Consider the following 258,454-nt stretch of genomic DNA (forward strand, 5'->3'; position numbering starts at 1 on the left):
AAAAAAATAAGAGAAGAATTATCGGAACGAACAATATATATAGCATAAGATATCTGTTACTGACGATCAATGGAAGTTTCTTTTTTTATAATTCTGTGATAAAAAGTATAGTCACTTGCATTTAATTATAGTGGAATGAGCAATAAGATGTAATTAATTAAAATCGCCAATTCTTTTTTTATACAATGTAAAGTATATTTATCCATGCATCTGCGTATATTTATGCAATTTAAATGAATTTATTTCTTACTCAATTTTATTTATCTAACACATAATACTAATAATTATTGCATAATACTAATATTTATTACGCTTTTCAATTTGTGATCTTTGATCAGTTTGATTTAACTCAATTTAAAGTTGCATCTTTATTCTTCAAAACATTTTTTTAAGCATATTTGCTCGTGGATTTTTGTGAAAATCAAAATATCACAAATACCAAATATCAAAAATGATTTCATTTTCAGAAATAAATTAATTGAATTCAATAATAATAGCACGATCATGTCATTATTAAATTCAACTGTAGCACGATTATGCTAATGTGAGAAATATTTAAAAAAAAAACTAAAGCTACTTTATAAGAACTACTTTATAACTACTACTTAAGAGCTACTTTTGAATTTCTGTATAAACATATTATTATCTCTTATTGTTAGAAGAAGAATTATTAGCAAAAGATCTAGACAGAAAAAAAACATTGATTTCTTCTTTATATAAAAAATTAAATTGAAACAAACTTTAGCAACTCTTATTTTTTAACATTGTTTATAGCAATTATCTAATTTTAGTTTATTTGTAAAATTATAATGTGATATCAGACAAAATTATAATTAATCGAGATATATTATAATTAATACTGATACAGGCAACGTGCATAATTTCGTAAAATATGATTGATTTAATTTCATAGGATATCGTGATTCTAAAATTATTTGCTTAAAGACATATATGTGTAATAAAAACCAACATGTGATTGTAAAACAAAAAGCGGAACACGCACATAGTGCTTCTGCACGACGCAAAGAGGCGCACGCGGACGACGCTCCTTTCTTGCTGGTTAAGCTCCTTAAGAATCCGCCTTATCACGAAGCACGCGCTCACACCTGCCCTTGCCTCTTACTCTCTTCCCTCATTTATTACCTTCATTACCTACCATCGCATTCACGCCGCTCTGTCTCGCTCCGATTTTGCCGCCACATTAATCTCACGTTGTTATAATAAAAAATCAGCCACGATGACATATCGCGCATTCGGAAGAATCCTCGAGTTATTATATAGATTTCCTTTCCTCTATTTGCTTCTCATTAATATAGATATACATATATATATATATATATATATATATATATATACATATTGTATATATGTATAAATCGTGGGCTTAACGAATAAAATTAATCTAAATATTACCAAATTATATTTTATTGCTTTTATTTTATGCTTTAATAATTTTATGAATATGAATAAAACAGCTATAGAAACAAATATAAACTTAGTTATTTATTTGCGTTTTTTTATATTTTAAAAAGGTGATGCACACAATACTTTTCGATATTATATATTTACACAAACATTTATAAAATCCTATTTACTTAAATTTTAGTATATAATATAAATTAAAACACTCTAATTGCAATTATTTATTAGCTGCCTCTTCTTTCTTGAATATTCATTCACATGTTAAGATATACGAGATCATTCAATATTTTTCCTTTTTCTTTCTCTTTCCTGCTTTCATCAATATTACTTCCTTTTAATCATAATTTGTAATTATGTGCCTTTCATTGCAATTTTTAAACGTGTATACTTATTAGTGCAATAATTGCAATTGTTAACATGAAAAAACAATGTGATTTGCTATATCTGTCGAGCGATGATAATCAAATAAGTGTTTCTGATCGAATTTAAATCCGTGTCTTCGTTAAGAAAGCAGATACGCAACTTTCTGCGACCGTACACAAATTCTAACAGTAGTAAAAGAAATTAAATTATATTTGATAAACTATTTTATAAATTATATTTGATAAACTATTTTATAAACTTGATTTTATCTCTTTTGATTCATTTATATGCACTGTTGTGTACAATAAGCAAAATCATATATAATAAATTAAATTCATAAGATTCAAATATTTAACATATGTATTTATCTCAAAAAATATTTATAAATAAATATTTAAATATCTTTAACATAGCAATAAAAATGACGTAAAATTGCGTTTCAAATAATTGTTTCTTCTCCTTAATCTTGCGATATTCACCTTACAAAAATTTATCGCGAAGGAACCAGTTTTATTTGATCGAATGTTTTTCACAAGTATAATTTCGATTGCGTGATTTCTGATAACGGTCCACGGACGACCTGTTGTGCGAATCTTGTGCAAGCGATCAGAAATATTGCAGAAAAAGAAAAGACAAACGGCGATAATTTACGAGATTCGATATCACGTACTATGTTGGTATGACATTTTTCTCTCTTTCTCTCTCCTTTTCTCTCTCTCTCTCTCTCTCTCTCTCTCTCTCTATATATATATATATATATATATATATATATATATATATATACAGGGTCTACCAAAAGTGTGGAAACCCCTAAATATCTCGGAAAATATACGTTTTACAGAAAAGTGTTTCCAACAAAAGTTGTAGGGTTTAAGAAGATCTATATACTGATTCTATCAGTTTGACCTTGGATGGCGTCGTCAAGGTCAGGTCAAGGTCACATTGACTTTTTTAAATGACACCCCCTACATTTGATTGCATATTCTTATAGCTTAATTCAAGAGCTTTCCAAAACACTATAATAATGTTCATTTTTATTAAGTACTTTGCGAGTTATGAGGGTTGAAATAATTTCTTAATTTTACATAAACCATAAAATATCTAGTAAACCATTCATTTTTCGATTATCTTACCTTCATACTTTTATGTACAAAATAATGAAAGGAATCAATTGGTGTAAAGAAAACATACAGTTGTTTTTAAGAAAAAATATGGAATTGTTAATTGCAAATTACATATTTTTTCTTAGAAACAACTATGTGTTTTCTTTACACCAATTGATTCCTCTCATTAATTTGTACATAAAAGTATGAAGGTAAGATAATCGAAAAATGAATGGTTTACTAGATATTTTATGGTTTATGTAAAATTAAGAAATTATTTCAACCCTCATAACTCGCAAAGTACTTAATAAAAATGAACATTATTATAGTGTTTTGGAAAGCTCTTGAATTAAGCTATAAGAATATGCAATCAAATGTAGGGGGTGTCATTTAAAAAAGTCAATGTGACCTTGACCTGACCTTGACGACGCCATCCAAGGTCAAACTGATAGAATCAGTATATAGATCTTCTTAAACCCTACAACTTTTGTTGGAAACACTTTTCTGTAAAACGTATATTTTCCGAGATATTTAGGGGTTTCCACACTTTTGGTAGACCCTGTATATATATATATATATATATATATCTTTTATCACATATGCTACCGTTTTAACAAAATGCAAAAACTGAATTTATTGACGCGAGAAAAAAACTTATCGGCTTCTCTTAAAAATTCCACTTTTATAACGACACTGAAAAATTCATGATTCACTTTTGTGCATCAATTTGGCATAATTTTGATTATACCATTCTGCATTTTATATGATTTTAAACGCATTTTTTATTTTCAAGAGATTCTGATAAAATTCTTTATTTAATTATGATATGTATTTGTACCTGGATTAATGTAATATTATGTTGTATAAGATCAAATTAATTCCGAATCCAAAAATGCATACAAATAAAATATATTAATTAATGGTTAACTGATAATTGTTATAGTTGAAATAGTTAATTACATAATAATGTGTTTTTATTAAACTTTTGTTATTTATTTTTATCATTTATTTTATCGATAAAACTTTTTATGTAGTTACTATTTAATACAAATTTTAAAACAACAGTCTAAATCAATTATTTAATTATGCAATATTATTTTTTATATTACAAAGATAATAATTATTCATTTTATAATAAAAATGTAATTATTTATTTATGAAGCAATTTAATGTCTTTTGCTTCTTAAATTAAGTCAACATTTATAACGTAACATCAATCTTTGCGAAAGGAAAACACACATTATCTTGCTTAATTAAAAAATAGAAAATGCAATCAAATTACTATATCAATATAGTGATAAGAAAGTCAGCATCATTAGCTTTGGAATATTTACTCCAAAATGGTGGTAATATACCTTTTATAATCGCGAGTGTTACGATCTGTTCCCTTCGAAAAGGTTAATTGCATCTGTAAAAACGAAGAGATAATATACCGTGACACGTGTTTGTGGCAATAGTAATTACAATTTATTTTGGTTGTTACCGACTCTCGTTACCGGATTCATCGACACAGACACACACATATACACACACATACACACACACACACACATATACGTGCACAAGATCACGGTATCGGCGGCGTGAAAATTATTTCGTGCGATTATTTCTTAACCATAACATTCGGAATTTAATTGCGCGTCAGACTATAATTAAATGAATCAATTAGCCAATTCGATATCAACCAAATCAAATCTCTTATGCAAAACACGAGAGGAGAGCATTTACAAATAGATTTAAAATGTGGATAATAATCGCGGATAATTAATGAGTGTGAGTGTGTTTAAAATCTCTAAAAATTTGCTTTTTAAAAAAAAGGCTTCAAATACGTGCTAAGTGTGAAAAAATGTTACATAAAAACAACATTATTTCTTTTTAATTGTTTATGTGGATACAGAATTATTATCTCTTAATAAAGAGACAATAAATTAGAGCAGTCTTAAATCTCATTAAAGAATTGATATTAATATAATAATTTTTAATCAATATTTTAAATTTATAATAATATATTATTTTTTATATATTTGAACACATTTCTAGAAATAATTGAGATAAATTGGTAAGATAACGTTTCGAAAAAATACAACTTTCTGTTTAATAAAATATATGTGCAAATAATATCTGTATGAATTACAAATCATTTTTACAATTACATGTATATCCACAAATTACAGCTAAAAAAATATAAATATGTTTAATATTTTTGATAATAAAAAATGTAGAATAATAGAATACAAAGAAAAAATAAACAAAATATATAATTCATATAACTGCTTCTTCAACTTGGTAACTTGTTTTCTCTTCTTATGTCTTTAGATTATATAAGAAAAATAACTTAGAGTGACATACTAATCTGTATATGCTTTTACACAGATAATTATGTAGAAAAATATTAGTAATACTAGATTCAAAATACTATGACTAAAAATCTTTAGAGATGTCCGATGTGAGATGTCTGGTAATAATCTCTAAAAGTGAATCAATGTGTTATGACTAATTTACTTACAACTGCTGTAATCAGTGACTATTTACTGCTTTTTAGTGATAATAGACTGATTCACTTTTAGAGAGTAAAATTTGAATTGAAATTTTGCGTTATTCAGAGAAATATAATTTGAAAATAAATCAAGTTAAAATAAATTGCAAAATCAAATTTCGAGAACTAATTTTTAATATTAAGAAAGCACAGTTTTTGACAGGTAACGCGAAATAAAATATTAGAGGGAATAAAAATATGATTTATTTCCTTCCCTCTCTCCCTGTACATTACAATCGAATTCTTCTAGTAATGCATCGTCTACAATGAGATTTTAAGGAGACTTAAGACGTAAGACTTAAGAAATTGCCAATCACAATCGAATATTCTCTTAATACTTGACTGTCATTGATCAATTTCTTAAGTCTTACGCCTTAAATCTCCTTAAAATCTCATTGTAGACGCTGCATTACACAGATTTAAAATTCTACGACTAAAAATCTTTAGAGACATAAATTGAAGATACGTTGTAAAAGAATAGCTTAAATATATATTCTTATTAAAGAATAGGCTTAAAGATTTATTTCATGTATTAAGTTTCATGTAATGAACTATCCCACATCCATCGAAAAAGGTATGATGCAAATACATCATAATTCTGAATTTTGAATGATTTTACGATTTTTAACTCACCAGTTTTCCCTTACGTTATTTAAATCTTCAGTATGTTTATTCGCGTAACCTAACCCTTATCAATTTACAATACTTTATGTCCTGTAAAACTGAATGGATCTATTCGAAAAAGGTTGAATTCGTCGAAGATCTCGGAGGATGCTCACCGACAAGGCGCGAAACCGCATAATTCTTGTCCTAATTTTCACTCGATCGAACTCGCTCCCACCCCTCGAAGCGAACGAAAGAAATGTCGCATGTGATTTACACCCGTAACAAGTTTCAGGAGAAGGAGAGCTCAGAGAAAGGAAGATAAACGCATTCAACGATTTTCCGTGGATTTTTTAATGGTTATATATACAGTCAACCTTCCTCGCCTCTCCCTCTGGATTCACCCTATTTAAAAGAGCGTAAATTACGAACGACGTGGCGACACAAAAGGCAACCCCCGCAGGGTCGTGCGTTCATTCGTACGTAAAATATTGTGACAGGCGTGAACAGTGACTTTTAAAGCGGCTGCTGGCCGGATCCTTAAGGGTCTTGTTTGCATTAAATTATGCGTCGCCTCGAGGCGAGCGACGAATTATAATACTTGATTGGCCATCGCCGCCGGTGCAACGCGTATTGTCCGCCGGCTATAGAAAAGAATTCTTGCATACATCGCGATCACGATTCCGTACGTAAAAACCGCAGACAGATAGGCAACATAAGTATGCGCAGTTTGAAATTATTTCATCAAGAGAAAAACCCCCACGCTATTCAAGAATTTATTGTGAAAAATTTATTGCATAAAATTGAAAATTTTCTTGCTGCTGATTCTAATTCTTTTTATCACGAAAATGATTAGAATAAAGAATGAGATATCGAAAAGCATAATATGTGTAAACATTACTTTAATCTTAAAGCAACTAATAAGAAATTAAAAAGAAAGAGAAAGAGAGATTTATAATATTAAAAAATAAGTATTTTAATATCTCAATTAATTTATACTTTATGAAATATGTATCTTTAAGCGAGTTTATCAATCAACACCGAATCATTTTTGAACAATCTTTATTAATACTCGTCTCATTGCATTAAGGGAACAGTACTATGGTGAAGATTACTCGAATGTAACTCGAATGTATATGCTGTCTTATTAATCTTGTGAAATATCGTTTGGATTTTATTCGTCGTGACATGTTGTCCGATAAAGCATTCCAGTATGAGTCAGATGATTAAAATCGATTCGATACCGTTTGACTTCCGCAAGAGAACGGTGGCTGCGTGTCACATTTTGCATCGCCACCTCTGGTTGCACCGTCCGTCACGCGACTATTGCATTGTGAACGGATAATCACGAATGTTCTTATTGTTGCCGCCGCAAATGCCCGGGAATAAGAATGATTAATTAATAAAATAAACAAACTCAATTATACAAAATTATATCTCGTTCTTTAAAGTTAATCATTATTAAAACCGAATTATCATATATACAGTATAACTAATATAAAAATAATATTATATATATGATGTTATTTTTATATAATAGTTTTATATATATATTGCAAATAAATATAAGTATAAACATAAATATAAATATAAATTTTAACATATTAATTATATGAATTACAAACTTTTCTTATAATTTATTTAAAATACGCTTGTAAGAGAGCTGGGAAATAAAATAACTTATAATACACAAAATTATATTCACAAGACAAATCAGCAATAATGTCTGATAAATGTACTGCAAATCAATGTTCAGCAAACGCACAGAAATTTTCGGTACACTTCAGAAGTTAATAAATACAGTAACCGGCGCCGTTATTTCGTCAGATAAGTTTATAGCAACAATGTCAGGGATAAGGCAGCAATCGAGAATGCACCGTTTAATGCACTCGGGCATATTTCCGGATCGCCGAGGCCTGCATACATTCGGCCTTATTGATTGGCGTTATCTTCGCGTCTCTTTTTCTTTTTAACATGCTCGACTTAATCGACTCAATTAATCTCGTGCGCGACTTTCGAATTGCGCGTGATTGCCTATGGATAGAATGAACTCGAAGAAATCTGTTGTATATTACTTATGTATAATTGTTCGGTTAGTGATTTAATGCGTTCTTTATATGTTATGTGGTTGTCTCTTACTTTATCGATGTAAGAAGGCATGAATATTGCTAAATTATAATTAAATGATTAATTATATTCACAACTAACTTCGTCCCCTTCCACATAAATTTCGAGCAGTTCTTGCAACTTGATATGAATGAAGACATTGTTTCTCAAGAGCGGCGCATCATACCTAAATCACTTTATACCTTTGCTACTGAGGTCAGCCACTACCTCATGAGCATCGAGATTATTGTAATTGTGTTTATTACCGCCATTACCACCGTTTAATAATATCCTCAGCGTCTTTCGAGTCTTCAATCCTCGCCTTCAATTCTCGTGGCTGCTCGTTTCAGCGGTTCTCAGTCCACTCTTTCATACTTTTGAATAACATAATAATATCATTTTCATATTAAAAAAGGAATATTAAGTTAATAATATTACTTTAACACAAAAGAATAATTATTTTCTAATACTTATATTATTTGTATCTTTTAAAAAACATCTATATCTGGAGTTGTAAATCAGAATGTTTTCTCTTAACGATTTTAAAGTATTTTTAATATTTTAATTAACGCATTTTAGACTCGCATTTTTTATATTAATTTATTTCATATGTAATTTTTTTATAACAAATTGTTTTTACTATCTTTGCTCGATTGGCGAAGCCAAATTAAAACTATAATTTTTATAATTATCACTTTTCATACATTGCGGGAATAAAGATTTTGTTAGTACAAGTAGTCTAATTTTTGTTTGTAAATCTTGATGAGCCATCGGCGAGCACATCTTGTAATTTTTTTGGAAACTAATAACCTGCCGCCTGAACACTCCTGCTGGATAGACGAATTAATCTAATGTGTCGATCTACCGGATCAATTTTGCGCATCACTGACCTAATGTCGAATATTATAAGGCAGCGTGCTAGCAGGTCGGCCGTCCCCTTTTTGCACGTGCCAATTATTACGGGGCCCATACGGCCTCCGTAGAGAAGAGCCTCTAATATTCGCAATAAAAAAAGGGAAAAAAGAGGATTGACGGGGAGGAAAAGAGGAAAGAAAAGGAGAGAGGATGCGGACGGCGGGGGCGTACGATATCGGTTACACCCCGTCTGGGGTATTAATTACCCCATGAGGCCCATAAGGCTCGGCGCGTGGCTCCCGCCGAGTCGTCCGCATTGGTCAAAAGTGCAGCCTCGAAGTGCAGCAGTTGGCCCGCGGGCCCTCGACGACGGGCCCTGACATAAGGCGCGGTGCACACGAGGGAGAGGAAGGAGGATATGTAAGATATTGATCCTAGGCATGTGTTAATAATCGACAGGATTACCGCGACGACCGAGGCAAGGAATATCGAATAAGCATAATTATTATATAGGGTATCTCAGATGTCGCTTATTCTTCTTTTACATTTTTTGCAAGCTTCGAGTAGCACCTTAGTAGCGCCGCTTCTGCGTAATTCGATTATATTCTATGAATTTAAAATAAAATTAATTTTTCAGATTCCCATTAATGCGATTTATATATATATATATATATATATATATATATATATATACATGTATTATATAAATAAATAGTAATTTATGTCCTCATTTTCTCATCAACTATTGCTAATTAGATGGAAGGATGAAATATATTTTCTCTCGACATCGCTTCTGCTAACACGCCATGTACATCCTTTGCACAGACATAAGTAAGAAAACAAAAACCCTCCTTCTTTCTGCGTCGCTTTCGTAAATATATACGCGCGCAGAGGCACTCCCTCCCCCCCCTGCATGTTCACAATGAGTGGATACACACCCGTTCGTCTTCTATTCATACATTCGCATGCTGGCAAACCACCTGCACCCGAAAAACCTGCCGAGGTTTGGGTTACTCGGATCCTGGTAGGGACCTTGCACCCGCGCGTAGCAGCCAGAAAGCTATATCTAATCCTTACCCTCGTAATCCTGCGTAATTCAAAGCCAACCGACAATAAGAGTTCATAAGTGTATTTGTATGCTTTTGGGATGTATCCGAGATATTGGAAAAATATCATAATGCAAAAAATCTGCATTGAGAAAAAAATCTGGGCGCATCAATTAGAAATCTGGTAGATTCAACCAGTATGTCTATTGGAAAATGGACGAATTAAAATTTCTGTAGGAATTATCAGATGAATATGATTAATTTCTTGCTGTTGAATTTACCAAATTTTTTTAATAACACTAATAATATTAAATAATATTAAATAATACTGAATTATAAAAAAACATTAAATTTATACTATAATATAATATAATTTATAATATAATAGTAAATTTATAAAAAAATGGTATTACTGTGTCCATGTTTAATTAATGTAACAAGTAATTTTATAGATTCAACTAGAAAATTCTAACCAAGTCATTATAGTAAAAAAAATCTATTAAACGGTCTAATTATTAAAAAATCGAATCTTATCATGATAATCAGAAATTTTGCTTGGCTTAATCATAATGCCTTCTATCAGATACGTCTTGTTCGTGCAATCAAACGATTCTTTTCCAGTGTATTTATCACAATAAATTCAAATAAATATCGAGTAAATTAAAGATACGAATCACAAATAAATACCTATGTATTGTCCTTCTTATGTTTCGAGGGACGAGAATCTTTTCTATTACATTATAAAAAAATCTATGTTTTTATTATTTCAAATCTTATCACTTCCAATTCAACGAAAATGTCATCTTGAATTTGTCATCTGTTTTCGCCAGCGATAATAATCTTCTCGTGCCACTTCGAATCTTTCTTCTCGTGCTACTTTGAATACATAAATTTTACGTTTCATTTGCAAGCTTGCGTGCTGTTCAACAAGCCGATACATACCCCCGCGGGTATGAAAAACGTGACATCGTGAGCTAATAAACCTCTTGCGGATTTTCTCTTTCCCTTCTTATTATTTTAATTCTTGTTGATTAACCAGCAATTTAAATAGCGTATAAATACCACTCATTCGTCTTTTGCTTTCAGTACACAATGAGAGAAAATCCCAGTCACCTAATGATAATTAATCAATCATGTTCATGAAAAAAGCGCAGTCCTTTGCGCCAGACCGAAAAAAAAGCAGAGAGAGGATGGCAGACGATTCGTATATTCGATAAAAATTATTTAACAGCATTATAATGAAGTGGGTCATCGCTGATTAACCGGTAGAGGAGTAACTCGCGTCGGGTCGCTAATGATAATGATCTGCCAGCCGTACAAGGCTAAAAGCGATCGTACGTGCGATCATATGTACTGTAGGAGCTGTAAAGATAAGTAGCGTTTTTCGCGCGCGAGCACGAGCGCGTAACACGATACCTAAAGCAAATAAAAACGTCAGTCGGGGCCGATGTACAATACACGAAGACACTGAGAACTGTAAAAAATTGCGGAGGTGGGCGATGAGACAACCCCCGCGAACGCGGGGGTGACGGCGGCGGCGACGACGTTCTTGCGTGCGGGAAAATTCTGGAAATTATTCATTCGGGCCGAGCTACCACATCGGGAAGTTATGTCGATCGTTATAAAAATGTCGTTTCATTAGATATCACGTGCTTCAATTTCACGCGAATATCGATGTAAGTGATTCCTCTCTCTGCGAAAGTATGATTTTATCAAAATTGTTACTTTTTCATTGGTACTTTTGGTACAAATTGGTACTTTTCTTTTTTATTTTTGACGCGATCGAAATATTTATTTCTATTTATATATAATTTCTATTTATATATATTTATACGCAATATTTGTTTACAAAATACACGACTCGAATAATATAAGGGTCTCTTTTTGTGAGATCCAACAATTTTTCAGGAACATTTTTCAATTTTGATTTTATCCTTTTTAATTAAAATAAATTATTTTTATACACACACATATGTACGTACACTTCTTCTTCTTTCTCTTTTCTCTTTTTTTATTATATAAAATAATAATATATAAAAAAATTAAAATCTGTTATAAGAATTATTTAGAAATCTTGTAAATTATAATTTGTTAATAAGCTCCGTCCTAGCAAGCTCCGTTAAAGCAATGTAGAATGAAATGAAGAGAAACGAAAAATACTTAATATTCACGTAAAAAATCATGCCTATGAAACTCATTATATTGAACATATAATTAAAATATAATTGAAAATATATTATATCTCTGCTGAGCGTTTATTTTGTAAAAATCAGGAAAAAAGAAGAAAAATTACTTCATAAATATGATCAATGCGAATTAATAAGAATTCGAAGTGTAACGCTATGTAACGCTGAGTAGTGATTATTTAAAAAATCAATTCATCCAAGATTTTTGTGAAATCTCAAATTCAATAACAACTTCATAAATTCTTGTTTATTGTATTTTTTTTTCACGAAGGATGTAAAAACCTGAATAAATTGTTCGAGATTACACACTTTGTATATCCAAACTCGATAAAGGAAACAAAGAAAAAAGAAAGAAAGAGAAAGAAAGAGAGAGAGGGAGAGTAGAGAAGTACGCGAGAGAAGATCCAAAAATAAACCTCTCGAGTGAATTGACTCGTAAGGGCACGTGCCCCATTGAGGTTCGCCCTTCTGCGGTTTTTGCGGGGCCCTATTGCATTGCTGTTGTCGTTGCTGCGGGCATCCTGAGAGCGCGCGGGGCGGCAAGTGTCATCGCACCCGAAAACAGCTGCTCCGACCGGCCGGGGCCCTCGGGGCCCTTTGGCAGCCGGATGCCCTCCACTTAAGACTCGCTCCCCTCTCTGTTCCCCTCCACCCTTCGCTCTCGAGTATCTGACAAATCCGATCTTCCGCAAAGCACAGCATGGCAGGGAGTAGGATGAGAAAAAACGTCGGAGAGAAAAGGAAGAGGGAAGGACAAAAGAGAGAAAGAAAAAGGAGCCCGCCGCCGCCGCCGCCGGTCGGCGAACTCTGGGCAACGGGTTGAAAGGGACGTCCGTAGGACTAATTGCGCTGATTTTTACGAGACTCGCGGATGACGAGAAACGCGCTCTTCGCTCGACTTGATGGCTCCTGTCTTGTATACAATGTTATGTTATGGAATTTATTAGAAACAGCTGGTTCTTTTTTTCATTAGTTTGTGTGTGTGCATATATATGTATTCATACAGTCCTCTATGTGTATGCAAAATGTGATAATCATTCCACATTCTTTTTCAATAATTTCGAATTATGAAAGTGATTTTTCGTTAACTAAATGTCGGGAATTTTGAATAGCTTTTAAAAATCTTACAAATTTTTCTAAATTAACTTATTGTTAAACACGAGCAAATATGATACGAAAAAAGTCTTCTACATTTAATTTAAAAAATTCTAAAATAAAAATGATAGAATTAATGAAAATGGGCAAAAATAAAATATATTTTAAAATATATTTTACTTTAATTTGATAAAAATTGTTAAACTAGAATTTTTTTAAATATATCTTCTCCGTCCAAAATATATATCGTCCTTTCCCATGAAATCTAAAGGAAATTCTAAAGCACCAAGTAATCCAAACATCAAATAATATCGAAGTCCGGTCGGTGAACCCTTCGAAGAGACACGCGTCGTTCGCAGTTGCATTAATTATATTACATTTTAATAAGCAATTAGTAAATCAAAATCATTGATTGCGATTGAGAGTATCATATCGTTAAATATCCCATAAGAGAGTGGCGTTAACGAATGTGTCCGTTGGCCGCCATATGACAGCTGACAACTTTGACTATCGCAAAAGAGGAAAAAAGATTCGTTATATAATCAGCAACGAAATAATCGGCCGCCAAGATATAACACGCAAAACATGTTTTCGATGCACTCGGGGTTAAAGACACAGCTCCGATATTTCGCTTCCTTCTAACTTCGATCTACCATCCTTTTTTTTTCTTCTTGCGCGTTCCTCGCGTTCCCTCTTGCGCCCGCCATATTTTTAGCCGTGGCGATACAGATCTCTCACGAGCTTCCTACCGCGGTCAAGGAACCCTTTGCTAAAGGCCCTAAGGGCCCACATTTCATGCGAGCATGACACCGATGCATTCTTAGCACGCGCAGTGATTTTCTCAATCCAAATTGTCCCGTCATTTGGTCCGCTCGCTCCGAAACGATTGTAACACATTTTTCTTGGTTTCTTTTATGTTTTACCAAGCACGAACGGCAAGAGAAGAAATTGTAAATAAATATCTGAACGATTCCTTTCATAGATTTCCGGTGTATTAGAGAATATCCAGCAGCTTTCTTTGAAAGCTTTTTATATTTCTAGCTACTAATTACTAACTTTGAATTATTTTTATATATTTTTTATTATTCTATTTCATGTTTGAAAATTAATATAGTGTCTATAAAATTAATTCTTTAAAAAATAAAAATTTAATATTAATATCAATATTAATATTAATTTAATATTAGTATAACTTGTAGTATTTATAAATACGATGCACAGAGAACGTATAATTTTAGTTTTGCCCTATATCTTTATATATAACAATCAATCTCTGATTAGTATTTTAAAATTCTTTAATAAATTCATTGTGATAAGAATATAATCAATTTAGAAATTTCTCATGTCACATTTCTATTTATCACAAACATATTATAATAAATTAGCTTAATAAAGAATAAGACATTTTATATCTCTTTATTTTTTGTCTTTTCTATCTTTTTTTCAGTTATAAAATATTTAAATAAAATCATCATCATTTTGCGACTCTCTTCATTTTATCCTTTTAATATATACATATATTATATGCGTTCATTTGAGCGATTTAATGCAAAAATGATTTCGCAATTCGTAGAAAAGAAATCATCGCTAGTATGATAATTGCCGATCGAATGAGTATTCCGATTAGCCCAAGATTAAATCGATGATGCATTGACAGCTTAATTATACCCTCAGACATACATATCACTCGTAATTCGATGAGTATGCCACATAGATTGCAGCGATGCACTTAGTGCATACGAGATTGTATCGCCCATCTCCTCGTATATTGAAAATATTCATTTATTCATGTAATCCATTCAAATCGCATGTATTTTTATGTGTCTTTTATCGGTCGAAATTTTAAAAATTAGCTGAGATTTGATATTTTGACAATTAATTCCAAAATGTGTGTAGTTTCGATTTTAAGAATTAAAACTATTTGTTGGAAATTTTATATAAAAGAAAGCCAGTCGGGACCGATTAATTCATTAATTTTATACAAGTTTTATACCAAATTTTACAATGCTAAATAATAACATCAATGATATGTTCGATGTTCAGTCCATAAAATAAAAAATACTACAAGAAGCTCAATAACTACAAGAATACGCCTTATTTAATGCAGAAACGATTTACACACATATTAGGACACACGCGACAATCAGAGATAGCAGCTTCCTAACATTGTATATACTGCTCTTATAAGGTCGTATTTTTCGGTTGCGTTTCGTAACAACTTAATATCGAGTCTTAATGACGAGTCACATTCTTCCTCGTAAGCGAGGAAAAAAATAAAACCAAAGGAACGACAATTGCGACGAAAAAAAGCAGATCGCCGCGCCGACAACGACGAGGCATGCGAAACGTTACGGTGCCCTTTTATTAATCCCTTTAACAACGTCGTGTGCCCGCGATTAAAGTAATTTTGCTCCCCCTACCCGATGCAATAACTCTTATATACGGCTTTATTAACTTCATTCTCTCCTCTCGTTGGCGCCCAATCCCATCCGTCAGATTTACCACGGAGCTGCTTCCGCTATTATAAAAAACGCAGATTCGCGAGATAACGGCAATAATGATAAGTGGAGTAATGACGATGCGGCGGTAAAGTGGAAATGTTGCGATGCGGTGGGAATTTTTGCGAAATTGCGAGTGCGCAAAGTTGGACGGCTCCTGATGACGATCGTGAAAGGAACAGTTTACAAGATTGCATAATGACAGGCTCGTATCAGCACCAAGGCAATTAGCGGCGCTTCTCGAAGATGTTTAGAGCAATATTTCTCTGTCTTTCCTTTTCTCTTACTTAGCAATTCGATATGCTTTGAATGTATCTCCCTCTGCGCGCCATTAACGTGATTTTTCTGCGACACTTATTCGCGATGTTGTCATGATTAGCGTAAACGAGTTTTCTGTAGCAAATATTCGCTAAACGTAATATGTAAATACGCGCGTGTAACAGGTACGATATATAATTATATCCCCATTATATATAATTATATCCCATTTCGTTATCAATAATCACATAATAAATATTATGCGATATTGAATAATAATCTTGAATCGAAATTTTACGAATTTTATTAATTAATATTTAATTTAAATGTTAATAATAAATTTAGTATTTGATTTAATTTAATTTTTTAAATTAACTATTATATCTATATGAAAAGAAATTTTGAAAAACTGTTTTGTTATTTATTTCTTTTTATAAAAAGATTATCAAAATTAATAAAAAAGAAAATAAATGAGATTTAATTTTAGTAAGCATAAATAAAAAGAGAGAATATATAATATTTCAATCGAGTCTTTTAAAGTTTCTTTTCATACATTACTAGAATTTCGCACCTTTATATAAATACAATGATTTGGAGAAAAATAATTTTATCTTGAGCTAAAACCGTGATCTTAAACCAATACTGATAAATATCAAATCTCTATTCGATCATAAAGAAGAATGCGAGAGGAGGAACACAGGCTAATTCGATGAAAGCAGATGGACTTTAAGCACGCCGACTGATAGTCGAATAAATTCAAATCAAATCACCAATCGGGAATTAATTGATGTCAGCAATAATTCCCGTGGAAAAAAAAAACGTATCCTCGATTCTCGTACGATATTCGTCTGTATAAATTACGCGTATCGCGTCTCCGTTAATTCCGTTCCGTTATCTCTTCGCCGTTTAAAGATCAATGATTACCGATCGCATATATCAGGATTATCCAAGAGGAGACCGAGGGAGATACGAGGTGAGTCGCTACTCATATCGGTGCGGTAGCAGATGGACATAAAAGTCACTCTCCGGACGCAAAAACGACGAAGGGAGTACCCGGTTTGTTACGGAGCCCCACGATTCGCGTGCTACAGAAACGCTACACCGCCCGCCGTTCAAAACGCTAACTCTCGCCCGTTGCATCGCTCCTGCCGATGCACCTGCTGATGCAACCAATAGATGCCAACGGTGCACGTGCTCTGGCGCAAACGCTACGAGGCACCGTTGGCAACCACGTGGTGCTAAAAATTTGTGTTTTGGAAATGGTATCAAGGCGCTTATGTAATTCTTCTCTCCACGAATGATAGCAAAAATCATAGAGTTCTTCAGAAGATGTATCAATATTCCTGACCGAAAATTAAGATCGAAAATTAAGATACGAAGAGAGAATTAAAACCGAAAATTAAAATCGAAAATTAAGATACGAAGAGAGAATTAAGATTCCTTTTTAACATCTGAGAGAAGTTGATTATAAATAATTTAGAATTTTATTTCATTGGATTGTTTTTATTTCTATTTCTTATCTCATTGATGTAAATATGAAAATTAAAAAATGACGTAATTTAATAAAAAGGTATTATTCAAAGGATGACAATGGGCTTCGACCTCTGTTATTTCGAAGCTTTTATTTTAGACTTCGCTGATTGCAACTAATATGAATGCAAAGGTTTTTAATAAGTCATTGCATGAGACTTTCATAATTCATAACTGTCTGTCAGTTCAACACAGCCAACGGAATATTACATGTAGCAAGCAAACACCTGTTACACAATCTTGCGTTCATTACGGTTTCATCATTCAAAATCAGCTGGCTTCTCTGACCTCGTAAATTGTCATTTTTCACGTGCGATTAAAATAAAGCTTGCTCCCATCTTCATATGTATGAATTATTTTAGCAATCGTCTGATAATCAACACATTCATACGAATATATTTGACAAAAATTTTTTTTTGAAAGCGAAGAATTAATATCGCGCTAGATGTGATTTTTTTAATTTTTAAAAATATTTATCTTTAGATGACAATACATTCTTTCGCAAAAGATTCAGCATCAAATAGGAATAAATTGTTCCTTTGAGAGAAAGGAACAATTGTCTTCCTCTTTTTTTATCAAATAATATTACTATCGCCTTGGTATGCTCCTCCGCGAGGCACACCTGTTATCTTTTCTTCGTGCGAGCCCTTACGATCTTTCGGAGCCACCCAGCGTCGCCGAAGGGCCCGCTCGCGTAAAAGACCACTCATTCATATCGATCGCGCTCTCGTCCACGCTTCTTTATCTGCCACTTTATTTTCATTATCCTGCCGCCGCCGCCACAGGAGCGTGATCAAAGCCTGGACGAAGAGGTGGAGGCTACACAACCCGCCGCCGGCCAAAGCCGATACCGATCGCAAGCACACATCGCCGCCAACAGCGACGTGTATCCCGCATAATGTGTTCGCGCGGCCACGACTGTATGACACGGCAAATAATCGTTCGTGGTGCCAGGCAGATATACTTCGAATGCCGCAGTTAGGTACACACGAGAGAGCCGATATATCAGACAGAACAAGGGTAAACAGAGCAGTCGCCGCTCTTCGTGGTTCGATTAGGAATCAGGAGACAACTCAGGAAGCCAACGGCCGTGTCGCTCGCCGTTGTTTGCGTACGTAACGTATGACCAAGTGAGGAAATTTTAAGCGATGAAATGTTAAGCTAACATTTTCCATATCGGATCTTGGCGAGAAATTGCAGACTTGCGTTCGGTCTACAAGTGATCACGATTCTCGTTCGTTTGGCCTTATTTTCAAACTTCTCATCGTAAAGACAACCGGTATAAAAATACAAAATTCTTGTAGATAAAAATTAACAACCGGATTGATTCTGGTAAAACTTATGAGTTTTTACAAATATATACATACCGTTCTATGTATTATACCTTGAGACATTGCTCAACCTCTTGGATATATATATATATATATATATATATATATATATATATATATATTCAAGGAGGAAGGACAGAGTCAACTGAAGGTATAAGACCTAGAACAGTATATATATATTTTTACATACATTTATAAAGTTGAAATTAGCGAACAGCCACATGCTTCCCCGATTACATCTTCTCCAAAGTGACATTTCAGACAGGAAAATAAACATTTTATCACTCGAATGTGATTATACGTAATTATTATACAATCGTTTATACAATCGTTTGAAATTGGTGAAAGAATAAACTTTTTTGTCATTTATACACTTTGATAAAGCATCTTATTTTGTCATGACAAATAACACGATATTGAATTTCAGGAAAATATTGAATTCATGAAAGAAATATAGTCCATTCGCTGTAGAATCTGTCATTAATGGAACATAACGCGTTTGATACAGCCTGTATATTAGATAACGATCTAGCCCTATTATATCGCTGTCATTAAATAAGCGCTCGTTACTGCTTCAGTCTTGCTTTACTCCGCTTTGCTATTTTTTCACAATCACGCAAACCGCCTGTAAAGCAGAGTAAACAGCGGCGCGACAATTCCCTGCAGCACGGATGCATTTTGATTAGGAATCAAGAGGCAGTATGGTTCGCAATATTTGCGCACGAAACGATTGCGGGCGAAAAGTACGATGCGCATTGCGATTACCGTGGTGCATATTACTCGTGATCTACACTGGTAATATGAAATAATCAATAAAGACAATCGATTTTTTTATTGAAGAATTCTATTATTATAAAAAAATGAATAAGAAAGGCACAACCACGTAGCTTGTAAATAATTATTTTAAAGCTATTTGCTGATTTGGTCGAATTTAATAAATGTTTGCACAAAGATTGCAATAATAAAAGTATTATTTTACTGACATTTTATAATCTTCTTGAATAAAAAAGAAATTATGATAAAATTGAGATTATATCATAGTTGATAATTATTTGCTTACCTCAAACTATTCTCAATAGAAAGCTGCAATTGATCATCCCATTACATTCGCCACTCATATCACCCTCGATTCTCGATTTCTTTATGACAAGGTGACGTACTGTTTTCACGGTACACTGTGTACATATCAATTATTTGATTTGTCATAGAGAGACTCGTGGGACTCGTGGGACTCGTGAGACGGGATATCCTGGCGCAATGTGTGTCAGCCCCTTTTATTAAAATTGAACCTCGATTCAACCTTATTGTCGTGTAATAGTCTCCAATATTATTCGCATTATAAAATAGACATGGCAAAATAAATTTATATGCATTTGGATTATATCTTATAAATATTTATAAATTATTTTTATCTAGAAACATAAATGTTTATCTTACAAGAATAGACAACGAATGACCATATAACACACACACACACACACACACACACACACACACACACACACACACATCATAATAGCTTTAATATATATTTATAGATTTATAGATGTTATATTATTTATAAAGTCATATAACGGAATAATGTACCGTTGTTATTTTAACCGTTTGTTATATATCTTATAGGAATCATTCTTCTGCACCTGTACCGCATGATTGTACCGCATTTTATGTTCGCGCCAATGATTGAAGATAAAAATAAGATGCTTTTTCCCCTGCCGTGATAAAAGTTTTAATTACTCGAGACATGCGAAAGATACTTCCGGTTTATCGTAAAAACAATCGAAAGCAATCACACATTTTTCCTACAAAAAATATATATCTTACAATATTATTTAAAAAATCTTGTTTTTTCCATACAACAAAAATTAATAATGTAAAATAATTTATGATACATTATCAATAATATAAAAGCAAGTTATTAAATCTACTATTACTACTATTTAATAGTACTATTTATTAGTACTATTTATCTATTTAAAACAATTAATCTTTATGCCCTCGAGTTGCAGTTAAAAGACATGCATACGCTATTTCTGAGCAATTGATTCGATATCCGTAACGCTACACATATCGGTCTAGCAGCAATATTTCGCTTTATTCCAGCGATGTACAATCCGTCACACGTAGTAGGCCCCATCAAGGAAATTAATAAAGCCCGATAAGTGATCGTTCTCGTGTCTATACTACTCGCTCGATAGCAGCTCATCTCGACACCCCTCGTCACCCGGCCACCCCTCGTCGACGATAATCTGCTTCTTTTAATCATATTGCGCAAGCACACGTCGCTCCCAGAATGAGAAACTGACGGACGGCGTTTGTAATCTCCATTATCGTTATGCGCGACGCGGCAAACTTTGCGACAGGGTTTCCCACCTCACATTCAGCGATTTCCAAGAAAAATTTCAATCGAGGCCCATCGCCGGGATCGCTTTCGCGTTGATGAGCCGCGCGCGATGTACAGGTGCACGCCTCGTAATAAAATTATATATCACGTGAAAGTAATACGTATATGTGTATATAAATAATACGCGCGAGCGACGCGATTATTACGCGCAATGCATACAAGCTTCATACGAATATATGTCTATATTTAGCGGAAATGTAATATAACATAGAAGTACATGTCAAAGATATAATATATCCGAGTGATAATGAGAATTGATCGTTTTCGAACTTACTTGTCAGTATCACGCATTAATATAGTTGATTTGTTGAAATATGTATGATTTCGTATCGTACTTTTCAGATTTTTTAATAATTGTAAAATTAAAAAAAAAGAATATCCTGTATAAATGTTTTTAAAAATTCATATAATATGAAATAAATAACAAACTTTTTTCCTTTATTGAATTGTACACTGAGAAAAATCGTTTGATTGTACCAACAAGACGTATATGATAGAAAACATTTTGATTAAACTAATTGTAAACAGGATGAAGCTGCCATAATAAGACTCGATTTTTTATTAACTAGAACATTTCATAGATTTTACTATAAGGACTTTACTATAAGATTAGTATTTTCTAATTGAATCTGTCTAATTGAAAACTTCTTGTTATGTTAATTAAACATGAATATAGTGATGCCATTTTTTTTAAATTTAAAATCAAGAAAATTTGATAAATTTAACAGGAAGAGAAATTAATAATATTCATCTGATTATTCCTAAAGGAATTCTGATTTGTCCATTTTCTAATAGACATACTGGTTGAATATACCAGATTTCTAATTAATGCAACGAGATTTTTTCTCAGTGTAAGTAACGTTAACAAAATATTTAAAGTTTCATTAGAAAAAATACTAAAAAAAAGTTAGGAAGAAAATTGACATAAAATTATCATTTAAAAAATTCTAAAAAAAAGTTAGAAAGAAAATTGACATAAAGTTATCATTCAAAAAATTCTAAATCTATTAAAAAATTCGTAAATAAATCCGTAGATTACATGGTTATAAATGAAGATTATTTGAATCTAATAGATTTTGATGATTAGTAATAATTTTTGAATGAAATTATTGATATAACAATAATTTTGAGAAATTAATAAAGTATAAGGAATTCTAATTCGTCCATTTTCCAACAGACATACTGATTAAATTTACGAAATTTCTAATTAATACAACTCTTTTTTCAGTAAGTAATGTTAACAGAATATTTAAAGCTTCTTTAGAAAAGATACTTGGTAAAAAAAAAGTTAGGAACGATTAATAAACCGCGGGCGCATTATGTTAATTATACATATCAATCGAATGAAAAATCGTACGATTAATATGCTATCAACTAATAAAAACAAGAATAGTAAAAATTCTTTTTAAATCATTTTTCGCATTTATCAAGGCATCGCACAAGCTTGCGACATAATAAATAACACGAGGTACTTTATAGGTATACGAGAAGTCTCGCGTCAATTGCCACTTCCATTAATTCTGCGATCAATGTGTATGTATGTGTGTTCCTAGAAAGACATAAATTCATTCGAATCGTTTCAATGAGCAAAGCTCGAAGAATTTAGATAAATTTGAATGATTTACCGAATCGCACTAATAATTCAGTCAAAAATTCGACATCGACATTTTCGACTGCGCATATATTTTCTCTTCTCTCTTCGTTTTAATATCGGCGACTTTTGAGCGAATAATGATTCTCATAAAAAATGCAAATGATGCCTGTCCTCGAACAAATTCGAAAACCCAGTAACCGCGTTTAAGCCTCGCAAAATTACACGGTGCGTCGAGATATCTGCGTCTCGAGACGTCAATCAGCACATTCTCGAAAAGAAGATGCTCCGAAATCACGAGGTGAATTAAACCATTTACTAGCTGTATTTGTATAGATTTGTTCAGTATAAATGTGTACTTTAATTACAAAATATTGTTGCACATTAATGTTAGAAAATTGATTAAAGTAAATTAAAAAAATTTATTAGAAATATAGATTTATATATTTTCTGCTTAGATGCTCACACAAAACTCAAAAACTTAATCAATAATCTTGTACAATTAGCTGTTAAACATTAACTTCTTAAATTTTCGTAATAAAATATGTCAATCTTATGTCAAACTTCTGATGCCATTGCCACATATATCTAATACCTGATGTACAAGATATAAATACTTGTAAATACATTAGCAATTCCATAAATTTGAGCAATGACTTATAGAATAATCGTGATTTATATCTTATAATATAACGATAAATTTTTTTGATACACATTGATGTCGTTATTAAGTCCTTCGTGGATTACGGACGTATTTCTGGTCTCATATATATACATATGTATATGTCGCATTTATGTCTTCTGAATGTATCTCACGCCCCTCTATCTCACCTGATGTTTTTCTTACTTCCGTGTCATTTCACGTATACATATATACGAATATCTGTAAACTATTGATTCACACTTTCGCGTCAATTACACGTACATGCTCTCATTTCGGTTGTTTTCGTATTCCGTTTTCACCTCATTCTCCATCAAAAATTAAGAACGATTAAAATGTACTTTGTCGAATAATACGTGTACAATGTATAAAAAGTCATATGTATCTCATGAAAGCAGATTCTTTTTATGTGTAACGAGTTTGCGATAGCTTAACGATGATTCGGTAAAGCATTATTTTTTCAGAAATTTATTTAACATTAATTATTTTAATAGCTAAAAAATTAACTTATATATTTATTTGTATAATCGGTGCATTTGCATATCATGATAAATGTTCATTTATTTATTTCGCTATTGCGTAATGTAAACGTTACTGATGTAAATGTTATCGAGCTGTTGATAGTTTCCTCGTGAAGTCACTTCTCATTATTTTTTCAAAGTACTATCTAATAATGGTAAAGTTGCTGTAGAAGAAAAAATATTTTCCACGTCAGTACAAAATATTATAGTTGATATACAGTCGTAAACTCGATCTTGTCTTGCTATCATAGCATTCTATAAAATATTCTCAACGTAATTAATATACAAATATCGAGCAATTTAATGTTAAAATATCACATGGCAGACATGTGGGTGTCGAAAGATGTCTATTAATTTATAGATTGTTATCTATTAATTTGATTTTCCACAAATATTGAGAAATTTGACGGATAATATAATGAGTATAACAAATCAAATAAGGAACTGAAGCGGTGCCATTCAATTTCGAAACATGATTCACGCAATATGAATTCAATTCGCGAACTCGACGTACAAAATAATGATAGACTCCGTGCAACTTTAAATAGCGCCAATTTCTGACTTACAAAAATACATTACAAACTTGCATGCAACCTATGGATAACACTTTCGCTGCAATTATCGTGAAATTTTCGTGAAACTTTTATGCACATTTGCTTTATTTGCGCGCACGCTTGTTTGTGTCTCTTTCGGAAAGCGGTGGATAAAACGCGCGCGAATTATATCGCGCAAAACGTCAATGCACACCTGACTTCTGCGTGATGCAAATTGCTCGCGTTGCAGCTAATTTCCCAACGGGAATCAATGGCAACACCTGTGGGGCAATTTCTGATACTTCCGACGTTAGCTCTCAAATGATAGAACGCGTGAAACTTAATTAATTGTAAATTGTTTCGTAATCTAATACATTAAAATCGCGCATATATTTTCTGTATTTAATTATTTAAGAGATACGTACAGGTTTTCGTGTGCATTTTTTGTTTTTCTCGCGCTTTGTTTTTCATTTAAAAAATTTCAAGATGTTTATTTTTAAAGATGAGTATGATAATTTTGATTGTTTTAAGGAGAAGAAAATAAAAAAAAACACATAAAGATAAGTGACTATGCAAATTATACGAGCCCTTAATGATATGAGGCATCTCAAATGGGGACAATGATACAAATGAATTAAGAAGAAAGGACTGGTTATCAGAACTGGTCGACATGACAGTTTTAATAAAAACACTCCTCTAACGCGATTATCTTACAATGGCTACGATCTTATCAATTTGCACCATCATTCTTGTTTATTCTGTTCAGAGAATTCTCGATTCGTCAAACATATTTGAGCTTCTTTTAAATTCTTTGAAAGCATATTAATGTGTTGAAAAATTCACGCTATAATCATCGAAAAATTGAAACCAGAAAAGTTATAGCTGGTAAGTTAAAGTTTAATTAATTTTTACTAAATATTAAATATAATTGTACAATAGATATATTTTATTTGTAAACTGAATATTGTGAGAGATTTATATATATAAATATTACTTGCAAAATATTTATATTATGAATATTTAATATTGCTTATATTTATTATAACATCAAATTTTTTTTTTTTTTTAAAGAAAGATTAAAAAACAATATAATTAATCTTTTAATAATTCTCCTACTGTAGTGGAATATTTATTTTTTACATTTTACATATTTTTATTTTTTCAGATTGTTCGTAATTAAACTTTGAATATCAACAATTGCATTTTTATACAATAAATACGAACTTATTTTTTCTTAATTGTAATTACAGAAAATATCAAACATTAATTCTGGATTGAAAGACTTATTCATTAAAACTTTACTCCCACTTATGCAATGTATAATATTGGAGAATAGCAGCCAGCATGAAAAATCGAGAGCATTATAAAAAAAATTTGAAAATTGTTAAAATTGAAAGACAATGGAATATTTTTTTTATAAATACGAGATATCGATCTAATACTAATACTAATAGATAATAATATGCGGTATACAAATATAAACGAGCAATGGTTCCGTTGAACCGTCGTCCTCGTCGCGCATATTATCGCGTATTCCCTGTGCGACATTAACAAAGTGACGTCGACACATCGCGCAGAATTATAACGTATACCACGTGGCAAGAAACGAGGAGAGTGTATTCTCCGGTGTACCGTCAATAAAGCCGTCGCGCAATAATTATCGTTGCCGGCAGAGCGTCTCGAGGGGCGTCATTAGGCGACAACGTCGCATATCGCGGCTTTTAATGTTTCACAAACGCTTTTCAGGTACGACGACGAAGACGACGATGTACGGCATCGCTTTATCGCACGTCGTCAACCACGTATTAACGAAGAGCGCTCGTGTGATACGCGTACACGTGTTCCGAGGAAGACTTATACGATCGAGTTATTTCGATATGAAAGCTGAAACGGCGATATGCATTGTTATGTGTCACGTTTTCTGCCATAGCGGAAAAATTATCGAGCACAAGCGATACAGATAATGATAAAAAGTTCTACTTTTTTTTCACGGAGATCACTCTTGTTCCTTTTTTTTTATAGATACGCTTTTTTATATTACGCTATTTCGATCGTGTACATCGCTCTTTCTTTTATTATGCTCGGGAGAAATTTATACGATAATATAATACGACTTCTTTAATTCAATACATATTCTGGGTAAAAATCGTGTTGGAAAATTGAAAAAAATGTGTAGGAAAAGTATATGTTTTATCAACATTAGACACATGATAAAAAAAATATAACAAATATAAAATAAATTAAGTCTGCACCGACGAGATAATGTCTAATAGATGAAATAATACGTCAATAATGTCAGTCTGAGATATTACCACATGCAATCATATTGTTTTCTTTAAGGAAAAATATTTGCATTTTAAATATTATATATATGTATTTTATATATTTATTTTTACCTATTATATAAAATATATATTTTTATATTACATATATATATATATATATATATATATATATATATATGTATTTTATATGTATATAATTTTTTATTAATTAATAAATTAATAAGTAAATTAATTAATAAATTTGGATAATAATCATTTAAATATCCATTTAAATATTCATTTATATTATATAAATACATACACAAAAATTGCTTTCTTTGTACATGTATCTTTGTGTATTGTAATCTTTCTTAGACTTTACATTATTGAACTTCTGAAACCTCAAAAGAAAGATCGTGATGTCGAATGATAATTCGAATGATTGACGCTTTCACTGCAGTTGAAAGATACTGAATACTCTTATAAATCGCATCACGATCTGTCGCAAAAACGACTGGACATCAGGTAGATTCGACTAACATGGTGGTGAAAGTAAGAGACCAAAAAAACGCCCAAAAATTATACATATATATAGTTAAATAAAATTAGCGTTATTTCTTCCATTAGATTTCAATAGTATTGCGTACATTTAAATCGCAAGCGGGTAAATCAAATGTCACTTTTAATCGAGATATTCATACGTTCTAGTGAAAAATGATCCAAATAATTTGCAAAGAAATTAGCTACCTATGTGAATTATATGCATGTTCACACATAAATTTAAATATATGCTATACGTTTAATCTACATGCAATATATGTCGGACAAATGTAAGAAAAAAAATAATCTAGCTAAGTTATATTGTTTATACGAAAAATATAAACGAGATATAATTCCTTTAATAATATGAACATTATTGTACTTACTTTGATGTGATCCATTTTGAATTTCCATTGGCGCCTTTCGCGTCTTCTTCTAGAACTAGAAAAACCAATGAAATTATTTTCGCGGCGAAATTTATGTTATAATACACGAAGGTTGTTCAGCTATCAATGATATAGCGTGATAAGAAAATGAGAAACTTACATTTGATGATGAGATTAGCGGGGATTCAAATCCTGCTCGACAAGAACTCGATCAGACTCGACTCTCGGGAAACCGGAAATGAAGCACTTGACGGAAATGCAGAGACATCTAGCGGAGACACAAATCACTAGATTTCGTCGGAATTAGTTCGCGTTACCTTACACAGATGTCGTGATTGTTTTGTTCCTGGTCCTAAACGCGTCCGCTGAAGCGGGATGGCCGCTCTCAGGTTTTTCTCTGATCTTATGTATTGCGTTAACTACTAATGTAAAACATGAATCTTTTGCCAAAAACGCACGAAGAATTCAGTCACGCGGATTATTGGAACATATTCTTCAAAAGACGTGGCAAGAAAGCGTTTGAATGGTATAAATTCTTTCATTACATTGTTGACAATCCTTTGTATATAATTACAACTTATTACACTCTCTATTTCTGTCTGGTTTCAGGTATGGTGAATATCCTGAATTTTGCGAAATACTTTTAAAGTATATCAAAATAAAGGATGATATTTTGATTGTCGGTTGTGGAAATTCCACACTGAGTATGTCATTGTATGATGTTGGTTACAGGTAAATCTTATATATTTTGTAATGCATATATATATATATATATATGTATACGATCACAATATTTTCTTAAATCAACTGATTCATATAAATTGATATTAATATTGTAAATGTTGATTTTTACAGAAATATTATTAATATTGATATATCACATATTGTTATTAGACAAATGCGTGATATAAATAATAATACAAGACCAAACTTAATATATGAACATATGGATGCCACCAAAATGACGTATCCTGATGAAAAGTTCAGTGTAATTCTCGACAAAGGTACATTGGATGCTCTAATGCCAGATGCCAAAGAAACAACTATATCTACAATAGATAAATATTTTAAAGTGAGCTTTTGATTGCCAAAGGAGAGGGAACATCTTGTAATTTTTGTTGTTTTAACAAGTAAAATTTCTGCTTTAGGAGATCACACGAGTGTTACGAAATGGTGGCAGGTATATCTGTATATCGTTGCTGCAGGAGCACATCCTGCGAAAGCTTTTATCTTATTTTCCTTCTTCGGGATTCATGTTTCGCATATCACGATGCCATGAAGCTGAATCAAAACCACGTTTAGAGGGCAATATGATACCAATTTTTATGGTCATTGCTACAAAATTCACTAAATTATCTCAGACCGTATGTAATAAAAGTATTAAAATTTGTCGTATTGTCATCTTAGCCTTAGTCTAGGGTGAGTAGGTTATCGAACTCATTTTTGTAGATTGTAATTTCGATAGGTTCTTGAATTAGCATTGGTCAATGGTCCGCCTGAACGATTATCTTCAATGGATGATATGATATCTGCGATATTGTCCGTACAACAATCTGCATTGGTGTGCAGCAGTCTTTACAGGAGAACCGTTGCCGATGTGAGAGAAATATCGTTGGATCTTCATCGTCTAAGTGACAAACATCCAAGATACACTGTTTATGTTCTCGATCAACCACGTATACGCGAAGCAAAAACGTATGCAGCTTTCATCGTCCCACAGGGAAAGTACGTTTGACTTTTCGTATGTAAATTTGTCGACTGACTGTAAATTATACTATGCCTATAATTATTCTTTTCTTAACAGAGAAATGGACTGGTTGTTCAGTACGAGGGAAGGACGACAGCAAGTTCTAAAGAGTGCGCAATATGATAGACTTGCGATAATTACTTTACGCAGAGAACATAAATTCGAAAGTTGGAACGCTGTGAAGGCCGAGTTAGAAGACTGCGTATGTAATCTAGCACCGGCCGGTTTATGTAGTAAGCTTGATATTCCCTTTTTGTCTCTGGGTTCTGATGTTGGAGCTCGAACCATCTGTTATGAAGGGAAAAGCGACATTAGTGGATCGTTCGTTGTGGAAGAAGTGGAGAAGGATGGTTACGAATTCAGGCGCCTTGTATTTCTGAACAATCCATATGTTATTCAGAGTGAAGCTAGATTGAAAGAAGGTATTATGCTTTACAATAAATTCGAAAATTCTACAATTATTATAATAATGATTGTATAAGCGGTAACATTATTATTTATAGCAAAGTCTAGACGTGGTAAAACGAAAAAAATTGCCGATCCTGGATTTTTAGCTTGTGAACATCACATTCATATGAGCGCTGGCGTAAATGCAGTAATAGATATAAAAGAACAACAGGAGATTATGATTATAGGACTTGGTGGCGGTGGTCTTTGCATGTTCTTACATCATTGCTTCCCCAAAGTATGTATCTTCACAGAATTTATTGTCAAATTATGGAACGTTACATATTTAAGAAATTTGAATGTATTTTTTTCGTAAATCGAAATTTTTTTCTTTCAGTTAAAAATTACTGCAGTTGAAATTGACAATGCGATGTTAAAAGTGGCTACCGAATACTTCAATCTTATTCTTGATGACAGGATGAAAGTAGAAATCGCAGATGGAATTCGATTTATTAAAGATGCCGCTGCATGTGAGAAAAAGTATAAGGCCATACTTTTTGATATTGATAGTAAGGATACTACGATCGGAATGAGTTGTCCACCTAAACAATTTCTCGAATTATCGGTACTGAAAGCAGTTGCAGCATGCTTAACGGAGAACGGTCTTTTTATCTTGAATCTGGTCAGCAGAGATAAGAATTTAAAACAGAAAGCGAAGGATGACCTGAACTCGGTATTTCAATCGCTCTCCTGTTACGCTATTCAAGATGAAGTAAACGAGATCGTTATGTGCTCTATAGAGAAACATGATTCAAAAGAATGGAGAAACAAACTCAAACTTGCTACTACAAGCTTGAACGAGCAAGCGGCTGCAAGAAAATTATCTTCTTTCAAGGAAGCTTTTAATATCTCTACACTTTTAGAAAGCTTATCAATAGAATCCTAATATTATTTTGTATAAATATATATCTTTCCTTCATAATAAATAAAATTAAACATGCAATTTTAATATATTTTAATTTTAGTTTAATATTTTAGTTTAATATATTTTAAATTATATATATATCTTTTATATATATATATATATATATATATATATATATATATATAATATATTTATCTTTTCTATTTTTATCACACATTTATATATATATATATATATATATATATATATATATATATATATTTTAGTATATTTATCCTATTAATATATATGTACAATTAATTTATTTTATTTAGATATATTGACACATAGAAAAAATGTTAGTATTGAACTCGTAGCATTCTTATTTCCATATCAAAACGATCTTTTTGATGGATAGTATTTACAGATTGTTTCTAAAACTCATGTTAGTTGGCATAAATTAAGGAAAAGTCATTTTATGTAATTGTACATGTGATTATACAGTGAATTTTTTGGCAACTTTATTCTTCCAGTAATTCATTACGCAATATGCATTACCTTTGTATTTACAAACTTTCGATTTAATTATAAGCAATTAAAATTCAGGCGTATAAGTAACAGTCATAATAATTGACTAAACATTCAACAATAGGCAAACAATCTTATGTATACATATATTCTTTTGTACATACATATGTATGTATATTTTCTGCATTTTCATACATCTTTCCCTAATATACAAGATGTCCCATGATTCAAAGTTCATATAAGCGCATATTATTGAAATCATTTAGAGCATATTATTGAAATTATTTAATAAACATATGCCTGTTAAATGCTTCCTAACAGAACTACAACCATTGATGAGAATATTTTCTGTCAGTATAATTGTTTATCTTACCCCTGAACTTTTTTGGGGGGCATATGAAGCTCTAAATGACTTCAATAGTTTGCCTTTAATATATGGATCTGAGACACCTTATAAGTATAATGACAATAAATCATTTGAGAATACTTCAAATATTCATTTCAATATATTAGAAATTTATCCTAAAATACAGGAACATGTATATAGCAAATAAATATTTAAAAATGTATAAATAAACAGAAATATTCACGAATTTTCATTGTATGACACAATATATTTATAAAAGATATTTATCGCATACAATTAAAAAGTCTAATCTTTAAAAGTCTAAATAAAATTTATTTATCCTTCTTTTTCATGTATCGCAATTACGATTAATAAATTAATATTCAAAATGTAAATACGAAAAATATTTGTCTGAGCGACTAAATTTTTTTAATGCATTAATGATAAGTATCTTTATTTTATATGACTGTTTTACAAATGTTGGAAATGAAGTTTAACACATTCTCTGTTTTTCTACAAAATCAAAGTTTTTAGAAAGATAGAGAAACGGTTAATCTTTCATTTTTTAATTTATATATATATACACATATGTAACTTTATATAGGAACATAAGTCCATAATAATATAATTACATATGTATGTGTGTAATATAATTACATATGTGTACCTCGATATTGATTTTACTTGCTCTACAGTATATTTTATATTTACATTTTCTTAAACATGCCTATCTAGAAATTCGCTCAAACATTTGTGGCATCAAATTTGTAATCACTCATACGTTAATAAAATAATTAAAATATTATATATCGTACTACGGATTTTCTTTCTGAAGAAAATTAATATTTTATTACAATATAACTAATAGAACACTTCGCAATTATAGACTAGCATAAGATAATTGCACGAAAATAACGTAGCTCGATTTATTAAATCCTTTTTACGTTATAGCAATATGATAGATAATATACATAGTAAAACTATAAAAAGCTTTGACTTATCGATTAGCATTATATTTAATAATTAAATTATATGTATATGAATACATTATAAACAATTTTCATCGTAATTATATATACACGAACGAAAATTTATTATATTAAGTAAATTTTACTAATTGTTAATAAACTATATGTAATGTTTCTATGTCGTGATATTTAAGTATTTAATTATTTTGTTCGTGAAATAATTGTACTAATTTTTTTTTAAATGACTGTGTTAAATATTTTTTAAATATTCTTTTAATGTATAATGCATAAAAAAAATATGTAGAAAATTGTATTAAATTCAGTCCTGCAATCTAATATTAAAGTGAAAGTAAAACACATCTTATTAAAAGTTTAATTTCACAATTTTACTCTCTTATTAGATTAATATATAAATATATTTTTAAATATTGTAGATAGTTTTAAGTGTATATATATATATATATATATATATATATATATATATATATATATACATACATACACACATACAGGGTAGATTATTTTAATTAATACACGCGAATAGCTCAGAAACACTGAGTTAAATCGAAAAATGTTTCAGACATAAATTGTATGGCTTGAAGGGGGAGATCACTTTTATGCACAAAATAATGTGAGGAATTAATTAGTGTAAAGAAAAAATATGTAATTATTAATTGCAAATTACATATTTTTTTCCGACACAATTATGCGTTTTCTTTACATCAATCGATTTCTCACGTTATTGTGTGCATAAAAATATTAAGATAAGATAATCGAAAAATAAATATTTTACAAGATATTTTACGGTTTATGTAAAATTAAGAAATTATTTCAAGCCCCATAACGCGAAAAGTACTCAAACCAACGGTATCATCTTATGTCTCTCATACAACTTATGTCTGAAACATTTTTCGATTTAACGCAGTTCTGAGATATTCGCGTGTGTTAATTAAAATGGTCTATCCTGTATATATACACATATGTGTGTGATGTATTTTGTCATAATATATATTATAGCATTTTCGAATGGTTCAATTACAGACATTATATTCTTCAGAGACTGAATGAAGAATGGCTGTAATTGGTCAATGATGTTTATTAGTAATCTATCTCAGAGTGATTAATCCGTACAATTTGAAAATGCCATTAGATTGCGATGCGTACTTTTGAATTAAATTAGGCAAAGAAAAATAGATATCATGATGATAATAAAAAATAAGACATCTTTTTTAAAACCGAGCTTCGCATTTTCGTTAATTATTCTATAGACATTCACACATTCATATCATAAAAACTATAAAACTCGCAATTATTATGACAATGATAATTCCATTCAGTAGCAGAAATTATGATGAAAGTGCTAAAGTATTTTTCTCAATATCATATCGCGTATAAATAGTCATTAGTGATGTACGCGCGTAACGATAACTCTTATACATATATAGAAAATATATTTTTACTAAAAGCTCTCACAAAAAAGCTCGAGCATTATCCAAGCATACCAACATGTATATATGTATATAAGTTTCACATACATTTCTATCAGTATTTATATCTAAATGCACGTTAAGTAATAGGACACGAGTAAAGTTTAAGTCTGGATTCACTTACTCCTCCTTGTTTCTCATTTTCTCATTTTGTATTCTTCTCTCTTTCTCGTTTTCTATTCTTTTTTTATATTCACCCTCGTCTTTTTGTTCTCTCGTTTCTCCTCTTAGAAGGATTTTATCACAGCGCATTTCTTTATCAAATACAAAATGCTGGCACAATCATTATTAATCTTCGCAATATCTCCATATTTAATAAAATTAATACATTGACAAAGAAACATTTGCATTTACAAATTTAGCGTTAAATATTAACTGTATTTAATTACATGAGAATCGTACATATGTAAACAATCTTACATATCATGCATGCTATCATATATGCCGAATTAAATGTCTATGTACATTTATATGTTTATACGAATTATATACGGCTACATTTAGCACTAAATTCGTAATGCAAATGTAAATCTAAAATTCTAGAAGAGGAAAAAACAATGAATGATATTGAGAAATCGCTATTTATATATCTACAGAATTTTACTTTTGTTATAGAACAAGCTTTGCTTAATATATTATTGGAAGACGAGAACGGTAGACTATCAGGAAAGTTAAATAAATAATACATATGAAAGATTAAGCAAACAGAAATAATCGAAGATTTTCTTCAGATTCTTTCCCATCCATAATCTATGTTGTCGTCAACAATAATAATAATCGAAGATTTAAGAATGAAAATAATTAAAATAATACAAACTTATTACCTCTTTTATAATTTCTATATTTATTAGAGTGAAAAAAAATTATATAGAAAATGATATAGTTTATTTTACCAAAAACATAATGTTATTTAATGACAAAGATTTTTTAATGAAGAATGAATTATAAAAATTATTGCACATTTTTATGATTGTAATTACCTTAGGATTTCAGTTATTATTACATCTTTCAATTATTACAAAAACTGTTGTTATGCGTAAAATATGATTTTTTCATAATAAAAATAGAAATGAAAAATCTATATATCGATCACTTTAGTAAATATACTGCAAATTAGATAATTTGTTGTAAAAATTAAGCTTATTTTTTTATATTAATCTCCTCAAATTTTTTGTAAATAATTTTAAACATTGATCTAGATTCCATAGTAGAAATATAAAGCTCGAAAAGATATTATATACAAGAGATCAAAATTTAAAATTTGATGTAATTTATATACATACCATATATATAAATTAATTAAGCATAATGCTTGCTTAAAAGTTGAAATATAGCGCATTTCTAAGAAGTACTATGCCAAAATTTTACAAAATAGAAACTAAAGTAAAAGCAATTTCGAGATGATTCTTTATACATGGAAAAATGAGATTTAATTATTAAATCTTCGTACACAATTTTTCAACTAATTTCTTTGATGCATAACTAAAAATGACTCAATTTAATTATTTTATTTAACTATAAACATTTCTTTTACTTTTATAATTTTACTTTTACTTTTATAACATAGTGTATTATTAGTAAACTAATTGTTAATCGATGAAATTAAGAGATTTTATGGATTTATCTGATTTTCTACCATTTGATCCTATTTCATATCCATTTACATCACTGGCAACAAAAATTAATTCTCTTTAATTACACATTATAATGAATGTGACTATTGCTAATGTCCTAAGATTTTACTCCTAACACTTTATTTTTCCATGTCTTTGATTATGATTAATGAATAAAAATTGAATTCTAAAATAAAAATATAAAAATGTATTCCATGTTGCAGTTTTTATCGTTGCATTTCAATTACGATCCATTCATTATAATATATAATATATATTCTACATAAAAATAATCTATATATAAAATAATATATTTATATTTCATTTTACTTATCTCTCATGACGGTGGGCTAATCTCACGCTTGTAACAATTAACGCAATTAAAGTTTACCTCTACAAACTTCTATGTATTTCTTTGCATTTTGTAATATGCGCGGGCGCATATTGGTTACGTATGATACGATTATTGTTGATATAAAACTGTTGAAATAAAACGGTAATCATAGTGCATGAAACTGCGTATTGTCATATATAAACAAAAAATATTCCGATGTATTCATCTGTATGCATCAAAGAATTTTAGAAGTATAATTAAAAAACTAGTAGAACATAACAATTTTATCTCTTTTTCTCTCTGCATTAATCAACGCAATATATATATTTACAATATAATTCACCCAACAATTCATTTAGAATAATTCGTCTCGCTTCCAAATATATCTATATTCTCTTCTAAATATCTTCGATATTCGTGCTTTCCAAGTGATCGAACAAGACACATGCTGTTAATGTTGTCTTTACAGTTTTGACTTTTATTCACTGTTATATACTCTCCTTTCTGCTATCTCATTTCTTTTTTCTACACGTAAACGGTTAAGTTGCATATTGTTTTCAAAAAAGCAAAAAAAGGAGAAATCAGCTACAATAATAAATGAAAGCGATGAAAGAAACTTTCGAATTTGAGCAATTACGCTTAATGATTTTCCACCTTGATTTGTAGCACTTGGAAATTTTATAAAAGTTATTTCGAATTCATCTCTTTCAAAAGTACGATAGTTTCCAAATTATATGTAACTGTGAGCAAGAAAAGAATTCAACATTAATTAGTTCAAATCAATTAACACAGAGCTTGCTAATCTATGTACAATTAAGATTGATAATTATAAAAATCGTGCGAAAACTTATTCATATATCGCATTCACATATTCTATGAAGTTTTTATAATTTCATTCATTCATCTTCAACCTGCCATACTCTATAAGATGTGAGAGATGTATTTACTTTATATTTAGTTATAAATTCATAAAATTCTTTAATCCAATCTTGCTTCGTATTTTTTCGTCTTAGTCTCATTTAAATCAATCACTTCATCACACGATAATGAATAAACCCTACCTGTAGTTTATATGGCAATTCGACGCAAAGATCGATATTCAGTCTGTGTATAGGTCTATTTCAATCAGAAAAATTTTCTTACCATTTTTTTTAGACCAGCGCTTCTTTTCTCCTTTTTGCTCGATATAGGTGTAACATTACTGCTCCCAGATTCGTCGCTTTCCTCGATTAAACCGTTTGCGGTTCTACCATTGATGTTACCGTCGATGGTCTGTGACAATGTCTTCAAACCTGCGGAACTAAATGGGAAAGACCTATCGTTTGAATATTCTAAATCCTGGCTCCACTCCCACTTTTCGATAGAGTTTGAAGAAAACTTTCTTTTATTTCTCGTACTCAAAGCAGTCTTCATGAAAGACGGCGAACTTAATTTCGCGCTCTTAAGAATACCACTGGTTCTAAAGGAACCATTCTTCGATCCCCCGATCTTCGATTCGATCGTAGCCAATCCTTCAACAGATCTGTGCCCAGTCATTGACGATGAATTAGATTCGCTGAGTTCGTCGTCTTGACGAACAAGTTCGGAATCTGATTCTATCTTAAAGACTTTATTTTTCGGCAATGCAGGCTGCGCGATTCGTTCTCTCTTGTCTATTTGATCGTCGAACCAACCTACGACAGCCTCTGGTGCAGATTCTGGCCTCTTGTCAATCAAGTTCTGCGAGTCTTTAGAATGTGAAGGTTCTATGGATGATGCTCTTCTCGATGACAATGTTGTACCATCAGGGATCACATTCAATACACTCTTATGACGAATTATTTCTTGCTTTGCATCGACATTAATTCCTGTTTTAATTCCGGCAGAAACTATTTCCTTTTTACGTTTCTTTTTTCGCTCCTTTCTTGTCTCATGGGGTTGGTCGTCGATCATCAGCTCGTGATATGTGCCACTAATGTGAGAAGCGATCTCGCTAGGTCGCCGTTTTTTCGTTTTCTTCGTAGCGGTGTGAGAACTAAAATTCTCCGCACTTTTTCGACGCGTGTTCTCCTTTTTTGTATTAGATTGCAATTTCTCTTCCTCTTCAAAATCTCCTCTACGACAGTAAGAGAGAATCACAATGATAACAATGACTTCTAAACAGATCAATAAAGCATGCTGAACAATAGCGGATATTCGACTTCGCCAGCTGTCACGATCATAAAGAAGAATTTCGACTGATTTCGAAAGTATAGCGATTTCCTCTTTTAAAGTAGCGATCTCTTCCACCCTCTTGGCTTCGCGTTCCTCACCCTTTCGAGACTCCTCACCCATAGCAGCTACTGCGCGTTCTAATGAGCGCTGCATTTCTTCGACTTGTTTCTTGTAACGACGACTTAATTCTTCCAGATATTGACCACTGAGTGACATATTCCTCTCTAAAATCTAAAAAATTCATATAAATAATTATTTTTATAAATAAATAATTGCAATATTTAACTGTTTTATGCCTGTTTTAATAAATAAACGATTGCAATATATTTTCTTTTTTCTCAAGTTGTTTAGTATCTTTTGAAATAATCTCTTGTAACAATATTTCTAAGTAATGTTCTTTCTTACCTTGATTCTATTGGACAGTCGAAGAAAAACAGACTCCTTCTGAGGCGCAGCACTTGCTGTAGGTTGGGTTATTGATGACGAACTAGATGCCCCATTCTGAATGTTAACTGTGTCACCCTCCAAATCAGAAAATAATGTATCTAGCGTAAGATGATCTTGAGATGACAATCGAACTTCTTGCTCGTTCAAATCTTTCATCTGTTTCCCATCTTGCTCGCCATTTTCCGATTTGTTTGTTTTGATTTGAACAATAGCCTCGCCACTTTCTGTATCAGGCACGAGAGTATCACCAGTTTTTTGATTGTCAAACGAGTTCGTCGACGGACTATTTATAATTTTTGACGTCATCTCGACAGCAGTTCCCACAATCGGTTCTTCGACAATTTTCAATGTTGACGTTGGATCAGACGGCGGCGGAACAGTTGTCAGCACTTCTGGCTGCAATGTCTCCTCTGTAAGTTCCTTACTGGGTTCCAAGATCGGTACGGAAGATTCTTTCTTCATATCCTCCTTGCTGAGTGTCTTCGTGGGTTTGATTTGCGATGCCAGACTATCCATGCTGGCAGAAGTCTTTATTTTGGATGCAAAATTGATATCTTCGGTTTCTTCATTCTTAATATCCTGACCCAATAATTCCTTGCCGGGAAACGTGGCAGATTTGCAAGCAGGAGAATTTGAATCTGAAGTACATGTAACAGATGCTTGATGATGAGAAGTGGCATCACTATTATCGGTCTTAGTAGATAGAATATTCTCTCCGGCAGCGTTCTCAGAATTGTTCACGGGAATTTCGTAACTCGTGTTCATCACTACCTTACGGTCTCTTGTTGCTAGAACATTACACAGTGCTACAATGTATTCGGGTTTAAAAACGGAAGCTAAAAAAATTGCTTGGAGATCTTCCGCCAAATTAAATCGCGTCGTATCATTATAATTTATGTCTTCCTTTTTTTCTTGCCAAGACGACTCGATCTCCACACCGTGAAAACTACATAATCTTCCCCGTCTCAGAGTTCTGTTCACCAAATCGATCTTAAGCAAATCGTTCAACTGCCGATCTCTGCAACTGACCAATTGAAAAACGCTGGCAAACTTTTGATCGGTGCAATTACCGCAGAGAATTGTATATCTAGGCGTCGTACAGCTCGTGTATGAGTTGTTCAAGATATTACCATCATCAATACTCTGCTGAATTTCCGTGATATTGTTCCCAGTGAGATCGCTAGACTTCACTAAAACCTCTGCGGCTTTTTTCATAAGACTTATTACAGCATCGCGCGCGCTACCGAATAAGTTTCTTGGTGGATCACCGCCCTCACTGTTCAACAGCTCCTCCTCGTCGCTATCCTCATCGTCGTCGTCCTCCGTATTCCTCTCTTGTAGAATCTGATTCTCCGTCTCGGTTTCCAACACTTCGAACTCGCTGGTACCATAAGCGCGAAACAACGAGACAGGACAGAAATGTTCCGAGCCATAGTGCGATTGTAGCTCAACCTTGATGAATTTACCAAAGAAGTGAGGGTGCAGAGCAAAACTCTGAATATCTTTCACGTCTTTAGCGGTAAACTGACCAACTGGACTCCAATCTTTAGTGGGGAAACGATCGCTCACATATACGGAGAAATCTTTCGGCGATGAACTGAAGAGCTCAAAATTTGCTAGCTCGATCTTTTTCGCTTGGATCGCCTCACAAAGTTCGACAACGAACCAGACGCGCGACGTACAAGCGTTCAGCATGTACTCGTCCCGTGTGGACACCAAAACGTTTTTAGCGCTATTCGCTTCAGGATTAGCTGCCACGATTTTGGCGCCGCAATCGGGAGAAGCATAATTCTTGGAACGAATCTTCATGCCACTTACGCCTCGGCCTGGACCACCCGGAGTCTGCACGGAAGCATTTGGATGAGCTGTAAAATAAATAAAATAACCGTAAATGAAATATATAATTGAATCTAACACAATGTATTGTCTACTGCAATTGTATCTAGTTCAGTGAAATACTACATATAATATTATAAATAATATATAATATTATATAATATATTATATATAATTTATATTTATTTATATTATATTATATATAATATAATATATTATATTATAATATAATGTATTATATTATATATAATATAATATTTATTTATATTATATTATATCTAATATATTATATTATATTATAATAATATAATATTATATAAATATTAACAAATTTTTTGATAATAAAAAAAAAGAAAGAATAATTACTTTTCTTCTTCTCAGCCTCCTCCAAACGTTTCTGGGCCCACTCGCTGAAAGATGGTATATCCTCATGTGGGTCGGAAGGACCCGAAGAAACGAGTCCATCCAAGATGACCGCTGCAGTTTCATCTCTACTACCACCGATCAATTGTGCTCTGGCCGCTGTATCATTCAGTTCCGGTGCCGTGGTAAATGTCTCGTCGACCTTCGAAGACAACTCCTCCGGCACCTGAACTTGGCCGAGCTCCTCCTCGACTCTCGATTCCAACTCGTCCGTATTGACTTTCTGCTCCGCTCTAACGATCACCACGACCTCCGGCGCTTCTTCGGTGGATATTTTTTTCAGCAGAAGCACTTCCTCGTTGTCCTCGAGGGCCTCCGTGTCATTCGGTCGCTCCGTCGTCGTCGTCGTCTCGTCGACCATCAATGGTGGTTGAATCTGCGTCGTCGGCACAACGATCTCTTTTATATGCTCGGTCTGCCTTTGGTTATCGTTCAATAGCGAGGAATTTTTGATGGACGACCTCGAGGAAAAATCGCGATCGATCTTCGGCTCGGCCAGATTCTGCAATTCCGCCGCCGCGGTGTCCACCAATGTCAACACTACTGCCTGGCCAGTCTCGGAAATCCTGCGAACACGACAAATCGTATTAAAATCTTGTTATATAAATCGTGCTCTATCGCCAAACAATGTGATATTGCCTTATAAAAATCATAATTCTTAATATTTTTTAATGCTTTACTGCATATCTTAATGTTTAATTTTTAAATTTTGCAAAACAGTTTGTTTATTGAATACCATCTCCAGCCTACTTCTTAATATATTTTTACATGCAAAATCGACAGAATTTAATAAATTATGTCATTTTGTCATTGAATAAGTTTTCAATCATTCTTTTTTAATTAAAAAATTAACGAGAAAAATGGAAAGTTCACATGTTATTTATGCTTTTTGCACGTTCTTATTATTATAGTAATAATGTTAATTAAATGAATAAGTTTTACGCATTGTAAGATTAAATATTAATTAATTAAATAAATAAATTTTACGTTTTGCAAGATACTTACATACCTCAAAGATATCTTATATTTTTTAGATAAAATTTTAATATAATTATGTTAAAAAATTCACCGCTAAAAAAGAATACATATAGCATATATTACTAAAGAAAGATAAATATATTTCTATCTATTACTAAAGAAAGATATATTGAAAGATAAATATTGTAAAATATTGTAATGTCACTTCAAAGAAAATTGAAGATATTATAATGTATTATGCTTTGCGATATATATAATAATGACAAATGTGACCCTGTAGAATACTAAAATAGAATGTGCGCAATCACTTTCAGATGCATAGAATTTTCCAGTATCGTAATATCAGGTACATTGCAAATATGAGAGACGATAATGAGAATTGAATTAACATCGTATGAAAAAAATATATATGCATAAATATAGGCTAATTATCTGGAAATATGGAAAACATGTAACTGTTGCAATTAATTTTATATCAAAAGAAATCAGTTTTTAAAATATATCGTACATAAATTTTGTATACATACATAAATATCTATTTTTTAAATCATGCTGCATTACAATTTTTTTAAAGTTTTTCTAGGACTATGAAAAAGCTTTTATATTTCAGGTATTACAGTTTTATAATAATTTTAATAAATACTTTTCTCTCCGCTTTTTACTGAATTAAATATGTGAATCAAGAACAAAAACTTATAAAAAAAATTTAATTCTAAAATTTCATTTTTCCTAGAAATTTTACAAAATAAGCGATGATCGTGGAATAAACGTTTGTCGACGTTTTAGTTAGAAGCCCATTTCGGGCACAACGAAAACATCCCTGGGAACGCTTTCTCACCGATGATAGAGACAGGTAGGCATACACCATAATATCGCCAATATGGTTAAATAGAAGACAACCACTCGAAGAAGATGCCTCGGTTGCCCGGTGGGATTGTCAACCCAATGCAAGGGACATCCACCGTCGCTGTTCTTGACGATACTCTTGGCCATGACTTTAGGCTCAGGTACGCACGTTACTTCACACCACGAAGTGATGTGACACCATGACTTCACCATTGTCTTGCCCCGTCTTATCGTTGCAATTCTTCTTTCAGGTTTGTTCACCATTTCTCGTACTTTCATACGACTAAAGTTCCTCGCAGTCACTTTTATGATGATATTAGATAAAATGTCACACGCATAATATCTATTATATCAGGAATTTCTCATCATCGAACTGATTTTTAGCCACTGGAAAATTATAGCGATGTCTGAGATACATCACCTTCCTGTTCTGTTTTGAAAATAATGCAGAGAATCGTGTTATCGTGTTAATGCTTTCTCTTTGTTCCTTTTGATTTTTAAAGACACTTAAAATCATCTATCAGGGGATAACTTCGTTTTATCTAAATAAACTTTTTATCGATGGATTAATTTATCGTTTTATTACTCCAAATAAATTCTAGATAAAAAACATCAATATGTAATAAAAGTAAAAAATGAAATATCGCGCATCTAATGTGTCAGGGCGAATAATAAACGAGCAAGTTATAATATCAAAAGAATATAATTTATTAAATATGCAGCTTTTCTTACCCTGAATGTGAATCGCAATGAAATACTGTTCATGATTCACAATAGATGAAGAAAATACATAGATAAAATTTTACATATTATATATATTTATATATATATATATATATATATATATATATATATATATAATATACAGGGTGTTTCTAAAACTATGTCGGAGATTTTAAGGGCGTTCTAAAGATTAAAATAAGAAAAAAAAACTCATATAAACATGAGTCCAAAAATGCTTTTCCTCCGAGTTATAGCTCCCTAAAGTTGAGGGAAAAAATCGAAAAATGTATTGTAACTCTCGGAGACTTTTTCATAGAACGTTAAAGTTTTGCACAGCGTAATAATTAATAATGAGCTTCATTTTTATGTGGTTTTGACCATTTTTTCCCTCAACTTTAGAAGACTATAACTCAGAGGAAAAGGACCCATGTTTATATGAACTTTTTCTTATTTTAACCCTTAGAATACGCCTTTAAAATCTCCGACATCGTTTCAGAAATACCCTGTATATCTAGATGATCTTGGTCAATAAAACGCACGGATTGCATCTACCATGTACAAATTGACTTTAACCTGACAATATGTGCTAAGCAGAAAAATAATTCTGAAAAATTCAAATAAATTCTCTATATTTCTATATATTTCTGTAAAATGTAGTAACGATAGAAATAATATTCGATCGTTGATAAAACGTTTCAGCATATTTGATACTGTGATACGATATTTTTGGGTTTCTATCAAAAATATTTTAACGTGCTATTTAGTCCGAAATTAATTACATGGCACTCATACAATTAAGAAGCTCAAAGCATTTATTGATTCCTGTATATATGTTTGGAACGCTATTGATGTTGACATGCATATTCAATATTTGGAATTATGAATCGAGAACACAGAGCGGATCGTGCTAACGTCTTTCTGTCACATCGCAGTTTGATCACTGTCAACAACGTTGATTATAGTGATTCTAATGTAAATAGAATTCCAATAATAAAGCGATAATGTCCTTATTTGTTATTTCAAAAACAAAAATTCTTCTTTCTTTGAAAAACAAAAATTTCACGCTTTACCAGATGACATTAACGTGCCTTCCCACAGAAAAGATTTATTTATATTCAATATTAAAAGATTTATCGTACGAACGCTCACGGTACAATTGTAAAATATTTCTTTCCTATCGCGGTAATATAAATCTTCTCTCATGAACTAATATGATTTGACAGCTCGTGCATGACTGTCGCTGTGGTAATACGTTTCCGATGTCACGTTGAAAGTCGAACTTGATGTGAAAAACCGCGTGCTAGAAAAATATCGGCTAATGGTTTTTATATAACCAGTATCAACACTCGCGCATTTAAATATTGTTTGTGTCGGAAGAGCTCTTTTTAATACAAATTTAATACAAATCAACCGATCAATTGTGATTGAAAAATCACACAGCTATCATTGATAATAAAATCAGTGTATTTAATATAAGCAAAAATTGATGTACATCAATTATTAGTAATATTACATAATGTCACATAGTACAAATTAATTTAGAAAATTAGTTTCAATATTCCAATTTTTTCGCATTTTAAAAAATCAGCTTCTTTTTTCATTCAAGCAAATAAAAAATAACTTCTAATTCAACAAAAGCATTCTTGATATGTGACACACGCGACAATCGAAAAATCAAAACCTGGTATTACTGTGGCTAACATTTTAAGCTAACTTGAATAGCAGTTATTTGCAGAGTGCATTATGCTTATGTACCACACAGCAACGGAAAAATCGACTTCCGCGCTCTTTCGTTAAAAAAGATGATTATATCTCAATTACGACAATGGGTTCGAACGATCGACTTATCGTGTGTGCATTTAATCGGAACGAATGGCGCATTGTGAACAAACCCTCAGACGGAAAGGCGATGTCACCGCGAATGGTAAAAGCCTCGTCGAGATCGTTTTACGGTCTGGTGAGCATCGATCAATGAGCAGAGCCGGTTTGCGAGAATGACGAGTTTGCCGCTGAGAAACCGCAATCCTGTCTACTATCTGTGCAACTCGCTGCCACTCGCAAACATCGAGCTCGAATAGAGAATGCAATAGAGAATCTAGGTAAACTAACGATAATTGGCTCGGTAAAATAATCATCAGAAACTAAACTAGATACAACGATAAAAAATATTCGCCAAATTAGCAATAAAGATAAAAAAAAGATAAATAGCTATAATAAAAAATTATAAACTTTTGAAAAATTATAAAAATTATAAAATTATAAAATTAAAAAAGGACATATGTATAGAAAAATAACGAATTATTTTAATTTATGGATTATTCATCGTATCAAGATTTTCCTAAATACTGACAAAATCATATTACATATAAATCATGTTATATAAATCATGTATGTATCTCATTTAATATTAATCAATTAATATTAATTATTAATGGAAATAATTTTGCGTTTCCTGCCCTGATCAGCAATTGTTGAGCAACTTGGCGAATGTCTAGCATGCCTACATATGTTACTGTCAACGCCTATAACATAGTATTTTTCCCATTGGCTGTTAGTCTTGCTGCTGCAAGTGTTGTAGATTTCATTCACAAGTTACAATCAATTTAAATAGGTAGGCGAAATAGTGAACAAAGTATTTTCTTCAATGGACTATTAATAACTCTTCCTGATTCAGAATGTCATTCATACGTATTGTTACATAACGCAGTTACGCATATATTATAATGCGAATTATATAGACCAGAATATTAGAATATGTCAAAGAAAAAATAAAATAAAAATAGAAATTTTAAATTTTTATGTAAGTCTCTCTTGTAAAATTTAAATAAAATTTCAATGAATGACGCATGTAGAAAATAGGAGAAACTAATTCAAAACAAGATATTAAATAAAAATATGAATCAGCAAATATATATTTGTTGTCATAATTCTCATAAATATGTCATATTTCAACGTGTGATGAAAAGAAAATAACTACGCTAATAAATGAAATTAAAATGACGAGAGATAAATATTGTTATTTTATAATATATATAAATTCGCGAGAATATAAAATCGAGAGAAAGAAGATTTATACGCGATGACCCAATGGTGAAAACACAATTAGCTGGAGAAATTTATTCTTTAGAAAACGAAGCCTTATATATCTGATCTATAAACTTGTCAGTCGTGGAACTGGAACGACTCTTGAAATAATCTGGACTGGATTTTCCTCTTCAGATGTCTCTTACTTGTCATATATGAACATATTGTAGTTAAATATACAACATGCCGCTGTTATGAACGTATATAATGTGCATAAATTTTGAAATTATACCATCTCGATACATTATGTGAAAGAAACATCAATGCGACACAGTTGATTACACAGTTTATATACCAAGAACTTTAATTACCACTTAATTAAGTTACTTAACACGAGTTATAATTATGGTAATATAAGCAGGGAAAAATTATGCTCGCTGGGATCAAGTTCAAAAGTCTTAATAAGCCCGAGAATATGGAACTAGGAAAGTGTTAAATAAAAAATTTTAAAATATTAAAAATTTGAAAACAGCAAAGAAGATAAAATTAGAAAATAAAATGTTGCAGCTATGCAATTATAACTGCGCTGGAGAAAACAAATTGCATACACAATTCCAATTATATTTACTAAAATTTGGAATTATTAAATTTAATTATTTACAAAGATTAATTTAAAAAAATATTTATAATATTTGTATAATTGCATCGCGCGAACATATCGTTAAATGATATTTTAATGATCCTGAAAAATTTTTCAAGAAAAAAATAAAGATGATAATTAATATAAATATAATAATAAAAATAATATAATAATAAAATAATAATATAATAATATAATAATATAATAATAAAATATATTAATAAAAATAATAAAATAATAATAATAATAATAATAATAAATAATAATAATAAATTAATAATAAAAATAATAAAAATAATAATAATAAAATAATAAAATATAATAATAAAAATAATAATTTTTAAAACGTAACATGTGCCACGTTGAGAAAATCTATAAATCATTTATACAATCGGACAATTGGATTGTACATGCGTAATTAAATTCACTTGGAGATCTTTGAAGGAGTGTGCTTTTCCAATAGGATATCGATGATTCTTTGTGAAGGCACTAAATAATGTTCCTGTTCATATTAGCACGTCCTCCATTCCGTGTACTTAGGCGATCGATAAATCTCAAGTGACAGCGAAATCATGAAATGACTACACACGAAAGTAGCTTGGAAATTCTATCGACTTAACGGCTTTCTAAGTAGCCTTTTCTCGTAGGACGCGCAAAAATATAAGACTGTTCTTGGACATGGATCCTTTCTAACGTTACACCCCCGATTCTATCGTTGCAGAAAGGACTGATTAAAATCAGGTAAAAATAATATTTGTAACTTTCTATCCGTCATTCTGACAAAACATTTCATTTAGTTTCACGGTTTAGCTCCTATTAATCATATGCTTAATAATATCTCGTAATATTGTATAGCGATTATCGGGAAAGAATATTTGCGTTTGATAATTCATCAAACAGTTGCGATCTAATCACTCGATACATTTAACTGGGAGTTCTTTATATCTAGCCAAGACTAGGATTAAAGCTAACAAACGAGGAACCATTACTGGCTATTATTCATTAATCGAAAGTCGATGATCGACGATTATAATGAAGGAAATCGACACAAAAGAATGATGAAAACTGATCATGCCCCCTTTCTCGACACATCAAGAATTATAAATATCTTCTTCAAAAATCACTTGCGATATTTATACACGCATAGCAGGTATTAATGAATTGATGTCCAATAATGAAAATCAATATACGACAAATCAAATGAAAGTATTGGATTAAATGAAAAATGAAGAATTAATTGGGTATTGATTATTAAATGTCTTCTTCTTCTGGTGTATAAAATCGCGATTTCTCTTGACTGACAGATCGCAATAGTGGATCAAGTATTCGAAATTGACTGAATATCGATCATTTATCAAGATGAAACATGTGTGTCTTTTAATTGCCAGAGAAAACTGATACAGAAATTCATAGCTCACAAGTATTATAGAAATTAGAACACATCACTGTTTCAAGACTTTCTGTACATGATTGGCAAATGGAAGAACGAGTTTATTAATAATTATCAATGTTAGCTTTCCTACTCTATCATTATGTTTAGTAATGAATAGTCTTTACGAGATATCCTGTGATGATATTATATCAAGATTGGAGATTATGAACGTTTAAATTGCTTTAAGAATATTATCATATATTGCGCGAAAAATATTTTTTTTAAGGACAAATTTTGCTCTGCAATTGCATCGTTGACAATCGTACACAGTTATATCATTTATCGTACATTAATTAGAACAAATGACATTTTAATAAGTGCACGCGACTGTAAAATTGCGCTGTCATCGCGTTCATTACACAGTAAAAAAGGACATTCTTGTTTTGAAAATATATTTAGTTTTAACATGGAAATCTTGGAAACGAGATTATATTGCGTTAATTAAAGAAAAATATAATTGCTTGAATAATTGCTTACTTGAATGAAGCCATTTTATATAGTTGAATCAAGAAAAATGTATTCTTATGATTTAAGATTTAATTTTCTTGAATGGAAAAGAAATAATGTTGGATAGAAAATAACATTTTTAAATCAAAGATTATAATTTTCATAAAGTAGAATTAAAAAATTAAATAATTATATATTCTTGAGATGATTACAATATTGAAGTAAGACTATAATATCGTTGAAATTTAAAATTATTAAATTCTTTTTTAGAAGATTATAAATTGTTACGTATATACGAAACAATGAACGCGTTAGTTTAAGTATATAAGTTTCGATTTGATATTAATTTTTTTTCTGTGTAAGTACATAATGTTTACGATCATTTACATAGATCGTATTTATGTGTACGTACATACTCAATGTTGTAAGCGATACTTTGACAAGTATTAAATCTTGCTCTAGGAAAGGAAAAAAATTTCACATAGCCGTGTTTGAGCTGACTTTTCTTCCTGCTTTCTTGTTTGGGAGCATGTGATCGAGACCCACGCGAGATTCAACAATTGTTGTCGCTCAAAAAACGGAATTCTCTATGGTTAGGCACGTTTCAAGGCGTGCCCAGCCAGAGTGTTGTGTGGGTATTTGCTTCCACGTGCCTTTGTCACCTTTGTAAGACCGATCGATCGTCTTGCCGCGCGATTAGTCGGCGCGGTGCTGTGACGAAGTCATTAAAATGCATGTGCAGCGCGTAAACGTATAAGAAACGGGCTCGAAACGGAAACGTGACTTGTCGTGAAATCAATGTGTTGACACCTACTCGATATTACATCGCACAATACATTGTTAACGTATAAACCGCTAAATATACAGGGTGTCCCAGTTATCTTCCGTCATCTTTCAAAGACAGATTCCTGGGATCATTTGAAGACGATTTTTCCTCAGCGAATATGTCAATGAAGGCCATCACTTTTTGCATGTTCCCGATTTTTGACATCGTATATCTTTGTCTTAAATTAAAACTCAACTAAAGTAAACTCTATTTAAAATTAATCGAAGAATGTGGTTTTGTTGATATTCTATTTCTGCAAAGCTTAGTGTACGAAAAACCCCTTATTTCCAATCACTTATAATTCGAAAATTATTAGTGCCTCGACATTTTCGTTGAGGAAAAATCGTCTTCAGATGATCCCAGGAATCTGTCTTTGAAAGATGACGGAAGATAACTGGGACACCCTGTATAAATTCTCTACATGTGTATTTTTAAATTAATTATGAATTCTGAGAAACAACAGAAAATAAATATAATATAAAAATCTAATTAATATGTGCTTAAATGTGTACATGAAAAGATAATCTTACGAAAATAATTGAACAAAAATCACGAGATATATCTCAATTTTCGAGGGTAATTTTTCGATCACATTAAAAGCAAAATGCATTATGTAACGAAAATATAAATATAACATAAAACTTTCCTAAAAACTAACTAAACTTTTCTAACTTCTTTGGCTATAATTTTTGTTTTCATGATAAATGTCAACGTTATAATCATAAGCTTTTATAATTAGAAGGAATGACTAAACATGGTTGATTCCATGTCGATTGACAAATTCCAATATTTTTTTTCCTTAATTACACATCGACATTAATAATCGATCTATAACAACTAATATAATTTAGTAACACTTAATTAAATAAAATAAACAGTTGGTAATAATATTAAATGAAATCTATTTTTCCTGTACACATAAATAAATACACACACACACACAGGAGGTTTCTTTTTAATTTTCGGGTCAAAATATCATGTATATTAAGCTGGCACAACCACTTCAGCACAATCGAATAAAACTTATATATAAATTTAGTGCTCCTTTGTTGCTAATTTGTTGCTATATTTTCGATTTTATTGCTCCAGCTGATTCGGAGAAAATAGTAGCTGTGACAGCCACTAAAATAAATTTAAAAAACAAAAAAAAACCGATATATTTCTTTAATCCAAATTTGTTGGTAATTAATTAATCTATTCCCGATTTTTGTGCTTCACTTTTAAACTCTGAAAAGCATCCCCAAAGTTATCCCATATTAAAAAAGTATTATGAAATTGAGAATTAATCAAATATCTCGATCGATAATGTTTCAATGATTTTGTCGCTCGTCATTTCTTAATGAATCCGATTTTATTGCTTCATGTTTGCCTGAAAAAAATCGACCCGAACGAGTGGCTATGCCAGCTTAATAGACGTTTCCTTGCCAAAATCTGTATTTTTAATCAATTTTTAATAATAATCTTTATTTTTTTTCTTCTGTAGTTACACTTTTCTCTATTTTTATTTATCTGCTCCTATATTTTTACTTATTTTTTCTATTTCTTTGCCTGCTGTTATACATTCTCCGGCTCGGAATCGGAAAAATAGAATAATTGTCTATAAAATTTATTTTAACAAAATACATATAATATACAAATATATTTAATATTATTTTTAACGAATGTTAATTCCATAATATTATAATATATATATATATATATACATTATATAATATATACATAATATATACATTCTTTTTAATTGCATATTTACAGACAAATTAAGTACTTGTTTGTACATTTATAGAAAAAAACATACTAGAAAAAAGCTCGGGAGTTAATTTCACAAAGTTCAAATTTTGCCAAAATCTATATTCACAATGGACTTATAATACGCTTAATAAATTTTTGCTTAAACATTTATATAGTTCGAATTTTGATTTATAATTCTTTCTTTTTTTTGTTTGAAAATTTGAACTTTTTTGAGTGTGAAACAAAGCTTTCCAACCTTTTTTTTAAATATCTTTATTTCTACTTACGTGCAAATGAAAATTCAATTTGTCTGTAAATGTACAAACGAAAATCTATGGATTAAACCTGTTACGAAAAAAATTTTGCAAAATTTGAACTTTTTTGAGTGTAAAGTTGATTTTTCTAGTTGTTTTTTTAAACAATAGTTGTTTTTTAACTCTTTTTCAACAAATGTTTAAACAAAAATTCAAACTGGTATGGAAATGTGCAAATAAAAATCTATCTATTCTGTTTGTTGAAAACCATTTTTTTGTATAAATTAGTGGCTAACGAAAAGTTAAAGTATTTTTTGAATAACTTTTTTTTAGAGGTGTGCAAACAAATATCTATTGATTATATTGATTGAAAAGTGTTTTTGAAACATTGGAGACTAAAACTTCAAAAACAATTTTCAATCAATATAAGTATTTAATTGATGACTATTGACTATTTACTTTTCAAACAAGTACTCAATTTGTCTGTAAATTTTCAATCAAAAAGAATGTGCATATATTATAATATTATGAAATTAACATTCATTAACATTAGAAATAATCATTAACATTAGAAATAATATAAATATATTTGTATATGTATTTTGTTAAAATAAATTTTATCGATAATTATTCTATTTTTTCGATTCACTCAGAAGAATATATAATAACAGGCAAAGAAATAGAAAAGAAAGTAAAAATACAAGAGCAAAAATAAAAAAATAGAGAAAATAAGTGTAACAAAAGCAGGCATGAAAATAAAAAAGATGAGTAGAAATACAGAATCTGGTAAAGGAATCTATTAAGCTATTAAGCTTGCATAGCCACTTTTTCAAGTCGATTTTTTAAGGCAAATATAGTGCAATAAAATCGAAATATACTCATTAAAAACGACGAACAACAAACTTAAGATATTTTGACTTGAAAGTTAAAATGGGACACCTTGTATATATGTGTGTGTGTATATATATATATATATATATATATATATATATATATATATATCTCATTTCTCAGAGAAATTTGGTTGCTAATAATTATTCCGGTTGATTCTGAGAATATTCAAATTTACGCAAAATTTACAGAAATTACAAAATTACAGAATACATTATAATTATGTAGATCTCCCAATTTTTTCAACAGAATAATTTTCCTCTTAGACTACGCTCTTAATTGTTTTTAATTGATTTACTTCGTCATTAAGTCTTACAATTTTTAAAATAACCAACCTGCACTCTTTTGTTTAAATAAAAAATTGTAAAAGAAGTAAAATTATTCGTGATTATCAACGTTATTTTCGCCAGCAATCGCCCAGTTAATCTTCCACATGCTTCAAACGATTACAGAAATTCTTTCTCACTTGACCTCGGAGTGAAATTGGGCCACAACGTATCACGAGATGTTACCAATCCCGGTGGCATTATTATTGTACATTCCGTGGATCGTTATTCCCGACCATGTGCTAAATAATACATATATGTTCACGATGCGGCGTGCACTGAATCGCACGTATATAATAGCAGAACTGACGGCTAATCTAATGAGAAGCTCGGCATTGTACAGAAAAGGATTCGACAAACTCTCTCTTTCCCTCTGCACATTTTGGAAAGGCCTTCGTAAAACTTCAGAATATGAATGAATTCTCGCTATATGCATTTTGATATTGTATTTTTGTACAAAGTAAGAGCACATTTTTTCGACTCCAGAAAAATAAATAAAGCGAATAATCTAATATTTTAAATTTTATATTATTTTGTGTGTATGTGCATGTATATATATATAAATTCTGGAAGAAAAAAAATCGAAATCATAAAAAAATACTAATCTAAATTTATTATTCTTATAATACATTTCTATAAAAACAAAGTAAATCACATTTCCCGATAATATCATTTAGATCCTTAATACTCACCAAAATTCATTTGTTTAATCATATATTTTATTTATATTAAATCAAAAATATTATTTTTTTACTCCATATTTGCGATTTAAAAATAATTTAGATAAAAGTGAAATTTGTTGAATATCTCGAATATATTTTGCATGCATCTTCGTGATATAACTCTATATATATTGAATAGTCGATACTGTCAGTGCTACATTGAATTGATGAATTCAAACAACTATAGTGATGAAAATTATGATATATTGAATATTATTTCTATTATAATTACATTTCCTAATATTTAAATAGTTTAATCAAGGGTTTAATCAATGTTTAGCCAATTCATTCTGTAACTTCAATGTTAATGATTAATTCATGTCAGATAAATGATATCTCGTGACAATGAAATCTTAACGTCCGTTGTCAGAATAATCATCTCTATTATTATGCAAACTATTCTCGTTTGCTCGATGACCCATTTGAATCGGAATTCTAAATGGAAGGACGCTAAGTGCAATGATTGCAATTGGATGCAAACATTACCAATCACGTCATGGCCACAACGAAAAATAAATATACTTATACGTTTGCAAATAGATTTAATTTATCAACCGATACTTATTTAATTAATATAAATTTAATGATTCGTGATCACAAAATAAAAGCTTATGTACATTCCGTATGCTTTACTTTATGAATACTATGTACTTTATTTGATACTTGTCTCTTTTCCTTTCTCTATCTCTCCTCCCTCCCTTCATGTTCCCTTCTCCCTCTTTTCTTTCATGTGGCAGATAAAAAGATTTTTTAAAAACTTATTATCTTTATCACATTTCTTTAGTTAGAAAATATATTATAATTAGATTTATATGAGAGATATATCTTTAAAATATTAGTAAATTTCTGTTTCTTTTCATTTTTCGTTTCAATTTTGTAAATATACCATAATTTTTAATTAGTTCAATTACAAGTAAAAAAAGAAAATCACACTAAGAACGGTTGACAATCATTTTTTCAAATGTATTTTTTAGGACTTGAAATAAAATAATAATAATAATAATAATTATTATTATTATTATTAATATTATTATTATTATTACAAACAAAAAAATAAGACATACAATCAGTTTGTATATTATAAAAATTCTGTACTAAGAAATATAATTCCTGCATTAATTTAATAAATAAAATAGAGTGTCAAATTTGTACATAAGTTTCACAATTTCCTTTTTTGATCGCAACTCGACCATAAACGTACGCGCACTAGGTCGAGAACTTCCCTGCCATCGTCGAAAGTTTCGGTGCAGCATAACTTTGTCCACGTGCATCCCAGAAATTGAATGTGCTTCGCATTGTTAGATGCGGTTTTGCCGTGGGTCATTCCTAACGCCAAAGATATATATGTAACTAGAATTCGCAAAACGAAATTCGCCGAGAAAATATTGCACATTATGAAAATAATTCCGATTCATTCAAACGAATCGTATTTACTATTAATCATCGTATTATTACACTGAGGAAAAAATTATCTTGAAATAAAAAAATTTTAGTTAACTCAAGAAAGTTATTTATTCGGTGGGTACTAATCACATATTTACTTGTATTCAAAACGTCTGTTTGCTTAAGTTAAGTATTTATTTACATATGTTTAAAAAAATATATATGCTTAAAAAAATATAATTTTTAATTAAATATTTTTATTTTAATTTTACAAAATATTTATTAAAATGCATTTTTTATTCCCAAACATTTTAAATTTTTTAATTTTAAAAAATGATATATTTAATTTAATAAATTATAGTATATATTTTACGAAAATAGTATTTAAATATAAAAAATATATAAATGAAAATAATGTACTTAATATAACATGCATATTTAATTAAAATTAAATGCTTTTGCTTAAATGAAATAAACAATTCCTTGCATTTAAGGCAAAAGTTTCAAGAAAACAAATTTATTTGATTTAAAAAAATTTTTCCCTCAGTGTATATCATTTAATGTAATAACTATTGTCCAGAATATTTCAATAGCAGAAATTGGTACGCAATGATGTAAATCAAGTGGCAAGGGAGAAATAATATAAAAATCGATGCAAAAACAAGTTTCTACAATGTTGGGAGTTGCAAACTGCATTACATTTAAAAAATATAATTTTTGCATTAATGTGTTGCGCATGAAATGACATACTTAATAACTTGTGTGAGAAAGGGAAAGAGAGAAATTTAGTTGGATTTTGTTATTCGCGTTATTTGTGGCATAATATATTAAACCTTACATACGCTCGCTTATTTCGACAATCTCATATCGTGATTTTATTAACCACTTTATCCATTTTACACACACAAATCATGATTTAATCGCATAAATGTCGGCAGATTACATTCTCTAGGTGAATTGTCGTGGTCAGCATGGTCGATAGGATGAAAACTCGTGTCGACATTGGATAATGAAATCAAGGAACTACGAATTCTCTCCGTTAAATTAAACACTGAACAAAGTTGCCGGGTTTACACGGATATCGTAAACATGCTCATCAAAGAGCTTTTGAAAAGGGGGGAAATGCGCGATCAAGACTTAAGTCACTGCTTTGTCGAGAGGGGATTTGCGGCTGCACCTGCATCCACCACGCACGCTACATCTGCAGTTCACTGATCGATCGATAACCGATATCTAGTAGGGTGAGAGGTAGCGAGAAATAGAGAGAGATACGAATATAAGCTCTTTCCTACGTGGAGAGAATGTAGTAAAGATTATAACACACGTTTTCTATTAAATTATCTATTATCATTATATTTCAATTATTTTTATTATATTTATTATATTATATTAATTATTATATTATATTATATTATATTAATTATTATATCATTTTATTATATTATTATATTATATAATTATATTATTATATTATATTATTATATTATATTAATTATATATTATATTATTATATTATATAATTATATTATTATATTTTTATTATATTATTATATTATATTATTTTATTATATTTATAATTATTTCTCGAGAATCATTTGGCTATTTCAAATATCGGATGTGTATTAATAAATTATAAAGTATTAAAGTGCACATTTTTTTGAAATTATGGCTTTTCTCTCTAAAGAAAATTATATGTTGTGACGCGAAAATATAGATATTTGTTCCTGCTTCTTCTATCAAAATGAAGACACATATACGAGAGTAAAAGTATACGCTGATTATCCTATTAGAGATCAAGGGCAGATCAATACGGTAACGTGAAAGTGCCAGTTATCGTTATTAATGTGAAATAAGGTTAGCGTGTGTGATAAAAATAAATATTACGGATAATTGCCAGTCTCGTCATTCGAGAGAAATTATCTTGTGTATACATAATAATACATTGTATTAGCATGAGTGTAACGACAGGATCTAGGTTGCCGTTCAAATAGGATACGCTTAATCGGATGAAAGCGAAGATCGCACGGATAAAGTGTCACATGCGTCCGTGAATCTGATTAACACCGGCCATCGGATAAAACAAGATGAGCAAGTGTCATTAAGTAAAACCGGTTCTTTCTAGAAATCAAAGCCGACATGAATAATTAATCAAACGACATAATATAACGGAATATCTTTAACATTTTCTTTTAACATTATCTTTAAGCTGTTGAAGAAGTGAATTGTTTTAAATTTTGTTCTGTTTACATGTCGTGATAATCTCTTTATTATTTCTTGATTTTTGCTAGCATCTCTCTCTCTCTCATAATCAATATAAATTTTGTCGAAGAAACATAATCAGATTTATTATATAAATACGAAAAATATTAATCATGTTTATAGTTTTGCTTGTTTGTAGTTATTTATGTGAGAGAGAATCGCTTTGTATGATAATTCTAAAATATTAAAATTAAATTTAACAACGTTCTTTATTTAGAAAAGATTGTTCTTTCTCTCTCTAAGATCGGTGCAGGATTAAAAACGTACACAGTAAAAAATTGTGCGTCCATATGTTAAAATTTTTTTGTGTTACCACGTTTTGATTAATACTTTAATGTAAAATTAACATACGACTTATATGTCATTATTTTTATAACGTTTTCATGTGTTACATTTATGTCAATTTCATAACTTAACATTTTGTATATGTCTCTTAGAAATGAAATATTATTTGGAGTATTTTTAATATAATCATTTTAAACTATCAATATGACTCAAAGTCAATTTAATATTCTAAGAAAAGTTAAAGTAAATCTTCAAATAATCTTGAACTTTGATATATAAAATAATCAAATTTATTAAAATCAAATGTTTCTATTACAAATAATTTAAGTTAAAATAATTACTATTATATCCTACAACAATTCTTCGAGTTTTTGTAACTATTTTTTCATGTAATTTTTAATTAATTTGTATATTATTTTTACATTACACTTAAAGTCATAATAACAAAAATAAATGTAAAGTATTGTGTCAATTATTTAACACTTTTAGTTTGTCAATAAGTAACATACGAATGAGTTATTTTAACTTAAAATTTAGAGTGGACTTTCTAAGATATGTGAAAAATGTTATAATTAACATTTTATTTTTATTGTGTAGTTTTTACTGTGTTTCTCCCCTTGAAAATACATCCTAAAACACGCGTAAGCTTTTCAGAGTAGAGGCTTTTCACATGGGTGAAACTGGCATCTTGAGATGCTTGACAGCAGAGTCTCTTTGAAATGTGCTGCAATGGAGATCCCGTGCTTTCTCGGAGATAAATATGCAGGCAATAGCGTATTGTGGGTGCAATGCGGGACCGCATTGCGAGAATATATTTTCACCGATTGTCCCGACAAGTCGGCGATCCTTATTCGAGTGTGCAGTCAAAGCCGCACAGTTCGTAAAAAGCTTTGTAAAATTCCGTGTAACTTGCCGATCTACTCCAAGAACGAGATTTGACGGGGAAAATTGCGATCATCGATTTTGTGCCACGGAAATATACAGGTTGGCCCAACCGTAAACGGAGTGAAAGCACTAATTAGCGGGTGGAGAGCTTTCACCCACGGGCACTTCAGAAATCGGCTTTGCCGCGTAATCACCCGACAATACATTTCACTCATTTAACAAACGTTAAACGATCGAGCGATGTCAAAAATTGCTGATCTTTCTATCTTGGCGTTATTAAACTGCGAGAGATATAACGCCCGATTACATTTTCTCGGAGCACGATAGGTAATCGGTATTTAATTAAAGCAGTTTATGAAAGGAGGACATGACGCATTACGACGACAAAATCGATTTTTATTAGCAATATTAGTAGCACTAAAAGCCTTTCTGAAAGTTACATTATGTAAAGTTATATAATGTGAAATCAAAATATGTATTATATATAAAACACATTATATATAAAACACATTAGAGAAGAATTTTTTTTTAATTTCTACGAAAATGTAAATTTAATTTAATTTAATTAAAAATTATTAAATTAATTGTTAAAAATTAATTTAATTATTAAACTAAATATTATAACTACAGATGTAAAATATATAGCAATCGATTGAAAATAATGTACTTGAGTGGATTTATCCATTTTTAGTCAGTCTAAGATCAAATAGAAATTTTTTTATTATCCTATATTCTTTTTAAAATTTATATCTGCCTTAATTATATGCATTATCCGTGGAAATCATAAACATTTTACATGATATGTATTTTATATCGATGATTTGCCGCATACACATTCAATTAAAAAAATACATGACGCGACAGTTGAATTTCTTTTAATGGCGTATCTCCCATTTAATCTTGCGAAATACATTGTAAATAGCGTTAAAATAATATGTGCAGAAACTAGTAAAAGCAAAGGTAAAGTAAAATAAAATTACAGTGTAAGAAATTATAACATTAAATGAGATCACAATATGTATACTTAAATATATAAAATAAAATATAATGTTTACTGAGTATAGCTGTATTTAAATTATATTGTACTACATAAATAAAAGATAATTTCTTATAATTTTATTTTTGAAATAGCATAGTCACGATTTCGCAAAAATTCATTCTATGCAATGCATGAAATGAATATGTCTCAATGATATGTCTCAACAATGTGTTAACTTAATAAAACTCATAAAACTTTAAAACATAGCAAAGATCAAATCGAAAACAGACACAACGAATAGAAGCATTACATAACATAATGGAATGAGTTTTTTTTATAACAAACTACAGTGATGTGCGGCCATATCCTGAAAAAAAAACAGTTTTAAACTGGTGAAGGATGTCTATTTCTCTTCTCCATTTAACGAATTCATTATAGAAGATCATTAGGTCAGAAACATTACAATAAACATAAATATTCTTCAACTATATAATTATTTCTTAGGTCATCTATTTGAAGGCCACTCCAGTAAATTATATAGTCCAGTGAGAGTGGAAGCAAGCAGGGTATTAATTAAACGATAAAAAAACAAAGAAAAATGACTAGGACAGGAGGATGAGGCGGCAAAGGAAGTCGGAAGAAGCTATGATAAATTAAGCCAGCAATCGAGCATGGCGATGAGATGAACGTGGGTAGACAGTGTAAGTATACATCGTACGTGTGTTTCGTGCCTGGTTCCCATTCGGGAATGTTTTACACGGTTCCTTCTTTTCAAAGTGAATTTTGTTTAATTAAAGTATCCTAATTAAAGTACACGGCCCTAAGGGACGATTCAATGGCAGAAGAACTCGATTTCAACAAAAAATCGTCCGCAACGATCCGAACACAATGCAATGAGATGCAAAATTATTCACTGCATTTCATGATTAGTCACTTTAGACAATTGTTCTTTATCTTTATCTTTTACATTGCCATAAAATTCAGCAGATCGTGACACAGTTTGCTCGTCTGCAAAATTTTCAGCGATAAATATACATTTTCAGAATATAATTTTCAAATCAATACTGGACCTTTACCTCTCTTTCGGATTTATCTCTCTGTTATATTATTAGTAAAATTGTACGTAATAGTAAAATTGCACAAAAATATATATTCTTGTTCCAAATTTCAAAATCAATTTTAATAATACGGAAATCAGTTTTAATGATGCGAGTAACATTTTATTAGTGCAAATAATATAATCGTTAAGAGATTTAAAAAAAAAAGTAAAAACTTTTATTAATATATTATTTGTATATTTATTGCGCATGAAATATATTTAAAATTCTTATTAAGTGTAAACAACTTGATATCAAGAAGTTATTTTTATTCACGCGATTCATCTGTATTCATGAATATTTGCATAAAGTCCATCTTCGGAGAGAAAAAGGGGGAGATGTGGGGCACAGATCATCTCAGACCCTCCGCCAAGGTTGAGTACCAAGAACTGTTACAATAACGCATTAAATGCATTTAAGTAGCAAGGAAGTGGGGACTTAGTGGATTTAATGTTAGCCAGTGTGACTACTGACTAGCGACAGGTCAATAGTTGGGTGGAGCGTTTCTCAGCGTAGCTGGAAACAGTCATCGTTATACCTCGAATGTATGTCGACGAATATTTCATTACAGTAATTATAAGGTGTGCGTGTCTATCAAATTAAAGGAGTATTACATAATAGAAAAAGGGATTTAAAAATGGCTGAAGAGACTTCTGCATCCACCCTCCTAACGAGATTGAAAGGATATCTTAAAGAAGCACCATTTTTTTGCAAAATTATCGAACTGGTGAGAATGCAAATTATTGCGATCTTAAATAACGATTTCTAAAAATATATTACGCATGATGAAAATATAATCTTCTTAATCTTTCGATAGAAACAAAATTTAAATGTCTTTTTTTATTTTTAAATATCTTTCTTTATATTTTGGTACTAACATAAACTTCAAAATTCCGCAAAAATAATCATTAAATTATATATAATCATTTTTTATCCTTGCATCTCTATTTTAAATATACAAAATAATTATTGTTAGTAATATATTATTTGTATTTTAATAAAAAATACATACTTTGCATACAAAGTCTCTCAACTTATAACATAAATATCGAAAATATTGTTACATTCTTTAATGCAATACTCTCTATGTTGTCTATAATTAATAGAATAAATAATTTTTATGTTATAGAATAATTATTATTTAATAAATATTATTGTTATTAATATATTTTAATATTGTTATTATTAATATGTTAAATACTATATATATTTAATAAAATTATATTTTAAAAAAATTTTTAATTGTGATAAATAAATTTAATTGAGTTGTTCTAGAAAATATAACAAATATTTTCCTTAATAATAATTATAACGAATATTTTTTTAGTAACAATCACATATTAAATGTTATAGATTTTTTGCGTCATTGCAGCAGGATTGGTGGCAGGACCATTTCAACAGAATCAATTTCGACCGACTAATATTCATCATATAGCGATATTTTATGTGGCAGTATGCGGTTATATTCTTATAAACGCGATTCTTATTATGAGTCATTTATTAGGCGAACGATTGCCGAAAAAAACGGTGAGTTAAAATACGAAATATTGCTATTTCCTTCATAAATGAAAGCAATTTACTCGATAAATATGATTTATAACATAGATAATTATTAAAAAGAAAGATATCTTTGTTTAGAAAAAAATAGTTGAGAAGAAATACAGTTTTCTTTTCGATATAAATCACATGCATAAAAAGAAAATTTTAAATTATGTATCAAGAATCCAAGAATTAATTTGTTCTCCGATTTAGCAAAATATTAAAAAATGCATCAAATAAAATTCTGTCGTTGCTGCTTCAATTTCTCAGATTGTCTGTATTCTATATATATAGAATTATTTAAATTCGATTCGATCTAGGATGACGTCGGCCAAAAATCTAAAAATTCCATTGTTTCAAACTTCAAATGCAATAGAAAAATCAAACACGAAGAGATTTATATTTCACACTAAATAAATATATATTTTTTCATATATAAAAAACTTTTGAATAAATATATATTTTTTCACATATAAAAAACTTTTGAAAAAAAGATTCTATTCTGAAAATCCAACTTGTCATCTTTTCACTAATTTCATTATATTGCTATTTGATGAATTTTAACGTGCATAAATAGTTATAACAATGCCAAATTGTGACAAGTGGATACATTTCTTTTTTTTTTTCGACAAATAGCAAATACACTATTCTTTTATTTTGCAGGCTCTCATTTTTACATCGATGGGAGCGATTCTGTGCTGCATCGCCGGCCTCATCCTGATTCACGACTGGGACAATTTCTCGACTAATCTGATTCACGCGTATCTAGAGGAATATAGCGATCAAATGGTTGCGGCCGGTTCTTTCGCGATCATAGCTGCCTTTATATTCGCTATAGATACATACTTCACTAACAAATACGACTGATCATTCAGAGAATCTCGATTATTACGAAAATCGTTTCGTTCCCTATTTCATTTTCACAAAAAGGTATTGTTTCACTAATCGTTTCTAAATGTTTTTGTGAAAAATGTTCTTAGCTTTTTATCGCAAGAAATTCAATTATATAATTCATGCCAAGCAATGTTTGTAATTGCTTCTTATCAAATATATTATTTATAATTATATATGTATATATATTATTTTATATGGAACAATGCTTAATAATAAATAATTATGTATCACAACGCTATACCTGTTGTAATTCTTGTAGATTTTCAGTTTACAATATTCAAGTTTATGTATGTACTATGAAAAATTTCTTTATTCACATTTCATGAAATCAAATTGTGGTAATCAATATTAACGATTGTTCTATATCATAAAAAAGATCACAAAAAGATAATAATAATAATTTTTTAATATATGCAAGAAAAAAAGCATATATTAATTTAAATAATTTTTCTTTACAAGTTATCTGTAGAAATGTAGCTTTATAAAATAATATTTATGATTGAAGAATTGAGTTTTATCATGTATAAAATTATTTTTTTATTATATACATATATATATAAAATCTATTATTTTAATTATTAAATATGTGCGAGAATCACATATGTAAAAATTCTCGTGTGAAATCGGAGTGATCGGAATGATAATCAACTATTTATTCATTTATATGTATTCATTTATAATTATATACACGCTTAAAACTTTATTTCTTATAAAGATAGGAAGTGTTCTTTTTTCTTTTCTGTAAATATCTTAAAACATGGGGAGCGAGATCACAAATCGACGAGGTTTTTCGTCGAAAGAGCTTTTTCCGGAGATGAAACCGCTTTCTGCGAGCTCCATAAAAGTAAATCTTCAAGAAAAATCTACATAGTCGTGCTTCTTACGTCTGGCAGTAAGTCACAGCAAAAAGTTTCTGTCTGCCTTATTTCCACAAGAAAGTCGTCATTTGACGGTTCCTGTCTATTTGTCGAAATTCAAAAAACGATAGAAAGAATGCGGTTTCTTTCGAACATCGTGAACTTTCTTGTATTTCCTCCACGAACGCGAAAGTGTATAACAAATTCGACAAATTCCATTTGGTTAAAAGTGCGAGGAAAGCGCAAAAGTTCATTCGCCGACTACTTTGCAAAGAGAAATTCGATAAAAAGAAATTTTACTTCATAATACAGAGTAGAGAGAAATTCAAAAATAAAACGCACTAATCATTTCTTTTAAGAGATATCTTATTTATATCAACGATACGGAGATTTCTTAACAGGTATATTATTCGTTACAAAAGCACAGCAAGCTCTTTCAACATTCATTAAACTCAAATACGAGAATTAAACGAGCTTTTGTAGCTGTAAAAATCTCTTCGTTTTAATGGGACATTACGCCATCAACAGTAACTTTTAAAAACAATATATAACAAATTAACAAAATTATAAATTACTCACTGTTCATTACTGTCAATTACTCCATCGTCGTTCTTTCCGGGCTTTCTTCTCCTCTCTTATTTATCCTTTGCTGCTTGTTTATGGCTTTTTCTCACTCGCGAAAATCCGGTTAAATATTAATTAATAAAAATTAATTAATAATATAATCACGCACTCTAATCATCAAAATACGACATCGTGTGATTTACTTTACACAATATTCTCAATATTAATCGCACACAACCTACACTTTATATATAAAAAATAATATATATTATATATAAAAAAATAATATATATTATATAAAAAAATTAAAAAATAAAAAAAATCATTATTACAGGAAACTACGATTTGTTTAACTGCCAAATTCATACAATGCTATCTCTCTACTATTAATAAATATATATTATATAGCACATTTTTATCTCTCATAATTCATTTTATAATTTTATAATTTTAAAGAATAATTGCATTTGCGATATTTTCTAATATTTTTCATAATCGTATTTTGAGAGAGATAATACGACATACATAGCGTTAGCTTCGTTCGAATATCGTCGAGAGAATGTCAACAATAGCGTGTTATTGTTTATATCCCTTTACGAGCGCTCGGAGTATTCTCGTCTCCTTCCCTCGAGTTTAATCGCAAAAATGATAACAAGATGATCGCATTATAATGTGTATTGCGGTTGTTATTGTTTCGATGAAATTCGAACGGGAAGGTAACGCTCTGCGTGTCATCGTACATTACATATCTCCCAAAGTGCGAAAAAATATGAAATATAATATGACTAGTACAATTAAAATTAGGTATAAACGAGAAATGTAATATTACCATAAAATGCATGTGTACGCTGTTCATTTGCAACCAAGATAACATTATGTAAATTCGACTGCGCAACTTTCTATGATCGAGTAGATATACATAGTTTCACGTAATCATAATTTTCGCATTCTTGCGTTGCAATATAAAATAAAGAACAAGTCGCGTGTACGCGATTAAAATTAGGAGTGCTGCACGATTACCGTATCTTGGTCATGAGTGCGCGCGCGATTGTAATTAATCGTATTTACCGCAAGTGAGGGCAATAAAGAAGCAGCAAAGGACAAATAAAAGAAGTGGAGAACGGGGGAAGCCATCAGGCTCCGACGACGGAGCAATCAGAGGAGAGAAGTGAGTAATTTGTATAATATTTATATTTTGTTAATTTATTATTTATTTGTGCTTGGTACGATGACTCACTTTACTTATTTTGAAATATAAGAGTTTAAATCTAGCCAATCATAAATTATGTTTAAAGACCGTATGAATCACGTGTACCTAATATGACAACATATTTCGAAACATTGATTTGACATCATGAAAAATAATGATATAGCATAATAAATGCTAATTATTTGCTTATTTATTGCTCTGATAAAAAATATTTAATATTTTTTTATTTTTCAACATAGAAGATAATTTCGTTAGTAAAATTTAGAAAAAAAAAAACAAGTTCAAGTCTATACATTATTGTGCAAAATAAATTATTGTCTAAATTATTGTACAAAAAATATTGAAAAATATATATATATATAAATTTATTTTATAAAATTGTAATCAAAAATATATGAAATCAACTAAATATTAACAAAAAAAAACTATAATTATAATTGTTAAAATTATTTTATATTATGTAGATTATGTAATTTAAAATTATTTTATATTATGTAGATTATGTAATTAATAAAATATAAATAAAAATTTAAGAATTAAATAATAAAAATTATTTATTTTTATTAAATATAATTGATAAAGCGAAGAACAATAACAGTTCATTGTTTTTGGAGCAATTTTAATTTACATTTAATAACGATTGTATGTAAATCTTAATATAATACAATATTGAATATTTCATTTAAATTATTGAGATAAAAATTAATAAAACGAACATTATTTTATTTATAAATAACAATCTTTTCTAGAATTAAAGACATACAAGATTAATATATTTATCATTCAGCATTCGAAACTGACAGTAGAACGAACTCAGGTATGATCGGACAGAAACAAAGTATGAAGTGAAGAAACATATAAATATTGTATTTCTATAAATTGAAATTGAAAAAGTTTGAAAAAGTAAAGCAGTACTTTAGATAAAATAAAAAAAAATAAAGAAACGTGCAGACAGTTGAGTGCCTCAAGTAAATACCTATTACCTCTTTTTTTAATTTAATTTTAGATAAAGAGTATATAGGTCCATAGAACATACACCTAACACGGAACACACTCTTACTATTGTTTACGCTTTTATTTTACTTTAACTTCCTCTTGATAACAACCTGTAGTAGATGAGTGCACTAAATCAATGCATAATAGTTCTACGTAAATAATTATAAATTAATCTATTTTACAAACAAGTAAAAGACTTTTTCTGATCTATTATTTATAAGCACTGTATTATTTCATATATACGTGCATATGACCGGCCGTTGTAATTAGGTGAACTTATATACATTAGGTGCCTTATATACATTCATACTGTTATGCTTGCTGGTAATTATGCGCGAGAGACACGGAACGTCCAACACAACGGGCAGCGCAGATTAAAGTGCAATTAAAATGGTACACAGCGATGCTTTCGGGCCGACGAGTGTTTTATATCGGGACAAGCTCGTCGGTTTGTCAAGGAGAGCGAGCGAATAGCTGTTTGTAAAAAAAGAGTAGAAAAGACCGAGCCGATTAACTTGAATTTTGTCGGAGCCGAAATAATTAATGCCCGATTAAAATTATAACCGGAAATTACCGGAAATAATTTCCGAAGAGTTTCGTGAATCGCGAGCTTAATTTCACGGTGATACACATCCGTTTTATATCGCGTAAATAAATGGAATAGAAATTCAGATGAGAAAATAATCTGTTTGAATCATATGTGTGTATGTAAAATAAAATGCGTAATTTAAAAATAATTTAATTATATGTTTTTTGAACCTGTAAACTTACGAATATTTTCCTCCATTTTACATAATGTGTAAAAATATTATAGCATGTAAATTTCATCTAGGATGTACGTTATCTCATATGATTAAATCATCGCACTATATATTCATTTGTATTATGAATGCTAAGATTTGTAATTTTGTTACATCATATCCATACGTGCACACATTATTATATACTGCCAAGCAAATACGTATATTTGCCAGGAATATAACTATTTAAATAAATTTTGTTATTTTATTGTCAGTATTGCTTTTGTTTACTCGATTTTTGTTTGGTCCCATCGCAATTATTCGTTTAAACTGTTTTTTTAACTTCTCGTTATTATCAATCATATATAATAAATCAAAATATATAAATAAAAGGTCATTGAATGGCTTAGATTGAATTGCAAAAAAGATTCTAAAATTAAATAACGTGACATTGCGAAAGTATGTGTAAATAGCATTTTATGCTGCAAATATATAAGGCAACGAAATAAAATAAAATTTGACAAAATCATTGTTTATAAACTGCATCGCATTAAATTTAAAATATTAAATATTAAATTAATTTATTTTCATAATTTTTATAATATTAAATATTAAATTATTTTACTATATTAAATATTAAATTATTATTATTAATTTAAAATTATTTTGCTAATTTATTTTGCTCCTATATTTACAAGATAAAAGCAAAATAATCATATTTATGTAATTTTGTCTTCAATTTTTAATACAATATATATATAATATATATAATATATATAATATATACAATATATATATATATATATATATATATATATATATATAATATAGATGATTGATGATAGTTCAATATTCCGAGAATTGACCGGGAAGAATTTTGAATTGCATGAAAGATCAAAGAGTTCCGATTATCCGATTAATTACGATATAATTATCTAGAAACAAAGTACTTGGCACGTGCGACGCACTGCGCGTGTGAATTTTTTATAAATAGAAAACGACGTAAATATCGTACACATATAGTTATTTCTATGGATGCTACGTTTAATAGCATTAGTGTAATTTCTGTTTGATCTTGCTAATTTCAATTTTCTCTTTCCACCAATGTTGAAAGAGAATATAATTACTAAATAATGTTCAATTAATCTAAACTATTTACAATTTAAATTACTCGCAGTGTTAATCATTATAATTGTGCTTACATTGCAGCTGTAGTAATTAGCAAATTTAAATTCAATAAATCACTGGTTAAGTAATAATTTAATAATAGATTCTTTAATAAATTTGAAAGTTTTTTTTCATGAGAAAAAATCAGCAAAAAAATCATTGTTTAATTATAAATAAGAATATATATAGTTTATTATTCATTATTCACATGTTTTCACTTTAAAAACTTTAAATTTTCAATCATTTATCAGTAATAAATGATTAATAGTTTGTATTCGTTCTCAAACAAATTAACATGAATTAAAAATCAATCATTTTTTATTCAGATTTTCTATCATTAAAATATTTTTTTATATAATGGTAGACCATTTTACATTTTCGATAAGTTTTAATAATTTATATATGCATATATGTATGTTAGAAAAAAAATTTTATTTTCAAATCAGTAAGATATAAAAAAAAAATAGAAATTGCAATTTTTCATAATCTCACGTAACAATCAGATACATCATACATAAATGCACATATTACTAAAGCATGACTATATTTAAACGATCAAGGTTAAATTGCTGCAATGAAACCACGATCACGAAAATGTCATATATAATAAGTTTAACAAGGGGTACGTTAAAATGCATGAAATCATTTTAAACATTATATGCAGGTCATATATCAAATTTGACAAATTCGCAAGATTTTCTTTATTCTTTTCATAATAAGAATTAATCACGATATTCAATAAACTATGCACGTTCATAAAGAAATCCTGATTAAAATATCTCAATCACATCTAAAAAAGGCTATGCAAATAAATATGCACACTAACAGTTTATTTATCACAAACTCACCCTTTAAGAAACGCTCAAATAATCAATATTTATTTAACCGTACTCCGATACTGATAATATTAATGAAGATTTAATAACAAGTACCAGAGGATTGCGAGCGTGAAAAATATCGTTGGATATTTGGAAGATACTCATTACTTGTCATATTTATACCTTTGCCCATAAATATTAATAACGTAATGGCTAGATGCTGCATTTACATACAAGACTCTGTGACCTAATCAATCTTCCTTCACGCTCAAAATTACACATGAACTTGATACGAAATTAGCTTTACACGATCGATACCAGTCTGTCGATGTAACACGTAGAAAAAAATCGGCATTCGGAAGTGATAATAAATATTGATCGCGGATGCATTCAAGTCCTTAGCCACATTCGTGTAGACTGCACCAGTGACCATCCTGTCGGTCGACCGGCTTCGCACGTCATGTCACGCACCACGCACTCCCTGGCCTTCGATCACCTCTCGACACGTGTCTCTTGGACACAATTTCTATCGCGAGACCGCAGAATCGCAGGGGATAACGAGAGAATGCGGCCCGAACGACCGATCACCCATATCGGCGGCCGCTCGAACGCGAACTGATGGTCCGCCCTCGCGCGACGTCGCGGCGCGACCCTTCCGCACCACCATCACCACCACCCACCACCGCCACCCCGACCCGACCGCACCATCGCCCACTTCCTCTCCCAGCACCCTTCCTTTCTTTCGTGTTCCCCCTCGTATCACGTCGAGAGAACCGTGACTTTCCTCCTTCGCATCCTTTCTAATCCGCCCTTTTTCTCCAAGAGTCCCCCTCTTGACTCGCCCGTCTGTGAAAAGGGGGGAGATCCACTTCCCTCATGCGATTTCAACGATTTGCAACCAAGTGCGCTGCTGCGGTACTTTTTATGCCCTATAAAGTATTCACACGCGTGTGTAAAAGTGAGACGAGTAAGAGTGGCTCGTGCGCTCCGAATGAAAGGTACTCGTGAATTTTTAACGTTTTGCATTTTCCGGATCGTGATGTACGAGAGAATTCTCGTGATAAGTAATTTCTTTTCGAAATATTTATCAGGATCTCCCTGGATATCAGGAAGTCCCTTTCTAGTGAAATTTTTCTACAATTAAACTTTGAAGCAAACGAAAATTTACAAGTTGTACAAATTTGTAAAAATATATTCAAATATGTAAATATGTAAAAAAAATAAAGTCGCGAATAAATGGCCTATATTAAATTTTCACATTGTCTTGTGAAAAAAAAAACATTCGAAAGTTTTATAAACTAATAAAAATACTCTATGTATGTAAATATTCGATAGATACCGAAACAATGTAACTAATTATGACACTATAAGTGACATTAAATGTAATAATAATTAAAATAATAAAAATAATTATTAGCATGAATAACGAAATTATTACTAAAATTATAAAAAATTATATTGCATGAATATTCAAAATATAAATTATCTCGACATATTTCTATAATACATCATTTTATTTAATTTCTTTTTCTGTGCACAGCAGGGGGGGGGAGAGAGAGAGGGAGAGAGAGAGAAAGGGAGAGAGAGAGATAGTTCAAATATAATCCATAAAATAACATCCTGCTTTTTTATTATTATTTTTATATTATTTTTTTTATTTGTAGAAATTAATGATAGATTACTTTTATAGCGAAATAATCTATGTATTTTTATATGTTTATGTTATTTCAATTCCTGGAATATGTAACTCTAAACAAATGCATGTTCGAGGCGTCAAAATTTATTTGAATTAAAAATTTGCATGCACAAGATAAATTGCAATGCTCGATACGTAGAATTAAAGACCGTTCGCCGATCGTTGGAGCTAGAAAGTGCAGTGATTTATCGACCTTTACATCTTGAAACTTAATGGAGACCAAAGAAAGGCAGAAAAGCTCTCCTCTCATGTACTTTCAATAATAATTTTTCAAGTTTATCGTGTCTCTCTCATCGCGAAAGTACTTGCCTATACCAGTAATGGAAATGTTGCGTTTTACTAGCTTTCTGACCCGATCAAAAAAATGTATGACTATAATATCGATTGACCTATATCAAATTAGCTGCTCTTTCTTTAAATTTTCAAAAAATTATTATAATTCTCAATCAAATTTTTAAATGTCATAGAAAGGTCGGAAAAATTTTCCTCGTAAATCCAACGTTCTATTGAAAATTCTGACGTTCCTCGTGAATTCTAATAATTATTAAAACTCGAAGAGCTAAAACTATCGTTCTATCTATACCTTGCAAGTCTTTTTGTTCTTTGCGAAACATTTTTTCAAATCTCTCCACGTTAAAAATAGGAAACTGCTGTGATGTACTGCAAAAAAAGTCACAATCGATATACACTCTGCAAGATTTAAAGCGCATACAGTTGTATTTTTCGAGAAAAAAATCTGCGAAATAAACTTTATGATATAACTAACTTTTAACAATTAAACAGGACACAAAAGCGTTGATAAAAAACATTCGTACCAGATAGAAAACAAAGTAAAAAATGAATAAAAATTTTTTATTTGATTTTTGTACAAATAAAGACAACTTTGGAGAAACATTGAAATATTATTATAAGCTAATGATAACTACCATTGTGTATTCAAGTGCACTGCAAAATTTTGTAAAATTTGAATATCTTATTGCACGTTTTATATGTTATTTTATGTGTTAAATATGTACATTTCTTTTTTTATATGCATGCAGATAATGGAACTCATGCGAGAAAAAAATGCCAAACATATAATATTGCAATAACTGCAACTGTAGGACACGCGGCATTTATATAAACATACGATTTATTTAGTTTTCGTATACAACTTTCCTCATTTAATATTTAAGAGATAAAAAAAAACAAATAAAATAAAAAAAAAACACATACAATTTAAATTTTATAAGAGCTGGCGTTTTTATTGTAAAATTTGATGCATTTAATTTCTTCAATTATAGCATCAGCCTTTTTCTCATAATATCTAAGGATATTAAACTATTTTATAACCACAAATTCCCTCTTCTCGAATTGTCTTATCGATCAAAATGTATTTTGTGATAAATCTATAAAATACGCGAATGCGATCATTGAAGATAAGGACATGATGTAGATGCAATTGCAGTGAGAGCACGATGGAACGATTCCTGATCCCGTGCAGGTTGCTTCGGGCAAACGACATTTTCGTGGTTCCAGTGACACGCAAGTAATGAATGCACGAGCTTTTCTCAAACGTGGACAAGGAAGCAACCCGATGGCAAGAGGATTTGCATGAAACTCCGCCCGATCCGGATCGGTTACATGGTCGAGTTGGACATTCGCCAAAAGTATCCCCGGTTGCAACGTCATCCCTCGTGAGCAATAAATTTCGTCGATGAAAAAAAGAAAAAAATGAAATAAGTGCTTTACGGTTGCGCATTTTTCACCCCGATGTCTCTAAAATCGATATACTCCTAATATGTACGAGCCAACGAATTCATTATAGCATTTAAAAATTTACATCATTTATATATCATGTGCATGTGCGTAGCTGCGTAGATTCTTCGCTGAAATATTGTCACGTATGGGAATATCGTCGGGAAGCCTTTTGGTGATGATTAAGCGAAAAGTCGTGTACATAGATTTTAACGTCTAGACCGAGAACGAAGCCCTACCATATATATGTCGTACAAATATATATATATATATATATATATATATATATATATGTGTGTGTGTGTGTGTGTGTGTGTGTGTGTGTGTGTGTGTGTGTGTGTATGTGTGTATTTATTTTATTTTATTTTATTTATTTAATAAATTGAAAAGAATTAGGCTCTATTTATTAGGCTTTATTTATTTATTTATCTATTTATTTATATTTATTTATATTTATTATTTATTTTTTTATTTTTTTATTTATAACAAACATTTTATTTATATAAACACGCGCTTCAATACAATGCTCATGTGCATGTCTGACTTGTACTTAGACTAAATGCTTTAAAATCACGACTATTATATTCTAAACGTTAAGCATAACGATCGCAGGTAATGAATAAAAAGCAAGATGTGAAAATGTGAATGTTAATGAATGGATACCAGGTGCTCGATTAAGAGTGTAGGTTGATTAGAGGTGTTCAGGAATTCCGTGAACTGCACCTAACATGTTTAAATTCTCACACTCGCGAAAGTGGGTGTGCAAAATGACGGATGTGACACAATTTTTACGCGTAAAAGGAACAATCGAGAATTGTAATTGAAACCGAACGAACGAATGAATATCAAAATGAATTAGATGAATGAAAAATCGCAATATTTATTAATCTTCGTATATTAATTCTTTGAATTTTGCATCTAAATTTAAACGAACAAAAATCTTTGACTATATGATCGAAATTTATTTGTGTAAATCGTCATTTCTCTTATATTGATTAATTTATTGGCTAATTTATTTTATTGTAATTGAATTGATCTATCTTAAAATAATGAGCAATAAAAATATTTGAAATCGTTAGTAAATTCGTTCGTAACATTTAAGATAAATAATACATACATATAAAGAATATTTTAATAAATAATATTTATTGAGTGTTTAAATCACATGTAATTACATAATTAACATACATTAAATAAATATAAAATATATAACATAAGACATATATAACGTATAAAATATACACACATATATATCTTTTATGTTATCCTACATATTTAGATTTATCTAATGTATTTTTGTCTAACACACAAACAGTGCATGTGATTTAATCTATTAATAAATTATCTACCAAAATATTCTCTTATTAAAACACATGCGAATATTGTATATTGTATAAATGCAAATATTTTTATGATAAAAAAAAGTAAAATCCTCTCTTTTAAAAATATCTTTACAAAACTATTTATATAAGATTATTTTTTATAAAATTACGTTATCAATTATATTTCATAAATTTCAGTTCTATAGAAATTTGATATATATGATAAACACAATTAGCGCGCAACGTTTTAATTGCATACATATATTCATAGCACTTCGGCATTTTTATACTTATGAAGTGTAATTACCGGAAATTACACTATTATTATTATAAATTTTGTATAAATGTTGCAAAGAAGTCAACAATGGTTTATAACAAAATTTATTTTTGAGATTATCACACGAATGAGAGAAATAACAAAAATGATATTATTATATCTAAGTGCTATTATATAAATAGTTCTATTTACTAACGTAGAAAAAAACTGATTATCTTATTGCCCGTAATAAAAATATCATTACAAAAATAATAAATTTTAATTTATATGTAAAATCTTCGTGCAATATTTTTTCTTGAATATAACAACAATTCTTAAATAACCTTTATAATAAAACTACCGGCATAATTAATATGTATTTTTAGATATAAAAATTCCATTCAGATATCAAATTCAAACCATCGCCAAATAAATGTGCGTGACAAAATGCACCAATAATAAGACGTTATCTGATTAATGATGAGTCAAAGGAAATGCGTTTTCTGCAATGTATAGGCGTACAGCACTATAATAACAGTCGTGATAAATTGATATGGATCGCCTTGTTGTAAGTGCTCGCAATACAATCGGTACGAGAGCAATTTGTCAGCAGACGAATTGTCATGCAATGAGTCAAATCGTCGTGACAAGATTTTCCTATCACAGGCGCCACTGATAACAGGATTATGAGAATAAATATTAGCATTCGAGTTCAAAATAATATAAATATTTTATGTGTATTCTAATATATGTATATATATTCTAATCAAAACAAAACGAAATAATTCATAATTCTAAAAGTAAAGACAAATAAATCTATTCGCATTTTTACAAGAAAAGAAATACGAAAAATATTTTTGGTATTTATATAGATATATTTTGTGTGTTTCACATTTTTAATTTAAAATTTAAACACTATAATTTGTTCACATAGAAACGTAGATTTCTTAAGAATTTAATAAAATATAATATAATAAATTATAAAATTTAATAAAATATAAAATATAATATGTACGGTCTCACATATAATTGCATTTTTTATAACAATAACTTTATATATAATTAAAGTTATAAAATAAAAAGTTATATTTATAAAAGTTATGTTATCTGTCTACTTGTGAATATATATATATATATATATATATATATATATATATATATACACAAGTAGTTGATAGATAGTAGATGATAGATAATAGTATAGATATATATTAAAATTGTATTAATCCATTAACCCATAAGAATAAAACGGATTAATCAATGTATTATTATGATTTAATTTGAAAAACAAAACAAAAATTTATTTATTTTTATTAATATTTCACAAAAATTTTATAATGATAGACAAAATAAAAGTCACGAGTAATACAATTCTCTATTAAATATAAAATATTTTTATGAAATTTTGTTTCATTAAATAAATATTTCGCGAATATAATATTTCGATACAAATGTAAATATTATTCGGAATATTTTAAAAGCGCCTTGATATCTGTTTAATAGTATATGGAAACTGATAAATCGGCTAATGTATTCAAAAATAACTCTCTCTGTCTCTCTCTCTCTCTCTCCCTCCCTCCCCCCTCCCCCCTCTCTCTTTCTAGAATAAAATCTCTCTAAGAATAAATATCACTTGATCTCTTTAGCCTGTTTCAATTTATTTAACACAATAAACAAAGTTAAAAAATCTAAATATGCTTTTAAAAATCATTAGTTCGAAAGAGATTAAGTTTAATAATATATTCTTGTTAATATATAAACTATAAATAATAATAAACTATAAACTATAAATATATAAACTTTTCTACAATTAAAATAAAAAATATGAGTTCGACTTATAATCAAATGATTCTAGAAATATTACTACTTTATGTATTTATTATTATTTTTATTATTACTTTATTAAAATATTATTACTTTATATAAATATTATTATATTTTATGTTTGATTAGATTTCATATTCTACATATGTATATTTTGCAGAAATTTATTTACATATCTAAGAAAATTATGACGCACGAAATGTAAATTAAAAGTACGAAACATTAGAAAAATACTTATATTTTTATGGATTTTTTTTATATAGATAAAAAAAATTTTGTTTCGTGTAATAATATGTAATAAATCAAAAAATGTCAAAATGTATATACGATACATGTACATATTTATTATTATAATCGATTTTTATTATAATGCTTTATATAAAAAGCTTTTTTGCAAACTAATGCGTGACTTTATGTAAAAAATCTTCCAAAGGTTACAAAACAACGCACAGGAAAATAATCTAGACATAAACCTTCATCTAAAAGCTCAGATTACGATGTAACAGCAGCTCGTATTGCTTCGTTAGTACAAAAGCGTGCTTAACAAGATACAAAGCAGTACAACAATTACTAAAAGAATAAAACTGAATACATACATAACAATTTTAATGAAAGGAATATTCACAAATAATAATTATGTAAACAACGGATAATTAATTTTATATCAGGTGCAATCAAGTAATACGTAAAATTTTATACAATTTTATGTAAATTTAAATCTATATAAAATAAAATTGCTTAGTTTAATAATATACTGCAATATAATTACACATTATTTATTTTGATTTTTTTATAGTAGAGATATGGAAATTTTAAATCTAAAATTATACAACATATTGATTGCATCTTATAATTATTTGTATATTTTTTTGTTTTATGAAAATTTTTAATATATATTTCTTATATTATTTTATATGATGTATAATTTTAATACACAAAAACACAAATTCAATGTTCACTTATTTTATAAATACACACACACATACATACATGTTGAATTATATAATAAATATAAGTATACATATACATATATTCATAATTCATATATCATCTTCATAAAACATGAAAACAAAACGAAAATGAAACGAAAATAAGCGAATATTAAATTTGTCTTTTATGTGTAAAAATTATCATACAAAACAATAAAAAGATTTTTATAAAATAAAAAAATAAATAATTATAAGATAGTCAATATTTTGTATAATTTTAGATTTAGAACTTCCATTATCTCTGCTCTAAAAAAAATCAAAATGAATAAATAATATATAATTATAATGTAAATATACAATTAAACTGAGCATTTTCTTTTATATGAGTCTAAATTTACAAATAAAATTTCCCACATATTTTTATTTGATTGCCCAATATAAAGTTAATTGTCTGTCATTCACATAATTACTATTCGTGAATATTACGAGATATATATATAACTTATAAAACAATAGATATTTTCAACATATAAAATATTGATTTGAGAGATTTAGTATGATGAGATAGATAAAATAAGCCACTATCACGATCATTGAAAATAAAATGAGAATAATATTTAAGAAAATATGTATGTATTCGTGTAAAAATCTATATGTACAAAATTTACTTTTTGTTATATTTTAGATAATTAGCATTTTACAAAAATGCAGATTTTTGTAGCAAAACAACGAGAATTAAACAAGAAATAGTGCGCCAAATATTCGTTGTATAGTATGTATAGCAAAAAAATAATAAAGACGTGAAAACAAAAGATTATATTGTAAAAAAAAAATATAGAAGCAGTTAATAAATGTATATAAGAAATGTTTGCATATTGTGATTGTAATAGCATTTCTTTTGAAGATAATAATAATATGCTAATAGAATATAAACACCTTTATTCTGTTAATTTACAAAACAAGTTTATATATTATTAATTAAAATTTCTGTTAAGAAGTATATATACCGTGTTTCTGATTTTAGAAAATATGTAAAAAATGGCAATCTATAACAGCAAGCAAGTAAAAAAACTTTAACAAGGTATACCAGTAATAACATATCTATATCTTTATGCAATGACAGCACTTTAAATTTTACAAAGTTTTCATCTAACAATAAGATAAATATATATATCTCGAGAATACCAAAATACCAATTAAATTATCTTCTAACTCAAATAGAATCAGTCCCCATGTATGATATCATATAAGATATATACAGTAAATGATATTCGATGTATAACAAGAGATTTATTAAAAGTCAAACCAAAGTTTTTTGCGAACACTCGTCATTTCTTTGAAATATCGATGTATAAATAAATGTTTGTAAGAAAGATTTGTAAAAGTTATAATTTATATAAAAGAGAATTTATATATTATATTTATATATAATATATATTTATATAATATATAATTAGCACATTTTAATATATTTATATAATATATTAAAATGCGCTGATATGAAGAATAACTTTGTTCAATAATATTCTGTAACATTAGCATTATATAATAATATAACTATTTTCTTGAAATAATCTTCGCAATATCAAATAAGAAACAAATGTATATATATAATGAAAAACTGATACAGGTCAGAAACCTGTCGCGACAATCTATGATCAACATTTTCTCGCGTCATTCTTGCAAGTCATTACCGCCGATCTGGCGCATATCCATTACATATCATCACGTTTCAACATGTCAACAAGTTGAATTCAATCATTTACACGTGTCTATTAATTAACAAGTTTCGTATCATATCTTGACAATTTATAATAACGAAAATAGCAGTTACATGATATATTTTTTATTATTATGTAAACATTAACAAGTTTCAAAAAAAGAGCTTTCCGAATAATATTTTAATATTGTGTGATATATATATATGTTTGGTGAAAACACAGTTTCAGTCTGACTTGATGCCAATTTTTTCACACTATACTCATGTGTATTTTTTAGTCTTGCACTTTCATAATCTCAAATAAAACTTAAATTTTTCGTAATAAATGTATATCAATAATCGAGAAGAAAACATCGATAGTTTCAACATATCATTATAATAATAAATGAAATTTTGTAAAAATTTCTTGTAACAAATACAGGGGTGTAGCTAGGTAGAAACTTTAGAGCAGACAAGAAAACTGACAGAGAAGTTTCGCTATCCAATGACAAAAAAAAGAGGATGATATTTATGAAAAATATTATTGTATAAATAATACAATATTGCAAACAACTTGCAAATATTTGAACAAAAATTAATAGAATTATTTTTAAATTGCTTGATTTTTCAAGAGTAGGCAAAAAAGCTACAAGAGCAAGCTTTGCTCCTCCTTGGCTACACCCCTGAACAAATATATGTTTTCAAAGATTATTTAAGTCATTATTGCAATACTATATCATCATATTTATTGCGCACAATAATAACTCTACAGTCATTAGAGCAATAAAGAAAAAGATATCATGCGCATATCATGTATATATAACATAATGTAACCCATATAATTAACTATTATGTGTATTATATATAGCAATTTAAGTCAATTTTTTATCCAAGGATAATCCAAATATAATCTGTACAACATTAATCAGTTACTATGATACATGTATATATTCTAATAAATCTATTATCTTTGAAAGCACTATAATTAATGCTAACAATAAGATAAAGTAAAATAATGAATTATGTGTAAACTCACTCTTGGGAGAGATTAGGCTGCTGCGTAAGACTCTCTGTTAACACATCCTTTCCTACCTGCGCATTATCATTGGTGACTTTTTTAATGCTAGCAGAGACTGTAATAGCTTCTTCCTGTAATAGAATGTAAAATGCATGAAATAAATTATGCATGTATACATATTATCATTGTATATTACCATATGGCAATGATATATATATATATATATATATATATATATATATTATTTATCGTACATGTTTAATATAATAGCTACTCTTTTTTTTTACGAGAGGAATTAGAGGAATTAAATTATGCGATTATCTTACCTGACGATATTGATCATTCTGATTAGTTTTGAGTGTCATTGTAGCTTGAGTTTTAATATCCATTATGGATGACTCAAAATTTTCATGGTTGTCATAATTGAGCGTAATATTACTGTAAGATTCGTAAGTCTCATTCTTTTCAGAATAGGAAGAAGAATCTTCAGTTTGTGTTTCTGAAGCTACTATCAGGAACAGAAGTCCACTGTAACAAAAACAAATTATCTTATTATTAAAATTATTTATTTAAATATTAATGTATGTTATATAATGCAAAAATGAGTTACTATCTCCTCAAATCCTTAATTTTGTAAAATTAAATAATTCTCTGTTATGAATTAGATTTCTCTGTTACAATCAAGATTAAAATTAATTTTATTTAAGTTGATTCAATTCATCAAAGTATATATAGTTAATTCGACATACATGTATTTAATTTATTTTAAAAAAAACTATACTTTCAATGCATTGATAAATCAAATTTAACTCTAATTTTGTCAGAGTAATCATCGAAAAAATTGCATGAAAAAATTCTCTATACAGTATTTCCTTCCTAAATTATGATTAATTTTTTTGTTCTATAACAATTAACATCACAATTTCTAAAAATAATAAAGATATTGAAGAAAAAGGAACTCACAAAATATTAATGAATTTAGCAGATCTACAAAAAATTTAAAATTTGAAACTCTACTATATAACTTCGACTATGTAACACATGAAGAAAAATTAAAAACTTGCGCAAGAAATTATTCTCGTATTGCAATCACGATCATAAACGAGATCATAAACTGGAGTTTATCACGACTCGCGCGATTTATTACTCTACGTAATCGGAGTGCAATCCAAGGAACTCTAGTTACGTTTCAGCAGGATGTGTACTCACCTGGACACCATCGATATCAGGAGCAGCGCCCAGTAGACGTACAACATGCGGGATCTCATCCTCTCCTTTTACGTGACGCCGATTATTGTCCACCGCATTAGGAGCAACTATTTTTCACCTACGTCGTTGTCATTAAATGCGCGGAAACGGACACGGAAACCTATTATCGCCGATACTGTTAACACCATCGAAGACCACCACCGCTACCAACCACCACTACTATTACCAATTACCATCACCACCACCACACTGTTACCGCGAAAAACTGACGTGGTGTTTTAACGTTAAGCTCTCGGCGCTCGACGAGATCGCGATTCGCTCATCGGGATTCGTGCGAATCAGAGGCTCAACGAATCGAGAATGCGTTACGTTTACGCGGTTTATTCTTACCGACGTGCGTGCAAATTTTTACGCGAAAAAATGACATTACGGCGAGATACGCGCGTCCGCACGAAAAGCGAGTCCGCGATCGCTCGTGACTAGACGGGAACAGCTGATTGTCTCGGCGCATGCGCGCCGCGAATTGTCTGCGGACTTGCTTGCTTTACGGTGCGTTCGGAAAAATATCATTCGGGAAATAAAATAGCTTAATTGATCAATCAGGACGAAGGAGTCTGTGCTCCTTTTATTCTGATTGGTCGATTAAACGCTATCCCACGAGAAGAATTTTCGTTTCTTTATTCGCATTTTTTTTCTTGCTGAACTTCTTGCACCTTTTTTATTTTTGTCTCTTTCTCTCTCCAGCTCTCAAATATATATCTATCTCATTTTATTCCATTCTAGGTCAGCTTCAGAGAACAGATCTATTTTTGTTACGCGGGCTTTTAACCGCAATGTTGGGTGGCAGAATCACGTTTTGTTTATTTACGACAATTTATACGTAATAATGGAAGTGAATAGCGATTTGGCGACTTCCACGGATAATGCGTGAGTATCTCGATTTAAATAATTGCATATTCAATTATGAACAAAATTGTAGAAACATTCAATGTGCGATTGAAATAAAAATCATAACAATATTTGAATAATAATAAAAATAATTTTGTACATAATGAAAAAAGATTTAGCTTATGCTTGTCGATAGAAATGTCTCGTTGAAACAAAATAAATATATATTTTATATTAACTATTAACTTATTATTTTTAAATCAAAAAGATTTTTTAGTCTCTTTGTAAGCTAATGAAATGTGTAACATATTTTGATGGTGAATATTTCTTGTCACAGGATAGCAGCAGAATCGCTACGACAATTTATTAATCGCCCAATAATAGCAATCTTTTCTGATCTGGAAAATCCTGTAACAGAGCAGATGCTCTGTTCTCTTTTGGAATCTTTATTAAAAAGATCCTCTACTTTAATACCTGTATTAATCCCACCATTCAATAATGATACAACAAATGAAACTCTACAACAATATGCAGGTAATATATTTGTATTCTGAACAATATATAATATATTAAAATTTATATTAATTATAATGTACTGTCAATTATATATTTTTAGCATTCACAACATGGTTGTTCGGCACAATGTTTTATTTGACATGTATGCCATCCAGCAATGTGGTGCTTTCAAATAGTATTGAAGTACAAGCTTGTATGCTTAGAATATTATCAAGGCATCACAGGACAATGTTTCAGATTATTAGTTCAGAATATGTAAATATATTGGATGGTATGTAATAGTAGACTTAGATAGAATAAAAGAAAGTTACATAAATATATAAAAGTATAATTAAAAATATTGACATAATGCAAGTATTTATTGATAATTATACATATCATTTTAGAGATATTACAGTTTTATCTAAGTGCCAAAGAAACAGAAGAAATGACTCTTTCAAAATTTTATACCGAAAAGGATATTATACAGGATCTGGATTTGACATCATTTCCAGCAAAGATTAAATTGTCAAATTTACCATCAGTATATACATCCTTATTGAAGGTTTCATTTTTTTCTATTTCTATTAATATTTCCCTAATAAAATTATTTTTGACATTGTTTTTAATAATAATATTTGTATCGATAGATAATTATGAAAACTGGTGTATCAGTTTGGGATCAAGAAAAACTGTGGGACAAAGCTACAACAATTATTGTTAAATCTTCTCCAGAATTGCAGGTGGAAGCTTTACGACTGTGTATAGAAATAATGAAAAACTGTACTGTTCACGATTGGGTAAGTATAAATAAAACTTAAGAATAAAGTTTGTAATGCATGTTAAAAATATTATATATTTGGGCTATTTATAGGAACTTACAACTAAAGTTACATATAGCTTAGAAATAGCGAAAAGTCTTCCAACTTGGATTAATTCGAATCAGTTATCAATACATTTATCCCAATTGGCAGAAACATGGATACATTTGATAGAATTATTACCTGTTTCATTTAATGTTATGGAATTGTGTTTCCAAATTGTTGATTTTATATCTTCTGAATTTGTTAGTGAGTATTTTCTTTTCTTTTATTTAAATTTATATACATGCTTATATATATTATAAATTATTATTACTTTTTCAGCATATGATGCAAAAACTGAAGCAATAAAAAAATTGATGGAAGCAGCTTGCTGTAAGATTAAACAATATTTAATTGAAGAACCAAAACCTTGTACTATTTTAAAAGCTGAAAAGTTACTGGCTTATTTCGTACATTGTCCAGTTTGTATAATCATCAATATATAAATTAATATATTTCTATAATACATTTACTTTTTGTATTTTAAAACAATTTATATCTATTTTAGGCTATTATCGACATTTTCATGCAATTCGTTTTTATCGATATTAAACGAGCTATTATACCAAATGAAGTTATTCTTGCAACAGAAATAAGCGAGAAATGGAAATTATTAAGAAAAGAGTTGACAACTTTTGTACAAGCTGAGAAATTTACAGAAGTATTATATATTATCAAGGCTTCATCTTTATTACAATTATGGCTGGAAGAACAGAAACTTGAAATAAAATTATATGAAAGTTATTTGAATGTTATATTAAAAATTCTTATGCAAAATTTAAATTCTGATATATGTCAAAATGAGCAGATCAGCTTTCAAATTTTAATAAATTTAATGGCTCACAATGAGTCAAATAAAGTTTTATTGCAATCAATATTAGCACTGCCATTTACTCAAACTTTCAAAGGATCTATGGATATTAGTCAAAAAATGGTCCAAAGAGCGAAATCTCTTGATGTTGAAACAATGTCAGAATGTCTTGAAACTTTATGTGCATATGGCATTGGAAAAGAAAGATTAAAATTATTACGTGTATGTATATTAAATGGTGAGACACAAATAGCTGTTACAGCAATATTGTAAGTTATTTTTATATATATCGATGTATTAACTAAAAATTATAAATATTTATTAACTATAAAAATTATATTTTAATCTAGGAACAGTGTATTATTATTGAATGATGCAGACATAAAACTGGAAGATATTTGCCAACATGTTCTAAATACTGCTTTGTCTTCAACAAAAATAGAAATACAAGAAGCTTTTGCAAATGTTTTAGGTCAAATAGTTTGTGTTTCATCAGGAAAGGGAAGAATTATCAGGTATTGCATTAATATTTGTGTTTGTGAAATATTGCAATAATAAACTACCACATTTATTTCTAGTGAATCATTGAATAACAGAAAATGGACAATATATTGTAAATGCTGCACAGAGAATATAGAAGAAACTGTTGAATCTAATACGAACTATTTACCTAGAACCTACAATCACATTTTTAATACATACTTTGATCTACTTTCTTCAACCAATGCTTCCATACGTTTACATATTTCCAAAAGTATTCTTTCCCTTTCGAATCATATAGAATTATTTAACTCAAATGAAGTAACAAAGAAGTGGCTCTCTTATATACATGATGATAATGTTGAGATTCGATCAAATATTGCATCAGTGATCGGGCGATTATTGAGCAATAAAATCTCTATAGTGAAGCGCAACAATGAATGTTTGCCGGATACTGTACCAGAGGATTTGGAGAAATATGTTGATTTAATAATTGATGTTATAACCAATGCACTTATGACTGCATTGAATACTTCCAACCATTCTTTACATGATACCTTACTTGACACTGCAAGGAATTTTATATGGTAAGAGAGAAAAAGAGATTATTACATATAAACATTTGATATTAAAATTTGTATAAATATTAAATTGGCTTTTTGTTAATATAATGATAAAATTTCAGTGTTCCATTACATTTAACAGAAAAAAGAATTCTGGATGTATTCTTGATCACAATATTGCATCCAAATTCGTTACCTACAGCTATAGCATCTGCCATAGTGACATATCAGGATGTTGCTGATTTTCTAAATGTTTCTCCAAAGGCTTTATATATTAGATACAGAAAAGATTTTTTGGAGGTAACTGTTTTTTATAAATAGTGTTATTTCTTTTTGAATTTTTGGCAATTTATCTCGTTACAGCTCATAATGAAAAGTGCAGTTAATAATTATATATATTACTCATATAATATGGCAACTACAGTACATCGCGTCGCTAAATGTATTGGCTATGAAGGATCACGTCAATTGCTACGCAAGGACGGTCATTATGCGATCTGCTTTCTGATTGCCCTTATTGTTCAAGTTCCACAAGCAAATGCACTTTTAGATGATATAGCCGAATTGATAAATATGGATACAAAACAAATGCTTGAAGAATATTTCGCAGTGTGTAAAATGATATAATTTATAATTTATGTAATCAAATTAATATATAACAATGTATAATATCTATCTTTTCTTTTTCCTTTTTAGTATATTTATAGTTATGCGTTTTTGAATATACCTCTACGAATAACAGACTGTTTGAAACTAGTAATGAGTATAACAAAGACTAATCTTGAACTTCTTACAAAACAGTCATTTATGGTAAAGATCAACTCCTATTATTCAATAAAATTAATTTTTATTATATATAATATAAAAAATTTGTCATATGTACGTATATATTATTTTACAGGGAATTTTTGAGGAACTTATGTTAAATTTTTATGAATCCCCCAAAGGAATAATAGGCTTTTTAGAAATTATTTCAGATTATGATAGTAATCAGAGAGGGAATTTTAATACACAAAAACAAGTTGTGAGTTTATTTAATTAATAATTATATTATGACTAGCTCATTAATATAAAGCACAATGTTAAGAATATATTATGATATATATATATATATATATATATATATATATACACACACACACAGGCATCTTATTTGAATCTACGATTGCATGGTATACTGGTGAATTTTGATATAAAACTTGGTCCCAAGTCAGATGAACATACGCAACAATCTGCACTTGCTTCATTAGCTGTTTTAATTCGGTACATGGGTGCTACTTACTTAACTCCACTCAGATATAAAATTCTAGCCACATTAAGAACTTCACTTGGATTTAAAAGACCTGGTTTCCCGCGCTTAGTCTGTGATGCATGGGATGCATTTATTCACAAGTATGTAAAAAAAATATCAAATTAATATAATGTGTAATTTGTGAAATTGATAATTATTAATAATTATATTTCTAAATAATAATTTTCATAAAAATTATTTCCAGTATAGCCATCGAAGATTTAGGATCACTATTTCCAACGATATGTGTATCATTAATATCGTTGCAGAAAATATTTCCAGAAAAAGTCAACAGTATGTTAGAGTTTCTGATTGTTCAAAATAATGGAGAACACAATAGTCATATTTCAGAACTATTTTTTATAGATGACATGGAAGTTCCCACCGATATATCTAATATAGTCAAGGCACATATTCTGCAAGCAAAGTAATTTTAGCAATAATAATAAATTTGTAATTTATATTTTTAACGAAATTTTATAAAAATTTTTTATTTTAGACCCGAGGGATTTAATGCTAATTTAGAGTTATGGTTGAAACGAATTACGCATGAAACTGATGAGGTACGAATTAGAGCTCTGAAATATTTACAAACGTTTTTAGAAGAGCATCGCTGTGAACTTAACAAAATGATATTAAGTGAAACTGATGTTCATCCACTAATAGTTGAAGTATGTTTATCATTATTATAAATTAATATTATGTGTTTATTATTTATTAGAACATTTTTATATTATTTTACAGCTGTTAGATACTCTGTTAATTGGATGTCAAGATAAAGATGAATCTATTCGTTTATGTTATGGAGAATGCCTTGGAGAATTGGGAGCTATTGAACCGAGTCTTCTTCCGCGAAGAATTATTTCCAGAGGTATTGAATTAAAAAAAAATTTTTTTTTAAATTCTTATTGTCTTTACTTCATTATTATTTTTCTTATGTTTTTAATTTTCTTTACATCTGTTTTAAAAAATTTTTCTATTACAGAGGACAGCAAATTTATATCAGATATGAATGAGGAATTTGCCTGTGCAATACTTGTTGAACTTGTACGTGCTTTTCAAATACAAAAAAATAGTCAAAGTATGGATTGTTTTTCACTTGCTATACAAGTATGTAATTCTGTAACACACATTTTATATATACACGCATTTATGACAAATTTACAAAAAAAAATCTTATTTAATGTGATCGATATTTCCAGGAGATATTAAGAGCATACAACATTTCTCCACAAGGCCGAAATAAAGAATTATGGAATAATTTGCCATTCACAACACAACAAATCATCACTCCTTTTTTGACATCACATTATAAGATAGCAACTGTTAGTGATGATAATGATTTACCACATCCTATTTATAGGTATGTTTTATAAAAGATTAGTCTGAATTATGTGCATATACATATTTTTAATTTTTAATATTATTTGTGTTATTATTTCACCATGATTAATAACTGATTAATAACTGATAAACACTTTCATAGTTCCGAAGCCGGTTCTTCAGTCGAAAGTTGGGCTTACAATTGGCTTTGCAGTATATCGAATGCTGTACATGATACAATGCTTAATAATATATTACAAACATGCAAATTGGCGTTCAAGCGAGACATAAAAACATTGATATTTTGTCTACCATATGTTATAAGTAAGTTCAAGCATAAATTCAAAGACCAATGATTTTAATATATACATTTAGTATTATATACATTTAGTATATCACTTTCTTTCACTAGCGCATGTAATTGCAAGTAATGAAAGAGAGATACATATTAAGCTTAAACAAGAAATGTTGACTGTAATTAGTGTTGGAGAGAAACCTATATTAGATTCTGAACTTATGCGTCATCTACCACTCCGATATGGACAGAGTGTCAAAGCCGATGACAAAAGAATCTCGGAGGAAACTAAACGTACGCGCTGCTCACGGGTTAGCACGAATTTTTGTTAACTATAAACTATAATTATATTAACTTTAAACTATTACTAATGTTATTAACTGTATACTCTATTATTTAATGTTATTATTGGAACAGGTAGTTTTTTGTATATTAGATCATTTGCAAAGATGGCTTAAAGAAAGAAGATCACTGCAAGATAGTAGATATGAAGCGATAAAAAGTAAATCGTAAAAAATCCTATTTTACATATTATTTTTATTCCTACATAAGTCGATTGATTACTTGTTTTATTAATATTTTTAGAGTTTTGCGATGGATTGGACAGCCTGGTTGTGACAAAAGGTTGCTATGAATCACGGGAATATCATCGGGCACTGATGTATTTAGAGCAACATATGGCATCTTCTAATAAAGGTTTATCAGAATTAACAGAAGATGGCTTACTTGCTGTAAGTAATGCTTTATTATTTATTAATTTCGTACATTTCTTTATTCTATATTTTTTTGTCCAATAAGATATATCTTATTACAGAAAATTTATGCACAACTTGATGATCCCGACGGAGTATCTGGTATTCTAGCAACTCAGGATCAATCTCCTACATTGCAACAGCTGGTTTTAGCTCATGAAGTCAATGGGCAACTTCAGGTAATTTTAAAAAATTTAAGTAATTTTAAAAAAATACTAATAATAATGTTAATAATAATAGTTTATTAATACTAATAATATTTTCTTCTATTGGCTTACATCTTCTTAAATATTTATTTCAATTTGTCTAGGATGCAGCTACATGTTATGAAAGACTCGCACAGAAAAAAGACTTAAAACATACATACTTGCAAGGTATGATTCAATGTTATCTTGATTTAGATCATCCATTTACTGCCAAGCACATATCTGAGGGTCTATTAAGTAACAGGTAATATTATCAATAAAACTAAATGTACAATTATAAATTATTATTGAACTCAAATGTTTTCTAAATTATCTTACAACAGACCTGAACTAGAACCTCTCATAACCGAACATGAACTTTTTTGGAGGCTTGGTCATTTCTCTCGATTTGAGGAGACTTCGCAAAAAAATATAAAACATGTATTACTAGATGATCTTATAAAAGGAATCAAACCGGATTTGCTATCGTTAAAGAAAAATTTAGTATCGTTATTAGAAGATGCCTCCCAACCCGGAGTTTATCAACAGAGTTATTCGTACATTATGAAGTAAATCTTAATAATTTATATGTATATTTTTCTTTCACATACACATATTAAAAATTAATAATTTATATGTATATTTTTTTTCACATACACATATTAAAAATATTAAAAAGTTTCCAAATTTGTCATATTATTTCCAGATTACATATATTGAATGAATTTGACAAAGCAGTTTCAATGATGCTAAACAATGCAGAAGGTCTCCCAACAATACTGGAAGAATGGGATAAACGCGGACAATTATTGAGAGCATCTCGCGGTTTAGAGTTTGTCCTGAGTATGCGTAGAGCTACTTTGGATTTAGCTGTGCAGTTACAAAAAAAAATTCACAATACAGAGAATTCGATGCTTAAGCAAGAAATTGGCAAAATTTGGTTAAAAAGTGCTAAAATTGCTAGAAAGTATGTATTATGCGTATACATATATACATGATTCTTTGGTTTTAATTATAATTTTTACGTATTTTTAAATAAATTATTTTATATTAGGGCTGGCTTACATCAACAAGCATATATGCATATTTTATCAGCTACTGATTCATGTCCACCACAACCATTGTATATAGAACAAGCTCAATTATATTGGCAAAAGGGTTGTCAAGAAAATGCTTTCATTACTTTAAATCGTAGTTTCTTAAATTATTTCAAACCAGCACAATATTACAAGCAATTGTCTTCAGGAGATTGTAATGAAGAGAGAAAACAATATGCAAAGGTTTTTAATATTAAAACAATTATTATTGTTAAAAAGTATTATATAATATTTATAATTTATATTTATAATTTTATATACCTATATACCTATGTTTATATTTTACAGGCAAAACTTCTTTTTGCGAAATATAATGATGAAACTCTTAATGTTGATACAGACGGTTGTATCATTAATTACAAAGAGGCAATAGAAGTATGGAGAGGATGGGAAAAAAGTTGGGTATCATGTGCTCAATATTACGACACTATCGTTGAGAGAATGTCTGAAGACGACAAAGATAGAAACAGACAGTAAATTTACTTCAATATAATTTAATTTTATCACGATATGATTGAAATTAGAATTATGATTGAAATTATACTTATCATTAATAGAGATCTACAAGTGCATATGATGAACTTTTATGGCAAATCGCTTCAATATGGCTGCAAGTATATTCATCATTCAATGCCTAAGATGTTGACTATTTGGTTGGATCATGCTTCTCGTACTACAATTACTTCTGACCCGGCAGATGTTATTAGACTCCGTCAAGATCGTCTATCAAAGATGACTCAGATTATGGGTATCTATTGGATTAGTAATAAAAAATCAATTTATGATAATAATCAGTTTTCATGTTGCAGAAGTGTATCATCATAGATTACCGACATTTATGTGGCTGACAGCATTCAGCCAGCTTGTATCACGAATTTGTCACCCATGTCTGCAAGTGCAAAATACTCTTTGTACAATTTTGGTGAAATTAATTTCTGCATATCCTCAGCATTGTTTATGGATGATGGCATCAGTTTTCAACGTATATTTTATTAATATTAATAACATTAGACAAAACACACTAGTTTATAAGATACAAATATATAGAATCTTTTATTTATTTTAGTCTTCATATCCGGCGCGACAGAAACGGTGTCAGGAAATTTTAAATCATGCACAATTAAAAACATTAGCGATGTCTAAGCTCATCAAAGATTTTCATAAACTTTGGGAAAGATTGATCGAATTATCGAATAAAACAATACCGGATGTAAGTTTTATTATTTTATCATAATGTGACAAGATTAGAATCATAATGGGACACTACTTATAACAGAATAAATCACAAATTAATAATGTATATACTTTTTATTTTACTAGGGGATATTAAATACCACGGTGACTAATTTATCAAAAAATTTGCCGAAGTTACTCGCAACTAAAGATTTCAGTCCAATTATGATGCCAACAACAAAGTTTAGACAACTACATCTTCCATCTAAGAATGCTTCAGTTGAAAATCATAATCCATTTCTATTGTACATATCACAATTATTATCAAAATATTACTTTTATTGTAATATATTTCATGTCATTATATTTCATGTTATTTTTCATGTATAGGACATGGGTGCATATCACAAAAATAGAAGAAAACGTGGTAATAATGCCATCGCTTCAACGACCGCGACGAATTGCGTTAAGAGGATCGGATGGTAAAGAATATCTGTTCATGTGCAAACCAAAAGACGATTTACGTAAAGATTTCAGATTAATGGAATTTAATGATATTGTGAATAAGTATCTCCAAAATGATCGAGAATCGCGACAAAGGAGACTTTATATACGAACATATGTATGATTTGTCCTTGATACATATTCGATTCGGATTCGATATCAATAAATCAATGAATTATTAATTAATCAATTAATTATTCTCAATTTACAGAGCGTGGTGCCATTAAACGAAGAATGTGGTTTAATAGAATGGGTACCAAACTTGGTTGGTCTTCGACCTACTATTATGAATTTGTATAGAGAAAAAGGCATTGCATGTCTAAACAGGGAACTTAAAATGATGATATGTAGTAAGCCGAAATTTGATTACTAACATTTAAAATTCAATTTCAAAAAAAATAATAATATCTTATCTCATGTCTGAATCTTTTTATTAGATTTAAAGGATCCATTGGAAAAAAAGAGACAAATCTTTTTAGAGAAATTATTGCCGCGGCATCCTCCTGTATTTGCCGATTGGTTTCGTATCATGTTTCCTGATCCATATGGATGGTATATCAATAAAATATATTACGATACATTTTGCTATCTAATTTTTTACATACAGATATTAATTATTTAATATTTGCAAAAAGGTATGAGGCTCGTACAGCGTATATTAGGACAACCGCTGTTATGTCCATGGTGGGTTACATACTTGGACTTGGAGATCGACATGGAGAGAATATATTGTTTGATTCTAAATGCGGAGATTGTGTACATGTTGATTTCAACTGCTTGTTCAACAGAGTAAGTATATATTTTTTCTTATATATTTTTATTCTTACGTACATACGTTTAAATATGTGTCTCTCATTTTATTAAATGTATCACACCATAACATATATTCTTAGGGCGAACTTTTCGATTTTCCTGAACGTGTACCGTTTCGTTTGACACATAATATGGTAAATGCTATGGGACCTCTTAAAATTGAAGGACCATTCAGACGCGCTTGCCAAATTACCATGAGAGTACTTCGGCAAGAATCGAGCACATTACTGAGTGTACTCACACCTTTCGTCTATGATCCTCTTGTCAGTTGGCATAAGAATCAACCTGGTGACGCGGCTGAAAAAACAAATGAAAAAGTATAACAAAATACTTTTCTCTTATGTCAAATTGTGCAATAAGGGATGAAAACATTACATTTATTTTTGTGTGTTTTAGGCTGTAGAACATATAAAGAACATTGAACAACGATTAAAAGGCTTGATTCGTTATTCTGTAAGAAAGGCAGAAAATATTGCATTGCATCTTAGTGTCGAAGGACAAACTAATCATTTGATTTTAGAAGCAACTAGCATAGATAATTTGTGCCAAATGTATTTTGGCTGGGGTCCATATTTATAACAAGTGGAATAGAATATAATAAGAATAACAGGAATACTTACAATATTTTATACAAACAGAATAGAATAATGTACGATAATATAATGTACAGTATTGTGTACTGATCATGCATACATTGTCAGAACTTTTACATGCAATTTTAAATTATTATTATTACTATTTCTAAATGTTTCAATTTTTTATCAATAATCTATGCATAATTTTATACAATTATAATTTAACATTAGTTTCATCCGAGCTAAAACTTCGAAGCAACATAAAGTATGAGATTGCAGTGTTCAATACCTATAAATCAAAAAAAGAAATAAAATATTTTTTTGTTTACATGTAGAATTCTCATACATTTTTCTAATATGGTAATTTCTTACCGCGTTAAAATTCTCCAAATGCATTGTATAAAATTTTCCTGCGGTAATTTTACTAGATTTTTGACTACGCAACATAAGTAAACATACCTCAGTTTTAAATAAAGTGGACAATTCATACCAAGCGATTGTATACATAGTTCTACTAATCATAGAACTCTGTGATAAAAAAAACCTATATATATTTTTGTAAAATATATAAGGTAATTTTATTTCACTGTTACCCACACACCTCGTATATCAGAGCATCACCGGGAATACAGAAAAGCAGCAATTGAAAAAGTGCCATGATTAAATATGAGACGTATTTAATCGATTTAGAGTTTATAATTGCAGTATTTACAGTTGCAATTTGAAAACCTACTAAACAGATTATGAGACTGCTAGCTAATGTTTGTAGAAACAACATTGGGCTAAAAATTTTTTCCATATAATCACAAAACCTAGAATATTATGATATCTTATTTGTGATGATTATATGTATCAGAATAATATATTTGTTCTCATTTAAAATTATTACCAAAGGACTAAATGATGATGTTTAATAATGTCTATTATTTGTAATTTAATTTTTCGTATATTTTCTTCAATGTATACATGTTGTATCTGTAATAAGAGAAATTGATACATAATAATAGCTATTCTAAATGTATTCATTTATAATGCAACGATATGAAAGGCGATGTGAAATAGATACTAACTAGATCAATTTCAGTATTAATATTTTCTATCTTTTTATGAAGTATTTTAAAATGCCCACATGTGTGAAATACTGCTGTTGCAATTAAAGTATCAGTTCCCAAAATAATAAGGCCACATAAGCTTGTTGCTACCATTTGCGAAAGATAAATAATCTGTGTAAACAGAATATTATCAACAGTTTTGTAAACAATAAAACTCTTACACATAAACTGAAAAAAATGAAACTCTTACCTCATACATTGGGAAGTTATAATAATTTTTTGGATATAAAGCTATGAATGGAAAATGCTTTGTACTTGTATTGTTATCATTGGTACTTTTAATCATAGTAACAAATATCTCAATTATAGGTAGACTAAAGAAAAATATTAAAGAATTACAAATCAAGAATAAATATCTTTTAGTATATAAAGATCCTTTTCTCACATATCTATAAATAATAAGTAGTAATAAATAACTAGTGCACACGCACGCATAAATAATGCGTGTATTACACTGCACCTTAAACGCATTTATGTGCAATTTGGAAAAAATTTTATTTACATTGCATATATATTTGCACCTTTCGAAACATGTGCTGTCATTATTTCCCAATAATTTGTTAACATGTACTGTATAAAAGAATCCATTTTTCTTCTGTTGCTTATCCAAACCAACGATTTTAATATAGCAAGTAAAATAGTAAGCAATACTGAACTATAAAAATGTATATGAATTAAATAAGATGATTTTAATCTTCCTCTTAAAACTATAATCAAATTGCATAATGTATGTATGTAAAATTTGGTCTGTTATGATAAGAAATTGCGAATACATTATATACCTCGTTTCCAATACTATGGCCAAATCATTCCAATTTTGATAAATTTGCATTGCTTGTGGTATAACAATGGCAAACATACACACACAACACATGATATATCTCACAATATTCGTTGGATAAAGGCCAATAAACTTTAAAACTTTTCTATTAATAAATACATAATTATTGATATCTTTTTCCATTTTTCTTAAAAGGATATACAATCAGAATTTTAAAGTTTTGAGAGAAGCTAATATTCGTAATAACTTTATATATCAGAGATCTTTGCTAGCTAATATCAATAGAAACAATATTAAAGAGATCTATAAACGAATTATAAATATTTTAATGTTTGAAAATGTATTATATATATATTATCGGCCCTCCACAATTTAATTTTTAATTAATTGTTCATTCTACAGAAACAATTATTAATTAGTACTAAGTTAATTAGTAAGTGACTGTATTAAAGATCTACATATAGGTGCGGGACATGAAATGTAGGCTTTATAACTATCCTATATTCATTAATATTTCAAACCTAATAATAGCTAATTTGTTAGATTAACATCTTTCGTTATTGCAGGCACATAAAGACAAACTTTAAGTTTCCTTTCCTTTCCTTTCCTAGTCTTTTTAATTACATAGTTTAGTCAGTAATGCTATTTCAGTATAATGCTGCTTCTTTGATCAATAATTAATTAAGGCATTTGAAAAGAGACACATTCCTTTTCCTTTGTACTTCTATTTTATACCTATTTATTATTTCAATGCAAAATACATGTATGTACTATAGAAGAGATGTTTCAGGTGAACATATGCTCTTTATTCTCTTTCTTGTAATAACATTTGCTATAGCAAGATCAAATGTCCACAATTCCAATGTGACGTATATAACACTTGGCAGTGAGACTAACAGGACATCGAGTAAATGTGGTAAAATTGATCAAACTGCAGATAACAAGTTTAGACAGAGTCTCTGGTAAGTTTTATATAAAAAATCTTATAATTTTTACAAAATTCGTCGCATTTTCATAGGACATCAATAATAAATAATGATTCCTCTATTTCCTTTACTTATAGCATAATTCGGAACATAGTGTAATATCATTTATAATATATGTACTTGTATGTATTGAATGCTAGTAGACATGTCATAATTTGATAACATCACAAGTATATTTATTACTATAACATTATAAAAAGTTATTTTATGTAAAAAGATGTTTAATGATTCTCAAATTCTTTATAGATGATCAAACAATACACACACCCAATATCATAGAACGTAAGTTTTTGTGTCCCGAAAATTGTATTCACTTTCTATATGCAATATTTTTCTGTACAAATCTGACCTTTTAAGACGACTCGATGAAGACATACAACAAAATGTTGTGGTTTAAGGACATTTTCTTTCTACTTGACTCTTTCCGCTCTCTTCATATTCCTGACTGGAGATCCACATTTGTTGGAAAGTACCAATTGAAGCCAATATTGAACCACCTATCCAAGCTCCGAATCTCCTCTCTGCACAACCATTGGCGCTGATCAATTTGAGACGCATACTAGAAGGTATTCTCATGGACAAATCTCTATTTAAGCGTTCTGGGAAACCCTATAAGTGTATAATAATTTATTGGTATATACAAAGGAAAAACAATCATTTACTAATATTCTATATTAGAGTGTATATTCAAAAATCTTGTAAATAATTGGTCTGAGAATTTTAAACTTAAAAAATTTCAAATTTTTTATTAAATATATTTTTTAAAATAAACCTTTATATATTGAATAATATATGCTGGTACTGATAAGAGTTTTAGTAGCAGCTCTAATAGATTGCTGACTACTTACAATATAAACAAAACCATCAAAGAAGCAATTTTTAAAAATATTCCTTAAATAAAATTCCACAAAAATTCCCTGATTTCTAAATAAGACAAAATAAGTTGATAAAATAAAAATCCTTAAGAATTTCAAGTATTTCTCGAGAATATACACTTGGCATATATTAAAATTGTACCTGAATAAATGAATTGCCACCAGTTACCACAACGCTCCCGTAAAGCGCCGGTCGTACATCGACATCGCACATACCAACACTAGTCGTGACGATGTGTCCCACTCCCAACATGGTATTACCAACCATACCTCCGCGCATCTGTACCATACTGGGATCAAATAACGCTTCTGGTATTCGAAATCTTTCGCTTCCAAAATCCTTCAAAATTTTATTTTAATCATCTCATGTCTTATTAATCAAACGATTTTATATATCATTTTATATATCATGGAAGAAACAAATTACTTAAAATATATACCTGATGATATCCAGTAGGGAATTCATATTGTACTGCAGGAATTGTAGAAACAATTTTCTCATCGTATGGCGTTTCTGATACCTGGAGAACTGTCGCTTGGAAATCCTGAATTACCTTCTTCACCATATAATTATGCCAAGACTTAGAGACTTCGGGTAAACCTTTCTTTTTAACCCATCGTGGTTTATCATGATCTTTGACTACTTCTTTGCTGCCCACCATATAAGGGGGAGATAAATCGATATCATTGTCCTGTATATGTATGTGAAGATAAATAAGATAAATGAAATTTGAAAAGCATTTAAATAATGTGTATATATATATATATATATATATATATATATATATATATATTTGTGTACCTGTAAGAATTGCCTGCATTGCATGCTTATGTAATCTCCACCAAGGGGAGATTTAACAATAGCTTGTGTCAATACAAATCCATCTTGCACAGGCACAGCAGATGTATGCGTAGCACCGCTATCAACAACAATACCAGTTGCTCTGCCATTTGCAAATGCAGCCAAAACTGCATTTTTCACGAGAAAATAAGCTGGTACATTATATTTTTCAAACATTAGTTCGGTTAACTTCTCTCTCTTGCTGCGCATATTCCATGGTGATTCAGAGAATAATACAGGATGATACTCAGCATCAGATTGGATTATTTTTGAATATGTATAATCTAAAACCTAGAACAAAGAGATAAATATATACAGTTAAGTATTTTCAACATGAAAAGCTTAATGCATATAACACCTAAGTTCTACACCAAGTATTACTTATTTTCTACCTTTTCAAAATGATCCCAATCTTCAATCATACCATCTTTCATATAACTCGCAACCTCCATGTTTTTTCGTGGAACATGAAGAATTGTGGTATCAATGTAATATTTGGTCCCGCTTTGTGTAATATTACTATCAGGCTTCTTATCATCAATATCCATAGGTTCATTCTTAGTGACTGTACCATTGGCATCCTCTCCAATACCAACAACAGCCGGGATTTCTGCCTTTGGAGTATCTTCCTGAGCATAGCCCACTCTTAAGGAATGATGGCCCAGATCAAAGACTAATGCTCCTATTTCATCTCCACCATAAAGCATACCTCCAGACATGTTGAAAGATTGTAGCTTTCTTTAAGAGAATAATATTTAGCGTTAATCATAATATGACCTTTTTTTCATATAATTTCATATAATAATATGATCTCTTTTTCATATAATAATATTAAGAGAAAGGAGAAAAGAGAGATCATAATATGATCTTTTATTTTCTTTTTTCTCTTAATATTATTAAATACTATTATGCGATAGTAACGCAACTAATACTAATACAGTGAAGTGTATTTTATAATACACTGCATATAATACACTGTATAAATACTGTGCCATCAATAAATGAGTAAATACTCACCCCGTGACTTCCTTATAAAAATAACTCAAGGAAAATGAGTATATGTCTATTTAACGGCTACATGAACATTTATTCCTGTGACTTTTACTTTTGTATGTACAAGTATTGACCATAACCTCTGACAGGACGCTTTACGTCAATGCCGCCTGCACGGATAAAGGTGCAATTTCATTGACGCTAGAAACCAGCGGCAAATTAAAATCACTAGACTTTCTCTAGATATGGCGTCAATAAAATAAAGTTCAAACAGTTTCAACTTTTTCAGTGTGTAAGCCCGGGTCTACAATAGGTAATTTAAGCCCTAAGCCTTAAGAAATTGACCAATCACAGTCAGATATTCTCTTCATACTTGACTGTGATTGGTCAATTTCTTAAGGCTTAGGGCTTAAATTACCTATTGTGGACCCGGGCTAAAGGTGCGGCCTCATTGACGCTAAAAAGTAGCGTCAACCATTGGTTGAACAAAGAGGTAAGTATACTTACCTCTTTGTTCAACCAATGGTTGACGCTACTTTTTAGCGTCAATGAGGCCGCACCTTAAAGCGGCCTTTTCATTGACGCTACTTTTTAGCGTTAATGAAATTGCACCTTAACAGTTGGCAGCCCTACGAGATAGGCTGTGCAGCACTGCGCGTATATAAAATAAATTTGAAATCGCTTCTAGCCTAACCATCTTCACGCGATCGACTTTATTTGAATTGCACGGCATCGCATCGAATTATGATGCGGCGTCGATTTGTTCGAACGTAATTCGGGACATCGCGATGCTGTATAAGCGTCGAATGAGCACGAATTGTCACGCAAATATGATAAATCACATCTACTCACCGTTCACCGGCTGTTCCACAGGTCGCTCCACTCGCTCGCCTCAGGACGTCCCATTCCGATCTTGATGCACACGATATCATCAACGCGAACACGCGACACTTTATTCGGCACTCCCGATATTCGCTCGCATCCGATAATCATCATCAAGGGCGCAAATAACGCGACGCGACTTCGCTCCATCTTCGCGATCGCGCTATCATTGAACTGTGAAAAATAGCTGTCGCGCACTTTCACCAACATATTATGAAAGTCGCGCGATCATCCTTGGACACTTTCGACGCTCTTTCACTCGCGATATTCGTTTAAAAACGGTTAAAAGACGCGAAAAATGCGGACGTACGACGATCCGTGTAACTGCGTATGACTCCGATTCACGTATGACGCGTATGACGTAGCAGTGACGCGTATGACGTAGCGATCACGCGCTAACATGGCGGCCGAACCAGTGCGCAGAAACGAATGCGCACTGGTTCGGCCGCCATGTTAGCGCGTGTTGTACGTCATACGCGTCACTGCTACGTCATACGCGTCATACGTGAATCGGAGTCATACGCAGTTACACGGATCGTCGTACGTCCGCATTTTTCGCGTCTTTTAACCGTTTTTAAACGAATATCGCGAGTGAAAGAGCGTCGAAAGTGTTCAAGAATGATCGCGCGACTTTCATAATATGTCTGTGAAAGTGCGCGACAGCTATTTTTCACAGTTCAGTGATAGCGCGATCGCGAAGATGGAGCGAAGTCGCGTCGCGTTATTTGCGCCCTTGATGATGATTATTGGATGCGAGCGAATATCGGGAGTGCCGAATAAAGTGTCGCGCGTTCGCGTTGATGATATCGTGTGCATCAAGATCGGAATGGGACGTCCCGAGGCGAGCGAGTGGAGCGGCCTGTGGAACAGCCGGTGAACGGTGAGTAGATGTGATTTATCATATTTGCGTGACAATTCGTGCTCATTCGACGCTTATACAGCATCGCGATGTCCCGAATTACGTTCGAACAAATCGACGCCGCATCATAATTCGATGCGATGCCGTGCAATTCAAATAAAGTTGATCGCGTGAAGATGGTTAAGCTAGAAGCGATTTCAAATTTATTTTATATATGCGCAGTGCTGCACAGCCTATCTCGTAGGGCTGCCAACTGTTAAGGTGCAATTTCATTGACGCTAAAAAGTAGTGTCAATGAAAAGGCCGCTTAAAGGTGCAATTTCATTGATGCTAGAAACCAGCGGCAAATTAAAATCACTAGACTTTCTCTAAATATGGCGTCAATAAAATAAAGTTCAAACAGTTTCAACTATTTCAGTGTGTAAAGCGGCCTTTTCATTGACGCTACTTTTTAGCGTCAATGAAATTGCACCTTAATGGATCTGTTCTTTTCAGCTGCACTGCTGCACTAGTGCAATGAGTTAGAAAGAGACAAACATGCTTTCTTTCACTCTAACTAATTACACTAGTGCAACAGGGCAGCTGAAAAGAACAGACCCAATATATAATGGCGGCAAACTATGCTCCATTGGACGATACGAAAATCTTGAAGCGTTTGATTGGTCAATCGGAACGAAAGGATTTTTTTCGTATGCCTTAAAGATTGAAGATTTAGGCCCGGTTCCACAATCCAGTTAATCCGAGTTTAAGTAGCAAATGGACCAATCAGGACCCAGTTTAACGTATTAAACTCGGATTAACTCGAATTGTGGAACCGGGCCTTAAAGAATTAAAATTAAAATTAAAATATTAAAATTAAAATTATAATTAATTAAGATTTAAGAATTAAAATTAAGATTAAAAGATTAAAATTAAAATTAATTAAGATTTAAGAATTAAAATTTAAGTAAAAGAAGTTAAAATTTTCTTTGTCCTAATTGGTCATATTTCAACAGAAAATTCGTTTTGATAAAATCCTTTCTAAAAATATTGTTAAAAAAATATTTTGAGGTAGCATTCAAGAAAAATAAGTCTATAAATGATTCAGTAATAGCTTATCACAATTATAATTATATTTATTTTAATCCTTTCTAAAAATATTGTTTCTAAAAACATTATTTAAAAAATATATTTCGAGATAGCATTCAAAAAATCTATAAATGATTTAATAATAGCTTATCATAATTAAATTTTGTAAATAATTACTATTAATAATACTTATTGTGCCACGTGGTACCAACACATTGAAATAATTAGTAGAACTAATTGAAGCAAATATTTTTAGTAAATAATATGTGTTAAGACGAGACGAGAATAATCAAATGCTATCTTTTCTCCAACTTGTGACGCTCTCTACCAAATCTAAATAAAGGGATGTCTTATTCTAGAATGTATTTCAATGCATTGAACTCTTGAACTATGCACTGCCTCTTTCTCAAAGGCTCATATTCTAAGTCTTCTTTTATCGGTAAAAGTGCTTCTAAAAGTGACTTATAAGCCTTTTGATTGACAAATCATTTTTAGAGGCACTTTTATCAATAAAAAAGCCTCAGAATGTGAGCCAAAGTTGTGTCGTCCCCATTTCTTGATGTTTCAACTAGAGACGTTGACTAATGCAATTATAAATATTCTAATAAATTGGCTCACTTTCCACATTTTCATTCTTTTCGAAATACATAGACTTCCAGTATTCATAAAGTTCAATATCTAGAGTTCAATGATTTGATAGCTCATTCTAGCATTCACAAAGTTCAATGAACCAATCACAGAAATGTAATGTCATTGCGTCTGCGCAGAACTATTAGCGAATACGCATGCAACTTAGGTGGCGCCAGGAAAAATGTAAGTTTATAGTACGTACTTCGTCGTTACAAAAAAAATTTGTTAGAGACGTGCTTATTTTAATAATAGTGTTTAATAATAATTTAAAATATATTTGTATAAATAATGGCTGATGATTTTGATGGGGATGAGTAAGTATAATGCAATTTCTTTGACATAAATATGCACAAAAATATGTATTCAGACATATCGAAATATATACAAAAATGTGCATTTTATTATAGGTTATCTTATATTTCATTAATATAAGAAAAATCAAATTTTTTTTATTTATATGCTATTTTTAATAAACTAAAAAGAGGGAAAGGCAAGAAATTAAAGATTGTTGTATTAATAGTTCTTCAGTATAATTTATATGTAATTAATGTTGTTCCTGTTAATCTTATTATTTGTAGAGTTGCGGATGAATTCGATGATGTAGATGATGAGGACAATATCGAATTAGAGCCCCAGGAAGATGATGGTGAAAATATCGAATTGTTGAATGCTAATGAAGCTACTGCTGGTGTTCAAAAGTCGAAAAGGATAACAACAAGATACATGACAAAGTATGTATATTATTTGTGATATATTATTTGCATAGAGTGAAAAATTATTATTACTTTAGCAATATGTTAAATTTATTTTATAGATATGAGAGGGCGAGAGTTTTAGGCACAAGAGCGCTACAAATAGCAATGTGTGCTCCTGTGATGGTAGAATTAGAAGGGGAAACTGATCCGCTGCAAATTGCAATGAAGGAATTGAAGCAGCGAAAAATTCCCATAATCATACGTCGCTATCTACCTGATAATAGCTACGAAGATTGGGGCATTGATGAACTTATCATAATAGATCATTAACATTAATATAAGTTGTGTAAAATTTGTATATCTTACATTACTAATTATATATTATCGATACAATAATTTATCTTGTCATCTCACATCTTATGTCAATATAATGAAATTTTTATTTTTTGACCTCTAAAAAAATTTGTTCCATTTCCCTGCACACAAGGGAAAAATGTTAATTAAAAATGTTAATTATGATAAAATTCTCGTGTAATTTTTGAACGAAAAATGCGCGAATTTGTAGTTCACGATTCTACGCAAGAGGTCCTCACAGTTTCTTCAATTGTTCTCAACTTTGTTGATCAGTTGCATGTGTTGCAAGATACAAATTTTACAAGATTTATTTAACGCGAATAAACGAAATATCAATTACTAGGGAGACGAAAAATTGTCAAAATGACTTTAAATCCAACTACGAAACAAAGAATAGCCATCGTTTTGGATGTCAGTAAATTTGTGTTTCAGTGGGGCTTTATTCCTGCTGTCCTCTTCTTAGGTTAGTTTTTAAACTTGATATATACCTCCACAGGTATATAAAAAAAATATTGAAAGTTAAGAAAAATTTATTTTTTAGGATTCAGAAAAGGTGCAGACCCGGGAATGCCCGAATTATCTGTTATGAAGTAAGTAATTCTGCAAAAGAACTTTACAGAATTGTTTCTTTTCAAAGAATTATTTTTTTAAAGAACAATATATTCTTTAACATTTTCTTTGTTTTTTCAGCTTGTTGTGGCAGTAAATTCTCCTTTTTCTCCTGAAAAATCATGTATTATATATGTTACACATAAAATACAATAAGACTAATATGTGACTATCATATGATGATTCTCTCCCATAATCCAGAGTAATTGATTGTATTTTATTGAATAAATATTAAATATTATTAAGTGAAATAGATTTCTTATTACATATATTTATCATATCTTGTAAAATGTTATGTTGATCAAAATATAAGCAATAAACGTTTATTGAAAGAAGACTTAATCATTTATATTTTATAAAAATTTCTTGCCTGTATTATTAGATCGTTACATTATATTATTTTCATAATTTGATAGTCAATATATTGCTCGTGCCAATTATATACACAAATTTTCTTTTCGCAAAGGAGATTAGAAAATAACTGATGAGAATAGATAATTTTTAGACAAAAAATATCCACCACAAATTCTATTTTATATAGAATATTAATAAAATAAAATATAAATATTAAATATTATGTATTAAATATATATTATCTATTTTATATATTTATATTATGTATTTTATTCTACATATTATATATTATTTTTCAATTTGTGAATATTATAGATTTTTATGATATATATATATATATATATATATATATATATATATTCTATGTATATATTATTATATATATTTACATATTTTCTTATAATTATATAGAAATCTATAATGTCTAAACAGAAAAATAAATCTAATTGGCTGCGCCATATTGTTAATACCTTGTCTCATAAGCATTTCAATCAAGAATATTTTGTGCATTTTATATATAACATTTGTTTGCTCGCACTTTTTATATTCATCTCTCTCTTTTTTCTCTTTTTAATGTTCAAATATATATTTATTTTGTTTAAAATGTAAAAATTTTTAGAGAAGTAAGTGCGAACAAATCTAATTATTCGAGTTTCCTATCTATATTTTCGTTAAATATGATATGTTTCGTATTCGCCAATCAATGAAGAGCATTTGATTCAACTTGACTTCGAAAAACCGTTTGAGCAGAAGTTGCAAACCCTTCCGACGTTGACACATTTCGTCAAAAGCAAAGACTTTCCAAGGATCGTACATATTTTTATTCTTGGATAATTATTCAACTCGAATTCTTAGGTAATTATTTATATAAAAAGCATAATATTCTAGGTAATTGAAATGAGAGTAAATGTGAATTTTGAGCAGAATTGTGAAATTTCAGCCAAATCGAAGGAGAAGGCCTTCTCCTTCATAATTACTATATTTATCATCAAAAACAGATATAAACTTCGTGTGTGTATATATAAATATTAAATTGACGTTTATAAATTTAAATTCACGACAAAATTGATGATATCAGTATATGTATAAAATTGATGCTAGTAGTACATATATATTTCACAAATTATAACACAATTTCACAAATTATAATAAATTTTCGTTTTTAAATTATACATAAATTATTACAAAAATACAAAAATTAATTTGTTTTTTGTCTTTTTATTTTAGGTCTGGAATAAAAAATATCGAAAACTATGAAAAATAGACAGAAAACTTAAAATGGACAAAGAAATTGAATCATACCAGTTAACTACACAAGTATTAACAGGCAACAGTTTTAAGGATTTGCATATTTCCAAACCAACTCCAACATATAATGTTTTAAAAATGGAAAATTCAAATGATGACAAGAAAAAAACATGTATGACTAACTCAACAAAAACTACAGATCTAGAAAAAAATATGAAAGAATCTGAATTAATGCCACCACCTAAATCAATTGAGTCTAGTCAAGATCAACAAAAATCTAATAATGAACATGTAATAACAAAAAAGAAATCTAATAATGAAAAACCTAATAATGATAGCAAAGAAACAAAGGATAACAAAAGTGATATTCAAAAAGTTCCCAATTCAGATACAAATACAAAAAATCAAAAAGAAAAAAGATGGGTATTGGGAGATTTTGATATTGGTCGACCTTTGGGCAAGGGAAAATTTGGTAATGTGTATTTAGCCAGAGAAAAAAGAACAAAATTTATAATAGCTATGAAAGTACTTTTTAGATCACAAATATCAGATGCAAATATTACGCATCAAGTAATTAGAGAGATAGAAATCCAAACCCATTTAAGGTATTATTTTTTATAAATTATTTATTATATTGAAAGTTATATATACATATATATATGTATGTATATATATATATATATATATATATATATATATATACACACACGCATACATGTGTAATAAGAATTTTATAAAATAAAAATAATATTTGACATGAATCGCATTTTTTACAGGCATCCAAATATTTTGAGGATGTATGGATATTTCTATGATGATAAGCGAATTTACTTAATATTAGAATATGCTCCAAAAGGAGAGCTTTATAAGGAACTAAATAACCAACCTAATAAGCGATTTGACGAAGTAAGGTAGGTATATATTGAAAAACTATTTCACATGATCAATTAAAATTAATTAAGATTAATCAAATTTATATGTATTTTTAGGACAGCAACTTATATAGCTCAATTAGCAGATGCGTTAAAATATTGTCATAGTAAAAGCGTTATTCATCGTGATATTAAACCAGAAAATTTACTTCTTGGATTAAATGGCGAAATAAAAGTAGCCGACTTTGGATGGTCTGTGCACGCTCCTTCCTCTCGACGCGATACTTTATGTGGCACTTTAGATTATTTACCACCTGAAATGGTATCTGGCAGACCACATAATCATACAGTTGATTTTTGGAGTGTTGGAGTATTATGTTATGAATGTTTGGTTGGTAAACCTCCTTTCTATGCAGCAACTAATGATGAAACTTATATGAACATAAAAAAATTGCAATACACGTTTCCAAGTTTTGTTAGTGAAGGTGCAAGAGATTTAATTTCAAAGGTAAGTTTAGTCAGTAAACTTAAATATTGATAAATATTTATTATTATATTTTAGAGTTTAATTCTTAACAAATTATATTTCAGCTAATAGTTATTGATCCTGAAAAAAGATTGAATATGGATGGCGTTCTTAAACATCCTTGGATTGTAAAAAATCGCAAATAAGAAAATATGAATAAAATGTATGTGAATTACGATATAAAGTTTGTTCTTTTTAACTGAACTGGTTGCACTAGTTCGGGAAGTGTACACTAAAACGTTCTTTTTTAGCAGAAGTGACGACAGATGCTATTGTTGTTTTTAGCAGTGCTGTTCAGTGCAACAGTACACTCGCTCTAATCTTAAGGTAGCGCAGTAGTACAGTTTAATATGGTGATGTATTTAAACACAAATAGCGGTTTCATTTTTAATTAATAACATTAGTTGCAAGAAAGAAAACAACAATCATATAAATAATATTAATGTATAGAGTAATATAGATAAAAACAATTATTAACAGTTATTAATAGAAACATTTAATTATTAACAGTTATTAATAAAAAAATATAGAAAAATAATTTTAAATAAATTTTTAATTATAATTAATACGTTTAAAATTAAGTTTTCTATAAATTTGTAATAAATTTTTATTATAAATAAATCTTTCTTCATCAGATAATTCTGCTATTTATATATTATTTATATTTCTCATATTTTGATGTGCCATTATGCAGTGTGCATTGAACCGTTCGTTTTAGTTCTTGTTGTATTCTTGCACTGACACAATTTGCTGTGAACTCGCTAGTGTATTTCCAGTGCAGCAGTAATTCAGTTAAAAAGAACAAATCTATAGAAAATTGCATAAATCATATTACGTAAATTTATTACAATTCTAAACGCAATAATTATTGCAGAAAATTAATAACAAATAATTTGTACATAAACTATCTATGATTATGCATTTAAAATATTCCTTCATACATATATATGGCTTTGGGATATGTTTAGTAAATTTTAGTTTATAATTTTATTTAAAGTGACTTATTTATAAACAAAATATAGCAACAAAGTATATTAATAACATTGACATTTTTTATAATTCTTCTATTTTCTATTTTAATGAAATAGATTTAATTGCTATGGATCAAATATAATAAGTAAAGGATGTATGAATGATTTGATTTATTGTTAATAAAGAATATTCAAATAAAGGGAGAGATAACATGATATTGATTCTTCTTATTAAATAATAAATAAATTTGGCTTTTATGTATGTATCATCTGTGTAATTAAATTTACACATATAATAAAAAGAATATATTATTGAACATAAATTTTTATTGGTGAAAATTTTATCAAGTATCTTTATTACACAAAAATTAAACATATATGTTTTCTATACTTATGTATCTATAAAGTAAGGACATGCAATGTCTGTCTTAATCGTGCATATTAAAACAAATTGAAACAATTTAAATTTATTGTTTTAAATCATTTTAAAACATTGTTGATTATCAATAAACATTAAAGCTACTTGTGAATTATCAACATGTAGAAATTAAATTTCATTAAAAGGAATACCTTTCGTCTCTTTTGTGTAAAAGTTTATGTAAAATATTTGATAATGGAAGAATTGTTTAATAAATGTCAAATTTTTAATAATTGTACTTCATGTTTCCATTGGTTCCATGACTACATCAACAATTGGTGCATCTATTGGTGTTTCCATTGGCGTAACTTCGGAATTCTTTTTAATTGAGTATAACTTACTAAATTTTTCATAATATTTAATGTCCTGTATAATATATATCATGTTATTCACGTTATTATCTAAAATATATACATATATAACATGTAAATTAAATACTCGCCTTCTCGCGAACAGATGGTTGCACCTTATCGAACGCTTGATAGATATGCTGCATAGTAATTTCTGGTTGTCCATAACCAGCTATTATTTCCTTCAATGCTTCCATGCCAGCTTCCTTTATTAAAGCTGCCAAGTCTGCACCAGTGTAACCTTCGCATTTATCATTATATCCCACTTGATTTAAATCAACATTAGAAGCAAGTTTTGGTCTTGTTCCATTCTACAATTTATATATATTTATTAGTATATATTAGGAAAAAAATATAAATTATATAGGAAAATATTTTTCTTTGTATATTTTATATGCGCATATATAAAAATATATAAATGTATATGTAAATATATATATACCTTTGTTATTGCACGTAAAATATCCACCCGATCTGAGGCTGTCGGAAGACCGACATATACAATTTTGTCCAGTCTTCCTGGTCGAAGAACAGCTGAATCTATAATGTCAGGACGATTACTAGCAGCCATAAGAAATACTCCTTGTCGACTCTCTACACCGTCCATTTCCGTAAGCATTTGATTTACAACGCGTGATGTTGCGGAATTATCACCTTCTGTTCTCTTAGGACATAATGCATCTATTTCGTCGAAAAATATGACACACGGCATCGAATTTTTTGCTCTTAAGAAGCATTGACGAACTGCTTTTTCACTTTCGCCAACGTACTAGAAATGTCAAAATTATTAGATTCCATACGTTATCTTTAATATGTGATAAACTTACCATATTCAAAAGTTCAGGACCTTTAACGGAAATAAAATTAATTCCAGCTTCATTGGCGATAGCTTTGGCTAGTAATGTTTTTCCACAACCAGGTGGACCACATAATAGTACTCCACTGGCAGCAGATAAACCTAATGCATTAAAGTGTTCAGTATGTTTAACAGGAGCCTGCAATAAATAAATATATATGTATATATATGTGCAGAAAATTCAGTATTAAAATAAATTGTACAATTGTTTATGAGAACTTTAAAGGTATAAAATATTATAAACATGAAATTTTATATTGATATTTACAAGAATCGCCATTTGTAATTCTTGTCGTATATCTTGTAATGAGCCAACATCATCCCACGTTACATCAGGAACTGTTGCAAATCCTTCCCTTTTCGCTGAAGGTTGAACAACACGTAAAGCAGTTTCAAAATCACTATGCTCAATACATAAAGATGACAAACACTCTGGGGAAAGTGGAGGTTCATTGCGTAGCCAAGCCAATAAGTTTGAGAAATCCGGCGAATGTTGTTCTTGTATTACATCCATTTCGGTAATTTCTGGGCTTGGATTTTTAGGTGAATCTCTCAAGTATGTAGAGGTATTTTCTATTGTAGTAGACGCTTCTGTTGTAATATTAGTATCTAAACTCTCAACATTAGTAGTAGCTAAACTCTCTAAGTTTTTAAAAGTCTGTGCTTCCTTATTAGATTGCTTATCAGTTTCGATTATTTCCGGCAATTTTTCTGTCTGTTTTGATCTGTTTAGATCTTCGAACACTCTATAAAAGTTTTATATATTTATATTATATATTTATATATTAAGCATATGATTAAAATAACTTTTAAAGTTTTACCTATCTACAGCAGCCATAGCAGCTTCTCTAATTAAGGCAACCAAATCTGCACCTACAAAACCTGGAGTAAGGGAAGCTATTGTTGACAAACTAATATTAGGAGCTAGTACAACATTTTCAGTGTGTACTGCCAGGATCTTAGCTCTTGCCTCTCTGTCTGGTATTCCAAGGCACACTTCACGATCAAAACGTCCTGCTCTCCTTAAAGCAGGATCTAATGAATCAGGTCGATTTGTTGCACCAATCACTAATACTCTATCTCCATTTTCCTTTAGATTCAATTCTAATAAAAAAGGAAAAAATTGAGTTTTATAAAAATCAAGAATACAAAAAACGTGTAATGATAATATTAATCAATAATCTTACCATCTAAACTTGATAATAATTGTGCAACAATTCTCCTTTCCATCTCCCTTTGAGCTGTAGCTCTATGTGGTGCAACAGCATCTATTTCATCCAAGAAAACAACACATGGTGCAAGAGTTAAAGCTTGCTCAAATAAGTCTCTAATACGAGCTTCACTCTCACCAGATACTCCAGTCACAAGCTCTGGCCCTGCTACTTTTAGTAGAGGCATATTTAATTCCTAATATAAAGGATGTAAAATATTATCATGAGAGAAACCTACTTTTCTACATACGAAAAAAAAAGAGAAACAAAAATAAAACTTTTATACTTTTATCTACAGAATCTATAATAAATTTTTCATACAATATTTACAGAATATCATTTATATGAATAAATTGATTGTTTTATTCACATTATGTAAATAATTTTATTCATAACACATATGTTAGATGTTTTCTAAAATTAAATATTATCTTACTCCTGCAACTGCATATGCCAATAATGTCTTTCCACATCCAGGCGGCCCATGAAGTAAGAATCCTCTTGGTGGAGATATACCAAGCTGTTTGAAGATTTCAGGATGTTTCATGTGGGCCAGTAACTTGCAAACAGTTTTCAAAATTTTGTCGTTACCTCCTACACTAGAAAATGTAATTTTTGTTTCTGTGACAGGTACAGTTCTTTGCTTTTTTGCAAATAAAAACTGTCCACTATCATTTTCTTTGTCTCTTTGTCGTTTCCTTGTAGATTCTACTAGTGTCTGTTTCACTTGAGTTACAGACTGAAATGTTATAGTGAGAGATAAGTACAAATATAAAATAAATATATATTTTGTTTTAATCCATTATTTATCTAAAATCTCAATTATGAATATACATACTGTATTTGATTTCACAGGTGTTTCTGATTTTAAAGCAAGTGTTTCTGATTTTGAGGCATGTATTTCTGGATTTGAAACAGATGGTTCAGGCTTTTCTGCTGAAGCAGGCGTTTCTGGCTTTTGAGTGGCTGATTCTGTGTTTGGAGTAACTATTGAAGATGTATTCAAAGATTCATCAGTTACATTACATACATCAGGCGTCTTTGCCTCTTTACCAGCTTTATCATTTTTAGATACATCATCACTTTTAGATACATCATCATCACTACTGATATCTATCAATTCTTTATCACTCGAGTTTCCATTCTGCTTTTTATACATATGTATTAGCATGTCATTTATGGAAGTCTGCTGCATTTCTGACTAAAATTGAAGAGTTTTATTACAAATACCACAATTATACAAATATGATATTCGAACAATATATCAAGATACCTCAACATCAACATCCTCAAAATCATCATCGTCATATGTAGAGGATTCGCGTATCAGAGGCTTTTTTGAAAATATCTCTGTAAGCTCATCGTAAGCCTTACGTACCATTCCACGAAATGCAGCACGTTTTTTATTACGATAGTCTCTGTACCGCCTTTGCAATGCATCTGCCATCTCATTGACATCGATGTATATCTTATTCTCATTTTCATGCATGTACTGCAAAATGCAAATATAAAATTAAATATACAGTTGTAGTAAATGCAAATATAAAATTAAATATACAATTGTAGTAAATGCAAATATAAAATTAAATATACAGCTGTAGTAAATGCAAATATAAAATTAAATATACAGCTGTAGTAAATGCAAATATAAAATTAAATACACAGTTAGTGAAAAATAGATATAAAAATTAGATTTTTATTTCTATATTTAGATTTTATTTCTATTTTTCTAAACAATCGTGTTCGAACATTACAAGAATATATCGATGAACATTTTGTGTCATGGCACGTAGGTCGTGATTTCGTGAAAGACGTCAAAGAACAACAATCGAAGAGGACATGACGATACGTTACCGTTTGTACACGCGCGATCAACGTTTGATCCCTGAAACATCTCTGATCCATTCTGTGCTTATTGTCCATGTGCCTCGATCTAAAATCACCGCTCGATCCTTGCAGAGGGATAATATCAATCGATGAATTCAATTTGCTCACTTTGTGCATTATTTTCGGATGCGGTGAGACCAGGAGAGCCGTACGAGGGAGACGAGAGATTCACAGTTATTCTCGCAAATTATTCCCGGATTGAGATCGCGACTTCAATCATTCACATCACTCACCGTAGTATACACTATACAGCAGTATACAAATCTGTGCAGGACAATGCGCACTGAACCGGCGAGACACTTGATCGGACATCGGAATGACAGTCGGAGCCAATCAGAGCCTTGTTTTTTATTCTGGAGCTGGCTGCACTTTTTGCCGCTCCTCTCTTTCTTCCCAACTTTTAAATATAGGTCTATCTCATTTTTCGTGCAGAAAGCTCAGGAATGAAAATTAAACCTCGGTACACTTGCTCGATATAAAATATTCTTAGCCAAACGAAATATACTGAGAGAGATATACGTATATTTATAGTGAAGAAAAGGAGAAAAGGAGAAGGGATAAACTAAGAAATTCAGCTAAAAAGAGCAAATTTATTCAGAGTTTTTTTTTTCATGAGAAACTCGTTTGACTTGACGTTACAAATACTACGAATCAGGTGACATGATTGACAAATCAGGCGCATTCCTGCTTTGACAGCGCGAGATTCTTCGCTCTGGTTGGTCCATCGATGTTTCGAAGCGAAAATGACGTCACGAGGAGATACATCCAGAGTGAAGATTCGTCTTGAATATTTTTGAAGCATTTGAAATATCGAGAAGAACAGTCTATGGTTGGCGTAATTATATAAGTAAGTGATTGAAAACATAAATAATTGAAAGATCGAAATTTTGCGAGTCATTGGTAAGTAATACTGCTCAGATTCTCTCGTTCAACAATGATTACTGTACTCATAACATTCTGTCAAATATGAAACATGTATACTGTATCTATTACATCTAATCTAACTATTGTTATGTTTTCTTTTTGATATCCTTTATTAAATAATTATTATTATAAATACTGCAATTATGTATTATTATTCGAAAAAAGAATATTGGATTAAAGCTTTGTATTTCTTAAAAATTTGATTTTTTTGTTCATAAAAATATCCAAGATACAAGTAGTCAAGTGTTATATTATGCATACCGCATATTTTACTTAGTTCTAATCTTTTCAGGTACATCATGTTAGATCACGAGAATATCAATGCATCAAAATATTGCGCGCCTATGTTTAAAGGGCCCGTAACAGATCTCTTTAATCAAACACGCAGTCTTGAGTTCTGCAAAGAATGTGCAGATTATGAGCTGAAATATGTTGATTGTTTGGAAGCATACGGTTATCACAGGGGCAAGAAAGAATGCAGACTGTTATTGGAAGATATGTACGAATGTGTAATGAAAATAAAAAGAATAAAGCGTGTCGAAGTGATGATGCAGGAACGAGAACGTCAATATAAGAATGGTCAAAGGGAGAAACTTTGGGCGGAAACTCCACCACTCGATCAATATTAAGTTATTGCTCTTTGCTAAATAGTTTATATATAAATGTATTGCATATACTTTGTGAAGTAATTATAGATGACAAAATGCTCCATCATCTATAAAAAAAACTTATATCAGTTTATTATTTGCAAATTCTTGACTCTGTTCCTAGAAATGTCATTGTAACATTCAATCATTCAATCGATATTTGTACTTTTCTCTATTTTTAAATTTTATATTCTTTCTCTATTATTTCTCTATTTTAAATTTACATTTTGTATTTATATATATGTTATCTTAAAAAAGTTTCTTGTGTCACAAAAAGAAATTTTGAAAAAATTATGTATTAGAGATATTCCAAAAATTTATTAGCAATTTCTAGAAAGATTTGTTATGACATACAATGTACAGAATAATTATATATTTTTTGTTTTTTATGATAATATTTATTAATACATATTTATAATAATATTTATATACATATTTATAATAATATTTATTATATTTATTTTTTATGATAATAAACATGAAATATGAATCTTATAGATGTATCCATGTATCAGTTTTTCTTATTCGATAGTGACGTTCACTGCTGACAGATGACGCATGGATCTTTTTCGATAATTGCGAATCCGCCTTAAGATCGCGTTACGTGTGCACGGATCTCCTTCGTGGATTTCCGAATACGAGAGCGAGGATCTTTTTGTGATTTCGTGGGAATTATTTTCAGAATTGGCTGGTGAGTCGATTTGCTGTATCGCTCCAAGCTATCCCCGAAATATTTATGTCACGTATTCGATCTGATATTCTGTGAGAATAAGCTGAGGAATTAATTCGCATGCACATTTCCTGATCAGCCCTCCCTGCTATTATGTAAATGATAGTGATACTGTGTTTAAAATTATCTATTGTCAGACTTGACATATAATTGTAATTATAAGTTTAAATCGATTACTTAGAATTCTGTTTATTATGATTACTTTATTAGGCAAATGAATTTGAGAAAAGATATGTTTTATAAAAAGAGAGATATATGACCAGATGTCAAAAATGTCAAAAATTTTTCTTCGCAATCTTTTTTTTATGTATCATGTGTAGTTTGTCATTTGCATAGATTATTCTCATAAAACTGTATATGATGATTTTTCAATTTATTTCTAGTAATTAATTAATAATTTTCTACACAAAATATGACAAAAATTGAATTCTATTTAATTATCTATAAACATTGAAAGTAGCATAAGATTAGATATATTTTTACCATCAAATTTAATTTAAAAATTAATATTATATAGGATTTAAATATTCTATACAAAAAATAATATTAAATATATTTTGCAATCTGTAGTAAAGGAATTGTAACAGTTGTTTATTACAATTTGAAAAGTGTCAATTAGTCTCTGAAAATTTAAACTTATAGGAATCCAATATCCAACAACAATGTTCAACAACCGTCTGCCAACAATCCTGCGGTTGGCTGCACAGGATCAGCAATGGAGCCAACAACAGAGAGGAATGGCCACTCTCAAAGCTATCTCCATACGTTTGAAGTCTGTCAAGAATATTCAAAAGATCACGCAATCCATGAAGATGGTGTCAGCGGCCAAATACAATCGTGCAGAGCGCGATTTAAAGCAGGCTCGTCCTCTTGGCATTGGCACAAAAACATTTTACGAGCAGGCTGAGATCCAAGCACCACCAGAGGAGCCAAAAAAGCTCGTCATTGCTGTGACCAGTGATCGTGGTCTATGCGGCGCAGTACACACTGGAGTATCCCGTAACATTCGCGATAAATTGTTGGCCGATCCCAAGGAACGCGAGAACACAAAAATCATATGCATCGGTGAAAAATCCCGGGCGATCCTCCAGCGATTGTTTGCGAACAATATACTCTTTGTCGCATCCGAAGTCGGCCGTAAGCCACCGACTTTCAATGATGCAGCCAAAGTAGCCATAGAAATAATGAACAGCGGGTACGTTTAGCTCAGTCAAATATATATATAAATATATATAAATTATATAAATTATATAAATATATATAAATTCAAACACATTATAAATAATCATTTAAACAGATAATTTATAATTATTAAATTATTATTTAAACAGTTAGTTTACGGTACTGACTGCATGAGTGACTCAGATGCTAAATAGTACAAGTCCACCCAAGCTCGATTTAGTAGTTAGTAGATTTGAAATATGGACAATGTGATAATTTGATCAACCAGTATAACTGTATTGATATCTGTTTTCAAGATTAATTAGATCTGTATAGTTAAATAATAAGTATATATATAATTATGGTAAAAACAAATGCAAAAAGTCTTTATTTTTCAAACTTTTATTTTTCAAACTACTTGACATTTGAGTCACTCATATTATTCACTATATATTTATCTACATATATCTAATTTATATATCACTATTTAAATATTCGTGACTTAGCTTTGAATTTTTTCTTTTGGATATGTGAAGTGAAATATGTATTTCTGCATTGTTAACTCTTATATTAATTATTGTTATTTTTGACACCTTCAAAGTGTACAGAGTGGCCATTTTTACTTGATTGCGTTTTTTCAAAATGTTCAAAAAATCTAAAAAAATTTACAAAATAATTTGCTTTAATATTTTTATTGCAAATATATGAAGCAAAATGCTCAAAGTGCATCACTATGAGAATAGAATTAAAAATGATTTCTGTACACAAAGAATTAAATTTTTTCATAAATGATACATTATATAAATAATGATGGTCGCATTATTTTTTTGCAGTTATTCCTTTGGTTCTGGACGTATAGTATACAACAAATTTAAATCAGTGGTGTCATATGCAATTGATGATCTGCCACTGTTCGATAAAAGCGCAGTGGTTACCGCACCGAAGCTATCGGTGTACGACTCGCTTGACGAGGAGGTGATACAGAGCTATTTAGAATTCTCGCTCGCCTCATTGCTGTTTTATTCGATGAAAGAAGGTGCTTGCAGCGAACAATCCAGCCGTATGACAGCGATGGACAATGCCAGCAAGAATGCCGGCGAGATGATTGACAAACTCACTCTCACTTTCAATCGCACTCGACAAGCTGTGATCACTAGAGAATTGATTGAAATTATTTCCGGTGCCGCAGCTCTGGATTAAGAATATCCTGGAGGATAATTATAGTTTCTCAATTTCGTGCGGGTAAATAAAATGAGGATGTATCATTGGAAAAAGAAGAAAAACGAGAGTAAAGAAATGTATATTATGCTGCCGAAAGATGAAATTTTCGATCGACTTGGACGGTGTTCGATTATACATAGAGTTATTTCATGAACATCACGAACTTTACACACTTAACGCTATTTATATGTCCAAGCTGTTCAATAAATCGATCGAATTAGAAAACCGCATGTGTGTGTGTTTCAATAAAATATACGTTATATGTGTCCTGTTATGCAATAAAAAATTCTATATAAATTAAAAAATAAAAATTATCCACGTCTGATATATAAAACTAACAAGTAATGAGTAAAATAATGTGTAGGTAATGCAATAAATTTAGCTTGGACGAGATATATATATATATATATATATATATATATATATATATATATATAATATAAAAAATATATAATTAATATATAATTATAAGAAATAATATAATATATAATTATATTATTTATTTAGAATATAATGTATAATTATAAGAAATAAATTGCTTGATCCACACTTTTCTTTAAGTGACGGAGTCGTAAGAAATTAACCAATCGTATTCAATTATTCTTTTCATACTTGACTGTGATTGGTCAATCTCTTAAGGCTTAAATTACCTATTGTAGACACGGCCTAAAGCGGCGTTTACAATGAGATTTTAAAGAGACTTAAGAAATTGACCAATCACAGTCAAGTATTAAGAGAATACTTGACTGTGATTGGTCAATTTCTTCTCATTGTAGACGCCGCATAAGACGGGCACCAAACGAAAGAATCCACCAATCGCGATTCGTCGCTGAAGTCGACAGAACAAGCAGTTGTGCACGCCGCGCTGGCGCTGGCGCGATCCTCGTCGCGATCGGAGTCGTTGACCGAGTCACTTGGTCTTCTGGCATTTTCTTAAACCGAACAGGCCAAGTCGCGAGTGGCCGTATCCACGTAATATTATCACGCTGGTTATCGCTGATCGAGAGGAGCAAAAGATGGGCGGCGAAGAAGGACTGGGTGTTACCACCGGCCAGCCGAATCTCTACAAGCAAGACCTGTCGAAACTCGTGAGTCTTGACAATGGTTCGCGCCGCGTCAATTCGCACTCGCCCATTTAACCTCGTTTTTTTTCACGACATACGATTCGTCCGGACACTTGACTCATTTATATATACATACGTATATATATATATATATATATATATGTGTGTGTGTATCGGAAAAGATTTTTTTTTACCATAAGTACCGTGAACTCAAACTTATAACAATTTTCTTTAAAAAGAGAGGAAAAGTGCAAAATAGTTCGCGTATTATCATCCCAAGGGCTTGTCCTATTCAGATGCAGATTAACGCATTTCCACAAAGTGCAGGCAGATATTAATAAAAAATAAAAAAATGCGCGGGAAAGAAAATATGCGATGGCGTATGTTAAGATCGATATATATATGTATGCAATTTATTATTGTAGATAATACAGTGAATAGTAAATGGAATAATTGGTTGCTTTTATTTCAAATATTATATATACAAAAACCAAAAATTAATCTCGTTGATTTAAATCAATTAACAACATAAAAATTTCAATTTACAATCTGCAATTTACGCCATTAATTTCTTCGCAAAAATGTTGAAATAATAATAGTTTTTAAGTTATTTAATACAAAATTATTAATAAAAATCTGTGATATCTTTATAATATAATCTTAGATTTAATTATTCTTTTCTATATTATTTGTAAATTATAAAGACAAAAATTAATTTTTTACTTTACATTTCTATATCTGTATTAGAGAAATATATTTACAGATTAGAAAATTAATGATGAAAATATCCTAAGTGATTTAATTGATTTTGATTGATGTTGCAAAATATTGTTGGTATATCATTAAGAAACTAATGTATGTGTGATTGATGTTGCAAAATATTGTTGGTATATCATTAAGAAACTAATGTATTTTTTGATTTTGTATAGGATGTTAGTAAATTAACTGCATTGTCACGTGAGGTGATCAGCAGGCAAGCTACAATCAATATTGGTGAGTATATAAAAATTTAAATATTTCAAGTTTAATGTGTATTTTAATATATATATTATTTTAAAATAAAAATTGATATGTTATGTTATTTATATATATATATTTTTCTTAGAAATATACAAATTTGTTACAGGTACCATTGGGCACGTAGCACATGGAAAATCGACAATTGTAAAAGCTATTTCAGGAGTGCAGACTGTTCGTTTTAAAAATGAACTAGAAAGAAATATTACCATTAAACTCGGTGAGTACATTTAAATATATTTTTTCATTATATATTGTAATTCTTTTAATTTGATATAAAGAAAATTTTGCAAAATATATCTTTAGAAATGCCTTTGTGAAAATATTTTTATAGTGGTTTATTTTATTATACAAATGGATAAAGAAGTAAATAATAATATAAGATTTGGTAAAATGATGATTTTATAGATTAAGATATATTATTGATTATTGTTATAATGATCAAATAATCAAATGATCAAATTATTCAGTTATTAAGAGCAGTCATTTTGATTAAATTTTAAAGTGTCCTTTTCTCTTTTTTTTTAATATGTGTAAAAAAATTGAAATAATAAAGGTAAGTATTATTTTCATACTGCAACAATTAAAAATTAATTAACATTTTAAAGAGAAGCATGCAATTAAAATTACACAAATATAATTATACACATTAAATTGCTTTTTGCTTTAAAATAATAAGATATATTTTCAAAATATGTTATTTATGATCTCTTGCTATTTATTTCTATTCATAAATGTACTTAATTTCTTCAGCATTTAACATTAATATTGTAGCATATAAAAACCCGCTATATTAATATAGTCCAGTACTAATTTATATGCAGGATGTTATATTAGTAATCCCCTAAGTCTCTCGTGTGCAGGTAGAACGGGTTAAACTTAGTAGGAAAGTCCTCTATCACTTTAACCCACTCTACTTGTACACGAGAGACTTAGGCGATTATTACATAACTTTCTGTATATCCATAACGTTTGTATCTATTGTCGTTATATATTATTGTGTATATTTGTGGAATTTATTTGTAATAAATTATTTAAGCGACTTTTTTATATAGATATTTTATATGATAATTGTGTCATGAAAATTTACATTTTATATATTTTGTCAAAATGTAAATTGCAATGCAATATGCAATGTGTTTTGGTAGAAAAATAGATATGCCAAATGTGCAAATGTCAAAATCTTTGACGTTTTTGTAATCTTTGGAGCTGTGAGTAGGATGCAAAATCTAATATCTCTTCAGAAGATATTAGAATTCTATATGCTGTCACTATTATATACCATTCAATCGGAACCAATAATATGGCAGCCTCGTGTTATTTATTGCTATTTTCCGGCATGTCGCAAAAAAAAAGTGAAAAGAAATTTTGAGGAGAACAAAAGCGAAAATGGAAATAAAAACAGATATAAGGAAAAGAAAAATGGGAGAAAGGGGAGAGTGGTCGTACGAATAAAAAAAAAGGAAACGAAAGAAAGATGAAACAATGACGCTGTTTAAATGTTTGGCATTGCAGACGCAGTGGATTGCGGTAGCAGCAGCAAATCAGCAGATATACCCGGCAGGATAGATAACAAAACGCCGGTCGTTTACCATAAACGACACCTCTCCCCTGTTGGAAGCATTGACGCGCCATGCGCCAAGCAGTCCAGACTCAGAGAGATCGACACAGAGAGCTGCAACACGATATCCCTGAACAATCGACTGAACAACAAGCATACATTTCACTTTGCGTCATCATCGAAGCGTCTGCGAACGCGGCGAGGAATCATCACGCAACAGGCGCTCGAAGCACACGACGGCCGTCCTCGTTTACGTAACAGAAATGTAAGAGATCCAGGTAGCGATGGCCGACAGTCCGACTATGAAGAATCATCGTCTGACGGTAGATCGTCCGCACGAGATGATAGTCTGATTTCCCGCGACTTCGATCTGAAAGAGGTACGAGTGTTGTTGCATGATATTAAGAACAGCGAAAACAATCGTGAATTAACAATACCCGGTAAATCCTCCTCCGCATCTAGCAGTCAGACGAGCAAGCTCTGGGAAGTGGAGAGGATTATACAGAAGCAGGAAAAGAACAGTGAAACGTTCTATTTGATCAAGTGGAAGAACTGGGATATCAAGTACAATACGTGGGAGCCGTCGCGCAATCTAACTAATTGCGAAAATTTGCTGCGTGAATTTGAGAACAAACGGCAGAAATTGATTAACCGGTTCAAAGCGAAGACGAACTTTTATCCAAATACGCGCGACGTCGAGGACTTTCTTGTTGCGCAATTATTATATAAGGACATATCGATCGATGATGTTACATCCGTTGCCTCTACCACTGTTGCCGATGACAGTATATACATAGAGATTCGCCAATATTTGAATAAATCGTCGCATGGCAGCAAACTGGAAACAAAGATAAAACAGCAGATCCTGTACATGCTTCTGCTCGAGTTGCGGCGCGATCAACTCGAATCGCTGCAAGACTGGGAGAATGAGATGAACAGTATCACGAAAAATAAGCCGACAATACGGGTGGAGAATCTGGTGGATCTGGAGGGTGCACCTCAGGATTTTTATTACATCGACAGTTATTTGCCGGGCGCGAGTGTCATAATACCAGATGATCCGCCCATCGGTTGCGAGTGCGACAATTGCGAGACCGGTAAGAAATCTTGCTGCTTCGCACAAAACGGCGTATCTTCGTTGCCGTATACGTCAGCATGTCGAGTCCGTGTCCCTCCCGGTACACCTATCTACGAATGCAACAAACGTTGCGCCTGCGACGCGTTAACTTGTCCGAATCGTGTGGTGCAACGTGGTAGTGATACGCAAGTGTGCATCTTTCGCACGAATAACGGTCGCGGTTGGGGTGTGCGTACTCTGCGAGCGATCAAGAAAGGCACCTTCGTCATCCAGTACGTGGGCGAAGTGATCAGCAATGAAGAAGCGGAAAGACGTGGCAAACAATACGACGCGACTGGTCGTACGTACCTCTTTGATCTCGATTACAACGAGACTGATGGCCAGTGCCCATACACTGTAGACGCCGCTATGTATGGCAATATCTCGCACTTCATTAATCACTCGTGTGATCCAAATCTCGCGGTATACGCGATCTGGATCAATTGTCTAGATCCGAACTTACCAAATCTCGCGCTCTTCGCCATCAAGGATATTAAGCAGAACGAGGAGCTCACTTTTGACTATACGTGCCAGACACCGCGCGGCGGTAATGAGAAGATGCAACAGCAACCACTGGACAACGAACAGGACGCCGGAAATGTCTCGAAGAATAGAACTCTCTGCAAATGCGGCGCGGCGACATGTCGGCGGTATTTATTTTAGACAATGTTTCTTCTCGAAGTGTACGTTACAGTCTGCTTGCAATTGGCAGTTACGTGGCTTAATTGATGCTGGCTCTGATTAAGCCAATTTTTTTTCCTGTATATATTATCGAGCTGGCAATAATTATAATTTAGGACTAATTAATTTAAGGATAATTCAATTAAATAATCTTATTACTCGGTCAAATAATTTGAAATATTTTATTAATTATGTTTACAAATTCAGTTTTTGTTTTCGAATTGAGTTATATAGTAATATTATACGTATTATACAGCAAAGCGAGATATTTTAAACAACTCAAGGATCGTAAGTGACTAGTTTTATTATCTCATAAAATTGCAACGTTTATTCAAATTGTAGACAGATTGTAAACAATTATAACAGAGTTACGAGTGTAATTACTGCGTGTTCATACAGTCAATTTCTTAAAACTTCTATATTGTTTTGCATACTTAATTATTTAGCATTAGTTCCTTATTATTATTATTTGCCACTGGATGTAAAACTTTTCTTATTATTTGCCGTTAATTTTTTTTATTATTTGCAGTTAATATTGAATATAAAAATCACTTTGCATATATTCGATGAAACTATAGAGGGACAGTGTTAAGAAAAAGAAAGAAAAATTATTCGGTTCAATGTATTAAAAATAAAAAAGTTTGATTGTATAATTAATTAGGCAATTTTTTAATAATCAAACAATTTTTTGATTTAAAATCTTTGAGGAAAGTAGGAGAAAAAGATGGAAACTAGATATAAGACATTTCAAAGATGCTATTATTGTATATTTCATTGTATTATATATTTTGTCAATGATTTGCGAATACATCTTAAATGGATGTCTCAAGCGAATTATTGTCAAATATTGGGTCAGTTAAAAAGTTTGATCCGATTTTTATTTGTATAGCCCTAATTTTTTGTATACAGGCAGTATCACATCTTCTGAAAGTGTAAAATCAGCTTTTCATTTAGATCAGCCAGGCCAGTCGAGTTTATCTTATTTGTTTCCATTTCTATTTTTTTACAACGTTTTTGTACGATCGACTTTTTGTCGCTAGTCATTAATCGCTCTAAAATGTATCCTTATTCAATAAACCAAACAAAAAAACGATAAAGTTCCGATCCATAATGTTGCGATTTATCTTTTAAATTAAGAAATCATGTCTAAATCTTATATTTAATATTTTTCTGTAATATTTTCCGTAAAATTTCCAATTGTTTTAACAATGACAGCAATCTCCTTATAAACTTTACAAATGTGCATTTGATAATAATACTGCTTATGATGAAAATATCTACATTTTATCTAAACTTGATTGATATATGACATTATAAGTATGCGTTTGAGAATAGTACTATTTGTATAATGAAAATATTTACATTTCATCTAAACTTGACTGATACAATATTATGCAAATGTGCATTCTTTCGATATTTGTTCAATGAATAGATACTGCGCATAAATACCAATAAAGTAAATTAATTCCAGGCAAAAAAATGAAGACAGATAAAGACTTTAGCTTCACAATAATATATAGAAACGATTATACTTATTTTAGATGCATACAAAGTTTTGTAGTATCGAAAGTAATGGTTAAACTTTTTGACTGACCTAATTAATATTTAATAACGTTGAGTTTCTTGAATATGTTGAAAATTGTTATGAAAGAGTATGACAAAGTTGCGTTTGTGTGGTTTTGTTTTAATACGTCTATGTTTATTTTTTATACTCAGCTAATTGTACAAAAGTGAACATAAACGCGTGGGGTAAAAATTCGCATTTCTCCTTTTATTATATAAAGCAACGGTATTGTATAAGAAGACAATATCCGACCAAAAAAAATTACTTGTTAGTTTTTCATTTTCCTTCTTATTTAGTTTTCATCTTTTTGGAGAGTATGAGTTTATACTTCTCGCGCGCGTGTACATTTATATATATTATTTCAGATGTGCTAATTTTGCAGAGAGTATTTTTCAATCGAAGAGCTTTCAGAGAAAGCTAAGATTTCGATTATTAAAGCTTTTAAATATATTAATAGATTCCGTTATAAGTATTTAAAAAAAAATATGCAAAGCACAACGTCTTTGTCTCAAAAGTTATATGACAAGAGAGGCTACAAGTTTGAATTATTCTCATCTAAAAAACAAGATGCTACAATGAAAACGCCAAGATTGATGCACACAGGACGTCTCGGTGTTCATTAGTATATTAATATCGTATATATAATAATATCGTTATAATCTTGTAAATTATAGTTTCTATTAACATATTTATTGCTTTTATATTCATAACTAACATTACTTATTAATTTGCGAAGGAGCAATAATTATTATAATTTTTATTGCGGTAGTTATAGGATAAAGAGAGAGATTGATTGACTCCAAATAAATTCAACGCATCCAAATTGATATGTAAATTCATTGGTAAAATACAATTTGATATTATAAGCAAAAAAAAAATATTTTATTTTTATTCCGAAAAAACGCGTATTTTCGATTATATTATATAAATTATATTGTATAATAATATAGTATTTTTACTACAAATCATTAGAGAATCTAAAGATATTTAAGATTGATGTAATAGGAGTCGACTCTTTGCATTCAAAATTAAAATTTATTATTTATGTAACGTGCTTAATCCGTCTCCCCCTTCCTAAACAAAAACATATACGTGGATCTTTTATAATTAAAAGTTTTATCACATATATACACATATTACAAGATGTGCCAAACAAATCTGTAGCAAATTAAAGAGGCATTCAATCAAATTAAGAAGATGACAGTTTTGTTTATATATGTATGTACAAACTATTTTATAAATATTAATACCTTATAAATATTAAGTTTATTATAAATATTTATCAATACATAATAATTAGCATATAAAACCACATACATAGTTGAAATGATTCTGTTCACACACAGTTCACAAAGTTAATTGTTATTAGATATACAATTATTTCAATAGTAATTATAAATAATAAAAATTTATGTTATTTCGTATTCTTTTTTTCTTCTTTTTTGCTTGAAACGTAAAGGGTCGACACTTGTATACACACTGTGCTCATTAGAAATAAATTATTATCTTTCAGTTGTATGTCGTCAGCATTTCGGGTTCTATTTCAAGATATATATGTGTCAAATATCTGTCGCTTTAATTTCTTCATTCACAAAAGACTTACCAATTATTATTTTGTTATATCTTTTCATGCGAAACGCTGAAATTACTCTCAATGAAATTACTCTATTTATACATATGTCAATGGTCTATCGATATTAGAAAACCAAAATAGCCAATTAAAATCGTATATTCTATAAGACTAATACATTTGTCATTGTTGTCAATAAAATTGAAATAAAGATTTACACGAGGCAAATTAGCGTAACGTTCTTTTGATATTAGTTAGATTATTTTTTAAAAAATTTATATGTCATCTATTTTTACATCTATAAATGTGAAAATGAAAATTAAGAATATTTTGATAATAGAATGTAATATATATATTATATAATTTGAATTTAAGAATTTTTATAAAGATAAAATAAACTTTTTCTAATGAATCTAGAAAAATAAAAAAATTACAAGAGATAGAAAATCATAGAAGACATACTTAAAAAAATTTTGTTATACATGTGTATATACATCTTTGAATATTTAATATTAAATTTGGAATATTAAAATAGGATATTAAATTAGGAAATTAAAATTATCAATTCACAGACAAAGATATTAAATTTATTTCAGACGTCGATGAATAACAGCATACTTGAGCAGTTTTTTTTGCATAATAAACTCTCACGACAAAAAAGAAGATAAAAGGAAATGAATTCAGGAGAAATGTGAATTATTATCTAATTGCTCTTCTTTTTTCAGGATATGCAAATGCCAAGATTTACGAATGCGAAAATCCAAAGTGTCCCCGACCGGGACGTTATATATCCGGTGGATCTAGTAAAGATGATTCCTTCCCTTGTTTGCGCCCAGTTTGTTCTGGGAGATTCCAGTTGGTTCGTCATGTCTCCTTCGTTGATTGTCCTGGACACGATATTCTTATGGCAACTATGCTCAACGGAGCGGCTGTTATGGATGCCGCCTTACTTTTAATCGGTAAAGGATTTAGATATTATTTTAACTTATTCTTATCAAATTGTCTCGTTTTTCAATATTTTTTCGAATAATGACCTTTTGAATTGCAGCTGGTAACGAGTCATGTCCGCAACCCCAAACATCGGAGCACTTGGCGGCTATTGAAATTATGAAACTGAAACACATAGTCATCTTGCAAAACAAGATCGACTTGGTCAAAGAAGCGCAAGCAAAAGAGCAGTATGAGCAAATTTTGAAATTTATTCAAGGTGCTAATTATTTGCCATTATTTATACTGTTTCTCAATGTAAAATTAAAGTTTTTATATTCGCAAAATTCATATTTATATAAAATATATTTATATAAAATCCAGATTACAAATTAGGATTTATAAAATTATCATAATTTGACAAATATTTTCTATTTATAAATATTTTCTATTTAAAAAAAATTAATAGAAGTTACTTATATTTTATATTTTATGTTTGCACATATGTAATTTATTTTAAATCAGGTACTGTAGCAGAAGGCGCACCGATAATACCGATTTCAGCACAACTCAAGTACAACATTGAAGTACTCTGCGAATACATTACAAAGAAAATCCCAGTACCAATGAGAGATTTTACATCAGAACCACGATTGATTGTTATTCGATCTTTCGACGTGAATAAACCAGGTTGTGAGGTAGACGACTTAAAGGGCGGCGTAGCTGGTGGTAGTATTCTTAGAGGAGTATTAAAAGTAATGATAAAGCTAGATATCTTCAAACGAAATATATGTATGTATGTTTCAAACGTATCCTAAATATCATAGTTTTTTTTTAGGTCGGCATGGAAATTGAAGTTCGTCCAGGATTGGTGTCTAAGGACAGCGAGGGCAAGTTGACTTGTCGTCCGATATTCTCACGTATCGTATCTCTGTTCGCCGAACAGAATGAACTGCAATTCGCTGTACCAGGTGGTTTAATAGGTAAGTAATATTTTGTATATGTTTGCATTATTAATTGATCTAGTATAAATAATATCTCAGCATGATAAACAATCCTAAAGGGATTTCATATGTCATTTTAAGGTGTTGGAACTAAAATCGAACCTACATTGTGTCGTGCTGATCGTCTAGTCGGCCAAATTCTTGGAAGTGTCGGCGCATTGCCACAAATATTTATCGAACTGGAAATTTCGTATTATCTACTCAAACGTTTGTTGGGCGTAAGAACTGAGGGTGACAAGAAGGGAGCAAGAGTAAGTCTATTAATAGTTTATACAATATAGAAAATCTATATTATCAAATTTCCAAAATTAACATTCACTTCTCTGAAACCAATCACATGATTTAGAATAATTTTTTTTATTGATTGTTATTCGATCTTTCGACGTGAATAAACCAGGTTGTGAGGTTTTATTTTTAATTAAAATTATATTATAAAATCTTAGTTCTATTGCAATAATTTGTAAGCTATAAATTTTAATATTTCAATATTTCTTTTATACAGGGTGAGTTTTATTTCGTGTATCAATCTTTTTATCATGCGCGAGATTATCGACTGCATAATAAATTGATCGGCATAAATATCAATTTTTTGATCGACCGTATCAAAGATCCGAATATAATGTGTACAATAATAATAATAATAATAATAATAATAATAAATACGTAACTTTAATAATAATAATAATAAATCCATACTACATAAGTGCAGCTTTTAATTTGCTTTAATTTTACACATATTTGAGCCTTTGATACGGTCGATCCAAATAATTGACATTTATGTATCGATCAATTTATTATGCAGTCGATAATCTCCCGCATTATAAAAAGATTGACACACGAAATAAAACTCACCCTATATATATATATATAGATTTGTTGTGAAAAATCTTAATAATACATATAATATTGTGTAGAACATAATATATAGTTTTAAAAAGATATAACTTTGTTTTTCCTTAAAATTATGCTTGTTTTATTTGAAATTAAAATTATTTTTTATTACATAAATATTTCGTTGACGTTATAGGTACCGAAATTGTCACGGGGAGAAGTATTGTTAGTAAATATTGGATCGTTAAGCACCGGTGGTAGAGTATTGGCTACTCGTGCCGATTTAGCGAAAATTAGCTTGACGAATCCGGTTTGCACGGAGATTGATGAGAAAATTGCACTATCCAGGCGCGTAGAGAAACATTGGCGTCTGATCGGATGGGGACAGATTTGTGGTGGTCAAACGATAGATCCTATTCTGGACCGAAAATAAGTTGTGTGTTCTAAACTCACAGAAAAATGAAACATTATTTCTACAAATTATTCATAATGCCATAACTGGCCTCATGTATGAAATATTTGTAATAAAAATTTTATCTTGATCCTATGCTAAAATAAACATTCCATAAAAGTTTTCTAAATAAGTAGATATTAAAATATTTCTCAAATTAATGAAAGCATCTAGAGATTATTCTCCTAGATGTTTATATATATATATATATATATATATATATATATATATATATATATATAATTTAATTATCGAGACGAAATAATCTTTGTTTTCATTAATTTTATATACATACATATATATGTATGCATAAATTTATCATTGAAAAGTTTATTAAAATAAATCACGTAATGCCTTATTTAAACAATTTAATAAATTTTTCCTTGTAAAGGGAGTATATGTTTATTATTATATTATTTTTATATTATATTTTATTCATAAAGAGATGTATTCTACGTCTATGATTTTATTATATATCTTTATTATCTTCATATAATATATAATCTGATTTAAATAATAAGATGAAATCTACATTATAAAGTTTTGCATTTAAGAATTTAACAGAGTTTTTTAAAATTGCGTTAAAAAATCTGCTGTCTGGGATAAGCGTTTAAATTGATCAAAAAGGACAAAAAATCGTTGCTTTATTTTGTTTCAAGAGAGTTCTGTGTGTTTTAATATTATGAATGAAAAGTTTTAGGCTCAAAAGTAGCAAAATATGGAATAAAAAGGTTTATAAAAGATGTAATTAAAAAATACATTATTTGCGCTATCTTGAGAATATAAACAAAATAGAAAATATTTATTTACACTTTCTGCTAAAGAGCTGGTATTCTTTTTTACATTTTAATGGCAGGCGTAAACTTCAAAGATAAATTATAACGCGCGTAATAAAGTACTAGCAATGACGCGGTAACGAATTTTCAAGTGTAAACATAGATATTTCAAATATAAACACAGACTTTTTATTATTTTCTATCGCGAGCATGAAACTATCATCGAGTTAATCGCAAGCTAATCAGTTAACAATTTAAAACGGTTGGCGAAATATAATTATGGAACATATCATTAAAATTTCGAAAGACGTTAAGCTTTGTTTAGAAGGTATAGAGCCTATATTGTGGGAGGTGAGTTTATTTATACACTTTGAAAAATTACAGAATACTTCCCGACATTCTAATCTGCTTGCAAATTTTCGAAAATTTAGTTTGATAAAATTCAATACGAGGTTTCTCTCTAAAATAGAATTCAAATATCATGATGTAGAATATGATCGATAAATGAAGAAGATCATAAAGAAAGACATAAGAAAAAAGAAAATCGTGTACATTTTTAACAAATTTTATTTTGTATGGATAATATATTGCGGAGAGAAAGCTAATGACACAATAAGTATTTTTTTAAATAATAAAAAGAGAAATATTAATAAACGATATTTTTATAAAATAAAGAAAACGATATTTTTATAAAATTTGAAATTGATTTTTTTCAGAAGAACAAGATTTTACAAAAACAATTATTCTATATTTTTTTCATATCATATTTTTCATATTTCATACTTCACATATTTAATAATACATTATTACAACATTATTTTGTCACTGTATATGTATGGATCGTGTTTAATATTCAAATCTTTACTCGTATATGATTTAAAACTCAAATATTTGAAAAAATCTAGCAATTTAATCTTACTTCATTTTATTTTATTTTATTCATCGTCAAATAACAAAATATTTGAGAATATAAATTATTATTATAGTTAAAATAAAATTTTAATAAATTTTTTGTACGTTTTCATTCCAAAAAATCACATATTGATAATACTGCAACTAATTTGTGTAGCTAAAGAGCTATTTGTTTAAAAGTAATCAATTTGGAGAAGTTCAGGAAATATCAGACCATTTGTCGCGATTTATATCAGATTATCATCCGGATAAGTACGATCATAGAGCAGCGGATTGGTTATTTGTGTTGAATACCATGAATTTTGCTCTCCGGAATCCAAAGGGTACCAAACAATGGACAGTTAATAAATTAACTGGATATCAAGCATTGTGTGCTGCTATCAAAAGAGCGATTGATGTAAATACAATAATTATTTAATTTTGATACATATTTGTAGATATCAATATTTTCTTACATTAATGTCGTTATATTCAGGATTATTGTTAATATAATTTGACGCATATAATATAATTTATGTTGTTTTTTTTCTTAGCTTGCAATATTTGCATTACACATTTAATAATTTTAATGTTTTCTTAATTTTATGATTTAAACTTTTTAAACAAATATATTTATGACAAATACATAAGATTCGTAAATTAAAATACAAACAATTCAAAAAATATGTAAACTAAAATTTAAAAACTAAATAATCATGTGCAAATTGAAATAAAAAATATTTTTTATGAAATTTATTTTAATTAAATTAAAACAATTATTTTACTTATATTGATTAGAAATCGCAAATTGAAATAATTGGCTAATAGTTTTAATGTATAATAGTATACGGTACAGTGAAAATAATTCGTAATCAATTCAATGTCTATAGTTTTGTTATATTTTGAATTTTCTAAACTGGTTATATTTAAACTCATCTAAATTTCTTTTCGCTATAATATTTGTAAAATATAATATATAATGTTGGCGATAGAACAATATGCCAATATGGGATTCAAAATATTATATAAAATTAACACGATATAATCTCGAAAACATTTTTAAAAGTGATGATGGAGAAACTAACATTCCACTTATACATGAAAGACTTGAAATTTTGCATGAAGTTGGAACAGTTTTGTTGAGAAAATTTCAAGGTAAAAGTTATTACAACAAAATTTTATACGCGCATATTTAAAGAAAAGCATATTTTTTCCAAGCAAACAATAACAATATTTTCGTTTGCTCAATGTAATATATTTCGTTAGACTATTCTTTTTTTTTAGACGATAGAAAGACAGATTCTTTAACAGAATAAAATAGATAACTTTTAAAGTTTATATTTTACATGTATGATTATAAATAATAATAATAATAATAATAATAACTATTATTATTATTATTATATTGTTTTATTAGTCAAAATAAAACGGCGTGCAAAAAATGTGAAAATTGGAAAATTAATGAAAATAAATTTCTGTCTATGTGTGTAGAGAAATAGATATTGGCAATAAATATTTAAACAATACAAAAATAAACACTTTTATTTCAAATTTTATTTATTCTGTAATATGAAATAGATTAGACATTAGATAAATAGATACATTAGTTATATAATTAAACAGTGGTTCTGGATAAATATAATTGACAAAATCGATATGATAAATTATGTTATAGGTAGTTTCATTCGATGTATCCAATTATGTAATCGCGATCCACTTAAATTGTTAGGATTAATTGTGTGTGAATTCGTATCATATAATGACGCACCATTATATGATGGTAAGAAAGGTAATATTGCTTGAAAGGTAATAATATATATATGCATGTATACGTGTGTGCAGATTTACGTTGAGCGTCCTTATGTGTGCATAAAAAAATTTTAAATTCAAACAATATCAAAATCGTATTAAGTTTACATATATTTTGTATGTATCTTGAAAAAATCATGTTAAAGTTTGTGTATATGTTGAAAGATTTTTATGATAATTTATTCTGTGATTATATTTATATTGGGATTAATATTTGAAAATATTTGATACTCTTATGTAAGTATCAACTCTCTATTATATTACTATTATATATAAATAGAATTTTCTATTATATTACATTATATTATACAAGGTCCAATATAAAAGCACGAAATTTGTTCCAAAATAAATAAAATAAATTTTTAACAAAAAATTTTTATGGACACATACTTTTTACATTTGTTTTCCATTGGTACATACACAGATATAATTTAATCTCTATAACTAATTGATTTAAGTACTATATTGTATATTATATTTCAAAATTAATAATATAATGACGTTTTTATTGAACTTAATTTCAGTTGATCTATACACCAAGGCTCAGATATTGCTAAGTGATATATGGGTTTGTTTTAAGGGACACGAACTCGGTTTTAATTATAATATAAATGTGATGTGTTCTATAATATTCGTCGATGCTCGAGTTTCTCAAATTCTTCGTCATTTTAAACTTCTTAAATATAGTACGGAACTCATGAACAAATTAGAAAACAGTAAGTTATTCTTTAAAAACGAACTAAAATAATTTTTAGATCAGAATTCTAATTTACAAATTTACGAATTGTGCTTCCAATGTATGAAAATTAAATATTTTTTAGATTCTGTGTTTAAAATGCCATAATAAATATAATTAATAATATAATAATATATAATAAATATATAATAAATAAAATTAAAAATATAATTAACTCAAATAAAAATTAGATTATATTTTTATTATTATTGTTAGAGAAAATTTCATACAATTGCAAGCTATGTTCTCACGTTATGTCATCTTTACATATTACATAAATATTTCTAAATATTCTTTGCTACAATTAATTTTTATATGGAGAATTTGTTGTATCATAGACATAAAATATTATATTTTTTGTCTAAAATTTATTTTTGTAGACGAACCGTTGAAGTACGGGAGTACAGAGGAAATAGAGATACGTATTTTCTCAATCTGCGTTATTAAATCACTAGCTGAAGAAATACAAAAAATATATCGCAAGTGGAAAATAAAAAATATTAGTGAAACGAATATTAATTTTTTCATTCTAATTAATAATTTCTTGTGGGATTATCTACAAACATACGATCAATTACTGATGGAGACACAATCATTTCCAAATATTAAATGTGTATACTATTAGAATCCCTTCGTATCGTTATAAATTCACGAATAATTTCATCATGGATAATTTGATCACGGAGAATAGTAAATTTCTTTTATATCATAATAACGTACGTTTTGGAATAATTTCCTTCTTGTTTGTTTTTGTCACATAGACATAATATTTTTTACTATTATATCACTACCTATAAAAATATGACATAAGTGATTCCAATTTTATCAATTGACAAGTGGACTTTCTAATACATAAATAATTTCTTTTAACTCTAATAAAAGTTTAATTCTAATAAAAATGAAATTATAAATATTAGATATTTTATCAATATATGATAAAAAATGAAAAAAATATTTTGAAATTAGTTTATATACATATATTAGAGTTTTATTGCAAAAAGAGAAAAATACGGCCAAATATTCATTTATATTAATTATCTACTCTTAACACGTATAATAGAATAAATGATTTAGTATAAATTTGTTGTAGATTTCTCTATTGTTTTTGTGTGATATTAAAATTATTTTTAATTTTGCAAGTTTTTATTTCTTATTATTTTTATTATTATTGTATATTCTTTTTGTCCTTGTTTAACGTCTTTGTTTTAACAATTCAGATCCAAAAATCCAGAACCAAAATTCGTATATTATACGAATAATAAATTTTTTCTTTATAAATTTATTTATTTAATTATAAATATAATTGTTTATGATAATATACAAAACTTATGCAAAATCATTAATTACATTATAAAATAAATGTTTCTCTTATTGGCAACACGTCAAATTAATTTCTTTAATTATTTAAATACAATGTGATACTTATTATTTTAGATATAGTAATATATAATTAATTATGTAATATATTATTTTATCACATATAATAATCTGTATAACACATTTATATATATATATATATATATATATATATATATATGCTTTCTAAATCTTATTTTTCTCTTCTTATATCTATATCTTATATTAATTTATTTTAAATTAAAAATTTATTAGTTTTTTTAAAATAATATAAGTAATACTTTTATTTGGTTGTAAATTTTGACTGAAAGCTATTTTTATAAATAGACACTTATGACACCTTTTGAACTTTATGTTTTACAAGAATAAATAAATATATACTATTTTATATTAATATTTGAGAACGAAATATTTCAATAGGATAAAATGAAGAAAAGTGATAAATTCAGCTAATTATAAGAAAAAGATTCATTCATACGGTCTTGTGTACAGAATATGAAAAGCTATTTCTTCAGTTGTAATTTCTATAACATTTATTTATGCCGTTTTTTTATAAATACTGAATGCATATTTATTTTTTGTCTTAGCATGTGTATCATAGCATAAGTGATTTTAATATGAAATAGTTACATTTGTAAGCATTAGAAAGAAGAGATCATAGATAAAGATTTGTGGTGGTCAAACGATAGATTCTATTCTGGACCGAAAATAAGTTGTGTGTTCCAAACTCACAGAAATGAAACATTATTTCTACAAGCTATTCATAATGTCATAACTGGCCTTATGTATGATATATTTGTAATACAAATTTTATCTTGATTCTAAAATAACATTCCATAAAAGTTTTCTAAATAAATAGATATTAAAATATTTATCAAATTAATATATAAAAGCATCCAGAGATTATTTCCCTGGATATTTAAATTATATATATATATAATTTAATTATCGAAAGAAAATAATCTTGAGATGTTTTTATTAATTTTATAAACGCACACACAAACACACAAACATATATATATATATATATATACATATATATATATACACACACATATATATATATACACATACACACATATAGGGTCTGTTCTTTTCAGCTGCACTGCTGCACTAGTGCAATTAGTTAGAGTGAAAGAAAGTATGTTTGTCTCTTTCTAACTTATTGCACTTAGTGCAGCAGTGCAGCTGAAAAGAACAGACCCATATATATATATATATATATATATATATATACATATATATATATATATATATATATATATACATATATGTGTATAAATTTATAATTGAAAAGTTTATTAAAATAAACTAAGAAATTATTTAATGGCTTATTTCAACAATTTAATAAATTTTTTCTTTTAAAGAGAGTATAATATTTTCAATATCAAAGAGATTATAATTTGTGTGTGTGTTTATTATTATATATTTTGTTATATATATTATTATCTTTATATAATATATAATCGGATTTAAATAATAAAATGAAGTTTGCATTATCTAATGTTTTGCATTTAGGACTTTAACAAAATTTTATAAATTGCTTTAAAAAATCTGCTGTCTGGGATAATAGCGTTTAAATTGACCAATAAGGACAAAAAATCATTGCTTTATTTTGTATCAAGAGAGTTCTGTATATTTTAATATCATAGATGGAAAGTTTTAGGCTCAAAAGTAGTAAAAAAATGGAATAAAAAGATTTATAAAAGATGTAAAAAATACATTATTTGCACTATCTTGAGAATATAAGCAAAGTAGAAAATATTTATTTACACTTTCTACTAAAGAATCGGTATTCTTTTTTAAATTTTAATATAGGCGTAGACTTTAAAGGTAAATTATAACGCACGTAATAAGGTATTAGCAATGACACGTTAACGGATTTTGAAGTATAAACGTAGATATTTCAAATATAAACACAGACTTTTGTTATTTTCTATCGTGAGCATGAAACTGTCATGGAGGTAATCGCAATCTAATCAGTTAACAATTTGAAACGGTTGGTGAAACAACATAATTATGGAACGTATCGAACATATCAGTGAAATTGCGGAAGACGTTACCATTTGTTTAGAAGGTCTGGAGTCTATATCGTGGGAGGTGAGTTTATTTATACACTTTCTCTGAAAAATTACAAATTAATTCCCGATATTCTAATCTGCTTGCAAATTTTCAAAGCAAAATTCAGTTTTGATAAAATTCAATACGAGGTTTTTCTCTAAAGTGGAATTCAAATGTCATGATGTAGAATATGATTGAAGAATGAAATCGTAAAGAAAGACATAAGAAAAAAGAAAATCGTGTACATTTTTAACAAATTTTATTTTGTATGGATAATATATTGCGGAGAGAAAGCTAATGACACAATAAGTAATTTTTCAAATAAGAAAAAGAGAAAAATTAATAAACAAAGAAAACGACATTTTTATACAATTTGAAATTGATTTTTTTCAGAAGAACAAGATTTTACAAAAACAATCTTAGATAATTAATCTTAGATAATGCATAAAAGGGACTTCTCTTCGATTTGCTTTATTTTTAAATATGTTATAGAACTTTCCGAGTAATTTATTAGTATATATATATATATATTTATATATATATATATATATATAAGGGTCGGACTCAAATAATTTTGGAGATATAGGCTATAGGAAAAAGGATAAAAATAATAAATACAAAAATTCGCGTGAAAAGTCGCAAATGTAGATATTATAATTTTACCATGTCATATATGTTTAAGAAGAAGTATATTTAATAGAATATATGTATTTGTAAACTTTACTTTTTCTTGCAAAATATATGCGAGGTGCATGCGAGGATACCGCATGTTCCACTTCCCTTACGGGGGAACTCCACTTTCGGAAGATCTAATCTAACCTGTGTCTGAAGTGTAGAAAATATCTTGATATATGACATTTCACTTTACATGGTTTATATAGTTCATATAAGTTTGTAACTTTCTATGCGAAGCCAAGTACATTCCACTTCAGACACGGATTGAATTAGATTATATCTTCCGAAAGTGGAGCCTCCCCCCCCGTAAGGGGGGGCGGAACATGCGGTGTGTCTGCGCGTACTTTGCAAGACAAAGCAAAGTTTACAAATACATATATTCTATTAAAAATATTTTTGTATTTATTATTTTTATCCTTTTCAGCCTATATCTTTAAAACTATTTGAGTCCGAACCTTATATATATACACGAAATTACTCGGGAAGATCTCCCCTGTAACATATTTAAAAATAAAGCAAATCGGAGAGGAGGCTCCTTTTATGCAATTACCCAATCTTATTCTACATTTTTATCATATCTTCTTATAATCTTTACATTCTCAATAGTACATTACTGCAACATTTATGTTATTGTATGTATATCGATGCATTTAATATATTCAAATCTTTATTCGTATATGATTTGAAATTCAAATATTTTAAAAAATCTAGCAACTTACTTATTTAATTTCATTTTATATATTGCATTCATCGTCAAATAACAAAAAATTTGAAAATGTAAATTATTATTATAGTTAAAATAAAATTTTAATAAATTCTTTGTACGTTTCCATTGCAAAAAATCACACATTGATAATAACACTGCAACTAATTTGTGTAGATAAAGAGTTATTTGTTTAAAAGTAATCAGTTTGGAGAAGTTCAGGAAATATCAGACCATTTGTCGCGATTTACATCAGATTATCATCCGGATAAGTACGATCATAGAGCAGCGGATTGGTTATTTGTGTTGAATACCATGAATTTTGCGCTCTGGAATCCAAAGGGTACCAAGCAATGGACAGTTAATCAATTAACTGGATATCAAGCATTGTGTGCTGCTATCAAAAGAGCGATTGATGTAAATATAATAATTATTTAATTTTGATACATATTTGTAGATATCAATATTTTCTCACATTAATGTCGTTATATTCAGGATTATTGTTAATATAATTTAACGCATATAATATAATTTATGTTGTTTTTTTTCTTTGCAATATTTGCATTACACATTTAATAATTTTAATGTTTTCTTAATTTTATGATTTAAACTTTTTAAGCAAATATATTTATGACAAATACATAAGATTCGTAAATTAAAATACAAACAATTCAAAAAATATGTAAACTAAAATTTAAAAACTAAATAATCATGTGCAAATTGGAATAAAAAATATTTTTTATGAAAATTATTTTAATTCAATTAGAACAATTATTTTACTTATATTGATTAGAATAGAAATCGCAAATTTAAATAATTGGCTAATACTTTTAGTAATGTATAGTAGTATACGATACAGTGAAAATAATTCGTAATCAATTCAATATCTATAGTTTTGTTATATTTTGAATTTTCTAAACTGGTTATATTTAAACTCATCTCTCTCTCTTTCTCTCTCTCTCTCTCTCTCTCTCTCTCTCTCTCTCTAAATTTCTTTTCGCTATAATATTTGTAAAATATAATATATAATGTTGACGATAGAACAATAGGCCAATATGGGATCCAAAATATTATACAAAATTAACACGATATGGTCTCGAAAACATTTTTAAAAGTGATGATGGAGAAACTAACATTCCACTTATACATGAAAGACTTGAAATTTTGCATAAAGTTGGAACAGTTTTGTTGAGAAAATTTCAAGGTATCAGTTATTACAACAAAATTTTATACGCGCATATTAAAAAAAAGCATATTTTTTCCAAGCAAACTATAACAATATTTTCGCTTGCTCATTGTAATATATTTCGTTAGACTATTCTTTTTTTTTAGAAGATAGAAAGACAGATTCTTTAACAAAATAAAATAGATAACTTCTAAAGTTTATATTTTACATGTATGATTATAAAAAATAATAATAATAATAATAATAATTATTATTATTATTATATTGTTTTATTAGTCAAAATAAAACGTTGTGCAAAAAATGTGAAAATTGAAAAATTAATGAAAATAAATTTCTTTCTATGTGTGTAGAGAAATAGATATTGGCAATAAATACTTAAACAATACAAAAATAAACACTTTTTATTTCAAATTTTATTTATTCTGTAATATGAAATAGATTAGACATTAGATAAATAGACACATTAGTTATATAATTAAACTGCGATTCTGGATAAATATAATGTAAGAATATTTATCCAGAATCACGGTTTAATTATATAGGTAAAAAAATAGCAATTGACAAAATCGATAAATTATATTACAGGTAGTTTCATGCGATGTATCCAATTATGTAATCGCAATCCAGTTAAATTGTTACAATTAATTGTGCATGAATTCGTATCATATAACGATGCACCATTATGTAAAGATGCTGGGAAAGGTAAATATTGCTTGAAAGGTAATAATGTATACGTGTGTGCAGATTTGCGTTAAGCGTCCAAATGTGTGTATAAAAATATTTTAAATTCAAACATATAAAGTCGTATTAAGTTTACATATATTTTGTATGTATCTCTCTTGGAAAGAGCATGTTAAAATTTGTGTATATCTTAAAAGATTTTTATGATAATTTATTCTGTAATTATATTTACATTGAGATTAATATTTGAATATTTGATACTTTTAATATAACTATCAGTTAAAATTCTCTATTATATATTATATTATATTATATAAGGTCCAATATAAAGACGCGAAATTTGTCCAATGTAAATAGAATAAATTTTCAACAAAAAATTTTTATGGATACATATTTTTTACATTTGTTTTCTATTGATAAATACACAGATATAATTTAATCCCTATAATTAATTGATTTAAGTATTATAAATTATATTTGATAATTAATAATATAATGACGTTACATTGAATTTCAGTTTATCTACACACTAAGGCTCAAATATTGTTAAGTGATATATGGGTTTGTTTTAAGGGACATGAACTCGGTTTTGATTATAATATAGATGTGATGTATTCTATGATATTCGTCGATTCTCGAGTTTCTCAAATTCTTCGTCATTTTAAACTTCTTGAATATAGTACAAAACTCATGAACAAATTAGAAAACAGTAAGTTATTCTTTAAAAATGCAAATCTTTAATTTTTAGTTCAGAATTCTAATTTACAAATTTACGAATTGTGCTTCCAATGAATGAAAATTAAATATTTTTTAGACTCGGTGTTTAAAATGCCATAATAAATAATACATTTAATAAAATAATAATATATAATAAATAAAGTTACAAATACAATTAATCTAAATAAAAATTAAATTATATTTTTATTATTATTAGAGAAAATTTCATATAATTGCAAGCTATGTTTCCATTCTGAATCGTTATATTATTTTTACATAAAAATGTTTGTATAAAAATTTCCAAATATTCTTTGCTACAATTAATTTTTATATGATGGAGAATTTGTTGTATCATAGAAATATAAAGTATTATATTTTTTGTAGACGAGCCGTTGGAGTATGGGAGTACAGAGGAAATAGAGATACGTAGTTGCTTGATCTTCATTATTAAATTAGTAGCTAAAGATTTGAAGTTCATATATAACAATAACAAAATGGAAAATATTAGTGAAATGAATATTAATTTTTTCGTTGTAGTTAATAATTTCTTGTGGGATTATCGACAAGAATATGATCAATTACTGATGGAAACACAACCATTTCCAAATATTAAATGTGTATACTATTAGAACCCCTTCGTATCGTTATAAATTCACGAATAATTTCACTGATCACGCAGAATAGTAAATTTCTTTTACATCATAATAACATACTGTTTTGGAATAATTTCCTTCTTGTCTATTTTTTTCACATAGACATAATATTTATTACCATTATACCACTATCTATAAAAATACGACATAAATGATTTCAATTTTATTAATTGACAAGTGGACTTTCTAATACATAAATAATTTCTTTTAACATTTTGATAAAAATGAAATTATAAACATTAGATTATTAACATTAGATATTTCATCAGGATATGATAAAAAATTAAAAAATATTTTGAAATTAGTGTATATACATATATTAAAGTTTTACGGCAAAGAGAGAAAAATTACGGCCAAGTATTCATTTATATTAATTATCTACTTATCACGTGTAATAGAGTAAATCGGATTTGATATAAATTTGTTATAAATTTCTATTGTTCTTGTGTGATACTAAAATTACTTTTAATTGCAAGTTTTTATTTCTTATGTATGTATGTATATTCTTTTTGTCTTTGTTTTAACAATCCAGATCCCAAAATTCGTATATTATACGAATAACAAATTTTTTATTTATAAATTTATTTATTTAATTGTAGATATAATTTTTTATGATAATATATATATATATATATATGTATATATATGTATATATCATACAAATATATATATATATATAATATAATAAATATATAATATATATAATATAATAAAAATATATATATAATATATATATGTATATATATATATAATCATAAAAAATATACATATATATACATAAACAAAAAACTTATACACAACCATTTAAATTACATTATAAAATAATTGTTTCTCTTATTGGCAATGCACCGAATTAATTTCTTTAATTCTTTAAATACAATGTGATACTTTTTAGCTATAGTATAATATATATTTATATAATATATTATATTAACACATTTAATAATCTGTACAAACTTGTATTGTTTGTATACATATATGATTTTTTAAATCTTATTTTTATCTTCTTATATCAATATCTTACATTAATTTATTTTAATTTAAAAATTTATTAGTTTTTTTTTAAATAATATAAGTAATACTTTTATTTGGCTGTAAATTTTGACTGAAAACTATTTTTAAAAATATGATACAGTTTGAACTTTATGTTTTAAAAATAAAAAAATATATACCATTTTATATTAATATTTGAGGACGGAACATATTTTAATAGGATAAAATGTAGAGAAATGACAAATATAGTTAATTGTAAAAAAGAGATATCATTCATACAGTCTTGTGTACAGAATAATGAAAGCTATTTTTTTAATTGTAATTTGTATAACATTTATTTATGCCGTTTCTTTGCAAGTACTAAATATTTATTTTATTTTAACATAAGTGTATCATAGCATAATTGATTTTAACATGAAATAGTTACATTTATAAGCATTAGAAAGAAGAAAAAAAACAAGAAAGAAGAAGGAATAAATAAAAATTGAAGCAATATAAGTGAAAAAATGTAACTAATAAATACAGATTTTGATAATAAATCATATACAGCACAATAAGATATGTAACGTATTGTGCAAAAAATAAGTACTTATGTTTTTCTAATAATACGTATCAGATTTGTTTTTTTTAGCAGACATAGCAATCTGCAAGGTTATTGTGATAAACGTTAGTCAGACAATTAACATTAAAATCTGCGAAACATAACGTAACGTCATGGTTGATTATTATAGCGGTAATTATGATGTAAATTCATTCTTAGCAGCTAAATTTATCGCTGAAAAGACACAAGACATATACAACAAAGCAAGGATCGTAAAATTAGCATTGGATGTGCGTTTCCTGTTAATTTCTGTCCAAAAACTTCGAAACATTTCGCAACATGTTCATTGGTTTATTCGTGAATGGAAAAAAGAAATCAAGAATTTAAATAGATTTAGCGTCCAATTTTTCCATACATAATTTAATTTAATTTAATTTTATATTAAGAACGTTATTATAAAGAAGAATAAATATTTAACAAATATTTTTTTGTAAAGTTTTTTTTCAAAATAACATAAGAAAATAGAGATTTTTAATAAAAAATTATATCAAGCGATAAGAAAGAACGTAAATTTTCGAGTTTGCAAATTTATTCGCCGATAAATATAATACTTAAAAGATTTTGTAAGAAAATAAATTTTTATTTCCTGATAAGCACACAATTTTTAAGTTTACTTACATAATCAATTCCATGATATCCTTCATATAACATTTAACGAACGCATTTAACATCGATTTAATATTTAAATCTATATTCTTGCATATGATTTGAAACTCGAATATAATCATTCATGATCAAATAATTAATAATTTGAAAATATGAATTAACATAATTAAATAAAATTTTAATAAATTTTTTGTTTCCTTTGCAAAAAAATCATATACCAGTGACTATAATTAATTTATGTAAATGAAGAGCTATTTATTTCAATGAAAAACTTGAAATCATTTATCAGAAATTACATCCAAATATTTATGATCATAAGGCAGATTAGCTATTTATATTGAACACCATAAATTTTTTGCACTCTCAAATCTATAGCTATGGAGACCTATTCAACTAACTGGATATTAAATATGTGTTGCTATCCAAAAGACTATTGATGTATAACAATTTTCATACACATTCATAGACAATATTTTCTCTTATCATATCAATGTCGTTCTCTGAGCTATTTTTCATATAAATTAACATACATATAATGTAGTTTGTAGACTTTTATAAAACAATACTAATATTTGTACCTAAAATTGTTAACAAAAATAATAAAATAAAATATCTCATAAAATCTCTCAATTAGCATGATTTTTGTTTGTGATGCAATAATTGACAATCCTTAAAATCTAATTTCTACTAGTCAATTCGTGCATGTTTTACATTTGTTACGATTTGTACATACAATATATAATATATTTCATTATTATAATATATTTCATTATATAATACATTTTGGTTTTTATTTGCATTTAACTATTATTTAGAATAATGATTTTTATTAAAATTTGGAAGGCTGAGAGAAAATAAAAAAATTAAAATTATTATTTTCGCACTTGCTTTCTTTGTTTTACTAATGATGACAAAAAATGTATCGAATTTTGAGAATTATTTTTTAATTCCTCTTCTTTTCCATCCTGCGATATTTAATTAGGAAAATATGAATGGAAAATATGTTTACACTTATTTGAAATATTTTGTGTATTGCGTGTTTTTACCTTATTACTCTCGAATGATTTTTTACAGCAAATACGTTTTCTTCCATCTGGCAAATATCTTTTAATGTAGCAGTTTGTAAACAACTTTGCATTATCCAAAATTCCTGCACAAAATAATATTTTAAATATACATATGATAAAATTTGAAACTATATAAGTTTATAAAACTATATTATTTTATAAATTTTTGTTAGATGGTAATCCGATATTACTATTATATCATTCGCAACATAATTTTAAAAAATTTTAATCTATCAATAATTATATTATATAATAGAATAAATTACGCATTGGCAATATGAAAATAACACTATTGTTGATGATGTATATGAATACATTATTTTTCTCCTTCTTACTTTGCATTCTTGCTCTTTCTTTATTGATTTTGTCATTATAATTCTGTATAAATTTTTGTCGGCGAATATCTATACATTGTAATAGTGCTTTCTCTTTCGCAATATCCTTTTCTTGCAAGTATTGTTTCTTTTTCCATCTGTGGAAATTTTGCTATAGAGCTTTCTTTTCTGCTAGATTATTATACTTAAGCTAAAATCGTTAAATCATGTTGCGAATATTTGATGGATACGTTGTTCATATTTTTTATGATAATAATATATAAAAAAATTTCATATACTTTTCTTCTATAATGTTCTGCTTTTGTTGTTTAATGTCCATTAGTCGCATCTTTTTAGCTTTTTTTCGTCTTATGTCTTTCTTTTTCCAATTTGCCAAAATATCAATCACTTTGTGTCGAGCAATCTCCGTCGCGATTTTACATTTTTGCTGAATCTGCTCGGACCGCTTTTTACGCTTAATGTTTAATAGTCTTTGTTCTTCTTTCCTAATGAACTTTAACACCTGCAATCTTTGCATTGTTTTACGCATTCTCTCTTTTTGTTGCCGGATTTTTAATTCCTTTTGTAATAGTCGCTGTTGTACACGTTGCTGCCTACTTTTGACTAATTTTTCTCTTTCTTTTAATCTAAAAATTTCATGAAAAACTTATAATAAGTATGTTTATTCTATAAATTCAAAGAAAAATAATATAAAGATATCAATAATTATAAAAATAAAAAGATAAAATAAATTTATCATAAATCTTAGCATGTTCTAATGCAAGTAATAAACAGAATGTTCCAAAACTATAAGATATATTTTTGATGATAGATTCTTCAATAAAAATATAATAAACGCATAAATTGGAAACCATTTTTTTACAATTTTTCAATTTTTTTTATCATACATCTTTGTAATTAAAATTAAATTTCACGTCTAACAAATTTTATTTGAAATTAATTGAAAAATATAGCTTTGCCATTTATTTAGCTTTCTATATAATTTTGTAAGAAGTTCTTTTTCAGTGACATAATTTGAAAATTATTGATGCCACGATATTTATTTAAACTAAAAAAATCTATTTTAAGTTGATGACATTTATTTTAAATGAATATCCGATAGTTTTAAAATATCTATCATGGGAAAATTTATTTTTCTTTATTGAAAAAAATTTTAATTTTTTTAAATTAAGAAAATGTGTTCTTTTTTAGCTGCATAATAATTATGAAATATACTTTTCTGCTTCCTTGCGCGCTTGATCCTCGGCGAAATGAAGGGCTCTGCTTTCGACAAATAAATGATTTTTTCTTCTCAACTCTTTTCTAACATGATCAGTGTATACTTTATTCAAATATTTTCTATAAATATTATAATCGCGCAGTGAACATTTCACGTTCATATCGACTGTGATAAGATCAGCTTTTAATAGACACTTCATATTAGCCGGTCTAGAGAAAAAATCGTGTAGATGCTTATCGTGCAGGGGTTCATAGGGGAATCCGCTCTCGTGGCAATAAGGGTCACTCAAATCAAACTCAGTCTTTGGTTCATCCGTCTCCCATAGACTTTTTCCTACCTTACATCGTGTGAAATTGTAAGCATTTTTGGGTCCAGGTATCATAGGTATCTTATGCTCTAGAGGCATCATCTTCCATTTTGGCAGACCAAAATCGAGCACAGCGCCTTTTGGCTTGGGAATTGTTTCAGATAATCTAATTGTAAGTCTCTATGTCAATAAATAACTCTTAGTTCACAAAACATATATACATATACATATATGTATATATATATATATATAATCAACCGTATATCATTTGACATATTTATAGAGATCAATAATTCAAATCAATATATTTAATTTTATGTGATTAGATATCTCTTGTTGTTTATTTATTTTAAATTCTTAAAATTCATTTTACATTGAACAAATCAAAATATAACCCCAATGATGTGCTGTACTAATGTAATCATATATTTTACTAAATTATAAATTTGAAATAAATTAAAACAAATTTTTTTTTGTTTTTTTTATATGATCAAATAATTCTAATTTTATTCATGTAAATTAAATTGCATATATTGTATATGTGAAACATTTGATATTTAATTATTTAAATTAATCAGTGAATTTTATATGCAATATCGAGATACTTACTTAATTCTTCTAATTTTAATCATTATGCATTAATTTTTTGTATAAGATAAGATATTTACATTATAAATTTAAAATATCAATCCTGTTTTTTCAATAATATTTACATTTATAATGCCAATTAGCCATTGAATATTGCAAATGCACGCATTTGTATCTTTCTTCACTTGTTTTATAAATAAAATATTAGAAAAATATCTTGAAAATATCTTACTTTCTAATATGGCCGTGTTCCGAATTTACTGCCAGTACTGAAAATTTATAGTATGTGTGACGTAAACTATAGATTTTCAATACTAATAGTAAATTTGGAACACGGCCTATATGTATATTATACATAAAATAAATACAAATTTATATAAAAGAGATATATAAAAATTATAAAATCAAGCATAAGAATTCGAGCATGTTTCCTCAATGTCGCTCGATTTATTATTTAAATACAAATTAAAATAATAAATATATTAAATACATGAAATTATAGAAACAGACTCAATATTATATTATATATTATATATATATATATATATATATATATATGTGTGTGTGTGTGTGTGTGTGTGTGTGTGTATATATGTTTAATATTTTTTTATAAAGTTTTACAGATATTTGATTGTTCCTTCGCTTTAAATTAATGAAGTAAAATTAGAGCATGAAAATATTTAAAATATTTAAAATTTTGCCATAGAGCTACACACACATACGAATGTAATCAAAATCTTTTTTTCTTGTTAAAAGATCAAAATTATTTTAAGAGTTTTAAATGAAACAATATAATTTCACTTACAAAAATCTGTATTTTTTTATTTATTTTATTTATTTTATTTATTTTATAAACAGATCACGTATTTCGATAACTGTAAAAATAAAAAATGATAAAATTATTAATATATGTTATAGTTTGACATATTGTGACTGTATTCTAGAATTGTTGGTATATATCATTATGTTTGATATACAGGGTGTCCCAGAACATTATATACAAGCGCTTGTGAAGAGGTAGAGACCAGTAAACTGAAGAGAAAGGTCTTATACTATTTTACAATTTTCGCAATAATAACAGAAATATTAAATACAAATTGGACGAATGAAAGGAGCGCTTGAGCGGCTGAGCTTGTATAAGAATGTGAATGTATCAGTCGATTATATACATAATCTTTTCAAAAAATTAGCAAATATTATATAATACAATTTGTTTTATAAAAATTATATTTTAAATGATAAATACCATTAATTTTTTATAATCATGTATTAACATGTACGGAATGATAAAATGGTACTATATGACAAATGCAATACGCTTTTTAAAATAATCGTATTATAGAACTAGAATGTAACCACATAAATGAAGCATTGTAATATAATTTTTTTCATAATCTATTAACACTGATTATAATAAATTTATCGGATTTGTAGTTTTTTCTCTAAGGCTTGAGGTTTGATATAATTAAGTTTTTTTGGCATTACACTTAATAAACAATCTGATTTACAGCATTAAATATTTATTTGTTCTATACAGTACAAAGAAATAAATCATTTACAAATCAAATTCTATCATTTTAGAGCTAAAAAAAGAAAAATGAAACAATCGCAAATGAATTTTTTAATTGTATAAGAACGAGCGATGCTAACAACGTAACGCAGCGTACAGTTTAATATTTTAACTATTACGTGTCATTACGAAGATTTACATACGCAATAACCGCAGTCGCTTACAAATCATCATAAAACCAAATGTTATCACAAAATAGAACTTTGCAAAATCCGAGTTATTACGTATGTCGGGAGTCCTGATCAATATAAGATTGTTTAACCGTGCTAATTACGTGCTGATTACGCGTTTTGCCGGGCATATGCTAAACAATACATTACACATTATTCCTTACAAAAATCATCGTTCGTTTTTAGTACAATCCACAAGAAATCTATGTGAAAATTTATTCACGCGTTCATTCACATCAGCTCATCATGACTGTAAATTGCAAGTGGCTTTTAATGCAAAATTAAGTCTCTTCTTCTTCTATTAATTATCAAATTTATTTTTTAGATTGAAAAGAATAATGAACTGACGAAATAATTTAGCAGTATCGAGACACGATTTGATGTATTTATAAAACCTGGAAAATATTTTCTATTATTTATAGTAATAAAATTATTGCAACAAGTTACAATTGAAAATGCATACGAAAAGGAATACATTGTTTAAATGAATATTATTATATCAAACGCATATAACTTGAATAACTTGAACTCTTTTGCTTGGAAACAATTATGCATGATTTTCATTCTTTAGCAACCATAGGCCTTTTTGCAATTAATATTATCTTCTATTAAACGTCGTTTATTCTAATTGCTCTCACAAAAAGGTTCGTCCAATATAATTTTTTGCCGTGTTTATAATGTATTTTTCTAAAAATTCCTCACTTAAAAATTTGAAAGGAATAGTTTTACTAACAATATTTGCTTCGGCGAAACTATCTTTTACAATATTTATAGTTTGGTTCATATCTATGCGTCGACTCGTCATTAATTTGCTCAATTTTAAAAACGACCAATACAGTAAACTGTCTATTATCGTATGCTTCTTGATACATTCTCACAAAATTTATGACATCTGTGGAATGTTCTGCTCTCAAATTTTTCAAGATAATAAAGTTTAACGAAGATGAGAAATTATTGTCATTTCTTTTGTGAAGCCTTTTTTTAATAATATTCATATGTGACTTATCGACGCTCGTCGCTACCACCGATAAGAGCTACTACTTTGAAGAGAAGTGTATCTCGCTGAAGATATTCGATCAAAACTCGTACGGTTTTGTCATGCTCAAATATCTCTTTTTCCAATTCGACAATGTCAGGCGTGTGATTTATATATGCGAAAATCCAAAATACAATAAAAATAGAAATACAGGTAGAAATGATAATGATAAGATTGTGAAATGACATTGCGATTGACATTTTCGAGAAATTTCATTTTTCATGACTTGAATATCTTCCAGTTTTTTTTCTTTTCGATCCTTGTGAATATCTTCCGGTTCTTTATCTTTTTGATCTTTGTTAATTATCATAATTTTTTCCGAATAAGTATTTTCTAATGTTTCCTTCATCTTTAAATACGCTGGAGATTTACGAATAGCTTTTAATTTCTTTTCTGTAATTATCGCTACTTTCTCTAGATACTCTCTCGTCCTAGCCATTCCTATCTTGTCAGATTCATCGAAACAAAAAGGTATTCGTTGCGGGTACTTCTCTTCTTCCACATCGGACTCAACAGATGCTCTGCGAAGAAAACATTGATCTCTTATAACATAACAAGTTATATTAATATATGTTTGTATATTAATAAGTCTATAGTTATTGTGCGAATCAGAAAATACAATCGAAAAACTTTTAGTTAACGAATTTATTTGACATTTATTCAGTCTTACAAATGAATAAATGTAAATTTTAGATTAAACTTCACAAATTAAGATGCATTATAGACACATAAATATATAATCGCATTTAAATAAAATGCACAAATTAATAAACGCTTCTTAACGTAGCTATATAAAGACACAAAATTTCCAAATATTTTATTATATATATCTTGAACATTATTTTCTAAATATTTTTCTTACAAAAATATTAAATTTTACTGTCTATTGCATATAATACATTAATATTCAAAATTATATTCGATGTAATTCTAATCGAGAATTATAATACCCAGCGTAATCCTTCGACATGGGAAAAGACGATAATTTCCCACGTGATTTTGCAGAATTATCAATATGTAGAGGTTCGAATTTTTGTACATTAATATTTTGCATTCCTTTTGAAGCGAATGGAAAAGGACTTAATTTTCTTTCCTTTTCTTTCTTTTCTCTGCAAAGAAAACATTCATCTGTTGATAATATAGCAAGTTACATTGATATACGATTATATTGTAATAAATCCATATCTGTTCTGTTAGTCAGAATATGCATTCGAGAAACTCTTAGTTAATTCTTAGTTAATTTATTTGATATTTATTCAGCCTTGTAAACAAGAATAATGTAAATTTTAGAATGAACTTATACAAATTGAGATATCAATAAAACATAAATATGAATACAATGAAATATAAATATATAAATACATATAATTACGTTTAGATAAAGTGAAATAAATTAATAAACGCTATATAAAATAAATAATAATTAATAATACAAAATCTCCAAATATTTTAACTTCTTAAAAATGATTTTGTAAATATTTCTTACAGAAATATTAAATTTTATTATGGCACACAATGCAATTTTATAATATCGACGTAATTCTAATCGAGAAATATAATACCTATTGTATTTCGCTATGGGAGAAAATGATGTTTTCTTAGTGTTTTCTTTAAACTTTCGAGAATATTCGATGAATCGAGTTATCTCTTCAGCAACAGAAGACTGTAACGTTGGCATTAGTAAATCGCAGCTTTTCTCTTTCTCTTTTTCCATAATATCAGACTGGTCCGTTGTGAAGAAGATATCGATCTGTTAAACATATAATAAGTTACAATGATATACGTTTATATTTTAATAAATTCACATCTCTAGTTTACGAGTCAAAACTTAAAATTGAGAAATTTTTAATCGACGAATTTCATATTTGTTCAGCAAATATATAATATAAATATTAAAGAAAAATCTTGCACATTGAGATATTAGAGAAACTATTAAATGTATAGTCGCTGTTTAACACAAAAATATAATAAAGAAACGAATGTTTTCCAATTTAGCTATACAAAGCTATAAAGCATAAACACAACATTTCTTATGCCTGTTTCTACCAACGCTTTTAACTGTTCCTTTAGAAAGAGACAAAGAATGAGTTAAGCTAAGATTAAAGTTAAGTGGCGTTGGTAGAAATGGTCATTATGAGTTCAACCTTGGACATTATTTTCGAAATACTTTGTATGTATTAAATTTTATTTTCGCACATATATTATATGATAATATATTCGAATAATTCTAATCGAGAAAATAATACCTATATTCTATTCCACTTGATAAAACCTGTCCAGTAATTTGCTTCGAAAGAAGTCGTAATTTCGAGTTCCAAAATAATAGGTCTAGGTATGAAAGGAATGATGATTTTTCTAATTTCGCAGAATTATCGAGAGATAGAAGCTTGGCTTGCTTTTCTTTTTTTTCTTCTTTGCGAATTGAAATATATAATCGAGAGATACTTTTAGTCGATAAATTTATTAATATTTATTTAGCTTTGCAAATGAATAATATGAATTTTATGGTAAATCTTGCTTATTGAAATGTCAATGAAGTAAATAAAATCACGTGAGAACAAAACGTTATAGACTAATAAACAATTCTAAATTCAGCGATGTAAGGGCACAATATAAATAAATAAAAAATTACAAATATTTTTAGTAAGCAATATAATTTTCGCAACATCTGATAGAAATATTAAACTTTTTTCTTGTATATAAATGCGAAATAATTTTAATTGAAAAATATAAGGTACCTAAAGTAATTTTTCGATATGAAGAGAAGCGATTTCTCGTTCGATGCAGAATTAGAATTATCGATATTCAGAGGCTTGTGCTTCTTCTTCTATAATATCGAATTGAAAAAGTACTCTGCGAAGAAAACATCGATTTGTTAATATAATGAATTACATTGATATGCATTATTAATATTTTAATACGTTCATATCTGTTCTGCGAATTGGAACATGCAATCAAAAAATTTTTAGTCGATGAATTTATCTGATATTTGTTTAGTTTTGTAAATGATTTATGTTTTCTAACCTGACTCATATTTTAATAAATAAATAAATAAATAAATAAATAAATAAATAAAATTTAAATTAAAATTTTACTTTTATTCCTTTTATTATTTTTAAAAATTTATTTTTTTTCTTTAATAATGTGAATAGACATATATGCACGTAGACATAGCAAAATATACATATTCATTGTTCTTGTTCACGCTTGTATAAAAATGTGATTGTATCAGTCAATTATATTCATTATCTTTTTAAAATATTAGCAAACATTATATAATAGAATTTGTTTTATAAAAATTATTAAAATTTTATAAAAAAAAATTATATTTTAAATGATAAATTAATTTTTTGTAATTATATAATATTTATGGAATGATAAAATGCCACTGTATAATGAAATGACAAATAAGATTTAAATAAAAAATTGTTAAATTTTTTAAAAATATATTTTTATGGATCATTGCAAAATTGTAGTCGACCAAACTAGTCAAAAAAAATGAATTTATTAATACGACGTTTCGACCATATGGTTGTGGTCCTTATCAAGTATACACTAGAAAAATTTATAAATAAATAAATTAATGGTTGAATACATAGTAACGCAACAAAGAATTAAAGTGTGAAAAGATTTTTACCGATGTAATAGTAATCAGAAGGCAAGCACTAATGGTACACATGTAAAACAACGCAATCACATAATACAAAAAACGTTATTTAACTAGAATTAAATTTGAGAGAAGCTGATGCGTCCATGTGAGATTTCGTCAAGAAACTAAACATAACCAGAGGAAAAACGATACTAAGTGACCTTTATAATTTTGTCGTAAATATTATTTAAACTATCTGTGTCTTTCTGTAGGTTGATTAGATTATTAAATCTCTTGATAAAGAATATCTCAGCTATCTCTCTTTTACGAACGTACTTTTCATTGTACAAGATGTTAGGTTTCGATCAATCAAAATCGTGTCCGGATTCCAATCTGTGTTTGCTAATAACGGAGTGATTAGACTCATGTAACTTTATATTGTTACAATGTTCTTTCACTCGAGTCCGCAAATGTCTTTTTGTTTGCCCAATGTATGATAGATTGCAATCCTTGCAATTTAATTTGTATACAACACTTGTCTTGTCATTATTGTGTAAGATGTCTTTACCACATCTAATTAAGTTATTTAGTTTTTTTGTTACTTTGTAGACGACGTTGAAACCACTGTTTCGTAGAAGACGGTAGAGATCTTGATTCGTATTCTCTATGTATGGTATAGTGATAAAATGAGTTTTATCTGGATGAGTAGACTTGGCGTCATCAGTATCATTGCAGTCACGGTTGTTTAAAAAATTGATTCTTTTTCGAATGTGTCTATGAATAATGTGTTCAGGAAAACAATTATTAACTAACGTGTCATATATTAACTTAATATTCTCTTGTTTAAAGCAGTCGTCAGATAGTAAAATGGCATGGTCAACTAAATTATAAATAGTATTAATTTTATATTTTAACGGGTGATTCGAATAAAAATTAATATATCTCCCGGACCATGTAGGTTTCCTAAACCAATTGGTAATAAGTTTTGTTCCCAATCGAATGATTTTACATTGAGAAAACTAATCGAAGAATCAATTTCTTTCTCGTACGTGAATCTTAAACGTTCGTGATAGTTATTAAAAATGGTTAAAATATCGTCAACTTTTGTGCGTGGTACAATTGTAAAAACATCGTCTACATATCTGTAATACATGGGAACGGTAAAATTCAGTGAGTTTAGACATTGTGTCTCCAGATATATTTTTATATTTATTTTAAAAGTTTATTGCTTCAAGTCTTTCATAATTTTTAAAAATGTACTTTGCTGAAATAAGATTTAAGTACAACATTTTTTATTAATCAATTACAAATGCTCTAGAAATTATGAATAATAAATATAATAAATATTCTTTTTATATATTTAAACGTATGTGTATATACATATATATGTATATATATGTATATGCATATACATATGTATATATGTACGTATAATGTCTTTTTCTATTATTTTCAGTAATACGGATGATTGGAATAATGCAGAATATTTATATATAAAAGAGGAATCCAACTTAATTTATCCGTTAAATATTGTCAAAAATAGATTCCGCAGTGAATTCCCATATACACATGATAATGAGAAGGAATGGCAAAAAGACGTGAATTTTTATATTAATTTTAACAATAATTAATAAAAATAACATTCAATTTTATAAGTTTGAATAATACATTAAATCAACGAGTCTCGATACATTTTATAATCAATAAGTGAAAGAAATAAATTTTATTTTTAATTTCTTGCTTGCAATCAAAATTTTGCTTACTATATTTCTTTTGTTTTTTTAGGTAATTCATGATATTGTAAAATATCTCGATGATAAACTAACAAATAATGAGAATATAAATTACATATGGAAGTTCCATAGGTTATTCAATATTGTACTCAATTATTTAATATCTAATGCAAGATATGATGTTTACAAAAAGATTACACAAATAATAAAGGTATGTTATTGCATACTGTATGTCTATATACTTTAATATCCATACATCAATGAAGAAATTATATTATAATATTATATAAGATTTAAATTATTATATTATGTTATTTTAGAAATTGCTTGACAAGATGTGATATATTTGAAGTTATTATATTTTCACAAGTTAAATCTGATGTTGTAATAACAAAAGAATTAAAAGAAAAAATCGAAAAGACGAAAAGAGAGGACAAAGTAAAATTTGCGATTGGAATGATAGTATCGTATAGGGGATATGGAAAAAATCACTGCGGTGTAATAATTGGATGGCATTATAAAAACAATCAATACTTTAAAAAAAATTTATTAAAAATCAAAGAAAGAGTATGATTATAGGCAGGTTTAAATACTGTTTAAGAATGTCTGTACTAATAAATAAACATACAGACCCACACAAATATTAAACCATATTACATAATCCTCTCTGAAAATGAAATTTACTATGTAGAACAAGGTATAAAGATTTATACCATTTTTATAAATATAGTTACGAATATGATCTTATATCTTTTCAATATATATCTTTTGTTTTAGATTTGATATCGATATGTCTACCAATATGGATCAATCATATTAAAACAGGACGATACTTTTCTACATTTAAAGGCACTCATTACGTTCCAAATAAAATCCTGACACAATATTATCCAACCGATATCGCTATTATTCAGGAAATATTTTCCAGTCAATAGTGTGCATTACAACATTTACAATTCATAATATAAGTATGTTCAAATTATGCGTAAATTTCTTACTTTTTATGTATGGATATATTGTGACTCTAAATATTATAAGATTAAAAGTGCAATACTATGAACATACTGTGAAAACTAAAATATATTAAGAATACATGTAGAATTATTTCATATTATATGTTAATTAATTTTTGTGACCTATCTGAATCGATCAAACATTTTTATTGGTAAATTTTCAGATCAACCAATCATAAATCAAGTGAAATGCAAAGTATTGTTATGATATCGGGAGTTCTACGATAAAAGAATATTTTAAAAAAATATTAATAACAAAGTATTATGTATTTCTATAAATATAATACGTCCACACCAAGAGAAAGATGGGTCGAGAATATAACAATTGTATTGATATAATAATTGAAGGATATAACAATTTTATAGAAATCACGCAGTGATGGGTCAATCAGTGGTGGGTGACCGAAAGAACCATAAGCCCGAAAGACAGCCATTTAGAATCGTTATTACTTTGCTTGTTCGATGCAATTGTTATTACTTTGCTTGTATATCCGGTGATCTCTTTTCAATAAGAGAATCTAATCTTTTTTATACGACACGGGACCAAGTGCGACCTTTACACTAGAGAATGTGAGCGGTTCAATCAATTAATAATAATTTCATAAAAATCTAAGTTTATTCAAAAAAATCAACAAAAACACTTTTTAATCAATATATTATATATATTTAAAAATAAACTATTAATTTCTTAGCATGAATGTGTATGTTTCATTCAGGGTTATATTAGTACAGAGGTCGTTAATCAGAATGATGGAGGAAATTTAATATTAGAACCTTTAAGTTCTGGGATTGATAATTATAATAATTTTTTCTTCTTAGTTAAAAAAAAGTTAAAAATCAAATAAATAAAATTGTGCTCATCTGTGAGAACAGTGAATTTTTAAAATTGAGAATTTTATTTACTATAGATGAGAAAAATAGATTATTGGATTAGAAAAGGTAATTAGAAGGAATAGAAAGCTCGACACAAACATAGATTAGTAACAATAAGATGAGTATGATATAATATCAGTTAGTCAGATAGCTAACAGTTTGAAATATCGAAATAATGTAATCATGTCATAGCTGAGGATAGTGATTATGATGCAGAAATCGTTGTTGGCGGCTCAATTTTCATTAAAAAGACACATAATATTATATATACATCGACGAAAATGTTATAATATTGGCATGAAGGTGTTTCTTTTTTATGTCTGCTTAAGAAGCTTCGAGAATTCACAACTGTTCGCTGATTTATAAATAAATATAGAATAGAAAAAAGGAGTTAGATTATATTATAGGTGCACAATTTTTCAATTTCATATATTTTATTCTCATTTTGAGGAAATACAATGTTGTTATAAGGAAGAGTATAACTCCGAGATATATTTAATAAACTATTTAGGTTTTTCGATAATAATATTTATAAATATAGAGTTTTCAAATAAAGAGTTGTATGTAAATATATATATATATATATATATATATATATTTACATACATATATATGTATATATATATATATATATATGTATGTATGTATATACAATATATATATATATATATATATATATATATATGTATATATTGTATATATGCATGTATATGTATATATATATATATATATATATTTATATTTATTTTACTATTATCGTTATTGTATTATCGTTATATGTTACAAATTAGAAATAAAAAGATCTTACAAAGTTTTAAAAAATTATACAATAAATACAATATTGCTTCTTAAATAAATCGTATTATAGAACTAGAATGTAAACATAAATAAAGCATTGTAATACAATCTTTTTTCATAATCTATTAATGCTGATTATAATAAATTTATCGGATTTATAGTTTCTTCTTCAGAGTTTAAGATTTAATACAGTCAAATTATTTTGACATTATACTAACAAACAATTTAATTTACAATATTAACTATTCATTTATTCTACACAGTACAAAGAAATAAATAATTTACAAATCAAATTCTATAATCTTACAGCTAAAAAAAAGAAAAAATAAAACAATCTCGACTGAATTTTTTTTTGTATAAGAACAATCGATGCTACAACAAGCGCAGTGTACAGCTTAATATTTTAGCTATTACGAAGATTTACATACGCAATAACCGCGGTTGCTTGCAAATCATAAAACCAAATGTTATCACAAAATAGAACTTTGCAAAATCTGAGATATTACGTATGTCGGGAGTCCTAATCAATGTGAGATTGTTTAATCGCGCTTAATTGCGTGCTGATTACGCGTTTTGCCGGACATACACTAAATACATTACACATTATTCTCTGCAAAAATCATCGTTCGTTTTTAGTTCAATCCACAAGAAATGTATATGAAAATTTATTCACGCGTTCATTCACAGCAGCTCATCATGACTGTAAATTGCACGTGGCTTTTAATGCAAAATTAAGTTTCTTCTTCGTCTGCTATTAATTATCAAATTTATTTTTTAGATTGAAAAGAATAATGAACTGACGAAATAATTTAGCAGTATCGAGACATGATTTGATATATTTATAAAACCTGGAAAATATTTTCTATTATTTATAGTAATAAAATTATTGCAACAAGTTACAATTGAAAATGCATATAGAAAGGAATACACATTGTTTAAATGAATATTGCTTTATTAAACGCAATATAATAACTTAAACTCTTTTGCTTGGAAACAATTATGCATGATTTTCATTCTTTAGCAACCATAAGCTTTTTGCAATTCATATTATCTTCTTTTAAACTTTGTTTATTATAGTTGATCTTTCGCCAAAAAGTTTGTCCGATATTTTTCGCCGTGTTTATAATGTATTTTTCTAAAATTTCTTCGTTTAGAGGTTCGAAGGGAATAATTTTACTGATAATATTTGCTTCGGTGAAACTATCTTTTACAATATTTATAGTTTGATTCATATCTATACTATACGTGGACTCATCATTAATTTGCTCAATTTTAAAAACGGCCAATATGGTAAACGGTCTACTATCGTATGCTTTTTGATACATTTTCACCAAATTTACGATATCTGTGGAATGCTCTGCTCTCAAATTCTTCAAGACGACAAAGTTCGACGAAGATGAGAAATTATTGTCATTTCTTTTGTGAAGTCTTTTTTTAATAATATTCATATGTGACTTATCGACGCTTCTACCACCGATAAGAGCTACTACTTTGAAGAGAGGTATATCTCGCTGAAGATATTCGGTCAAAACTCGTACGGCTTTGTCATGATCTAATATCTCTTTTTCCAATGCGGCAATGTCAGGCGCGTGAATTATATGCGAATGTCCAAAATAGAAATACAATAAAAGTAGAAATACAGGTAGAAATGATAATGATAAGATTGTGAAACGACATTGCAATGGACATTTTCGAGAAATTTCATTTTTCGTGACTTGAATATCTTCCAGTTTTTTATCTTTTTGACCCTTGTGAATATCTTCCGGTTTTTTATCTTTTCGACCCTTGTTAGGGTCGAAATCTTCTCTCATAATTGGTTCCGAATGAATGCATGCTAATTTTTTCTTAATTACTAAATACAATTTTTTAATATTCTTTAATTCCTTTCTTATCATATAATACTGTCTTATCCTAGCCATTCTTATCTCGTCAGAGTCGAAACAATCAAGGTACTCCTCTTCTTCCACATCGGACTTGGCAGATCCTCTGCGAAGAAAACATTGATCTTTTATAACATAACAAGTTATATTGATATATGTTTGTATATTAATAAATCCATAGTTATTGTGCGAATCAGAAAATATAATCGAAAAACTTTTGGTCAATAAATTTATTTGACATTTATTCAGTCTTACAAATGAATAAATGTAAATTTTAGACTGAACTTTACAAATTAAGTGTCATTATAGACACATAAATGTATAATCGCGTTTAAATAAAATGAAACAAATTAATAAACGCTTCTCAACGCGACTATATAAAGACACAAAATTTCCAAATATCTTACTATCTTGAACGTCATCTTTTAAATATTTCTTTTGCAGAAATATTAAATTTTATTTTTTATTGCACACAATAATTTATTGCAAAATAATTTTAATCGAGCATTATAATACCCAGTGTAATCCTTCGACATAGAAGAAGATAATAATTTCTCGTGTGAATCACATCGTGTGAATATCTCTGCAGAATTATTGATATTTAAAGATTCTTCTTCTTCTACAATATCAGGCAGTGATGTATTTAGAAGCGAACTTGGTCTGTTTTCCTTTTCTTTCTTGTCTCTGTGATGAAAACATTAATCTGTTAATAATATAGCACGTTATATTGGTATACGATTATATTTTAATAAATCCATATTTGTTTTGTTGGTCAGAATATGCATTCGAGAATCTCTTAGTTAACTCTTAGTTAATTTATTTGATTATTCAGCCTTGCAAATGAATAATGTAAATTTTATAAATTAAGATGTTAATAAAACGAATAAATATATAATCGCGTTATCATAAAACGAAACAGAATAAACGTTTCTCAACTCATCGATGTAAAGATAACAAATTTCCAAATATTTTAACAATTTGGACATTATTTTCTAAACGTTTCATAGAAATATGAAATTTTATCATCGTATAAAATGAGATATCATATTATTCGATGTAGTTCTAATTCAAAAATATATGATACCCAGCATAATCCTTCGATGTAGGAGGAGGCAATGATGTCTCCTGTGTTTGGATAGAATCATTTTCAACCTCGTACTGCTCTTCTTTAATACGGGGCAAAATCGTTACCGGTCGAGAACGGCTTTTTCTGCTTTTCTTTTTTTTTCTTTTTTCCATAATACCGAACCGGTTTGCTGCGAAGAAGATATCAATCTGTTAATAACATAACAAGTTACATTGATATATGTTTATATTTTAATAAATTCATAACTCTATTCTATGAGTTAAAACTTACAATCGAGAAACTTTTAATCGACGAATTTAATATTTATGTTTAGTCTTGCAAATATATAATATCAATCTTAAAGAAAAACCTTGCACATTGAAATAATAGAGAAACTACTAAATATATAGTTGCTTTAAGACAAAAATATGACAAAGTAACGAATGCTTTTCAATTTAACTGTACAAAAATAAAACATAAATACAACATTTCTTATTAGTTTAACTTTGGACATCACTTTCAAAACACTTTATATGTATTGAATTTTATTTTCGCACATATATCATGCGATAATATATTCAAATAATTCTAATCGAGAAATACCTTGTATTTTACCCCACTTGATAAAACCTGTTCGATGATTTACTTCGAAAGATGTCGCAGTGCCGAATTCAAAATAATAGGTCTGGGACCTTTTTACGAAAGAAACAATGATTAATTCCGCAGAATTATCGATAGATAGAGACTTGGTTTGCTTTTTTTTCTGTGAATTGAAATGTATAGTCGAGAGAAACTTTTAGTCAATAAATTTATTTAATATTTATTTAGCCTTGCAAATAATAATATAAATTTTAAAGTAAATCTTGTAAATTGAGATGTAAATGAAATAAATAAATAATCACGTGAAGACAAAACGGAACAATACCCAGTTTCTCAACTCAACGTTATCAGGACACAATATAAATACAAAATTTCCAAGTATTTTTAATCTTCAATATAATTTTTGAAACATCTCATAGAAATATAAAAATTTTTTCTTGTGTGTATAAATGCGATTATATTCGAAATAATTTTAATTGAGGAATTCGATCTCATTCGAGTAGAATTATCGATTCAGAGGCTTGTGCTGTTCTTTTACTAATATATCGGATTGGGAAATTATTCTGCGAAGAAAATATTGATTAGTTAATAATATAATAAATTACATCGATATACTTTATTAATATTTTAATACGTTCATATCTATTCTGCGAATTAGAACATGCAATCGAGAAATTTTTAATTGATAAATTTACCTGATATTTGTTTAGTTTTGTAAATGATTTACATTTCCTTTCAGAATTTATATATATATTTGAAATTTTATTTTTTTTTTATTTCTTTTACTATTTTTTAAAATCCATTATTTTTCTCTAATAATATGAATAAATGCACCTAAACATATTCATTGTGCTTTTTTTCGTGCTTATTATATTAATTTTTTTATTTTTTTTTTTAATTTTTTACATTAAGAAAAGGAAATAATATTACTGATCACAAGAACATTTTTTTCAAAGTTGCGCGCGATTGTCAATAGAGAAAAAAAACGCGTAATATATTTATGTTCATTTTTTATTGTCATGATATTTCAGAAGTGAATGTGATACGCGAATATATTTTTGTAAATAAAAAAATAAAGATTCTTTACATTTTATTATCACATTTATTTTCTCTTGGTCACAGCCATAATAGTTAAAGTGACCATAAGCAAAATAATCGCAGTCGACATTTTGAAATGACCGGCGAAAGCAGTGTTGACGGGAACTGTGGTGTGATACTTGATAATAGAAATCATCGTCGAAAATGCGCAGGACATATTGATCAGTGCAATGTAGACGTCAAAGGATTCATGTCGAAGGTGAGTTTCCTTATTTCGTGAAAAAGTTATTTTAAAAAAGATATTTATTATGAATATCAGGAAAGATCGTAGTTTCAGTTAGGTTAGGTTAGATTTTTTAGGCGCGCCGTTTTGAAAATCGACTCTAATATTGCAGCATGTAATTTCATTTTAAAAAAGGAAGTTATAAGAAAGAATAAAGAGTGAAATTGCAATTAATAAATTTTATTTAGTAATGATCTCGAAGATGAAAAACACTGAATGAGGTTTTGAATGAAGAACTGAATGAACAGCATAAGAGTAGATATATCTCTATTTTCAATATTCAATATTGATTTTCTTATAAATACAGGCCTTATAAGATCAATTTTATCATATGTTTTTATCTCGTTTACTCATGTACAATCTATGTTCAATTGTATTATGTATTGCCAATTTGTATGCAATAGTGAATTCATACATAGTATTTACAACAAATATCTATGAGCTAGTGATCATTAAAAGCATAGGAATATTGCAGAGAATTGTGGTAATTTTATGTCGATGTATTAATACCAAGAATAAAAAGAATAAAATGTGACACTTGAAAATCATCTCGTTAAATTATATTTAAGTTTTTATTTTTCGTACTAAAGAACTATTTTCTAGATTTCTATTAATAAAGTGTTTTATTTGATTTTTATAGATGTTTCGCTACATAATATGGGATAGCGAAAGAACTTATTTGAAATTGTTGTACGCTGTCTCATGACATATCAACATGATGTTTCATCCTATCGACTTGACGACAGAACAGTGGATTGGTCATTTGTGCTGCATATGTTCAAATTTTCATTCTGGATCTCAAAAGCAATTAATGAACCAATTGAGGAATTTGGCATCGTACTTCAAAAAGAATTTTTGTTGTGAGTAGAACATTTATTTAAATATTGCTCCGTTTTAAATAATATATGTAAATATCGTAATACCAATATTTTGTGTCATTGTATTTATATTTATATTATTATTTTGAAATATTATTAATATAATTTGGTTTATTACCTCTTTTTATTGGCTATTATAAGATATCATTGATATCTTTTTTTTCAAGTAATAGCTAATAACGTATTGATTATTTATATATTACTTTTGTTTCTATTGCTCTATATCATAGTTTATAATCTTTTTATATTCTTTTATATCCTTTTATAATTCTTTTATATCCTTTTTCTAGGATTTCTGTTGATCGATTCTTACATATATTATTTTACTTTGTGCAATTCATGTTTGGAATATGTTTTATTTTCTTTATTGCATTCCACTGTTTGGCACTTGCAAATTAATATTCAGAAAGATTACAGAACTTATATTAAAATTTAAAATTGTGGCAAATAAGTGAAAAGTATTGATTTTGTATCTTATGATTTTTTGTTTTACATATTTTAGTGAATAATGCGTTACATTTTACATTTTAAGTTATTTTTTACTTTAGCTCCTTTTTCATTCTGCTTCAAAAAATATTTATGTAAAATATATTTGGTTCGGTTTAATTTTATTTTACTATATTACTTCAAATTATATTTTGCAAGAGAAACATTTCCTATCATCCATTAAATATCTTTCATTCACAGTTTGCAAGTAGCTTTACATTATTTACAACTTTTGTAGAAAAAATCACATTAGATATTGAAAATATATAGATACTGAAATTAAGCTATTAATTTTACAAACACAATTATTTGTTTGATCCAATGACGAGATCATGTTAATGAAGTTACATATTCTTTACATGTATTGCATAACTCAAATATCTTGGCGTAAATAGTTTAATACTTGGATAATATTAATGTTGATAATTTCTTATATGAATTTATCGACACTTGTAATCAAAAATTAATGAATAGTAAAAATTATGAATAAATATATGATTAGGATATCATTAAATTTTTTTATTCAATAATTTTTATTTAAATTTAACTTCTGTAACATATAAATCAACGAAAAAAGAATTAAACTGATTTTTCATCTCGAATGAGTACTGATATTTAGAACCTTTTCTTTGGCTATCAAAATGTCATAGTTATTATTATTCTCACAGTATAATATTTGAATCAAATTTATGTGATGTCAATTGTATTCATAATTATATTCATAATTGTATTCATAATTATATTTTTACAATTGTGTACTCGAAAATATGTACAAAACTCTATACATATATAAAATCATTTATAAACATACACAAAATTAATTGACATTTTTGAAGATATTTTAAACTTATTTTTTACTTCTTAATTTTAAGGGTTTTGTTAAAAATGACATCATGATTATATCGTTTGACAATATATGCATACATATACGTCAATATATATATATATATATATATATATATATATATATATATATAATATTTATGTGTATATACGTACACAAATATACACACGTTTATTGAAATTAAACTATTAATATTGCGAAAAAGATATGATTATTTTGTCACAATGACAAGATTATATATATGATATTACACATTTTTTATATATACGCCGCATAAGTCACATCTTGGCATAAAATGATTTAATATCTAATTGATATTGAAAATTTCTTATGAATTTATCGACATTTGTACAATCAAAAATTGATAGAGAGCACTCGAATATTACAATTACACATTAGAATATCATTATATTTTTTTAACTTAATAATTTTTATTTAAATTTAATTTTTAATATAAATCAGATAAAAGTATAATATAAATCAGTAAAAAGAAAATTAAATCGATTTCTCATCTTTAATGATATTCGGAACGCTTTCTTTGGCTATCAATGTGTTGCGACGCTGTATGACACGAATTTAATCATACTTTTATACAAATTATTCTTATTGTTATCATTTAAGATGATTTTGTTTACTCTATCATGCTTACATGTTTTGCAAGAAAATCTTTTATAAGATCTTATAATATCTTATAAGAAAATCTATAATAGCTAAGAGACTATTATTTTATTAACGTAGACATTAACATATCCTTATCCTTACAAGGATAGCAACGCTAGCAACTTTATAGCTCATAAAATAACTGGAAATCAGCTTTTTTTCATTAATATTATTCCTGCAGTATAACGTTTGATTTGATTTTGATATCATAATTTAATATTTTCACAACTGTGTGCTCGAGCAAAAATGCACAAAATGATACATATATATATATAAAATTATTTATAAATATTCAAAATTCATTGCGACATTTATAAAGATATTTTAAAGTTGTTCTTTTTTGACTTTTTAACAGTTTTATTAAAAATTAGTCATTCGATAGTATATATCCATATAAATTTGGCTTCGATATAAAACAATTTATCTTTATAATTTTATTAATTAATATTATTTGTCATTAGTATTGCAACAATTATCATACTTATTGTTAGTATTTAACTTCTTATTAGAATCTATTTTATAAATTCGTGATTTGACTTTTTATTGTGTAAATTTGTTCTAACATTTCTTCACTATTATAGTACATAATTCCAGTTGCATAACTTACAATATATCGTTCCTCTCTGTTCTTACATATATACAAAAAAATCTATTTCATTGTGACCATTTTAACTTTTTATTTTAACTTTTTATTGCTATCAAATAGAAGAGATACTAGTTTAACTTCGTTTTTGCATTTGCTCCCAGAATATAATATTCGATTTGAGTTTGCCAGGCGAGATCACGTCTATATCGTTATCCTCTCGTTTCGATCGTACAATTTCCGTTCGATTCATTGATCGCTCTTCTATCAATGACCGACTGACTGGCGGCGAGGACACTTTACCAGGCATTTGACGAAGTCCTTCTCGAAATTCTTTCGAAAGAGATCTAGCTGTCAAACTATGCATTTGTCTTGGCGGTTCGATTATCTGTATCTCAGGTGTGAACGATCTGTCCTTGATATCGTCTATCTTCGCCATCTGCGAGATAAAAATACATGGCATTGATAGAATATTTAAATTATTCATATGTAGAATGAAAATTACTGTGTACGACATTATATAAATGGTATATCAATTTAAAAATTTTTTAAATATGATTTTTAATTTGATAATCACTTTATATGATCGATAAATTTCGCACGATAAATAAAGCATAAATTAAGTGCTATCACAATTTATAAGTTCTTTTTAGATACGAATCCGTATCCAATTAAATTTACGTAAATTTATCTATAAAATTATATATCTTTTTATCTATGTGTTTTTTATCTCTAAAATAAATCCATCTATTTTTTGTATTATTTATATCGAAACTTATGTATATTCTTATAAATTATGGACTTATTTTACTCTTTGAATATTTTTCAAATATATATCTAGCTCAAATTGAAATCTAAGATCTAAATAAAATTTAATTAAAATGAAGAGACTATTTCGTTAGTTACCGAAGCTCTGTTTACTTTCACTAGCATGGTCTCTGTTTCGGAAATTTGTCGTCTGCCAAACACTTCTGCGAGTCTTTTCACCGAGGGCATCGTCCGCCACTCTTTTTCCGTTCTTCGAAATTGTTCCTTGCTTCTGACATATATATCCTCGAAGGATCTGTCCACGTCGGAAGAAACTTCGTCGTAACTGTTCAGCAGTGAATCGTCTTCGTCGCCGATCGCATCATGTTCATCCATCGTTGTTTCTTCTTTTGATTTATCGATTTCGCGATCCAGCAGATTCTTGGCAGTCAATTCATCCTGCTGATCTTGTTTCTCGTTCACATAAACCGGATTCGCATGGTAATATACTTCATCAGCAACATTTGGCATTGATTTGACCGATATTAGTCCTAAACCCACTTCCTCAACTTTATCCCGTAACTTATTGAGATCCTTCGAGCTTTTCGCAAAATCTTTACAATCGAGTGACTTTGGCGCGTCGATCAGAGATCCTTTAAATCCGCTACGTTCGATTGAGCGTCTTATTAAATTCGATTTCTCGTTGTTCCGTGATGATTGATCCAATTGATTATTGGAGCAAGTGCGACGCAAGCCATCCTGGTAGCCGAAGGATTTGAGGTCCAATCTGTTGATCACCCTCTGCTGTCGAATAATTTTCTTTTGATCCGTGAATTCGTTCTCGAAACCATATGCCTTCAGATCGATCCTGCGAACCTTTCGTTCCTTGTCATTCTTGCACTCGGTCTCGAGATTATGCTCCTGATTGTTGAGCTTGGCATTGATTTCATTTTTGCTATTTTTCCTCTGATTCTCCAGGATGTCGTCCGTTCGTCGATCCTTCCATGTCGTCTCATCAGACGCGTCTTTCTCGTTTTTGACTTTCTGATCGTCGCTGGGATCGAGCATTGAAGTATGCGAATTCGCAGCGCAATTATTCGTTTCGAGATTAATTACCTCGGCGTTATTTCTGCGGCACAATTCCTCTGTCACCTTTATATTTTTGTCTTCTTGCGGGATTGAAATATCGACGATTTCCTGGGATATCATAGATTCTTCCTAGAACACACAAAATATTGATTGATGTTAATTGTCTCGTACTAATGAATTCATTTGAAAGCTGCGCATTTCATAATCACATTGTGCCCTGAGTTTTTATTATTTTTTTCTTTGTATATCTTTACATGCTACAAAGGTTCCTACACAGAATTCCTGTCTCTTTTCTCTTTGTCTCTCCTTCCTAGAGTTATTATACGATTAATATTATTATCTGATATAATATTCAATAACGTACATTTATTATTTTAATGATATAATAATATTGACAGTTTGATGTTTATAATATTATATATATGATATTTATATTCAATATTATAATGAGATAAGAATTTTTAGCACTAGTATTATTAACGCAACGTATGATTTGTAATATCACCGACATTTAAAAAAGTCGCTGACAATAATTATTAATCGTATGAATGTCTTTTCTTTTAATACATATTGGCTGTGACTTTATTAGAAAATTTACTAGACTTTATTATAAATTTAATGATAAATTTGTTAATCTAATAATAATTATTTTCATTCTATAATTAATAATATATTTATCATGCTAATTATTAATAATAGATTTTATTACTTTAACAATAAAAATTTCAAATTTTTGAAGCCTAAAAAGCCTAATAATTTATCGCATTCGATAGTTCTAAATTTTATTTTTTTATAATATTTACACAAATTTAAGTTTTTGGAGGGAAAATTTTGCACGATACGTTTTGAGGACCAATATATTTTAAGTAAAAAGTCATGCATTTGTTCTTATAGATCAAAAATAAGCCATTCGTGTTAATAATCATGCGATAAAGGGATTTTCTGTGGTAATGTGATTAATATTGTTGCTAATATGTTACATATAATATTTGTGATGTAAAATGAATAGATAATTATGCACAATAAATATTAATTAATCTGATAATCAATGTTATCAGTATGATATTGGATAATGCTAGGGACTTCATGGATAATTGATAAAGCATATTAGATAGAGAACCTTGAAATACAATTACAGTTTTTTAAGCATAGATTTAAAGGAATTATTAGGTGAATAAAAATGAAAAATTATTAAATTAATTGAATTAATTGAATTAATTGAACTGAATTACAGTAACAACAAAATTTATAAGAATTGTTTTTGTTTGCAAACATTTTATAAAAAATATTAATACATTCATTTATTAGTCATAGCATTATACATATGTAAAAATAGATGGTACTTACCAATTAATTCTTTTTTTTTGTAGCTTAGATGCGGAATTGATTCCGTCGTGTTAACGCGACCCGAGCATATCTCACATTTATTTAGATTTTATCGACAACGAGTAGATAACAAATTAGGTCGTATTTTTTTGTAAAAATGCGATGGACAAATTTATGATGAATAACTTGATATATTATTAATGTAAAAATTAAAGATATATTTTAGAGATATCCTCATTTTAGGAAAAATTTATAAAAATCAAATTTATGATCAATATATGTTATGGTTAATATATACCAAAGTACCATAGCTATAAATCTTTTGCTGAATCTTGAAATCATTTTATGTAGACCTTTCCCAATTTTTTGATGTATAGGAAACTATAACTTTAAATACATAAATTTATTCTGTACTGTCAAATCATTTGGAAATTATAGTATATAATTATTGTCTATAAAATATAATACATGATCAGAAATTTGCAAGTTTTTTGTTATAAATCTTTTTGAAATAATAAATTCGTATTTACAATCACCACTTTAATATTTAATTGAAAAAATTATAAAATTGTAGTAGAATTGTAGTAGAAAAAATTTGCAACATTTCACAAATGTGCAAGATATTAAATATATATAAATATGCTTTTAATCAATATTAACAAGATAAGATTCAAAATAAAATCTTGCAAAAAAAAACTTCTGCAATATAAATTTGTAAATGTTAACATTAAAATTAAACAGAAACCGTCACCTGTAAGTTTCATGCGATTGAAATATTAATTTTTATCTCATTATTTAAATTAGTAAATTAATTAAGATTATCGTATATTAATATGGGACACAAAGAATATGTACATACACAAACAAAAGATAATATGTATAAGCTGTATAAATAATATTTCTTCATGAAAATCACGCTAATTATTAACATGATATATCTTGTGTATTTTTTACAAGTCGATTCTACGATTTTAACAGTTTTAAATATTTATATTTAAATCTCATATTTCGTAAATATTTAAATTTAAGAACCTATTGGTTTTTCTATTGTATCATTTTTTAGATTGTAATATTATGAATATGTAAAATAATTTTATATCCATCTGCAATATAATTATTAATTAATTTTGATCTTAAATTAGGTCAATATATTATTTGGAATTAACATACAAAAAATTATTTAATTTCATATTTTATAAGAGTAATTTATAAAACAAAAATAAAGTATAATGTTATAGAGACTTGTGAAGGAATAGGATAATCTTTATGATGACACATGTCTCGTACTTTTGTACACCCGTATTTATTTACCACTTGCGACTTAACGTCGTATAAATATGATTTCTTAATTTTGTATAATTATTGCACTCATAATTTATTAGCGCATTGCGCCATGGCACTTTTATCTTGAAAAATATGGCTACATAATTACGGCACTAATATAAATACATTTTCTCAGGCACATTATTGCACCGAGAAAAGTAAATCAATTATATAACATTGTATAGCAATTATATTAAAGTATTGCTAATAAATCTTTACAATCATTATCTTGATCGTATCCGGCAATTATCGCGCGGAAGTTCGTATTCTGAATATCTAATATTCGGGTCGTCAAAAATTTCGCAATATCCTTCATTAATTCTTCATTTCATCGTGTATACCAACTATATCTTGAAGTATTTTTCCATATTAATTAATAGTAAGAAGTATCTTGGCATTTTAAGATAGAATATGGCAAATATATATTTCTGGAATTATTCTTATAACAGGATGTTTCTTCATGAAAATCACGCTATAATTATTAACGTGATATATCTTGTACATTTTTTTCCTGTACATTCGAAGTCGATTCTATTCATGATCAGCGTTTATCATCACCATATCGTGATGTCGCTCAAACGTCTCTCATCCAACTTTCTGTGTCTCTTATCATCGCTTTTCTCTTCTTGCGCTCGAAGTTTCCTCGAGCTGTTCAGGCTCTTCTTGGTGTTCCTGTTTATCAATTTCTCCAACTTTCTGTCATTGCCTTCCTCAAAGATTTCCCGATATCTTCGAGATCTCGTTTCTCTTCCTCGTCTCGCAACATTGTCGTCATCGCTAAACGCGCAAATTTTTCGCTTTTTTGAACTATCACTTGGGAATTTGTTCATTATATTCTCATTAGAGATAGAATGGAATGGTTCGTCCTGCCATTCGTTGTCCTCGTTTTCGAAGGATAAGAGAGAGGACAAATTTACGTTTTTCTTACGAATGGGATTTCTATATTTTGCGGAGTTTGTTTTGAAGGCTGTCGTTCGATTTCTGCCGATATCGTGTCCAAATGAAACCCGATGATCCACAACGTCATCCTCTTCGTTCTGCCAATCGCTATCCTCGAAAGTCGAGCTCGTAGAATGCTCGCAGCTAGCGAATCCTTCGAAACTTGTGGAACGATTTAAGTTTGCTAACCGATCCAAGCTTCCTAAACGATCGACGTTAGAATACAATTCAAAATTTCGTGATTTTCCCATTACGACTCGATCGCGCCTTTGATCAGCGTTGGGCTCAGCGGATCTGGCAACCTCTGGCAGGATCGGTCTCAATCGGATTCTCCTGTAATTTGGAATTTTGCTGCCGTGGATCCTTCGACTTCTTTTAATCCCACCAAAAGTCTGAAATTTTAATTTTGCGAACTCCAATGGATGATCCGCGAACTCATCCACCGGCGGCGAAGTCGATTCATCTTCAAGATCGTCGAGGTCTTCCCCTTCCCTCGGCCGGATTCTAATGCCGCCGAACGTGTGATATTTATATCCGCCAGTAGTCCAGAATCTCCTGCCACCGATCGACGATATCTCTTCACCGCCATCGTGACGATTGTTGTCTGCCATCCGATACAGTCGTCGCCAGCGATTCCGATCGCTGATCATCGAGTCGCGCGAACCGATTCCTGAATCATGATCGCCCGGATCGTAATCGTCTTGATGGTCCGACAAACCCCCACGATTAGCATCGTATCGCGGTACTATCGGTTCTTCAGCCTCGCGGTCGACATTTGTATCGTGATCGTTCGAAAATTCATTCCAATTCGCTGATGTTCTTCCAAAGTGTGTATCGATCTCCAAGTCCTCTGCCAGAACGTTATTCTCCTTTCTATGAACTATAGCTCCGAAATTTCGGAATCTTTGATCTCCTGTTGTGTCCTCAATCGTGTTTTCCCTGTCGTTTATTCGCTCGTTCTCTATGACATTCTGGACTTGCTGGTTGTCGTCATCGTCATCGTGAGGTAACCGACCACTCACCAGCTTCAGATGTAGGAGGGGGTTGATCGCGAAATGTGGACTGGCAAGGGGATCGCGACAGCGTCGTCTAGGAAGACTACCTCGCAGCGAGGCGGCCTCGAATTGCTCGAGCTCGTGATGACTCACCTGTTGTTCGCGTTGCTCGTTGCCAGTACAACTCGATCGCTGGGACAGCGAGCTGCTCGGCCTGCTCGACATCGAAGACATCGTCGATCTGGCGGCCTGCTCCTGTCGTTCTCCGCTGGCCACTTTTGATTGGTTGATATAATAATCCCTGCCGAATCTGTAGAAAAACCAATAAAATAGCGTAGTAATGAAATAAAGTTTGAATTTTTGTTTATTTTTAATTCAGTTAATACTTTGAAAAAACATTTTTAATCGAAAACTATAGCCATAGGAAAAGAATCCAAAGGAATCATTTGTTTGAATTTTCCTTTTCCAAGTAAACTGGAATTTTGACACTTTTTAAAGTCTTTTTATAAAAGAAAAATATAAAAGAGAAAATATATTTTTTTATATATTTTATTATTTTGAAGTAATTGGTGAAAATTACCGTTTAATGTCCGGACAATCGGGTGCTAGGAGCGCCTCCAGATTTGCTTCGTTCAATTTTGTTAAGTCATAATGAGTTCTGAATAAAACAAGAGATCAAGTTGAAGGCTTTGCGGCTACGATATTCGCATACATTCTCACATGATTCTTACCCTGGAATATCCGAATTTCTCGAATACTGTCTCTCCAAGCATCGTTTTCGTATATTTTCCTCGCTATAGGGATTGTTTTCGATCGGCGGCGCATTTTCCCATTTCTTGTGCTCGCGTTCTGCTATTGTACCTGTACATATTTCATTATTATGCTATACTTGTTATAATGCATGAGTATTCATATTCGTGATTTTTATCGCATAACATCGAGAATATTTTATAAGTTCACTAAAACTTCTTATTTACTAAAATAATCTATTTTTTGATTCATGATTTTTTATAGCGAAATTTTATATATGATTTATTTTAATTATTATATCAGTTATAATAACTTCTGCATTATTTTTCGCTATAAAAATTTTATATTTAATTTAAGTAATAAATTATACTTCTTTTGTATAATTTTATATTAGAAAAAGAATTATTTTATTTTATTTTAAAATATATATTATAAAATATGTTATAAAATTATATGAAAAGATATATTTTCTTGTAAATTTAATGTAAAAGTATAGAATTGCGGCGGTTTTGATTATATATAAGTTTATTATGAATAATTAAAGTTACCTGGACGTGGTGGAGCGCTTAATCGATCGTTTTCATCCGCTATATCGATGTGATTTTCACTTGTTGCATAAGATAATTGGACTTTGGTTTGTAAGCGTTCGCTGTATAAAAGGAAAAGAATTACGAAAGAAGTACAACGTGTCGCGACGGAATGATAGGAACAATTATCTAGCAGGATGAAATTCATGCAATACCGAGTTGTATAGGGAACCGAACTATCATTGTCGCTTATTGCATGTTTATTTCGAAACAAAAAATTTTATTCGTATTTATCGTATCCTTAGAAATTAGATGCATATGAAAAATCAGAAATAAAAATCAAAAGAAAGATTGACAAAAGAGCACGCATATAAAAGAATAAAAAAATACATTTAAAAAATATATTCAAATGAATTAATTTTATTTTAACAATATATTTAAATGAATTTAATTTATAAAATATATAAAAAATAAATTGTAAATTTCTTTTTTCTAATGTTATTATAATTAATGAATGAAATTATGAGTTACAATTAATTAATATTTAGAAAAAAAAAAAGATATTTTGAGAATTTTACCTTTCTTGTTCCTCAGCTGAATTGTTTTCCAATTCTTTGAATTGGTCGTTCATTGTTTTAGCCGTTTCGTTAATCATCTCGTTCTCTCCAGAGCAAACTTCGACTTTTGTCAGACTGTCTAGGTGCCTCTGGATCGCCGTGTCGTAGTGTTCGGTGTACTCGCTTTCTCGTTGGTCTTCGTCTTCGTCGACGACGTTTCCCATTTGATCGTTCCTCTCGCTCGATTTTTCAGATTGCGTGTCCTTTCGCGCAGAACTTTCCACCGTGATTGCGATTATCCTTTCGCCGCAATCGGTTGTATCCTTATGTTTCTCTTTGGCTTCGTCTTCTCCTTTTGCCGCCGTTATCAACGCAAAGGAACTTTCACTTAGTTTCTCTTTATCATTTACATGCTTGATTGTTTTCTTTTCCGAGATTTCTGGAGATTTCAATAATTTTTCACTAATTTTCTCATCGAAACGCTCGTAAATTTTTTCAGACAAATTTTTTTCAATTTTTATTTCTTGACAGATGTCGATTTCATCTTGTCCGAGTTGCGTGGCAACATTTGGCACTTCTGAATTATTTTTCGCATCGCATTCGGACGTTCTGGGAGTCCTCGGGACCACATTGTTAATAGCTTCCATCAGTTCCTTCTCGATCTCTTCATCGGATTTCGTGGAAGAACACTCGGATAAATCTGACGTGTCCTCAGCATCTCTATCGCCGATCAGAGCCTTGTAATACGCGTTAGAACTTGGTACTAACATAGCCACCGCGTCCGGCTGTGTTCGGGATGTTCTCCTTTTTTGGAATAGCCAATTGTCCTCCCAGGATTCGACGGGCGAGATTAGATCCATCGCGCGATCAGCGACATGACGTTTTGTCCTGGCCGAGTATTCATTGCGATCTAAATCTGAGGAATCTGACGATGATGATGGCGATGGCGACAATTCTCGCGGAGCTATTTCCATAAAAAATAAATAATCGCTTTTGTAATTCGTAATAAAAGTATATTTTGTGTTTTAGGGAAATTTATCATTATAAGATATTCTTATTTTCTGTATAAAAGAAAATATTATTAAGAGCAAATTTGACGATGTTTAAAAGTCAAAATAATAAATTTCGAACAATTATAAATCAAGGGATTTATAATTTTACTAAATTAATCTTAAAATATAAAATTACGATTTTATAAAATGTATAATCTTTTTTAAAAATGTATAGCCAGTTTATTTCATTGATAATTTCATATATTTTTACACATATAAATGTGATGTTTTAAGAACATCACATTTATATGATAAGAAATGTGAAAATTAAGATACTAACGGTCAACGATATCCATTCCGAGTTCCGGAAATGGAACACGCCGGGTGCATTCGAATTTCATGACATCATTACTCCGAAATTCATCATCATCCGACGTGATCGTAGTTACCTCCTCTATTTGTTCTTCCATCTGCAACGAGTTTTGGTTTCTCGCTCTTTTTTTCAAATACAGTATATGATATAATGATATTTTATAATTCAGAAAAATCTTTTACTGATGTAGGATTCTAGATATTACAACGAAAATCGCTATTTTTTATATCTACTAGAACATTTGCAATCTGTAGTGAATTTATAGCATTGAATTCTAGCAATATCTTTTGGAAATTTAACTTTCATTATCAAATTTTAATCATTACATTGATTAAATAAATATGAATTTCCCGATAGAACGATCTTTATGAGAAACGATTTTTCAATATCACAATCAAACTTTATAATAAATATGATTATCCTAAAAAAACTTTTATTTTAAATTTTACTATTAGTGTAGATATAAATTCTATCACTGACATTTAAACTGATTAAGTGTAAAACATATGTTACAGTTTTCGTTAATCATTTATCTATCTCAGTTAAGTCTCTCTTCGTATTTAAAAAATCATTTATTGTGGCTGCGAAATCATTATTTTGAATGATTATATCGATTATATATATTATATTATATCAATATATTATAGAAAAATTTAAATCGGACATAAAGATCTCTTATTCATCTTTTAATGCATGATAGCGTTACGTTTACGTTTCGCGTTTTGCTAAAAATATGTAAATGTGATCACGATGTACGTACCATAAAAGACACCGGTTCCCGATTATCTCCATTTCGTCTGATCGCGCTATGATTACCGTTGCATTCGCGACGATAGGACATGTAACTCGCCGCGTCTTCCTCAAGGCCATGCTCGCTCTCAGCTGAAAGAGGAACATCATCTTCGTAAAAATATGACATCCCGTATTTTACGCGCGATAACATGTTAAGTAAATTCTACATACTCGCGATATATTTTGCTTTAGGTGAATCTGTGTCATGTAGTACGTTGCTGTTGCCATCCACTCGTTCTCTTTGGAATTTTTCGACGACCTAAAATGTGCACCGTAAGTTTCACCATATTCGATTTAGCAAGTTGCAGCATACATTTTAATTAATAATAAATAATATTAAAATTTTTATGCGTGCGATAATATAATCTCTCCCATGATTTATTCAAAGAATGTGCAATCTTAAATACAATTGATAATAATTTATGTAAAAAGAATGACACTTTTCATGTTACGTAATAATTGATTTAAGGAAATATGTAATAATTAAAAAATTATATAATATTATATAAAAAATTGTATAATGTGGACTTTAATTTTTCTTACAATCAATTCGTGTGCAAATAAGATATTTATCGGTGAAAAATATTCTAACATGTTTAAACAACCTTATTGAGTATCGCGGTGGCGAGAAGGTCCTCGTAACTATGATCAGCGATTGGACGACCTTCTGAAGGATGCTCGGTATCCTCAGATGCACCCAATCCCGGTAACTTCCGAGCTTCCTCGACAGCTCGCTCGACGATCTCTTTGAGAGCCGCGTGTGCCGTAGCTGGCGAATCCATAGATGGTTTATCTGAAACATCGAAGGAAATCCATTGTTGAATATGACCAAAAAATACATCCCGATTCTCGATTATCGCCAAATTCGAATATTACATCCAACAAATCTTTAATTATAATACAAACTACACAATCCCCTACATAAATTCTTCCCAGTTGTACCAGAAGCATAAACGCACCAATTTCAATGAATTAGCCGCAGATTTTGGCGACAGCGAGTTCATGTTGTTTCCATATTTAACCAATCATATCCTCATAATATCCATTATTAATATAAAGAATAGAACTGTCTATATCAAAAGACAAGAGGTCCTTCTTGAAAGAGAAAATTGTAATATTTTTCTAACTTTTAACAATATTATTAGTCGTCCTCGACTTCACTATTATTGATTCGCGGTCGATTGGCGATCCCATGGATCGATCGCGGTTTCCCGAGCGACTGTCGGGCAGTTGGCCGGCATCGGCACGACCGGCCGCAACTTTCTTCGGCCATGGTGATCGAGCCATGGCGAGATAACGGCGATATATGGCCGGCAGCAAGTACCATCACAGATGCCACCGCATCTCCCTCGTAATTTCTCCGACGCGACCTGGCAAGGACGATACGTACTCACGCGACCACTCCTCTCGCCGGTCTTGCGATTCATTCCGTTCTCTCTTCTGCCTCCTCCTTTTGCGTTTCATCTCGCTTGACGCGCGGAAACCTCGCGCGTCGCAGGTGAAATTCGCCGACCTCCTGAACTCTTTCCGCGGGAAACTCGAGGCACGCTCTTTTATCGGCAGTCACGTTTGCGGCGGCGATTTTTACCCCGTTTTCACCCATCTTCATTTTCTAAATAATCGGTATTCTTTATACTTATTGCTTGGTTTGAAAGAATGATGATGCTATGTACTTTAACTTGTTAATCTTCGACGAGGAAAGCGTACTTTCACAAATCTTGAGTCTTCAATTTTTATCCGAAAATTAAAAAATCGTCAGAAAAAAATGTTGTCCCGTTTACTTTCTCGAATATTTGGAATAAACGTTAAAAAAATATTTTCGAAGGATTTCTATGGAATTTTATAAATAATATTTTTTATATAATTTTTGATTGTTTTATGTAATATTTGATTTTGATTATTTTATATAATATTTTATATAAAAAATATATATAAAATATATATGAAAAATATCAGATTTCTATTATTTTGAAAATTTTCACTGACATTACAGGAATATTCTGTGTGATGAGCTTTAATTATTCTCGAATATAAATATTTTCATGAGATAAAAATTCCTTTCTCAACAGAATAAATCAAAGAATCGAAAAAAGAAACGCGTATTAAATATATTATTCGTGATACTGTATATATGGAGATAGCATAGAGAAATAATAATCTCTCCAAGGATACGTCGAACAATTTGTAAATAAACATGTTGCGTGCTGACCGCGGGAGACGATCCTTTCTCTCTCTCTTTCTCTTTATACAATCATGAATCACACAGACGTTGGATACGTCGTGGATCACACGGACGCTTCTTCTGCACGCATAATCGATTCAGGGATCTCTTTCCGAGACCATCCAGCCTTGATCTCACGCCGTAGAAGGTGAAGGTCGACTACAGGTATTTCGCGCGCGAGACGTCGACGTCTTAAACATAAGTCGTATGCATTATTAACCGGCGTGCAAGAAAGATTGCTTTAGCAAAATCGTTTTCTCGATATCCATGAACGATGATGAAGCCAGTGACATCGTCGTTGGCCTTCGATCGATCTTTTACTTTTCTCGTTCGACTACATTAAGTGTGTTTCGGTAGCATGCGTGATGTAAAGGAACAATCATCGTGCATAATTAATGTAAAATATTCAGGTTTTTTTTGCGTGATCAATTAAATGGGGAAAACAAGAAGCTTGATCAACGTCATCGTTTGCGTGACTGCGACTTAATGTCAAACTTATAGAGAGAAAAATGATTTTGAAATAATAATCGTCGAGATCATTAAGTATTGATGTATAACATTATTAATTGAAAACCTGTATAATTCAGAGTCTGCATACATTTTTTTATTACATAAACTTTTTTATCGATTTGCGTAAGTTTTTTTTATTAATATAAACTAATTTTTTTATGTGCTTTTATTTATGCTACAAATATAATATTTCAACTGGAAACGCAATATCATGTAAGTGCATTAGTTTTCTTTACAATTTATTTTACGAGAGCATCAAATTTAAAGAAATCAACATCGACTTTCTCACGATGTAACGTCAATTATCACATTGAGAAACAATACTCTATAAAATAACAATTTGGTTTACAGATAGATACTTTTCTATCTGTATGCGAATAATTTGATGGATAAACTCTATGTGAGACGCGATAACGAGTGTGTTTTATGTGGGAAACTCGTTCCTCGCGGAGAAATTCAACGTTCATTCAATAATGATACCTTAATATAGCATGAACGAACTTCTCGTGCAAAAATCCGGATAACGGAAACGTAAAACCGTTGCGCCAAGGCATTCCCTTTTTTTCGTTTTTCTTCGATCGCAACGTTATAAATGGTCTATTGCATTCAGCGATTTCGAGAAGAGGTTACTGGACCAGTTTTGCGCGGAGAGAAAACGACGATATCTCTCGCGAGGATGTGCGCCTCGAGAACGCATTTTCGTGCGAAAGTTCATGTACAATGAATGAGAAGACAAAATTTGTCGATGTGTTTTAATAGGAATAGTAACAGTTGGGAATCTAAGAAGCTGTAGATAATATATTACAATATTAAAATATATAAAACATAAAGAACTGGAGGAAAGTGTTTGGAATATTATTAATTATATTAAATATTTCTGCATTTTTTTACTATTTAATCATAACTAGAAAAAATATAAATTGATATATAAATATAATAAAAATAAATATAGAAAAATAATTAAAGATATGTCAAATAAAATCGGAGTTTTATTTATGAAAGTTTATTGCATGAAAAAAAAATATATTTCCTATACTATAAATAATTCCAGATTAGAATGCTAAATGTATAATTAATAAAATCACAATGTATGCTTTTTAAATATTATAACATAATATAATATTATATGTCAGGTTATTATCAGGTTTTCTTATTATATTTCAAGAAATGATGATCGTCGTTGCAGTTCTTCATTTATCTATGGATTGTTTAGAGATAAAAAGATAACATGTCGAAGTTTTTTGCGGTGAAAAGATTATAGTATACCGATGACGCATGTCTATTGTAACAAATATTGATAAAATGATATTTTATGATAACAAAAATTATATGTTCAAATATGTGCACATCTATGAACAATATTGATTACTGCAAATAGGTCAACAAGTTCGTAATAGTTTCTATTTATCATATCAAGTTAATTTAAATTTGCTTTTCTCGGCTTTAGTTTCTTACATTCTTAACATTAATTAAAATAATACACATACATATATATGTATCTATGTATGTGTAAATAATAGCTTGACATATAATAAAGTTACAGTAAAATATATGGTAATATGTATATAGAATTTATTTAAAAAGTATGCTGAATCAAACATACTTGAGAAAAATAAATGAATGTTTATTGCTGTAGCATAGATATTTACCATTTTTCTTTATGATTAGAACATAGACGAAATAGGCGACGATCAGACCACCAATCAATGTCAACATCTCTTCGGTCCACTGCAGTTGCATGAACTGCACCTTTCACATTCTATCGCCGACTCGATCGCAGGTACTCTATTTCCTCCTATTCTTTTATATTCTCTCGACTACCGGGATTTCTTCGCAAAAATTCGGGATGCAATGAGTAATAAGCTAACAATGAATCAAGCGTTTGCATACATCATACATTTACATATCAATGAAATTGTCATTTACTTGTCAAGCATAAGACTTTATTATTTCTTTTGATAACGATAATCTCTTTTGTGAGGTGCATCATACATATTCCTTACAAATTTTAAAGTTACTCCTAATTTAAAAGTATATGTAACATTTCTTAGCAATTTCTTGAAAAATGTGATAATGCTTTTCTCAGAAACTTATAAGGAAAATTTTTTTTTCTAAAGAAACCGTGTATTTAACATTTATTATCCTCCTAATGAAACTAATCAAAAATGTGTAATTTATAGCTACTTTCGATTTTAAAAAAGAAAAAAATAATGCCTTATGTTATGAAATTATTTCGCGTTATAGGCTTAATTATAAAGCTGTAAAAAAAATTTCATATCGAAAGCTTCGATTCCGAGTTAGGAGTTATCATGCGATAAAATGATAAGTTCGGCGATAAATCATACGAATTATATTTTGATTGAAGTAAGTACTACTGAATTTACTACTGTACGAAGGGTTAATTAGGAGTGTCAAGATTTTGACATATGTATATTAATTTTGACGAATGTCAAAATTTATGCGATAGTGTCGACTTATTTTTCTTTTTTTTACGAGTGATTTTAAAATTCTCATTTAGCTAGTGCTTACATAGCAAATAGTGAAGCAACCGAGCAAAGGTGATGGTATTGATATTCAAACTTTAAGATTGCTCTTGAACGCACTTCCGTATTTTTTATTATTACTTTTATTATTATCGTTATTATCTTTGTGTTGTATGCGGTCAAAGTCTTTTTATGTCGGATATAGTCGAGCATATCACGTTTTTCGATGCTTTTTGTATGCATGACTTTAGTTTGCATGCCAAATAGACATATGATATGCATGGAAATATTACATAAGTACTCTTACGTAAAATCGCCTGTTAATATTAATGCAAAAAATTAAAATTTTTGCAATAATCATTTTAAATTATAAAATACCTATTTGAATATTTAATATAGTTTCGAAAAAATTAAAAAATTGAATATTATTTAATAATATTAAAACGGTATATAAATAATATTTATAACGGTTTTGAGATTTTTTTATTATTGTAAGATTGTGAGATTTTTTTTAATTGTTAATATTAGGTTTCTTTTTATATTAATATTATTTATGTTAATAAAATTATCTCAATGTTTATTTAGGTTATTATTAAATTGTTTACGTCATTTTTATTATAAATATTAATTATTATAATAGCCATTCTGAGTTCTGCATCCTACTTGATAACAGTCATAATTATTTAAGGAACATGAATATTTATCTTTTACGTCATTTTTATATTGTGTGTCCAATTTCTATTATCGTATTTCTACTATCGTTAATTACATAAATTAATATAAATTTTTTTATATCTAAATTGAAGAGAATTAAAAACACTCACAAAGCAGGATGCTAATTGTTTTGATTTTCAACGAAATATTTTTAAAAACATTCTTCAGATAAGCACTCTAAATGAGAAAATAACAAGCATTGTGAGAGATATATTGTACGACACAAGTGTATAAACTTTACGTTTTTACGATTCGGCGAGCAAAGCATCATCATATTTTTCAAAAACACATGTCACGATTGTAAAACGTTTATAGTTACAAAATTAATTATTCCTAGAGTATTTTCGTAGTTTGCATAAAAATTATTCTCATATCATCATCATCACGCTGAAAAGATTTAATTGAAAGTCACAATCTCATTTTTCGGTTTTAAAGCATCTAGTTTGTTCAGTTGTATCACACGGTTGATAAAAGATTATTATGCGTGACGATAACAAGAACTAAATAAGATCGTCTTTTTTCTTGACACGCGAGAATCCTTTTGCGATTTATCCTAGCTAGACGACATTTACTGAAAGCCTACTTATGCGACCTCATTCATTAGATTATTTATATATTTATGAAAACAGTACAAAAATATTTGAAAAGATATAAAACTGGATTAATTATACAAACCAGAAAAATAACATGTACAAAAATATAGTTTTCTCGGCAAATAAAAAAAATATTTCCAAGAATTCTTTTCACAGTATTTTTGACAGCAAATTTGTAAATAAGTTAAAAATATTGATAAAATTACAAAAAAGCATAATAATTGCAGATAATAATTGGAAAATTACAAAAAAGCATAATAATTTCAAAAGCATAATAATTGGAATAAAAAGTAATAGTCTGTCAAATGACACAATTAATTTGATCACATTAGTGTATTATTTTATATAAATTTTCGAGATTTATATTTAACAAACAAAATTTATAATTTTTCAAAAAATTTCTTAGAATTCCAAAAAATTAATGACATTAAAAAATGACATTAGAAAGTGAAAAATTAACTTTATTTTTCAAAAAAACCAATCAAAATTTTTAATATTTTAAATCAAAAATGCAAATATTTTTATATGATATATAAAATAAAGTTTGATTAATTAAAAAAAATATATGATTACAAGAACTTTTGTACAAAAGATTTTAATTTCTAAGATCGTATGTTGCTATTTCAATCTGATCGTATAAACTATGAGCCCTGCAAACGCAAGAATTTTTTTGCGCTTATAAAAACCAAATCATTTATTAGATTGATTGCGCATGAAGTAGAATCAAAAGTACCGGTGAATGTCCAGACCGCGTTTCAAGGCCTTCGAATCAATTTCTCGAACGTGAGAAGATCCATCATTCTTCTACTTCTATTATCGATATCGCTTCTTATCGCGCCTCCGTCATTAGTATCGACCTTGATGTATTAATAGACAAATTTTTCAGGTAAACTATAATTTTTTTTCGTTTCATTCGATTATAGATCATCAAGATGCGATCACTTTTATTTTTTTCTTGATGTTTCAAGATTGACAAAACCGACATAATCAATATAATTATGCGATCGCTAATTTTATTGTAATAAATATAAGACATCGTTTGCGAAGTTTTTCTTTTTTGTCTTTTCATCTATCTTGAAGTAATAAGTAATGACAATAAAGTAAGATTCATTTGCAAAGTTGTATGTTTAATCTCTCTGTAATTAACGCGAGAGATTAATATATTTGAAAAATTTGTTAATTATATTGAATTTTTTAAATTTTAAACTGACTTTTTAAATTAATAAAGTTAAGGAAGTTTCTCATTATTTGATATTTTAAATTTCTTATATTTGACGAAATATATGACAACACTATTATTTAAAAAAATTCATTAAAATTTATATAATTATAATTTTATGTAATATGTGTCTCATTTGAAACATAAAAATTCTCTTTTTTTTTCGCTCTCTCTCTCTCTCTCTCTCTCTCTCTCTCTCTCTCTCTCTCTCTCTCTCTCTCTCTCTCTCTCTCTTTCTTTACGAAAAAATATAATAATAATAAAAAAATGTTATGTTTTTGAATAAGAAATTCAATTTTGCATAACAAATATCTCTTAATTTTTGCCAATTCACCCATTTTCTATCGAACACGCATTCATACATTTTTAATCAGACCGTCTTTGATAGTTATACCGATTCATCGTGTGCAAAGTCGAACGATCATAATCGTTCCCGGAAGTCAAAGATCAGCTGTTACGTTTGCTGACACCTAATACTTCTTCTGTCACTTCGTTTTTCGCGCGATGCCTTCGTCACCCACCGTACTTATCCGCGTATACTTCTTTCTTTCGTCGCCACGACTAATATTTTATCGTCGGCTCTTAATCACGCGCGTAAATCGCGCGAAATCTCACTCGCGCGCTCTCGTACCGCTCGCTCGCGACTGAATCCAAAGACGACACGCACATCGTGCGCCGTTCGTCCTCGTCCACCTGTGCGACGACGATGTGTACGACCTATGGCTTCTCATAGTGGGGAGTCGCTCGTATTTGCGAGAGAACGCGCCTCTATCGCGAAATCGCGCGCCGCGTCGCCGGATTCCGAGGGGGGACTCCCCCCCCGGTTTTGTGGGACCACGATGGCCCGCATTCGTGGCGCACGTTTATCGCTAATTACGGCCGAGTAGTTTCAAGTCTCGAAATTAGGCCCCCGGTAAATTGTAATCCTCTTGCGGTTCCAATTAATTTCGACATGTTGATACTTTAATTCTCCTGAGATAATTATTTCAAATGAAAGGAACATCTGGTAGAAATTTATAATTTTTACTTCTTCGATAGGACAATTTATCGAATATTTATAGGGTATTTAATAGTATATTTAATAGAGAAATATTATAATTTTTTACAATTAAAGAAATATTATTTTTTACATTATAACATATTAATTAATTATAAAATATTAATATTAAAAAATTATAAAATATTAATATTAAAAAATTAAAATAAAATGATTTTAATTTATTTTATATAAAACATCTATGTAAAAATATGTAAAAAAAATCGAAAGCATTTTTTTAACTTTTTAATATTAATACGATCATAAAAATTTATAGTATTCCAGATTAAAAACGTGTTGTTAATTAATTTGTTTTAGAACAACCGAATGATGAAAAGCTCTTACACATTTTTTTTAACTTTAGCTCATAAAAATTAATCACGAGACATAGTAAGATGTAATATAGGCCGTGTAATCACATAAATATTTACAAATAAGTTATAATTTTCCAGTAAAACTGTCTAAACAATTAGTTTTAAATATATAATAGAATTATCTATTATATTTCTGAAAACGTAAATTGCTATATATCATGCGCATTAATTTAAAAAATATAGAGCTTTAAGTTTCACGATGAATGATATCATTATTCTTATTTTTTTGATTGTGATGCAATTTTAACAATGAATGTCTGCAATTATTAGCACGATGTATACCACAAGAGCTTAAGTTTGCGAAGCCACATAACTTATGTAGTAAAAGAATTGGAGCGATACCAGTCATGTGGCGATATCAATAGTCGTTCACGTTCGCCACGTTATGGTCTAACAAACGTTATCGCGCTGATAGACCCGGTTCTATATCCATTGCTCAGTCATGCGACAATGACTTTTTACCTCTCCTTCAAATGAAATCCGAGGAAAAGAGCCGTTCATGCCCGTATGAGAGAAAGCAAAAGTAATCGCTCGAATTGCGTGAGATTCAATTCCATATCATTTCCTGGGGTAGATTGAAATTATTACGACTTTGATTACGATATAGGGATACGATTTTAGCTCCGCAAATCTCGCGATGTTAGTAAGTAACTGACACCAAATTAATCGATCATAACTGTGTAAATGTCACCTCGATTCGCGGAAGAATCACGGAACTCGTTTCCCTTATCTACGAATGTAGCCTGGGTGCTTTTACCGACGACCTGAATTTTCTTATGCATTTGTTTGTTAGATCTAGCCTATATATAGCCGATATATTCGTATGTTCAGTTAGAAATTCTTGATAATCATGTTTTGTATTAAAAAATATAAGCTCTGTTAATTTTTTTAAGATTATTTATTTCAGGAAAGAGGAAAAATAATTTATCAACAATTTCTTTTTCTAAATACTAGATGTATGTCTATTTTAATGCAAAGAGGACGATATGCAATTGAAAAGAAAAAATATACAAATATAATCTATTGAACGCAGATTTCAAAAGTAAATTACATACATTGTATGTGATAGATTTTCAAACATAAACAAGGACTTTATACTTGTGTATATCATATTCATTTTTTGTTGCTATTATGAAATTCCTGTTGAGATGTTGCGCGATCGATATAATAACAATCAATATGGTAATCAACTTCGACTTGACTGACAAAATATTACATTATATCTAACGCTTTTATACCGATATTCGAAGCAATAGTTATATACAAAAGAATACGCGATATATCTATTGCGTTGAGAAGTGTCATACATAAACATTCGCATGGAAGATGAGTTTCTTTATTTGAGAAACTGTCAGGTGAGACTTCAACACTGATGATTTCATACAAATAATTTATTCACGAATTTTAAGATTTATTCGGATAAAATGCAATTGCAAAAATCGACTACAAAATTGCGATGTGATATCATTTTGAAAAATGAAGAAATTGTGGAAACGTGGAATGAAAATATACAAGAATATATTCAACAAATTTTATTTTGTGCAGATCTCAAATTTGTGGAACAATAAATAAAATCAATTTTGACTATAAATATGACAAGAAAAAGAAATATTATTTTTCTTTTAATTTTCAAAATCAATTTTCTCAGTAATATGTACGTGAGAAATTTAAAAAATAATTTTTTTTATAAATTTATAATTTTTATTTATGTATTTTTTATTTATTTTTTCACGTATAATTTTTAAATTCATTAAACCATCATTTGCCAAATAATTTATGTTTGCGTATGTATAATATTTAAGATCTGTATGTTCTTTGAATTTAGAAATGCCAATATTGTGAGAACACATAAGGATTCAATTATTTTATTATTGTAACAATATAGTATATATTTGAAAAGAAATTAAATTGCTTTATAAGCAATTTGAACTCTTTGAGCGTCAGTCGCAGAGAAAAGAAATACGAAGAAAATCTTTAAACGAAGTGTTTCAATTGATTTACATAAATGATGCACTTTATCCTTCTATGTTTTTATAATATAACGCATTATAAATGCGTTATATTACAAAAAATGTATAACACATTCTCGCGACTTGTATCTGAGCTTCACCTCAATTACTCTGACCTCAAAATGGTAGATTGGCTACTTATGTTGTATACGTTAAATTTCTCTTACTCTGATATCCAAAGATTACCAAGTAATAAACGATTTCATGCAATTAATTGCATATTGAGCATTGTTCATGGCTAAAAGAACCAGAAAGTTTCTAATATATTTTTTGATAGAAATTATTTTTTCCCATAATTATTCCAATTGTTCTTTCACGTAACAGTTTGTAAATAGTATTGCATTTCATCTAAAAAGTGCAAAACTATATTGTAGGCAATAAGATTAAGTTATAAATTTATAAACCTTTTTTATATATATAAAAAATAGAAATTTTTTCTATATAATAATATAATATTACTATTAGATTTATTGTAATAAATTTTTATCAGAATAATTTATTATAATAAATTTAATAGTAATATACATTATTATTTAGAAAAATAGAATCTAATATTACATTATATATATATATATATATATATATATATATATTTTTTTTTTTCTTTTTCTTTTTCGTATATATATCCAATTGATGCAATATAGATTTTTTGTTTTATTTTCGATTACTGAACATGTCAGCTAAATCAAGTGTCTTGGATGAATGATAAAAGAGGACATTCTCCAAAAGAAATATATATTTTGAGCAGATAAGTTTATATATCTGCAATTTTATCATACTTTCGCAAAATATATTAAAAATTATTTAGAGACGATGTAAATAAATTGATAAGTTTACGGTTTCATGAATTTAAATCATATCATGATTAGACATAAATCGAAAGAATAATAAATAGTTATTGCCATATATAGGTAATATGCGATACAAAGAAGTTGAAAAGTTACAAATTATTATCGAATATAATATATACCAATATACTATATAATATATTATTGAATAATATATTATTGAATAAATTAATAAAAATAATAATAAAATCAGATTAAATTGAAATTGAAATTTGTTCCTATCATAAGAAAATTTTAAAGTAACATAATTAATAGATATATTTTGACATACTATAATTATAAACATCATTAAGAATATCATTAAGAATAGGAATTTTTATTGTGTAATGAAATATTTCATTGATTTATATATTGTTGAAAACATTCGAAAGAGTAATAATTTCATAATTCATAAAGAACAAACTTTTTAATCGACTATCTTTCATATTTGTTAACTTATAAATATTAACAATTTTTTAGTGTATTGTAATTATAGTAATAAATATATTTGCGTTTTTATTAAATTTTCATTTTCATAGCAAAGATTGGACATTAATAAGCGATATATGAATTGTTTTTAAAAACATGAATATGAATTACATAATTTAAATTCACACAAATATATAAGAAAATTTACAATACTCATAAATTATTGTATTCCTTAAAATTATTTTATACTTCGACGTTCTTTGCTAGTAATAACCTCGTTATCAAATTCGAAAAAAATAGTAAGACATTAGATTATTTGTTATAGTCCGAAATACTATAGTATTTTGTTGTTTTAGTATTATGATATTTATTTTTATCTAAGTATTAAAATGGCACGACGCGAAAAAAAATTCGCGAAGCGCGTAAAACGTTATTTCAACGAATCACGCGCGAAAATTCTAGAATTGCGAAAATGCAAATGAAGAGTTTCAACTTTGAACCATCTTTGCTTATATTTAAGATTAAGTTATCCACGTTGAGAAAGAAACGAATAAAAATACTTTGGTTTTATATAATAAAAAATTACAAATTCTATAAAAGAAAAACTGCTAAAAGTATTATAAAGTAAAGTATGAATTATAAAGTAAAGTATTATAATGAATATGACAATAAGTATAGATTTACATAAGTACAAATTTACATTTACATTATATTATATAATTACATATAATTGTCATCACACCAAACATCCTATTTATTTTATGACATTTATTTATTTAAAATGAAAGGTTTATATTTATAATTTTACTTCAAATTTTCATCGTTATTATTCAACATTTTGCATGAAAATTTCCAGAGAATATTTTTTAGACATGATTAATTTTTGTATAATTAATTTTATTATATTGAGGTGATAGAAATTTGTATTTTGGATTTTTAAACATGCAGATAATCGAATTTAAAATTGAGATATTAGTTGATCATTATTTATAGGAGTATCAGAACATGATACCACGATAAATTTTGAAGCATATTCCAATTATTTTAATATATTGAAAGTATATGTATTGAAAGTATATTATTAAGATTTCATTACATTTTTAATCTATGATTAATCATATAAAATATTGCAACTGTTTTGATCTGTTTTTAATACCGTATCATAGCAAAGTTATATGCATTTCATTAATATGGTATGATATGATATGATATTCATTAACATGTATTTTTATATTTATGTATATTTATATGATGTATATTCATTTTTAAAATTAATAAAAATCAGTTTCAAGCGAATGCGCTTAAATGATTGCAAATGAATATTATCAAGAAGCCTTATTTAAGTAATTTGATAAAATATTTTATTAAAAAATTTATAAATATTATAAGAAATTAATAATTAACACTAGTTTGTTTACGTTAATTTGCTGTCATTGCTTAATGATTATTCATGCTTATTTATTTGATCTGGACCGATTACAAAAATTCATGACATATTCTGATTATATAATTCTGATTTTGATAAAGATTGAGATAGAACTTTTTAATTTTGATAAATAAAATTTTTGAAAATATATATACATTTAATCAAGAAATATGCTTTTCTAATGAATCCTGGAAAAATCACAAAAAATGTATTTTTTTAAATTAATATATAAAATTAATATTAGAATTTGATGTGAAAAAGATATACCGTTATTTGGAGATCTCTTCAATTCCTTTTTTTATCAAGTATGGTAAATGTTAAAAATATCTCCTCAAGATTTTTATTATGTTGTATGACTGAAATTAAAATGTTTTACAAGTTTTATTTTTATTGCATTTTTACCGAATTATTCCATCTTTTTGGCTTTCCAATTGATTCAAAATTTATATTAGTAACAAAGATGTTTTCTTCCTGACTCATTTAATTAAAATAAACAGAATATGCCGTGGCAATTTAAATAGTGACATAAACTCTGCTTAACTTCTGCTTTTTTATAAACGTAAATTAATAATCTTTCACAAATATTTCTGCACGAAATGTTCACGCAAAATGGTCAAGTTTTTTAAGACAAGTTCTCTTCCAAAACCTCTTTTAACATATACAATAATAATTTATGTTTTTCACATGTAATGTTAATTTTTTATAAAAATTATAGGATATTTTTTATTGTTTAATTTTATCGAAATTTTTCTTATTTTATATATAAAAGATTTTATAATTTACATATGTTTAATATATATTAGCGATTATTAAATGTCAATAAGATTGTTTAATATTGATATTCTTCGGATGAATCAGATACGATGACTTAATGATTATCATACGTCAAGATCGACGCAATTATTTATTATTTCCTTTATAATTCCCTTCAATTAGCGAATCAGATAATCAGAAATCTATCCTTCAAGTCAGAAATTGCAGTGATTCATTCAAAAAGAAGCGTTGTATTGCAAGATTCTCCGATTCAGATTTCGTATTATAATTCCCATGACGATTAATTTTTAAGTCACAAATCGTTTTTGCATAAAAAAATCAGCAAAACAACTCTCTCGTTTCACAATTAACTAAATATTTGAATCTCAAAAATCGTAAACATTATTTGCTGTTTTATTTTTAATTATTTTTAATTATTTAAATATATTTTGCATTAATTCTTTGAGATCTTAAGTAATTTTTGAATTATTAGAAATTCTTGGAAATGAATAATTATTAATATTAATTCAATATTTATACTATTGCAAAATATATGTACTATTGAAATGTAATATAAAACAGGGGATTACTATAGAAATTAGTATTTCTAGAATTTTTAGACTATTGACAAGAATATTTACGACTACCTTCGAAGTATCTTTAGAACTAACTCGTCAAAGTTGATGTTTCAACTTTCGCCATGGGGAATCTACCGTTAAATGGCGATCGCCTTTCAGATCTACTTTTTGAGTCATTCGACTGTTTCTTTCTTTAATATGTTCGTACTATCATGTCATTATAAATAACAAAGCTGATCGCGTGAAGGATCGAGTATTTTTTTATAATTTATGTGCAATTAGATAAGCTCTTTATAAAGAACAGTTGTTTTTTTCATTAATTAAAATTTTCCATGACATTTAAAGATTTGAAAAAAATTTTCATGTATTGTCTGTAATTTACTGACAATTTGGAAAGTATTAAAGAATCAAGTTTAAATAAATATCAAATAGATTCATGTGTATGTGTGAAAGCTACAAAATTGAGATTTTTATATTTTTAAGAAAATATAATTAAATGTTTATGTATATAAATATATATACCTCTTTTTTCTTACGATAAAATCATATTAGGAAGATATTTAGTAATGCATATTTGATTTCGATATATTTATTTAAATTTATATATTAAAACTGCAATTATTTATATAAATTAATTGATTAAAACTGCAATTCTATTTCTTTAAAACTTCATAATTAAAATAAGAAATCTTGTCCGTGTGGTCTTTTGCTAATTAATTATATTGTATCAAACATACAATGCTTGAAAGATTGCCGTTATTAAAAATGCTTACGAAATGATTACGAATGATTGCCTGCGAAATTTTACAGATCAGATGTTGGAACATCGTTGCGATACAGCATGCAATCTATCGACTTTCCACTGAACTACGTACACACGTTATATAGATTCTGTACAAATGCTTTATTAATTATAAAAAATAAAATTTAAAAATAAAATTTATATAATCCGTATTTTTCTCTCTTGGTTTTAAATAAATATATGTGTATTACACATCTCGTCAGTAAAATATTAAAAAACTACAGTAATATATTATCTTGAGAAGCAAACTTTTTGTTGTAATACTACATTATCATACAATCTATTCGATGATAATCTCCATATGATTTAATTTCCATAATGTTCAATATAATAAAAAATGTATACCATATAAATATATATGATAAATCAATGAAATTGAAGAATTATTCCAGCAAAAACTTTATTCTTTTTTTAACAGATATAAAGAAATGTCGTTCTTTTTAAGCAATAAACAGTGAATATTTCATGCTTTCCATTCGCTATATTTGATACCAATTTCGAGGGCTTGTTGATAACGAATTTGCAATCCACTTTCGCTGCCGACAGAAACGGTCGGTTTTCGTGTTTTAACGGGATCGCTTCGCGTCAGTCGTGGGAAAGCAAAATTGCATGGAATGAGCCAAGTGAGAGGAGGATGAGCTACGATAATTACGAACGCTAGCAGTATCTTTTACGTAATCTCGTCGTCAAGATGTCGCGAGCGCAGGTATAATGATTAAAGTGCCTGGGGAACGGCAGCCAGGGTTGAAGCGAAACGGAGCGCATTGTCTTCGTCGGGATTATCGCGGTGGCGGTTAATCACCGTGATCGAGGTGACAATACACCGGGTGTCGACCTTAAGACTCATCCGCGAATTGTACTTTGTGTCGATCGAGCTATTCCGCTCATATCGCGTTAAAATTTGACGATTGTTATTTCTTTGAATAAGTTTGGGAATCGAATTGATTTTCTTTTGAATGAGAATATATATTAATAGTCTTTAAATAGTCGTTCACAGGCTCTAACTAATCACTTTCTAATTATTTAATTAAAAGTAGTCATTTTATATTTATATTTATTTTATTTTATTTTATATTTATATGTGATTAAACTGAAAATTTCGAACTTATAAGCAGTGCATTTATATAATTTATAGTAATATTGTAAATTACACATCGAGTATGAAATCTTAGTTGTATTTTAAAAGAAACACTCTGTATGGACGCGTTGTTTATAGATGTAGAGGTTGAAATTATATGACATCCATTGAATTTTTTTTTCTAATAGTGTGAGAATATTGCGACATGATTAGTGAGCTCGGAATATAAATATGTGTACAAATACATAGATCACGGTATGTATTTCTGAAGATTTTATTCTGAAGATCTCATATCAAAAACTTGATATAAGATTAATATATTTTTTTCGTAATAATGCGAAAATAAATTTAGCATTGAAGGTAATGACTATACTATATGCCTTACAAGTTGTAACATATTTTGGAAGAATGTCTAATATATTATAAATTAATTAATTAATTTTTAATTCATTAATTTGAATTTTAATGTAAAAGAAGAAACTGCTTCTTTTTAATGCAATTAATAAAAAAGTGACGATTAAATAAAATTAAAAATGAATAGTATACGTACTCATAAGAGATGTTTCCAAACACGTAGCCAATCGAGTCAAAGCGACAATCAACGGCGGACGATGTTCCTCCAAAAATTTGTCATCTATTAATTGAAATTAATTAAAGTTTCAATTATAGTATTATTGTCGCTTGTATTTTTAGATGCGATATACACTTACATTCGGAATTTTTGTACAGTCGATCGATCGACGTATCATCCACATTATCAATGAAATCTTCAATTATCTTCTCAACAAAGTTTCGAATTATGTACACCGTGCGTTTCTCTTCCTGATCCTCCTGAATCTGCTCCATATTCGCCGCGACTGCATGTCCTGGAGAATAATTTTGAACATTCTTAAAAATACAATTTAGTTCAAACATTGGACGTAGAAATTTGATTTAAAAAATGATTTTAAAAATTCACAAATTTTTATTATTAAAAAAATTCACAATTTTTTATTATTATCGAATTAAAAAAAAAATAAGTAAAAATATATAAAATTAAAAGACACAGACTTATCAAACTGTACGCGGTCCAAACTTATTAATATTAATTCCTCAATACATTTTACGTTATAAAATCGCGAAAATCATATTTGTATCGAGTCACGTTCTTCCGATGTTTGATTTATATATCACATTTGCCACTATCTCGCACATTCCACAATATCGCGAGACTATTCGAAACGCACATCGCGTTCTGCCGTTGTCACAGTCCGCCAGCACGTTCGTCGCGAAACGAAGAAAAGTTGCTTTCTAAATCGTGGACCACGCATGTACCTCCGTTACGTCGCTCGTGCTCTTTCCCGATCGAGCACGTTGATACGATTCATGTGGTGGATCACGCGTTGCGCACCGAACAATGAGCATCGTCGTGAGAGACTTTTCGAGCCATTCTTACTGTTCATGTCAGTCTCCTTCCGTTACGCGACTTTTCCGTCTTGGAACAAGGACAGACGTTCGCCAATCACGGATAAAACAATGCGATGACACAGCGATGACACAAAATCGCGAAAAAAATGCACAATTAAATATACATACGTTGAAAGTACGCTAATTATAACGTTATCATCTCGAAATATTTAAGGATCTGAGGTACAATGATATTTAAATTAGAAGAATAAAAAAGCGAAGATGCATCGATTTTTTTTTTATATTGGATCTTACTTTGTAACAATTTATCGTAAATCATAGAAATATTGGATTGAAAATTAAAGTTTTACACGATTTTTACACATTACCTGCAACGTAGACTCGTGACTTAGCAGTACCAAAGAAGCTATGCAATTCCTCCTCATTCGTGGCACCGAAATTTTCGAACCATTTCTCATTCCTCCTTATCCTCGTTCTGCGAAATTAAAAATCATGCTTCCTTTAGAAATTTATTAAAAATAAATATTAAACTTCTCGAAAAAAATTTTGCTACACTTTAATGTTATACATATATGTTATACATATATGTTGATTTAATACCAAGTCTATTAAAAATAAAGACAATGAGATATATTTAGAAAAAATTATAGGCTTCGTTTGTCAAAAAAAATTTTTTTTTTTTTCAAGAAAATAAATAATTTAAAATAATATTAATATTAATATATGTTAATATATAATATTAATATATTGATATATAATATTAATATATTGATATATAATATTAATATATTAATATATATTGATAAATATTGATATATATATAAAAAAAGATGAATAATGAATAACATATTTATGATAAATACGATACGTATTAAAGAGACCTTCGATGATGACAGAATATACAATGCCAAGCATTATCCGATGTGTCCCAACGGGAACAGGACTTTATACAGGACCTGGCGCCGCAATCATTGCAGCGCACACCACGATTGATTAAAAACGGTGCCAAGCAACAGGCGCAGCGATTGTCGTCCACGGGCACTCGCTTCGTTTCCCTCGGCTTCGAATCTTTCCTGAAAAGAATTTTTTTAATCTAAAAAACAAATCAAGGAGATTTCACCAACAGTTAACTCATCTTGATCACGTAAATCAATCATTCTTGCATATATTGTTTATCTTGAATTTTAAATTGATTTAAAAATTCGAATAAAATTAAAAGTTTTCAGATCTTGTTTGATTTATAGTGATTTATGTACAATCCGTGAAATCTGCCAAATCTACGCAAACAAAAATTATGACGCTGAATTTTTTATCACGTAGGCATCATTTTGCATGATCAGTAAACATTATAAATTTGTAAAAAATTTGAATTTTTATTTTGTACTTTTTCTCATATATTTTAATTATGATTCAGACTTATCTTAATATTTATGCAAATTTATTTTATTAAGTAATAATTATATCATATTTCATATATACATGTAGTATTATAATTCTAATTTTTATTATCATATATATATATATATATATATATATATATATATATTTTTTTTTTTATTTATTTAAATTAGAAAAGATAGTTCTGTGTGTCTGTGTGAAAATAAAAAAACCACATAAGCTACAAATAAGTAATGTATTTATTTAATTAATATTAATTATGAAATTTACAGAAATATTCTGAAAAAACATTCTTTACGAACAATTTGATGACGCACTGTGGAATAATAAGATAATCCGAAATAAAGGTCAATCCTTAAAAAAAGATCAGCTTGATGCATAAATCATTGATTGAATTTACTTATAATATACTTATTATATACAAACATCTCTTTTACACGGACACTTGTGATGTAGGATAATATAATTGTAATTCATGTCACCCGTTGAACAAAGTAATAAAATAATAATCGAAGGATAAGCGTGTATCACACGCAATAAAGCTACCGCAATTTATCATATTGTAAAGCCACAACGATCGACTCGAACTACGTATTCTAGGGCACAGTCGTTACATATTTACAACGTCGTAACGGTACAAAATAACCGCGCTTATTGCATATACATGCACAAACTAGAATGCGCATTTATTATACAGGGTGCTTTGCAAAATCGTGGCAATCGGATAAGATTTAATTGTTCTATAGCAAAAAATAAAAAATTTTTAAATTCTTCAGGTGACTTAAAAGCTTTTGTATTGTATTTTTCAGACTTATTTTATCCTAATATCACTAAGAATTATTTAAGATTAAATAATTTTGAACGTACTTATAATATATAATAAAATAATGACACAAATCTTAGTAATCCATGTAGGAAATTGATTCTTTTCTATATTTTATCGAACATAAATTTTTTTAATTTCTAAATTTTTTCCATGGCACATTATTCTTTTCACACTTTTCAGCATTAAATAATTTACAATTATGTACGTTTTCTAAACTAAAATTAAATATTTTCTTAAATAATATTCTGATATTAATAATGTAGATTAATCGTGAGTCGTACGACATATAATTTTCTATTTACGCTTCAAAATTCAAAATTTTACTAATGAAAATTTTTCATTATTTGAAAGTTTGTTATTCAAAAAATATCAAATATTTTTTTGTTAAAAAAATTCAAATTAATTGACAACTTTAGGACACCCTGTATACATATACATTGCTACATGAGATCTCATATTATCGAGACCTATAATTGGCACGAGCTAATAGTACGAAATAGAATGTGATAGAAAGTATGTATTAATAGACACAGGTATTGTTTTGTGCCATAATAATGGACTTTGTCTACTTATTTTTTTTCGGTCATTGCGCACGCTCTCAATTAACGATTTATATTTATTTGGAAAGTGGCAAAAGTCAAACATATAAATATGTCATGAGTCACTCTTGTAATGCTCGACATTGATTGTAAGGTATCGCGGGTTTATATATCGCGATGACTCGATTATTTGAGACATGATTAATATGATTTTGCTCATTTTTTAAACAACTGTATTCATCGATAAGGACAGATTATGTGACATTATAAGAAAACTTTTACTAGCGATATGATTGCAAGATTTCTTTTTAAAAATCTGTTAAATTCGCTTATGCCATTTACGGCGAAATTGATATTGAAATTATCATTATTTGTAAATCTGTCACGATTTTCTAATCGTCGCGATCGAAAAACGCTGCGGCCGCACTTAGCGGCGAGTGACTGTCCTCGTCTCGTTCCATATCGGAAGTGACGACCTTCACGACCACCACCTCAATAGTAATTAGCAGAAACAGGACCATAAAGGTCGCCATGTTGTATCTCTCTTGACCAGGCACGACTCTGTCACTCTCGATTAGAAGCGTCGAGATCAAACTGAAGACGTAAATCAGCATGTTGCTGATTGCGGAACGCGTTTTCTTGCGAAAGCAACACTCGTCTTCCCGTTAACACTTGGTCCTTTCTTCCTTAACAATTATTATTTATTTTCTATATAATGATATATGTTATAATATAAATTACAAATAAAATATGGATCGTAAGATTAATCACGAGTAGTTTCAACCAATGTTGGCGTAAGAATTTTACTCCGATTTAGATATTTCTCTTCCTTTTCTAATCATAGCACTATTAATTTAAAATGATAATTTTACAATCAATTACAATTGTCAAACGTGATCCAACTTTTCTCCAACTTTTTACAATGTAAATTTTTTTTCTAAATTATAATTAATTAGAAGTATTAATTCGAAACAAAGAGTTTATAACGATTAGTTCCGATCGTCATTGATTCAACCAGCTTCGGCGATTCCATTACTGAGATTGTACTTTGAACCAAATACGATGACTTGCAGCTAATTAGAGTTGCAATTAAAATGCGAAAATTTCCGGTTTTAATTTCGCATTCGTAATGTCGGATGCAGTGATTTTACAACTAGTCCGCGATCCTCGCTTTCTCCGACGACTTTTTCGTCCTAGTCACCCGCATTTCCACAAATCCGCGACGTCTGGCTGCGAATCTGCTCGCGCAATTCGCGTTCCAATTTCGCCAGTTACGCGATCGCGACCTGGCTTTCCAATCGCAAGTTACGTTGTCCTTATGTAACGAGCACAATTATATTTCTATATCTGTAGTGTTTTATTTATTCATAGACATGAGCACGCGTGTAGTTCAATGTAAGAAACGTAAATGTCTAGCAAAAGTTATATAAGCGCGGAAATTATATGTTGGATGTAATATTTTAATTTAACAGACGTATGACAGCTCTTTCAAGTTATAAAATCTTAATTTTTTTTAACGAAACCGATAATCTACTTAGCCTTTCACTTTTGCTTTCTCGAATTTTATCCTTCTGTTTAATTTTCCTCGTTACTTCTTTCGTTTTTGATATTTTCCGCTCTTTAATTTCTTCAAATTATGTTTTTAATTAAATTGTTGGTTTTTTTTAAAGACGAATTGTTGATTTTTATCTTTTCGCCTCTCTCTTTTATCTCGAGTCTGTACTCCACTTTTTTATCCTTGTAATTATCTTAACCGGTGATTTGTGATTTTTTATAGGATTAGATTATCTTTTTGTCCCATTATACTTCTTAAATTCTTTCAGCTGATTTAGTCAATTAAACTTCTCGACTTTCTCTTTGATCGATGTTGATTTTTTTTTATTGTCACGTATCCTAGATTCCACTGACTCTTTCTTGGATTTCACGATATTTTCCTCTTCTTATGTCTCGTGCATCTTCCTCAAGTGATCCTCTTAATCAGCTGTCTTTGTTAGCTTCCCCTAGTAGATATATCTTCTTTGTAATCCCTTCTGTTCTCACAAGATATCAGATCTTCGCGTTGTTCCAAAAGTTCCGATAAGCTTGGCTGATCTTCTCGATTGAATTACTCGAATAATAGATTCCCACGATCCTTGTTTTTTTCTATTTAATTGATCTTGTTTCTTCTCTAATCTGCATCGGTCAATTCATGATCGCATTATGATTTTATGAAACCTTTTGAAAGATTTCTTTTCTCGTTACTTCTCATGCGTCAATCACTTTAGATAATCCTCTCTATTCAACGCCTACGATTTCTTCTTCCTTTCACTTCGATTTATCTTCTTTTATCCTAACAAACCCCAAACTCGTGCTGTAATATTGCCATCTTGCGAAAACTTAAAAGCTATTTCGAGCTATTTTTTCCTGGCAACTTCTTACAATCGAATATTTTCTTCTTTGTATCTCTTCTCTCGCGTATTTTTTTATTCGTCCAAGTGATCTTTAAGCGATCTTTTCTTCTTATTTAGTCCTTTTCTTCTCTCCACTCTTCTCGGATCATTTGGTCTTGCTGGTTCCCTGTACCTTGTAATTCACAATCGCTGCTCAATACTTTCTTCCAACGTCCAGCTTGATTTTTTAATACTCTGAACCAGGCACTTCTGAATCTTCACCGTTCTCTAGAGGATCGTTTCAATCTGAGTTTTTTTTAGAAAGTTGCGATTCGAATCGCATCCTCGATGATGTTGTTGACGGAAATGCGAGTTTGGCACGCGGTCAGACCGCAGACGTGTTAACTCGCTCGGCATGCCATTTCTGTGGACCAGACGCGCCGCAGAGAACCGGCACGATCGTATCCTCGTATCGGACTGTCGGCTCGAAAGTGACAGTGAACTGTCGTTGGCCGGGGAAACTCAGAATCGCGCGGTTATACGCGCCGGTTTCTGCCGATGGTAGGAATCTCCGTCTTTGTTACATTCGCCGCGATGTATTCCCTTTCTCTTGCTTCGTTTCTGTCTTTCTCTTTCTGTCTCTCTTTTTCTCTCCCTTCAATCGGTGACCCGTGTTTGATGGAGACTTTCACTGAATTTCGGCGACCGCTCCAAACATTCGATCAGACAGAATCAAAAGAATCGCTGGTTCTTATTTCTTCCTCAAAATGTCGCCAATTCATGTCGCTTGGTTCATGAAAATATGAGATGATGTAACATCGAAAGTTCACGATATATGTATATCCCAGACTTCAAGATAATTAATAATCAAAATTTCAAGGTAACTTTAAGATAATTAATCATGAGGAACATAATCACATGAGTTTGAATTAATTTTTAGTATAGAGGGAAAAAAGTATTATATACATTTAATTCTTCAGTTTCTTCTCTGTTTTTTTCGAAGAGAACAAAGTTCCGTTCTTTGAAAAATATTTTTATCGTATTAAAAAGTGAATTAAAGATTAACATCTTATTTTCTGTCTAAAGTTCTTACTGTAAGAAAAATATAATTAAAAATTGTATTAAAAATGTAATTAAAAATTACATAGAACTTCTACTGCATAAATTTTCGATAATGAAAGTGTTAATTTGTAATATGCATTAATTTATATATTTTTTGATACATTCATTTATACATTTTTATGACAATCCTCCATTTTAACATACATATGTTACATATGTTGTACATATGTTACATATGTTGTACATATGTTACATATGTTGTACATATGTTAGATATGTAATCTCACTTGTATTTTTTGTTGAGATTACTAAGATAAATATTAATAAATGTTTAATGTATACAGTTAAAATTAGAGTTTGCGTTAGAGAATAACTTTCTATCGAATATTCGTTAATTAATAAATTTATTTTAAATTATTTTATTATAAATTTATTTTATTTTTTTATTACCGAAGGACGATGAATGTCTGAGAAAATATTTTTTATTATATTATATATATATATATATATATATATATTTATTTATTTATTTATTTCTATTACAAAATATTTCACTTTTAAAATTTTCTTTTGAAAATAGTTAGTATTTTTATCTACTTAAATAAACACAGTATAAGCTGGTAATATAATAATTTGAAAATAATTCATTGAATAAATTGTATTTTTAAAAATTATTAAATTGGAATTATAATATTATAATATTATAATAGGAATTATAATATTATAATATTATAATAGGAATTATAATATTATAATAGAAAAAAAGATTACATTTTTTCAATAAATATTCAATTCTTTTATAGATTTGAGATTATTGTTTAGTCTTTTCTCCGTTGCATACATATATTATGAAATAAATGAATTTAAATACATGAATAAGTCATATATACATATATTCCGTACAAAAAAATATAGTTTTTTCTTTTTTAAAATTTTAATTTTAAATTTACCATTATCATTAATAAAGTATGATTTATATTAAATGATTAAATAATCATTACGAAATCGAGTTTATTTAGCAAAAGATTTGTATACCTCAATCATTTCCTCATTTCTCCGCGTATGAGAATTTGTAGCTTCATCGGATTGCTGTAATCTGATTACGTAATCTCGCGTGTAACTCTTTATTTTGTATTATATAATAACTGCTTTTAATAACCTCACAACATTGCATTATCCATATCATTATTTAACGAATCCTTAATTAATATAATGTGATATGATATATTAATATATATGTTTCTATGTATGTGTATGTGTGTATATATGTTTGTATGTATGTTTGTATGTATGTGTATGTGTGTGTATATATATATATATATATATATATATATATATATATAATATTATATATTATATATATTATATAAATATTATATTAATTATTATTATAATTATTATTATAAAAATAAATTATTATTATATAAATATAATATAATATTATAATATTATATATTATATATATATATATATATATATATAATTGATTTTTTATGTACATAATACTCTAAAATTTTTAGGGATAAGACAAGAATATTTCTATGAAACATCTTACAAGGGAAATGTTGAGAACTATTCCCCTCCGCCGATTTTGATGAACTTTGCATATGTTGTAGTTTAGATCAAAATAAGAAATACATATTTTTTTATTTGTATTCATATGACCAAGGATATAAAATATCTCCTTGAAAGACATCGATTTTTATATTTCTGAGTGAATATCATTGAAACAATAAGAAAGGTTTTAAATAAAAATTTTATAGTTTTTAATACTTTGTAACAATGCAATCAGATTTTTCAAAAATGTGTTAATGTTTTTCGAAATCTCTCTCATTCTTCTAATTTTTGAAAATTTTATAACGCTAAATTCAATAATATATGATAGAATCATAATTTAAAAAATGCGTTTTCGAAAAAGGAAATCATATATGGTTGAATTTGGCGTTATATATTTTTTAAGTTTTGCTATAATGTAAATTTTAAAATTTTATCTTATTAAAAATGTCTTTTATTTTAACTTAAACTAGAACATATTCAAAACTCATCAAAATCAGAAGAGAACACTCCCACTTTTCTCGTTAAATGAGATGTGAATTACGTAAAGAAAATCGTAAAGAAATATATGTAATTTTTGTTATGAATTTGTAAATCATTTTTTGATTAAATCTCTTACTAGTTTTTAATAAAGCAGATAAAATATGTTACAATTGATATATTAATCTTGTGATATATCAATTTATAAGAAATAAAAATGAAATAAATCTAAAATAAAAATGGAAACATGAAATAATTTTGAAATTGCATTTTAAGATTTCTTAGTTGATTTTTAATATTTTTAATTTCATCTTATTGGTTTTTTTTTTTTTCGAAAAATGTCTTGCCTAAAAATGTACAGTGAATGTAGAATATAATGAGAAATAGTAATTTATTCATGAATTTGATCTTTCGTAAGAATTTCTTTCGTTTATATCTATTATCTAGTATATGTATTCTATTATCTGGTATTAGTGTATGTCTTCTATTTCTATTAAATATCTAGTATATTATATCTAGTATATCTATTTCTATTAAATATTTAGTATATAACGAATAAAAACTTAACACTTCATTAATATAATTTTGCAGACACACTATAATTATTGAGACCTAGTCACTGTTCTCACTTACCGTTTCTCTCGCTTTCTCCCGCAAAGGATCCTTAGAAAGAAATGTTTCATCTGTCGTTTAGCTTCAAATCGATCTCACAATGAACATCAACGCGAATGTTTCGCGCTATTGTCATCGAGTAAAAGTAACGGACGATGAACTATTCTGTTTATCGTCGCTGTTTCTCCGGCTTTATTGCTCGTCAAAAATGTACAAGTTTTCTATTATAGTACACTTTCTATATTTCTTTCTATATTTTACTTTATTTTGTTAGCGTTATTTCGGTTGCGACTTGCAATCGAAAATTTATCTTTCTTTATTCGAAGTGACATGAAAAATTCCGAGGTTTCATACAGTGGTATTATCTTTAATTGTGTGATTCTTATATTCGAGGATGTTGTTCTTTATTGCTCTTATAATAGACAATAATTCGCAATTTACAGAAAATTAATTTCCAACGTTGAGAAGTTTCATCGGTCTTAGTTGTTGCAGAAACGACGAATAACGCACGTAGCATCAAGTTTGTCGGTTCCTTTACTTTACTGCTCTTTAAGCAGATAACAAAACGGATTTCTAACTTCGCAGAAGCTTAGTTTCACGTAGAGTCGAATGGGAACTTTATCGATCTCATCGATGTCGAATGATGTGAACCAGAAGATCCGATTAATCGTCGAATTACAATCGATCATCCTATCTCTAATTTGATAGAAAATCAATTCTAAGCATCGTAAAATCGAAACTTCGTCTCTTGATTATATCGTAGTGGAGAATCCAATCAACTGCTGCATTGATCAAGTGGAGAACTAAAGGGTTAACATCTTCGCACCTTTCGGAGCTCACTCGAGGAGGATTCACAGTTAGTGTTTTACACCGAGAATGACCGACTATCCGCGACAACGAGTATCTCGACAATGGAAGAGAGCGTCAGATTGGTGCGCACGGATCCCCGAGTGTTCGGTTCCTATACGGCGCTTCCGGTTCCCCTACGCGCCGTTGCATCCATTGTTCGTTCGATACGTGCCACGCCGGTCGGTCATTGTGTAATGCTAACGTTTCGCCGTTGACGTGTTCCACGCCCCGGACCACCACGTGCATCCTTAATTAATAATGCTTCTTTTCCTTCCCTCTCTCTCTGTTTCTCTTCTTCGTCTCCGTTCTTTTTCTCGTTCACACATATCGATACGTCATCGATACGTCGTCGATACATCACCGCGTCGTAGGCGCTTCCGGTAACGTCGCGCGAACCTAAACGGGCTCGTCTGATGAGATCGCGATATCCCCGGCTGGCTATTTACACGCAACATTCTCTCCGTCGCGGTCGCGTAATGCCAAGAAAAAGTGCGCCGATAGTATGTACACGCGGTTAGATAAGATAAGACGAAAATAGGTAACAATCCAGGTAAAATGTATATAAGAAAGATAAATCACTGATTCAGATAAAGAAACGCGAATTGGAAATAGATTATTTGAAATATTGCATAATAAATGATGTTTGTAAGCAAAGTAAAAGGTGTGATTATTTTTCGAAAATTATTAAATTATATATAATTTTCTTATTTTTGATTGTAGAAACAAATGTTTTAGATAAAAGTTTAAAAAAAAATATGTAATTGTTAATTGCAAATTATATATTTTTTCTTAGAAATAATTATTACATTATAATTATTTTCTTTACACATATTGATTGCTCTTATTATTTTGTACCTAAAAGTATTAAGGTAAGATAATTAAAAAATGAATATTTTATTAGAATTTTTATTTTATGGTTTATGTAAAATTAAGAAATTATTTATAACTCGGAAAATACTCAATGAAAAAATACTTTATTATAGTGTTTTGAAGAGCTCTCGAAATAAATTATAAAAATAATCAATAAGAAATAGGGGGTTTTATTTAAAAAATTAAAGGTGATCTTCATGTTTCAAACAATTTTACATTTTCAACAATTATCTAAGGTCAAACCAATAGCATCATCTTATGTTCCCCTTCAAGTCAAACAACTTTTCGAAACATTTAATTCTACAATCAAAAATAAGAAAGTTATTGGGGTGGATGACTTACTGTATATATATATATATATATATATATATATATATATATATATATAATACTAGATAGACTTACTGTATATATATATATATATATATATATATATATATTGTATTATAAAATTATATTAAAATTATATATATATATATATATATATTATTTATAATTATATATATATATATAATTTTCGATCTTAAAATTAATAAATTTTATTAATAATAATTTGTTAAGGATTCATATTATATGACTTTTGATCAAATATTAAATAAAAATTATAATAGATTGCAGTTGCGTCTAATAATTTTAAATATTCAGATCTTTATTATTTTTACAACGATAATTTAGAGAAAGAGATTAATCTTATTTTGTCTACAGTAATATAGTAGTAGAAATAACTTGTTCTATAAGAACACACTTTATTTCAGTCGAGTACACGTGTACATTTTTAAATATAATAAAAAAACTCATAAAAAAATAGCATATGTCCTTTTCAGACATAATCCAAATATAAGAAAATATCGAGAATCTAACAATAGAAGAAAGTCTACGTCATTTTACAGTACTACTTCTATTATTAGTAGTGATATGCTGGAGATGAAATTAATTTTTAATCTGGGGCAACAGTGGACAACACAATGCTTTCTTGTCATCTTATAATACCGCAGATATTTGTTTCGGTATCGATTTATGCTTTGAATTAATAAACCAAGCGTTTTTTATTCTAATGCAAAATAAACTATTCCAATTTGCTGCATCACTAATCAAATGGTTTCAAAAAATATTATATAATAGTCCAACATCGATAGATAACTTTATCGATATGCAATTAATAAAACTCTGCGTCTGATAAAATAAAAAATATGTGAAGATTTATTCTTCCTTTTTTCAATATAAGAGAATATGATGACATTTGTTTAATTTTAAATACAAAAAAGTTAAATGTAAAAAACAATTGTAAATTAGTTAGAATGTAATCGAGTTTTTCTAGTGATGTTTACGATGTTAGAACCAATAGCGCTTAAGGTTATCGTGAGACAATACAGGCTTTCTTTTGAAGAGTCATAAAAAAAGCTTAGACATTAATACGATAGATACGTGTGCGATAAGCGTAAATCCATCTATCGTTGATAATCTTGGAATTCCTGGATACAGTTTTTATTTAAAAAAAAAATAAAAAAAAATTTAATATAACAAAAGAAAAAACAAATGAAAAAATTAGAAGAAAAATAAATGTCCATCATACTTTACTTTAGAAAAACTATCTAGATTCGAAAAAATTTTAGAATTTTCGAAGAAAAAAAAATTGAAATTTTTTTGTACAAACTTTTAAAAATAATTAAAAATTATAGATCTAATATTAAGACACGTTGAAAAAATTTTAAAGTTTTTAAAGTTTTTAAAGTTTAGAAATTTGCAGATTCTTTCGTCATAACTCAAGAATTTATTCCAAGTATCTACAATTTAAAAAAATGCAGTAGTCCTGAAGGAATAAAAATTCAAAAAAATGAGAACTTTGGCATAAACAAGTTCTTTCAACTTTTTAATCTAAAGAATCAATATCTTAAAAACAACATCAATTGATAATCTTTAAAATATATTACTTACTTTACTCGGAGGCCAATGAAAAGAAAAACACCAGAAGCCACTCCAACCATCAATAAACCAATACTGGGCGAGACGATCATGTTTTTTTTTCCCTTTGAAAACTAGAAGTTTAGCAAACTCGAAAACCTAATTCAATATATTTCAATATAATTCAACGAAAACGTAAATGAAAGAACGTTTTTTCTTCGAAGATGCAAAGATAAATGTCTTATGTCAATACTTTTCTTTTTAAAAGCGAGCAGATATTTCTGAGATGTGATTCGAAGTACGCACTTTGATCGACTGTTGCGTTTTTCACGATATCTTATGGACGTAAGCGGCATACATATATCGATATAATCGATAACATTCGACGTAGCGCGAAGTGTGCAGAAACATTTCGAAGCGATTAGCATCATCATTGCTCATTGCCAGGTGAACAAGGACGTGCTCCGAAAGATGTTGTCATCTTTGAACTGTAATTTATTATACGCAAGTGTTTGTTGAAAATATGGCATCTTTATAATTTATTCCTTTAAAGTTTATTTTTATCAAATGTTAAACGATTACTTTCTATATATTCAGTTGTATTTAGTTTCATATGATTTCAATTTTTAATTTAATTTAATTTAATTTTAATTTAATATATTTAGAATTAAGCCAAAGTAGATATTTTTATTTTTATTTTCTTATATAATAATTCTTAAGTTATCATATTTGTATGAAATATTATTTTATTATATATTTATATTTTTATAATTTAATGTAAGATTTTTAAATGTTTCGTTAATATATATTATTTTTCGTACCTTATGCAGTTTATACTTTAGAATTTTTTTATAGTAATTCAGCAAAAATTACAACAAAAAAGTAAATTTTGTGGAATTGAATTTTCAAATCATGTATATTTTAGAGAATTTGTGCATTACTGGAATGCGCGAAACTTTTTTTAATGGTAAAAATCAGAACATAAGCAAATAGTATTGCAAGCTAGAAATAACGTGACAATCTTTCTTCTTGATAATTAAATGTACAGATCTATTTTTAAAGAGCGGAATGCCATCTGTCGTATATTTAATTCCCATCGATTTTTCGTGACCTTTGAAAGAGAGAAATAATAGCATTCTTATTGTACATATCTTTTCCGATATTGGCCGAATTCAATAATACAGGAAACTAAAAAAATTTCATAAAATTAAAATATTTGAAAAATTTTTAAATAAAAATTAAATGTGTTACATAATTCCAAATTTCTCAATATTATTATATATAATTTATATTCTATTTAAAATTTTTATGTATACAACATTCATTGCACTTTAAAAATCGCAGAGTGAAGTAAAATGTTATGTCGATTATTAATCATATTCTCTTTATGATATTCAATGTATAATTTCGTATCAGATAAAATGAAAGATACAGATGCAAGAAGCTTATTATTTGTTTGTTACTTAGAGTTAAATCAGTTCTTTGAAATTATGTAACACTAATTAGTACTTTAATCAATTGTGTAACAATAATCAACTTTAATTAATTATGTAATATTAATCACTTAGCATTTCTAATTCAGCTTTGAAGTGAAGAAGAATTTTGTAAATTCACAAATTTATGAGAAACTTTTTCAACTTTCATCACAAATCTTGAAAAATACGCAATATGAATTTTACTTTTCTATCGCTAAAATGTACTTCACTTCTCTCTATTCACTGTCACTTTTTCTGCACGGGATCTTTTCCTCACACATTTATCTCCCTCGTGGAAGAAGATAGAAAGAGAGCAAACGTTCATAAATTTTAGAGACAAGAAAGCACAATCGTTCTCTTTCCCGCACGAATAATAATATCTCCCGAGAATTACACCCACATACACTTGTCTTGCGTGTATCCGTCCGGTGTTAACGATAAGATCCGACTAGTCTCGATTCTGCAGTCTTGCAGACAATTTTTCCGCGAGTTAGGAAAGCTCGTCTTTGCCAGTTCATGCAATATTTGCTTCATCGTGATACGTGAAGCACGTGAATTACAGTGACGTGTTTTCACCTGTGGGAGCCCTGGACTTTCACATTTACAGTGCCTCAAAATAGCGTAATTTTGTGCCTCATTAATGTTTAATCCATCAATCGCCGATTTGCAGAAACGCACGTTTATACAGATTTTTTTGTATAAAAAAAATACAATGTAAAATATCACGTAAAAAGAGCAGAACCTTGTAATTTTTGTATTTTATTATCGATTTAATATCAAAAAATGACATTAGTGCATGCGTGTCCAATTCATATTATTAAACTGCATTTGCATGTTGAAGGTCCAGTCATTTGTTGCGGTTGAATTATCACGGTATTGAGCATGTTGAAGGTTTTCGTATCTCAATTGCATTACATTTTAAGTAAATCTAAATTTTTTAATCTTAAGGTAAACATTCATATATATGAGACAGTCCAATGGCACTTTGTCTACAAAAATCTATCTGTCAAAGGAATTAATCAAATTATCGTAATTTTTACATTTTTAATTTTTATATTTTTATATTTTTATATTTTTATATTTTTAATTTTCATATTTTTATATTTAAAGATATTTCTTTCTCTCTCGATTAATTGCTTTGATTTGATGATCATTGCTTTTACCGAGAAATTATTTTAGAATTATTTTATTTTTAAATTCTTTTTCTTGTTTATCAAATGATGAATATTCAATTCAATTTATATATAACTATAAATATAAATAATAATAAAAAAAATGATTCTCTTAGTTTCTATAATTAGATTCTTTAAACACTTTTATTTAAACGCGTGAGTAGTGATGTTTAAAGACAAAGATAAAAAGTGTAATTATCACGTCGCAAACTGCTGATGCAAAAATGAATAGGTGATGAATAGGTCCATTTGCTAATATTAAACATTGTCAACATAACGTCACTTTATTTTACAATGTTTGTTCGGTGTTTGTATTGTCGATTGAAGTCTTGTAAAATGTAGAACGATGCTTTTCATATGCTGTCATAATGTGAAAATATCATATGTCCCATTATCGTATTAGCAGCTCTTCTGCATGAGAGGGTACGAGTTCACGTGATAGGTGGTACGCTATTATCTCGAGATGATTATCTACCAGATGCTTCGCTGCTGCTGCGAGAAATTATAATTTGTCATAGTTGTAAGATACTTTAATTGCCACATTTGTGGCACCCAATTTTTCATTTTGCTTAAAATAGTTTTGATTATTTTATTAAAAAACAAAAATTCTACGCATTCTGGAAATTAAATAATGAATCTATGTATAATATAAATTTTTTAGTTAATATCTAAATATATATATATCTAAATATATATATCTTAACATATAATATAAATTATTCAAAATAAACATAATTTAAAAAAAGATTGAAGTATTTCACAGAATAATATAATATGATGCAATATTAATGTATTTTTCTTCTTTATATCAAAAGCAATTAATAATTAGAAAATTAATAATTAATGTATATATTCTGCCTCTTCAATTAATCAAATAATTATCTATATGAATCCTTGTATGATAAAAAAACATTATATTTTTATTGGAAAAGTATAATAAAAAATCTATATCATACACATAAATATGTTTCACGTAATGAAAATTGCTCTAATTATTAATTATTACATTTAAAAATTATCAGATTCAAAATATCCTTATATCCAAAAATACCTTACAATTTATAGAAAAAGATGAAACTTGCATCATTAACATTCGTGTCTATTATACTGGCTTAATATATATTTCGGCAAATAAATTTGTTCTTTAAACATACATGGAATGAGTATTCTATTAATTATCATTATAGTGTGATCGTAAATCATGTGGTATTTATTCATGCGTAGAATGATATTTCCCAATTATCGGCTTCATTACTTGTCTAGTTATCGCTAGAAGACCTCAGTCTGCGTTCACATCTCGTGTTTAACGTTACTGATTTTTTTCTTCAATTTTACTGTTTCAATTTTACATAATATGTCATCAAATTAAAAAGATTTTTTCTCTTTCTTTTTCAACGGCCATGATATAAACGCGTAGCTTTTCGCCGACTTTTTGCTGATTAAAAAGAGACCGATATTTGAGAAGTTGAGAAATATCAGCAGTTTTGGCTGTTCAAAAGTTAGCATCATCGCACTTCATTAACGATCTTTCTGTCAATGATCATCTTTGTTTATAATCATTTGTTTTAATTTTGTTAAACTTGCGTTTCAAGAAAATTTTCGTGTGTTTGCAATAAATTAAAATTGAAAATGAAGCAAAATTCGGTTCTAATGAACGAGATCCAAAGTCTTCGAGAGGAATCCAATATTTTGACACCGATTTCTTGGCAGGTAAGACAATAGACGAGAATTCTCAAATCGATATAGTTTGACATGAATTCTCAATGTCTAATAATGTAAATAGAAAAAATTAATCTTACACCGATGTTTTTACTTGGTAGATTTTGGAATCGTCTGACAAGAAAAACTTTCAATTACGAAAGTATAATTTCACATATATATATATCACAAATATTCAAATTATATTTTAATATTAAATATTCAAATTATATTGTTGAGTCCTATGATATTAATAATATGTTATTATTTATTAAAATTGAAATATAACATTGAAATATATAAATAAAATACATTATAAAGAAGTTATTCTCGAAATTAAATCGGTTTAAATGGCAGGAAAATATATATAAATATTTTTTTTAGGTATATAATATTACATTTTTTTGTACGTAATATTATATAAAAAAGGAGCTCTAATGTATTATCATAAAACAAAATCGTCATTTTCTAATTTTGAAACTCGAAGTGTTGACTCTCTATATGTCATTTGCATTGCAAAACTTACTTTGTGCGGTTTGCATGCTGCTGATAACATGGTAGCTTAGTACGTAATATTTTTAACTTGTTCAATATGAAATTTTTAATGTTTTTTAACAAATACACAAATAGTAGTCTATTAATTTTTTTGTTATATTAATGATTTGGAATGTATTGGATAAATTTAATTTTATTAATTTGGTATTGATATAATTTATTTGCACATGATTGTTGTGAATTTCATCAAAACATTCTCATTAATTACCTATTAATTAAATTAAATTATATTTAAATGAATTAATATTTGAATGCAACTTGTGGAAAGGTTATTCGGCATTCGATGATGATTATTAAATCTTATATTATTATAGATGTATATTATATTATTATAGATGTATGTTTAAAGAGAAAAATATAAAATATAAAATCCATGATATATCGGAAAGAAACTAAATTATCGGAAAATAACAACATGATATTGGAAATTTACGTAATTCACATTTCTCTTCGAAAATTTTCCGAGATAGAGAAAATTTTTGAGTGAAGCAATGATTCAGAGTTACTATCATTCTACATACAACGTTGATAAAATAAACGTATACTATTTCGTCTTTACATGTGTATTTAAAATACACGTAAGAATAAACTGCCTAATTAGACGAAAATTAGTTGCAGTTTTTTTATTGTTATAAATATAAAAATTTCGTGCGTGATGAAAAACATCGAAAAGTATTATGACAAACATTTCTTTTGAATTTATTTGCTAAGTCGATCAAGAATAAAACAACAGTATGTTGCATCCATTGAATAATCTTTCGAATAATCTTTCGAATAATCTTTTCTTTAGCGCGAAATTATAATGCAAATTAACTGTCCATATCATGCAAAAGTCACTTTATGACGAATAAGAAAGTCAAAGTTCAATTTATTTCGAAAATAAATCTCTTTTTTTAATCTAAAATTCTTAATCATAAAAAAAACATATTTACGTATAAACCATTTCCGATAAATTCTAAGTTTATTAAACTCGATTCTCTTGCTTCACAATCGTGGTCATAAGTAATCGATAAATACTTTGTTAGCTTCAATTACTTTAATCGGATTTTTAATTAAAATTCGTCACTCTTCAGTAGCAAAATTGCATTGCTGTCAGAGAAACAGGTTGCTTGAATTGCAAACTCCTGACTTAATGTCACGGCAATTTCGTGCAATTTTTTCTTATTTCTTTCGAGTTTCCACGAACAATAACATCCTGGAGGATGGCAATTCTCCTCGGACACTCGTGAATGACTAGCATTGCGACGGCGCATTCGTCAACGATATCCAGCCATTGATAGATGCGCGCGTAGCTGTTGCACGTATAGATATTGGCCTGTGCACCTGTGTGCGTGTAAATATTTTTACGCGCGATTACGCGCGATGTTGGGGAAGGGGACGACGAGAGAGAGAGGCATTTGGTCGAGCGGTAGAAAGGACGCCCTTGCGGAATTCCCGATACACTTAGTTTACGTCTGACGTTCCGCGACAGCGCGAGTAGCTCTCCCGTCATCCACGTTATCGACATGCTCTCGATGAGACGTGACAGACCGATGTAACATAGTACACGACGCGCCAAGGGACATTCGTGACGGATAGCGCGATGAAGGAGCGATCGTGAGTCACTCGTCTGGAAAAAGCAATCGAAAAAGATATTTCGAGTATTCGTGATTAATTTCGTGATAATAAGGAGATTGACGAACGTATGTTTATGTATATTTCAAATATTTGAATATTTCGTAGTCTCTCGATCGCAAATTAAAATTTTAGTGTTCTTTAAATTTAAATTGAAATTGTTGTACATTATATATAATATTGTTTATGTAAAATGACAAATAATTTCAAGTTTCATAAAAATTTCATTGTTATGATTTCATCGATCGCAAATTAAAATTTTAGTACTTTTTAAATTTAAATTGAAATTTTTGTACATTATATATATATATAATATTGTTTATGTAAAATGACAAATAATTTCAAGTTTCATAAAAATTTCATTGTTGTGAAGAAGAAATTTTATCAATATTCATTAATAGAGAAAGACTCTTGCATCACATACATTCTATATATTATATATATATATATATATATATATATATATATATATATATATCTTAATTGATTCGTTTTTGTCTCTACGTTTCGATTTATATATATGTGAGCCTTTTCATTTTCCTCTTTGTACTATTTAATAATTATTAATAAAATTAATATTCAATTTTATTTTACGATATATATTAATATTATATATAAATAAAAGCAAAATTATGAGGCTCAAAATATTTTATGTATAAATATATTTATTTCAATTTAATGTATGTTTCAATTTAAATAATATTTAAATTATTCTATTGAGAAAAATATTAATTTTGAACAAGTGCATTGCTGTTAAGATTTTAATAACAGTTATCTTTTAAAAGTCGATCATAATCTCCGAAACTTCGCAAAATATCATAGATTATAGTTATTTTTCGTCGACAATCTGTGATTACAATATCAACAGAGTGATGATTAAAATTCGTAACATAATATTTTAATCTGATATCCGTAATGTTGAAGAAGGTAAACAATGAAAATACAATTTTGAATATTTTGTGGAATAAAAAAAATGCTCAGCGTTGATTCATATCAGTCTATTTTAATTACGTTTTTAAACGTAGAAGCTTCCGGTTACGTAGTACAAGGATCGTGCACACATATAAACACTCGTATTAGCGTATATGTATTGTATAATACACGTTGGAACAGCTTATGAGTAATTTTGCTGCATAGATTACATGATAATTATCATTATCATGTAATCTATACATCATATCTCAGAAATCTCTGAATTGCGGATTAATTTCCGGTTCTTTCATAGGAATTACGGTTTCTATGCAACACGATAAAAATAGATAGTGTTTAAAAAAAATATTTTAATAATATATATTATTGAAATATTTTTTTTAAACACTATCTATTAAATCAAATATCAACATCTTGCTTTCAATATTCAAAAAATATTCTAAAAAATTTAAATATTTGTATTTTTTTTATTATATTAATTTTGTGCTTCTATCAAAGTATTTATACCTGAGAAATACGCTCCAAATATACGAAATAAAATCAATACTTGTTTGGATTTTAGGAAATAAAGCCGTGTTAATGAAAGGAGGAAAACCGTATTGATCCGTCTTCTGACAATATCACTCGGTTTAATCTCGTTAATATATTTAATATTGATCATGGAGTCGGAACGAACGCAAGTATCTGAAAAAGTGGGAAAAGCCTCTGGCGATTATATAAAGACCATTGAAGGCGGTATGCAACCGACACAGGTGAATAATTCTGTTATCGAATAAATTTGAGCAAACAAAGACAATTTAGAACAAAGAAAATTAAGAACAAACAAAGAAAAAAGGAAAATTAATAAAAGAGTCTTCGCTTCGAGTTGACGTGATATATTTAGCTTTTATTTCAGTGAGCTATTAATTATTTAAATCTCAGATTATTAAGTTTTAATTTATGTGATACATGCAATTAAAATTTTTCTTTTAAATTCCTGTTATTTTCTCTTTCAAGATCATATTTTTAAAAAAGAAGTGGATTTTTTCGAGAAAATATCACGAGATTCTATAGAGAAGACAATTTGATATAATCCTGCATTTCCTTAAATGAAACTGTCTGAAAAATGCTTCAATGTCATTTTTATCTATAATAATATGTACAAAAATACAACATACATAATTTAATATTGTTTTTGATATATAATAATACATAATGAGCTATGATTATATCTTCATAGTTTTTGATCTTTCGATAACAAAAGGCTCATAACGCCGCTAAATTTTACGTAACAATATTTAGATAATCAGTATATTATATAAAAAATCGAGAATGGATGTCATTAATTACAGGACCTGGAGATTAAAATTTACAAGAAAAGATGGCTGATGCTTGTTCTCTTCGTATTGTATAGCGCGAGCAACTCCATGCAGTGGCTCCAATACAGTGTTATAGCGAACATCGTAATGCACTATTACAATGTCTCGAGTTTTCTGATAGACATGACAAGCATGATATTTATGATAACATATATACCATTGATATTTCCCGCCAGTTATCTGCTCGATAAATTCGTAAGTAATAATTTTATTAGGTAGAGTAGAACGGAATATATTGGAGACTTATACTATGTTTAGAAATTATCGTACAATCGTTTTCTTTACAAGCCATTTTTCTTCTCATCTAGTTGATTGTTAAATTATTAAAAAGCGGCAATAAATTTCAAAAAATTGAACTTCCTGATTCGTCTGATTTTTCTAGATACAATAGCGAATCATGAGGAAACATAAAGTTTGCATAATTTATTAAGAACTTGTAGTATATGTATAGCACCTTATCTCATCATCGAGAACGATGACATTTCTGCCCATTTAGAATAAACAATTTTACATTCGAATAAACGAGTTTGGATACAATCGGGACATCAACAGGATAGCTTTTCAAGTAATCGTTGATGCTGATCGATCAAATTTCATTTCGCATAGTATCAGCAGATTCCCTCTTATTAACATCTAAATTACCGGGGATGGGGATGGGATTTTAGGGCCTCAGATACGCCGTGATCTTCGGGGCGCTCGGAAACGCCCTCGGTTCCTGGATAAAGGTATTCAGCATAGCTACCGATCGCTTCTGGATCACGTTCCTCGGCCAAACTCTGGTGGCAGTAAGTCAAACCTTCATTCTGTCAGTTCCAGCCCGATTGGCCGCTGTTTGGTTTGGGCCTGATCAAGTTAGTAGTGCCTGTAGCATCGGTGTCTTCGGCAATCAGGTACGTAAATATCTTATGTACGTATCATTAAAATATGTTCTTCAGAATGGAACTTGAATTCGATGTTTCGAGAAAATTTGATAACTTACATTTTGTAATATTTTTTAATTAATTTTTTTTATTATATATTCGTTACAACGTTACTTTTATTTTTGTGTCTTTAATTATATTAAAAATGTATTTTTAAAATTTAAAAATTTAAAAATCAAAATAATTAAAAAAATTATATTAATAATTATTATTATTTTTTAATAATGTAAGAAAATACTATTTTTTTTAATAATATAAGAAATTAATTTTGTACAAATCTCTCTCTCTATCTCTTTTTCTTTCGTTATCTTTGTACAAATATCTTCGTAAGAAGAATGAAAGAATTACAATGTAAAGAGTAATGCATTATCTATCTACAACGTATTAACTTTATAGAGCAAAAAGAAACATCATTTTAATTGACGTAATAAAATTACTTCTGATTGCACGGATCAAGAGTGAATGATAATAGATAATCGATGTAATTCAATGATGACATAAATAAATTTACTCAGCGCGTTATGGATATTAAGAATTCAAATTATTTCTCTCGTCTATACAGATTGCAAAATAATTGTTGTGAAATAATTGGATATCTTGACATTTCTCTTGTTCCAAATTAATAACTTTCAAATTTATTGCATATCTGCATGCATTTTTATTCAACGAAGTGTAATTCAATTTAATTTGACACAATTTCAATCGGAAAGAACGATGCATTAACGGAACATTAAAAATTTTTTTAAAAACTTTTGCATTGTTCATGATTATTACTACACATATAATAAGTTCAATTCTCATATTTAATTGTGTTGCGAATTTCTGACGTGCTGGAGGAATTTTGCTGTCAGATTCGTTTTCAGCATCAAAAAAATTTATCAAATTCACCTACTCTACTTTTTGTAACTAGCCAAACCTAAAATTTCACAGGCCTGTATTATCATCGTTTGAACAATTGTAAGAATTATCATTCATAAGGTAAACTGTCCGTATTATTATATTAGACTTATTTTCCATTAAACGTAACATTACCACTTTGTTTCGAAAACGACATTGAGAAGGCACTCAATTGTTACAGCGACACGTGTCGCTGCACGTGTAGGTAAACGAGAATTGGACTCTCGCACGGAGTAACGGAAGTGACAGTCTGGAGTATTCGCTAATCGACGAAGGGTGCTTCGGGATATTTAAATTGCGACTGTGATTAGGTGGGAAACCGAGTCCAAGTGGACACCCACGATTAATTTCGCTACCACGACAGACAGATCGGCAGTTTCTATGCGGGGGCGGACGGATGAGATGAAGGGGGCAGGGGGCAGGGGGCTCGCCCTATATCGGATTCAATTGATCCTAGGTGCGGACTGTGGACAACCGCTATCATTTTATCAGCTATCGTATTCGCGTTTTATCGGAGAAGACGATTTTTATCGCGCTTTAATTATATCGATTTGATGAAAGAAGTTTGAAGCACTTTATCGTGGGACTTTAAATCACGCCAACTCTAGAAGTGCAAATTTTCAGAAAAGAGAAAGGATCCCTTTTTTTTATTTTTCCCCTTAAAATTTTTACAATTTAACTAAAAAATATAAAATTCACATTTTCTTTCGTATTATTGAAAAAATGAATATAGTTTCTTTTCAAATATAATTTTCATTGAGAGAAGAGGCGTTTTCTTTTGAAATACATTTCATTAACCCATAAACAGATATGATTTGTTTCTCAACAGTTGAAAAGGAAAACGTTCCGCTTTGATAACAGATAAGTAAACTTGTAAAAATATGATGAAAATACGAGCGATATTAATTTTGTTTGTTATAAATACGAGTATACGATGAACGTCTCCAAGATAAGCATTGTTATGTATACTTCAACCGGAAAAGATTGAACAGAGCAAATATTTCTTTCAAAATCTTTTTCCTGGAATTCGAAAACAACTTCTTATCGGGCATTTATCCCTTGACTTTCTGTTGCAGCTGGGTATAGCCATTGGTTTCCTATTTCCACCGATGTTAGTGCCCAACAGCAACGATATTTGCAACATCGAAAAGGGATTGCGACTTATGTTCTATATCGTTGCGGGTCTCACGACGCTCGTGCTAGTTCTTATATTATTTTGTACGTATAGCTTCCATTTATATCGTATAGTTGTATAGTAATCGAATAAAATAAAATTTCGAAGCTGAAAAATTTAATAAAAAATATTTTACTCACAAGTGATAATTAATATGAACCATATTTCGATGATTTAATGATTTGAATCTTTCGTTGCAATAAGATTGCCGAAAAACAAGAATATAAAAGAAATAATTTTATATAATTTTTTAATTAAATTTTATAATTAAAAAGATATTTTATAATAAATAAAAAATATTTCTACAGATAATTTTCTTACAAAATATCATACATTATATTTTATAAATGATATTTCGTCAGAAAGATATATTTCAGAGCAAATAATATATTTCGTCAAGTTTAACCCCCTTAATCAGCTTCGAAATTTTATTGTCAAATCACATTTTCTTTTATCGCTTAATTGAAACTAGTATAATTTATAGTTTTCAAGTCGGCACCGCCTTTTCCACCTAGCTCTGCTCAAGTTGTGCAAAGGGAGAACATCAGAAATGAGACATTTTCACGTTCTATTAAAAAGCTGCTCACCAATATCGGTTATGTTTTGCTTTTAGTCAGCTATGGCATCAATATCGCCGTCCTTTACGCCATAAGCACCCTGCTAAATCAAGTTATTCTCAAATATTTCCCGGTATGTATTTTCCTCCAAAAAATTACAAATTCTCGTTTTCTTTGATTTTTTTGGATTCTATCTTATACAAAAATTGTTAAAATTATTAATATTATGTATTTCAATTTTATGTGAATTTTTTTTGAGTCTCTGAAAAATGATAGAATTTGCTATTTTTATTCCTCTCAGGGACATGAAGAGGACGTTGGTCGTATCGGCTTAACGATAATTTGCACCGGGATGTTGAGCTCTGTTATATGCGGTGTTATATTAGATAAAACACACAAGTTCAAGTGAGTAATCAGATTCTACGAAGAGAGCGAGTCATGGTTACTATTCAACAATATATCATTTTATTCAAAATTAGTATTATTTTAACAATAGCAATATTATTACGATTTTCACGATAGGCGTTTTTTAATTTATAAACATTGATTTCAATTTAATTTGATTTGCTATAAAACGCTTTATACTTTGATGCCAGATTTTGTTAAACAGTTCTATCTCAAAGAAATTCATTATCCTTTTCATGCGCGTAACCGATAGATAATTGTTGTAATTTAACAATTTACCTCGATTTTTTCTCAACTCAGTAAATTAAGTTTATGATAAAAATTATCTTATCAAGAGATAAGATCTTATATTTTTCAAATAATTCATCAAATAGATTATTAATCGAATGATATGAATTAAACTCTATTAAAAGATTAAAAAGACAAGGAGAATCTGTAAATTTTTAGGGAGACTACGCTAGCAGTCTATCTATGCTGTTTCATAGGAATGATAATCTTTACTGTTACACTGGATAACAATGGGATATATGTTATCTACATCACGGCCGGCATCTTGGGGTAAAATTTAGATTACATTTATTATATCATTCGCAAAAACTTTTTAGAAGAAATATTTTATTCTTAGTAACATATTTAACATTATTTTTTTATAATATAAGTTATCTTAATATCGCTAGTCAATTAATCAAAGGTTGGAAATAATAATTGACCAAACTAGAAATTTTATGTTTATTGTTTACGACGTTTCGACCATATGGTTGTGATTCTTTTCAAGTAAATACTGAAATATAACAATTAAACAATTAGATCTTTTAACGATTTGAACAACGAGTACACACACGCACTAAATGTGAACAATTAGAGTACATACGGATCATATGGCAGATATAAATCATAATGTGTGTGTGTTGTAAAATGCACAAGTCATGTTTGCACGATCATTATATCTTAATAAATTTAAAATCGAGAGGTAAAAACAATGTGTCGGCGTGAGACATGGTCAACGAACTGAGTGTCAAATAAAAAATAACAAACGACCTTTATTATTTTGTCGTAGATGATATTTAAACTATCCGTGTCTTTCTGTAAGTTGGTTAAATTATTGAATTTTTTAATATAAAACATTTCAGCAATTTCTCTCTTTCGTACATATTTTTCATTGTGTAAAATATTAGGTTTCGACCAGTCAAATTCACCTAATATTTTACACAATGAAGAATATGTACGAAAGAGAGAAATTGCTGAAATGTTTTATATTAAAAAATTCAATAATTTAATCAACCTACAGAAAGACACGAATAATTTAAACAACATCTACGACAAAATAATAAAGGTCGTGTAGTTTGTTATTTTTTATTTGACACTCAGTTCGTTGACGAAGTCTCACGCCGATACATTGTTTTTACCTCTTGATTTTAAATTTATTAAGATATAATGATCGTGCAAATGTGACTTGTGCATTTTACAACATTATGATTTATATCTGTCATTTAATCCGTATGTACTCTAATTGTTCACATTTAATACATGTGTGTATTCGTTATTCAAACCGTTAAAAGATCTAATTGTTTAATTGTTATATTCCAGTATTTACTTGAAAAGGATCACAACCAAATGGTCGCAACGTCGTAAACAATAAATATAAAATTTCTGGCTAGTTTGGTCGATTATTATTTCCAACAATCCTTTGATTATTTTTTTAACTTCTAGTAAACATTGACTCCCCAATTTAACTCTTTTGGTGTTACATTTTGATCTTTTATTAAAATTAAAATTTTCTTATTAAAATCCATTGTTTCTTCCTTAAAAATTCGCGCATTCGATAGATAACCGTCGTCTTTAACTTAGAATTTTTTAAAATCTGTTTCTAGCTTCTTCATTACCGGTTATCTACCGGTCGGTTTTGAGTTCGCTGCTGAGCTTACATATCCGGAACCGGAAGGAACGGCAGCGGGTCTGTTGAACGCGGTGGTGCAAGTCTTCGGCATCATCTTCACGATGCTCTACGGTTTTTTGCTTGGAAAATGGGGCGATTTATGGGCAAATATTGCGATGTGCATCGCACTTGGAATTGGCATCTTGCTCACGATCATAATACCCAACGATCTGAGACGCCAGAACGCGAAGGTTTGATAATCCAAATAGCAGTCAAATGTAACAATCAGCGATGAATAGCTTGGTACGAGCGATTTCCGCCTCGACAATTTTCCCCGCAACACGTCGTTATAGTCCATTTGGGACTTAATTTATTCCTCACATGAGTACATACTATATGCGCCAAGAGTAGCGCCGTTTCTCTGAGTCACGCGTACCTAACGAGGGAAAATATATCTTCCCCGAAACTAGGAATTCTAAAAAAGACTAGTTGCATACTACGATAAGAAAAATATTGTTATTTTTCGTAAGATTCTCAGATGTTTATTTTTCAAGACTTGCTGCTTATTATCTAAGTACTAGAAAACTTGAAAATTAGGAATATCTAGAAGAATGTGTTAGAAAGATGTCTTTAGAAATAATGGTCCAATTTTATGTGAAAAGATTTAATAGCCAGATTTGTTGAAGAGTCAAAGAAAAAAAAATATATATATCAATGAAAAAAAATATGTCAAAGAAAAAAAATATATATATATATTTTTGTCTCCACGTTACATATTTTTAGATATAATGGAAATACAAAATGTTCTCTTGAACATATAAATGACAATGAAAAATCATTAGAAAACTTCTTTGGATCCTGTTAGTTAGCCTTCTTTATCTCAGGTAAGCTGTAGTTTTAGATAATGTTATGCAACAATTAATTAATTATGTCAAAAACTAGCGAATTAATTTCATCATGAGTTAGGTTAGTTATTAATTATGAAAGCCTGAAGAGAAAAGTTTTAAAAATTTGTGTTATAAAATTAAATTTTCATATATTTGTAACAATCAATTTTAATCAATTTAAATCTCTTTATTTTTTTACATTTTCACGTGTCTTTCTATTTAATATCGATGAATAATATTGATATATAATCAGAACACAAAAAATAAATTCCTTAATCTGAATTAAAATATATTGAAACGAATTTTTTGTTGCATAACTGTAATTTAGGAAATGCCTAATTGTGAATCTGTACAAATTTTTAGTCGCGCAAATATTTGTTGCAGATAGATACTGTATGAACGATATAGATGAAATAGTTAAAAATAATAAGCCTAATAATAATGACAGTCCAAGTTATTGCGATAATAAATATTATTTTAATATATAAATGTTATTTTAATAATATAAATAGAAATGAGCGTAATATAACAGCAACAAATACAGATTTCATCTTTATTATCTCGTGGAATTATTATGGATTAAGGTCCACTAATAATTATTGCATTAAAACGATAATAGCGATTATAGTCCTTTGCAATGAATACGATATATTATTTTATTGTCGCAATGTATAACTATGTATTTTTTGGATTTATTCTATCTGGTAGTAGTATTTAGTTCGAAATACTATTTATTTGAAACTACAATTTTAATTGCACGTTTTGTGATAAAGAAGTATTTAGTGTAAATTATTTTCCTATGTCGAAAGACGAGCGTTTTTTTAAAATGTATAGTTATTTATAGATTATATAACTCTAACACAGTACAAAACCGTAAATTATTTCCTTATTTTGAAAGATGAGCATTTTGTTAAAATGTATAGCTATTTATGAAAGAGAGAGAGTATTAATCCTATATAAAATCATAATTTATTGCGATATACATATATGAAATGTAACTTTCTTGTCATGATTTAAATATTTTTTTCTTGTATCTATTAAGCGTTTGAATCGTTACGTTGTTACGTCGAATTCCATTTTGTAATTCCATTGCTTGTTTATCTTGTGATAAAAAATCATTTAGTAAAATATAAATATACGTTATTTTCTTAATGCGAGAATCGTTGAAGGTCAAACATTTTATTAGAATATATATTTTTACAAATTAGCTCGGACAAACTTAGCAGTGTCCTGTGTGTGACAATATATTCACTCAAATATAAAATATTTCTTAAAAAGGAAGTCGTGTCATATTTAGCGATAAGAGCATACTGCGAATATAAAATTGCATTTTAAAACTTCTATGATCGTTTGTGTGACATTAATTTAATTTCTCTAGAAGTAAAAATGTAAGTAGGAGCGCATTTAGGTTTCATAATGTTAGATTTTTATTTATATATGAAATATATGATATTTAATTAAGATATATACAAACAAATAGCGTTTTATATTTTGCAAATCGATCGATATTAATATCTTTTTTAAACTATTCTAAGACATATTTTAATATTCGCCTTTAAACCGACAAATAAGTTGTCTTCCAAGCGATATTCCTTCATTATATTTTTTAAGCCATTTATTGTTTCCATAAGATGGTTCTATTTTGTAAATAAAATGTTAAAACAATGACCTGTTTTTTTACATTTTATACATCGTTCATATCCTATGAAAGATTATATTTATATATTGATCAATATGTTATGAAAGAGATTCTGTACATATTATAAAAGAGAAATATCAATTTATGTAATATATATATATCTTAAAAAGTACGAATCTGTTGTTTTAATATTGATATAATAAAAATTTACACACACATTATTAAGTATCAATATAAAATAATATATATAAATCTCTTATATAATAAAAATATTTAATATATTTATTTTATAATATCGAAGCGTATAATTTATAGAGACTAATTTATAGTTAGATGTTTGTATTCAACTAGAGATTAAAAAACATAAATATTATATTAATAATTTTTTATTTAAGAAAACTTCTATCTTACATTTTTTTTAAATATCACATCTTCAATAATGTGATATATGTGTAATGTATGGTGAGATGAAAAGTCCTATCGTATTTTACATTGATTGAAATATGGTAACATGACTGATGTTTCTTTTCCTGTTTATTTCAAAATTATTTCTTTTATGTCGTAAAAGTTTACTTCTTTTTATGTTGTTGCAAATATAAAAAGTGGATTATGACGTAAATTCACATTTGAATATGAAATTGCAAATAACAAAAACTGAAATTCAAAAAATAAATGTATTTGTTACGGATGTATTCTGAGTTTCTTCATCCTAAAGAACATCTGATGTTCCGTGACAGCGCGAATAGCTCTCCTGTTATGAACATTATCGGCTCGTGATGAGACATGATAGACCGATGTAATATAGTACATGACGCGCCAAGAGACATTCATGGCGGATAACGCGATGAAGAGGCGATCGTGAATCATTCATCTGGAAAAAGCAATCGAAAAAGATATTTCGAATATTCGTGATCAATTTCGTAATAATAAGGAAATTAGACGAACGTATGTTTATGTGTATTTCAAATATTTAAATATTTCGTAGCCTATCGATCGAAAATTAAAATTTTAATATTCTTTAAATTTAAATTGAAATTTTTGTACATTATATCAGAGAGAAGAATGAGAGATATCACGGCCCGCTTTTAAGTGATCCTTGAAAGCGACCTCCTACGCTCTCTGTGACCATAAAAACATGCACCTAAATTACGAAGCCAAAGTGCACGAATGTTCTCGGAGGGTAACGTATAAGTTGCACAATTTTTGGTTCTGTTCCGTGCTATGTGAACAAAATGGCGGTAGCACCAGTGCTGTATAGCAAGACGCTTATGTATAATGAATAAATTTTTAATAAGTTTTATATGACCTCTCTCTTTCTCTCTCTTTCTTTCTCTCTCTTTCTCTCTTAACAATCGATTTAAAAAAAATAATAATAATGTGGGAAAGCGCAAGTAGAATTAGTTATTTATATTTTTTTTAATTTTTATTTATTTTTATTGGAAACATTGGATAATTATAAAGATAATTATAAAAATTAATTATAAAATGTTTAATTGCAAAACACCTTACGTTACAGAATTCGTGTTCCGGATATTTCATAGACCTTACAGATATGGACTGGCAATTGCCTATAGTTTCTGTAGAGAAGCAATGTCCGGAGGAGGTTAGAGAGAGAAACATACTTTTTAGTACTTCTCTTTCTACAAGTGTCCGAAAGTATGCATTGCACTTGTAGAAAGAGAAGTACCAAAAAGTATGTTTCTCTCTCTAACCTCCTCCGGACACAGTCTGATACGTATTGCCAGTCCATACTTATAAGGTCTATGGGATATTTCGTGCATAGCACGGAATATATATATATATATATATATATATATATATAGGCCGGTATTCATAGTCCGATCTTATATTTAAGATCGTCTTAAGTCTGCTTGGAGGTTGACTTAAGACCTCATTCAACCAATCAAATAGCTGCGTAGCATTTCAAGCTCGAACTTAAGACGATCTCAGATATAAGATCGGACTATGAATACCGGCCATAGTGTACGCGGGAGTGTGAGGGTGCCATTACATGAAGCGCGGAACGCGGAAACACGGAAAGGCGGAAAAGAATTGTAACTAGATTTACTAGATTTTCGCGCTTCCGCGAGTTGAGTCCCGCACGTTTGAGCGGAAAAGCGGAATCCGCTATTTCATTATGTGCACGTGGAACATGAGCTACTTACAAAAGTACAGAAAGAAAAAGAATTTCAAATGAATCGCCCTGTAAGTATTTAGATAATATTTAATACTCAATAAACGTGATAGCTCTGTTATTTTTTTAGACATAAGAAAGCACAGGCTGCTTTCCGAAACTGCCAGTATTGAAAATCTACAATATACGTGACATATAGATTTCCAGTGCTTAATTTCGGCATACCCAACAGCCGTAATCAAATTGAACAGAATTAAAGTGATTATAACATTGTCATAACCTCACTTTATGTAAAATAAAGATAATTAAATAATTGTATATTTGTTCGCAGGCAACGAAATGTGGCTATTGCGGGTTTATTTTACGAGGGTCATGTGGAACAATTTTAGACCACCATTGCTTCAGTACATACGACGAAAATGCCCACGTCATTAATGTTGACGAAAATGCCGTGGTCACTATGAGTAAGTTATCATATTTATTTATTTGTGTAGTTCTTGAGAAAGGTTTTATTATCCGTTATAAATTTTGTCTGTTACGGTAAACATTTTCGGTAAGTCATTGTTTACTTATTTATTTTAAAGGAAAGAGACATGAAACTGAAGATGTACAGCATTCGAAAGAAGGAGCTGTACAATCTACACAGTCTATACTCACACAAGATGAGTTGCTGATTGAATTTGTTCGTATCCGAAGGGGTTTGTGGGACCATTCCCTTCCGACCAGCGAAAGAACAAGATTAAAAAAAGATAGTTTATGGCAAGAGATTGTAAACGCATTTGATGGTAAGATCATTTTTTAATTACTTGTATGAATTATATTATCTGTGTATAAAAGTAAATAATAAACGATTCTTTATACAATCATAGGATTCCTGTCTATGGAAGCAATAAAGCAGAGATGGAAACACCTTCGAGATTCGTATATGAAGGCTAGAAAGAAAATGCGAGGATACGTGCGAAGTGGATCAGGGGTGGAATCTGGCCATCCATTACGAAGTTCTTTTGCTCATTACGAAGAAATGAGATTTCTCGACGATACAATAAAGACAGCACCGTAAGTATTTGCATTGTTTTTTATAACTGAGATTTTATAAATATTCAAATTGTGTGCAATTGGATTTAATAATTTGTAAAATCATTTTGATTTCAGGACTGTCAGCTCCATCCAGCACATTTCTGAAGCGAATTCATCCCATGTTGACATGGATAATATGCAAGTGGACATGACTGCAGACAACTTGATCGATTTTGATGATTCTACACAGAATTCTGCATGTTCACCATCAGAATCATCACGAAAATCGTCATGTTTATCGCCAGGGGTGAAAAGGAAAAGTAAGTGGCAATTGTTTTTTTGGTTTTGTGTTTTTTAGGTACTTACCATATATACGCATATATTACAGATGCGCAAAGGCAAGCAGAAATCGAGGATAAGTTTTTAAGTATAATTGATGAGGTATCTCAGAAGAAACATGATATAGTCGATAGTTTTATGGACCAACTTGGTGACATTCTACGCCGACTATCATACGTACGACGTAGAAACCTGCAAAGAAGACTTATGAATATTGCTATAGAAGAGGAGGATGCCGAATTTCTGGAGAAAGGGAATGATAAGATGTAATAGAAATGTTCTTTTTTATTATAAATTTTATTTTAAATATTATAAGTATTAAGTTTAATATTATCAATTTTATTTTAAATATAAATTTTTCATTTTGTTTATTATAAAGAATAAAATATATTTGTGTTATTATAAAGAATAAAATATATTTTTGCATTCAGTTCATTATATTGTTGTACGAAGTACTCTGTATTATTAAACTTTGAAAATATATAAAAAGACTACGTACGAATGTTGTGTCGTAAAAAACTTTCGAATTATATACTTTAAAAAAATACTTTTACAAAATTATTGACAAGTGCGTTAAAATTACATGATGTTTCAAAAGTTGTTAGTTAAAACTTTGTCCCACTGCCACGATAGAGGATTGACATGCTCGAAATAATGTGCAAAGTTATCTCGAATTTTCACTGCTGCAGATTTTTGCGAAGCATTTCTGTAACTTACAGCTGTAAGTCCATTACTTGTAGCCAAGAGAATGCGCTCTTCTTCTTGTATATTACAGTATCTTCTTTCTGGAAATGGTAAGTCCAGTTCTTTATTAATAATAAAATTATGCAAAATAACCGTTGCTTGTACAGCTTTTACGGCAGTAGATGTGCGTGCAACAATAGGTTGACGATATATTCTCCATCTTGCAACCAAAATCCCGAAAGCACATTCAACTGTTTTTCTTGCTCGACTCAGGCGATAGTTAAAAATTTTTCTGCTGATATTCAGCCGTCGACTCCGAGGATATGGTCGCATCATATATGTGCTTAGAGGAAAGGCCTCATCTCCCAATAAAACGTACGGAAAATCAAAATCCATATTATTTAGACGCCTAGGTGGAGGAATATGGAGAGCATTCGTCTCAAGTAAATGCGGTAATCCGCTACTATCAAAAACACCTCCGTCGCTGTGCCTTCCTTCAGCTCCAATATCAACAATAGTGAAGCGGTTCTTGACATCACTTATTGCGAGCAGGTTTATGCTATGATTTCCTTTATAGTTGTAATAGCATGAACCACTACGAGGCGGTGCCTGAAATTGGAAACTATCATTGTAATAAACACATTTTCATTCCAAATATATATATAATAAATTTAATAAATAATATATAATAAATTCCTAATATACATACCTGAATAACGACATGCTTCCCATCGATAGCGCCTATACAATTGATAAATTGGCATGTTGTCTCAAAATCGCCTGCAATCATACTTCAATTTTCTTCAGTTGGATCAATCATAACTTTTTCTTTTAAGGAAAGCCAAATTGCTTGACAAGTTTCCGGAATAATTTGTAATAGCGTACATTGGGCAATACGATAAGCATATGATAACGATGTCATGCTGTCGCCAGATGCCAACCATCGTACAGTCACTTCTAATCTCGTTCTGGCCGGTATTGATTTTCGAACTACATTTTGTTTTTCAATTAGTGGTCCAACAATATTAAGTAATTCATTGAAGGTTGTTGGTGACATTCTAAGGTAGTTGAAGTATTTTTCCGGATCTGTCAATCGCATCTCCACAAGTAAATTGTCGCTGGCACCTTGCAGAAGTCTTCTTCTCTAAGTAAAAATAGGCCGTACCCATATTTTACGATCATTTTTGCGTTCTCCCAATTTTTTGTAACGCAAATACAAATAAAACAATGAAATAACTTTTTTTATAGTTATCTCAGCATATCTCAATGGTTCATCTCTTGCTTGCATAAGATACTTCATAATAATTATTAGCATGATATTTGGATCCATTATATACAGCCACTTATTTTAAAATATAATAGAAGAATTAACAATTTTCTTTATTATTCCGGTTCCGAAATTTAATGACACTTCAGAATACACTCCGCGAAGGAATGAATATTCGCGTTGACAACAGATTTTGACAACAGATTTTCGCGCTCGTTCTGCGAATTTGTTTGTCCTTATATTACATGGAGGACAATTACGCGGAAAAGCGGAACGATATAGTGACAAATAGGTATTTATATTTATTTTTAAAAATTATGTATACTTAATTCATTGCAATTTTTATTAATATGCTTACCTTATCAGCTTGTCTAATGAATATGAGTATTTTAATCAACAAATACCGTTAAAAATTAATATTTTATAATTCTCCGTTCCGCTTTTCCGTTCAAAATATGCTCCATGTAATATAAGGCAATCAAAACAGACGGAATGAAACGCGGAAAACGCGAGAATCTAGTATAAATCTAGTTACAATTCTTTTCCGCTTTTCCGCGTTTCCGCGTCCCGCGCTTCATGTAATGGCACCCTGAGCGTCGTGAGCAAGCGAGAAGGTAATAAGAGAGAGCGAAATGGCAGTAAGAGCGAGCGAGATAGGAATAGAACGAGCAACGAAGACTCGAGTCATTCTTGCAGCCTGGCATACTATTTCTCTCTCGCTCCTATTACTATCTCGCTCTCTTCTTATTGTTTCACTCGCTCATACGTACTTATATATTCTGTCATGTTCATCTCGTTACCAAGTCTGTCGCTGGCAAGCGGCCGATTGGCAAGCGACAAATTGTGATAAATAAATAAGTTTATAATTTTAAGATATATTTATAAGGATAAGCGAGTAATTTTAATGGAATAATGAAAATTTTGCAAAATTTTTAAAATAATATCAAACACGGTCAATCGGATAAATGGATAATTAAATATATATAATCAAAATTTCTGTTATCAGACTAATTAAAAATTATCCGATTTACGTCATGTTTGATACCATTTTAATCGCAAAAATCTCAACAATTCATTAAAATTACTTTTATATCGATAACATAAAAAAATAAAAGTTTCAGTTTTTATTCTATCATGGAGTCGGAACGAAAGCAAGTATCTCAAAAACTGGGAAAAGCTTCTGGCGATTATATAAAGACCATTGAAGATGGTACGCAACCGACACAGGTGAATAATTCTGTTATCGAATAAATTCGAGCAAACAAAGACAATTTAGAACAAACAAAGAAAATTGAAAACAAACAAAGAAAAAAGGAAAATTAATGAAAGAGTCTTCGCTTCGAGTTGACGTGATATACTTAGCTTTTATTTCAGTGAGCTATTAATTATTTAAATCTTAGATTATTAAATTTTAACTTATGTGGTACATGCAATTAAAATTTTTCTTTTAAATTTCTGTTATATTCTTTTCAAGATCATATTTTTAAAAAAGAAGTGAATTTTTTTCGAGAAAATATCACAAGATTCTATAGAGAAGAAAATTCTATATAATCCTGCATTTCCTTAAATGAAACTGTCTGAAAAATGCTTCAATGTCATTTTTATCTATAATAATATGTACAAAAAAACAACATACCTAATTTAATATTGTTTTTGATATATAATAATACATAATGAGCTATGATTATATCTTCATAATTTTTGATCTTTTGTTAACAAGAGGCTCATAACGCCGCTAAATTTTACGTAACAATATTTAGATAATCAGTGTATTATATAAAAAAATCGAGAATGGATGTCATTAATTACAGGATCTGGAGATTAAAATTTACAAGAAAAGATGGCTGATGCTTGTTCTCTTCGTATTATATAGCGCGAGCAACTCTATGCACTGGGTACAATATAGTATTATAGCGAACATTGTAATGCGCTATTACAATGTCTCGAGTTTTCTGATAGACATGACAAGCATGACATATATGATAACATATATACCATTGATATTTCCCGCCAGTTATCTGCTCGATAAATTCGTAAGTAATAATTTTATTAGATAGAGTAGAACAATATCGGATACTTATATACTATGTTTAGAAATTATCGTACAATCTTTTCTTTACAAATCATTTTTCTTCTTACCTAGTTGATTGTTAAATTATTAAAAAGCGGCAATAAATTTCAAAAAATTGAACTTCCTGATTCGTCTGATTTTTCTAGGTACAATAGCGAATCATGGAAACATAAAGTTTGCATAATTTATTAAGAACTTGTAGTATATGTGTAGCACCTTATCTCCTCATCGAACGATGACATTCCCTCCCATTTAGAATAAACAATTTTACGTTCGAATAAACGAGTTTGGATACAATCGCGACATCAACAGGATAGCTTTTCAAGTAATCGTTGATACTGATCGAGCAAATTTCATTCCGCATAGTATCAGCAGATTCCCTCTTACTAACATCTAAATTACCGGGGATGGGGATGGGATTTTAGGGCCTCAGATACGCAGTGATCTTCGGGGCGCTCGGAAACGCTCTCGGTTCCTGGATAAAGGTATTCAGCATCGCTACCGATCGCTTCTGGATCACGTTTCTCGGACAAACTGTGGTGGCAGTAAGTCAAATCTTCGTTCTGTCAGTTCCAGCCCGATTGGCCGCTGTTTGGTTTGGGCCTGATCAAGTTAGTAGTGCCTGTAGCATCGGTGTCTTCGGCAATCAGGTACGTAAATATCTTATCGTATGTACGTATCATTAAAATATGCTACTCAGAATGGAATTTGAATTCGATGTTTCGAGGAAATTTGATAACTTACATTTTGTGATATCTTTTAATTGATTTTTTTATTATTATATATTCGTTACAACGTTACTTTTATTTTTTTGTCCTTAATTATACTAAAAATTTATAAAAATGTATTTTTAAAATTTAAAAATCAAAATAATTAAAAAAATTATATTAATAATAATAATTATTTTTTTAATAATATAAGAATTACTACTATTTTTTTTTCATAATATAAGAATTTAATTTTGTACAAATCTCTCTCTCTTCTCTTTCGTTCTTTGTACAAATATCTTCGTAAGAAGAATGAAAGAATTACAATGTATAGAGTAACGCATTATCTATCTACAACCTGTTAACTTTATAGAGAAAAAAGAAACACCAATTGTTAATCGACGTAATAAAATTACTTCTTGTTGCACGGATCAAGAGTGCATGATAATAGATAATCGATGTAATTCAATGATGACATAAATAAATTTAGCGCGATATGAATATTAATTCAAATTATTTCTCTCGTCTATACAGATTGCAAAATAATTGTTGTGAAAAAATTAGATATCCTGACATTTATCTTGTTCCAAATAAATAACTTTCACATTTATTGCATATCTGCATGCATTTTTATTCAACGAAGTGTAATTCAATTTAATTTGATACAATTTCAATCGGAAAGAACGATGCATTAACGGAACATTAAAAGTTTTTTAAAAACTTTTGCATTGTCCATGATTATTACTACACATATAATAAGTTCAATTCTCATATTTAATTGTGTTGCGAATTTCTGACATGCTGGAGGAATTTTGTAAGAGAAAGTATGTCTCTTTTTTATTTTTCTTCTTAAAATTTTTACAATTTAACTAGAAAATATAAAATTCACATTTTCTTTCGTATTATTGAAAAAATGAATAAATTTGCTTTTCAAATATAATTTTCATTGAGAGAAGAAGCATTTTCTTTTGAAATACACTTCATTGACCCATAAACAGATATGATTTGTTTCTCAACAGTTGAAAAGGTAAACGTTCCACTTTGATAACAGATAAGTAAACTTGTAAAAATATGATGAAAATACAAGCGATATTAATTTTGTTTGTTATAAATACGAGTATACCATGAACGTCTCCAAGATAAGCATTGTTATGTATACTTCAACAGGAAAAGATTGAACAGAGCAATTAATTTCAAAATCTTTTTCCTAGAATTCGAAAACAATTTCTTATCGGATATTTATCCCTTGACTTTGTGTTGCAGCTGGGTGTAGCTATCGGTTTCTTATTTCCACCAATGTTAGTGCCCAACAGCGACAATATTTGCAACATCGAAAAGGGATTGCAACTTATGTTCTATATCGTTGCGGGTCTCACGACGCTCTTGCTAATCCTTATATTATTTTGTACATATAGCTTCCATTTATATCGTATAGTTGTATAGTATTCGAATAAAATAAAATTTCGAAGCTGAAAAATTTAATAAAAAATATTTTACTCACAAGTGATAATTAATATGATCCACATTTCGATGATTTAATGATTTGAATCCTTCGTTGCAAAAAGATTGCTGAAAAACAAGAATATAAAAGAAATCATTTTATATAATTTTATAATTAAAAAGATATTTTATAATAAATAAATATATTTTTTACAGATAATTCTCTTACAAAACATCATACATTATATTTTATAAATGGTATTTCGTCAGAAAAATATATTTTAGAGCAAATAATATATTTCGTCAAGTTTAACACCCTTAATCAGCTTCGAAATTTTACTGTCAAATCACATTTTCTTTTATCGCTTAATTGAAACTAGTATAATTTATAGTCTTCAAGTCGGCACCGCCTTTACCACCTAGTCGTGCTCAAGTTGTGCAAAGGGAGAACATCGAAAATGAGATATTTTCTCGTTCCATCAAAAAGCTGCTCACCAATGTCGGTTATGTTTTGCTTTTAGTCAGCTATGGCATCAATATCGGCGTCATTAGCGCCATAAGTACCTTGTTAAATCAAGTTATTCTCAAATATTTCCCGGTATGTATTTTCCTCTAAAAAATTACAAATTCTCGCTTTCTTTGATTTTTTTGGATTCTAATCTTATACAAAAATTGTTAGAATTATTAATGTTAAGTATTTCAATTTTATGTGAATTTTTTTTTGATTCTCTAAAAAATGATAGAATTTGCTATTTTTCTTCTTCTTAGGGACATGAAGAGGACGTTGGTCGTATCGGCTTAACGATGACTTGCACCGGGCTGTTGAACTGTGTTATATGCGGTGTTATATTAGATAAAACACACAAGTTCAAGTGAGTAATCAGATTCAACGAAGAGAGCGAGTCATGATTACTATTCAACAATATATCATTTTATTCAGAATTAGTATTATTTTAACAATAACAATATTATTACGAGTTTTATGATATGCGTTTTTTAATTTATAAACATTGATTTCAATTTAATTTGATTTGTTATAAAACGCTTTATACTTTGATGGCAGATTTTGTTGAAGATTTCTATCTCAAAAAAATTCATTATCTTTTCCATGCGCGTAACTGATAGATAATTGTCGTAAATTAACAATTTATCTCGAATTTTTTAAAATTAAGTTTATGATAAAAATTATCTTATCAAGAGATAAGATCTTATATTTTTCAAATAATTCATCAAATAGATTATTAAATCGAATGATATGAATTAAAATCTATTAAAAAATTAAAAAAACAAGGAGAATCTGTAAATTTTTAGGGAGACTACGCTAGCAGTCTATCTATGCTGTTTCATAGGAATGATAATCTTTACTGTTACACTGGATAACAATGGGATATATGTTATCTACATCACGGCCGGCATCTTGGGGTAAAATTTAGATTACATTTATTATATCATTCGCAAAAACTTTTTAGAAGAAATATTTTATTCTTAGAAACATTTTGATCTTTTATTAAAATTAAAATTTTCTCATTAAAATTCATTGTTTCTTCCTTAAAAATTTGCACATTCTATAGCTAACCCTTCGTATTTAATTTAGAATTTTTTAAAATTTGTTTCTAGCTTCTTCATTAACGGTTATCTATCGATCGGTTTTGAGTTCGCTGCTGAGCTTACATATCCGGAACCAGAAGGAACGGCGGCGGGTCTGTTGAACGCGGTGATGCAAGTCTTCAGCTTCATCTTCACGATGATCTACAGTTTTTTGTTTGGAAATTTGGGCGATTTATGGGCAAATATTGCGATGTGCATCGGACTTGGAATTGGCATCTTGCTCACTGTCATAATACCCAACGATCTGAGACGTCAAAACGTGAAGATTTGATAATCCAAACAGCAGTCAAATGTAACAATCAGCGACGAACAGCTCGGTACGAGCGATTTCCGCCTCGACAATTTTTCCCGCGATACGTCGTTATAGTCCATTTGGGACTTAATTTATTTTTCACATGAGTACATACTATATGCGCCAAAAGTAGCGCCGTTTCTTTGAGTCACGTGTATCTAGGAAAATATATCGTCCCTGAAACTAGGAGTTCTAAAAAAGACTAGTTGCATACTACGATAAGAAAAACATTGTTCTTTTTCGTAAGATTCTCAGATGTTTATTTTTCAAGACTTGACTTAGCGCTTAATATCTAAGTGCTAGAAAGCTTGAAAATTAGGAATATCTAGAAAGACGTGTTAGAAAGATGTCTTTAGAAATAATGGTGCAATCTTATGTGAAAAGATTTAATAGCCTGATTTGTCGAAGAGTTCAAAGAAAAAAAATATATATATATATATTAATATATATAAATATATAAATATATATATATATATATATATATATATATATATATATATTTGTTTTCACGTTACATATTTTTAGATATAATGGAAATACAAAATGTTCTATTGAACATATAAATGACAATGAAAAATTATTAGAAAATTTTTCTGGATCCTGTTAGTTAGCCTTCTTTATCTCAAGTAAGCTGTAGTTTTAGATAACGTTATGCAACAATTAATTAATTATGTTAAAAACTAGAGAATTAATTTCACCATGAGTTATTAATTGTGAAAGCCTGAAGGGAAAAATTTTAAAAATTTATGTGTTATAAAATTATATTTTCATATATTTTTAACATTCAATTTTAATCAATTTAAATCTCTTTATTTTTTTACATTTTTTCAATTTTCACGTGTCTTTCTATTTAATATCGATGAATAATATTGATATATAATCAGAACATAAAAAATAAATTCCTTAATCTGAATTAAAATATATTGAAACGCATTTTTTGTTGCATAACTGTAATTTAGGAAATGTCTAATTTTGAATTTGTACAAATTTTTAGCCGCGCAAATATTTGTTGCAGATAGATATTGTACGAACGATATAGATAAAATAGTTAAAAATAAGCCTAATAATAATGACAGTCCAAGTTATTGCGTTAATAAATATTATTTTAATATATAAATGTTATTTTAATAATATAAGTAGAAATGAGCGTAATATAACAGCAACAAATACAGATTTGATCTTTTTTATCTCTTGGAATTATTATGGATTAATATCCACTAATAATTATTGCATTAAAACGATAATAGCGATTATAGTCCTTTGCAATGAATACGATATATTATTTTATTGTCGCAATGTATAACTATGTATTTTTTGGATTTATTCCATTTAGTAGTATCTAGTTTGAAATAATATTTATTTGAAACTACAATTTTTATTGCACGTTTTGTGATAAAGAAGTATTTAGTGTAAATTATTTTCCTATGTCGAAAGACGAGCGTTTTTTTAAAATGTATAGTTATTTATAGATTATATAACTCTAATACAGTACAAAACCGTAAATTATTTCCCTATTTCGAAAGATGAGCATTTTGTTAAGATGTATATGTATTTATGAAAGAGAGATAGAATTAATCCTATATAAAATCATAATTTATTGCAATATAGATATATGAAATGTAACCTTCTTGTCATGATTTAAATATTTTTTTCTTGCATCTATTAAGCGTTTGAATCGTTACGTTGTTACATCGAATTCCATTTTGTAATTTCATTGCTTGTTTATCTTGTGATAAAAAATCATTTAGTAAAATATAAATATACGTTATTTTCTTTTGCGAGAATCGTTGAAGGTCAAACATTTTATTAGAATATATATTTTTACAAATTAGCTCGGATAAACTTGGCAGTGTTCTGTGTGTGACAATACATTCACTCAAATATAAAATATTTCTTAAAAAGGAAGTCGCGTCATATTTAGCGATAAGAGCATACTGCGAATATAAAATTGCATTTTAAAACTTCTATGATCGTTTGTGTGCCATTAATTTAGTTTCTCTAGAAGTAAAATTGTAAGTAAGAGCGCATTTAGGTTTTATAATGGTAAATAGGTTTCATAGATTTTTATTTATATATGAAATACACGATATTTAATTAAGATATATACAAACAAATAGCGTTTTATATTTTGCAAATCGATCGATATTAATATCTTTTTTAAACCATTCTAAGACATATTTTAATATTCGCCTTTAAACCGACAAATAAGTTGTCTTACAAGTGATATTCCTTCATTATATTTTTTAAGCCATTTATTGTTTCCATAAGATGGGTCTATTTTGTAAATAAAATGTTAAAACAATGACCTGTTTTTTTACATTTTATACATCGTTTTATTCATCATATCCTATGAAAGATTATATTTATATATTGATCAATATGTTATGAAAGAGATTCTATACATATTATAAAAGTGAAATATCAATTTATGTAATATATATATCTTAAAAAGTACGAATCTGTTGTTTTAATATTGATATAATAAAAATTTACAGACACATTATTAAGTATCAATATAAAATAATATATATAAATCTCTTATATAATAAAATTATTTAATATATTTATTTTATAGTATCGAAGCGTAGTACGACTAATTTATTGTTAGATGTTTGTATGCAATTAGAGATTAAAAAACATAAATGTTATATTAATAATTCTTTTTTAAGAAAACTTCTATCTTAAATTTTTTTAAATATTACATCCTCAATAATGTGATATATGTGCAATGTATGGTGAGATGAAAAGTCCTATCGTATTTTACATTGATTGAAATATGGTAATATGACTGATGTTTTTTTTCCTGTTTATTTCAAAATTATTTCTTTTATGTCGTAAAAGTTTATTTTTTTTATGTTGTTGCAAATATAAAAAGTGGATTATAACGTAAATTCACATTTAAATACGAAGTTGCAATTAACAAAAACTGAAATTCATAAAATAAATGTATTTCTTATGAATCTATTCTGTGTTTCTTCATCCTAAAGAACGTCTGACGTTCCGCGACAGCGCGAGTAGCTCTCTTGTTATGAACGTTACCGTCTCGTGATGAGACCGATGTAACATAGTACACGACGCGCCAAGGGACATTCGTGACGGATAGCGCGATGAAGAGGCGATCGTGAATCATTCGTCTGGAAAAAGCAATCGAAAAAGTTATTTCGAGTATTCGTGATCAATTAATAATAAGGAGATTGGACGAACGTATGTTTATGTGTATTTCAAATATTTGAATATTTCGTAGCCTATCGATCGAAAATAAAAATTTTAGTATTCTTTAAATTTGAATTGAAATTTTTGACAGAGAGAAGACTGAGAGATGTCATGGTCTGCTTTTAGCTGATCCCTGGAAGCGATATTCCCTCTGTGGACATTAAAAACGTAAACATGAATTACAAAGCCAACGTCCACGAATGTTCTCAAAGGGTAACATATATGTCTCTCTGCTAATATAAATAATATAAATAAAAATATAAATAATTTAATTAATAATAATTTATTATATAAAAATATTAGTATGTTCTCTCTTTCCACACTATTATTTATTTATTTATTTATGTGTCTTCTTTTTCTTTTCAACATCATTTATTTATTTATTTATTTAGCTCGCTATAAGTCAATCTTTTAAAATATAACTAAAAGCAAAACTAAATATTATAGAATTTGACTTCGGAAAAGCGCGGTAAAATAATCGAATAAATTCAAATAATTAGATCCGTGATAAATTATTTAATAAATAATCAATTTTAATCAATAAATTAAAATCCATAATTTAATATTATATTTAATTAACTTCCATAATTTAATATTCCATGTTAATGTATATTTTATAATTTATAAAATATTTTGGCAACGAATTATCGACATGGCATTCGACTTTGGCAATATAAACAATAGCGCGCTATTGTTAAATATGTTACGGCTTTATTATCATTCGCATGGTGACACTTGAGCGATAAAGTGATGCGAAACGCTTCGCATATTGTCGAATTTTTTTTCTAAACACGATTACGATTAGTATCAAAACATTATTTGATATAATTACTAATAATTAAAAATAAATTAACTTATGATAAACGTCATGAAAATGTATCGCAACGATAAATCTTTATTGAACCGCAATCATTAATTACTGCGAATAAAAATTGAAAAGGGGAATATAAAAAGGGATAAAGAAATTAATTTTATTATGATCTTTCGATTATTGCTGCTTAGTATAATAATTTATCTAACTTATACTTATTAGAATTAAATAAATTTCGACCAATGTTTTAAATTTTCTTAATCGGCAATCATTCATAGAATATTTCAACGACAAATTATAACAATAACATAATATAAGTCGGCCTTGGCGATATAAACAGTATTGCGGTAATGTTTCCTACGATCATTCCCTCAATGGCCTTCGAACAGTGAGGTAGTGATGTGAGACGTTCCATATATTATTAAATTCTTTCTCTAACAATTATTTTGAACATTGCTTTATATAATAGATTTTCTCTTATCTTTTATATTTTTATTTATCGTTTATATTTGCGAATTAAAATTTATATAGTATATTACAAAATTAATTATATATTATATTATACATATATAAAATTATATATAATATAATATAACCCTCCCATAGGGTACACCTTGTCGCGGTGGGAGGGTTTAGTACCTGGACGGTGCCTTGAGATTTATCTTAAATTTTTCAATTTATGATAAATCTTAAGGTGCCTGAAAGGGAAGCTAAGTACCCTTTCGCGTCGTCGGTGCCGTCAACGTGCCGCGGATGGCAAGCGCTTCGTCAACGTGTCGCGTTAGGTATATACATATTAGGTAATGCCGTTAAAGGTATATACATATTAAGTATATACATCGCGCGATCAAATATAAAATTTTTAATCGCATCTAAAAAGTGCGGAAGTGTCGTTCAGTATCGCGCGTAAAATAACGAAAATAGCGATATAAAAATATCGCTGGCGAGTGCGGGAGTGTCGTCAAAGTATCGCGCGCCAACAACATGAGATACGATATATTAAAGTGCGTTTCTCATAATTATTCCGCGATCGGGAGTGCTATGCAAAGTGTCTCGCAATCGTTTCTGTACACGGTTAAATATAATTAATTGTTTGTTCGCGAGTGAATATCAGTGCTACGACGAAACAGCAAAGAATGAAAAAGAAAGGAGAAGGACATCTGGAAAAGTATTGAACAGCCAGAGAGCAGTGACAGAGCCTGAAGCATCCAGAGAGATATGTGGTGAGTAACTTATAAAAATTATTTATTATTTATATATATTATTTTCCAGAGTTGGGAAGCGTTACTTGTAACGTCGTTACAGTTACAGTTACTTTTTTCGATAACTGTAACGGTAACGACGTTACAAATTTCGTTTGTAATGAAAAAAGTAGCTTCGTTCCTTTTTTCGGTAACGAATAACGAATTTAACAGTTATTTTTATTGCCACTTTTTGCAAATTTATTCGGTGTAATTTTCATTCAAAGAAGAGTGTGGAATACAGAATCACATTTACGTAAACGCGTCATTGGACACATGTGAAAGAAGAAGTTCAGTGAAGATATTTAGTGTCGATGGATCTATATTAACGCCACAAAGAGGGCAGCTAAATAATAATACAGTTGAACAGCAAATTCTTTTAAAAATTAATAAAGAATTTCGATAAAATTTAGTAATGTTTTCATTTATTTTAAAATAAATCCTGTAATATTTAATAAACTTATATTTAAAAAAGTAACGAAAATTGTAACGACGCGTTATTTTTAAGTAACGGTAATAGTAACGAGTTACTTTTGAAAATTGATAACGAATAACGGTAACGAGTTACTTTTTAGAAAAAAGAACGGAAACGGTAACGAGTTACTTTTAAAAAGTAACTTTCCCAACCCTGTTACTTTCAAAATAGATATATTGCTTATCATTTTTTTATTTTTTCGACAGTAGATTTATATAATTGGCAATTATCCAAATTAGATAAATGAAGACTAACCGAGACATCAAAAGTCGAATTAAATTTATAGATTTGAATATTAATTTTTCATTTTCGATTTAAAAAAAAAATTTAGAAAAACGCGATAAACTCTCTCAAAGATAATGGAGAAAGTTTATATATCATAACTATATAAAATTATTTATATAAAAAATTTATATATGAAATTTATATACGTTAATTAGTTTCTCTTTTCACAAGCAAACGTAAATGTTCGAAATTTTTATTTGTTTCTTCGACCGTTAAACGAGTAATTGGGAAATAGATAAGTTAGTATATTTGTGGAACCCAATTTGTTTACCTCACGTAAAAGATAGAAATATAACTTTATTTAATCACGCAATAATTTTCGTAAATGAAAAAGCTACGCGAAAAATATGGTTTTAAATATATATAAAAATATATAAAAAATATATATAAAATATATAAAAAGATATATAAAAAAATCTATTCTTTTTAAAATTAAAGTGATTAAAGATAAAAAGAGAAACAAAAAGTATAATCATAATTAGAAATAAATATAATTATAATTAGATATTTATAAATATTTCGTGATAGTCGATAATTATATTTTTTTATCGTATATATATGAAATTGTTGGATATGAGAGCTAAACGAATTTTTTGTGTTATATTTGATATAATCAATATCAATACAGCAGATAAATTGGTAGATTCGCGAATCACAATTCACGTAGAATGGAGATTTATTATTACAGAGGAAAACAAATTTTAAATTTACTCCGAGATACTAAATGGATTTATGCAGAAATGATTACATGTATATATAAACGATAAAAATACGATAAGAAATTTTTTATAAAATAAAAATAAATTAATTCTCATCGATACAATGCGGAACAATTATAGTAGAATTATAATATTCAGTAAATATAACAATTATAGTAGAATTATAATATTCAGTAAATATAATTAAATAGAAATAAATTCAAGTCATATACAAAGTAGTAATAAAGCAAATAATTAAGATTTAGGAAAATTATTGCATGTAATTAAATTCTTTTTTAAATATATGTACTTTCATGGAATACATATAAACGAAAATCTATTTGTTTATTTTAATCATTATTAATTTTACATAATATTTTACATAATTAAAAAAAAATATATATGTATATATTTATTTATATTTATGTATATTAATATCATTTAATATTTTATATAATTTAAAGTTTATATATACATATAGAATATATTTATAATAATTATACATATAGAATATTTCAATATTTCACATTGGTGAAATAAATTATTATTAAAGATAAAAGAATAAAAGATTAAAGATAAAACAAATAATTAATTCTACAAATAATAAATATAATAAAATAAAATAAATTATAAATTACTCACGATTGTTTCGCCATCGCACGATGCGTTTAATGAATTATTTTTTTCGTTTTTCTCGTTTATTTTTTTCTGCTTTATGATATTCACTTGATATTCAAAAAAAGTAATTACGCACTAATCAGCATACAATTATACAGCAATTTACGCTTTGTACAACACTCGCGACGTTACACCAAGCCTTTTGTCATTTTGCTACGTGATAATAATGCAATATATCTCAAAAAGTTATGACTCACTCGACATTAATTAAAATCAAAATCAAATCGCGCCACTCGCTGTGTAAATAAAAATCGTACAAATTAATAATCACTAATTGTAAAAATTATACAGGACAATCGCGTTTTGAAGGATCGATTTTCGACGAACGATTCGAGTCTTCCCGCGAGAAGTCAAAATTGAGTTCGAACGCGTGACGCACGTAAAAATAATATATCAATTCGTCATTTAACAATTCTTTTAAGAAAATAACCAGTATATTGAAACAGTTTCACCAACTGGTCAATTGATCGGTTTTTATATCAGTAATTAAATCGGTAAAACTGTTTCGATATACTGATTATTTATTTTAAAAGTTTATTCATTGTTGCCGCGATGTTAACGTACGGGATAAACGGAATACATTCGTAAGTTACAATTTTATTATTAATAAATAGTTAATTTGACCATTGCTCTTTGCATTATTCGAAATACTCGATTATACGATTGGAATATAATGAGAATATAATTTCGAAACACGTATTTCGCGTGATGTGTTCATTTAATTAAAAAGAATCGAATGCAATTAAGAATCGATGTGTGACCGGAATCAAAATTATAAATTATCATTTTGTTGCAATCCTTAGGAACAATAATTATTATTCTTTTAATATTTATAATTAAGAATATTTCGTTGATCGAATGGCAAAATCGAATAATTAACGTAATGGAAAGCCTTGTGATGTATATTAATCGTTTAATAAATAATTAATCTGTGTGTACATGTGTGTGTGATTTTAAAAATATACTTGTATATAAATTCAATTTTCGTATATGTACGTCATAGTACGCGTTAAATATTTCGGCAGCGAGGTCAATAACACGACGTTCGGCCTTGATGACGTAGCGCTGTATTGTTTACATAGGCGAAGACCTTGTATCATTCGCACGGCGATATTCGAGTAGTAAAGTAGTGATACGGAACACTTCGTATTATTGAATTCTTTTTCTAACAGTGCGATCGCGATTAATATCGAAATATAATTCGCTACGATTATATATCGATACTATTACAATTAACAATTAATTAACTCTTAATGAATAACATGAAACTATATGGCGATGATACATCCATCGAAACGCGATCCTTCGTTATTGAAAAATAAAAATTGAAACAAAAGAGCCCGACCTGTTGACTCGAAAATGACTCTTGTAAATGAAACGGGATTTTCGCTCGTACCGAAACCGGGAGTGCCGTTTAAAGTATATATATATATATTAAATATATACATCGCGCGACAAAACAGAAAATTTTTAATTATATCGAATAGTGCGGGAGTGCCGTTCGCAGTATCGCGCGTAAAATAACGAAAATAGCGATATAAAAATATCGCTCGCGAGTGCGGGAGTGTCGTCAAAGTATCGCGCGTAAACAATATAAGAGGAGGAGGAGGCCTGGGAGAGGCATCGGGCTCCGGCAGAGCAATCTTCTGGTAAACAATTTCTTTATTTGTAATTATATATTAAATATAAAATATATTTATTATAATTTAAATTAAACAATTAATTAATCGTGTAATTTAATTTTTTATTTATATGATTTAAATAAGAGGGAATTAAAGATAAAGATTTTTAAATAAAAGCTATAATCTTGTAAAAATATAAGCTTTTATAAAATTAGTGAAGTTAGAGGATTATTAATAAATGTTCTGTTTTTTTTTATTTTATAGAATTATTTTATTAATTTGATTATTATTTTACATATCATATATATATATATATATATATATATATATATATATAATATATATTATATCAAATATAATTCAATGCATACAATAATAATTTTTTGAAATATTAATTATTTTAAACTCCGCTACAATTTGTATCTTTATATGTTATAGATCGACGCAGCAAACCTGACGATCTGAGAGGAGGAGCAGGCCTAGGAGAGGCATCCTGCACCAGCGGAACAACCTGCTGGTATTATTATTTGCATATTATATATTATAAATTGCATTAGTTTGATTCACTTATTCAAATGATTTAAACAAGAGAGATTGAAAGAAAAAGATTTTATATAAATCCTATAAAAAAAGTTTCGATTTAAAAAATAGGTTTTTTACAATTTATAAAATTATTCCATATTTATATATTTGTTTATTATTACTCGTATCGAATATAAAATTCGTTGCGTACAATAATAATTGAATATAATAAAAAAAATATATATATACATAATAAAATATTAATTATTTTAAACACTGCTAATTTGAATTTTATATTTGTATGTTATAGACAACGTAGCTTCGAAATCGACTCCGCTGTTGCGCATCAGTGTCGGTGAGTCAAAAACTTTTATTTAATTTTAAGGTAACGGATTTGTGGAGTTTGTAGATGTAAATTGTAGATATAGATTGTAGATTATAGGTCCGTTATCTTAAAATAAATGGGCTACAACAAATTAAACAAATTACATTTAATACACACACACACACACACACACACACACACACACACACACACACACACACACACACACACACATATATATATATATATATATATATATATATATATTAACTTTAATACGTATATTAACTTGAATAATTTTTTTTCAATATACATATAGTAATACAGCATCTTAGGAATGCAAATTTAAAATTAAATAAATATAGAAAAAAATTTTTAATTTTTTATCAATTCTTTATTACAATCAATTATTTATTTTGTTTAATAAAGAACATGCTATTAATTTTATTAATATTTTATATAATAATTTGTTTCTTTATAACATGCTGATTTTGTTTTAATTTTTCGTAGTCCATTTATTTATGTAGTGTAGCATATCAAAACTTTGCTTTGACTATTATAAATCTAAGTTATTGATTAAGTAAATCATATATAATATTTAAAAAATTAATGAATAAGTAAGTAAATATAAAGAAAAAATACAATGAAAAATATAAAACTGTATGTTCAATTAAGTTTATTTTATTATAAGTTTATTATAAATTTTGTTACAAATATTTTATATGTATACATATAACATAAAAATTTCAATCAATCAATTTTGCTGGATGACTTAGTATTATATTAGTTAAAGCAAAGTTATATTAAAATGACAATGGTCGTTACATATTACGACTATAAATGAGCGTAAAATTACTCTCATGCGGAAATAGATAACTTGCAACGAAAGGAGTTGCTCTCCTTTATTGACCTTAGAGAGGTCTCTGAACTTTTTGGCTAAAAGTAGCCAAATTAAATACGCATTGCTGTAGCAAGTAGCGAATGATTTTAATCTTGTGTAAAGGTCATGTTGCTCTTTTATCATTTAAGTGCGTCTATAAGTTTCGTATGATTATTTTGTATGATTATTGAGAGTCTCGTGCAAAGTGCGCCACGTATTTGATTAATTATAATTAAATCGTGTTTTCGTGAGTGAGTGACTGCCACAAAGAGAAATAACGAAAGATACGTAAGAGAAAAAAGGATGTTTGGAACGTACGGAATAAAATGAAGTAACATGAAGTAAAACAATCGAATAATATATGCAAATAATTAACATAACGAAAGGCCCCGTGACAAATTGTTTAATAAATAATCAATTTTAATCCATAACTTAAAATGCTTCTATAATTTAATATTCCGCGTTAATGTATATTTTATAATATATAAAATATTTTGGTAACAAATTATCGATAACACGATGTTGGATTTTGGCAATGTAAAATATAAACAGTAGCGCGCTATACGTTACCGCTTTGTCATTATTCGCACGATGGCTCTCGAGTAATAAAGTAGTGGTAAGCAACGCTTCGTATACTATAATTTTTTTACTAAACATGATTATGATTAGTATCGAAATATAATTTGCTATAAATATTAACAAAAATTAATTAATTAAAAATTAATTAACGACATGAAACTGTATCACAACGATAAATATTTATCGAATCGTAATCATTCACTACCGCGATTAAAAATTGAAAGGGGATATATAAAAGGGGATAAGAGAATTAAATATAATATTCCAATCATCGATACTTATTATATTATTTCTTTAACAGTATTAGAATTAAATATATTTCGACCAATGCTTTAAATTTTTTCCTTGTTAATTAAACAATATACAATTTAATCGAGAATCAATTAAATGATAGGAATCCAAGATATTAAATAATCACTTTGATGATTGCAATCTTCACGGACAATAATTATTATTTTAATATTTAGAGTCACAAATATATTTCATCCGTGTCACTTTATCTTGACAATCTAAATATAATTTATATAATTTGGATTGTGAGAGAACACGAAGTAAAACAATCGAATTATAGATGCAATTAACATAACGAAAAGATTCGTGATAAATTGTTTAATAAATAATAAATTTTAATCAAAAATTAAAATACTTCCATAATTTAATATTCCGCATTAATGTATATTTTATAATATATAAAATATAAAAATATTTTAGCAACAAATTATCGATAACGCAGCGTTCGACTTTGGCAATATAAAATATAAACAGTAGCGCGCTGTATGTTACTGCTTTGTCATCATTCGCACGATGGCTTTCGAATAATAAAGTAGTGGTAAGAAACGTTTCGTATACTATAATTTTTTTAATACACACGATTATGATTAATATTAAAACATAATTTGCTATAAATATTAACAAAAATTAATTATTTAAAAATTAATTAAAAATTAATTAATGACATGAAACTGTATCACAACGATAAAGCTTTATCGAATCACATCATTTATTACTGCAAATAAAAATTGAAACACAGGGTATGTAAAAGAGGATAAAAGATTTAATTATGTTATGATATCCATCATTGATTATTATAAAATTTCTTTAACAATATTTGAATTAACTATATTTCGACCAATGCTTTAAATTTTCTCAATCCTTATTGTTATAATTAAACAATATACAATTTAATCGAGAATCGAATGAATGATGATGCAAAATATTAAATCATCACTTAGATTGTTGCGATCTTTCCGGACAATAATTATTATTTTATTACTTAGAATCACAGATATATTTTATTCGTTTTACTTTATCGTTTTACTTAACAATCTAAATATAATTTGGGAAGGGGAGACTGTGAGAGAACACAAAGTAAAACAATTGAATTATAGATGCAAATAATTAGCATAACAAAAGCTTTGTGAATTGTATGATAAATAATCAATTTTAATCAATAAATAAAAATACTTTCATAATTTAATATTCCCCGCTAATGTATATTTTATAATATAAAAATATTTCGGCAATGAATTATCGATAACACGGCGTTCCATTTTGGCAATATAAAATATAAACAGTAGCGCTTTATACGTTACCGCTTTGTTAACAGTTGCACGGTGACTCAAGAGTAATAAAGTACTAGTGAGAAACGCTTCGTATATTATAATTTTTCTTGTTAAACACGATTATGATTAGTCTTGAAACATAATTTGCTATGAATATTAATAAATGTTAATTAATTAGAAATTAATTAACGACATGAAACTGTATTGCAACGAGAAATCTTTATCGTATCGCAATCATTCATTACTGCGATTAAAAATTGAAACAGGTTATACATAAAAGAGAATAAGAGATTAAGTTGCGATATTTCGAACATCGAAACTTATTACAATATTTCTTTATAATATTAGAATATAATATTAGAATTAAATATATTTCGACCAATGCTTTAAATTTTCTCAATTATTGTTAATTAAATACACAATTTAATCGAAAATTGATTAAATTATAGGGATCTGAAATATAAAATAATCACTTTGATAATTGCGATTTTTACGGACAATAATTATTATTTTAATATTTAGAATCACACAAATATATTTCGTCCGTGTTACTTTATCGTTTTACTTGATAATCTAAATATAATTTAGGATGTGAGAGAACGCGGAGCAAAACAATCGAATTATAGATACAAATAATTAGCATAACGAAAGGCTCCGTGACAAATTGTTTAATAAATAATCAATTTTAATCAATAAATTAAAATACTTTATTAACTTAAGATTCTGCGTTAATGTATATTTTACAATTTATAAAATATTTCAGCAAATTATCGATAACACGACTTTCGACTTTGGCAATATAAAATATAAACAATAGCACTCTATACGTTACCGCTTTGTCATCATTCGCACAGTGACTCTCGAGTAATAAAGTTGTGGTGAGAAACGCTTCGTATATTATAATTTTTCTTGTTAAACACGATTATGATTAGTCTTGAAACATAATTTGCTATGAATATTAATAAATGTTAATTAATTAAAAATTAATTAACGACATGAAACTGTATTGCAACGAGAAATCTTTATCGTATCTCAATCATTCATTACTGAAAAATTGAAACAGGTTATACATAAAAAAGGATAAGAGATTATGTTGCGATATTTCGATCATCGAAACTTATTACAATATTTCTTTATAATATTAGAATATAATAATAGAATTAAATATATTTCGACCAATGCTTTAAATTTTCTCAATCATTGTTAATTAAATACACAATTTAATCGAAAATTGATTAAATTATAGGGATCTGAAATATAAAATAATCACTTTGATAATTGTGATTTTTACGGACAATAATTATTATTTTAATATTTAGAATCACACAAATATATTTCGTCCGTGTTACTTTATCGTTTTACTTGATAACCTAAATATAATTTAGGATGTGAGAGAACGCGGAGCAAAACAATCGAATTATAGATACAAATAATTAGCATAACGAAAGGCTCCGTGACAAATTGTTTAATAAATAATCAATTTTAATCAATAAATTAAAATACTTTATTAACTTAAGATTCTGCGTTAATGTATATTTTACAATTTATAAAATATTTCAGCAAATTATCGATAACACGGTTTTCGACTTTGGCAATATAAAATATAAACAATAGCGCTCTATACGTTACCGCTTTGTCATCATTCGCACAGTGACTCTCGAGTAATAAAGTTATGGTGAGAAACGCTTCGTATATTATAATTTTTCTTGTTAAACACGATTATGATTAGTCTTGAAACATAATTTGCTATGAATATTAATAAATGTTAATTAATTAAAAATTAATTAACGACATGAAACTGTATTGCAACGAGAAATCTTTATCGTATCTCAATCATTCATTACTGCGATTAAAAATTGAAACAGGTTATACATAAAAGAGGATAAGAGATTGTGTTGCGATATTTCGATCATCGAAACTTATTACAATATTTCTTTACAATATTAGAATATAATATTAGAATTAAATATATTTCGACCAATATTTTAAATTTTCTCAATCATTGTTAATTAAATACATAATTTAATCGAAAATTGATTAAATTATAGGGATCTGGAATATAAAATAATCACTTTGATAATTGCGATTTTTACGGACAATAATTATTATTTTAATATTTTGTATCACACAAATATATTTCGTCCGTGTTACTTTATCGTTCTACTTGATAATCTAAATATAATTTAGGATGTGAGAGAACGCGAAGAAAAACAATCGAATTATAGATACAAATAATTATCATAACGAAAGGCTCCGTGACAAATTGTTTAATAAATAATCAATTTTAATCAATAAATTAAAATACTTCATTAACTTAAGATTTTGCGTTGATGTATATTTTACAATTTATAAAATATATCAGCAAATTATCGATAACACGGCGTTCGACTTTGGCAATATAAAATATAAACAATAGCGCTTTATACGTTACCGCTTTGTCATCATTCGCACAGCGACTCTCGAGTAATATAGTTGTGGTGAGAAACGCTTCGTATATTGTAATTTTTTTGCTAAACACGATTACGATTAGTATCGAAACATAATTTACTATAAATTTTAATAAAAATTAATTAACTAGAAATTAATTAGCGACATGAAACGATATCTTTATCGCAATTATTCATTACTTCGATCAAAAATTGAAACATGGGATACGTAAAAGGGGATAAGAGAATTAATTATATTATGATATCGATCATTGATGCTTATTATAATATTTCTTTAATAATATTAGAATTAACTACATTTTGATCAATGCTTTAAATATTCTTTTTATTAATTAAATTTTTGTTAATTAAACAATAGTTATGTATGACAACATGTAATTACTTTAATCTTTTAATCTTTTAATAACGATACATTAATACGTTAGATATATGAGATTAATATGTTAAAATATTTCAACAATAAACAACAACATAGAATCCAACATAAACAGTATCACCCTAGTGATTTTGTTTTAAATTTATGTCTTGTTATGTAAATTTATGTTTATATACTATATACAAAATAAATTCCAAATTATATATATTATATTATGTATAAAATTATGTATTATATAACCCTCCCATGGGGTACACCTTGTCGCGGCGGGAGGGCTTAGTACTTGGATGGTGTCTTGAGATTTATCTTAAATTTTTCTATTTATGATAAATCTTAAGGTGCCTGAAAGGGAAGCTAAGTACCCTTTCGCGTCGTCGGTGCCGTCAACGTGCCACGGACGGCAAGCGCTTCGTCAACGCGTCGCGTTAGGTATACATATACATATTAGGGAGTGCCGTTAAAGGTATATACATATTAAGTATATACATCGCGCGATCAAATATAAAATTTTTAATCGCATTTAATCGAAATAGTGCGGGAGTGCCGTTCAGTATCGCGCGTAAAATAACGAAAATAGCGATATAAAAATATCGTTCGAAATTGCGGGAATGTCGTCAAAGTATCGCGCGCCAACAACATGAGAGGAGGAGGAGGAGGCCTGGTAGAGGCATCTTGCATCGGCGAAGCAATCTGATGGTGAATATTTATTATTTGTATATCAATTGTTATAAATCGTACGCATAATAATTCGTTCTTATAATTTATTAAAGAGAATTTATTAAGGAATTAAAGAGAAAATTAGAGAGAAAGATTTTTATAAATATGAAAATTTCTATTTAAAAAATAATTTTAAAATTTATAAAATCTTCCCATACGTGTTTATATCTGCTTATTATTTTACACACCGGATATGAAATACCGCAGCCTTGTTATAAATGAATTTTATATTTGCATGTTTCAGACGTAGTTTTAACGACAACATAATAACGGATAACGATAACTCCGCTGTTGCACATTAATTCCATGGTGAGTGATAAAAACTTTTATTTAATTTTAAGGTAACGGTAGAGATTGTAGATAAATCTGTTGCCTTAAAATGGATGAGCTAGGATAGATTAAATAACTTTTAATAAATTCGTTTGAAATGTATTGCATAGATCGCGAAAATATTACAGTATATTAATCATAAAGAAAGAAGATCGAGAAAAGATCATTCTTGTAATTTTATCTAATTTATTGAAAAGAACATTAAAAATTGTATCAATTACATCTGATGCTAATTTATTCTTATAACATGTATTTATCTTATCACTTATCTTATTCACTTATCTTATTCTAATTTCTTATAACTCGTCCATTATAGAATTTATTGTAGATATTGTTTTTAAACTTAATGTAAAGCCAAATGATTAATTATTATAATGAAATAACTTCTAATATGATAAGTGTTATACACATATTAATTTTTTATAAATTTATTATTAACTCGCGCATCTGCAATCGAATATTCCGATTATTGTCGATTTATTTATTCGTCGCGTTTTCTCACGAATTTTAAATCGCAATTTATTTAGTAACTTAATTGTTGATTTCGAAGTTTATTCTATTCATTTTGAATATTTCCTTTGATAATTTACACAAAATGCGCCAGTAATCCCAATACTTTCTTTTACAGTCGAACAAACGATCAATAATTTTATTAATGATTCTTTTTCTTCTTTCACGATTATTTACGTTATATAAAACTTATTAAATTCTATTGTTGCATATCTATTATTAATAATAAATGTCACGTAATTATCGATAACGCAGCGTTCGACTTTGGCAATATAAAATATAAACAGTAGCGCGCATTATTTATTAAACAATTTATCACGGATCTTTCGTTATGTTAATTATTTGCATCTATAATTCGATTGTTTTATTCGTGTTCTCTCACAATTCAAATTATATTTAGATTGTCAAGAACTAAAGTGATACGGATGACAATATATTTGTGATCTAAAAGTATTAAATAATAATTTGTCCGTGAAGATCGCAAATCATCAAAAGTGATTAAATTTAATAATATCTTAGAATTCTATCATTTAATCGAATTGTTAATTACGATTGAAATTAAATAGATACTGTGATATTTTATGTTTACATATTATTATTTAATACTGTAGAATCACAAAATTATATTTGTCCGTGTCATTTGAGTCGTTACTTGATAACCTTGAAATATAATTTGGATAGTGAGAAACGCGGAGCAAAAACAAATCGAATTATAGATGCAATATAATGAACATAACGAAAGGTACGTGATAAATTGTTTAATAAATAATAATTTTAAATTCAATGAAATTAAAAGTATTCATAATTTTAAACGATTCTGCGTTAATGTAATATTTAATACAATTATACAAAATATTTCACGCAACAAATTATCATAAACACGGTCTTCGCTTTGGGACAATATAAATATTAAACAATCACGCTTCTATACGTTTACCGCTTGTTCGATCATTCCGCACGTGACTCTCGACGTAATAATAGTGGTGAGAAAACGTTCGTATATCTATAATTTTTTTTAAAACACGATTACGATTAGTCTATCGGAACATAATGTTGCTATAAATATTAAATAAATCTAATTAATTAAAAAATTAATTAACGACATGAAACACTGTAATGCAACGAGATAAAACTATTTCAAGTTCTCATCATTCATTACTCGTGTAAGAATTGAAACAGTTATATAAAAAGAGAGAATAAAGAGGATTATAAGTGAATTCGATACTAGAGCTTATATATTTCTTTAACAATACTAGATAATTGAATAATATATTTCGACGAATCTTTTAATTTTTCTCAATATTTGTAATTAAATCAATACATTGAATCGAAATTCGATTAAATTTGATAGGATCGCAAGTATATAAAAGTAAGAATCACTTTGATAATTATGCGTAGATCTTTACGGACAAATATTATCTTTTTAATGATTTAGTATCACACATTATATTGTCATACGTGTTCACTTTATCTTTTCTACTTGGACAATCTATATATAATTCTGGATTGAGAGAACGCGAGATAAAAGCAATCGAATTATAGATAGCAAATTAATTATCATAACGGAGAAGCTCCGTGATGAAATTGTTTAATAATAACGAATTTATAATCAATAAATAATCATTTTAGATTTTCTTTAATTTCAGTTATGTACAATTTTATAAATAAGATCAACATTCAGCAGCGAATTCACGAAAACACGGCTTTCACTTTGGCAATATAAAATGTATAACAATAGAGCCTTTATAACGTACCGCTTTGTTCACCATTCGCACGGACTCTCGGAGTAATAAGTTGTGGGTGAGAAACCGTTCGCTATACTGTAATTTTTTTGTCTAAAACGATTACGATTAGTATCGGAAATAATTTGCTAATAAATATTAACAAAATTATTAATTTAAAATAAACATTAAATAAGACTGAAACTGTATGGGAGATAATAAAATCTTTATCGAATATCGTAATCAGTTCATTTGCGGTTACAGAATTCGAAACAGGGAATACATAAAGAGGATAAAAGGAATTAAATTATGTTATGATATTCATCATTGAGCTTATACAATTTCTTTTAACAATGCTAAGAAAAAGTTACGTATATTTCCGACAATGCTTTAAAATTTTCTCAATTTTTTATTAATTAACAGATATAGCAATCTATCGACGAAATCGACATGAAATAATCATCCAAAATATAAATCGTTTGATTGTTGCGATCTTCACAGGATAACAATTATTATTTTAATACTTGGAATCTCAAGATATATTTTTATCCGTACAATTATCTTAATGTCGTTAATCAATTAATCAAGGGAATTATGTGGAAGATATGTAATCGACCAAAAAGCCAGAAATTTTTTGTTTATTAATTACAACGTTTCAGTCATAACTTGAAAAGGACCACAATCATGCTGGTCGAAACGTGTAAATTAATAAACCAAAAATTCTGGTAGTTTTTGGTGATTACATTATTCCATGATCTTTTTATTTTATCATATTACCTGACAATCTAACAATATAATTTGGGCGAGGAGGAACTTGTGAAGAAAAACACGAAGTAAAGGGATCGAATTATAGATGGCAAATAATTAGCATAACGAAAGGCTCCGTGAAAGTTGTTAATAAATAATCAATTTTTTAATCAAGTAAATTAAAATACTTTCATAATTTTAAATATTCCACGTTAATGTATATTTTTATAATTATAGTTATATTTTATATTTTAAAAGTATGTCCGGCAACAAATTATCGTTTTAAACACGTCGTTCGACTTGTGGCAATAAAATGTAAACAGTTAGCGCGTTATACATGCGCCTTTGTAATTATTCGCACGGTGAATCTCGAGTAATAAAGTAGTGGTAAGAACGCTTCGTATAATGTAAATTTTTTTACTAAACACGATTACGATTAATATCAAAAATAATTTTTGCTACAAATATGTAACAAAAAGTAATTAATTGAAAAATTAATTAAGCGATATGAAACAGTACCGCAACGATCCTTATCGTCGCAATCATTCATTACTGGAAATAAAAATTGAAACATGGGATACGTAAAGGGGAATAAGAAAATTAATTAATGTTATAATATGCGATTCATTAATGCTTATTAAAATTATTTGCTTAACAAATATTAGAATTAACTATATTTCGACAAATACTTTAAAAATTCTCTTGTTAATTGAAATCCTATTAATTAAACAAGTTTGTATCATAACATGTATATTTTAATCACTTTTAATCTTACGAATACAATAATAACCGTTAGAAATATATGAAATACATTAAATGTTAAATATTTCAACATTGAATTTAACACCAATATAGTAATCCGATATAAGACAGTTACGCGGCCTTTAATGTTTTGTTTTTTACGGTCCTTGTTATGCAAAATTTAATTATATACTATAATTGCAAAAATAAATGACTGCAATTGTATATATTAATATTATATTATAATTATATTAATGATAACCCTCCCATGTGGTACATCCTTGTCGTGGTGGGAGGGCTTAGTAATTGGATGGTGTCTTTAAGATTTATCTTATAATTTTTTCTTATTTATGTAAATCTTAAGGTGCTTGGAAAGGGAAGCTAAGTAACCCTTTCCCGCGTCGTCGTGCCGTACGTGCCGCCGGACGGCAAGCGTTTCGTTACCGCGTTTTTCGCGTGTAGTATGTCTCGCGTCGTCGCCGTTTTCGCGGACTTTTTCAAATGAAATAAAATCCCAATTTCATTTAATTGTTCACGAAGTTCTCTACCTTCCGATGCCAACTAACTGGGGATGTTTCGAAAGTTTGCACACGTGTTAGCAACGCACACTCGCGCTTCGTGCTTCGTACTTTCACGTCAATGGATTCGGCCCGATTAGTTTTAGAAACTCGATCGATTGCTCGGGAACGAATGGTCGTCAAATGGGTCCCCTTCTCTTGTGCTCGTCTACCCTACAAGCCACACGCACTGCGTGTTTAACCCTGTCGAGGAGTCGAGTGGATTCCAACTAAGCAATGATTTTGCTCGATAAAAGGGTTGCCTCCCCATTTTTTTAAATTGCTGAAATGTAGCATTTAAAAAATGTGGTATCCTCTTCTTTTGGCCGTCCTACCAGCCAGGGTGTAGCCATATCCTGCATTGCGGGAAACTTCGTGTTTCCGGGCGAAGCCCTGAAATCATGCTTAGCGGGTCCAGGTTCGATTACGAAAGATAGGATAATTAATGCGCGAAAAAAGAGCTGTGAACTTTATTTTCCTTATTCCCTCAAGTCGTTTCGTCTTCTTTCGGTCGGGCCTATCTTTTGCTCGTTGTATCGTTGCACTCCCGGACCTGTTGGCTCAAAGTTAAGTCTCGTAAATGAAATGAGATTTTCGCTCGTACCGAAACCGGGAGTACCGTTGAAAAGTTAATATATAATTAAATATATAACAATCGCGCGACCAAATTAATTAAATCGCGAATTACCGAATAGTGCGGGAGTGCCGTTTTAAGTATCGCGCGTAAAATTAACGAAAATAGCGATATAAAATATCGCTGTGAGTGCGGGAGTGCCGTGAAAGTAATCGGCGCGTCAACAACATGAGAGGAAGGAGGAGGCCTGGGAGAGGCAGTCTTGCATCGGCGGAGCAACCTGATGGTGAATATTTATTATTGTACTATCAATTGTTATAAATCGTACATAATAATTCGAATCTTATTTTTAAATGAATTAAAGAGAAAATAGAGAAGAAGATTTTTTATAAAGTTATATAAAAACTTTTTAAAAACCTTTTCTAAAAAACCAGTTTAAATTTTAAATAAAAATTGTCCACAACGTGTTTTTATCTCTGCTTATTATTTTTACACATCGGATATTAAATTCCGCGCCGGATAAAATTTTTGAA

General features: G+C 28.8%; 22 protein-coding genes, 2 long non-coding RNA genes and 1 pseudogene across 46 annotated transcripts; 16 read left to right on the plus strand and 9 right to left on the minus strand.

The window, feature by feature from the left end:
* Window positions 1-28,192: 28,192 nt before the first annotated feature.
* LOC105249798 (methyltransferase-like protein 13) lies at window positions 28,193-30,962 on the plus strand. The gene is made up of 8 exons (XM_011255542.3): window positions 28,193-28,358; window positions 28,442-28,564; window positions 28,688-28,904; window positions 28,981-29,196; window positions 29,298-29,557; window positions 29,637-30,001; window positions 30,083-30,264; window positions 30,364-30,962. Exons 1-8 carry the CDS (start codon window positions 28,267-28,269, stop codon window positions 30,910-30,912), a joined length of 2,004 nt encoding a protein of 667 aa, XP_011253844.1. The 5' UTR covers window positions 28,193-28,266; the 3' UTR covers window positions 30,913-30,962.
* Window positions 30,963-35,781: 4,819 nt separating this feature from the next.
* LOC105249790 (SUN domain-containing ossification factor) lies at window positions 35,782-81,739 on the minus strand. 4 transcript variants are annotated; one of them, XM_025408792.1, is made up of 6 exons: window positions 81,249-81,739; window positions 80,366-80,567; window positions 80,058-80,170; window positions 40,989-41,611; window positions 38,745-40,651; window positions 35,782-38,570 (listed from the first exon to the last, which is right to left on the minus strand). In XM_025408792.1, the coding sequence occupies exons 1-6, from the start codon at window positions 81,305-81,307 to the stop codon at window positions 37,272-37,274; spliced, it is 4,203 nt and encodes a 1,400-aa protein (XP_025264577.1). In that variant the 5' UTR covers window positions 81,308-81,739; the 3' UTR covers window positions 35,782-37,271. The 4 variants fall into 4 exon arrangements, with proteins under 4 accessions (XP_025264577.1, XP_025264579.1, XP_025264578.1 ...); XM_025408794.1 differs by lacking the exons at window positions 80,058-80,170; window positions 80,366-80,567; window positions 81,249-81,739 and adding exons at window positions 42,862-43,299; window positions 69,793-70,709; XM_025408793.1 differs by lacking the exons at window positions 80,058-80,170; window positions 80,366-80,567; window positions 81,249-81,739 and adding exons at window positions 42,862-43,299; window positions 69,742-70,709.
* On the plus strand, window positions 61,195-63,373 carry LOC105249779. Its single transcript, XM_011255517.3, has 4 exons — window positions 61,195-61,318; window positions 61,395-61,500; window positions 62,127-62,300; window positions 62,976-63,373. Exons 2-4 carry the CDS (start codon window positions 61,411-61,413, stop codon window positions 63,177-63,179), a joined length of 468 nt encoding a protein of 155 aa, XP_011253819.1. The 5' UTR covers window positions 61,195-61,318; window positions 61,395-61,410; the 3' UTR covers window positions 63,180-63,373.
* On the plus strand, window positions 81,739-94,309 carry LOC105257424 (serine/threonine-protein kinase ATR). Its single transcript, XM_025408791.1, has 41 exons — window positions 81,739-81,797; window positions 82,032-82,175; window positions 82,474-82,670; window positions 82,753-82,923; window positions 83,039-83,196; window positions 83,282-83,431; window positions 83,506-83,701; window positions 83,777-83,916; window positions 84,003-84,574; window positions 84,656-84,820; window positions 84,884-85,372; window positions 85,471-85,648; window positions 85,712-85,957; window positions 86,045-86,158; window positions 86,250-86,372; window positions 86,493-86,740; window positions 86,845-87,066; window positions 87,139-87,310; window positions 87,384-87,510; window positions 87,625-87,749; window positions 87,842-88,002; window positions 88,126-88,286; window positions 88,375-88,568; window positions 88,675-88,759; window positions 88,843-88,988; window positions 89,072-89,188; window positions 89,320-89,459; window positions 89,539-89,763; window positions 89,901-90,161; window positions 90,249-90,474; window positions 90,580-90,764; window positions 90,849-91,039; window positions 91,101-91,273; window positions 91,358-91,501; window positions 91,612-91,769; window positions 91,855-92,086; window positions 92,180-92,318; window positions 92,406-92,520; window positions 92,604-92,757; window positions 92,862-93,098; window positions 93,178-94,309. Exons 2-41 carry the CDS (start codon window positions 82,135-82,137, stop codon window positions 93,358-93,360), a joined length of 7,461 nt encoding a protein of 2,486 aa, XP_025264576.1. The 5' UTR covers window positions 81,739-81,797; window positions 82,032-82,134; the 3' UTR covers window positions 93,361-94,309.
* LOC105257409 (actin-like protein 6B) lies at window positions 92,915-99,141 on the minus strand. 2 transcript variants are annotated; one of them, XM_011268006.2, is made up of 7 exons: window positions 98,969-99,141; window positions 98,344-98,689; window positions 97,913-98,242; window positions 97,551-97,802; window positions 97,253-97,450; window positions 96,585-96,844; window positions 92,915-93,078 (listed from the first exon to the last, which is right to left on the minus strand). In XM_011268006.2, exons 2-6 carry the CDS (start codon window positions 98,668-98,670, stop codon window positions 96,629-96,631), a joined length of 1,323 nt encoding a protein of 440 aa, XP_011266308.1. In that variant the 5' UTR covers window positions 98,671-98,689; window positions 98,969-99,141; the 3' UTR covers window positions 92,915-93,078; window positions 96,585-96,628. The 2 variants fall into 2 exon arrangements, with proteins under 2 accessions (XP_011266308.1, XP_011266307.1); XM_011268005.3 differs by lacking the exon at window positions 92,915-93,078 and having other exon boundaries at window positions 95,674-96,844.
* Window positions 94,379-95,407, minus strand: LOC112637976 (odorant receptor 13a-like). The gene is made up of 4 exons (XM_025408796.1): window positions 95,251-95,407; window positions 94,971-95,123; window positions 94,659-94,782; window positions 94,379-94,579 (listed from the first exon to the last, which is right to left on the minus strand). Exons 1-4 carry the CDS (start codon window positions 95,340-95,342, stop codon window positions 94,379-94,381), a joined length of 570 nt encoding a protein of 189 aa, XP_025264581.1. The 5' UTR covers window positions 95,343-95,407.
* Window positions 99,142-102,570: 3,429 nt separating the features above from the next.
* On the plus strand, window positions 102,571-103,522 carry LOC105257412 (DNA-directed RNA polymerases I, II, and III subunit RPABC2). The gene is made up of 3 exons (XM_011268008.3): window positions 102,571-102,697; window positions 102,962-103,114; window positions 103,198-103,522. Exons 1-3 carry the CDS (start codon window positions 102,672-102,674, stop codon window positions 103,406-103,408), a joined length of 390 nt encoding a protein of 129 aa, XP_011266310.1. The 5' UTR covers window positions 102,571-102,671; the 3' UTR covers window positions 103,409-103,522.
* Window positions 103,523-103,613: 91 nt separating this feature from the next.
* LOC105257413 (mitochondrial import receptor subunit TOM7 homolog) lies at window positions 103,614-104,291 on the plus strand. Its single transcript, XM_011268009.3, has 3 exons — window positions 103,614-103,895; window positions 103,974-104,022; window positions 104,123-104,291. The coding sequence occupies exons 1-3, from the start codon at window positions 103,796-103,798 to the stop codon at window positions 104,136-104,138; spliced, it is 165 nt and encodes a 54-aa protein (XP_011266311.1). The 5' UTR covers window positions 103,614-103,795; the 3' UTR covers window positions 104,139-104,291.
* Window positions 104,292-105,121: 830 nt separating this feature from the next.
* Window positions 105,122-107,480, plus strand: LOC105257414 (aurora kinase C). Its single transcript, XM_011268010.3, has 5 exons — window positions 105,122-105,250; window positions 105,623-106,248; window positions 106,420-106,554; window positions 106,633-107,023; window positions 107,107-107,480. Exons 2-5 carry the CDS (start codon window positions 105,674-105,676, stop codon window positions 107,185-107,187), a joined length of 1,182 nt encoding a protein of 393 aa, XP_011266312.1. The 5' UTR covers window positions 105,122-105,250; window positions 105,623-105,673; the 3' UTR covers window positions 107,188-107,480.
* Window positions 107,481-108,380: 900 nt separating this feature from the next.
* Window positions 108,381-112,851, minus strand: LOC105257415 (nuclear valosin-containing protein-like). The gene is made up of 11 exons (XM_011268011.3): window positions 112,702-112,851; window positions 112,121-112,339; window positions 111,686-112,048; window positions 111,284-111,586; window positions 110,824-111,043; window positions 110,458-110,740; window positions 109,905-110,382; window positions 109,608-109,775; window positions 109,223-109,549; window positions 108,873-109,091; window positions 108,381-108,796 (listed from the first exon to the last, which is right to left on the minus strand). Exons 1-11 carry the CDS (start codon window positions 112,849-112,851, stop codon window positions 108,671-108,673), a joined length of 2,856 nt encoding a protein of 951 aa, XP_011266313.1. The 3' UTR covers window positions 108,381-108,670.
* Window positions 112,852-113,412: 561 nt separating this feature from the next.
* Window positions 113,413-114,394, plus strand: LOC105257416 (NADH dehydrogenase [ubiquinone] iron-sulfur protein 5). 2 transcript variants are annotated; one of them, XM_011268013.3, is made up of 2 exons: window positions 113,413-113,581; window positions 113,951-114,394. In XM_011268013.3, the coding sequence occupies exon 2, from the start codon at window positions 113,958-113,960 to the stop codon at window positions 114,285-114,287; it is 330 nt and encodes a 109-aa protein (XP_011266315.1). In that variant the 5' UTR covers window positions 113,413-113,581; window positions 113,951-113,957; the 3' UTR covers window positions 114,288-114,394. The 2 variants fall into 2 exon arrangements, with proteins under 2 accessions (XP_011266315.1, XP_011266314.1); XM_011268012.3 differs by having other exon boundaries at window positions 113,493-113,634.
* A 426-nt stretch (window positions 114,395-114,820) lies between these two features.
* On the plus strand, window positions 114,821-117,647 carry LOC105257418 (ATP synthase subunit gamma, mitochondrial). Of its 2 annotated transcripts, none has more exons than XM_025408785.1 (3): window positions 114,821-114,996; window positions 115,678-116,230; window positions 117,030-117,647. In XM_025408785.1, the coding sequence occupies exons 2-3, from the start codon at window positions 115,698-115,700 to the stop codon at window positions 117,394-117,396; spliced, it is 900 nt and encodes a 299-aa protein (XP_025264570.1). In that variant the 5' UTR covers window positions 114,821-114,996; window positions 115,678-115,697; the 3' UTR covers window positions 117,397-117,647. The 2 variants fall into 2 exon arrangements, with proteins under 2 accessions (XP_025264570.1, XP_025264571.1); XM_025408786.1 differs by having other exon boundaries at window positions 114,895-115,130.
* Window positions 117,648-118,247: 600 nt separating this feature from the next.
* Window positions 118,248-129,295, plus strand: LOC105257419 (eukaryotic translation initiation factor 2 subunit 3). Of its 3 annotated transcripts, XM_011268018.3 has the most exons (9): window positions 118,260-118,505; window positions 119,411-119,474; window positions 119,608-119,718; window positions 126,717-126,950; window positions 127,040-127,198; window positions 127,444-127,673; window positions 127,757-127,901; window positions 128,004-128,173; window positions 128,950-129,295. In XM_011268018.3, the coding sequence occupies exons 1-9, from the start codon at window positions 118,434-118,436 to the stop codon at window positions 129,184-129,186; spliced, it is 1,422 nt and encodes a 473-aa protein (XP_011266320.1). In that variant the 5' UTR covers window positions 118,260-118,433; the 3' UTR covers window positions 129,187-129,295. The 3 variants fall into 3 exon arrangements, with proteins under 3 accessions (XP_025264550.1, XP_011266317.1, XP_011266320.1); XM_025408765.1 differs by lacking the exons at window positions 126,717-126,950; window positions 127,040-127,198; window positions 127,444-127,673; ... (1 more) ...; window positions 128,004-128,173; window positions 128,950-129,295 and adding exons at window positions 121,014-122,826; window positions 123,387-123,467 and having other exon boundaries at window positions 118,248-118,505; XM_011268015.3 differs by lacking the exons at window positions 126,717-126,950; window positions 127,040-127,198; window positions 127,444-127,673; ... (1 more) ...; window positions 128,004-128,173; window positions 128,950-129,295 and adding an exon at window positions 121,014-122,993 and having other exon boundaries at window positions 118,248-118,505.
* A 576-nt stretch (window positions 129,296-129,871) lies between these two features.
* LOC105257425 (queuosine salvage protein) lies at window positions 129,872-134,529 on the plus strand. The gene is made up of 7 exons (XM_025408746.1): window positions 129,872-130,331; window positions 131,050-131,289; window positions 131,864-132,026; window positions 132,547-132,660; window positions 133,205-133,396; window positions 133,797-133,895; window positions 134,507-134,529. Exons 1-7 carry the CDS (start codon window positions 130,260-130,262, stop codon window positions 134,527-134,529), a joined length of 903 nt encoding a protein of 300 aa, XP_025264531.1. The 5' UTR covers window positions 129,872-130,259.
* A 2,248-nt stretch (window positions 134,530-136,777) lies between these two features.
* Window positions 136,778-141,466, plus strand: LOC105257426 (queuosine salvage protein). 2 transcript variants are annotated; one of them, XM_025408757.1, is made up of 6 exons: window positions 136,778-136,872; window positions 138,389-138,628; window positions 139,253-139,415; window positions 139,983-140,117; window positions 140,596-140,787; window positions 141,180-141,466. In XM_025408757.1, exons 1-6 carry the CDS (start codon window positions 136,792-136,794, stop codon window positions 141,422-141,424), a joined length of 1,056 nt encoding a protein of 351 aa, XP_025264542.1. In that variant the 5' UTR covers window positions 136,778-136,791; the 3' UTR covers window positions 141,425-141,466. The 2 variants fall into 2 exon arrangements, with proteins under 2 accessions (XP_025264542.1, XP_025264543.1); XM_025408758.1 differs by having other exon boundaries at window positions 139,983-140,099.
* Window positions 141,467-143,178: 1,712 nt separating this feature from the next.
* Window positions 143,179-146,675, minus strand: LOC112637970 (golgin subfamily A member 6-like protein 22). Its single transcript, XM_025408747.1, has 4 exons — window positions 146,266-146,675; window positions 145,329-145,676; window positions 145,051-145,187; window positions 143,179-143,216 (listed from the first exon to the last, which is right to left on the minus strand). The coding sequence occupies exons 1-4, from the start codon at window positions 146,673-146,675 to the stop codon at window positions 143,179-143,181; spliced, it is 933 nt and encodes a 310-aa protein (XP_025264532.1).
* A 2,748-nt stretch (window positions 146,676-149,423) lies between these two features.
* On the minus strand, window positions 149,424-153,734 carry LOC109609720. Of its 3 annotated transcripts, XM_025408760.1 has the most exons (5): window positions 153,578-153,732; window positions 152,679-152,793; window positions 151,503-151,690; window positions 150,891-151,049; window positions 149,424-150,461 (listed from the first exon to the last, which is right to left on the minus strand). In XM_025408760.1, exons 3-5 carry the CDS (start codon window positions 151,652-151,654, stop codon window positions 150,050-150,052), a joined length of 723 nt encoding a protein of 240 aa, XP_025264545.1. In that variant the 5' UTR covers window positions 151,655-151,690; window positions 152,679-152,793; window positions 153,578-153,732; the 3' UTR covers window positions 149,424-150,049. The 3 variants fall into 3 exon arrangements, with proteins under 3 accessions (XP_025264545.1, XP_025264544.1, XP_025264546.1); XM_025408759.1 differs by lacking the exon at window positions 152,679-152,793 and having other exon boundaries at window positions 153,578-153,734; XM_025408761.1 differs by lacking the exons at window positions 152,679-152,793; window positions 153,578-153,732 and adding an exon at window positions 152,187-152,334.
* A 1,677-nt stretch (window positions 153,735-155,411) lies between these two features.
* Window positions 155,412-156,499, plus strand: LOC109610437. The gene is made up of 4 exons (XR_002192833.2): window positions 155,412-155,473; window positions 155,583-155,959; window positions 156,040-156,230; window positions 156,440-156,499. It is a non-coding gene; the product is annotated as an uncharacterized LOC109610437 (long non-coding RNA).
* A 2,438-nt stretch (window positions 156,500-158,937) lies between these two features.
* LOC105257428 lies at window positions 158,938-161,602 on the minus strand. Its single transcript, XM_011268033.2, has 4 exons — window positions 161,496-161,602; window positions 160,911-161,082; window positions 160,343-160,510; window positions 158,938-159,932 (listed from the first exon to the last, which is right to left on the minus strand). Exons 2-4 carry the CDS (start codon window positions 161,063-161,065, stop codon window positions 158,957-158,959), a joined length of 1,299 nt encoding a protein of 432 aa, XP_011266335.2. The 5' UTR covers window positions 161,066-161,082; window positions 161,496-161,602; the 3' UTR covers window positions 158,938-158,956.
* A 1,074-nt stretch (window positions 161,603-162,676) lies between these two features.
* On the plus strand, window positions 162,677-181,229 carry LOC105257423. The gene is made up of 3 exons (XR_889666.2): window positions 162,677-162,789; window positions 163,454-163,673; window positions 181,074-181,229. It is a non-coding gene; the product is annotated as an uncharacterized LOC105257423 (long non-coding RNA).
* LOC105257421 lies at window positions 166,120-207,953 on the minus strand. 8 transcript variants are annotated; one of them, XM_011268025.3, is made up of 16 exons: window positions 207,628-207,929; window positions 196,015-196,206; window positions 195,502-195,608; window positions 194,437-194,592; window positions 194,277-194,360; window positions 177,280-177,467; window positions 176,846-176,933; window positions 176,643-176,782; window positions 175,850-175,979; window positions 174,539-175,481; window positions 173,982-174,082; window positions 173,415-173,544; window positions 173,264-173,341; window positions 172,837-172,993; window positions 167,186-168,229; window positions 166,120-166,703 (listed from the first exon to the last, which is right to left on the minus strand). In XM_011268025.3, exons 1-16 carry the CDS (start codon window positions 207,705-207,707, stop codon window positions 166,401-166,403), a joined length of 3,921 nt encoding a protein of 1,306 aa, XP_011266327.1. In that variant the 5' UTR covers window positions 207,708-207,929; the 3' UTR covers window positions 166,120-166,400. The 8 variants fall into 8 exon arrangements, with proteins under 8 accessions (XP_011266327.1, XP_011266326.1, XP_025264535.1 ...); XM_011268024.3 differs by having other exon boundaries at window positions 166,122-166,703; window positions 167,171-168,229; window positions 207,628-207,926; XM_025408750.1 differs by having other exon boundaries at window positions 166,401-166,703; window positions 167,171-168,229; window positions 176,643-176,764; window positions 207,628-207,924.
* Window positions 207,954-209,640: 1,687 nt separating this feature from the next.
* Window positions 209,641-222,944, plus strand: LOC105257430 (uncharacterized MFS-type transporter C09D4.1-like). Of its 4 annotated transcripts, none has more exons than XM_025408754.1 (9): window positions 209,641-209,690; window positions 211,834-211,951; window positions 216,370-216,591; window positions 217,062-217,286; window positions 219,290-219,431; window positions 219,872-220,077; window positions 220,246-220,349; window positions 220,797-220,907; window positions 222,221-222,944. In XM_025408754.1, exons 2-9 carry the CDS (start codon window positions 211,871-211,873, stop codon window positions 222,480-222,482), a joined length of 1,353 nt encoding a protein of 450 aa, XP_025264539.1. In that variant the 5' UTR covers window positions 209,641-209,690; window positions 211,834-211,870; the 3' UTR covers window positions 222,483-222,944. The 4 variants fall into 4 exon arrangements, with proteins under 4 accessions (XP_025264539.1, XP_025264538.1, XP_025264536.1 ...); XM_025408753.1 differs by lacking the exon at window positions 209,641-209,690 and adding an exon at window positions 215,601-215,790 and having other exon boundaries at window positions 211,887-211,951; XM_025408751.1 differs by lacking the exons at window positions 209,641-209,690; window positions 211,834-211,951 and adding exons at window positions 213,928-214,176; window positions 215,601-215,790.
* Window positions 222,945-226,785: 3,841 nt separating this feature from the next.
* On the plus strand, window positions 226,786-228,534 carry LOC105250633. The gene is made up of 7 exons (XM_025408762.1): window positions 226,786-226,956; window positions 227,016-227,143; window positions 227,217-227,349; window positions 227,470-227,670; window positions 227,755-227,941; window positions 228,038-228,222; window positions 228,291-228,534. Exons 3-7 carry the CDS (start codon window positions 227,346-227,348, stop codon window positions 228,509-228,511), a joined length of 798 nt encoding a protein of 265 aa, XP_025264547.1. The 5' UTR covers window positions 226,786-226,956; window positions 227,016-227,143; window positions 227,217-227,345; the 3' UTR covers window positions 228,512-228,534.
* A 238-nt stretch (window positions 228,535-228,772) lies between these two features.
* On the minus strand, window positions 228,773-230,249 carry LOC105250634 (annotated as a pseudogene).
* An 821-nt stretch (window positions 230,250-231,070) lies between these two features.
* LOC112637971 (feline leukemia virus subgroup C receptor-related protein 2-like) lies at window positions 231,071-236,720 on the plus strand. 2 transcript variants are annotated; one of them, XM_025408755.1, is made up of 9 exons: window positions 231,071-231,087; window positions 231,308-231,419; window positions 232,004-232,225; window positions 232,689-232,913; window positions 234,234-234,375; window positions 234,803-235,008; window positions 235,179-235,282; window positions 235,722-235,832; window positions 236,028-236,720. In XM_025408755.1, exons 2-9 carry the CDS (start codon window positions 231,327-231,329, stop codon window positions 236,287-236,289), a joined length of 1,365 nt encoding a protein of 454 aa, XP_025264540.1. In that variant the 5' UTR covers window positions 231,071-231,087; window positions 231,308-231,326; the 3' UTR covers window positions 236,290-236,720. The 2 variants fall into 2 exon arrangements, with proteins under 2 accessions (XP_025264540.1, XP_025264541.1); XM_025408756.1 differs by having other exon boundaries at window positions 231,308-231,402.
* Window positions 236,721-258,454: the final 21,734 nt, after the last annotated feature.

This window comes from Camponotus floridanus, unplaced genomic scaffold, assembly GCF_003227725.1.
Source record: "Camponotus floridanus strain SB8 unplaced genomic scaffold, Cflo_v7.5 scaffold23, whole genome shotgun sequence".
NCBI lineage: Eukaryota > Metazoa > Arthropoda > Insecta > Hymenoptera > Formicidae > Camponotus > Camponotus floridanus.

Excerpts from the sequence above, each read along its gene's own strand:
- LOC105249779 (XM_011255517.3), top strand. The coding sequence starts at position 61,411 with ATGGCTGAAGAGACTTCTGCATCCACCCTCCTAACGAGATTGAAAGGA. Across the intron at positions 61,501-62,126 it reads TTTGCAAAATTATCGAACTG|ATTTTTTGCGTCATTGCAGC; the intron begins GTGAGAATGCAA and ends TAAATGTTATAG. Across the intron at positions 62,301-62,975 it reads AACGATTGCCGAAAAAAACG|GCTCTCATTTTTACATCGAT; the intron begins GTGAGTTAAAAT and ends TTTATTTTGCAG.
- LOC105257415 (XM_011268011.3), bottom strand. The coding sequence starts at position 112,851 with ATGCACAAAGTGAGCAAATTGAATTCATCGATTGATATTATCCCTCTG. Across the intron at positions 110,741-110,823 it reads ATTATTATCAAGTTTAGATG|AATTGAATCTAAAGGAAAAT; the intron begins GTAAGATTATTG and ends CTTTTTTATTAG. Across the intron at positions 108,797-108,872 it reads AACCATCTGTTCGCGAGAAG|GACATTAAATATTATGAAAA; the intron begins GCGAGTATTTAA and ends TATATTATACAG.
- LOC105257419 (XM_011268015.3), top strand. The coding sequence starts at position 118,434 with ATGGGCGGCGAAGAAGGACTGGGTGTTACCACCGGCCAGCCGAATCTC. Across the intron at positions 118,506-119,410 it reads AGCAAGACCTGTCGAAACTC|GATGTTAGTAAATTAACTGC; the intron begins GTGAGTCTTGAC and ends GATTTTGTATAG. Across the intron at positions 119,719-121,013 it reads AAATATTACCATTAAACTCG|ACGCAGTGGATTGCGGTAGC; the intron begins GTGAGTACATTT and ends TTGGCATTGCAG.
- LOC105249798 (XM_011255542.3), top strand. The coding sequence starts at position 28,267 with ATGAATCTTTTGCCAAAAACGCACGAAGAATTCAGTCACGCGGATTAT. Across the intron at positions 28,565-28,687 it reads TTGTATGATGTTGGTTACAG|AAATATTATTAATATTGATA; the intron begins GTAAATCTTATA and ends TGATTTTTACAG. Across the intron at positions 30,265-30,363 it reads TACATCATTGCTTCCCCAAA|TTAAAAATTACTGCAGTTGA; the intron begins GTATGTATCTTC and ends TTTTTCTTTCAG.
- LOC105257426 (XM_025408757.1), top strand. The coding sequence starts at position 136,792 with ATGGAACGTATCGAACATATCAGTGAAATTGCGGAAGACGTTACCATT. Across the intron at positions 138,629-139,252 it reads CTATCAAAAGAGCGATTGAT|AACAATAGGCCAATATGGGA; the intron begins GTAAATATAATA and ends TGTTGACGATAG. Across the intron at positions 139,416-139,982 it reads TTTGTTGAGAAAATTTCAAG|GTAGTTTCATGCGATGTATC; the intron begins GTATCAGTTATT and ends ATTATATTACAG.
- LOC105257425 (XM_025408746.1), top strand. The coding sequence starts at position 130,260 with ATGGAACATATCATTAAAATTTCGAAAGACGTTAAGCTTTGTTTAGAA. Across the intron at positions 133,397-133,796 it reads CATGAACAAATTAGAAAACA|ACGAACCGTTGAAGTACGGG; the intron begins GTAAGTTATTCT and ends TTATTTTTGTAG. Across the intron at positions 133,896-134,506 it reads AGAAATACAAAAAATATATC|ATTTCTCTATTGTTTTTGTG; the intron begins GCAAGTGGAAAA and ends AATTTGTTGTAG.
- LOC105257413 (XM_011268009.3), top strand. The coding sequence starts at position 103,796 with ATGACTTTAAATCCAACTACGAAACAAAGAATAGCCATCGTTTTGGAT. Across the intron at positions 103,896-103,973 it reads TCCTGCTGTCCTCTTCTTAG|GATTCAGAAAAGGTGCAGAC; the intron begins GTTAGTTTTTAA and ends TTTATTTTTTAG.
- LOC105257421 (XM_011268021.3), bottom strand. The coding sequence starts at position 207,707 with ATGATCGTCTCGCCCAGTATTGGTTTATTGATGGTTGGAGTGGCTTCT. Across the intron at positions 194,593-195,501 it reads GTCACGAGTCTACGTTGCAG|GACATGCAGTCGCGGCGAAT; the intron begins GTAATGTGTAAA and ends ATTATTCTCCAG. Across the intron at positions 177,468-194,276 it reads TTTGGAAACATCTCTTATGA|ATAAACCATCTATGGATTCG; the intron begins GTACGTATACTA and ends TCGATGTTTCAG.
- LOC105257416 (XM_011268013.3), top strand. The coding sequence starts at position 113,958 with ATGTTAGATCACGAGAATATCAATGCATCAAAATATTGCGCGCCTATG.
- LOC105250633 (XM_025408762.1), top strand. Across the intron at positions 227,942-228,037 it reads GATACAATAAAGACAGCACC|GACTGTCAGCTCCATCCAGC; the intron begins GTAAGTATTTGC and ends TTTTGATTTCAG. Across the intron at positions 228,223-228,290 it reads GCCAGGGGTGAAAAGGAAAA|ATGCGCAAAGGCAAGCAGAA; the intron begins GTAAGTGGCAAT and ends CATATATTACAG.
- LOC105257418 (XM_025408785.1), top strand. The coding sequence starts at position 115,698 with ATGTTCAACAACCGTCTGCCAACAATCCTGCGGTTGGCTGCACAGGAT. Across the intron at positions 116,231-117,029 it reads ATAGAAATAATGAACAGCGG|TTATTCCTTTGGTTCTGGAC; the intron begins GTACGTTTAGCT and ends ATTTTTTTGCAG.
- LOC105257412 (XM_011268008.3), top strand. The coding sequence starts at position 102,672 with ATGGCTGATGATTTTGATGGGGATGA. Across the intron at positions 102,698-102,961 it reads GATGATTTTGATGGGGATGA|AGTTGCGGATGAATTCGATG; the intron begins GTAAGTATAATG and ends TATTATTTGTAG. Across the intron at positions 103,115-103,197 it reads ACAACAAGATACATGACAAA|ATATGAGAGGGCGAGAGTTT; the intron begins GTATGTATATTA and ends TTTATTTTATAG.
- LOC112637971 (XM_025408755.1), top strand. The coding sequence starts at position 231,327 with ATGGAGTCGGAACGAAAGCAAGTATCTCAAAAACTGGGAAAAGCTTCT. Across the intron at positions 231,420-232,003 it reads ATGGTACGCAACCGACACAG|GATCTGGAGATTAAAATTTA; the intron begins GTGAATAATTCT and ends CATTAATTACAG. Across the intron at positions 235,283-235,721 it reads GATAAAACACACAAGTTCAA|GGAGACTACGCTAGCAGTCT; the intron begins GTGAGTAATCAG and ends GTAAATTTTTAG.
- LOC105257414 (XM_011268010.3), top strand. The coding sequence starts at position 105,674 with ATGGACAAAGAAATTGAATCATACCAGTTAACTACACAAGTATTAACA. Across the intron at positions 106,249-106,419 it reads GAAATCCAAACCCATTTAAG|GCATCCAAATATTTTGAGGA; the intron begins GTATTATTTTTT and ends CATTTTTTACAG. Across the intron at positions 107,024-107,106 it reads CAAGAGATTTAATTTCAAAG|CTAATAGTTATTGATCCTGA; the intron begins GTAAGTTTAGTC and ends ATTATATTTCAG.
- LOC109609720 (XM_025408759.1), bottom strand. The coding sequence starts at position 153,619 with ATGTGTACCATTAGTGCTTGCCTTCTGATTACTATTACATCG. Across the intron at positions 151,691-153,577 it reads TTCTGATTACTATTACATCG|ATCGATATCTTCTTCACAAC; the intron begins GTAAAAATCTTT and ends TATGTTTAACAG. Across the intron at positions 151,050-151,502 it reads CCCATAGCGAAATACAATAG|AGAAAAGAAAGAAAAGGAAA; the intron begins GTATTATATTTC and ends TTTTCTTTGCAG.
- LOC112637976 (XM_025408796.1), bottom strand. The coding sequence starts at position 95,342 with ATGTGTTGTGTGTGTATGTTTGCCATTGTTATACCACAAGCAATGCAA. Across the intron at positions 95,124-95,250 it reads GCCATAGTATTGGAAACGAG|TTCAGTATTGCTTACTATTT; the intron begins GTATATAATGTA and ends ACATTTTTATAG. Across the intron at positions 94,783-94,970 it reads GGTGCAAATATATATGCAAT|TCTACCTATAATTGAGATAT; the intron begins GTAAATAAAATT and ends ATTTTTCTTTAG.
- LOC105249790 (XM_025408792.1), bottom strand. The coding sequence starts at position 81,307 with ATGAGATCCCGCATGTTGTACGTCTACTGGGCGCTGCTCCTGATATCG. Across the intron at positions 80,568-81,248 it reads CTGATATCGATGGTGTCCAG|TGGACTTCTGTTCCTGATAG; the intron begins GTGAGTACACAT and ends TTTTTGTTACAG. Across the intron at positions 40,652-40,988 it reads GGAGGCTGAGAAGAAGAAAA|CTCATCCAAATGCTTCCGTG; the intron begins GTAATTATTCTT and ends TTTATTTTACAG.
- LOC105257424 (XM_025408791.1), top strand. The coding sequence starts at position 82,135 with ATGGAAGTGAATAGCGATTTGGCGACTTCCACGGATAATGC. Across the intron at positions 89,189-89,319 it reads AAGTCAATGGGCAACTTCAG|GATGCAGCTACATGTTATGA; the intron begins GTAATTTTAAAA and ends CAATTTGTCTAG. Across the intron at positions 89,764-89,900 it reads AGTTATTCGTACATTATGAA|ATTACATATATTGAATGAAT; the intron begins GTAAATCTTAAT and ends TATTATTTCCAG.
- LOC112637970 (XM_025408747.1), bottom strand. The coding sequence starts at position 146,675 with ATGCCTCTAGAGCATAAGATACCTATGATACCTGGACCCAAAAATGCT. Across the intron at positions 145,677-146,265 it reads GCGCGCAAGGAAGCAGAAAA|ATTAAAAGAAAGAGAAAAAT; the intron begins GTATATTTCATA and ends TGAAATTTTTAG. Across the intron at positions 143,217-145,050 it reads AGAAAGAGCAAGAATGCAAA|CGATAAATTTAGCTGCTAAG; the intron begins GTAAGAAGGAGA and ends GTGTCTTTTCAG.
- LOC105257409 (XM_011268006.2), bottom strand. The coding sequence starts at position 98,670 with ATGTCTGGAGGTATGCTTTATGGTGGAGATGAAATAGGAGCATTAGTC. Across the intron at positions 98,243-98,343 it reads ATTGGGATCATTTTGAAAAG|GTTTTAGATTATACATATTC; the intron begins GTAGAAAATAAG and ends TCTTTGTTCTAG. Across the intron at positions 97,451-97,550 it reads TCCCTACTGGATATCATCAG|GATTTTGGAAGCGAAAGATT; the intron begins GTATATATTTTA and ends AAAATTTTGAAG.
- LOC105257430 (XM_025408753.1), top strand. The coding sequence starts at position 215,698 with ATGGAGTCGGAACGAACGCAAGTATCTGAAAAAGTGGGAAAAGCCTCT. Across the intron at positions 217,287-219,289 it reads TCGGTGTCTTCGGCAATCAG|CTGGGTATAGCCATTGGTTT; the intron begins GTACGTAAATAT and ends TTTCTGTTGCAG. Across the intron at positions 219,432-219,871 it reads GCTAGTTCTTATATTATTTT|TTTTCAAGTCGGCACCGCCT; the intron begins GTACGTATAGCT and ends TATAATTTATAG.
- LOC105257428 (XM_011268033.2), bottom strand. The coding sequence starts at position 161,065 with ATGGAAAAAAGAAAAAAAAAGAAAAGCAGAAAAAGCCGTTCTCGACCG. Across the intron at positions 160,511-160,910 it reads ACATCGAAGGATTATGCTGG|AGACAAGAAAGAAAAGGAAA; the intron begins GTATCATATATT and ends TTTTCATCACAG. Across the intron at positions 159,933-160,342 it reads ATGTCGAAGGATTACACTGG|AGGATCTGCCAAGTCCGATG; the intron begins GTATTATAATGC and ends TTTTCTTCGCAG.